The sequence below is a fragment of the Synchiropus splendidus genome, chromosome 14, assembly GCF_027744825.2.
Source record: "Synchiropus splendidus isolate RoL2022-P1 chromosome 14, RoL_Sspl_1.0, whole genome shotgun sequence".
Taxonomy (NCBI): Eukaryota; Metazoa; Chordata; class Actinopteri; order Syngnathiformes; family Callionymidae; genus Synchiropus; species Synchiropus splendidus.
Genome location: NC_071347.1, coordinates 13,696,713 through 13,985,000, shown reverse-complemented (window position 1 = coordinate 13,985,000; position 288,288 = coordinate 13,696,713). Strand labels below are relative to the sequence as shown.

Genomic DNA, 288,288 nt, shown 5'->3' with positions numbered 1-288,288 from the left:
CCTGACCCCTCCCGCCCTGACAGAGAACTCCTCCAACTCATCGAAATATGCCTCTCCAATAATGACTTTTCCTTCAATAACAAACAGTACCTGCAGATCCACGGGACCGCCATGGGCCAGAGGTTCGCCCCATCTTATGCCAACATCTACATGAGTGAGTGGGAGAGAGGTGCCTTACAAAAATGCCCATTTCAACCCCTTTTTTATTTCAGATATTTAGATGACATCATAGGAGCATGGACCCATAACTTAACACTCTTTCACGAATTCATCAACATCCTCAATAATCACCATCCATCCATAAAAATCAAACACACCATCGCCCAGGACCACATCAACTTCCTAGACACCACTGTTTTTTTTGACAACCATAATAACCCCACAAAACAACCCCTCACTAAAGTTTATTTCAAACAAACAGACACCCACTCTCTCCTCCATAAAACCAGCTACCATCCAAAACACACTTTTAAAGGCATCATCAAATCACAAATAATAAGATTCCACAGAATATGCTCCAAAACATCCGACAGGGACACTGCAATAAAAACTCTTTTTCACTCATTACAAACACACAGACAATACAGCAAGAGATACCTTAGGACCATCAAAAACAACACACTAGCGGCCCTCTCTCCCGCCCACTCATCCACGCCCTCTGGCTCCCAGGTAGGTCCTGGGGACCCCACCACCACCTCCGTTTCACCACTTCAACCTCAGCAAACATCCCACAACAGACCTACCTCCATAATCCCCTTGATCTCCACCTTCTCCCTTCAAAACGCATCCGTCTTACACAAAATCAAAACCAATTTTCACAATACCCAACAACAATACAATACACTACAAAATTCCCGTATACTTTTAGCCTATAGAAAAAATACAAACCTACATAAACTGCTCATAAGATCCAAATTTTCAGAAAACAAACCCCCAACCAAAACACCACAACACAACAAATACAAACACCTCAAAACAATCCATAATATACATACCAAAAAATCTGCAGTCATCACACACCAATACAACATCCACTCCACCAACATGATTTATGCAATAACCTGTTCCACATGCAAACATATCTACATTGGCGAAACACAACACTCCATACTCACCCGCTTAAAACAACACATATACAGAGCTAGGGAAGGTGGACTGACCACCACCCTCTACACCCACCTCCGCAGCCACCAGACTCCAGACTTCACTATTACAGGCCTGGAGGGAAACAAAAACTGGACCAACAAAACAAGGAAATACCAAGAGATAAAATGGATAAACAGGCTACAATCAAGAACACCAGGGGGTCTCAACGAAAAATAAACTCTAAAAACCTTTGAGCACTGCTTTTTTCCAGCACCACCCCACATGGACAGCAGCCGATCCACCAGCGTCTCATCCTCCACCCCGCCATCCCTGCTCCATCACCGCCACCTGGACCTGGCCACCCCATATGTTTTCATCCATCTCTCTCTCTCCTCTCGCTCCATCATCCACCAGCTGCAATAAAACAAATATTTTTTAGGTGCTCGGGGACCAGTAGGCCCGTGCAACAAACGGAACCCCCGGAACTGAAACCCTAATCCTCACACTAACACTAACCCTACCCCTAACCCTAACCCTAACCCTAACCAAACCCTAACCCTAACCCTAACCCTATCCCTAACCCTAACCCTAACTCTCTAACCCTAACCCTAACCCTACCCCTAACCCTACAACCTACCCCTACCCCTAACCCTAACCCTATCCCTAACCCTATCCCTAACCCTAACCCTAACCCTATCCATAACCCTAACTCTCTAACCCTAACCCTAACCCTACCCCTAACCCTAACCCTAACCCTATCCCTAACCCTATCCCTAACCCTAACCCTAACCCTAACCCTAACCCCTAACCCTAACCCTAACCAAACCCTAACCCTAACCCTAACCCTATCCCTAACCCTAACTCTCTAACCCTAACCCTAACCCTAACCCTAACCCTACCCCTAACCCTAACCAAACCCTAACCCTAACCCTACCCTAACCCTAACCCTAACCCTAACCCTAACCAAACCCTAACCCTAACCTAACCCTAACCCTAACCCTACCCTAACCCTAAACCTAACTCTCTAACCCTAACCCTAACCCTAACCCTAACCAAACCCTAACCCTAACCCTAACCCTATCCCTAACCCTAACCCTAACTCTCTAACCCTAACCCTAACCCTAACCCTACCCCTAACCCTAACCCTAACCCTATCCCTAACCCTAACCCTAACCCTAACCCTAACCCCTAACCCTAACCCTAACCAAACCCTAACCCTAACCCTAACCAAACCCTAACCCTAACCCTAACCCTATCCCTAACCCTAACTCTCTAACCCTAACCCTAACCCTAACCCTACCCCTAACCCTAACCCTAACCCTATCCCTAACCCTAACCCTACCCCTAACCCTATCCCTACCCCTAACCCTAACCCTACAACCTACCCCTATCCCTAACCCTAACCCTAACTGTCTAACCCTAACCCTAACCCTAACCCTAACCCTAACCAAACCCAAACCCTAACCCTAACCCTAACCCTAACCCTAACCCTACCCCTAACCCTAACCCTAACCCTAACCCTACCCCTAACCCTAACCCTAACCAAACCCTAACCCTAACCCTACCCTAACCCTAACCCTAACCCTACCCTAACCCTATCCCTAACCTAACCAATCCAGTCCACAAAGGTGCTGGATAAACAAAAACAAAAAAAATCTGCTTAAATCAACAAAAATGTCAAACTGGCAAAAAACAAACAAACAAACAAACAAATAAAAAGCATCACATTTAAAATTTAGAATGCAAACATTCAACACTAAAGCGACCCACTAAAATAATTTAATAAAAATAATAATAATAAAATTAAAGGTTGTGCAAATGACCATAACAAGAACAGGCAGCATCTGCAGCTGTGAACCAACACTCTCAGATACAGTCACAACACAGAGCTCATGAAGGCCAGTCTGCGCAACTGTTCAAAGGTGTTTGGCAGCGACTCCCTTCAGCACCTGCGCAGGATAGAGATATTAAATGTCACTTGCAGGGAAGGGAGGAGGAGAGCGGAATTGAGACGTCAGACCGTAATGATTTTGCGCCTCTATTACAGGGCATTTACAGCTGTGCAGATGTGTGTGTTTGTCGTGCGCTGACAGCGGATTTCTGGATCCAGCGTGGAAGTTGTCGGGCCTGAGCTGTATTGATGACAGCCTGGGGCCGATGGAAGATGGGAGGTATGTGTGTGTGAGCGCCAAACAGTTGTTCCCCTGGAGTAATGACTACCTGCTCTCCCCGTGCCTGATTTACTGACGCACTCGTCTCATTCCTGGGTTTGTTCTGCCACCGACAGGATGCAATGAATATTCTAAACACGCCACATGACAGATGTTTTCATCAGTGGCTTTGAAATTCGGGAGCGGAGGGTCGAGCGTACACAAGCACCTTCCTCGACCATGTCTTCTTCCACTATATTCTTTTATTATTGATATTCCTATTCATTTCCAAGTAAAGCAAATTTAACACTATCAATAACAAAACACTGAAAACTAAATTCCAGTCAATATAACAAAAATGAATTTTCTTTCACCCAACAGAAATTCAGTGAAGCAGCAGAAGTGGATGAAAGAGACTCAAGAAAGGCAAAAGAATCATCACAATCTGTCTGGAATGGTCGACTCTCTTATGTTATTCAGCTCATATACTTTTTTGTGGGAATATTTTGTGAGTTTGTGGATTTTTCAACCCTCCGGGTAGGCTTTTGTCATCGATTTCAATGTTGTACGCAACACAATTGTGGTCTTGTGTATACAACAGATACAGAATAGAGAGGTAGCTCCTCAGCGATCGCTAGCAAATGAAGAATAACAGTCAGTATATAGCAGAAGGATTTGACTGGAAACAGAGTGGGAAGTGAATAATAAGTAAACATGTAGAAGGACGGTGACGTGAAAAGGAAGGCGATAAAGGCGACACAAGCTAGCATGCTAATGCCAGCCGTGAAAACGTGGATGAAGAAGGCGCAGTATTGGAGCAGAGCGTCTGAAACAATTCATGGCAGAGACAGGTAAAGTGGGAAGTGCGATGATAACCATGGTGGAAAAGTACCAGGCTGAGGCGCAGAATATAGTGCAACAAAGAGGAGATAGAAATAAACATAAAGGAATGTGAAACGTGGTTATGATGGTTGGTGACCGGGGACCTCACACCAGGTGATATAGTTTTTAATCCACCATTTATTTATGTTTTTACACCAACAGGGAGGATTTGACTCAAATTCTGATCCCATTATGCGCCGTAAACAAAGTACTTCTTCACGCATTCTTTGCGTTATCCATGAGTGTAACAGCGGAACTCTCAGAGGTGAATCTGAGGGTGGTTCACAGTTAAGAATCAGAGATCCAAAATAATCTGCAGGTTTATGTCCAGTGGTTTAAAATAATCGGGCGGCCTATGAGAACCGATCCCTGTTTGTGGAAAGGAGGCTGGGATTTATTTGTACAGCACATTTCCCCCCCGATGGCATCCGAGAGTCTTCGGCCAAGACGGGGTCAGAATTCAATAAAAGCAGACTTTGATGACGTGAAATGGTGGTCAGATGCAGGAAATCCAGTCTCTATTTTACAAGACCATTTGGGGTTTTCTGGATCTTTTATGGTAATACACTGGAAAAGTCATTGATTGTGTCGCGATGTTGTCATGCAGCTTCACTTTATGTTTTCACTCAGCATTTCACGAGACCTTCATGCTTTCATGTGATGGCTGTGACAGAGCTCTTGAAACCAGCGCCAGACCAAAGACTGCCAGTGTATCGCTTCATCAAAGTCCACCCTTGCAGCAAGTCCTCATGTTTAGCAGTCTTAAATTGCCCTCCCCCATAAATTGCAAAAACAAATATTTAGAAAGCACCCAACTCGGCTAATAAACACATTTTTGGAGTGGGACTTGATGTTGACTACTTTTGTTTTGGCAGCGTAAGGCCTGCGGGCCAAATGCAGACGGTCCTTGGCATTTGTCCGGCCCCCATGAGGTCAGTGTGAAGCCATGCAACCCAACAAATAGACTTGGTTCCACTGCTTATTGTTTAAATACCCCAGCTGTTGATGAATTTCAGTTCTAATTTATGTGGTTTAGGGTGTTTTATCTACTTTATTTTATTATTTTTTTCAGACATTTTACTTTTCAAATGAACATATTAATAACATGCATAATGCCTAATTTCTGCTTTCTTACTTTTGTCCTCCACAGCAATTTATTTTGTAATTTTGTGAAAATGTATTTATTTCATTATTATTATTATTGTTGTTGTTGTTGTTGTTGGTACCAATAATAATATTGATAATAATAATTTTTTCCCCAAAAGTTGTCCCTCATATTTATTCATTTATTAAAAATGGTTACTAAATCTGAAAACCTATTCAATTATACATTGACATTTCCTTTTTTTATACAAGTCCTTTTTAGGATTTTGATCTTTCAAACTTCACATATCAATTGACTGTCTATTTATCACACCCATGTGCATATAGATAGATAGATAGATAGATAGACGGACGGACGGACGGACGGACAGACGGATAGATAGATAGATAGATAGATAGATAGATAGAAACTGTACCCACAGCGTCTTTATTCATGATTATTATTTGTATAAACACTCAGCTCATCCGCCATAGCTTTATTTGTGCGCTTGCAAATTGCAGGTTGGTTGGGGACAGAACATCCGGAGCTGTTTCTTCTTCTGCTCCATGGAAACCCCCCAAACATTGAACTGAAGTGCTCCATGTGGAATATTCCGGAAAAAACAAACAAACAAACTTTTATGTATTGCATCTGAAAGGAAAAATAAATCAATAAAATGATTTATTTTTCCTTTATTAATCATAATGTTTGATGATCTTTGAAAAACTATATGGGTCTGACGTGAATATTCAGCGGCATAACAGTGAAGATCAGAATCTCGTACATATTTGAAGAAGAGTCCAGTCCATTGTGGAAAACTCATCATGTTTTGCACAGTAGAACCACTCTCTAAAAGCCTGTTAATAGTTGGGTTTACGTCGGATGACTTTCTTCGTCGCTCATACACAGACTCCACTGTTTGACAGTTTTGACAGCAGCGCCCACTCGGCTGATGAGTCCCAGACAACTGAAAATATACATCTAATTGTGAAATGAATCGGAGGATTAGCCTGATTATGCGTGTCAATGTGCGTCTGATCTCATTATCGTCGGCTGTGTGTTGATACAGGCTGGTATGCGTAAACACTTCCAGTGCAGACTGCATTCCTGGGTGCATGTGTTCGGCCAGTGTGTTTCTGCGGCTCAAGTTGCTGTCATATCCAGCGAGGACTCCGTCAGTCAGAGTCCATGGCAGGAAATGGATACCAGTCACCAGAGAGCGCGATGCTACGACCCATTTACCTCCGACCTTTTCAATCACTCAAATATTTTACGTCATCATTTGCTAAACCAAAGAAATGCGCTCTTAATGTGGAGCGTACAGAGGATAATACTGCCCCGTCGCCAGTGACTTTTCCAGTTCGGCAAAAGGTTTTAAGAAGCGGATGAAAAACAACAATGAAAATAAGTTCTAATGGGAGTAAAAAGTATGCACAAGAATCATTCGCAAACACGTTGACTATTGTTGACTGAGTGAACCTGGTTAAGTATGAAATTCATTCACACTCCACACAAACAGCCACAAACCATGGTCCTCTTTTGGGAAGTACCGCCACACCAAAGAGCTTATGTCCTCATTGTGTTGTGCCCCCTACCTTGTGCCCCATCTCCACTGTGGCTCCTTAATTCCCTCAATTTATCATCCCACTTCTGACACTGTTTGTTACACAATGATCAAGACCCTAAAGACTGCACTTGATGATGTTGAGCGTTGAGTTGAGGGTTCTTGTCAGCGCAGTCAACCATAGAGCACTGTTCCCCTGGGATTCGGATCCATAATGTGATTTCACAGATTTGAGACCTGTTTATGATCAATGTTGTGCACTGATCCGGATACGGACAGAGATTTTGTCCGTGCTCTCTGTTCATATTGTCCATATTTCTGCCCGTTTCCACAAAGCTTCTGGATACGGAGCAGTACCACCAGAAACTATGTGGGGCGTTGTTGCCGTTACAGGTGTTGTAGCTCTAGTGAGACACGAAGAAGACATAACAACGGCAGAAATTCTCCATCCTCCAGTCGTGATATATTTAACTGCCTCACCGACCACCGCCTCCTACAACGCTGCCTCTGTTTTGTCTTTGTACAAGAGGTCCACGATCAATACTTCTTCCACAGTCGCCATGTTTGTTTTGGAGTTTGTCGCTGTCATAAACTTTTGACACTTGACACCTGCGACTTCTATTATTGGCTTTACTTCATTGTCTATTCACACGAACGTGTCTGATTCTAAAGTCAAGCTAATGTAGCTTAATGCAGTGATTCTTAACCATAGGGCCGGGGCCCACGTTTGGGCCGCGAGCGCCTCCTAGTGGGCTGATAAATTTTTTTTTGTTTTACACTTTCGGGGCGCGAGAGGCTCAGTTTTAATACACAAGCCACGTGTGGTGGCAATAATGTGTTACTGGATTGACAGCTGCAAATCTGTGATAGTTAACAACTATGGAGAATAAATGATCAAGAAAGTGATGACGCCCCCTGACAACAGTAAAAACTGTTGTCAGCAGTTTTGAAAATTAATTGGTACATTTTATGGAGATGCTTTCATTTACACTTATATCTTCTTTGCAGTTTAAAAAATATATAACATTTTATTTTATGATGTTTAGACATGGTTTTATTATATTTATTTCATTCAGAATTTATTACGTTTTTCCAATTTTCTCAACAGTTTGCGTCAAGTGTATTTTTTTCTCTTTTTTTCTTTAGTAAATTTCATGAACGTGACTTGCACCTGGTTCTGCTGCTGGTTGGACTTTTCAATGACAAATATCTTGGCGATGATCATATGGTTTCATGTCATTTCACAAGGTTTTGGTTTGTTTACAGGTAAGTAGATTAAATATGGTTATTGATCACAAATGAAATCACTTCTATTTCTTGAATGGGCCCCGAGCCCATTTGTTATTGGTTCCATTTTTCTGTGTTGTTCTGTGTACAACCAGAACAAGGACTACATTGTTTTGCGTCGTCTTGCACCAAAAACAACACCACTAAAACAAAACTCCAATACTTTTTTATAAGCTTTTCTCTTCAGAAGGCGAAGACAGACTGGCCCTATGGTTGAGAATCTTGACTCTCCAACCATGGATTTCAACCAACCACAAATGTTTTACGAACACCAAGCAGGATTTATTATGAAACCCAAGGCGCTGCGTGGATTCACTGAAACCAAGCGAGTGAGACTGGCGGCTCAAGTATCATCAGTCAGAATATCATCCACAGGATGGACGTGTCCTTATAAATACTTCCATACCTGTAAATGAAGAGACAGATGCAAGTGAGAGTCGTGTTACTATTTACAGTCGCTAACAAGATCCGCTGCCAAGCGTGTCGTGTTGCAGCAGGGAGGATGAATGAAATTCCCTCGCTCATATTATATCCACTGGAATTCCAGCGCAGAACCATTCAGACGTGGCGGTAATGAATGCCGGTCATCGGCGGAGAGATGGTCCACGCTGCTGGGCTTATTGTGACGTGCACGTGAAGAATGACATGGGCGCTCCACATCCTTCACATAGCTCCATCAGAAGCAGGGAGCTCACAGCAGGGCCCGCGCCAGGCTTCCTCCTGCTCCAGCCCTGTGACGGATGACTCAGTGACTTAGAAAAGAAGAAGCGGCTGCTCCTCTCGACGGCGATAAGCTCACGTCTCTTCCCGCATCTGTCTTAATGAGCTCATTCCACATTCATTTGGTGCTAATTGCTTTCCTTAATCGACCACAAACACATGCTCGGCACTTCTGCTTATTATGTGTCTGACTGGAATGGACTTGTTTTCTCTCTCCGTTTGCCCTTCCTTCATCCTCCTGGTGGTGCTGCTAACCTCCTCCATATGGCGCTGACTTTGATGTCGTCCCCAAATCCTTCTGCATGTTGGTTTTCGTGTTGCGTCGTGGTGCTCGGGCCGAAGACATTCCCAAGCAGTCGCAGTGTAAAAAGTCGCAAAGGATACAGCCATGACAACCAGAGTCAGTCACAGAAGAAATAGACGTGGAGAAATCTGCTGCTAAGTTCTTCATAACGTTCCCACTGGTTGAGAGGTAAGAGTCAAGAGGGACCAGGGAAAGACACTCCATGCTCAGAGGCACATTGTCACAGTCAGTCTTGGGTAATCTTCGCAGTTTTTTTTGATAACAAACACTCCCAGTTAAGCACCGAATGTTTGGGTACGTTTCAGGTGCGTTCAGATCCCGAAGTTTGCGATTATTTCACCCGTTGCAGGACTTTCCAAATTGGAAAGTCGGGACAATCCACACCACCGAGAGTCCAAGATGGCTTCCACAGTGTGAACAGGAAGTCGAAATTTTGAATCAATGGAAAACGCTGAAAGAAGCAAACACACTGTGCACGTTTGTTTCCTCTTCTTCTGGCGGGTTGTCTAGTTGCAAAAGGAGCACATACGTAGTCTATTGATCGAGACAAACCTCATGTATGCACAAGGCATGTGAGAACAGATGGCTATCGCTTTCCAAATGTTTGACTTCAACAACTGGAACATGCTCCACTCGGCTGAGACGTCATTCTCAACCACAACTTCCTGCATCCAAGGCAACGGGAATTCAGCTTTTTCACATCATTTTGATGAGACAATTCACTATAACTTTAGTACATACAGTAGTTTCTTAGCTAGCACTCATGATGAAACTGATGCACGATCAGACTGTTGTGTTGAATTATATACACAGTGATCGTGCTAGTTTAACCAGTGAGGTCAGTGATGTCATCATCACCAACATCCTTCCTTCTGCAGATTTCTGGATTGTTCTCATGATTTCCTGAATAAAATGAAACATTCTGAGGAGATCTGTGAACCTAAAGCGCAGAGTCGCTCTTAAGATCACTTGTGTGAGCCACAACCAACTTAGCAACCATGCTAACAGTTGCTAACATGCAGGTTTAGCGACAAAACATATCTTCTAATCTTCTTGGACTAACAGTCCAAACATCTACTGATCTGATATCAGCTTTACTATGTGTCCACCACAGACTACGTCTTAGACCAAAGAAGTTACACACACAGTTAAAATCCTCGACTGTCATTGTGTCTGAGGAGCAGTTTGTTTTCTCATACTCGAGCGACAATGCTACACCCAGGCGTAGATAACGTCGATAACTGCATTATCCTGGTGGTGTTGTCCGACGAAGAGAAATCCAGCGCAGTAATTCAGTATTCTGCTCCATCATGCAAGTCAGAACTGGAGACCGCCCTGAACAAAAATCTCACTGAGCGCTAACGCTGTACAAGCGCCAGAGTTTTCGGGGACTGAATCTGCAGCTTTCAGAAACCAAGTTCGACAGTTTCACGTCGTCATCTGTGCGTCCAAACAGCGACTATTTGAAAATGATGACAGCCCTTCTCGCCATAAAATCATGGTTCTTAGTGCGATACAATTCTCAGTGAACACTTTGTCAAGTGTGACTTGCAACAACTGCTCCTTTGTTGGTGTTGGTGTTCATGTGATTGTGTGATAAATTATGAAGTGACTATGTGCCCAGCCTTCATCTCACAATGCTGTTTACAGGCCTCACATGTGGAAAAATTGGCTTCGTTTCATGCATCAAGTACAGACTTTATGGAATCAAACTGAACTTTTATTCACTATTTCAAGCATTTGGTTGGATGTAAAGAAAAGTTGCTTTGATGACATCATTCAATCACCAAAATGTAGTACAAATATAGCATATGAATTATTTGATATAATCTAGTTAAAGAACAAATGTGGTGTCACATTTAAATCTGATATTTATAAACAGTTTATTGTTCCAGTGGGATAGAGAGACTGAACCGACAATAGTGAATTGTAATTGAGTCTAAGAGACAAGATACAGATGAAGTTGAATTTGAGAGCAAATACTTCATGAAAGATAGGATGTTAAAACTGTTAAATATGGGTCGGAACACGAGATGAGTTTTGGCAAGCATGAAGGGCAGCGCCATCATCACCCCGGAGGATGTTGGGCAGCCTTCTGGAGGCGACAGATGACTGCGCTCATTGCGCTTTAATAGCAGCTCCACTCGTCCTTACAGCTGAAATATGTGGAGGAATGAGTGGGGAATATATTTCACAGAGACGTGGAGGTCACATCAGACCTGGTATCCATTTTTATGGGCGCGCAGGTTTAAACTTGATAGATACAGCAGTTGATGTGCGCCGGCGTTCCTGCGGCAGGAAGAGTGTGAAAAATGAAATAAAAGTCTCCATCAACTTGATAAATGGCACAATATTCTGCCACGAGTCTCGGTCGCTCCACTTCTTCAGAAATGATCCTTCAAAGTTGTGACGTCCCGTCGCTCCGATTTAAACCGCGTTCGAATACAATTCTGTCATCAATCGGACTGAATTTTGTTGTGTTAGCACATCCCGTTTGTCGGAGGTGAATGATAAATGAAGTTACTCGGACAAAAAAAGGCGATGTTTTCGCCGCCAGCACTCGCATTACAATGATGTATAACCAGATGGCAAACCGTTAAAAGCCAAACGGGATCATTTCCGAGGGCTCCTGGTACGACTTGATCATGTTTTCCTCGCTCAAACCTCCTCGCAACATTTCCCTTTGTCTCTCTTTATGCAAATGCTATGTTAATGAACATCCATTCTTGTCTGGTGGAGTGTGTGGGTATAAGGCAACGTCGGCGCCGGATAAAGAGTGGGAGATTGATCATTGAGAGGTATGTCCCCTGTGTGCCGTTTCACTGGTATTATTATGGAAATGAGGGGCGCGCATTTAAATGGTCTCCACCCAGCAAGTCATTAAACGTGTAATATGGACTGCTGCTCTTGTGTCCGCTCCCCGTGTTCTACATGGAACAGCCATGAACCCATCAAGCCAATCAGATCACTTTTTTTTTTTCCTGACAAAAGCTTTATCCTCTTCTTGTTCCCCATTTCACACTTTATTATCTCTCACCCAGAGCTGCAATACTATAAACAAAATTCATCACAAGATCATGACCCAGATTTAAAAGCTGTCCGAGAACTTACTTAAGGAGTCTGGTACCATGACACCGGCTAAAAACACATCCCCAAATTTTACATGTGAGGAAGACACATTTCAGTTTCACACCAACGAAGAATCTACTTTTCCCCCAATATAGCATATTAAAAATCTGGAATAAAAATCCAAGAACCATTTCAGTTGGCTGGTTGCTTTTTTTTTTTTTGTTATAGTATGTCATAGTATTTCAAGAAATTTAAAAGTGGTCAAAATCATCATAATCTGGTCACATTTCGACTCCTGAAAATTGATAAAAATGAAAAATAAATAAAGGAAAACAATAAAATACAATTCTATACGTTTTTTCGCCATTTCCTTCTTTCTTTTTCACTTGAAATAAAAAGTCTAAGGCAACATAAAAAAATACATCTCTGTATATAATATATGTATAATATATACATAGATTTTTATTCATTTATTTATTGTTTCATATTCATCGAAATATATATAATTTATAATATTATTTTGTTATTTGTTATAAATAATATTATTATTTTAATTCCCTCAAGTTGGATGTCAAAATTAAAGACCTGCATAAAAGAAAATCTAAATTAAGTTTTTTTATATTTCTGAATAAACAAATAAATAACATGATAACCAGGCGGAAAGTTGCAGAATTATCTATATGAAATACATTTCGTAATATTCCTGGATGTTCCTTATGATCAGCAAATTTTGAGCTTTTTTTAAATTCTTATTTCAGATGATTGGAGTACAAATAACACGGTGAAAAATCATACATGACTCCAGTGGCAGCATATGGATGAAAAAAAAAAATAACCAAGACTTTCAACATAAACCTTGTTCTTCAAACCCCTTCCTTATTTCCTAAAAACAATATTGTGCCAAATATATATATAGAAAAGGAGCCGGCGGCTTCAGAATTGCCAGAGGAGTCGACAGATCTAGAAATCCATTCCTGGAATCAGAGGAGGCCCATTACACCATTTATCCAATTATCTGAAATAATGGGTGATTATCCGACATCAGCCGCGCGGTGGGTCAAGAGAGGCAGCAGTGAGTGCCGCTATTCACGGCTACAATTTCATTTTCACTCCGACACGGATGGCGTCGCGAGCGCTCGCGCGCACACCTCGGCGGCGTGTTGTCATATGTCAGTTCTGACGGGTGCCTCACAGCGCTGTGTTTTCTTAACTCCACCTCTCAGGGATCCTGGACGACACCCTGGTATTCCACGTCTGTGGAAACAGAGACATCAGTGAGGGGTCGCGACCTCTGCGCCGACACCGGAGAAGAGCGAGCGTATGCGGGTCATGCCGCTAAATATCCACTCATTGTGTTGCTTTGGCACTTCCGCCATATTTCTGCTTTTGAAAGTGACTGGCAGCAGGGACATGAGAAGGTCTGCGAAAGCGGAACACAAAGTGGCTCCGTCCTTTAATCACCATCCCCGAGAAAAGAATGTGCCCACGAGCTTCCTGGTGATTATCCATCTCCTCCTCCTCGTCCGCCTTCTCTTCCCCTTCTTTTCAGTCTTCTCCACCTACCACCTTCAAGTCATAGCCTCACTCAGCAAGTGATGAGGGACGTCTTAAGCACAGGCCGCGGTTCACTCCGACTAAAAATAAGACGTCAGGTCCATGCTTGACATGCAGGTCAGAGCGCTGGCATGCATGCTAGCGCATGCTTCTGGATCAGGTGGAGGCGGGGTCAGCGGGCCGGTCAAGCATGTATCTATGTGTCAGGTAGAAGACGTGGCTAATGAAGGACAGGAGCTTCTGCACACTCGACATCCCCCCACCCCCTTCCTTCCTTCCCAATGACTGGTGCTAAGACTGCTGCCTCTATTCTTAGATTGTGTGTCAACACTGTCTCTGGGGGAGTGAAGGGGTCCCCTGCACTCACACACACACACACACACACACACACACACACACACACACACACACACACACACACACACACACACACACACACACACACACACTCACACACACACACACACACACACTCACACACACACACACACACACACACACACACACACACACACACACACACACACACACACACACACACACACACACACACACACACACACCGGTGTCCATCTGAGCTGAAACCAGCTGAAAACAAATGGACAGTTTCATATATGACAGCGAGCTGCCGCTGAGTTCAATAAAATTTGTCGCATTACTATAACATACTCTTCTTATGGGGACACAGTGGGGTACAGGATACGAAGCTTGCGGTCATGGTATCCGCCTCGGAGGGTCTTGAAATGAGGCGATTTACCCTCATAGGTATAAGCTCTCCATCCAGCTGGAAAACTACACTTTAGTCAGACCTAAATAGTTATACTACACGACCATCTGTTGTTTAGTTAACACTCAGTTAACTTTTCGGTCATATTTTCATTGAAATTATGACTTTTTTTCTGGTGTTAAAGTTAAAAAATGTCTCCACTCACCTTCTGTAGACAATATTCGGCACCCAGAAAGAATTGTTGTGTGGTGCTTTTACGATCATTTTTTTTCTTCGATTTTTAAATTCTTTTAACTTATTTTTCTTTTTAATTTATTCAACAGCAACATTGTTGAGTAATTTCCTTCCTCCTTTATAAAGTCATACATGCCTTTTCGTGAGTTTATGTAATGCAACACATACAAAACATTTAAAATAGTATTGTTTTTTTTCTCACATCTCCTCCAGGATCTACATCCACCATTGCTTCTGATTCACTCCCCACTCTCCCTGGAGGGAACTTATTTCTTGACTCCCCAAAGTCAGTGGCCAAGGGTGGCAGTAAATACAGCAGTAAAATGAGAAATGATCTTTTAGCTCAGCTCTTTCTTCAGAAATGAAGACACCCATCCACTCTCTTAACTTGCCAACAAGACTATACCTGCTGACTGGACTCATTTCCAACCTGTAAATAGTTTTTTTTGTCTCTGACTTGGACTGTATTTATTTGGTCAAAAACTGAAACTGAATTAAAAACTGGAATCAAGCATTAAAATGATGTCACCCTTCTGACCATCTACTGAACAGCAGTAACCCGACTCAGCATTCCTCTCTTCGAGCACGAAACTCGACACCGTGCTCAGAAGAAACGTGCGTCTTGGATGACAAAATAATTTCTCACCATGCGAACAAGCCAGTGTGCTTGTGGTTTGCATCGGTTCCGGGAGCCTCCCAGCACCATGTAAATCTGGAGGTTCGCTCCTCGAGCACATAGCACTTAATAACAAGGGCATTTCCTTCCAGACCACACGCGAGACTGGCGACCAGCCTCGGCGGTTAGAAAGACCAGGCGACGGATATCAAATCTGTTTGGGAAGGAAAATGAGGAGCTTATATTTAGCGGCTTTAGAAAACTGCCAACAGAAGTCATTCATAATGTTTGGTATTTTCAATTGACTGTTTTTTTAATATGTAAAAATTGAATTAAGGGTTGTTAATGAATAAAAAAATAAATAAAATGAACACATTGAATGAGTAAGTCTGTGAATTGCAATGGTACGACTGAGGATTAGGGCCACACACACAAAAAAAAAAACAATACTAACATTGCGTGATTAAAGTCTTAATATTACGAGATAAATTTTGTAACATTACGATTTTAATCACGTTCTATAACTACAAGATTATTCTCATAATATTATGATGGTAAAAGAGGCGGACGCGGCGCTGCCTCTGTCCAAATGAACAACATAAAGTAGAGCCTCTTGTGAAGCCAACACCTTCCACCCGGTTCCTCCTGGTCCATGCAGCGCAGGCTCATTCAACACTGCAGCATTCTCCAGAGGGAGTGGAGCTCCAGCGAGTTTAATCTTGTAATATTACGAGACTAATTTCGTAGTAGTAGTACATGATTAAAGTCGTAATTTTACAAGATGAATGTCGTAGTAGTAGTAGTACTACGTGATTTAAGTTGTAATATTACAAGTTTAATCTTGTTATATTATGAGATGAATGTGGTAGTAGTAGTAAGTGATTACAGTCGTAATATCCCGAGATTAATGTTGTAGTAATAGTACGTGATTAAAGTCATAATATTACGAGACTAATGTAGTAGTAGTAGTAGTAGTAGTATGTGATTTAACTCGTAATATTGTGAGTTTAATCTTGTAATATTATGAGATTAATGTTGTAGTAGTAGTATGTGGTTTTAATATCGTAATATTATGAGATGAAAGTCATTGTAGTAGTACGTGATTAAAGTCATAATATTACGAGATTAATGTAGTAGTAGTAGTAGTATGTGATTTAAGTCGTAATATTATAAGTTTAATCTTGTAATATGATGAGATTAATGTCGTAGTAGTAGTACGTGGTTTAAGTCGTAATGTTCCGACTTTAATGTCGTAATATTATGAAATGAATGTCGTAGTAGTAGTAGTACGTGATTTAAGTCGTAATGTTACGACTTTAATGTCGTAATATTACAAGATAATATCGTTATGACTTTAATGTCGTAATATCATGAAATGAATGTCGTAGTAGTAGTACGTGATTTAAGTCATAATATGACGAGATTAATGTTGAAGTCGTAGTAGTAGTAGTAGTACGTGGTTTAAGTCGTAACATTACGAGTTTAATATCGTAATATTGCGACTTTAATCCCATAATGTTATTTTTATTGTTGTGTGTGTGTGTGTGTTTGGCTCTAATCCTCCATGGTACAATAGAGACAGTGAATGGAAGAAACTGCTTTTGTGGACGGTGGAATCCTAAATATGCCTCATTGTGCTTTAATTAGTGGTGAAATTGAATTTCCGAAATCATTTCATTGTCCTGGGATGAAGGAGAACAATGGCTTTGCGGCCACTTCCACTTCTCTTTTTAGAACAGAGGAGTCTGCAGTCGTTTGTTCCGCGGCAGAGCTCTGATTCCGCGCTCCTGCTGGATAATGGCCTCCCATGAGCCCGCTCCTGTTTTACTGCCCAGCCTGTGGGAGGGTGGAAGGGAAGGGGTGATGGCGCCTGAGGGAACCAAACCCACAAGTCCGGGGACAGAGGGAAAAGTGAGGAGCAAGGAGAAGTAATAGATGAATGATGCATTGACGCCGGACTGCAGAGAAAGAGGTTGACAGAAGTAAAAAAGAACAGAGATAAGGGTTGTGGTGTGAGGCCGGGTGTCAGGTGACCCTGATCCCCCGCAGCCACTCTGACTCCTGCTGATGGATGGGCTGTTCAACAGGAGGTGTCACGCCACCGCCAGCGAGAAGTCCTGACATTTATCCGCACAGAATATGGGCTTCAGACTTGGCCTGGCAAGGTTTCTGCCACCAAGTTCAGGGTCACGTCCGCAGCCATTCATCATAAGAGACGCTGCCGCGTTGAAGTGCGACCATTTTGTGTTCAATGGGGTTTTGTCATTTCGCAGCAAACAATACGGATAATGCTCAAGATTTTGGATGCAGAGGGAGTAAAGCTCCGGCGAGCAAGGCGTCTCTGTTATTAGATGAATGTCGTAGTAGTAGTACGTGACTAAAGTCGTATTATTACGAGATGAATGTCATAGTTGTAGTTCGTAATTTAAGTTGTAATATTACGAGATTAATGTCGTCGTTGTAGCAGTAATAGCACGAGATTTAAGTCGTAAAATTACGAGTTTAATCTTGTAATATTACGAGATTAATGTTGTTGTAGTAGTATGTGGTTAAAGCCGTAACATTACGAGATCAATGTCATAGTAGTAGTAGTAGTAGTACATGATTTAAGTTGTAAAATTACGACTTTAATCTTGTAATATTACGAGATTAATGTTGTTGTAGTAGTATGTGGTTAAAGCCGTAACATTGCGAGATGAATGTCGTAGTAGTAGTACGTAATTTAAGTTGTAATATTATGAGATTAAAGTCGTAGTAGTAGTAGTAGTAGTAGTACAGGATTTAAGTCGTAATATTACGAGTTTAATCATATAGTACTACTACAACGACATTCATCTTGTAATATTACGAGATGAATGTCGTTGTAGTAGTTGTAGTACATGATTTAAGTCGTAAAATTACGAGTTTAATCTTGTAATATTACGAGAATAATGTTGTTGTAGTAGTATGTGGTTAAAGCCGTAACATTACGAGATGAATGTCGTAGTAGTAGTATGTAATTTAAGTTGTAATATTACGAGATTAATGTCGTCGCAGTAGTAGTATGTGATTTAAGTTGTAATATTATGAGTTTAATCTCCTAATATTACAAGATTAATGTTGTCGTATTAGTAGTAGTAGTGTGTGATTAAGAATATTATGGGTTTAATCTTCTAATATTACCAGATTAATGTCTTAGTAGTAGTACGTGATCAGGTTTGGTTTGTGGGCCACTTCCTGCGTCCCTTAAAAAAATGGAGGCTGACACATAAGCCATCATGGAGACCCACAGTGGAGCCGCGTCCCTGCAGTTCTATATATATATAGAAGTTCTTCACCCCGCCCAGAGTCGCGACGGCCTGCGCGCATTCATGACCTCTTTTCCTCACCCAAGAGTTTTCCTCCTCTTCCGCCTCTAACACCTTTTATATCTCTTGTTCGGAGCTCAGGGTTTGGCTGAGCAGAGCCTGCGGTTCGCAAGAATTTGAAAAGCACTGACTCGTCTGGAGCCCAGCGGCGTCGTGTTCGGAGGTAAACCTTGCTCTAAAGTGGCTCCCAAATAATTCAATTATCTTCGCTGTTTACAAGTCAGCACAGAGTCACTGGGAAGCATCGAGTGACAGCGATAATGAGACGGCAATCCGGATCAGAACCTGGACTGTTCAATGTTGGAAGATGGATCACGTCATTGCATTGTAGGAATATGCTCAGGGTGTTGTGGAGCAAATCCCAACTACACGCAGTGATACTCACACACACGTACAAACAATGAACTCTGCCATATCTTTTGGACTGTGGGAGGAAATCTGAGTTGCGGCTATGCTTTTATAGCGTCAACTATTAAATAAATGAATCCAAAAAGCATGAAAAAAAACAAACAAAAAAATTACAACTAAAAAATAAATGAATAAAATCTAAAAGTCATTGTGGAGTGAAGTTGGACACAAAGGTTTTATACAAATGATTTAGTCCATTTAGTTTATTTAATTACTAGTTGTTTTGTTATATTTCTTACATACTTAGTTACTTATTTTACTGTCCCTATAACCCGAGCTCCAGAATAAAACATTGTCTGTCTCAGCAACATGCTACTCTGTGTTTCATAAAGTTTAATAACTGACTAATATGCCACTCATATACAGAAGAATAAGTCGATTATTTATGGTTAAATATGTTCCCTTCACTAAGGTGTAACCCAAATGTTTCACTTTTAACCTACAAGTATCTTTTTGTAGGGTCCTTATTCACTCTTCTCTCATCTTTTGTTTTTCTAGCCCAAGCTTTCCGCCATCCTGAGTCCGTCGTAGCTTTAAACAATTCATCCATCGGTGAACGATGTCAGAGCAGAATGAAACAAGGGACGAATTTGCATGGAGAGCCTTGTGACAGGCACCGTGTCTGCCTGGCCTCCTGTGATTCATAGCCAGGAATTAAAAGTCATATTAGAGGGTGAGAGAAGGGGACGCGGGGGAGGCGGCGGCCACAGTGCTGACAGGAACGGGGAACATGGACAGTGTCACTCGCTCTGCAGGTTACCTCCCATGGAGCCGGGGGTCAGTCAGAGGTCAGGGTGGACACAGAGACTATTGTCCTGGGTGGATGACCAGGTGCTGGGATCGACGCAGCTCTCAGACTCCTACACCTCTTCAACCGGCAGATTTATTGCTCTAGCAATAAACGCTGATCGAAAACTTGAAAGCTAATAACCGTAATAGCTAGTTTGTGAGTGAAGGCTGCCAGGAGACACTTTCTTAGTCAAACAACTGCTCCAACACTGAGACTGACAGCTCTACAAGATGAAGCATTTCACACATTACAGTTACAAAAGATCTCTCTGTCTCAGCATGTCATTTGTAAAACACAATCATAATGTGAAAAGTGCATGTATGGGTCCGTGTCCACATGACTCTACAAAGAGTTGCACACAGGTCTAAAGGACAGTCTATCATGTTTTGGACAGCGCAGTAGTCAAGCTTTTGGGTGTTAGCAGGTGTCATGTGACTTTGTCCAGGTTCAACACAAACACTCACAAACACTAACAAAACGTCATTTATATTAGATCAGACAGCAAGAAGAAAAGCACAACACTACAATCGCCAGCAACTGTGTCACTTTAAAATGAAAAATGATTCATAGTTCAAGTATTCGGTCTGGCCTGAGCTGGAGGAGGTTTGTGCGGATTGGGAAGTTTGGGCTTCCTTGCTCCGAACGCTGCCTCCGCGACCCGACCCCGGATAAGCAGCAGCAGAAGAAAAAGAAAGAAGAGTTCAAGTATATGGTTCTGGCATTTAGCGACACTTAACTGAGTTACTTATATTTTACTGTGTTTATGAAATGCACCTTGAATAATACGCTTGGAATATTTTTATTCTTATTGCAACTTAATAGCTTGAATTGATTTTCTTTTCTTACATATTGTTTTCTTCATAACTTTTATTTCCACCCATTAAAAATGCTTAATGCTTATTAATTAATATGTTTTTATTCATCTTTCACCATGAAATTATTTTTATTAGTATAAGCATCTCATGTTGCTTTTAAATATTTTTTTTATTTTCGCTTATTTCGCTAAAATTTTCGACCAAAACATTATACAATTAATAGCGTTTTTTCCCTGTCAAGCAGTTTTGTACTTACATTTTATACATTTTTGTTTCTGATTTTCTCATCACTGCTCGTAATAATAATAATATGAAAAACCATCATCATCATCATCAATGAGAGTAAAAATCACTCACAAAATAAATACATGTGCCACATTCCGTGTGTGTGGGGAACATCTGCTTTCTTATTATCTGTGATGTGATCCTCAATTGTTCTGTTTTCAGAGAGACTTAATTGCAAACAGTGCTGCTCAACACATTTTAAAAAATCTTCTGGTCTCTCTGACAGGCACTTACAGTCCATGTTCTTGCTCTGGTTACCAAACATTTCCTCCTCAGGTTGGAATAATAAATAGCCAGCACTGGGCTGGTCGGGTTAAAAAGGCCGGCGTGTGTTTTCAAACAGCAGAAAACAAGGGCTGCATACTGAAACTCTAATTCCCCCCAGATGGTTCCACTCATTCGGACTAACTTCAGGATGTACACTCGCTCCATCTTTGCCATTTGATATGCTCCGGCATGTTCAGACTTCTGATATAGCAGGGAGACTTTGTGGGAGGACAGACTCTGCAGGACCAAGATAATAAGGTGAAGGTCACGCTCCTGTGTTTTTGGCTCATCGGCTTTTTACCATCGGATCAATCAGTGCTGAAGAGCCTCAGCGATTGACATATATAGTCCAAGAAACCCACCACACCACTGAATCCCGCTAGAAACCATTTTCATTCCAGACTGACACCAGACAGAACCCCATCCAGAACAAACATCCCCTCACTCCATAATTATGACTTGCACTGCTTTTCTGAAAACCAGCAGCTGCAACACGTCCGAGCACGTTTCCTCTGATCTTCTCATGGAGCAATAAACGCTGACCAGCAAAAAGGCTTCGTCACAAACAAGCTCCTCATTCATTTGGGACCAGGACCCACGAGAGAGAAGTTCCTCCGAGCTCATTCATCATCCCTGCAGTGTGACTCGCTGGAGCCGCTGCAGACATCTGATCACAACTGTGGACATTCTTGCACAACTTAATGTATACAGTCATTTGTCAGGGATTTACTCGGATAATAATCTGAGCGTCACACTCGGGAAGAAAAGATCAGAAATGTTCTTCACTTTCACCCCGTGCAGGCTGCAGGGGAGAGTGTGGGAAACAGAAAAGGAAATAGACACTTTCAATACATTCAGCCACGTCCATTGTTGTTGACAGTGCAACCGCTACAGGAGAGGGCAAGACAACTGCCCATGTGACAGGGGCGGTTAGGAGGAGGAAGTTATAAAAAATATATAATAATAATAATAATTCCAAAATATTTTACAAATTAAAGGACGAAAACGAGTTGGCATTAAAAGTGTATTTATTGTTATTAAACATTTTATTATTAAAATAATAAGTATTATTATTATTTAAAAATGGAAATATTTATTTTGTTTTGATTTCCCATGTTTATTCACAATTTAGCTCTGCATTATGACACTCCCATTGTTCAATTTCAAACAACAACATTCTTTTGGGGGAAAAAAGTAAAAGCAAGATGTATCATTCATTTAACGTTTACAAGTAATTCATTCAGTATGTGGCGCAAATACTAATGAAAAACAGAGAAGTGGAGGAATAAGTGGAAGGCACAGAAATGTTTCCCCAAAATTTTGAAACATAACGTGATAGAAAAATAGAAAAATAGAAAAAACAATTAACTATAGTGTTATGAGACAATTATCTGAACTATAATTTATTATTATTATTATTATTATTATTATTATTATTATTACTACTACTAATAATAATAATAATAAAAATAACAATAATGGTAAGTAACAATATAACTATTTATCTAACAACAATAGCAAGAACAACAGCAACAAACAACAACAATAATAATAATAATAATAATAATAATAATAATAATAATAATAATAATAATAATAATAATAATAATAATAATAATAATATACAATTTAATTCATATATATAGTTATTAAATATTAAATATTCAAACAATCAAGCACAGATACATTTTAATAACAATGATAAAATATGAATGAAACATAAACCTCTAACAGGACCATTTGAATAGAACCGCAAAACCACATGCATGGTTTCAAAACTCACATGTTCTGACAAGAAATAATGGTGGTTAATAATGAGCTTCAGGTTTCGATCATCCTGGCTGCATCGTCCCCAACTTCACCTCTCCACTAACTCTGTGGCTTTCATTACCTTGTCGATCTTTACGGCTAATCTCTGCCTTGATGTTCTTTCCAACGCGACCCTTTTGAGACAAAACGTCTCTTTGTCTCCTTCTCATCTCCACCAAGTATTTTTCCAGCTTTCCTTCAACAGTCCAGACATTCAGTCGACCTTCATTCTCCAGCATAGCACACATTTTTGCCTCTTTTTTTTGTCTTCCAGCACAGTCTTCTCCTTTCCGCTCAAGTCTAGCCCAGCAGTCACTTGTCTCCATCGGTATTATATACACAGATATTTGACCTTCAGTGTCACTTGGTTTTATTTCCATTGTTATCACGTCTTTTGGTTCTCCTGAGGCGCTGCACTTAACTGCGCACTGAAATGTCAGGCAAGCATGTGACCCGAGGCTGCTGTCTTACTGGTTTGATGGTTTGATGGAAGTAGCCTTTAAACTCATGGGAGTCATGGAGTGTTAAGTGCTCATAGCAGAGCAGTCAGTGCTCAACATTACTGACTTATTCTGACAAAAAAAACCTTAAATGACAATGATGGAGGACATTTATTGGGCTGAACCAACTTTATTTGCCATTAAACAGAAATGCATTTGGAAAATGTCTGACAATAGCTCCAGAAGCAGATCCATAGGACCAGCAAAAGAAGAATTCTGGGTCGAAGCAGAACAAGCTCTTGACTCTCTCAAATCCCCTGAACCTTCGAGTACAACACTGTACTTACACCTCTCAACACTTCTCAACAGTACCCGCTTTTGTTCCCCAAGTTGAAGATGGAGCTTGGAAGCTATCAATGTTGCGCCTCGCACTGGAGCCGCAAAACTGCTGTTTACCGAGTTCACTGAGAGGATGCTAATCTCTGCAGACTGGTAATTATCTCTGAAGCCGTCAGTCTCTTGGCTCCGCTGTTTCTCGGATTTAATTAGAGCCACCGTTCTCTTTTCGAGCGAATTATCTTGTCAGTTCTGACCAATTTGTTTTTAATGAGATTGTGCCGATACCACGGGTCACGGCTCAGACAGACCGTTCGTCTGGTGCTTCACTTGGTTGTTATGAAAACTCTCATCGCGGACACTTATTCACCCTCCCTGTTTGATGTAATTCCATTAGCCGAGGGAGTCGGGAGCGCTTATGGGATGTTATTTTAAGCTAAGCAGAATCACACACACGCCGTGATGCATATGTGCGCACAAAGCACAGCGTTCCACTCCATTACACAGAAATCAAATGTTATGTGCTGGTGGTTTTGGACTGCTGACTGCCGTCCAATGGTCCTGTGGTGACAGCTCAACAGACTTGAGTCGGGGACACAGACCAGAATCTCTGAATGTGTTTGGGCACTATGGTTTACCCCTAACTTACTGAACAAAAAAAAACATATACTCAAGCTCCTGAACTTTGTTTCTTCTGGGCTGGAAATGAGACATGTAAAACCCAACTAAATGGTCTGAAGGGAGTTTAAATGTGATACGACCCTAAAACAACTTGGGAAAGACCTCCACTGCATTGTGGTTTTTGAAAGGGTTCCAGACAGATGGGGTTCAAAAGTGTCAAATGCAATGCCTCCACTTTATGATCATCTTCTCTAGTAACACTATCCTCTCCATCCCCCTCTTCATCTCATCCATGATACTGATTTACTGTCTAGTCTTCACCCTTTTCCCCACAGCGCCAGCAACTTTCATCCAACACTGTCCCTTCTCTCAAACTGGGCTGACTGTTGGAGGGGTACAGACCAATGAGGGAAGTCTTAAGTAGGACTTAAGGCTGTTGTAGAACTCCAGATTGGTCTTGGTCTCTTGACCGGTCTCCAGACCACTCTTTTCGGTCTCCAATGTGTTTTTACTCAGTCTTGTCTCGACCTGTGACAGAGTTCGCAGAGGGAGAGATTTATATTTAAGACCGACGGAGAGCGACAGAAAAAACTGTCATAACTGGTAAAAAAAAAGGATTCTGCCTTCTTGTTCAGTTTTGTTTTTTGTTTGACATTTATCAGAGTCTCCTTAAATATACTGCCTTGGTCTTGTCTCGCTCTCGACCATCAAATATCTTGATCTCAGTGTGGATGTTCTCCATTCTCGATAATGTTTTGGTCTCAGTTGGTGCGGTCTTGACTACAACACTTGTCTTAAGACAAACAACAAGACTAAAGCTGTGTCCCATTTCTCACCCTAACACAAGGTTTTGCGTGTTCACGTGTAAGTGTAGTGTGTCCGAATTCTCCTAAGACCGAGGGCTTGAAATGGTCCCTTCAAACCGAGGGAGCTCCGGAGCTGGTTCACCAAACCAAGTGAGATTATCTGCGTTGATGCAAGAGGTTGCAACAACGGAGCTGGTATTGTCAAAACGTCTCCAACACTCGATATGCAGGAAACAAAACAGTACAGGAGCCAATAATACGTTGTCTTTACGTGCGACGTCATGAAGTGTTGTCCCAACTTTGAGGGACGTCAGTCACTTCACTTTGTGGTCGGAGGGCACCTCATAGTGGAGGGCACTCAAAACCAAGCGCTAGTGCTAAGGTGAGAAATGGGAGACAGTCCAAGACTTGAGGAACAAGACAAAAATAATGATAAACAAATGCGGTTATGGTGAATTATGATTTAAGCAGATAAGATGTTCTTCTTGGGCTCTCAGAAGACCATGGAGTACAAGAGCTCCTAATACAGTGGGCAAACAGAGGAACAACATTAGAGCATGGTTCTCAGAATCCCTGTCCTGGAATCTGGTCCTCCGTGTCCTGCCTCTTTGACCAAAACTGTCTTGTGAACCACACATGTATGACTATCTTTAGACCAGCAGATGAGACTGAAAACTCTCAGATTATAACAGAAAAAAGGCAACAGAAAAAAAGAGTTCAGTGGTGGATAAAATGAAGATTAAAAGAGTCCATTTTCTACATCGTCTTCCTCTGCATTTCATCTATGATGTATGTATTTTTGCAATTTCTTGAGTCTGTTTTGATTTTGCCATAATCCACCCCCACTCAACCACAAACGTCTCTTACATAAGCTTGCATACCCCAAAGCCTGTTCCATTTCCTAACAGGCCCTCTTCACTAAAGTGAGTCCTCTGATGCCAAGTGATTCTTTCTTCTCTTAAATTCCTCAAAATTCTGTTGCCATAATAGAAACAAGATGAGGACTGGTTACGAGCTGTTCTACGGTTTTTTGCAGGTGATTTTCACTGGACTTTAGACAGGTATTGATCGGTTTGTGTTCATGTGTTCATCAAGTCAATAAGAAACATAAATGCCAAAAATAATGATGAGCATCATGTGTTTATCGCATCTTGAAAACTTTCGGTCACGTTGTTTTAGTTTTAGTACTAGTCTCCTGGAGCTTTGTTTTCTCTTTTCTCTTCCAGCTGGGGACACGATCACATCTGCGAATCGCTGTGCCTGTTCCCACCAAACCTGCTTCTCTTTCTTTGCCAAAGACGGTGCAGCCTCTGGTTCCCCACAGAGGCAGGCAGCAGACGGCCATGCCCACCGCCAGCTCTGGTGGTCCTGTGAGAGGCTGACGTCACCACTGCACTTCCCTTGCTGGATCTATCAGATACAGCAACACTCCTGCTCTCAGTTTTCCTTTTAATTCAAGCAGGACATGTGCTGTAATGCTTCCTCGTCCACTCCTCCTTTCCCATGAAAATCAAATATAGGGCACATTGGTTTCAGTGTAATATTTTAATTTTAGCATTTCGGATATTGGATAGTTTGCTCTCAGTATTCAAGCTTCAGTTAGAGGAAATACATGGTTATATTTGGATTCTTCGTTGGTGGGCTGAGAGACGGAAGCTGAAGGAAAACTTGGGGCGTGTTTCATTTGACTTCAACTTCAACTTCATTGGGAATTTACCATCATCATACCAGACAGTGGTGGTCAAACTCTCCTCCTTTTTCTCTGCCCAGTAATGTGACAAACTAATCTCTAACAGTCGCTTTCCTCCACCAATTCCACCACGCCTGCATTCTCCTCTTAACTTCTTTGATTCCTGTCCAGTACTCCTGAGTTGATTTGTTTTAGAACACCAAACACCATTGGCTTCATCTTCACCACCATTCTGCGGTGCATCTTTTCAACAAACAAAACACAACATATAAGGCTCAGAAAAACAAGCGGATACCTGAGAAACAATTTTCTGGAACACAGCAACTGGGCTGATTAGAACTAGGTCGAAAAATATTTGTCAAACTTATTTATTTGTTAAAAAAAGTCAGCTGTCAGCTTCGTAAACACATAGAAACGATAAGAAATTGACAAAAAATGTGGGCGGGACGCATGTGGAAGTCATCCAGTCAGATCAAACTTAAGGCAGCCTAGCGTTGTTTCTTTGATTTGTAGCAGATGAATGTTGATAATTGTCATGATGTTTAGTTTCAGAGATGAATGGGCAGTGTTTCTGTTTTCTTTTGGATCGTGTGACATGGCATTTCAGTTGACTACGATATTTTTGAGCATCCTTCAGTCAAGACGAAGCCACCAAACTCACACATTCGATCTCCTTTCTTAATCTGCTGGTACAATATCTGTCCCTTACAAAGATCAGTCAATACGTTTCTTGTTAGTGGCTCCATGTTAATAGATGAAATCAGTGGGCTCGTCCACAAAGAAGTCGCAGATGACGACTTTGTTTCAACCCATTAGGTCATGCTTAAGTTCATCCACAGCTCAGTGAGTTGTGGCTCAACACAGACACTGTCACACTAAGACTCTAGATCCCTGCAACCTCAGCATACAGGGAATAAACAGGAAAAGATGTATCATCTCCAAATGTACTCTGTGATTGAAGCCCATTTTAAAGGCTCAAATATTGGATTTGAAAAAAAGCCGATCAAACATCCTGTACAGGCATCATTCCTCTGTGATACAGTCACGTTCAGCAGAGCCACACCTTTACAACAAATGGTTTCCACATGGCGACGGGGTCAAGTGGGGTCAGCTCAAGTTGTCTGCCGCCGCTCAACGCCGTCCTGTAAAGTGTAACTGCTTTTGAAAAGATGAATGTTTAAATCATGAAATATGCAGAAACAGAGTTTGAGCCCACAGATGCATGTTATGTCGTGTTTGAGAATCCAACACATCATGCTTTGAAGGCTGAAAGAAATTCCAACAAAATATGCAAAATTGAATTCAAGATTATTAAGTTACTGTTGAGTCCGTGTACAAACAGTACGGCTGTGATGTTTTAGACGAGTGGAACAGATTTTGCAAACTTCACAGTCACAGTTAGACTCTCAGTCACAGTGCATAAAGATGATCCTGCAGTCAAAGCAAGGCCAGGAAACAAAGGCACGTTAAGCTACAGAAATACCAGTAAAGAGCCAGCTATCCACGCTAACTTCAAGTCTCTTTAGTAAACGCAGTAGTATATTAACCTAATAATGTGACCGTAACCAGAACTAGATGCATGTATTTGGGGCTTCAAGCTCTGGAGTCAAGTGTGAAGAGTGGATGTTGGAAGACCTGACTGACCATTTCCTGGCCAAACACAACAAAAATCCCACCCAACCGAATTAAACCATGGCTCTGCTGGCGGAGCTGCAGACACGCGGGTGAAAACAGTGCCTTTTGAGCGCTTCACCATCAATAAAAGGCCTGTGGTTTCATGGGTTTGATGGGACGAGGCTCGATATTTTGGCAGAATGACACTATTTCGCCTGGAAAAATCCATATATTAGCCGCCTCGTTGTATAAGCTGCAGGGTTCAGACCGCGACAAAAAAGAAGCGGCTAATAGAAATGACCATAGTTGATGGAGTCGCTGCTGCTCTGCATTAAGAGAAGGCAGTGAACGTAGCGTCTGAGAGATCTTGGTGTTCCAGGGAAGGATTCTGAAGCGAGACAAATCACCCCCTCTTTCATCTGATCGTGAATGAGCTGTGGATGGATGGAAGCATTCTACAGCTCCAAAAATACCATTTATTAAGAAAGCAAAGCAACCCAGAATAAAGAAAACAATTCCACGACAACAAAGAACTCTGACTGACCTCATCTGAACTATACATGTTGCGAGCTCTCTGATGCTGTCAGACGACTGAAGTTTAAAATTCATTTTCATCTTGTTTGGATGAAGATAAAAGTACAACACTGGCTATACTTTTGAGTGTATCAGAGCAGAGCATTTGCAATACAATAGAATGTTTCGTGACGTTTCTTTGACACACATGTGTCACATGAAATGTTTTGATAGAATGTGCCGTGCCACAGATGTTTGGTCCCACACAACAGAATAAGTGGATCCTGAAATCTCTAAATCTGGATGCAGTTGGAATAAAAAACACACACTGTGGATCAAGAAAGCAGTCTTTCTCAAAATTCCTTTTGGAATTCTTGCACTTCTGTCTGCCAGGCACACGCCCTCCACCCAAGTGGTGACGGTGGTCATGCTCTTTCATATCCGCTGACCCCTCGCAGGTGAACCTCGGTGGCCCACCGGACGCTTCTGTTTGCAAACTGTGACAAAGTATCGGTTTCAACCTTTTCAGGGGGTTCAGCTAGCATGAAGGAACCTCCATGTTCCTCTCTATCAGCCAGCACCTGCCCAACCCCGAAGTGCACGCAGCCACTGACACGTGACGACAAGCTCCGTGCGACACACACAACTCGCACACGATGCAAGGACTCAGCTGTATAAATGAAAACGATGACTCTGCATATTTCCTCGCGGAACAGCGTCTGTTTCAGTGACACACACTTATCTTAAGTAAGTAAATGACTCATTAATTTCGGGAGATGTTATTAAGACAAAGTTAATGAAGGTAAGACCAATTAAGTCCTAATAAATAGACATGTCTGGCAAAGTCATTAAGAAATTATCTTCTGCCGCCTCATTATCGCTCTCATCTGCCTCTTCCGCAGGAATTCTTCTGACACCTTCCCACTTGAGCGCAGTTTAGAGGGAGTCATCTCACTCTGAATTATTTCTTCCTTTCATGTAGCGAAGGCACGAATGTAGACGGTGTCACGTCCACACAGTCATGGGAACTGTCTTCTGAATATATTCGGACGCCAATAAGACAAAATAATGACAATATTTAATGCAGCTGGTTAAAATAAAAAAAAAGTCCAAGACACCAAATGACCTTGAACCAACTCAGAAAAGCTGTCCTGAACATGCCAGTGTGAGTGAGTGTGTGATACAGTGTGTGGGGCTCTCGACAGCTCCAGGGCCAGAACATGAATGAATGACTTCTGCGTGACAATGCGTGACTGCAGCGACGCTCAACTGGGTTTCTATAGGGAATATTCAGCTTTGAATATACAGACGCGATTGTAGAGAATTCACCGTTAAATTAGGAAGATGTTGTTGTTGTTGCTGATTTGAACTATTTTTGTGTTTCAAAACTGGGGCAAACAGAATAAAAATGATGGTCACACTTCGGATTAGGGAACATTTATTACCCTAAATAATCAAGGTATAAATATGTGTTTTCTCAGTGTATTAGTATATAAGTATATCAGTATATTGGCAATAATTAATCATAATAAAGTATTAATTGGTGACTTGTTAACACTGACTAGATCTTACCCTAGAATAGTCCATGAAAGTTCACTTAAGCAACACCATAATTACCGGCTTGCTTCGGATTTCGAACGAAAATCCGGAGGTTGAACGCCCCCCTAAAAAAGCTGGAAAAAAACAAAACGTGCATGGACCGATCAGCTGACCCACAACGCGCTTTGTTATTGTGTATAACGCAGCCTCTGTATGCAGACGTGTCCCGTTAGCCACATTTACTGACTGTTTTTTCTTCATATTGAGGTGTAAAACCTTTCCTGTCTCCACACTGGACCGTGGTAGAGTGTCACAGGGGAGGTGCTCGCTCTCCACACCTCCGAGGCTGGAGCGCACACTCCAGGGTTTGATGTCCTGTTGTGGGCTGGAGCTGGGACAGGGATGAGGCGAGTCTGGGACAGAGCGTGACTTGGTTTATGACTTTGTCACAGCCAAACTGCACAGAAGCGCACATTCAGAGCTGGACACGCACCGGGCACCTCTTCCCTTCTGGAGAGACGTCACTCACTCTGCAACCCCTCCCACATGCAGCGGCCACACACATAGAGGAACAGCGCACCTGCAGCAGACACTCTACATTCACTCCTACAAAAGACTATTTTAAGGCTTGGAACGCATTGTTTCTTTTTCCATTAACTGTAATGGGAAAAATCGATTCAGATTTCGAACAATTCGCTTCTCGAACGGCTGTCTGGAACGGATTATGGTCGAGAACCGAGGTACCACATATATACATAAATATATATATATAAATATATATATATATATATATATATATATATATATATATATATATATATATATATATATATATATATATATAAATGACTTTCATCTGTGATGTACTTAGTTGGAATTTCTATCTGTCTGAAGTATTATTCTTGTGAGGTCCTGTTTGTTCTGTTTTGATGGGACGGAGCTAATAACTAGCACATGGCAGAATTTAAGTTTATGAGAATGAATTACCTGCACAACATGTTTCTTCTTTAAACTGATTAAAAAACCACAAAATAAAATTAGTCAACATTAAATCGTCCACTAAAAAAGTTCAACAGCACCGGCTGTTTATTTTAGTGTGAGCTTTGCTCTGCAGGAAGTTCTGAGTCGCTGGTGTTTGCAGACTGCAGCAGACAAATATTCAACGCTCTCATTAACAACCATTTAAATCCTGTTTGGACATGGATCTGTGATCATATTCAATAGAGCTGCCATGATAACTCAGAAGGAGGAAGGCATGAAATGAAGCACAGCAGTGTGGAGTGATCATTACAGCGCTGCTGACCCCGGTGTGTTTGATCTTGGGGCGACAGGACAGCGCTACTCAGTGCGGAGGCCCGACCGGGGATCGGCTAAAAACCAATGGTGCTTGGGCTGTTTACTGCGTTCTGGTGTTTGTATGTAGTGATTCATGTGTTGTTTGCCGACACAGAGGCTTCCTTTCTCTTCATTTACTGGACCATAAGAAATCCCATCTATACATGCCATGAGGAGGCACCCGGGGAAAGCAGCGGAAAGCTTGCACAAGATAAACCGTGGAGGAGTCTGAAAAATAGGAGAGACGCAAACATTGTTAGCCACTGGATTTCAGCTCAAATTTGATGTGTGATGCAGTGGCTTCATGCTTCAAGAGGGTCACCACTTCAGCTTGAGGCTGAGTTGGTAGCGGTTTGTGGTCTCTTTGTGTTGGCTTCTCTAGATACTCCAGTTATCTTCCACACTAGCTACTGAGGTTCACTGTTGACTCGTGGTGTGTTATTGATTGCGTATCTTTAAGTAGAAATCCTAGTTACCTGGATGTAACTCGGGTTCTACGAGTACAATTGGAGCCCTCGAACAGACTTTGCTGTTGGTGTATCTCTTACAAGGACCAACCTTTAGCGTGAAGAATCTTCATGTAGTTTCCGCCCAACTGTAGGAAGAGCTAAGCCCATGATGATCTCCATGCTTCCTGCTTCTTCTTCCTGGGTTAGATGCCATAACAGGTTGTCTATCGATAAGAAGAACTGGGTGGGTCTCTGCACTCTGTAGCTTGGATAACAACCCTGACACTCTCCATATAATGAGCTGGTTTTCTTAAATCTATAATTACTATATAATTATTAGTATTATCACTCAATAGCTACATAATTCAATACTGCAAAATTGTTGATAGCTAACCCAAATTGAGTAGGACAGCAGGTGGCAGTAGCAATACAGACCTTGCTCATATAACACGCACAAAGGAGCAAAGAAGAAAAGGCATGTTCTCTACACCACAAATAAAAAATCCTTGAAAAGATTTGTGAATATGGACAGTAATCCAGAATGTGCCTTGTTGAATCAACATTTCCTGAAACTGAAGCTACTTTTGAGCTATTTTGTAAACAGAGAGACAAACAATTGTCAAAGTATCATCGCTTCAGTTTCAACAGCACCGACTGGAAGTCATCTATCGCATCATGAGAAATTATGATTTCAAGCCTATGAAATATATAGTTATTATCCCAATTCAACCAGACACTGAAGATTTATTGCTCCTCAACTTTATCATAAGAGAAAAGGAATTTACTCTCCCTACAGTTCTGATATTGATATTTACTAATAAACAGAATTGGTTAGCAATAATTTGAGACACAAAACCATTCAAAACACATGTGCTGGGTGTATAACACATCACATCTAACCAAAGACATATGATGGATGTAACCATCTCATACAGGACAGTTGTTGACTCTGTGAAGACATAAGGGTGTAAACTAGGACTGGGACTTTAAGAGATTCATTTTCACAGCCAATGTCATGCAAAAATGATAAGCTGATCCTCAATGACTGCCTTTTTCAGTGCTCCAATTCCAGGTGAACCACAACATACATCACAATGTCATGGTGGAGGAGACGATATGAGATCACACCGTTGGACGTAAATGTTAAGTTTAAAAAGACATTTCAGTGCACCTCAGGCAGCGAAGAGTTGGCCCTCACACCCAGATGTTTAACACAGATTCAACTTCAATTTGTGCATTCTGTTGTCAAATATTAAAACAAGATCACCATTATTTAATTATAAAAAATGCAATTTATTAGATTCCACATTTAAAACTGAGTTCCACCCATAGTGTGAACGCAGCTTTCTCTAAAAGGCTTGACAATTTTGCTGGATTTCTGTTGGTGTCGAAGACTGACGGCGTTTTCTCGTCGAGTCTTTCCCTCTCCATTGTGGACTCACACTGAGGCAACTTCCCACCAGATACACCCTTTGTCACTCGACCATGACAGACCCGAAAGTCATTGATACCTGAGCAAAAGGGGTCATATAATAACACCCCCTCTCTTTCTGCAGAACGTCAAGAAACCCTCGGTCGTCACTGGCTGCTGTGTATTAACTTACAGGAATGTCGGCGTTTCCCCTTCAGATGTGAAACTAAACACACGATCTTTTCAGGATACGTTCCCCTCCGGGATGAGCTTTTGACACAACAAGGTGGACCTACATGAGAACATGTGTTGCTGCAACCTGAGGTTCGAGTGGGTAATTCCTTTTATGATGTTTTTTTTTTTTATCACGGTACATTTAGAATCGGCAGCTGGCAACAAGAGGGAGGTTGACATGTGTCACATTTCAAGCAATATGTTAGAATGACGTGCAATTTCCTCTGGACTAATTACTGTGGAACTGGTGGTGTTTTATCAGCTTCCCTGGGGCCTGAGGGAAGGCAGCTTCCCGCTGGAGCAACAGAGAGCTGGATGAGTTCTGGTGGAGGAGGCAGACACAGACAAGCCCAGAGAGGTGTGAACAGGACACAGAGTCAACAGCCATGCTGGTGTCTCATGCGAGGTAATGTGGGCTGAAACACGACTCCGTTCTCATCTTGTCAACACGGAAACGCACACTCAGAGTGACCCGAGACAAATCTCTGGGAGTTGCAACATTGTTCATCAGATCCTGTTACCGGCTCATCTTCAAGTGAAACACTGTTATCCATCTTTTTATTTTTTTTATCCAAAAGGGAACTTGCACAGTGTGGAGCAGTGACTTATCATCATCATCATCATCACCATTATTATTATTATTATTATTATTATTATTATTATTATTATTATTATTATTATATTCAGAGTAACAAAGACAGAATGTTATCGATCATTTTTTTGTCCAAATGGAAGTTGTATAGTTTGAAGAAGTTACTTATCATTCTTCTTCTTCTTCTTCTTCTTATTATTATTATAGACTTAGACTTAGACTTTCTTTATTGTCATTGCACAAAAACATATCACTATATTTTGCCAACGAAATTTTGGTCTGAGGCCTCCAGTTTCCAAAAAAGAAAAAAACTATATGTCCAAAAATAAATAAATATTAGATAAATACTAGTCCAGAAGATGTACAAATAAACAAATAAACAGTATTGCAGCATTGCAGATATATATATCCAGAGTAACAAAGACGGAACATTATCGATCGCTTTTTGTACAAAATGGATCTTATAGTGTCGAGCAGTTACTTATTAGTATTATTACTGTATGTCACCTTTGTCAAGTTGTTATTATTATTATTATTATTATTATTATTATTATTATATTCTCAGTAACAATAACAGAATGTTATCGATCATTTTTGTCCAAAATGGAACTTGTATAGTGTCGAGCAGTTACTTATTATTATTATGTTTATTATTATTATGTGACATTTGTCAAGTTGGTGATCAGAATTTTCAGAGTAACAAAGACAGAACGGTGCCAGTGCAACGTCTGGATGCAACGCTTTTCTCACTTAGGATGTGTCAGACCAAGGTTGCGCAATGATGAGTGGGTTTATATCGGAGTCAAGGTTCCACTTCAAGCTATAAATCCAGGTGGAAGGATGAAGCCACTCAAATCCCTCCTGTTTGACCTGAGCGTCATACCAGAGGCCCATTAGAAAAGACCCGCAGGATCAATCGACCACCCTCCCATCGACTCAATGGCTATTGACAAGGTCAGTCCTGAAACATCAGGATGCAGCAACGTCGGCGTCGCGCGCTGCTGATGAACACATTCGAGGGTCAACCAGGGCTTTGAAGATGATAAACATTGTGGAAGGCATCGATCAGTTCACAAGGACCATGGCTGTGTAACATAAAGAATTTAATGTTATGGAAGATTGTGTGGGGAGACACGGCCGGTGGGTGCTGCTGGTGGGGTCTCTGGGATCAAACTTTTCCTCACATTACAATGACAAATAGATGTCATTTAAGGAACTACCTCCATCACATAAATAGGGTTTTATGATATACAAAGCGCATTGTCTCTGACTTTAATATTGAAATGCCAATCGACGGTGAAGAACACTGAGGTGCCTGCATTAACCAACTTCACTCACTGATCTGATTCAGCAAAACTACAAAATAAATATACTAAAAATCTGCTATATTGAAACAATTCCTTATAAACTAGTGCCTTTATAAGTTATTTTTAAATCTATGATCATCAGGTTATATATAGAAATAGATATTTATGGACAAACAGTTAAAATAATAATAATATATTATAATAAATAATACTATTTTTGCCAAGTTCATCATCATGAAAGTAACAACATGTTGTCTTCTCTCTGTCTGTATTTTGGCTTGACAGACCCTCTCAACAGTCACAGTAGATAAAGAGCCACCACCCACCCAATGTTCATCTGGTCAGAAGTGAGAGGAAGTGTTCTTAAAAATGATCTTTCTGCAACCACTTAAATGTAAAAGTCATCACATACATAAACATTACTTTAAAAACCAACCCATCTTCACTCGCTTGGCGTAATATACTGAAGACAAAGGCAACTTTCCGTGTTGCATGTTGACGCATTAGGTTTTCTATTGCAGTTCATGTTCTGCCTTCTGCAGCAGTGCGACACGTAAAAAAAACCAAACAAGGTTGGAGTTAGGTAAGTGATGGGATGGCGCTCTATTCGCGCTCTTCTACGTGCAGCACGTGTCAGTTGCAAATTGAAGGTTGTCAAATGGCTGTGTGTTTCAGTCACGGTGACTTTCGGTACGTCACTAAGGATGAGAGACATGTTAGTGACGTCCAGTACGATTCAGTGAAGAGAGCTTCCATACATCTCTCTGTCCCTCGCCTCAACATACAACGCTTCAGGCTTCATTCTGAAAGTCCACTATATGAGGCCATGGGAGTGAGAATGGGATGTTAACACAGTGCTGCATAAAACCTTTTCCTGATGCACAATGAAAAACAGTCAGTGAAAAATGTCATGGAAGTTGTTTCAGTTCGATCATCGTTTATCCAGGACTTGAGGTCAGGATGACACCGTCCTCTTGTTGATCTCCTTTCTTCCCACAGAAAGAAAATCGTTGGTGTTGGTTTTTAATGAGGAACGACCTTTGGCCTAGCAGAGGTCACCATGCAGCGTAACGACATCCTATGAGTAGTGACACAGTGTGTTTGAGGTCTTTATGAAGAACATTCACGTGTGAAAACAGCCTGGACGGATGAGGAGATATGAGCAGGGAAAGGGATGTGGGTGCCATGTGTGTCTCAGATGTTCAACCGGAGGTCGCCCCAAATTTAGCCCCATCACTCTCATGCACTGTTGTTATGTCTTCTTCATGTGGGTATTGCATTACATGCTGGGCAATGTTCTATGGACCGCAGCCTTCTCAGACATCTTACCTGCAGAAGACCAGGAGTGAAAACACAGTGGGTAGATAAAGATTTTCTTCCAGAAGAGGGTAACAGTGTGATGTCCCTTTCACTGAGTCAATAAACAGCATCTGTGATGAGTTGCAGCCTCTTGGCCGACCCCCCGCCGCAGAGACAAGAGCAATATTTGCTCTGACACATCACTTTGCGGGGACTGGTCTGTAATAAGAAGGAGGTTCAACTACTTCAGTCAAAGTAAAGGGGTCGAGCGGAGGCCACTGTGGGGGCACAGTGAATACAGCTGCCACCTCACAGCAAGAAGGTTCTAATCCAGTGGGCACTGGAGGCTGCGACCAGTTTAAGATAAGGGGTGTCTCAAAATTACTCTCTCCAATAATGTAGCCACCTAAAAGTGGGAGTAAATAGCAGAGACATTTTGGAGTCAGGGGAAGGGTTGTTTTAAATTCTCCCCCTAAAAAAAATAAATAAATAAAAGAAAAAGAAAATTAATTTGAAATAAATTAGATTTAGATTGAAGAAAATAGTTTTTAAGAAAGAATAAATAACCACATTGATGTGTATCTACGCCATACTGCAAATCAACACACATATATCAACACATTTAATAAAAAAAATAAATAAATAATAGAACAAAAACAGTGTCCCATGTTGTGCCTGAAAGTTCCAAGCTCCCACACTGTGAGACCCCATCCTGAAAAATCACAATACGCCACTTCTTTTTTCTCGTGGTCTGAACCCTATGGCTTATACGACGAGGCTAATATACAAATTTTTGCAGGATAAAGAGCGTCATGCTGCCAAAATATTGAGCATCGTCACATCAAAGCAATAAAATCCCAAGTGTTTTATTAACCTTAAAGCACTAAAACTCCACTGTTTCCTCCCACGAGTCCGCAGCTCTGCCAACAGAGCCGATCTCCTGAAGGACTGGAGAGGAGAAGCAGCAGCTGAGACCAACTGTGGTGTCTGGGAGAAAACAATGCATTTTGAGCGGCTTAATGTCAATAACAGATGTGAGGAGTTCATGATTCAAGTTCAGAACATTACCTAGTTTGTTTCATGAGTCAGCCGTTTTCAAAACTAGTTTAAAAGTGATCCTCATGCATTTTGAAGCCGGGTGCACCACTGACCTTTTTACAGCGCAGACAACACCTCTGCACCTTATAGACCACTGCGGCTTATGTATCCATTTTCCTTCTTAAATTTAGTGGGTGCAGCTAATATTATGCAGCGCTCTATCGTCCAGAATTTATGGTAAATCAGTACTCAACTGTATTTCATAAACATTATTTATGAGTTGCTCCTCACTACAAAAGTGCAATAGTTCCTTTAAAAATATGTTAAAAATGCCATTGTAATCCAAAACCCACTCAATTTTTTCAGTAAAATGACTCCAACTTGGCTCAAATCCAGCACTGAAAAGACCTGACTCCGACCCGCTCTCTACTTGTTGTGATCAGGACACACCATAACTAAACTAAAAGACTCTCGAGTAGGTCCCCTCATGTGATGTGGACCCAGGGCATTTGTTTATTACACACCAACCACACCGTTCTGTGTCATCATGGTACGCTTCTATTCTGAACCACGACCGCATGAGTAAGAAGTGTCTGCGTGTATTTTTCTCATTATGGGAGTATTTATGTGAGACATTGCAGTGGCCGCAGATAACATCAGCGTATGATTCCCGGGGAATAGTTTATAGTTGTCAAACCTAATTTATACAGCAGCGGTGTGGAAAAGGTTATGCAGAAACCCAAAAACTTGAGGGGGTTTTCCTCTGTGAAAGCATGAATATTATTCTCCAACAAATGCATTAGTGGAGAGCAGCACAGCAGTCTGCTTTGTGTCTTGGAGAAGTGCGCATGATTCACTGTCATATCAGAGCCCTATAAAGACGCTGTGAATGAAATTAAATGTGTCTGCCAACTGGAACTGCACAAGCTGACCTCTGAATCAGGGGTCAAAGAGATTTAGTCTTTCCAATCTCTTCATGCGCCTATTATTGTAGCAGAGAGGAAAAGGTTCTTAAAATGGAGTCTACCCCTTGCACTTTCCAGGAAATGTACTTTAAGTCAACTCACTATCAGATTACATGCGTCATATACTGCACCCAAGTCCTCAAGAGGCCAGAAGAATCCCAAGGGGAGTTGGACCGACTTATTCATGCACTCAAACTATGCCTAGTAAAACTATAGTTTTTATATATCAAACTGTAATAGAAAATTCTAGTACCACAAACTGTTCAACCATGAGCCGCAGCGGTCTATAAGCCGCGGGTGCAGTGGTGCTGTCTGAGCTGTAGAAAGGTGAGGCTTAAAAATGCATGAGGATCACTTCTAAACTAGTTTTGAAAAGTGGGTCCAGCATGGAGCCTGACTCAAACTGGGCAATGTTCTAAACTCGAATCATGATCTCCTCACATCTTTTATTTACATTAAAGCCCTAAAAAAGCGTTGCTTTTACCCACGTGTCTGAAGTACCAACACCACAGTTGGTCTCAGCTGCTGCTTCTTGTCGCCGGTCCTCCAGCAGATCGGCTCTGTTGGTTGAAAGTGAGATGGCAAAAACCACAAAATTGCCTCTTCTTCTTCTTCCTTAGTCTTCACACACAGCGTCTGACTTTTCTGGGAATCAACATTGCAAAAGCTTTGTGGTTTAAATGAATTGTTCCTGGTATAATCAGATGGAATGACTCAGTCGTACCGCAGAGGACTCACCTCTGTAAAGCTGTGTGACGTGTCTGTGCTCGAGATATTGAATCGAGGCCAGTAATGTAAGCAGAGGACAGATTTTTTTTCAGAAAGTATTTCATCAATTTTTAATCATAAAAGAGTAAACATCTAGCAGCACCAGGTTTGTGCACTCATGAATTGTGCATATTTGCATTGTGAGCAGAGAGGTGGAGCGAAAAAATGGCTTGTCGGCAGACAGAGAAAACATGTCTCTTATCTCCTTATTGGAGGTCAAGGCTTTAAATAAAATAAAATAAAATAAAATAAAATAAAATAAAATGAATTAATTGAAATGCAATGTGCAATGAAATAAATCACTCATAAATATGGGTGTGTTTATACCACAGTATACACTATTTATTCATATTTAACATGAATATTGACCGTATAAATATATCATGAAAAAATAAACATAAAAGCTGTATTTGATTGTTATGTAATGTTTTAATAAAAAACAAAATTCAAAGATAAAGGACTAAGTCATTTACATAATTCAGTAATCCTTAGTTGATAAAACTATCATCTCAAATTTCACATGTCTACATTTTTTTTTACTTGGTTGCGTCTTTACTGTTTTGTAATTTATGTTTTCTGCCTGTTGGTCACTAGCATCAGTATTAACTCAACTCTAAATCCACTGACAGCGCAGGTTGAAACTTCCAAATGGGGAAAAAAAAATCTGCTCCTGGCCACTCCCTGTCGTAGAGCGAAACTTCAGCTGGCCGTAGGCGGACGCTCGAGTGAAGCACGCAGCCTGGTATTGTCGAGTGTTCGTGGGCGGCAAATGTGGTTAATTCGCTTGTCTAGCGCTTGTGGTTCATTCTGCTGAGCCAAATCCTCTCATTTAGGGGATTATGTTCCCAGCCTAGAGGGGATCGGCAGGAGAGTAGGTGGAGGTCGGAGGGGATGAAAGAGAAGAGAAGGTGGAAAGGACAGCAGGATGGAGAAAGTGATGTGGAGGGCTTGCAGCAGGGGGGGTGGAGGGGGAAGCAAATGAGTGTTTGGTTTGGGCGAGGGAGGGGGTGGTGATCAGCTGCTGGTGTGTGGGGAGATCACAAGGTTGGGGGGCACTTGTGTGGGCAGGAGGTGTAGTGATGTGAGGAAAATATTGTTAAAGACGGAACTCCAGTGGGGACTGTAGTTTTCTATAGGTATTGACAGATCTCCTCTCAGGCTGTCCCCTCTCCAAAACCCTCCTCAAGCCCACTTAGACATACCACAGCTCTCCAGCGTGTAAAGGAGCCCCTTCCCCTGCTGCACTCCATCATGAGTTGATGGACCCTGAGATGGATGGAGGAGAGCAGACCCTCGGTTTTCATCGGGGGGACAGTTCAGACCACCAGCCTCAAACGCTTGTCTCCTTGAAAAGATGTCAATACTGACCCTGCTGGACAACTTGTCATGTTAGATATAATTTTTATTTTATTTATCGCCTTTTGTTTTTCTATTCCTTTTTCTAACTAACTTTTAGTTTTTTGTTGTTGTCCTAACTTCATACTCTTCATACTTCATACTTAACTTGAAAAATACTACTCAAGCTTTTTTTCTTTTTGAAATATTCATCAATTTATAATTGTTATTATCATTACTGCTACTACAATAATTCATTGAAATCATTTCACATAAATGGAGATATATTTTAAATATGCGCATTAACTAAAGAAAAATTATTAAATCAACAAAAATATTTTTTAAAACATTGAAATGAATTAGTAAATAAATTCATTCTTAAAACAAACAGCAAGGGAAAAACCCACTAAGCGGTTTATTTAACTTTTTTTTGTAACTTCATTGCATAGCATTTCTTTTATTCATGCACTTTTATTTATTTATTTTTTTTGCAAGTGAATCAGAACCTTCAATTTGTCCGTAAATCCAGATGACACTATGGAACGCCACCAAAATCCAACCACTTCGCAGGCAGGCCATGTGCGACCAAGTGTGACTTGAAGATGTTGATCTCTGTCCGTTATTGTTATTCCATCATTCATCTCCAGGATGTGTTCTTTTTCCCCAAACATATTTAGTCACTGGTTGGAAAAAAGGACAGTTTCAAACCTGAAAAGATCCATTCATTCTTAATTTGCCTTCAACAAGAGCTCCATCTCGCCACAGTTATGGCGGAATGTGTTACACGATTTGCGGAATAATGAAGTGGCGAATCAACACTGCCAATCCCACATGGAAATGAAAAGAATCTGTCTGTTCCAGCACCTAATCCAGTTTGTTTAGGAAGCCGAAACTGTGGCGTGACACTTATTCCCCGCCGTCTCCAGTGTTCCCCTCCTTGGAACCTTGGAGCGCCAGTTTACATTAGCATAACCGGGAGGCCCGTCCACTCACTACAGGATTAGTTCTGCTCTCCTCCCACTGTCTGATGGCTATTTATCCAGATGGATTCAGCCTGGTGGAGCTCCTCAGACACCCAGAATGGCTGAAATCATTATCATTCAACACCAGAGGAAACCAGCTCATTGAGAGGTCTGGTGTTTAGACTTGGATTGACGTCTCATTTGGAACGGTCCTGGAGAAAAGGTTGGGAACTCCCCTCTGGACGAAGATAGAGGAGCCAATCTGTCTCAGTGCTTTGCCGCCCATTTAGCGCTGTTCATCAGCTAATGCATCCTCTGTTGGATTTCACTGCTCCTCTAGTTCACTGGCCTCATTTATGTATGATAGCTGTTAAACAGATCATAACGCAGCTGAATATCTAAATACCTAAATACAGAGTCCCTAGTATTGAGTCTAAAATCCTTACACACTCAAGCGCTTCAGGGAGTCACGACAAGGTCTAGAAAGAAACATTAATAGTGGCTAGTTTTAAACATTGGAGCAACGTTTCAACAGCACTCCAGAGAGTTTATTATTATGAGGAATATAAAAAATAAACTGCAAATCTAAACTTTATTTTGGGTTGGCTAAGGTTGTGGGCGCAGCATCTAAAGTCAGCGCTACAGGACATTCTCAGTTCAACCTTGAGCACCAGCTACTTTAAACCTTGACATGAGAGTCTGTGGGTTTTGTTCATGAGTGAGGAAACGATTGACGGACAATAGACAGACCATTAACAACCATTTTCCATGCGTTTCATTCCAAAAACATGGCTGGTATTATATCTGTATTTTCGCCATACTCCAGCTCTTCAGTGAACGTAGTTACTTGTGTTCTTCCTCTTATGTCCCCCAAAAAAAACAAAATGCTGAGTTTCCTGCAACGTATTCAATAGCCTGTGGACGTCCAAAGATTGAGTTAAGATTGTTCAGAGATACACGGATTCTCTGAACTTTGATGCAGCCATGTGACGACCAGAACATACGGCCGAGCGACAGCAGACAGATGGGACTGACAAGAATTGTCAAGGTAGTTCCATAAATAGAGCGAGCTGCCACGGAGTGATGCAATTTTCATCGCTGCCCTACGACACACGGCTGAGTCACGTTTGCTTTCTCAACTTTACACACAAAAAAAAGAAATAAAAAGAATGAAACAAAACGAAAAAGGTTTCATGAAATGTAGATGGTACCAATTTGAGCGGATTAAAACTTTGCAAATTAGGAAATACATAAGAAATAATTCTTAAATAATTCTTTGTTGAATTATTACAAATATCTTCATTAGACACCTCTTTTGTTTTAAATGTCTTAGTGATTCAGTTTTTTCCCCCCCAGTGGATTATCATGATCATGTTCTGCCACTTTATTAATACTCTAAATGGTAGTGACTTTGAGAGATTCTATTCATGTACTACTGTTGTTACAGGGTTCACAGGGCTCCTCGGTCACGTGACCTTTCAACTTAATAAAGTTATTCTCAGACTACTTAGTAACACAGATGAGTGTCACTGGGAAATGTCTCTTCAACATTTCCGCCGTTATAAGTAGGAAACGAATGAAAGTATGCAAGTGGATCAAAACTGTGGTGGTGTCAGGACTGCAGACTGAACAACTGTTCTTGTTGCTTGTGGGTCCCTGAGCTCTTTAGACGACTGCGTCTGACGCTGTCACTATCATGACAGTTTCTCTAACTTCAGACCAGTTTATTCATCGAGTTCAGCTTGTGAAACTGAGAAGCAGTTGAGGTGCCATCTTAGTCTTTGATCACTATAACATGGACATCAACGTGCAAAAAAACTTCATGCTGCCAAGACTGAGCCTTGTTACATGGGTGTTTTTGACATTTAAGCGAAAAAAAAAAAAAAAAAAAAAAAACCTGCCTTAGCAATAGCACTTCTTCATCTGTTCCTGGAATGCCGAGCTGCTCATGTGACCGGCTGTGGAGGCGGAGCCGTGTTTAGTGATCAACCACTGCATCATGGGAACTGTTTAGGTTCAAGTCACCTAACTTAGTTTATTTTTGAGAGTGATGCTGCTTCTCATAGTGCTGTGAGCGTCTATACTTATACTGATATATACTGAACTCTGCCGTGTCATTTATAGAGTTAAGTATTCACCAGACGGCACTGTCGACTGGGTGCATGGCAAGTGGGTTCCACTTGAGTAGAACACGATTTCTCTAGTGCTGTTGCTTTGTTGTTCTTTATTAAATTTTACTATTAAAAAATTATCAGAGCCCTATTAAAGTCTAAAATTGTCAGAGTTCTTTTCCATTCAGTTGTTTTCGGTATAATACATATTCAGCCGAATGGAAGGACAGTTTAAAAGTTTTTGTGGCTCTCTCAGTCAGAGAGGTCCTTGACCCCTGCGCCGCTAGGTTGAGCTGCAACAGACTTTATGTGTCCCAACAGTGATATTTAAACACAGTTAGAATCATTCAAAGCTCACGTCCCCGACTCTCTTGATGCATCCATCCTTCCATTGTCATCTGTTTGTTGTTTAAAGCTGCTGCGCACGCCAGTCATGAAGCAGAGGGCGGGAGACACCCTGGAACTTCTCGTAAAGCGCTTAATTTATTAAACTGTGGTCAGGCCAGTCACGTCTGGGCTCTATCTTTAAACAAAGTGAAAAACAAACTACGGTTACAAAACATTATGAACGTCCCGGGTTCTCATTTATTCTCGCTCCCTTTCTCTTGTGCTCTCCACCTTCTCTCTCCCACTCCCACCTCCTCACTCTCCCTCCCTATCTCTCTCTCTCTCTCTCTCTCTCTCTGGCTGTGCCGTCTGCCTCGGCTATTCTCAGTTGCACTGTGATCCTGGTGCTGTGTGGACCGGCTGAGCTGCGCTAAATGGAGCTGAAGTCGTCCAGAGTGTGAAGTAGAGAGCAAAACAGCACTTTGGACCACCACCTCAAGCCGACAGGACAGAACCATCCACTTTGGATTAAGGACTCAACAGTAATGTGGATGGAATATTCCAGCCTGGGGACAGTTGCAGACTTAGTTATGACTCTTGAACCAATAACCTGCCATTGATGCTTGGCTAGAAGAAGAACTCCCCGTGACCCGTGACTGGACTGTGACCCAGGTTAGAAGGAATGGGTCTTGCAGGGTAGGAGACCTGCAGAATCTGGACCAAGCTGGTGGAGCATCACAGAACAGATAGGGCAACAACCACTCCTCAAATATTGGCAGGATTATCGGAGGCATGTATCGTAGAGACTTTCCTTGCCTCAGGAGCATGGGCTCCTGCTACTGCAGCGCGGTGCTGTTGTGTGCGCTGGTTCTGTTCAGGACAGACGGCACCACTGCTCACAAGACAAAGACCAATGTGCCACGGCTAAAACTTTCATACAGAGGTAAGACCTTTTCTCTTTGTGTCATGGAGGAGGTCGGCAGCGTTGCCGCCCTGAAGGTGGTCGACTGAACAGAAGCAGGAAAGAGGCTCCTAAATCAATTGCACCTGTCAAGAACAGACTTTATTACTCAAAAGAGCAGTAAAGTTGTGAGTTTAAAATAACATCTATTTTGGAACACACCTCTCATTTCAGTGGTCTGAATAGAGCTGCTTCACTCACAGCAAGTTTCAATTTCAGCGCCAAAAATCAAGTTTGTCTTTGCACTTTGGTCAGAAACCAAAGGACCAAAATAAAAACTGTAGCACAAGCTGCATCTCCATTGCTCAATTTTCAACTGTAAATGTAAAGAAGGAAGGTACCAGAGCTCAATTGGAATTCCTTTATTTATGGATTCTATGGAATATTAAATATTGCACTTCTGCAACAACCACTAAACAAACTATGATTTAAAACTGTGACTTACAACTGAATTAAAGAGGTTTAGAGCAACTTCTTCTGAAGCTGACCCTCAAAGAAAATGGCAAGTTTTGTAAATGTGCCACACATTTACAAAACTTAAATAAAAATACCAATTACAATTGTAATTGTAACTGGGCTTTATTTTCAACATCATATAGCACAACAGACAACATAATAACACTCCTTAATACCTATTCACCTGAAAGCAGTTCATTTCTTTGTGAGTCCCCCAGTTTTGGGATCCAGTCGAGCTATCAACGTTTGTTTTTTTTACACCACTCACACGCCTGCGTATAATTCCCCTCTTAATTCTTCTGTGTGTGGCAATTACAGTGAGGATGAATGGCACAGGTCTGTTCCAGCAGATGGCTTCCCCCAAAGTGAGATGTCTTTAGCCGAGCGCTCGGAGATCCATAATTATACACACACTCCCTCACTGGAACACACACATATACACGCGCCGTGCCATCTGCAGCTAATGGTACCTGCGAGTGTGTGTGTCGGTGAAGAGCCCACCACTTTAGGGAAACACGCCCGTGATTTCTCTATTTGGAGGACACCACGCAGGTCGCAGGCTGGTGGTTTCGGCTCTCACCTTGAACCTGTTTATTTTCTTGTGACATTTTGTCGGACGAAGTCTGGCGATTTATTAGCCATGTATAATAGTGGGATCGTAAACAGCCTCTTCCCTGACTGTCCTCTGTTTCCATGGCAAGAGCTAATAGACGTCTGACAAGGAAACATTGCGTAACAAATGTGGATGTCTTAAACTCTTGTAAAGCACTTTTGTGTCAACATCAGGAATCACTCATCATTTTGTCATATAAAATCCCCAAGGTGTGGATTCCGGTCGCGCTGAGCTTCATATCTCCTCAATACCTTCACGACCGTATCCCTCCATTCGTTCCTGTGTGTCACTATCACGCCCTCCACCTTCACCGCAGGAGATTCCAAGCGATCTTCCAAACTAATGGCTCAGGGTCAGAGTTCATTGGAGTAAGGGGAAAGATAACAATGGTACCCCATGGCTACCTAAACATCAGGAAAGGTCCAACTGTATCAACAATTAATTCACAAGGTGTCGAGGAAGAAGCAGCGGAGATCCGCAAACACGGCTGAGATAAATCAAACCAGAGGAATGCATCCGGGAGTGTGACTGCAAGTTTATGTGCATTCATAAAAATTGAGTACTTCTTTCACTTAAAATTCGAATGAGACGGCAGACTTTGGATTTATGAAAGTGTGTGTTCTGCCAGAGGTACTTCCAGCTGACCGGCGACCTCCACTTTGGCAAAGCAAAGAGCTCACCCACAAGCTCGCCTCACACTTTACCCTGGAAATGTGGCTATAAAATAATTCGTCTCAACTGGTTTGCTGTTATTCAAATTGCTGTGACTTCATGATTGCTTCGGTCCCTGTTCTGCAGTCTAAATGCAGCGCACTTGTATTGGCTTGTGGTCCATTTGAATTCCCCACTAACAATTTCAATTAATTCTGAGAGGAATAATAATTTGAAATGAGGGGTTCAGCTAAATGGACGCTGCTTCAATTTCAGAACACAAAATGTGGGCAGTTAAAGTCGCGAATAAACACTAGTGAGTTGGGGGTTTAAGCAGGAAGTTCTGCCATCGTACTTCAACCATGGTTTACTACAGTAAATGCTGAGCATTTAAGACACAGCACTTACCTCCGGCAAGCTACTCATTTCCAGTCAGGATATCATTTGATTTATTTTTCCTCCATATACAATTCGCCTTAGAAATAGCACTGACTGCAATGATCTCCTTTGGACAGCAGGTGGCGATCTTGTCACAAAGCACCTAGAGCACAGATGTCGCGAAGAAGTCGCATAGCAACTAGCCATGCTAATAAACGTCAGTAAATCCTCCCAAAAAATTAAAAAAAAAAATCAATAAATCCACACAATATGCTTAAATATTTTGCGTGTCATTACCGAACCACGTCCGAGCGTTTACAGTAGGACCACACGTGTCTCATTGTGCTTTTCCAGAGAAGGCACTTAGATAACGCCACCCATGCCCTCCAGTAGAGACAGAGAGAAAAGTCAGCGAGAATGTAGGGTAAAAGAGTTTATTTTTATCGGTCTCACATGGGACTGTTGATTCTTTGCATCCACTCCATCTGCCCCCTCATCTCTCTGTCTCTTTTACTTTGCACTTTCTTCTCTTACTCTCTCCTTCTTCTCACACATCCAAGCATGTTAGTGGTTTGCGGCAGAGCGGAGCGGCCGCAGGAAACAATAGCGGCTAAAAACGATAAGTGACAGGCTGCGCGTAAAAACAAAAAATAAAAAAAACTAACGTGCAAAATACAGCGGCAGCCACCTGTTCCGAGACCAGGATTCTCGTTGCCACCTGTCCATGTCATCTTTCTCTTCGCCCGTCCATGGAAATATCTCATGGGGGTTAAATGACAACAAGCTGCTATGAGCTCATTATATCACGGTTGTGCTGATCAGGGAGCAGCCGGATGACATTTAACTTTATAAGCCTGTCAGGAGCTGATCTTCATGAAATAGTAACGTCACAGTAAAATGTGTTTCAACACCAGAAGCAACACTATGACTCAGCAAATGTGACGGATCATCATCTATAATTATATTTGTGATGTTAGCTCTAAAGGTCGCTACAACATCCAGCAGTATTGACTTCCATGGAAAGAATTTCTAGCAGCAGAACATTTGGAATCCTCAGTTTATTAGCATTAGGAAGTCACCGCTTCTCTATGCAGATGATGTCGTCCTCTTGGTAGCGTGAAGTAAGCAACCTTGGGTGGTATGGGGGGGGGTGTCTGCTGAGATTCTGTCCAAGATGGAGGGGTTCAAGTATGTTGGGCAACACATCCTCACTCAAACTGGCGTCATATAATGACGGTGGGAAAGTTGCCTTTTGCGTCCTATGCTGACGAAAAGGACAGCCTTCAGCGTCGCATGTTGACGCATTGGCAGCTATGGGATGGCGCTCCATTCTTTCTAGGTTTTATAATGTGTCAGATTGCTATTTAAAGGCCATCAAATGGTCATGCGTTTTAGTCACAGAGACTTTCAATATATGAGGAGAGCTACGGACTTATAGTTGTACTGTAAATAGCAACTGACATCCAGTCTCGTTCAGTGTCTCCCTGCACTCGCGCAACTCCACGTGGGGTGCTTCTTGCGCTCCGTGATGCGTGATCCGCACCCGCGCCTGGAGTTATATGCATATAAAACTTTTTTTTTAAATCTTCACCCACACATTTATGCGCCATGCAACCAGGCGCAACACACATTCCACCCCTACGCTACAGAGGAAACCGTTCTTTCAGTCCATTGAAACAGCTATGAATAACATTCAACACTGAAGGCTGCCTTTGTCGATAGAATAGTACGCAAAAGTCCACGTTCCCAACGTCAATATATTTTACGCCATGCAAGTGAGAATGGGTTGTGGTGAGGGTGGTGGTGGTGGAGAGATCAACTGTTTTCGGTAAGTGACCAATAGAGTTAGTCAGCAGGTAGAAGAGGCAGATTTTGAGTCTTCTGCTGGGTGAATGAAGCAAGTCAAAGCAGAACTGCCTCTTCCTGAACACCTTCCTCAGGTGTTCCTGACATGTCTGAGTGGAAAAATGCTCCGGGGTAGACCCCGAGAAAAGCTGCAGCAGGTCTGTCACAGCACCTAGCATAGAGCCAAAGTAATGTCGACACAGTTGAAAACATCACTCATGTGTTTTTCATTTCTTCACATGAATTCAGACCATTTTGCCATACTGTGTGCTCCCATGCTCCGCTACTCACCACAACAAGCGCGCACGTCCAACCCCACACACAACAGTGAGCGCCTGTCTCTGGGCGATTAGCCCTTCATAACTTGAACGCAGCGTTACCATGGACACTATTCTCAGAGACAGTAGCCCAAACACACACATGGGTTGTCGGCGTAAACCCCTGCGTTACCTCACAGATGGATTTGGGTTTTCAGCAAAGTCGCCGTGTCAGAACACGTTCTGTTGAAGTGTCTTCGACAGCTAGCAATAACTTGTGTGTTCAAAACAACACATTAAGAAGCTAAGATATTAGAGGCTATTATTTTACAAGAGGTTGATGAGTGTGGGGCTATAACCATCACTTATCATTATTATATCCAGATGATTCAGTGGAGAGGAGCTGAGTGAAAAGAAAAACATGGATTTATCACGCGCTGCGTTTTCTCCGATTCTCTTTTCATGCTGCTCTCCCACTCATGAGCGCAGCCTTGTTGCGGGTGAAAGAGGGTCAGAGCCGGGTGTTATTGTGCTGTCAACGAAGGACTTACAGTGAATTCACCGATGATTGATCACCATGGCTACAGAGCAACATAAATCTGGAACAGCACTGGAAGAACTTTTTACAACCTTGAACATGTTCCACGTCTGTATGTTTCTTTAAAGCGCATTTGGATGACACAATACCTTAGATACGAACTGGACGTCCATCGAAAAGATTGAAAGACTCCTGATATTTTAAATGATATTTACATTTATATATTTATGAAAATAATAGATTTTATGAAGCTAAACTTTCTTGTAAGTAATGATAGGATTATCATTTGAAAACTATGCTATTGAATCTTGATTCCTCAATTTGAAAATGTAAATAAACACGTAATATCTAAGAGTTATCTGAAGTTCAAAACACGAAGCACAGACATCTAACTTGTTTTGGGAAGATCAAGAAATAGGCTGCAGTACTTGGTAGTATTAGCATCGTCTCCTGTTCATTTGTAGTGTAGTGGTAGATGAGGCTTCATGACACAGTACTAAAGGGTTGATGAGGTTTCATGACACAGTGTCTGGGTTTTCAGTCTTCTGTAAAATGCTGGACTTAAAGACCCGATTCACTGAAGCCTCACATCATTTCTAAATCAAGAGCGCCATCTAGTGGTCTCTGGAAATTAGGACCCTGTTTCATCAACCCTGCAATACTGTTTCATGACACCTCACCTACCCCTCATGAACCTGGAAGCGTCTTTGAATGGACAACTGACCCAAAACAGTCGTAAATCCACGGGCAGCTGAAGATGGAATCCAAGTGTAGATACTTCAAGAACACAGAACACACCCACTAAACACCCACCAGCAAACCAAATGGTTTTGTAAGCAGTACATTTAAAAGCTTCCTTGAGGTGTCAATGTCTCATTGAAGAGTCTGCATGGGCTATTTATGGTGGTCATGGAAACTCGGACCACAGGATTTATATGCATGACTGATTTAGTTTTTTCAGTGAATACCAGGGGACTGTCAACCCTTGCACCTGCAGACCAGCTTGGCTCTTCACATCTCTCCTAATCCTCAGGATGTCAGACTCAGTGAAGACCTCTAAGTCCGAGAACCTTCTGGGCCTGGAGTTTATGTTCTGGCAGACAGTCCAAATCCCTTCCCATCACTTCTGAGGCACAGGAAGCGAACTCAAGCAATAACAATAAAGCAGGACTTCCCCACTCAGCATGTCACCATCCTGGATTCTGATTCACGTCTGCACAGTCATGTCATGCTTCGGGAAAACAAAAAAAAAATCTCACCAGATGACTTCACACATTGTGGTTGGAAACTCACATGAGTCTTATTTTCTGTTTCACACCGGATCTGTGACTCAAATGTCAGCATAAAATATACATTAAAACAGATCGGTCCGAGACGTGGAGTTCAGTCTGTACCGTATTTCCTCTCGCAAACCTTGCTTCTTTCCGCTCTCTTGGGCTCTGACACACTTCAAGGGGGCTATGCTTACTGTTGAAACATTCATGAGTAGTTTTGTTATTTACTATACAAAGACGGCCAGAAACAGGATGAATCTCCACGATGGTTTTAATCTTTTGTGAGGGATAAGAAAGTTAAGATCCAAATGAAGTACACTGGGATGTGAGAAAGGTGGCCTGAATTGACTTTTTTCCTGAAACAGCTAAATGTTTCTTCACTTCCAGACTTGGCAGACACTTGGATTACACAGCAAAACATGAGCTGTACCCATAGTTACAGGTCCAGTTGCTGTGGTTTGGAGTGGTACCTCCAATTTGGACAGTGGAGTAATTGCAGAATAATGTGGCATTATATATTGCACCTACTTTTCCACTGAGAGTGCACAAAGTTCTACTTGGCTCGGCCCCTGTGTGGTCAAAATCACTTCCCCGCAAAAGACAGTTTGATCGCTGGCTTCCAGTTCTGGCGTCTTCTCCCCCCCTGGTCCAGTTCAGCTTGGCTGAGCCTGCTCTGGCTTGGCCCATCACTGATTCTTCTACCACACACATACAGTGACATTAAAAATCCTGGTCTCGCCTGATGGTAGGGTTCGGAAATATTCACCAGACGATATCTTCTGCTGGGTTTATACAAATGGGAGGGAAATTCCTCATATAATAATAATATCATCAAGCGTTTGGTGCTGCTGCACTTTTCGATGACTTGCGCTGGACTAGCACGGCGACTGAATCACCTGAGTTCCGTCTCATGTCACGTGACGTTATGAATTCAGCCAACAAAAGTGCTTCTCCATTCTAAGAAGTGCGACGTTGACAGCAAATAGGAAGGAATCAAACTCATGCCAAGGACTTGGGAGTCCAGAGTCCGAATCACTCAGTGACGCAGAGATGATGTTACTGTAGCATAGCAACATTTTTATAGCCAGAATTATTATAATTTAATTTTGTGATCATTGCTTCAATTGAGGCCATAGAATAGAATCATGATTCCTTCAAAGCCTCCCTGGACCTGGGGAACCTCCGAGCTCGACCAAACCAGCAGTTTTTCTGCAACAATTATTATTATTATTATTATTTTCTTTATATTATTAATGAGTAAAATATGAACTTTTTGAGTTAATTTACTCCCAGAATGATAAAACATAGCCTACTCAGCACCGTGTAATAGTCCATGTCATATCATTCATTCAATTTCCCTATTGAAATGAAATTTTTAAAAAGATAAAAATGTTTACTTTATGCACTTTTTACAATTTTTTTGTTTAATGTAGTTCCACAATAATAAAGCATGCGGTCAAGTGTATCACTGAGTGAGGTGAAGATACAACCATGTTGTGCTTGTTGGAGCATCTCCTGTATTAATGGAGGCTCATAAAGCTTCAGATACAGTCAATGCACCGTTGACAGTGGCTCAGTCCCAAATGTTTCCAAGTTCACAACAGTCAGAGGGAAACAAAATACTCCATTTAAATCAGCAATGATTGTTTTTTCTATAATTCAGTTTCCCAAGCAAAAGAAACAGCATGAAAAATGACTTTTTTAATTTAATGGAATTTGTTTTGAAAATAAATAATGATTATTGAGATGATCCGCTGTGGCGACCCATGAAGGGAGAAGCCGAAAGGAAAAGAAGAAGTTTTGACATTTGTGAAAACAGAATATATAAATGATGCATGTAATAATTATCACGTGTGTGATTATAAATTCATTTATCTCCACTAATTAACAACATATTCCCATGTCTAAATGCAAGAGTGGATGTGGAACTCAAAGTAGAGCTGCAGGCCTCAAAAGTCATGGAGAACAAGGCAGAATTTAAGATGAATTATGAGCAGTTATTTACTGTACAAGCCCTCTTGTCTGCAGAAATGCGAGAGTCCAATAACCTGGTGACCTTCGAGGGGCTGGTCAACAGTTCATCCTACCACACCTTCCTGCTGGATGAGGAAAAAGGTCGACTGGTGGTGGGAGCAAAAGATCACATCTTCTCCTTCAACCTTCTCAACATCAGCAAAGACTTTGCGCAGGTAACAGCGCCGCGTCGTCTTAAGGCGCTCGGCTTTTTTTTTTAAATATTCATGCATACAGTCTGAACTCATCTGGCTGATTTAATACCTGTCCTGAGAGGGTGCATCTATGCAGAGTGCCATTCACTGGCTCAGGTATCTCGGGACTTCCTTTTCTGTTTCTTCAGAAAAGTGCTTCGTGAATATTTCAGGCCATTGCTGTCGCACACAATCACACGCCGTACCAGGCATGTTAGCTGCTCTATGTTCACCTGGATGAATAATGGACAAAAGTGAAACAAAGTGGATAACAAATCACATCGTCGGCGTAGGCAGACATACGTGCACGCAAGAGTCAACAGAAGGTAACGCTCTGATGGACGTTTGTTGCAGATCCCCTGGCTGGCTGCTCCCAACAGACGCGATGAATGCAAGTGGGCAGGAAAAGATCTCTCGGTAAGACTAAAGCCAGTCTTGTTTGTTGTCACAAGCGTTCTCATGAAGCACGTCGCTGCAGCAGAAGCAGGATTACATGGCTCGCACGCTCCATATGGCCGTCTAATCGCAGACAATAATGTTGTTTTTTTTTAATCTTCCAGCCAAGTGTGTCGCCCACTACCATCCATCATATGTGGTGTAGTTTAACATAGCCAAAGGTCATTATCTCAAAGCCAACGCTGAGACCTTTTTCTGACCTAAATCATTTATTAAGCTGAAACAATTTGACGTCAGGCGCAAAAGATCACTACCCTTTCAGCGAAATCTGCAACAGTGAGACCAGTATGCGCTCGGATAACACGCGCATTTGTTTGGAATACACGATCACATGAAAACTTCAGTTATCTGTGCAGGAATCGTCGACAGCTCTCTGTGAAAGTGCTCGACTGTCCACCACAGAGAGACACAGCCATCCCTTTCATGCACGCTGAAATTAATAGAACTGTTTTGGCGCCTCAAAGTCACACGTCGATATGTTGCAGAACAGAACGGCAGTGTGATGAAAACACTGGATGAAAGGGATCACTACCGAGTTATATAAAGTGAGCGACACCCGAAGGTGAACACTTGACTGAGAGAGAAAAGGCCAGGAGACAAAGATTTCTGTTTTCTACTTCTCTCCGTTACCACATGCACATGCAGTGTGACATCCAGTGATAGTGATAAGATGGCTTCCTTTGACGTGCGATGGAGAGTTGTCATTCTGTCATTTGAATGAGCTTTTGGCGAATTTTGATAGTGACTTGCCATCGACCTCCAGTGATGGGTGGATGAGGTATCATGACACAGTGTTGCAGGGTTGATGACACAGTATAGTAATTTTCAGAGCCCTCTAGATGGCGCCTTTTTGCTTAGAAATGAAGTGCGGTTTCAATGACTTAGCCATTTAAGACCAAACATTTTACAGCAGACACTGCCATCTGGTGGCCTGGGGAAATCCGGACACTGTTTCATGAAACCTCATCTATCCATCCCTACCAAGTACCTTAACAATTTGTTGGCTAGTGGCTACACCACGTGTGCAGGTTGAGGAACATGCCTGACTGTAGTGTTGTCAATTGTAATCTTAGAAATAGCGCGACATTCGTTTGTAAATTTTAGGTTTGTAAAGTAGTGTGGTAAGAGGTACGTGTTCTGAAATGGACCCATACTTTGGATGTTGTGGGTCGCGACCGTCAAGTAGGGAACAGTAGAGAATGTCTATATTAGTAGTAGATAACGCAACAGATTTCCAGTTCATCCAGATGTTAGCTTGCCTTAGTGACGCCTTTCTTCACAATGTTTTTGGCCAAAAAGGAAAAGTCAACTTAAAAAGTCAACTCAACGAATTTCTCACTAGCTGGGAGCTGAAAACAGTCACAGTGGTTTACCACGGCGCTGAGTGGACCCACACAGACAGACAAGGCTACGTTTTTTCCAAGCTTGAGGAGAACATTTAAACTCCCACTTGTCTCATGCATGTTGTGAAGATCAACCTCTTGACAAACAGAAAAGATACAAAGTGAAGCCCGGGGTTTACGTGGATTTCAAGAGTTTGAGGTAAATACAGGTTCAAAATCCAGATCACTATATATCTTGCACAACACATCGCTCAGCACACACTAAATCTGACTTCATCCTCATCCTTCCGAGAGGTTTTGAAAGGAGCGAACCCGCGGGCGGTGAGCGGGAATGTCAGAGCCATGTCCGGAATCTTTGCACTCAAGTTCGCAGCCTTGGCTTTGACCAAGACAGGCCGAGCTCTCTGGTCTCCCACCCATTGTAGGACTGGCTTGAAGGGTCATAACATCTTTTGTGCGGTTTCTGTAAACACTGTAGCTGAGATGAATGCAGTGCCCTCGAGGGTGGTCTTTCTGGTAGCCAGGCAAGGAAAGTGTGAATTAAAAGGAGGTGAAGTGTGAACTCGTCCTCTCATGTGTTCAAAGCCACACACAAATACAACATGAAAGTAAAGACGAGGAAAGATGGCTGTAAAAGGTGGTAACACAACAGATGCGGGTATCAGGTCAGGTATATTCAACACCAAACCGTAAAAATGATCTCAGCGTCATGTTCCCAGTGTAGCTATATGATGCCAACATGGTTGTTGTTCATGAAAGCTTGAGCTTGTGAGGAAGTTGGTCTGAATGCAGGGTAGCTTGACTAAGATCCTGGTTTGCTCGTACTCTGGCTTAGGTCTGGCGTTTGAAACTGGGTAAGGTTAGAATTTAGGGCGGAGAGGTGACTATTTAAATAAGAGATTGTGTCTTCAGTGTGAAGGACAGCTGCCCAGTTTTCTAGACATGTGGCCACCCGAAATGAATGTCATCTGAGGTCATACGTCAATAAAAGTCATACGTCTTGCTTTAAAACACACGTCAGAGACGGGCAGTTGAGCACTCCATCTGTACCGGTCCTTATGTGAATCCACCCCCAAAAGTACAGGTCAACTTAAGAATGAAGAATTCTGACGCTAAAAAAAATAAAATAAAATAAACATGGATATCACTCTAGTTGAATGTGTTTTCGGGATGTGCTAAATGGATGAGGCATGAACAAAATAAGATTGAATTACTGTTTAAAGAAGAAAGCAGAAGGTACTTTCTATGCTTCAAGGAGGGGGAAATATATATATATTTTCAAACCACTGACATCAAACATAAGTTTGAAAAACTAAGCCTCCAAAGCCTCCAAGTATAGCTTCAATAAACCCTGTTCTTGCTCATTGTCATGTGTGAAAAATGATTTAAAAACAAAATTTAATGTGACTGACTGCAAATAAATGGGTCCAGAAAGTCTTTCAATGCCTTTCAGTGAACAGTGGAATATTGTTTTCTCCACCTTCTTCACCAAGCCGCGCATCTTTTATGTGGCACCTGAGGTCAGCAGGCTGCACAGCCACGTGCAGGAGAAACACAAGGAACTATAGATGCCATATGGCCCCTGAGAAGCACAGGCACATCACACACATAAACCCACACTGGCCTTTAATCTAAAGCTTCGGATGTAAGTAAATCCACTCCCGTTTAACATGCAACCACACTCGGAGAGAAGATGAATGCAGCAATGATTTTGGAGTTGTCATGATGTATTCTTGTTTCTGTCCTATAGAGGGAGTGCTCCAATTTCGTCAAGGTGCTGGAACCCTTCAACCAAACGCATGTTTACGCGTGCGGCACTGGGGCTTTCCACCCTGTGTGCACCTACGTGGAGGTGGGGAAGAAAGCAGAGGTAATACTTTACATGAGAAGTAAAAGAAATACTGAATGGCTGTGACCTGGTTTCTACTGCCAAAAACAAGTGGTTTGCAAGCTGACTCGAGAAAATGTTCTTATTCATAAGCATGATTTCTCTTTCATGTGCCGAATGAAATAACTGGAAAATTCACTCACTTAACAAAAAACAGTTGACATTGGTAGCAAACAGTGAAGGCACCAGCAGCCAGCTGGACCCACATCCCCTGCTTCACTCCAGGGAAACCGACCGGACAGAATGTTGCGTGCTGAACCGGTTCCTGAATGAATAAATCACAACCCGCTTTTTAAAATTTTCTGAAAAATAAAAAATAAATAAATAAAAAGAAGGACTGAATGCTTGAAGTCAAAATAACATGCCAAGACTTGAAGAAGTTCAGAGGCAAGGCAGGAAATTGAAATCTGAAATCATTCCAATGTTGGGCAAAGCAATAACATCGGTGAAGGTAAATGAAAGAAACACACCGATTTCAATATGAGGAATTTAAGTTGGTCCGTGTGTTGGACTGGCAAGTGGTCCGGTTAGAGGAGGTGAAACATCTACTTCACTCCCATCGACAGCCTCACATGACATATATGATTTTAGCCTTGAAGACAGTCACAATAAAATGAAAATCTTTACTCACTTAAATGTAGTTTTTATCATGCAGGATGCATTTTAAAGAGTCAAACTCAAGTCCCACAGGCCTCAGGGAGCCCATGGTCTCGCCACTTGTGACACAATTTCACACCTTTCATTAGTTAGAATATCGGCAAGTCTCATAATGCACTGCAACAGTTGAGTTACAAGGGTTTAAATAACACAAGGACACAAGCCTGAACACTCACTATCATAGCGCCACCCATTCACAGCCCCTGGTATCGCTTCATATCTTGCTGTATGTGATATAACACAGTTACGACATGCGCCAGTTCCAGTTGACCTAAAATTGGGACCAACAACATTAGTGCCTGGCAGTTTATTATGACAGCGAGTTCACTGTGGGTTTCCACATCTGACCGAGATATTCACGGTCGCTCAAACATGAGACGCTGTTTAGTTAAGAGCACAGGAAAACCCGTTTGGTTGAACTCTTTCGCTGGGCTACTACCAAACCACCATCCTGACAAGTGCAGTGTTACCATTGATAACAGCACATGTTGGCTGCCATGTAAAGAAACAGACCATATCCAACTCAACTTTGGCTCTACATCCAGAGGTCAGACCTTAAACTGTTGAGTGAGTTAGAATGAATAGAGCCACAACTAAATCTTGGTATTAAAATAATGTACGCAAATATATTTCACTGCTGAGGAGCTTAAACACTCTTGCAATGCAAAAGGGAAAAGTTTCCCCTTCTGATAATCGAATACATCTCTTGTGTTTCAGGACAACGTTTTCCGGCTCAGCTCCCAGATAGAAAACGGAAGAGGGAAAAGCCCTTACGATCCCAAGCTCACGACTGCCTCCATGCTAATTGGTGAGTTCCAAATCGGACGGGCAATTTGTGGGTGTTGACAAGGGGGTCACATAAAAGGTGGAATTCTGGCAGACACCCCTTGAGTTTCTCTTTAATTAAAGCAGCACTATTCCCCACGTGAAAGGTCGACCTGTCATCATTCAGCAGACGGCAACACGAACCCCTCATTGGCAGCACAGTAAACTCTATTTTAGCAGCACATTAAGTGAAGGGCGTGTGTGGCAGATGACTCTTTATTGGTTGTTGGCCAGAGCGCGTGTGAGCAAGGCGTCTCTGCTTAACCCTAATATTTTATCGTATTGTGTTATATCACGACCATTGACCTTACAGATGGGCATTTTCCACTTCAGTGCCAGTCATCACCATCTCCCTTTGTATGTCTCCGCTCTGACACTTCTGTTCTCATCTGTTCCGCCACCTCCTCTCTGACTCGTCGCGTCTCCTGAACAATGCTTTATTTCTGACGCTCTTCCACCGGGGACCTTGCTGCTCAGGTGTTCCGTCTAAGATCCACAATTAAAGCTGCGCCTTTCCTCCTGCTCTCAGATGGGGAGCTGTACGCCGGAACCTCAGCTGACTTCATGGGACGGGACTCCGCAATTTTCCGCACGCTTGGAAAACACCACCCAATCAGAACTGAGCAGCACGACTCCCGCTGGCTGAACGGTGAGTCGAAGGAAATCAAATCTAGACATGATTTATTCATGATTTATCTTGTTTTTGTTTCAGCAGTTGCTACAAATCAGCTCTCAGTTATAGGAAATATATATCGGAAATTGGAAAGTGTCTTTATTTAAATAAATGGTTTTAAAAAATGAGGATTCATTTGTCTTTTCTTGACAAGCAAATCTAACCAAAACACAGAAGTTGATTCCAAAAACATGAATTTACTTACAAAAAAAGTTCTAAATTTTTTTATTCTATTTATTTTTATGTTTTATTTTGTTAAAAACGCACAAGAAAAAACTAAGCTGGGTCTGTTCCATTAATAAAATTCATTAAAATCATTTCTTTAAAGAGTGTCAAGTGTTTAATGCTATTGTTTTCAGGTTTTTCATATATTAATACACATAACACACACTTTTTACTAGAATATAGTTTAATATTGTATTGATTTGGTTTCATATTTATTAATGTTTGCTGCGTCTCGATAAGTCAGTAACAAAACAGTTAGCATTTTCACGAGCACAAACATTAGCTGTGGTCAAAATGTTTACACATAAAGCCACAAAACTGTTTTTCAAACCTTTTCACTGATGCTTTCATTGGTATTAGCTTTAAAATGATTGTCTGTTTGTTCGGCAGATCCAAAGTTTGTTGGCGTCCATCTGATTCCAGAGAGTGACAACCCTGAGGATGATAAGATCTACTTGTTCTTCCGTGAGAACGCGATAGACGGGGAGCACGCTGGGAAGGCCACCCATGCTCGGATCGGACAGTTGTGCAAAGTAAGAGTCGCACTGTTGTGAGTCCTTTTAATGTCAGCGGACACAGTTTAGTGGACAGAATTAGATCAGAAATACACCAACTTAGCCGGGTCATTAATAAGTAATAACACAGTAATATTCACATTTGTGTGAAACTCACCATTTTCTTCGTCATTTCCGACATCTCATCTCAACACTGAACTTTTTCACGGAGCTAAACCTCTGCTTTAGAGCTTAAAGCTTGTAAAATATTCGAGCATCATAAATAAGCAACGAAACAGAACATTCATTTGAACATGGGCTGCTGGCATTTTCCATATACAGTCCTGTTTGGCATGTGAGAGCAGCAGTTAAAATTTCAGTGTGGAGAGCGTGCTTCCTTTGTTGAGAAGGGCTGGGCTGCATAAATTGAGTACCCACTGGCAGAAAGTTTAATGTGAACCTATTCAGACACACATGGCTTCTGTGTCGTGAAAAACACCTGATGGGAGCATAAGTGGCGGCAGCTTTCAGGAGCTTTTTGTCCGGGATTATATTTAGCTCTCTTTAGTGAAGAGGCTTTTGTTGTGCTCGGCCCGATCCGGCCCTGAAGAGAGTAACCTGAGAGAATTTTTGAATGTCATCAGAACCGCAGACGCACAAGCACCGTCAATAACAGAAATGTATCCCGATGCTAAACTTCAGAGCTGGCTTTGTCCGCGACGCCCTCCAGGTTTAGCGTGATAAAACCGCTTCTCGTGAATGAGATGTTATTAAACAGGAATCCACCCGGTGCTGGGGCCCGACCACAAGCTCACGTCGACACCACATTGTACTGATTTCCCAGAATGTCTGGAAGCCGCTTTATTGAAAGAAAAACAAACACACTATTATGCAAGAAGATTGCTGTGATTCACCGCACTGAATCGACTTCATGAGCTGCGACTCTGGACGACAACACAAAGACAACAAACACAAAGAGGCCTGTTTTGAAGCCCTCAACGAATTTATTTGGCATTTCAAGGTGTCATCTAATGTGGTAATGTGAGACTCAACTTAGATGGAAAATCTGACGTTTTATTCATAGTAATTTGCTCAGATACAACAGAGCCGTGTTGGTTCTTCAGTCACCTGTTTTAGTTAGTCAGGTCAGTCTAGTCATCTTTTTCCATCCTAAACTTCAAAGAAGCTTGGATAAAGGCTCAAGGCCAGATGATTCATTATTGGTGATGATCTGGATTGCTATCTGGATCCATGAATCCTATCAAAGATGCGTCACACGACTCAGAGAAAAATAACAATCATTAAAAAATGCATTATAATAAAGAAGATAACTGGACTTTGAAATGACTTCATAAAACACCGGACTCGTGAGTGAGCAACGGTCATGCGCCTATGGAGCCAATAAGTTCTGTTCTTCCTTTGGAACTAGATGTCCTGATACCGTTCCAGGTAAGCTGTGGTCCTGGCGTGAAAAGACTGATAGCATTTCCTTATTGAAACTGAAATGAATACTTTAAATGTAGGACAATAAAATTGGCCGAAAAGTAGGAGTAAAAATGACGGTGGTCTGCACTTCTAAGCGCTTTTGACAGAAATCTAACAGTGGCGTCTGGACACATGCTTGCCTGATGTTTCCCGCTGACTTTAAGGAATGCTGACATTTACTTCCTCAACTCTTGCTGGGCGCAGTCACCGACGACCCTCTTTAGTAGTCACCTTTAGACAAAGGGACATGAGGAACTGCTGATTTAGACATGTCTCTGCTTGTGTGTCCATTTTTCCAGAATGACCTGGGAGGTCACCGGAGCCTGGTGAACAAGTGGACGACCTTCCTGAAGGCGCGGCTGGTCTGCTCAGTCCCCGGAAGTAACGGCATCGACACGCATTTCGATGAGCTCCGTGAGTGACTTCATCCCTTCCCATCTGCTTGTGTTACTGCAGCAGCAATGGCAGGGTCTGCTCCCTATTTTACATTTCCTGCTGTTTGCCTTTCAGAGGATGTTTTTCTTATGAGCACAAAGGATCCCAAGAGTCCAATCATCTACGCAGTATTTACTACTTCCAGGTACTGTTGTTGACATTGAGGCAGTTTCCACTAGAGCGCAGGTTCTAACGCTCGTCTCTCTCCCTGCTCATTAGCAACATTTTCAAAGGCTCGGCGGTGTGTGTGTACAGCATGACGGACATCAGAAGGGTCTTTTTGGGTCCCTACGCCCATAGAGACGGACCGAACTATCAGTGGGTGCCCTTTCAGGGACGGGTTCCGTATCCGCGCCCCGGCACTGTGAGTAATAACACCATCATTACACCGTGGACTGTCCAGAGGTGACATTATTTGCTACACAGTGTCCGAGCCAAACCTTCGGAGGGTTCGATACAACAAAAGACCTTCCTGATGAAGTGGTGACCTTCGCCAGAAGCCACCCGGCCATGTTCAACCCTGTGTACCCGATGAACCACGGGCCAATCATCGTCAAAACCGATGTCGATTATCAGTTCACTCAAATCGTGGTGGACAAAGTGGAAGCTGAGGACGGACAGTATGACGTCATGTTTATTGGCACCGGTATTCACTTTTATCTATGAATCACGAGGCAGGAATTGAATGGTCATTTTTTACAACCTGATATTTTTGGTGTCTAGACATGGGGACAATACTCAAAGTAGTGTCCATCCCCAGAGGGTCCTGGCACGACCTAGAGGAAGTCCTGCTGGAGGAAATGACAGTTTTCAGAGTGAGTCATGGTTTGGTACCATTCTTGCTCCTGAAGCGGTGTGTGTTTAACGCCTCTTTTTATATATCTGCGCAGGAACCGACTGCCATCACAGCCATGGAACTATCAACCAAACAGGTATATTGCTACATCTGGCGGCAACTAAAAGTGCAGCCAATGAAAATGCTAAGGAACAAAAAAAACGTTTGAGATAATATTATAGGTAAAAACAGTGACATAATTTTAGGAACTTGCATTTTTATTCTACATAAATTTTAGGAATTAAAAGAAGGTAGTAGTGAACCATGCAAATTCTTAATTAGAAATAAATAAATATGGAGAAAAAAAAGTTTTTTAGTGACATACAGCATCATATTTAAAAGTTAAGATTAATCTCTCCTGTTTTCTGGCTGTTTTTTATGTGCTTAAATGCTGGATTTATTTTTGAAATCTCTAAGTCTTCCTGTCATCGATATAGTCTATAGCTTTAAAGTTAAAAAAAAAGAAAATAAGAAGTATATAATAAATTACGGTTAATGCTGTTTTAATATTTGACTGCAGAAGGCTACCATTGGGGCTGAATCTGTAAACATACTGTTAGCTTAAACATCCAAGTGCCCCAGTGATGAGTAGACTCATCTGCATAAAGTGCACAGAACAAAGGTTTTTACACTCTCATCCACTCTTTTTCGTCATGGATGTTTTGGTTATGACATCACATGCTGAGGTGAAGCTGGAAGTTTGCAATGACTCCATCTAAATACGTATGAAGCGTCCCCGTAAAACACATGCGTCTCTGACAGAGGCAATAAGCCTGCAGCAGCTGGAACAAAGACTCTCTTGTCTCCACATCGCGAGCAAGTCAAGATAACTGACATGTCGACACACAAAGCTCTTCATTGTTGCGAACTTCACACCACAAGAAAAAAAACAGGAAGCAAAAAAAGACACCTAATTGACAGGACCACTCTCAGCACCTGGAGGAGAGCGGTCCATCCACATTCCACACCAGAATTTACTGACAAACAGAGGCTCAGCTGCTGCTTAAAAACAACGGCTTTAATTGCAGCTGGTGAGACGTAAACTGCAGTGGTGTGAACACCTCTCCTCTCGTGTGCAGCAACAACTGTACCTGGGCTCCGACATCGGCGTCTCGCAGATGCCTCTGCATCGCTGTGAGGTTTATGGAAAAGCCTGCGCTGAATGCTGCCTGGCCCGCGACCCCTACTGCGCCTGGGATGGGACCGAATGCTCCAGATACTTTCCCATGGCAAAGAGGTATTCAACACAGGCCCTAGACTCAGCCTTCCTGCCAAAGAGTTTGACAAGCTGTGAGGCACTTTATATGACTTTATATCAATCCCCTCAGAGCTACTCAGTATAGGCATCTTGCTTGAACCAGTCATGATGGCAACCTTTGCTCTTCAAACTGTGTTCACTTTCATTAGTTAAAGACAGTGTCAAGACAGGAGGAGGAGGAGGAGGAGGGAGCCGGGGGGATGAAGGGGGTGGTGGAGGTATGAGTGAAGAGGACAGTCAGGATGCATGTGTGAGGGTCAAAGGGAGGCAGGAGGACAAGTGAACAGTGGTAAAGAAAACACTTCAAGTGTCTGGGGTCAGTCATCCAGGGTAATGCAGGGAGACGAAGGGAGGTGAAGGAAAGGGTGCAGGCAGGGTCACATGGGTTGAGATGATGGTGAATGTGTTGCAGTTGAGTGGCAGCAAAAGCTTTATAGAGTTACAAGTGGCAGAGATGTTAATACCAAGATTATCGTACTGTACATGTCAAGCATGAAATCTAATAAAATGAAAAAATGATAAAAGAAGTGAGGGAAAAAAACAATATAAATTGAGAAAAAAATATAGAAAACAATTGTCTGACTTTGCGGAATTGAATGTTCAGGATAATGCATGCATTTTAATCTGAGGAGAAGTAACCACAATAAACTATGTGGTACTCTAGAAAAGGTATCTTAAGTCGGCTGCAGTGTTTGGAGAGCCAGAATATCGACTGAGCTTTCGAACCTTTCAGCCAGGATTGGGTCAGAAAAGAGAAAACAGCTCAGCCATTTTAAAGCTGCTAATACACTTATAGGAAACAGGAGACTCCTCTCGTGAGTAATACTTTGCTTTTCTTCTGTTTTATATTTAAGTGGGGAAAGAAAACCTCAAGGTTACCCTCTTTGCATCTCAGATACACTTGAGTCCGACGTATAGTGTAACCCAGAGGGGAAACGAAGATCATAGTGACGTGTAAATTGAAGACATGTGTGGCGAGCCTGGGATTTGTGCCTGGCAGAGTTGCACTGCATGTCAACCGAGAGCTACTGAAGCGATTGCACGGTGTTCCTTCGACTAAGTCCGAAATACAACCCGGCTCATGTTGTTGCAGTACATGAGAAAACAAAGTCAGAAATGGCTGCAGGCTGATGAAGTAGGTGTTGGAGTTGTAGCAGCGCAGTCCTCTGTGTGTGTGTGTGTGTGTGTGTGTACCTGCTGGGCACCCTCCCACTCACCACTCCACTATTGACTTGAAGCTGCAAAAGATTAAATTCTATTCAGTCAAAATAGTGATATGCAAAAAACAACAAGAGCATATATTTCAATTTCCTTGTTTGGCTTGGAGGAAAAAATGCTCCATTATTCCTCCAAATATGATTTACGATTGTCAGAGTTGTGTGACATAGCTCTGCTGCTGCAACAGCATATCTTCTGGCAGCTGACACCTTATCGTGTTCCCTCCAAATATCAAATTATTCTGAACGTTCTTATCTCTGCTCACGCAGGAGAACAAGGAGACAAGACATCAGGAATGGAGACCCGATAACACAATGTTCAGATCTGCAACACCAAGGTTGGTATGAGTGCATCTTTCTTCCTATTATTTCACCAGGACAACCACCACAGGTTTGTAGAAAAACACTATGTTTCCAAGGGGAAGTTTGGAGAAGCAACACGGCACCATGGCTTCCAGCATAAGGGCCACCTCGCTCCACCACAGCTAATCGACCTGCTCAGGCTTGTTTACAGTGATGTTTGGTCTCCACTGAAATCTTGACAACAGTCCTCTCTCTGGTCTTCATGCAAGAGTGGAAAATACTTGTCCTGACCTGGAGTTGAACCCTTCTCCACAGTGGAAACGCAAGAGCCTGTGTACCCCCATACAGTCAGTGTGGAGGCTCTTGACTGAAAACCTCAGTGTAACTTGGCCATAGCTGAGAGACACTGGTGCAGTCGTTTGTTCACCCTTGGGTTGTGGATGCAAGTAGTCTTGGTAAAGAAGCCCAGCTCTACTGAGAACCTTGTTTTTTTAGGGAACATCAGTGTGTGCCCAGGCAAAGAAAGTGGCTTTGATAGCTACTGTACCTCTTCAACTCGCTTCTGTCAACGGTTGCGTTTAACTCAGTTGCTTCAAGTGTTTCGGAATGAAGTAATGTCTCCCTGTCCGGGCACATGTCCACACCACGTGATGTGACCAGTAAATGAATTACCACATATTCCAGACTATAGAGTTCACCGAAATATTAGCTGCATCCACTAAATTTAGGGAGAAAGTATCTTGTTCAAGCATAAGTCGTGGGTGCAGTGGTGCTGTCTGAGCAGTAGAAAGGTCAATGGTGCACCTGGCTTAAAAATGCATGAGGGTCACTTCTAAACTAGTTTTGAAAACTGGGTCCAGCATTGAGACTGACTCATGAAACAAACTCTGTAATGTTCTGAAGTTGAATCATGAACTTGTCACACCTTTTATTGACATTAAAACATTAAAAACGCACTGTTTTCACCCAAGTGTCTGAAGTTCCGACACCACAGCTGGTCTCAGCCGCCTCTTCTCGTCTCTAGTCCTCCAGGAGATCGGCTATGTTTGCAGCGCTGCAGACAGACGGGCAAAAACAGCACATTTTGACCGCTTTAAGTTTTTTTTTTTCATCGGTTTTATGTGACAAGGATCAATATTTTGGCAGCATGACGCTCTTTAGCATGTAAAAAATCATATATCAGACATGCATATAGTCCAGAAATTGTGGTATCTTACTTTTAATTTTAAGTTAATTTTAATTTGGGGGGAATTTGAAAATATATTTTTGTGCATAAATCTTTAAATCATCATCTACATTACACACAACAGACACTGTATTTAACAAAATATGGATACAAATTACTGGAATCTTGTAATATTCTATGGTGGGTATCTTTTTGCGTCATGTAAACAGGGAAAATTTAATCTCTGTTCCAAATACATTCATTCAGATCGTGGTAAAAGTAATAGCAAATGAGGAGCGGTTCTCTTCTGAGTACATCACAGACTCTTCCTACAGACACCTGGTGGAGAAAGAACTTGCTTCCACAGTCAGACTTTGGCGACAGGAGACAGTTGGATCTGAGTCCTCAGACAGTCAGATGAAGTATCCTACTTCCTGATGCTGCATTGCTCTTTCTCTCACTTTCTCTCACATGATTCAGACCACAAGAAACTGAGCACCACTGTGGCCAATTTCCCACTGAGTTCCACATCCCCTGACTGACAGGAGCTGATCTGCAGCTTTATTACAAACTCAATACATCTGTTATGGAATAACATTAGCAAGTGGGTTGTGCCGTATAATAGTTGCAGAGTTGAGGAGGGACATGGGCGACTCCTGGTGCCTCAGGCTTACATGCTGACTATGTATTACTGAACACAATCAAACAACACATTCTGGTAAATATATACATATATTAAGTATAATACGCACGTGTGCTTGTCTAATACGTAGCAGACCTCTTCATATTTTCTCTGACTTAAGTGGGATTGAGATCATCCGCCAAAAACAGACTATGACTCACAGCACGCACGGAATAAATGGATTGTTTATATTTTCATTTCCACATGGCTTATTCAGCGAACTTGGATCCCAGGAGAGAGATTGTCCTCATTTTCTGATAGACTTTCACATTATAAATCTTTTAACTCGCTGTTTAAAAACCATTCATGAGTAGGATATAGCAGCTTAAATCGACTTGGTGTTTGGCGACACTCACTTAACTGAGCTGCTGCTACTACTTCATGTGTTTTGGAGGCTGGACATTGTGAGAATGATCGACTGCGATGCGAGCAAAGCCAGAGAGAATAAGGCGAAATCATAAAAATTTGCCTTCAAAAGAGGCGACTGAAGACACAGCCAGTCAGCAGAACTGCTGAATCTGACAGATTTATGGTCTTTTTTTTTTTTTGCAGATGAGCTGAGCGGCGAGAAAAGTCTCCAGGATAAGATTGTTTACGGCGTGGAGAACAGCAGCACTTTCCTCGAATGCAGTCCAAAATCGCAGCGAGCCCGGACGTACTGGCAGTTCCAGCATTCAGCTAAAGACCGCAGGCAAGAGGTTGGTACTTCATCAGATGAAGTAGATCCTGTGACTCGGACGGTGAAATTCAAGTTTTACGATGAATTTAAAAACACGTGCGCCAAGATTGCCGTGTGATTTCAGGGTTTTTAGCCTCAGCTCCCGTCTGGCTACAGGAATAATATGTAGGTTGCACGTCTAATTCTGTGGTGTAAAACTGTTTAGGTGAAGTCAGACGAACGCGTCATCCCCACGGAGCAAGGCCTGCTCATCCGCACCCTGAGCAAGAGAGACTCTGGCATCTACCTGTGTCAGGCTGTGGAGCACGGCTACATGCAGGCGCTTATGAAGGTCACGCTGGAGGTCATCGACTCAGAGCGCCTGGAGGATCTGCTCCACCGCGACCGCGACGAAGAGGCGGGCCAGACGCCGGACTTTTCCTCTCCTCGAGAAAGTCCCAACCAGAAGCTGTGGTACCGGGACTTCCTCTCATTGGTCAATCACCCGACTCTGAGCAGCGTGGACGACTTCTGCGAGCAGATCTGGAAGAGGGAGAAGAAGCACAAGCGTCAGAAAGCGCACCTGGTGCAGCAGGTCCAGATACAGCACCAGCACCAGCAGCAGCAGCAGAAGGTGGTGAACCCTCACGGCCACATACGCTCCCAAGGCATCGCCGCCAAGTGGAAACACCTGCAAGAGCGGCAGAAAGGACGCAACCGCCGAACCCACGAGTTGGAGCGAGCCCCCCGCAGCGTGTGACCTGACTCCGCCAAACCCATCCTGCGATCACCTGGTTATTTCTTCTGCTCACCACCAACACTGACTGGACAGAGACTCTGCCGGCAGGTGCATTTCAGCGTGGGCATCTGTGTTTTCTCTTCAGCCGACTGGAAGAGACAGGATGTTGCTATTATCTCAGCTGGCCTCTGTGGCCTCAGAACTGCGACGGGTCAGCGCTGAAAAAAAAAAAAAAAAAAACTTAAAAAATAAAAAGAACCGGACTCTACTGACGCGACTAACTTCACGTGGATCGCTGGAAACACGAAGAAACCATTCATGATCTGACCTGCACAATACCCGGAAAGACACTCACCAACAGTTAAAGTCATGTAGCTTAGCAACACTGTATTGTGCGACGTCAGCTAGAAAGGGAAAGACTCGTCCCAGTTTCAGTCTTCAGTTCTCAAACGTTTGTCAGCGAGGAGATTCGAGGAGCTTCGGCGCCACAGATAAGCTTCGATCCACCTCCGTCCCGTCACCACACTTTGTTTCAATGCTTCATTTCACTTGTATTTATTGATAGATTTATATATGCTATTTTTAAACAGGCTGTTTTTAGAGAAATTTATCTTTGATTTACGATGTGTACCTGGACCAACGGCTTAAGAACCTGTGTGATACTCATCAATACTGTACCATAATAACCACGTGGTCCGTCAATCGCACTGAGCAATAACAACCCACGACTTGTATCCTGCTTCCAAAATATTTCATAGACTGTGAATTCATTTTGGGACTCAGCATTTACCACAACCCTGGAATGTAGCTGTGAAAATGATGTAAATACGATAACTATGTTTGATGACACTGTGTACTAGTGCATGTGAATATGATGGTAATGTCCCCGCTCTGCTAATGCCACTTGTCCTCTGTCACTGTTTGTTCTGTTCGCTTATGCAGTACGCAAGAAAAAGATCTCTTACAAGGTTGTACATATCATTTCTATATATGCGTGTTGATAATAAGCTAAAGTAGATATGTATAAAGAAAAGTTTATCACCAGGTGACACACCATTACAGCGCATCATTCCGAAACTGACTTTACAAGCTCCTTCTCGATGAGAATGACACGGCTGTACTGTGGTCATGACAGTGTCATCATGATCAGAGAGGATTTTAGGCTCCACACGTGCGGAAATAAAGCATGATCATGACAGCGACAATGATGTAGTCTACTGACCTAATAAATGTCCTGATGAAGCGCCGCTTCTTTTTTTATTCTATCACCTCCACATCTCCTCTACTTACTTACTCCTTGGTCGAGTGCCTCGGATCTGCCCCCTCTGACATGGACATGAGTCCCAAAGAAGACGGCCACACTGGATGCTGTCTTAGAAGCAGCTTCTCCGATGATAAACTCTGCTGTCAGATCTCAGGGAAATTACTCATCTTCTATTGGGACAATAGGTGTCGACAGTTAAAACCAATGCAACCTCATGGCAAAGCGTCCATTGGCAAATTCGTCTGACTTATTCCAAGAAATACATAGCGCACACTTGTCAGCTGGAGACCCAAAACAGTCCATTTTTTAAACCCCAACGTCACTGGATATTTTTTTCAAATGAGTACCACACAAGACAAGACAAATTCATGAACCGACATATAGGCATGTTGAAGCCCTCAGTTCAATTGACCCTCTGAGCAACGTTGTCAGGGGCACAAAGAGCGATTCTAAAATCTTTATGAGATGTATCAAACATAGCATTAGCAACCACGCAGGGAACATCCACTACAAAGCACAGAGTGTATCGACAGTGTGGAAATTTGATTTTGATTTTGACCTTAACCGTTATATGAGCTCCCATGATTGCAGTGCGTTATGGGACTGTGGTAGTGGAGCTTTTTTTTTGAAATTTCATTGCATTTCTATGACAAGGTTTAGTGTCACTCTGATAGTAATGTCAAGCCAATATAGTTGTAACATAGCAATGCTACCAGTCTGCCTTCTAGTGGGGAGAAAAACAAAGTACAGCTCCTCATGAATTGTGATGTATTGCAGAAGAAAACTGAGAAAAGCTCTGCATCACAAGTTCAAAGCCAGATCACAGCAGAGTTAGTTCATCCATCACTCGGGCTGCAAGGCCAATCAGTCTCAGCTGGAATGTGACCTTGACCTCTGGAGTCAGCTCTACTGCTACTGTGGTACCTGATGAATTTCACTGTTTACTGTCCTGGAAACCTCTGAAGAACGATCTCTCTGGCATCTCAGTGCAAGACGGGACAGACTGCATGTGTGTTGGGAACAGTCGGAGCCTACAAGTGACAAGGTGATGCTGACCGTTAGTTACTTCACATGGGATGCTCCTGGTAACATGCAGCAGTGCAGCAATATGCATAAGAGAAGTGACAATTCACTTCAACATTGTATGTCAAACATAAATATATAAACATTTCATTTACATTTAATGTACATTACATGTTAAATGTTTCGATGTTCCTCATGAAGCACTGCTTTTTATGAAATGTCGTTTTGAAACGTGACTTGAGATGTTTAGAACATAGTGCGACGCTGCCCTCTAGTGGACATTATTGTTATAACAGCTTCTCAAAGCGCTCTTCCATATCCACCAGTCGTGACAAAGTCCGTCGAAATACTAATAAACGGCTGGCGGTGGGGGCGTTCAATTCCTTTTATGTTTGGAAAAGCTCCAAACGATCTAATGCTTGAAATCATTAGATAAAAATTCTTCCTTTAACTACCTCACAACCACCTTCAATTTTCTTCGCTCTCACAATTGTTTCTTCAATAACATGTACAATTTTCACAGCACGGAAAATGGCAACTAAAAATTGAAAACACGTCACACATCTCAATTTCTGGAAAATAAAGAACATGACATAATAACCATGAAAAGGTTGACCACAGTTTGATATATCTGTTTGAAGATTTCTTTACCTTGATTTTTATTTAAATGCAGCGTTTCAGAAATTGGTCTTAAAACAGAAAACTAAATTAAATGATTCAATCTTATTTGTCCCTCAAATTATATGAATGAAAATTGTGTATAATTTAATGTTTACTGAGGGACGAATAAGATTTAATTATTTAATTATATATATATATATATATATATATATATATATATATATATATATATATATATATATATATATACAGTTGCTTAAAAAAAAAAAATTCCAACATAGTTCTAAAACACCATATTTACTGCACACTATAAATAACACCAAAGTTGTGTCCAATGCTTTTGTATAGCCATATGTGGATCTTTAATTAGCTTCATTCTCTCCCATCAGGAAAAAAGTCCAAAACACAGAGACACCAGTCAGAGCTCGTGACTGCACTGATGATGCATCGGTGGGCACAAGGGGGGTTCTGCTGCAGATCCCTGCTCCCTCCCTGCTGCTACTGTCTGGATCAGCTCAAAAGCAAACACATCAATTTGACTGGAGAGGTCAGTAAACATTCCTAATTCTAAATCGAGAGCTACATGTTGAGGATGTTTAAATCTATAATACTGTTATAAACAAATCTGCAAGAGCTCAAACACAAGTTGTCCCACTTCTACACAGCATATTTCTCTTAAGGAAAAAATTATGTTAAAATCTAACTATACAGTCATGAATGACTCATTTGTCCCACAGCTGGGGACGTTTGGGCCCCTGCAGCCCATTCTTACCCGATATGTCCAGCTTTTATTCTACTTAAGACAAGCTGATGACAGACGCTAGCTCGGAGGCCGCGCACAGAGGAACAGCATTGAAATGTACAACCTGCGTGAGTCATCTATTCTTTACCCCCAGCTGTGTCTCATCAGGCCCGCAGACTTCTGGCCGGCGGCCATGTTGGAGTCAATACTGCTGCCAGTGTAAATGTGAGTGCAGCGCTCCTGACAGTCATTTACCTCAAACCTAATTCCGCATGCTGGTCAGGGGTCCACTTGATCATTGCTGCTTAATACTTTGAAGCGGGGTCAGATTTGTACGCTGTTCGGCATCTGACTCGCGTGTTGCAGCGTGCGGGGGCACATCCTTCGCCCCGGGGGTGAACACGGCGGACACTGAATTGCAGTGGCGGATTGGCATGAGAGTTGCAGTCGGGGTTATTGTTGTTGGCAGAAAGTTGGATCGCTTCTCTCTCAGGAGTGACAGCGCGGCACTAAAGGTTCAGACTGCTGGTATGACAGGACCTTAAGCTCATTTCCGCAGCAGGAAGCGCGAGTTCCACTGCTGTTTATGAAGGATATTGCATGTGGGACTGCACAGTCCGGTATGTTCGTGCATGTAAACGTTTACAGTGAAGTAGGAAATCTGGTTTAGTATGGTATGATTCATGACTTCAGAGATGCTTTTGATCTGCTGCTTTCACAACATACTTGGAACAAAACTTGCTCAGCTTAAAAGCGAAAAAGCATAGCGTCGTAGGCCATTTCACACCTGAAACAACAACTGAGTTATGATTATGGATATTAGGTTTCAATATCTACAATGCAGCGGAATGCACGTGTAAGTCCCTGAGGTCAAGTCATGGGGGCAGCTGAAGAAGCGAAAAGGCCCAGCGCAGGTGTGACACGTTTGGAACTCGTGGCCACATTTTTGGCATAAACTTTCCATCGAAATTCACACTTTTGTTTGGACTTGTACAGGTAATTCAACGAAACCTGACATCATTTCTACACTAAGAGCACCATCTAGTGGCCTCTGAAAATTAGGACACCGTTTCATCAACCCAGCAACACTGTTTCATGATACCCATCAGTAGTAAGGCCTTTCCTGACTGGACGGTTGTCAAACAGACCCCATTCTGTCAATTAGAATGGCTCAACAACTCACCACTCATTGGACTTTCATTGTGATGTCATACTTTCAGGTAAGAATGTAAGATGAATTCCAACCTTTTGTAGAGACCATTACCTTTTCACCTATTAAAACCATATTTAAAAGCTATTGTGGTTGTTTTTCATGGAGCTCAAAGTGGCACTTGTCAGCAACGTGACGTGATGTTCCCATCATCTTTCATATGTCTCTCCGCCACTTTTGTAACGCACTTTTAAAAATAATATCCCTACAACAGCCAAGCAAGTGCACAGTAGTACTGGGTTATTGCCACAGAATAAATCTTTTAGAGATCTGGAGCGTCTCTGCGCTACATGAACCATGTCAGGCGCATTTTAGTCAGCAGCATTTTACCAATGCAACATGGTATAAGGCTGGGTGAAAATCTACACTGCTGGAGCTCATGAATAAAAATAGTATGAGAGTGCTATTCACATTCAGACAATTCACACTTATTCTGTAATTTCCAGACTATAAGCCGCAACTTTTTTTCTGGCAAATCCTGTGGCGATACAACAGCCTGGCTAGCTGAAGCTGAAGAGTGTCATGCTGCCAAAATATTGAGCCCCGTCACATCAAACCAATGAAATCACAAGGGTTTTATTGACCTTAAAGCAAAAAAAAGCCACTGTTTTCGCCCATGTGTCCGCAGCTCCGCCCACAGAGCTGAACTCCTGGAGAAACGGAGACGAGAAGCTGCAGCTGAGACTAGCTGTGGTGTCGAAACTTCGGACACGCAGCCGAAAACAGCACAGTTTCAGTGCTTGAATGTCAATAAAAGATGTGAGGAGTACATGATTAAAGTTCAGAACATAGCCCAGTTTGTCTTCAAAACTAGTTTAGAAGTGACCCTCATGCATTTTTAAGCTAGGTGCATCACTGACCTTTCTACGGTGCATGCAGCACCACTGCACCTGTGGCTTAAAGACCGCTGCGGCTTATGTATGAACAAGATTTTCCTTCTTAAATGTAGAGATTGCGGCTAATATTACGCAGCGCTCTATAGTCTAGGATTTATGGAAATCATATAGAAATTATTCGATGAGCCACACACACAAGTTCATACCTACTCCTGTAACTATCCAAAAATCGGAGTAGCAGTTGAGTCTAGTTTTGAACTCGCCTGAATGCTCAACAGAATTTGTATTAAGATGGAAAACAGGCCAGAGGGCCGAGTTTGGGGCCATAGGCGACTGTAGAAGGATGAAAGCTGCCGAAGAAGACCTGATGGGATGGGTTCAGACAGCGGCTTGACCCCAGCCTGCCTCCCCAGGGCCACAGGTCAGTGGAACAAAGGCCAGGGGTCAATTGATACTGAAAAATAGGTCTGGGAGAGCTGTCGTCACCCTGCCGATGTTTGGCTCTTCCCTTCCACACTTTTAATCTGTAACTTATTGAGCAGCTTAAGGCAGGTTTATCTGGAGATCCTGGACGGCTTAACTCTGTGCCATTTGGGGTCCAAACCAGGTCATGCTTACTGCACCTGAGCGGTGAAGATGCACAGAGCTTCCTATGAAAACATGGAAAAGTTGGCAAAATGGATCAGTTTGTCTTAGACGCAATTTAAAATTGAGATTATTTTATTAGGATTTATTTTTATCACCCTCCTCTGCATCATCATATTAGAGCACCTGGTGATAAAACTAGTAACAACCTTGCTTGACAACATGAGGGTGTAAAAGCCTGTGCAGAGTGCTATATAAAAGCAAGAGAGTGAACTAAACTCTCCATTAGAGCAGTCCCTGAACAGAGGAGAACATGTTTCTACCCTACTGCCTCTTAGCAAAATTGAAGCGGGAAAGTTCCCAAGTGAAATTTCCAAGATCACTGGCAGATGGTTCGAAACCATCTGGATCTAGGAAACTTTTGAAGTATTGTAACAGAGGGAGTTTGTGGGGAATTTTAAAAATTAAATAAATAAAAATCAGCTACACAAGATCCGATACAGCTTGAATGGAGCGACCAGAGCTTTAAATGAAGACAAGAACGTCTTAAAATCACACGCTTTTCTACTATTCAATGGAAAACAATGGAATAATTTCAACAATGGAAAAAATATCACCCCAAATGTCACCGATGATATTTTCAAGAGCCTTAAAGACCCAAGCTCAGCGCTCACAAACTGATCTTCCAGTTTATATCCGTGTATACACATGCTTAAAACACTTCCAGAGCAGCATGATTTCCTTTTCACATTAGCTTGATTGTTCCTGTGACAAACAGACTATTATCCAGTTAGTGGTCGGGGAGGAAAGTGTTGTGAGGCAAGGTTGTGTGCGACAACACAGCCACGCAACAGTGTGAATATATAGATGAGGCAACAAGAGGGTTTAGTTCCAGGAAAAGAGGTTTGTTGACGTGAGCTGTTGATTCTTGTGTTTACAGAAACATCCTCGGTGGGTGTGGGTCTGATATTGAGGCCACTCAATGAGATAAACAAGCGTTTTAACTAGGAGAGAGGACAACACACTAACTGCTCGATGACAACCCTGACAGTTGAGTATGCAATCATGTGTCGACATTCTGAAAGGATCACGAAATGAAAGGATTATTCATGTGAAACTCTTAAAGTGTTCTCCGACTGTCAAGCTGACATTTTCACCAGAAGAAAAAACACATCTGGAACATGTATTATCTGCTCCTATAGTGGCCGTGTTTGACATTTAAGAATGATTGAAGAAATCTGATGGTTGTGTGAGAATAAGCCATTTTCCTCGCACCACCCATCTCTTAAATGTCTGCGGAATTGTGTACAAAAAAATCATGCTGCTACGGCACAAGAGGAGAAACACCCATGCCGTGACTCAGACTTGTAGAAATGCGGCTTTTGTGTTTGGTCAGGATGAAAATATTTCAGCTGTTTAATCTCATTTCCATGTCGTTCTTTGTGGCGCTGAGAAGTCACTGAGGACAAAGGAGAGTCATTCAGAAGTGAGTAAAATGAAATCAAATTCTCCCTAGATATTCATAAAGACTATTAGCATTTGTCGAATGAAACCTAAAGCTTTTAGTATTTTGACCTTGTCATTTGAGGAGCACCTAACATGTAAATATTTTTAATGCAATTCTAGGAGTAGTGATGATTTGGGCTAGAGTTTCCGTCACCCTGTATCTCACTTATCAAGCAAGTTATACAAAGTGAGACACTGTCGAATCACACTTCATGTGCATTTGAAACTTAATGGATAGTATTGAGATCAGTGGGACAGCAGGTGGCAGTGGTGTTCTGGAACTGCATAACACACAGTCGGAGCGAGGAGAAAAAGAAGGTGGCGCTGCAGCTGTCACTCCAACACAAAAAACACCAGAAGATTTGGAGGTCCAGACAGTTGTTAGCTTGAGTGAAACCTCTGAATCATTGGGACAAAACCAATTGTGGTTATTGAACCAACATTTCCGAACAGCAGAAGACGCGGCAGAATTGGAAAGAGGGGACACAACTCAAGCTTCCCATGAGATTTTTAGATTTAACAGTTGGCACAGTGAGAGGGATAGTTTAAAAAAAAGCCCAGGATACTTCAGGATGGTCGATTTAGTTGGCTTTTTGTTGACACACACACAAATAATGTGCTACATTTTTTGCCACTGGACTCTTTAAAGAATCATTCCTTGATTCTTCTTCAGACACAACAGCTTCTCCGGGGGACGACAATTTAAATTTAGCAGAGCTAACTGCAGTGTCTGTGTAGAAGAATGTCTGACAAGCTTGTGTGGGCATAAAAGTGCCTTAACTACACGTTCAGGAGACATGTTTAGTCTACAGGAGTCACCCCTTCTTTCTGTATTTAACCCAAAACTCTTTGAAGAAATGAAGCAGGTACAGTCACTCTGCTTTCTCAATCACACACCGCGCTGCATAAATACATGTCACATGGCCAGGAAAGAAGAATTGAGGTGGCCGAGAGAATCATTTTGAAGACCGCATCCTCAGCCTGGGTGTTTAGAGCTCCACACAGACTACATAAGTCACACGTAAACACAGACACACACGCCACAGACAACCATGCAAACACACACCTGCGGATTACGTGACGGTTGCCATGATGATGGATGAGGATACAGGCGAGGCCAGATGGTCACTTCCACTTATCACTCACAGGAATAAGCCAATTCTTTCCTTCATCTTCTCTGACTAAGAATCTCGCACTGGATTTCTCATTACATCAACAACAAGCTGAGTCGTCGGAATTGAACACGCGGTCGTCATGTGTCACGGTTCTTTGTCAGTCAGTGTCTGAATGATACATTGCGGTGTATGCTTTATGTCAAAGGGAGAAGGTGTTTACATCAAGTCTGGTGCCACGGCACTCATGCACGTCGAGCACTTCACCTGCAGGTCACAGCCTTCAGTGGGGAGATTCATTTGGGAATAATCGCTGAATCAAAACATTCCTCTTTCCTCATGTGTGCAGACCTGCCACTAGTTGTGTGCATGTGTGTGAAGGTGCTTACAGCAGAGGGGAGCCAACTAGAACATCTGGCTTCTTGCCTCTACTGTGGCTCTTTCCATCCTAGGTAACGGACTATGACAACTTTTCTCTGTGCGGTACCACGCACAACACAACAGGGGCTTGAAGACCGAATGGATCACTGGCAATGGAGTTAACAGTCCAGACCAGAATCCAAAATGGAGTCAGATGTAAAGCTTTTCTGCTGCTTTTTTTCATTTACGCACAAGTCAGAATCAAGGACTGGGGCCCAAATCTGGCCCACTACGTTGAACTCATATTCAAAAACTAGATCTCCATCAAAGCATTATAATATCGTGGGCTGCAAAGACTGAAGCTTTGCCTTTCGATGTGCTACAATTCATACATCCTCCTCCGTTTATCCGTTGCCGGGTCGTGGGGGCAGCAGCTTCAAAAGGTCGCACCAAACCCACCTTCTCCTGGGTAACATCCACCAGCTCTGACTGGGGGATCCCGAGACGCTCCCAGACCAGTGAAGAGATATAATCCCATCTCTCCACCTGGTCCTGGGTCAACCCCGTCGTCTCCTTCCATGTGGCTGTGCCTGAAACACCAGGCACAGGCATCCAGGCGGCATCCTCATGAGATGGATGTTGCTCATTCTTTAGCTCTCTATTGCGCACAACAGTGCGGTAGAGCGACTGCAATGAAGCCCCAGCTGCGCGATTCAACTCCCTTACCACCTCACTCGAGAACAAGACCACAAGATACTTCCCTTAAGCTGTCTGCTTAAGTGTAGGTATTGGAGATTGAAGCTAACAGTCAAGTCTTATGCTAATGTTAGCCTTCGAGGCCGCTGGTATTTCACTTTGACTGCTTTTCCAATGAAAGAAAGCCAACTTGTTGGCCTGTGACGTGGTTTGAAAGTTCACCACTAGTGCGTTTGAGTAGAGACCCCTGCAGGAAGCTACCCCCAGGCGAGAAGACCTACTGGCCAAGCACAGGGAGAAGAACCTAGCGACAAGTCTTCAGGAAAAAAAACAAGGGCACTGTAGTGTGTAGGGTGTGACAGAAATGACTTGGCTTCACACAGTGATACCAGTTTTGTGTGTGTACATTTGGAGTTGTTGACAAAACAGGTGCTCTTGCTATCAAGTTGTGGCATGCGTAAAGAGAGACGCAGCGTTTCTACCTTCCTCACTAGTCTTTCTTTGTCACGCCTCACAACCTCGTCTCAAAGAACAAAAATGCATCTGGATTTTTGGCTGTCATGAGAGGAGACTTCTCAAATGCCTTCTCAGGAATTACACTCTCATCCAAGGTCAAGATAAAACGTCTTTCTTAGTTTTGCTGAGACAGATATCCTTTGGGATCCGGTGACAATGGAAAGGAAGTGCTTTGTGAAGTGGAACGTAAATTTTAGGGATTCTTTAGTAAAGAATAGTTATTGGGATTTGAACCTGTTCTTTATTAAACTTTGCCAAGTGAATGACTATCCTGGTGTCTCTAACTCCAGGCCCTGGTCCCCAGTGAGGTCATCCAGTCTGGTCTCTGAGATACTAAGACTACTCTACTAATCTTCAGCATAGAGTAACCAGGACTCGAGAGGTAGCATAATGTATGCAGACATTGCGACCCAATAACTGATGTAGGAGCCGATCAAATGAGCAGAAAAAGAGTCTATATTTTGTGGAGTACACAGTTTTCCTTCCTGCTACATTTGCATTAATGGCCCTGCATGTTTTAAGAATAAATATGAAACATATATTGTTTAAAAAAACATTAAACTTGGAATGAGCGAGGATTTTCCTCGCGATATAAAGAAGGTCAACACTGGTCATATGAGGACCACCTGAGTAAACGGCTGCCGGAGCTGGTAGCTCAGAGGCTGAGTGCGTCTTTTGTTGCCGTTGGAGACCACAGACAAATGGCAGTTCATCAGAGCCAGTGGTAGACGAACACACACTTGCATATTATCATTAAATCTCATGCAATTTGGATGATTTTAACAAAGCGCTGTGTCCGTCTCCGGAGATCCACATCTGTGCGTATAGGTGCAGCATTCATGTGAGAGAACATATTTTCCGTGTCCAGACGGCATGAAAGGGACACCTCCCGACATTTGGACATGGCTTAGTCAAACAAACACCAGACATCAGCACTCCATCAAATCCTCGCTGTTAACACAAGCAAGCTTCCTGAAACAGCGACTTTGAAAGGTGGATGGGGGGTTGTGGGGAGGATTTTAAAATGTCACACTGCGGAGGCATTAGCCTGCCGCATGAGCGGAATGGGAAAAAAAAAAGAAACAGGTATCAGAGGAATCCCGGAGACACAAAATAGTGGACAGAATTTCAATGTGGCTGCCGAGCTGCTGTGGTTAATATATCAGAGGGGAGTGCAAGGGAGGAGGTGGTACGCGAGACCAGCACAGCAAGAATCCTACTAATGGAAAACATCAAAAGCTGAAAGTGCAACACAAATCAAGACGAGGGGAGGAAAGTGGCCAGGCAGGAGGGAGGGTTACTATAAAGTCTGCAAATACTTGGCTGGCGGAAGATGTTTGTGAGCTGGATTTCCGACCAGATTAAGGTGGAGAGATAAATGTGGGGGAAAGTATTAAATCAGCCAGTAAATGGACGCTGCGTCCACTGCACTAACCTCTTTCAAATCTGAAGTCTGCTGTAGCGCCAACAATTGTCGGCAAAGTGACGGATTGACACGTCAGTTGGAGTCAAATCTCCAAAAAGAGCCACCAGTTGTCTGGCAGATGACAGCCAGCAATTACACCAGAACAACAGACGGAGTGTGTGTGACAAGAAAGTCTGTTTTGGAGAACAGGTGCAGAGTGGAAGTCAGCGTCATTGGATCCAGCCAGCTCACGACTGAAGCCCGATGTTGTCGCTCAAAAAAAATACTTGTGAACAACAGCAGTAAAACGATGTAGTTTGTATTGTTTGTGGCCTCATTTACAGAGCCGCATATACAACCCGCTTTAACCCAATTTCTGAAGTTTGCTTCATTAGCTGTGTGCATTCTGCGCTGGCAAGTCCTCAATATTGAATGACAAAGTCCATTGGGAGATGCTCTCATTCCATCTTGGTGTTATAAAACTGGAATGAAAACAATCATTATGAGAATAAGAGTCTTTCTCAGGAGATTATTTGGTTTCTCTTTGAAAGATGGCACATGTCACCGAACACCTGTGGGAACGGATGCGGAGCAAATGTTTAAAGTCCGTAATTGAGCCAACCAGAGCAAAAAAGTTTTTAAATATGCATTTGGAGTCTTATAGAGTTGAGATGAGGAAAAAACAAAAGCAGCATCGCAGCATAATGAGGTCGCAGACAGGAAGGGAGGAGAGGATCTGGTGATAAAAGCGGTTCAAAATGAGACGTAATGTCGAAAATAGAACACATCCAGAATGAGAGATGAATGAAAGGCAACGAGCAAAAAACAAAAAGAAAAAACTGTTTATGTGGCTGTAGCAATGTCTTCGCTGACTGCAGAGGAGAAAAATATGCAATGAGATGTAAATTATAAAGGTTAATCCTGTCTTTCTGTTAGTTTAGAATTAAAAAAAACAACTTTATTGCCTGTGTGTTAGATATGAGCATATGATTTGAGGCTTGCTAAAAGCGATCAATAAATATGTGAAATAAACTGGCAGTCACTGTGTGTCCGGGTGGAACTCTACTCTCAGATAAAGTTCACGATACAGCGGAAGTATTTCTCTACTGCAGGCTCCGATCAATTTCCTTCACAAATATTCCTCTTAAGTTTGTGTATTTCTCCATCTCTTCAAAATTTCAAGTGCCGACTGGCAGTGGGGCGGGATCGACCAAGCTTTCGTCAGTTCATTACTGCTGTCAGTAGAATCAGATACTGATCCAATGTACCGGCATAAAACACACAAAACACACTTCCTATATAGTACATAAGTATGTGAACATAACAGACATTTATACACTTGTTTAGCTGTGTTATTTTAATAACCTTTATCTTTTAACCACAGGGTGAATTTCTTTTTCCTGAATCTCGACACCCTCACCTTCTCATACTTTACTCTCTTGTCGCTGTGTGAATCGTCTTGTTGAATTTAGTTCAAATTCTTCACCCAGGGAGGGTCACTTCAATCTCTGATGGTCTAGAACAGATTCAGGTTGCATGTGTTAGTTGCGTAAATAAACATATAATACACATCCAACAGTAGCATCATCAGCTGTTTTCAATAGTATGATGTATTGTGAAGCCGTGTCGATGGGGCCTCTTTTGAATGATATGGATTTCAGGAGGCTCAACTCTTCCATTACAGCATTCACGATGAAAACTGATGTAGCATGAGCTTGACAGACAGATGGTTGTAAAAAAAGAGGGCTGAGTCCAAAAACAAAGATCTCGATTTACTGGTGTTTGTGCTGGGTAGAGATCATGAATGCCAGCGGCTGAAATGAAATTTTCTCCACAGGCAGGCTGGGCTCTCCCTCAGTGACCGACTCAACCAAGTCATTTGGGAGCAACTGGGTGCCCCTCTGCTTTATATGATGCTTCCTTGACGCCTTCCTGGTGAGGCACTTTGGACATGTTGGAGAGACGATGTACCTTGGTTGGAATAATACCTCCAGGGGTGCTGGGGGAGGTTTCTGAACCTCACTGGCTGCTGCCCTCGAACCCAACCTCGAATTAAAATGGAAAGTGGATGGGTCTGTGTTCAAGTTTACACCTGTTTTTCTGAGTAGACCTGCTGTGATCTGCAGAGTCGACACCAACAGAATGTCCTTCACCACGTCTTCTTTTAAAGAAAAGATTTTTGGATTAGATGGTGCGACTATTTCATCGATTCATCATGTGAATGTCACTTTGTTGGTCACACATCCTCTTGACACATTTCAGGGTGATTCATGTCATGAAGAAACCAAACTTCTGGAGCCAATGTGAGGCAGGGCGAGGGCTGTCAGATCTTAAGCTGCTAGACTGTAGGATACATGACAGCTATGCATAATATATGACAGATTCTAGCCCTGATAAAAACCAACCACACAAAGACACACAAGCCTCCACACAAACAAGCAGGTGGTCTCTGCACAGATCAATATCACGGCGAGAAATAATGAAGTGCCGCTGAGACGAGTATGGATCCTCCCTTGCAATGTGAGCAGAGTTGGGAGCCGGTGGGGCTTCACTCTTCTCCAGCGCTCAGAGAGACCACACGCCAGACACGAGGCTTCCCACTCCTCCCCTCTCATCCTCTGCTGCTCCCTGGGCTCCCTTCCAGAGAGCTTACTCGGACCCAGGAGGAGTAACTTAAAGCTCCGTGACACAGAAACTGAGTTTCTTCTTTTTAGTTTTAATGCTACCCTTCTGATGGATGGATTTTCTCCTGCACTTTAAAGCTGTAGATGGAAACAAAGAAGACATGTGGATAGATATCAGTGCAGCGTGAGTGAGGCAACTGGACTCATCTTCTCCTTGGTAACTCAGACCAAACAGTAATAATAACACCCGGAGCAACATCCAGTTCACCAAGGCAGTGGGTGGATGCGGCTTTTAGCTGCAGCTATAGGAGAAAGAAGAACCTCCATATCAGCTGTCTTAAAGAACGTGGACCTTCACTTTCAATCGCTGAGCAGGAGAGAAGCGCACGTCAGGAAGAGCTGCTCTTTTGCAACCGACTTTGATGCTGGAGCTGCGAGTGCCTGCAGGGTTTCTGTCGATGAAGTGTGGTAAAGAATGAAGATGGAGTGTATCAGGACTGTGTTTCTGCTGTTGGGCTTACTGGGTCCAGGTAATGCAGCGCTCAGCACTTATCCACGGATACAGCTCTCACACAAAGGTAGGGCATGAATGAGCTTTTAAATTGATATTTTATCAGATGGGAAATGAAATATAGAATGGGAATGCTAAAGTTTTAACTGGCATTAGCGTGAGTGTTGTAGCGTGAGTTCTTGCTTTCAGTGATGGAGTTACCGATCATTCTAGCAGGTTCTAAAACAATGCAGTATTGTAAATAAGACAGAATTTGAGACGGTTAAGAGCAACTCAGTGAGATAATGAGTGAGCAGGTCCATGATTTGGAATGAAATATTTTTATATCAAAATGCTAACTATTTGCAATGGATGTCAGGGGAAGCGTTATTATAGTATTCTTTTTTTAATATAAAATATGTTCAGATAAAACTCAAATACATATGCTCTAATCAAAGAAAGGATTAGGGTTAGTGGAAGATGGGGTGTGAGATGCTACAAAAATAGAGGACTGTTTCAAATGTAACAGTGTGACAGTTTTGAATTTCAGTTGTTCTTTGTAGTTTTTTTTTATTTAATTCAGGAACAGATTGAAGGAGAATCTACTTTAGAGGTGTAGTCACTTGACCTCATTGTGGAGTCCCCTTTATTTACCCTCGCATCATCTGAGATCTGCTCCTCAGGAGTCATGGATGAAAAGAGAAATGAAGCTGAAGAAGAAGCAGGGGCTGTTTAGATTCACTGATATCTAACCTCAAACATACATATCTGGCGCTCTATAGAGACACTGTTGACACCATCTTGTTGTGATATAACAATCCTCATGGCAAAATACTTGGTGAAAGAAAAACCCATGTAAAACACATACAATAACATCTCTAGCTTCACGTGGCTTTAAAATTGGGAACATTTTAGTTTTAGTCATAAAAATATGAATAATACTTTATTGTGGCGGACAAGAACTTGCACGAACGTTCAAGTCCTTCTGATCCCAAAATATTCAGTCCAACAGAGGGCACACCTATTTCTTTTTAAATTTTCATTGTTTAAGTTTACACATACTGAGGGTGGGGCTGGGGGTCGCACTTGGACTTGTGTCCCTGATGTGGGTGGTCCAAAAACAACTGCTTAACCAGGCAACAACCGTGTTTTTGTGTTTATGGACGAATGCCTTGTCACAAGAACTTTGCTCATCTTTGATTCAAAGCTCTTTGAGTTACTTCCAACTTGTCTGAAACTGCTATAAAATATTGTTTAACTGACTTGGTACTCAACCTCAAGTTGGATGACTTGAACATGAGGAAAGCTGCAAAGAAACCAGCACAAATTCACACACAACACGATAACTAGTGTTGCATGACTGAGTAGGAAGCATTCGCTAAAGGCAGGGGGTGTGTGTGTCTGTGTATTTTTTGGCATTATAAAGTCATCACTGATGTTAAAGAGAACTGGCGTGAAGTTTGTTTTTGTCCCTGAGCTGCACTGACGGAAATCCACACAGCGGCTTCTCCTCACGCCACAGTGATGTGACTAAGTACTTGAGCAGTGTGACAAATACATGAAATATATGTGTGTGAGGGAGTGTTTGCCGGGTCCTGAGCGGCGTGTTGGCACTAATAAGTTCTTTTTGAAATCCTTTGATCTCTATGGCAACAGTGAGTGATGTTTTCACATAAGCATGTTAGTAATGGTCGAAAATAGGTGAGGAATTTGAGCGGTCAATAGATGGCGTCTGTTACAACAGTTGACACGTCTAGGTCAACGGCGTGCGATTGCCGTTGATCCCCCTCCATCGCAGCTGAGCAGCTATTTTTCTGACATATTTCCAATACAAATACTATTAGTGGAAATTTGACAGCTTGGCGAACAACCCGAGAACAAGAGTTTGGAGCGAGCGAATGCATCCGAACAAGAGGGAGCTGATTGTTTTGATCATGTCTTTCACATAAACTCTAATTAGCCGCCTGAGGCCGAAGCTACCGCTGTGATTGACACCCACCTCTTTGCCATTTCTCTCCGCTGCTCTACATGTTCCGGCTGGCAGGGAACACGGCGAGCGAGCTGCAGTTGGATCCTATCATTAAGGAATGGAAAACATCTAAGTGGAGAAATCTGCCTCACAGGCTGAGCTACTGACTTTTGGGTTTGTTCACACAGACGGCCATTGGACAAGCGGGTTGGTGTAAATTGCTCGCAGACGGCAACGTGGCGGCGTTTCCAGAGAGATGTGGATATTACTCGAGCATGGAGGATATAAAATATTACTGCACATCTGGTATTAATGAGGGAAGGAATATCTCTCTGAAAGGCTCTTTGGTATCATCTGAATCCATCCATCCATTTAAAAAAAGCTTCAGCTGCATCAGTTCAATTCACATTTTTTGGTATGGCGTTGTCATCGCATTTCTGAGAGGCCAAGTCACCACTCACTATAGGAGCGTCGTGAATAGGATGGTCGAAAGCATGAGAGCTCGTGAAAGCTACTCCGAGGAATATAATGCACAATAGATCAAAGGACGGAAAATACATTTCCGAAGCAATCCCATATAAAACTTGCAATATCTCGAGGGCCTGCGAAACAGTGTCATAAAATCCATATTTCTTATGTATATAAAACACAAATGGAAAGGGAAGAACAGAGTCATAACGTTTATAGATTCAAATTATGTTGGCTAGAAGGACATAAAAGGGAATAATATAAAGCAGTTGAAGATATAATTAAATACGTATGGGAAAAAAAGGGGGTTTGTAGTCTCAGGAGAAATTGAATAAACAGTCATTAATTGAAATGATCAAAAGGCCAAACAAAATAAAAAATGCATTATGTAATTACTAAATAAAATCTTATCTGGGACTAGGAAATAGCATTTAAATATGAAGTTAGTAATTAATAATGCTTTAAAGACGGCAACATTTTCTATATCAACAGAAAACACCAGAAAAAATGTAGCATGGGGCATTAATATTGTAAAATATATTGATGAGAATGACCAGAAAATGAGAAACCGGAGTCAAACAAGGGTGTCAGACTGAATGAAGGCGGATTAAAATATGTATTTCAACAATCCAGACCAGGAGACAGTCAACACAGTATGCTAAATGTTTCTTCATTTTAATTGATAGACACCAATTTGACCTCAAATAATATGCCTAGTCGAATCTGCATCTGTTTCAGTTATCATTTATTTGTATTTTCTGTTAGTTTCTAGACAAATTGTTGAACTTTTTGATTTCCTTTCTAGCCAGTTGAACCGCAAATCATGTGATCTCCTTGTGTCACTATGACAACATGCGGCTGAAGTTTTATTTGAAGCTAACTCAGGGGACATGAAGCACTTGAGGACCACATAAAGTAACTTGGCAGACCAGAGTTGGCCCCCAGGCCTCATGTGCTTTTCCCTGTATGATAAGTTTCATATAGCATTAAGAAATGTTAAACCAGAGGCCGACTTAAACATCACCAAACATAAATTTGTTTCATAGTTTGACAGAAGAGGACCAATGTCAGAAAACTCAAATGAATACGACCATCACCATGCTAGCAAGCTAGCTTTAACGCAGAATTAGCTTAAAGTTGGGAGCCGCCCCGATATTGGCCAACGTTGGCTTCTTTGCTGAATAAAACTTGATAGGACTATGTTTAACTAATCGTAAACAGATTACTTTTCCCAACATTTTTTTCCAGTCATTAGATGTTAATCCAGCAAAACCTTTTGGTGGCGGTTCAAAGGCAGAATGGCATTATGGATACGGGTCCAACAAATCTACTGCAACTGTGTGGTCCAAGTCAGTTTAGCAGGGAATCAATTCGGAGCGTTTCCAAGAATCTAGCGTGAGACAACCTTGGACAGAAGACAAACCGTCTCTGTGGGGAATTTGTCTGTCCTCTCATGCTTCAGCAGGCTTCTTCTGGGCATCCTCCTTCTGTTCAGGGTGTCCCCTACATTTCCTCAGTGTTGTGACATGGGCTGAGTCAGTGCGCTGTAGATGATCTCACCTAAGTGAGCAGTTCAAGACCCCCATCATTTCGAACGCCCTTTCAAGGTTCCTCCCCAAGGTTCAATAATAAAAAAAGAACTATTTGATATGCCAGGATTGAAGCCAGCTTGCCCACACTGAGATGATAGATATCCAGCTTTGGATCGATGGGAATCTATCTGGTCAACTTTCGCCTGCTTTCTGAGAACAAACTGCTGATGGCTCCCATGTGTTTCCAGGGTGACCTTAATCTGAAGCAGGATGGGTCTGCGCACGCTTTGATGTGAGCCACACTTGTGACACCATTCTTTCATCTCTCTACCACCTCTTTCTCTTCAATTCTGGACCACTCATTTGTTTTTGCACGGACTTTCATCCTCAGCCTTCGCTTTTTACATAATTAATTCCAGTTCCAATCAACCGTTGCTTAAATCACACGAGGTATCGAGTTGCAATCCGACTGGCCTCTCTGCACCGAGCTCAATCTCCCACTGTACTGTGGGGTAATAAATAATAAGCCCTGCTGGTTAGTCATTGTTTGCCTTACGCTCGGTATATCACGTAACTGTACATTTAATCCGTTCGTTCTGCTAATGTATTACGTATTAATCCTGCGGAGTTGCAGGGGGAAGCCAGGCTTAGTCAGAGCGCCACTTTACTTCAGGATTAATCGGCTCCTTTAGATGGAGCTATGTTGTTGGCAAATCAAGTTAATAGGCACCTGCTTTGTAGCGCTAGCGAAAGTTGCCCCTCCCACATAATAGATACCTCTCCACCATCCCTGGCACTGGGGATTTCCAGAAACCATTATCCTTTCACCAGAGACTACATATGTCTGTTGAATTAAAACACACGCTTGCATTTCCTCTTTGAAAGTTTTAAGTAAGCAGGTAGGAGATAAATAATAAATATATGAAATGGGGTAAAATATATTTCCTGCAGTCTAATGGAGTTTTGAAGCATGGCATTGAATCCCCGTTGTGGCTGCTAATATCATACTTCCTTGAAAAGTGAATCATGCGAGTGGAATGTCCTGTCCCTGTCCTGCACCACGTGAAGTTCAAGTATCTCCTCAAGTAAGGGAAACAATGGCTATCGTCTATCGTAGGGATAGAAATGCTCTAGCGCTTTTCCCAGACCGCTGTAGTTCGACACTATACCTCATGTCTAAACATGCCTCAGCATTGAGTTTACTTGAAAGTTAGTGAGTTAAAAAAAGAGCTGAGCCAATAGGCATATTGAGACGTGCTAGTGAGCAGAAGCAGAATCAGCAGGCGAGCTAAGCATACGTATAGCTGACAATCCAACATGGAATTGGAGGTGTGTCCCATTTCCACCCTAACACTCGTTTTGGACCCTAACACCCATTTTTGACGAGTTTTCGGGAGTAAGTGTCCCAACACTCCTAAGACAGAGGGCGCACGCTGTTCACCACTTGAAATGACCCCTTCAAACCGAAGGAGCTCCGGACTTGAAACCAAGTGGGAATATGAAGTGTTGATAGATTTCCTGGATAGTGCTTTATTGAAAACCAACATGGGCATTTTAGTAAGTACTTTCTTTCGTATCGCACGCTAGCGACCCAAATGTTCTACCGTGTCCGACAACATGAACAATACAACATGTGTTCAAAACCGTGTTCCCAATTGTTAGGGACGTCAATTACTTCACTTTGTCATCTCATAGTGGAGGGCACTGAAAAACAAAGTGCTAGTGTTAGGATGAGAATACGACGAAATACAAACTAGAAGCAGTACAACCTGGACTGTTTGGTGCAGCTGCTGCCTCATTTTGTGTGCAATATTTCTATTATGTCTGTGTTTGACTGCATGTGTTTGCAGTTATGTGTCAGTTATAAATAACCCCCCAAAACATCTCAATCGATGACCGTGAGAACATGAATACTGACGTCTGTGTTGTGGTTACTATCAGTTTCCTAGAAAGAGTTCTGACAGACAATTTTGAGTCATTGCTTGCTCGGAGGAAATCCATTCATGTCCAGCTGTAAGGAGCCCCCAGCGCACACCCAGTGCTGGTATCGGATGATCACCTTCAATCGGTGACACGGAGCTTGTCAGAGTAACAAAACTTTCACTTCATGTTTAACATTTGTGCTTTGGCTTGGAAGAAGTTCATCACACTTTCACGGATATTTCTGTGCAGGGTTCAGAGAATCTTACGATGTAAATGGTTCCAACATTCAAAAACAATGTGATGTTAAGTCCATTCTATAGCAAGCGTTATGGACACAGCACTGTTCCATCAATGGAATTCTTCTTGCCGTGCTATCTTCCTTTGTCTCTCTTAACACTAGTACATCAGAAGGAATTTGATCAGTATAATGGATTTTCTCTTTTCTCTTATGAGGTGAAGGCGGTCAGAGTCACGATTCCACATCGCTGCTACTTAAGACACTACAATTAAAGCAGGTGAAGACATTCCGTCTTGGCTATAGTGCGAAAAAAATGCTTTGAACCAGGCGTTAACACATGCAAACGTGTCGCTCAACCAAAGAAAGAGTAGACTTAAGGAAAGAATACGATCACCCAACTAGCAATTACAGATGAGTGTCTCCTTTGAGGAGTCATTTTAGACCAGACGAGAAATCACTTTCATAGTTTTACAAGTGCAAAGCGTCTGCAGGTGACTTTCCTCAAGGGTGAGGAGGGAAAATCCAAAGTGACCTCAAGAAAAAAAGTAAGGCTCTTATTCATTACCGTTACCACATATAACTAATGTGCAAATGGAGAAACCACATTAACCTTCGAAATCCCATGTGTGAGATGAGATCTAATCAAGATTAAGTGTGTGGGGTTTTGGCTGAAGTAGAGGCGCAAGTTAAGAGCTTACAAGAGACACGCACACACACACAACCTTCATTTGCTCCGTGTACATCAGCAGGCATATTTTCCTCCTGCTTTAGCTCCACGTTATTAAGGAGAACCTTCCACAAAGAGGCAGCTGGTGAAGCTCCAGCATTCTCAGTGACCTTTCCAAAGTGAAATGAACAGAGAGGAAAGTCAGCCTGTGATAAAGGAGGAAGACTAGGGCTGAAAGCGGTTTGAACCTTTAGAGACTAAGCTGCAATAATATCACAGAGGAGGTTCAAGGAACTGGCTGCCAAAGTAGATATTGCTTGGTGCATTGTTGGGATTGTCCGTGATCCAGGTCGCTGAGGGAGGTTAAAGTGGGCAGCTCAATGTGTTTTTACTGTTCCTCCCAGCACCATTTACATATTGTTTTACAAATATTCAAAAGGAATGTGATTTATATTACCGTATGTATCTGTAAGACCTGATCCAGACTTTTGGTGGTACTACAGTACTGCAGTACTACAATGGAACACAAGAGCTATGTTTTCTGTCGGATGCGACGTCCCATTTCGTCGCCAGGTTAGTCCCAATTTGGACGTGCTTGGAACACCGTGTCATTCAGCTTTTCTCAGTTTGCAGTTTGGCTTTCAGGCTGTCCAAATGTGACACAGAAAACTCATTTGAGCCACTTGTGAGAGCAGGAATGTAGATCGACTGGTAAATCGATAGCACCGCCTTCAGGCTCCGCTCGGTCTTCACTAGGACGCACTAATAAAGTGGAATCATTACTGAAGATGCTGCATCGATCCAATCTCTTGCCTCAACCTCCGCTCCTCTCATGAATACAAAAGAGATCTGAACTTCACCTCGGGAAGATTATCAGTTGCATACATATCACTTCAGGAAAATACTGGCCACTGTCTGACTATGCTAAAAAAAAAAAAAAAAAGCCTGGTCACTGCGCTGCACATTTGCATTCAGCACCCAGGTCTTTGAAAGACAGACATTTTTGGGAGGTCCTGTCATAAGCAAACATCTCTAGGGATGCAGGATAAAATTTGTCAGCACGACACGATCACAGCTGTGTTTAAAACAAGCAGCATTCTTATTTCAGCACGACAACCTGTACAATCAAGTCTCAGGACAGGAAGGTGCACCGGGGCCTGGGTGGTCCTATGATATACAATGTTACTTTGACTACAGCAGAACAAAGGTCGGCCACAAGTCTAGACAAATCACATGTCTGTTCATAGAAATATGGAGCAACGGTGAAAGAACGTTGATGCCAACAGAGTCTCATCGGCTCAACAAATAACATTGATATAAAGCTACGATCAACTCACCGATAAAGGAAACACAGACAGACAAGAATCACTTCAGCTGTTTCTCCACCAGAGTTTGTCTCTCCACCACCCGTCCCAATTCCATGTGGCTCTCATTTTCACCGTGACTTCATCCCTCACACTCACAGAGGGCCATTTTCTGATAATGGCAATACCCCACAGACTGCAAGCTCTTGACCCACCCCATTTTACAGAGAGGGGTCTCTATAATTACACTCAGTCCTTGAGAGACCTGCTACAAAAGTACCTTTTTTCGGTTCCATTAGCTGAACCTTTGCTTCAAATATTTATTTAACCTATAGTTATTGGACCTTGTGTCTTTGTCCTTTGTCATTTTCTATCAGCGACTGTTGCAGCAGGTCCATCACCTTTACCCATCTGGATCAGCCTCGTCACACCTCGTCTGGTCCTCATTTACCATTTCCTCTTCTCTTGTCCACTAACTTTGCCTCCAAAGTTCTCCACATGAACTCATGATAGAGCTTCCCTTCCATGACGCAGATTACCAGTCTCCATCCATTCCACCCTGTCTGCACTGTCTTCTTCACCAACCCAACATCATTCATTCAGGAGGCTGTGCTTTTAGTTGCTTTTGAAAAAGAGGTGCAATGTACATAGTGGAGTTAATCCCAACCCAGACAATAATAAAACCACACCTAAGAAAGTGATGACTCTGTTGGTTCCGCCACTGTCTGCTACATATGATAGAACGTCATAAGGAAAGTGTAGGAGGATGGAGATGAAGAGTTGCTGGTCATACTCTGCTCAGGAAGTTCAATAAGGAGTTGCAAGTTGAGTGTGCTTGTGAAAATGATAAAATCTACATTAAAAAAACAGGATGGGGGAAAGCAAGGAAGGAAGAAAGGAAGGAATGAAGGCAAGACAGCAGTCAAGAGAAAAGGAAGGGAGGCTTGAAAGAAGAATAATATAAGATAAGAAAGATGAAAAAAGAGTTAGGATTAGAAGAATAAATATGTAAAAGAAGCAAGGAATGACGCAAAGGAGCAAGAGAGAAATGAGAGGGGAGTGAGCAAGCAAGGACGGATGGATAGATATGACAGGAGAGGGAAGGGCAGATGGAAGTTTAGAGGAATACAAGAAAGACACAGTGGAAATAAGGAAAAACTGAAGCAAGAATAGACAAGGCGTGAGACAGAGTGGATAAAAAGGCAATAGGGAAGATTGGAGAAGGAAAGGAAGGGTGAAGGACAGGCAGAACAAATCAAAAGAAGGACAAATCGCATGGATAAAAGGAAGGACACATGGAAGGAAGGAGTATAAGAAAGTAGACAGCCAGATAAGTAACGTTATTAAAAGACAATGCCACTGTTGTGGTGACTTCTATAATACCACTATTGAAATGATGTCCACGTTCTAAAGAACCACATTGCTTCAATCTGTTCCGAACCACAGCATGAGTCCGTACCGCAAGACAGACAAACACCATTCGCCCATGTGCTTTAAGTATCCGAAGCTCTGGATTGATATTGCTTTATCAAATCCAGCGGAGCACCTATCAACAGCCCTCCAGTGTTGGAAGTGGGAGTGGAATCTTGTGGGAGCACTTTCCTGTCCACTTGTAGTGTTTTCTATTTGAAGTGGGATCACAGCGGGGCCATTTTCATCTCTCACCAAATTGCTGTTGAGGAAAACCTCTTTTCCTCCTCTCGCTTCCCCCTCCACTTCATCTGTCGACTGTCAAGGACAGGACAAAATATAAACCCGGGGAGTTAAGCAGGAGGAAATATAGAAATCCCCTCATTCAGTCTGAGCAAGGGCGGTGACCCCTGCAGCTAATGACAGAGAAGACAGCGTTTATTGACGCCCATGTGGGTGTGATCAGAAGGTGCAACGGCTTTCTTTCATCGTAATGAAAGAGGGTTATTCACCTCAGATTAAACCTTGTCTTAATATCTGTTATTCCATTGCAATGTTTTAATTAAACCTTGCACCAATTTGAAAAAAAAAGTGATCAAGGGTTTCTATGTATTTTCAATCTGAGTCTGGTGGAATTACACTCTCTATCATGAATAACAACTACATCTTTCATTTAGTGCCATTAATTCTCAATCAGAAGCTGATCATTTCACCCTCAACATTTATTTATAGTCGTTGACTGCCAAGCATATGCTACGTTTTTGGCACATTTTATTCAAGTTTCCACCATTAAACAGAGCTGTTTTTTGGAGTTTCTTGTCACATATGACCACAACGGTCATGCCTCACTATGCCCTTTCGCTAACACAAAAAACCCATCCATTCATGAGCTGAATATTTGTGGATTTTATCAAAATTTTCATGGTGCCTCAAGCAGACCATCAACTTAAAGGTGGGGTATTTTACAGAGGTCTGAACGTTTCATGCAGTGTGTCCCTGTCTGTCGAAATAAATCAGCCATTCCAACCATTATAAATGATGACAAGTGTAAAGTAGGTGAAAAGGAATTTGGCACGAGCTGTGTTTACACCATCACTTTGAATATCTGTTTGAGTCTGTCATCCAAATATGAGGAAGCAGCTTTGACTCCATGAAAAGAAGGGTGGACGCACACTTGTGAAGAAAAAAAATGGAATGGAATTTAAAGCAGAAGTCCTTGATCTGAGTTCAGCTTGCAGTTAACTAGGAGATAGAGGAGATGTGTGTGGACGCGTATCGACCGTGTGTGTGTGTGTGTGTGTGGATAATTACAGGAAGTGTGTCGGAGTTCTGGCAAAACACCAGAGCCACATCTCCTCTCCCTCTTCTACATCTGAGATCTAATGGTAGTAAAACAAACAGTCGGCTGTCTTCACCATAGAAATCCAATAGCAATAAAATAGACACGCAGTCCCCCTCTGCGGCTCTTAATCCTATTTTAAACAAATAAAACCTCCACAGGAGTGTGTGCTGTTGCCGAGAGTAATGTGTTATGGGTAAACATTCTCCCTCTATCTGGGAGATTGTGTTGCAGTGAATATACAAATGGAAGGAACAACAAATCAGGCGATTAGCTTGTGTAAGTGTGTTCAGGTTAACGCTTCGTCCCAAGATTGAAGTTTAAAAAAACTGTGTGCTGATTCCTACTCAATTATTCATTTAAGAAAAAGAAAATATATTTTTTAAGGATTGAACGCATAGTCGATGGCAGTTTGCAATATATATGTAGTTCTGCCATCAACACAGAGAGATCGCTCGGCTTGAAGTTCAAGACATCTGACTCGCTCTGACTCGTCCGTCACTTGCTCCACTTCCCACACTCACAAAAAGAAGAAGGCGCTCAAAGGTGCAACTTCAGGTTGTTTTCAATCCTGACACGCCTCTCAGCTGACACCTTCACGACAGAATGATGGAGTGTTCCTTGTTGGTCTTGCGACGCCAAAGACAGTCTGCAACACAGAGTTACACAGAGTAAACTGCCTCACTTCAAAACTTTATTGACACTCGTAAACAACGTTTGCTTTGTGATGGCTAAATGTTGGCTAAAACCTAAATTCAGAACTAAATAAAAGTGCTCCAAATTGCAAAGAGAGAAGGAATAAATAACAATGTTGTCATGAAGCAAGCAGAGGCAAAGAATGTTCGATCTATCATAGAGATGAAATAATTATAACAATATGCACTGGCATATTGGCAACGAAAGTGGCCAGTAGCTCCTTCAATATAAATGGAATAACAGGTTTTTGTGAAATATAATGGTAGTCAGCACTGGCATTCTATTCACTGACTGAAGTTCAATAAAAAGTAGGACACTCACTGATGTGGTACAGGTCTATGTAGCTTGAGAAAATTCACTCATACGTCACTGTTTATGAACTCAGAATGGGTCTATACTGGATGAAAATGAACTTAAATGGGGGTAAGTGGAGGTCTTCGTTCTCTCAGTGCTTTTCTAGTCACTGCTTTGATAAATTATTTTTCTTATTTCACTACATAAATAAAATATTCTACATTGGCCCCTCGCATTTTTGAAAGTTGGCTGGACTTCCAAGGAAGGGGAGAATCTAAGGGACAAGAAGAAGCTTAAAATGGTTTGCATAGAAGGGGAGAGAACTGGTTTCTACTTTAGATTCCCATCCACCAAATTTTGCTTGTATAAGCCCCTTTAAGGAATTAAACAACATAGCATACAACCAAACATTTACTCTCATTTATGATCAAGGAAAGCAGCCAGATAATGGTAACTAGGGGGGCAAAACAAATCCAAGGGAGAACCCTGAATCCAGCGTCTGATCTGTTGGCATGAAAACAAAAATGCAGCGTGTAGCAGCACTTAACCAAAGCGCATAAGTATCCTTAGACTTTCCAGCAAGAGGCAGCCTCCACAACAAGGTTGAGACGCTAAAGACTTCTACTTAAAAAAAACGACAGTTGCTTTCACTAGTCATGGGGCATTATACTTCGCTCCTGCCAGCCTGTGGAAGAACAATGAAGTGTCGGGTGAAAAGTCCCTGAAGTAGTCCCTGAAACACTCACAGCAGCACCTGGTTCCTCTCTCGGTGTGAGACTCACAGGAAGCAAACACCTCAGGGGATTGACTATCAAGTTAAAGCTCTTCAAGCTCATGCTGATGTAGAGCAGGTACTTGGAAGAAAGCTGTCATCTTCAATCAATCTTTCCCCGAGTTCCACACAACAACTGAGATTGATAACATCTCCACACCCTCCACAACCATAACTGCACCCCTCACACATGGGAGTCGTGACGCGCTCGTAATAAGGGAGTCGAGGCCGCGATGCCACAAGGGAGGGACAGATTTAATGAAATGATAAACTGGCTTTTGCTGCCATTCTTGGGGGAAATGATAAACCTGAAACACATGTTTCGTTGTGCCCTTCGTCATGGGAACTGCTGTGAGTTATTGAAGCAATGACTTCAAATATGAACATGCTGAAAGGGATGTTAACTGCTTTATTAAATTCTGCGACCTTTACTGGGCTTCTCCCAGTTGTTGACCTTGTGTTATTGTTTTATGTTGCGTTTGTTTCACTGGTATACACCACAGTTGCAGTTTAGGATATTGCAAACACTGCAACACATGAGAACTCGCAGACTTGCAGAGAAAGCATCCATGGAAACAGTGAGCTATATGACACTAGCTAAAATCAAATTTGGTTCGGAACCTTGGCCGTCATTTTATCGCTTCCCTGACTCAGTCTTACCGAACTATTGATGTGAATCGTGCGGACACAGCGATTACCATGGCTACATTGAGCATATTATTATTTCCACTGAGCTGGTTTAAATCAGAGGCAAAGTTTGTCTCAAGTTTAGACATGGTTCTGCACATTCTCTCTCAGTCTTCAGTTGAAATGTGTGTCTGCTGCCTCCATCTACTGTCAATGGACCTGTCTCGATCATCCTCTCTAGTCAAATCTATCGTCGCCACGTAGCCATTAACCACGTCCATGAACTTCCTTTATGGTCTCCCTCCTCGCCTCCATATATATCTACAACAATCTTCCTATACTGTGTGACCATACGTCTCCATATGAGCCCTGAAATCCTCATTTCTGACGTCATCCTCATACATCTTCATCATCTGACACTTGTAACACATCTTTGCAAAAGAAGTGCAATTCTTTTTTACTTTGTATCAATGTATAACATAGTATATGTCTTAGAAACAAGGCTGTTGTATTAGTTTCACGAGCCTTTCTCATTGTTCTCTCTGTCTGTTCTCAGAGCTCGTTCAGCTGAACAGAACCTGGGTGTTCCAGGGCCTTGGAGTGTCTCTTCAGCCCCAGACTATGCTTTTGGATGAAGGCCACGAGAGACTCTATGTGGGGGCCAAGAATACTCTGTTCTCTCTCAGTCTGGAGCGGGTTAACACGCACCCCCGAGAAGTAAGCCTTGGCTTTGACTGGATGTGTTTACATATATGGGTGTGGCGAGGCAATGCTTTATGACAAAGGCATGTTCTAATGTTGTTAGGCATTTGTTTGACAGGTGACGGCAAAACAGAGAAACACAATTGGTGTGTGATTAAATGAGCTCTTCCTCACAGATCCAGTGGGCAAGTACTGAAACTCAAATCGAGGACTGCCTCATGAAGGGGAGAGAAAAGGTAAAAAAAAGTGTCGATGTGTCTGTTCATTTCCATCTGGCTGAGAAGATATGGAACATCTAGCTGTCACCAAGTCAAATAACTATTATAGGTTGAACTCTGTTTAACCTGTTTCCGTAACAACGACCCGTGTCCTCAATCCCACTTCACACAGCTCGCCTGGACCAATGCATCCTTCCTCTTACTCATCCCTTTATCTCCTCCAACAGCCGGAGTGCGCAAACTACATCAAGGTCCTGCAGCCGTACAACCAGACCCATTTACTGGTGTGTGGAACCGGGGCTTTTAACCCAATCTGTGCGATGGTCAGAGTGGGACTCCCAGGGCAGGTGAGAGGGGGGGGGAAATAAAATCAAAATTATGAAATCCATCCATCATTTGTCTTCCTTTAAGCTCTAGCACACCATTTTCTCAGATGTCTGTCAGGGGACAATGGAGTGGGGCGGAGCCACTCTATCCAGTGGCAGCTTTTGATTATAAAAAGGGTGGGGCTGTCTGTTTTGTTTTTTTCCACTGTTCTTGAAGTTTTTCCAGTGTTATGGTTTGAAGCTTCATTGAATACAGCCACAGAACCTGACAGCCCACAAAAATATCCTGAGATTCTACACTCATTGTAGCAGCGTTGTCCAATGTTGTGGACATTATGACCAGCTTTTTGTTCCTCCAAATCTTTTCTCCCTCTCGCTCAATGTTTCCGACAGTGTGCCGCTGACTATCACCATCTTCTGTTCAGTGAGAAATATTAGACATGAGGCGAGACAATGTGACTGCCATGCTTCTCTGAGATTCACTCAGCAACAACGCACAACTCTTTCTTCTGCACCAAGCAAGAGACCTGAAGTTATCACAGCTTCCTTACAGGGAACATGAACAAGCATCTGAGGACCATTTTTAAAGGCCTGTCAAGTGAAGTCACACTGAAATATTGAGTTGATAATGTAATTGTATCAGACCAGTTCACTGCTCAGTGAGCTGAGCATTCTGCTATTTGTGCACGACTGCTAGCTTCATGACTTGGTGTGTATTAACGCTCAGAGACTGTGTTCATCTCTATATGTGTAGTGACAGGAAGGAAGTTTGCCGCCTCCGGTTCTAAGGTCATTGATCTCACAGTGACTGGAAGTGATTTATCTTCATGAAGACGCAGAAAAGCAAGTCCTTTAGTGAAGCTGTTGGTCACAGACGACAGTGTTACACTAATGAGTCAGTTGAACTCATTGTCAGTGGAACATGTGAGTGCCTGGGCAAATGTTAAACTTCGATTTGAGGTCGGAGAAAGTGGACAGACATTTTTGAGACTAGGGACAGAACTGAGGAGAAGGAAGATCAGAGCAAGAACTGACAGTAGGGAAGAATAAAAGGAAGGAAGGAAGAACTACAGAGCGAAAGACGAGAGGAAGGACGTTCAGATTTAAGGTAGGGAGGCTGGAAGATTCAATGAGTACAAGGATGAGTGAGGAAAGGAAAGAGGGATGATAGATGGAAGAAAGGAGAACGAGACAATGAAAGAATGACAGAAGCTAAGAGCTCAAGTAGAGATGATGTCAGGCAGGAAGGATGCAAGAATAAATAGATGGAAGCAAGTAATGATTTAAGGGAGAACAAATGGAGAGAGTGAAAAAAGGAAGGATGGAGAGTAGTATAAAAGAGAGGTGGGAAGGAAGCAGGATCAAAAGAAAGAAAGAAAGAAAGCAAGAGAAAGGGCAGGTCAAGTTAGATTTCGGGTAGAGACGCTGTGTTTGAGGTAAACATGAGGACAACTGGTACTGGAGAGAAGAGCAGCTTGTTACAGTGTTTCTCTTAAATGAAGCAGACACAGCCACAAAAGTAAACAGGGGAAGATGCAACGTCTTGTTAAGGGAATTCAAGGACAAACAAGAATAATGATCTGCCTCTGCATTAGCCGGGGAGGAATGCTCGCAAAATGTGCTGTAACATTTTCCACATACTGTACGTCCCATAAGTCACAATCTAAACAGCCGTTTCTGTCTGCCGCGGATTTAATGAGAGGTGATGAAGTGACAGTTTGACGCCCCAAGCTGGCTCACCTACCGCAGGGGTCACTAGGGCAGTTACACCTTTGAAACAGGAAACACCTCTGTAGTCTTGGAATGTGTTGCAGGGGTGAGAACTCCATTGGCTGTTCATTAGTTATCCCACAAGGAAGGAAACGCTCGTGGGGATACTCTGAGATTGTACCAAGATATCGGGGGCAGGGAGGACCAACTGAGAATACCTCGGTTTGTTTACCATATCAGAAAGTCTGTCTGATGTTCAAAGTACAAGCAAGGCTGAGGAAGAATCTTCTACACTGAGGAGTGACGCAAGGACACGTCCATATTCAAGATGCAGAGACAAGAGATGAAAACAAGACGCAATACTTGGCATACATCTTCCTGGTTATGATTTGTTTTGGTTTACGTATGATGGACGAGTCTCCTCCTGAAACCTGTCTCACGCTGTAACCCCAAAAACTTTCAGTTCAACATTCATCAATCAACAAGACAAGCTTTGATCAGAGATTGTCTTTGAAACGCTGGTGACAGATGAGTTGCGTGTCAATCCTGGGCTTGTGTGTTGTGTACCACAAGCTGAGAGGAAAACTGAATTCACATTGATGAAAGAGCAGGCTGGATTACTGGTTGATGCTCCTCCAGTCATCCATCACTTCTCCTGACTCATCAATCACTCGCGAGCTTCTTCATTGAACTGACTCATGTTTACAGACAACTGAATTTACTCACAGTTTTCCCCGTTACAGAATCGTCTCTTTGCTCTTGAAGAGGCAAGTCTCACAAGTGGCAGAGGGCGCTGTCCGTACGACCCCAAGAGTCCGTGCACGTCCATCCTGTCAGGTGAGAGAGCACAGGCAGGACCCGATGAATGGATCAACATTGATGAACAACCAACTTCTTGATCTTTATCAGGTGGAGAGCTCTACATTGGACTCTACACCGACTACTGGGAAAACGATGGAGCCTTGTGTCGACTGAACAACAGGACCTACACTCGCACTGAGAGGGACGACAGGCAGCAGCTCAACGGTGTGTGAGATTTAATATTAACATTCAATTGTCAACATGATCCCAAACACGAGTGAAGGGTAGATGAGGTATCATGAAACAGTAGTGCAGGGTTGATGAAACTGTGTTCTAATTTACAGAGGCCACTAGATGGCGCTCTTGGTTTAGAAGGTGAGGTTTCATTGACTTGTTCAAGGCCAGGAACATCTGGTGGCTCCTGAACATCAGGACACTGTTTCATGAAACCTCATCTACCCATCACTACCAAACACTCGTTACACACTTTGTTTGGCTCAGCTATGAGCTCATCCATGTCCTTTGTGAAGGATTCTTCTTTATAAGAGGTCATTTACGTTTCAACATCCACAAGTATCTATCACTCCCAGTTGTATAAAACGCTCCGCAAATTTTCTTCCTCGTTTACTGCATTGTGCAAGTGAGTACTGCCACCTACTGTTCAACTGAGCTGGTTTTAATTTGACCAGGGATGGAGCGAAGGGGGACTTAGCCCGAGACAACTGAAATGTCAAGTTAATAAAGCTAATAGTAATAACTATGGTCATCCTTTTAGGTATCACAAGGCTCAGAAATGAGGAGACTCAATTGCAGGAAGTAAGAGAGGCGAGGCAGTTAACAGAACAACACAGCATTTAATAAACAAAAATGTCAGCCAACACAAACGGGACGCAGCCCAAAGTCCATAACGACAACTAAAGGAGTCTCCAACGGAGAATAAATGACGATCGAGGTCAGGAATTGTCCAAAGTCCAAACAAAGAGTTCACAAGGAGGATCGGGCACGAGGAGGAACAGGAACTAAAAAATGAGTCAGGATAAAACTTACAAAAATACTCAGGTGCAAGGCAGTCCAGGAGGAAAAGTAGCGATCCGAAAAATGAAAAGTCCAAGCATACCACACATGAAAAACGTTTACGACCTGTCGCTGCACTGTCATCCAGCTACTCCTTAAGAAGCTGTGGAAAATTAGGGGAAATGAGGTGCAGCTGCCACTCGTGCCCGACCTGTCAAGACAAAGCACACACAGCAAACGGGGAAGTGTCCATACAAAATAAAAGCACAACAGGAGGGGACATGACATTAGGACTATGAATAACTTCCCATTTGGAGTATTGTTAACCTTTCCAGACTCTGAATCGATCTAGACTGCTCTTGTGCACTCTCTTTTTTTCGCTACTGCTTGTCACGTACTGAGACGTTTCACTGCAATGGATGAGGACAACAGATACAGTTTCGAATTATTTTGAGCCTCACATTAACTGTTTTCTTGACCTAAAATGGAGTGGATGAAGAGACACTCTCTTCAGTTCCTGAAGAAAAGTCATTGTGCATTTGACGAGGCTTCATCCCGAAACAAATACTACTGAACTTAAGCTAGGTTTGATGTGGAGAGTACACTGTGTTTTTAAAGTGCAGCTTTATAATGGGTGAAATGCACAATGAAAGCCATCAGAGATCAGGTCACTCTGGGTTTTGTTACAATAGTAATCATGTTTGTTTGTTTTTTATTTACCAAATGTCTGACATCCTTTCTTGACACCGCAGAACCTAAATTTGTTGGCTCGGCTGTCATACCTGACAATGAGGACAGTGGCGATGACAAAGTCTACTTCTTCTTCACTGAACGCGAGGTGGATGCTGAGGGGATAAACAAGGCGGTCTACACACGAGTTGGAAGAGTCTGCGCGGTAAGATTGATTTATTTTTTGCTTTTTTCCTAAACACAAAAACCATTAGCACCAATCCTCCCCTTCATCTCTCAGAATGACCAGGGAGGACAGAGGATGCTGGTGAACAGATGGAGCTCCTTCCTGAAGGCTCGACTAATCTGCTCAGTGGCCGGAGCGAATGGCATCGATACTCATTTTGATAATCTCGGTGAGGAAACGGCGGCAATTTGATCGGCCAAACTCAGCAACATCGATCTGGCTTCAAGCAGAGGCCAGCTGATACACGTCTTAAATTCTAATAATGAGTAGAAATATAGATTTTTTTAAATGTTATATCCTAAAAACTATGAAGCACTGCACATTAGATTGTACTTATCATTAACCTGTGCAGGCGATTTGCTTTGCTGCTTTATCAATTTTCTCTTTGATCTCAGATCCTTTAGAATCAATTGTCTGCTTGCATCCTTTCAGTGGACGTTTTCGTGCTCAAGAACAAAGATGGAAAAAACCCGGAAATATTCGGGCTCTTCAGCACCACCAGGTAAGTTGATGTGAAGTGAAGACAGACAGCCAAAAAAAAGCACATACTTTTCTCTTTTTACAGTGCAGTGTTCCAAGGCTACGCCGTCTGCGTTTATCACATGGACGACATCAGAGCTGCCTTTAATGGTCCTTTCGCCTACCGGGAGAGACCCGAGCATCATTGGACTCCCAACGAGGATAGAGTCCCTTTCCCACGACCTGGATCTGTGAGTTTCCTGGGTGAACGTATGAGCACTCCTCTCATAATACTTAGTATTCACAGCGCTGTCTTTCCTGTCCTTGGCTAAGTGTCTGTGCTACCTCAGGTCGAGCAGTGACAGATTCCATTGCAGTAAAACATGCGACCTCGTCTGCTCTACAAACACTCAACAACCCTGCTTTTTTCCTCCTTCTCTTTTCATATATACGACACAAAAACAGTGTGCCAGTAAGGTGAACGGAGGATTTTCCAGCTCCAAGGAGTTTCCCGATGAGGTTCTGCGGTTTGTGCGTTCGCACCCGGTGATGTATCGTCCAGTTGTCCCTCAACATGGCAGACCAATTCTACTGCAGACAGAACCCAACAAGAGAAGGCTGACCCAGATAGCAGTCGACCGGGTCCAAGCGCAAGACGGACACTACCATGTTCTCTACATTGGCACAGGTATAAAGAAACTATATTCTAAGCATATTAACTGAGGACCTTAAAATGATGTCTTTTATTAGACGACTCATCTGTGCTGAAAGTGATCACAATCTACAACAAAGATGCCAACACCATGGAGGAAGTGCTGCTGGAGGAGCTGCAAGTCTTTAAGGTATAGCCTTGTTTTAATGCAAAAAGGGTTCATAAAAGTTTATCTGCTTCATGGTTTTTGATCCAAGCTGGACTCAGAAGTGTCTGAGTGAATGTACAGGCTTCAATTTGTGTGTAAAACTGTGTGTAAAACTTTTTAAAAACTTTTCAAAATCCCAGCAAAGTTTGCATTGAACGATGAAAATATTGTGCATCCAGTGCCATAATTAGCAAATGGATCAAGGGGGGCGCATGTAAAGTGAAAGGCCCAGAATATTCATCTCTCAGAAATCCCCACCAGCTCTGCGCGGCTTTTCCTTAATCTCTCCATCGTGTCTTGGGTTGTCCTTCGTCTCATAAGAGCATCATCCCACCGAGGAGGCATCCTGACTAGGTACTTGAGCCACCTCAGTTAATCTTTCTCAATACCAGTGAAGAGCCCACTCCGAGCCTCTCGACTCTACTAAGTGAATGTCCAGCCTCTGTTCAGCGGCTTGTATCTGCAATCTTTATTCCTTGGTCAATAGCTAAGGCCTTTGCTCATAGACGAAAGGAAGATGGACAGATTTCTCCCCACCAGGTCAAACCAACACAGTGCCCCCAGTGAAGACAAATAATCTCAATGTCAATAGCTTTTCTTAGGTCAGATTTGGATGACTGACAAAAAAGTTAAGAAAAGAATCTATGTTAAAAATAGGGATGAACAGTTTGAAATGTAATGCATGATAAAAAATTTTTTTTTTAAGGCATACGTCTTAAAAAGTATCTACGGTTCATTTTGGACTCAGTCTTGCCATTTAATATATTTAATATATATTTAACCACATTTATTGTCATAAGCAATGTGCCTGTGAAACGACCTTGATTTCAATGAATCAAAATCTTCGCAGGACCGCGCTGAAATTCAAGAGCTCATCATCTCTCCTAAACGGGTAAGTCATTATTGCAATACGCCCGCTTCACCACTAGAGACTGCTGTTGCAATAACGTGTTTAATATCATCAGCAGCTGTTAGAAAGCCCACATTATCTTTTCACAGCAACAGCTGTACGTGGGCTCAGATGTGGGCGTGGCCCAGGTCAAGCTGCATCAGTGTGACCTTTACGGGTCTGAGTGCGCAGACTGCTGCCTGGCCAGGGACCCCTACTGCGCCTGGGACGGCCTCACCTGCTCCAGATACTACCCAGCAGGGGTCTACCTGAAGAGGTACATCAAACAGGAAATGTCTTTTTTTTTTTTTTTTTTAAAGGAAATTTACATCAGATATGAAAGTTAATGTGGCAGAAAAGACACGGCAGGTGTTATGCAAGACTCATCAGTATGTGCCCGACCACCTTCGTTGTCCCTCATTCTGTTTCTGCCTTCTGCTTCTTTTCATGGATCGTTCGCACTTTCATTACACCTTCAAAATTACTCTCTTCCATCTCAGCCGACGATTCAGGCGACAGGATGTTCGCCATGGCAACGCCGTCCAGCTGTGCAACGGACTGCAAATTGATGGTTAGTGCATGTAATGTGTCCTCAAGCTTCTGCCTTGGATTTTCGATCACAGGTTTATGGTTATGAAAAGCAGCATGAGTTTAATCTTCTGCACTTACATGTGAGCATGCAGCTGCAGGCAGGTTGTGGAGAGAACTATATGCTAGTGTCTTCCTTTTGATGCAGATGAACAATGGCAGAGAGGGGAAGAGAGACGAGTGTTCGCCGTGGAGAGCAACAGCACTTTACTCAAGTGTGTTCCCAGATCACTTCAGGCCACGGTCCTGTGGTTTCTGCAGAGAGACGGGGAGACACAGGAGGTGAGGCTGACTACTGTATTTACATTCACAGAGAGCACAAAAAGCATCAAACATTCTATGATGCTTATGCATTTGTAAAGCAAACAGACCACGGAAATCGCATTATAGAAAGAAATGTGGTTAAAATGCAGCAGGTGCGTTCAACATCAGGTCCGGGGACATTTCACGGACACTGGTGAAATTTCATTTGCACAAGAGCCTTTTTTATAACCGTATTTTACTCTGCATACTGTAGTAGGCAAACCGTGATGATGTATGACTGCTTGTGCATTATTGCAGCGGAAGTATAGTGTAGTAATGTGTGTGTCACGAATCAAGGGAACGAGGAGCGAATGCCACGTATAGGGGACGTGGAGCTGGACCCAAGCGCGAGTGGTGAAGGTTACAGTTAGGCAGGAGCGAGGTTGAAATAATATTTAATAATTAAACATCAAAAACACAACAGAAAGCGTCACCGAACCGGGAGAAAACAGACTAAAGCTGAATGTACAAATGAACCGAGATTTAACTACAAAAGAGAACAAGAAATGCATGGAAACTGGGAGAGACAAAAACTAAACTCAGGCACCAGGGTTTAACACAGTATAATCAAAAAAACAAGCTAGCTCACAGAACGAGAGACCAAACGAGGAGTGCCACGAGAACCAGGAGTTACCACGGGGAACAAGAGGAATAGTCACAGGGAACACAATGAGAGAGCCCAAGGAACTGGAGAGAAACCATCTGGCAAACAAGAAGCAACGATCTGGCACACGTTGCTGGAGCCCAGGTGTTTATGTAATAAAGTTCATCAGGGGTTAATCGGCTCCAGCCGTGTGCCAAAGGAACAGAGGGAAAAAAGGAAAACCAGGACTCGGAGCCAGTAAGCGGGGCCATGACAGTGTGCCATACTTCCGATGACATCGTAGCCCTGCCTCTCCAGTCTTTCACCCCAAAACCTCTCACTCTTACAAGCACTCATTTGGCAGAATTCAAAGTGGTTCTCACTTACCGGAAATAATCACACACTATCTTTGGCTCTGCTCTCATTGTAACAATCACATGACTGCTGCGTACAATTTTAGATGAACCGCAGACTTGTTTGACTGTCATGACCACTTAACCTTGTCGTCGGTCCACGCCGTAAACAATGTTGAGTTTTCATTTTGTGCACTTCATGCGGGCCCTTGTTGTCTCTGTATTTTCAAGAGAGCATTACAGTGCTGCACACAGGCCTGTCATGTGTACTACATTGTTCTTGTTTAGCGTTTACCGTGGACGCCTGAAACAGCGTGGTTTTCTTTGAAAACTGCCGGGAAAACGGTTGGATAGAGAGTAGTTTTCTTGAGGAAAATGCCTAAGGCACCGTCAACAACAGAACCGAACAGTGCAAATACAAAGCTATGTTAAAACTTCAACTGTAACTGAAAGGATGTTCAGAAGTTACACCTCTTTTTAAACAAGCTGTGTGAAATGAAACCCAGAACTGCAATGTTGTGAGCCTACATGCAATTTATTGCATGAATGATGTCAGATACCACATTGGCCCCAGACACATTTTGAACCCCCAAAAACTTTTGGATCCGGCTGGATTTCATATAAGATAAAAAAAATAAATAAATGAATGAATAATCACATTATTTATTAAAAATGAAATGGCTGCTGTCCAACTGATTCACTCATTGTTATCATATATACTAAAACCGGGGTCTGTAACCGGTCCTCAAAGGGCTGCAGTGGGTGACATACAGTCAGTGCCCATAACACAAAGTAAACTTAGGGGCTTTAAGGGTTCAAAACATTTTTACCCGAAGCATTAGAAGGATGCCACTTTGCACAGTAATAATAACTAAACAAAAAAAATAAAAAGAAGGCTGTACATCTAACCAATGCTGAGCCCAAAATAGCACGATTGAATTATTAATAACCTGCCTCCCAGCGCAAACACAATCCATATAGCATCATGAAATTTTATGAAAAAAAAATGTTTGTTTTTTTTTCTCTCAGGTTCTTGAAGATGAGCGGGTCACCAAGACCTCCCATGGCCTGCTCCTGTTAGATGTGAAGAGCAATGATGCCGGCGTGTACGTGTGCCAGACAGTGGAGCACGGATATGTTCACACATTACTACGGATCACTCTGCACGTGCTCAGAGCGGAGAAGGTGGAGTCAGTGATTCACATGGCCACTGATGGGGAGGGAGGGAAAACTGGAGCTGCATGTCATTCCCAAGCTGGACCCCCGCCAAGACCCAGCATTAGCCCGAGATCTCTGCTGTCGTCCTCCGTCCCCGCCGCTCACTCCAGGCTGTGGTACAAGGACTTTCTGCAGCTCATTGGCTACGGCGACGCACAGAGAGTGGAGGAGTACTGCGAAAGAGTGTGGTGCTCAGATAAAAAGAGGAAAAAGGCAAAAAAGAAATACGCCACGGCCGGTGGCGAGAAGAAGGGTAAAGGGAGAAATGAGGAAAACTCCCATCGAGCTCCTCGACACACCTTGGATACCTGAAGAGACTGGTGCTTAAATGTACATACACACACTCATAAACGCACACACCTGAACACACATCCATCGTCTAAAGGTCGGACTCTGTTTGCACTTGCTCAAGGTAACTACAGTATGGCAGAATAGAAGCCCAGAAAGAATGACTGATTAAGCGACACAGGCATTGATCTGAAGAGACAGAACACACAGATCAGCGGCTGCACACTGACCCTGTTCAGTCGGCTGTCACTCCAACAACATACACAGACTGCTCCACCACCTCACTGCTCCACCTCTTATTACAATAAAAAAAGACCTGAGAGGCACCAAAACTGACACTGTATGTGGATGAGGAAAAAAAAAAAAACAAAAAAAAAAAAAAACAGGGAAATGGCTTTTTTCATTTTTGCGGTACAATGTTAAGTTATTTTCATTATTCTACTTGGCTATGTTGTTGTTTAGACGTCTTCAACTGGAAACCTTTTTGTCCGACGAATGCTTTAAGTGTCACTGTAGTGGTGTGGTTGTGTACATGGACCACTGTCGCCATCATGACATTGCGATGCCACTAAATGTATGACTTTAAAATCTTATTAAAGTAAGTACTATTTAAGCACTTGTGATAGAGTTCAATATAAGTTGCTGTTTGTCCATACTTGTGATCAATTGTCTTGTACGGTGTGATCTACAATGAGATCAGGCCAAGTGTTTGATTGTGTATTTTCAAAGTGTTCTGTACAATGACCCCTGTCACACACTATTACCTCTAATAGTATTGTACAATAAACAACTCAAAAGAAGAACAATAAATGCTTGACTGACAGATTGTGTGGGAGGTAAAATTTAAGAAATAGACATTCCTTAAATTCAGCCAGTTCAGGATTTATTTGATCAAATGTGAAACAGTTTTGTCAAACCATTTTTCTCCGGTTGTCATGCCCAGGTCTAATCGAGACCTCCTACTGAGCTAAATAAAACATTCTGCTTTTGGCATCTCAAGCGCTGCCACAGCAAGTCAGTCTCCTGAACCTTTACTCGTATTCCAAATTCTCTGAACTGTCCTCACTTACCACCAATGTTCCCTCTTATTTTTCATGTGTCCAACTAAACACAACTCAACACAAGTCCACCTATATATATATATATATATATATATATATATATATATATATATATATATATATATATATATATATTGGCCTCTTCATGTCCTCATTCAGCTCCATCTCCAACAGTCTTCTTCAACACCTGTCCTCACCATCAGCCTCTCACTGGGCTTCCATCCCCAATACTCGAGCGAGGCCACTGGTCCACAATATGTGATGACGCTGATGAACAACTGTGTACTGCTGACACTTGAATTTGTGATCCATTTAGGAGTCTATTTATATAACATCCAGCAGCTTATTTAATCATGAAGGTTTCAATGTCTGATATCCGATACATGTGATGCATACAACTAATGGGCGGCAAATAATTCCATTTGCTAAGCTTTCTCACTCCGGATGATGTGCCCTCTGACGTGGGTCTGAAAGCATTCCTGATGCTTTATCATCTATCACCCGGGTCCTACAGTTGCTCAAGCGAAAGCCATTATTTCTTGATACTGGCTGTATTCAGAATAAGCATGTTTGTCCACAAGGATTTTGAGAAGACGAAGAACTCCTCAATCATCCAAAGAACACCTCAACTGACTTGTCGCTGTTCGGGAAATTGAGGCTCTATAACTTCAGTTAGATAAGCTTCTTATCCTCTCATAACAGGCAATAGAGTTCTGATGGAACCAGTTGCCATTGTCTTGTTCTTCAGGGAATGATTCAGCTTTCCTATAAGACAGATTTAAAGTCATGTGACATTGTGTGTTCCACTCTTCCAGACACTAACCTCACTCAATTTTTCGATGAATACATTCTTGTCGCAGGATCATCCACTATGCAGTTCTCTTAGTAGTCAGACACACTGGGTATGATGGCCTCATGTTGCAGTACCATCCCATGTGTGACCCCACCTGTCACAGGGAATAACAAAAAAAAAAAAAGAAAAACTCAATCTGACCTGAACTACAGCAAAAGAATGAGCTTGTTGATGAGATGATCGGTACTAGTGATGGGTAGATGAGGTATCACGAAACAGTCCTGCATGGTTGATGAAACAGTGTCATTTTCAGAGGCCTCCAAATGGTGCTCTTGGTTTAGAACTGATGTGAGATTTCATTGTATTAGTTGTACAAGTCCAAACATTTCACGGGAGACAGCACCATCTGGTGGCCACTGTAAATCAGGACACTGTTTCATGAAACCTCATCTATCCATCACTAGTCAGGACATACAGTATACTCATCATTTTGAAGTCTCATACTGTAAATGTTTATCTGCGTTTTGATCAAAATACTTCCAAATCAATCTAAAGTATCACATGTGGTGAGAGTCTAAGCTGTTCACTCAATCCAGTTTATAAAACCAGAGTTTATAAAACCCTGATGCAGCTGAAAATAAACATACTTTTGCTTCCTGGCCAAGCGCCCAATTAATTCGTATTCTGTCTGGGTCCATGTAAGCAGTGGGATGCTGAAGGCAATTGAGAATGGAATGCCTGTCGCTGATTTTATCCACATGGCTACCATAGCAACCTGCTCGGAACCAGTTCTGCTCTCCTCCCCATCAAAGCCCCACGCAGCCGCTTTCTTTTCAACACCAGCGCCTTGTCCCTTAGACCCTGCTGGTCAATGGCCCATGTAGCATCCGAATGGGCCACATCATATTAAGTGTGAAAAAGGCTCTTGCATCCACAAAAAAAATGCAATTTTAGAAGTTTAAATTTGTTTTCCACATCATAAATCTGGTGGTTCAAAAAGCCAATTTTGTGTAATGTCATGCAGTAAATCTGTTGAGCGTTCTACAGAGGGATCTAAAGGTCAAAGGCCACTCGAGTTAATGGACAGTGTGGGAAGAGGAGAGCCTTTTATTGTCACTGCAATGAGTATCTTTTGTGTCATTGGACAGATACAAGAAAATTGTTCGCATTGAACAGAAAACACTTCCCACAGGAATGTATTGTTTGCGTGTCTATGACTTTGTTGCTTCTTTGTCTTGTGTTGCAGCATAATGTTGACACATTTATTTTTCAATTTCTTCCTTTGAAATATACTTCAGAAATGTTTATATATCTATTCATGAGGTGAAATTATTAACATAGAAGCAGAGCATAAATCTGCTTTCATTTTTATCTCCTGGTGCTGAAGGTGCGGCAGCGTCCTGGGTAAAGGTTAAACATCATATAAACCCTCTCCTCATGGATGGAAGCTCTGATAAGTGAAGGCAGCTGCTATCAGTGAGAGCAGGGACTGTCATGTTTGTTTACTAAAACACTGGCTCAAGTTGAAATGAAAGGGCAGGGTCGTCACCAAAACAAGCAAAAACAAATCTATGAGAGAATTGCATTTGCATTATCGGCACATGAGCAAAGGGTTAACTACTTGCAGTTTATCTCTCCTTCCCGGAGCAGCTCCCAGGAAGTTGACAAGCAGAATCTTTAAATTTCATGTGTCCTTGTTAGAATACAAACACCTGTGCCACTGATCAATGGATGCCTTTCATCTAATTCTTCTCTTACATAGATGTTAATTTATGTTTCTGCCAAGTGGCGAACACTGATTTATGCAGCGCATGTCCATAAACATGTAGCGAGGTAAACCATCTGCAAAGCTTGCTGCACTGGCCCATAGAGTGGGGAGAGCACAGTCTGCTAGGAGGCACACAGGAACATACTCAATATGAATGGGTGATACAGCAAGTAGGGTTGCCACCTTTCCTGTGGCAAAATAGGGGATGTCCCTCATTTTTCTGCGAAATAAGGGACGCCTGGACGAAATATATTGCATGAGTCCTGCTTCAGTGAGACCTACTTTTTGTCCACTTTAAGCCACCGTAGATCAAGCTGCATGAGCTGCTCAAGCTAACATAAACAGGGAATATTAGTAGTAAAGCGGTGAGCTACTTATCTTGGATGCATGTAGATGACACGTTCAGGGGCTTCGGAATTCTCAATGCTACTGAAAAAACAAAAAACGACCTCCAGCAAAAAGAGTTTAATCCCAAGTGTAGTTTCTTTTTGCGCTACTTGAAGCTTCGACGTCCACCCCTTTTTTTAGCAAGGTTTGCTCGCGCCAAAAACCACCACTACATCTACTTCAGACGTCAAAAGCAGATCAACCCCAAAACCTTGAAACTAACCACAACTTGAATACAAAACATTATATAAGAACTGCACGCCTTTGTCCTGCACAACTGGTTAGTGGCTTTGATAGTCGCTGTGCACACTCCAGCGTGGCAGTTCTTGGAGGGTTTGCTCCTGTTCTTTTACTATCTGCCGTAACAGACATTAGAATCTGGCACCCTTGCGTTGTGTCACCTCAAAATATGGAATATATTGTGTCCTTTATTAGATCAATAAGGGACGGTTTCAGGACGGTTCTGTATTTCAATGGCAACTAAGACAAATGGCTATTATCTCTACCAGGTGAAACAGAGCTCTCACTTCAGAATAAATATTTGTTTGCCAGGATAGAGTAAATAAAGACTCAGATACATTGTACAGAATCTGATGCAACACTGGATAAATTGCCATTTCATCCTAGGGCATAACCACCTTTGAAGACAACTCACCTTCTCACCCTCTCAAGCAGGAGGAGCTCATGCAGACTCAAACACCATATATGTAATTCATCCGCTCAGGCGCTCAACGTCAATCTTCCTATTGATTAACCAGTTCATCTGTAATTCTTTCAGACTCCATGGCAGCTAGAACTGGAAATCGATCCACACAGAGAACCGAGTTACGACCCTCTAGGCCAGAAGTTTCCCCACCTCTCCACGGTGCAAGCTAGATGCATTTATTGGCGGTTAAAACTGCATTGACAAGACTGGACCCACTGTCCAGTTCAGGTAAAAATATAAGAGGCTGACATGCGACTCTTCTTTAACAAGTCAAGAACTTCGGTATGAAATACTTTAGAACTTGACACTACAAAAAATATTGTAACATTCAGAAAAATCGAAGACAAAAATGTCTACGATTTGCCACTTATAAGTGTATTGTGCGCTCTGAAAAGGAGAGTTGTAAAAGACACATTAAATATGTATTCTGCTGGCTCCGAGAGAACAAACAGCGCAGTGTCAACACACACTTGTTATCGCACCAGTCACAGAGCCATAACACCAGCAGATGAACATGATAGGCACCCGGGCCATTTTTGATCACTGTGACCTTCCGAATTAAAAAAAAAAAAAAAATGCTTTAAATACGTCCTGACCTGAGGACGGAGTTCAAGTGTGCATCAGACAAGTCAGACATCCATCATCCACATAAATGTCACCATACACACACGAGCTGCAGAGGACATCTGAGCAACCAGGAGTAAAGGGACGTGTAAATCATCTGACTCCTATTTTCATCTTCTTCTGAGGCAAAGCAGAGAAGGCAGAGTGATTCAGTGATCAGTGAGGGGGAAAGTGTGAAAGTGGAGGAGAGCCTGAAATGGAAAAAAGGAATGAAAGTCAGAGCAGAGCAAGAGAGAGAGGTGTACCAGGAAATGCTTCTGATGGAAAAGCGGTGCACGAGCCTCTTCTTAGAGTTTCTGCTCCCAAGGGACGGACATATCTTTGAATTATTCTGTGTTATCTGGCAACCTGGGCTCAGTTTCAGGCTGAGTGGGGCAGGTGCAAACTTATGAGTGTACAACAATTGGATCATCTGAATACTGCCTTTTCGACCCACAACGTCAATAAGATGGGCTGCAATTTCAAGCACCAACCAGGTCACTGTGATTTACATTCAAGACTGCATTTTCTTGTAGGAATCTGTGGAAGGTTAATACTCCAATGTACTCTATGTCAGGGACTGAAGAGGATGATAACTAAATGACAATCAGAAAAACAGGGCAATTCCTCTGAAACAAAAATGAAGAAGACACAGAAAAAATGAAGATTTGTCTTTTCAAAAGAAACACAAGGTGCTTCATACAAATTGGGAAAACCAATCCTGATTTAAAAAGGACTCAAACTAAGCAACTATTCACACAAAATCTTTAAGAATTCAGACAAAATGAATGAATAAGCAGGGAGAGAGATGAGTCAAGGTTATTCAGAGCTCACTTTTTTTTTTGTTGCTATTTGTCTTTCATAATAACAGAAGATATAACAATATGTCAGCATTAGCAAGCACCACAACCTTTCTGGAGCGCATACCTGGAGTTCAGTGTGAAAATATCTTTGGTTTTATGACTTAAAAAGGCATTCATTTTAAGTTATTTGCCAAATGAATTTATCAACCATGTCTTTTGATTGTTGGACTGACAGTGTGATGATTTTTTTTTTGTGAGATACAGCTGCATAAACACAACAAGTCATGGATGTTGAAGACACAGAGCACTGCTGTGTCATTAATCTGGGTGTATGCAGCATATTTCCGTCCCAGTGGAAGCAGTTCTTCCCCTCTAATCCCCCTCTTTATCCCTCTCTCATGTTACGTCATGGTGACTTTTGCACCGCTGCAACCCCAACAGCTGGTGAAACAGTCTCAAAAACAAATGACACGTGCGGCGGCAACAGACAAAATAAACTGCTTAGTAATAACTAAAAGAGAGTGTTATGACATCGAATTTCATTACGAATCAAGTGTGGAGACAATTAGACGCCACCTTTCACTGAAAAACAGGAAACAGCTTAATGTTGTCAGGTGCAGACAAGATTTCCTTGTAAAGTCGGGATTAAAATGAAATACTCCATTTAATTTCATCAACCTTTATCCTTTTATGTGCTGACTTTAACACACTGATGCCTAAATAATCATGTGGTCGCTTGTAATGTCAACACTCAGCTTCAAATGCTGAGAAAGAAGGTCAAACTTAAAGTGGAATTAATGGACATTATTGCTTGAGGATACAGACAAAGGTAGGATTATAAAAGAGCAGTGTGTTTGGATCACAAGGTGCTGAAGTGCTACACTAGGCTTGACAATTGACTGGACTGCAGGACCCGAAAACCTATGTACATAACCATATATTAGTGATGGGCGAGTGAGGTATCATGAAACAGTATTGCAGGGTTGATGAAACAGTGTCCTAATTTTCAGAGGTCACTAGATGACGCTCTTGGTTTAGAAATGATAGAGGTTTCATTTAGTTGTTCAGGTCCAAACATTTTGCAGCAGACAGTGCCATCCTGTGGTCTCTGAAAATCAGGACACTGTTTCATGAAACACAACACTACTACTATGAAACCTCATCGACCCATCGCTACCGTATATATAGCACACACATACTGCAAGTCCCATGAAGCACTGCAACAGCTGAAGACTGTTGTAGGAGTAAAATGTTTGAATGAAAAGACAACAATGAGGAAGACAGACATGACCAAGAGTAATGCATGATCCCTATTGGAAAATGAAGAGAGAACATTCTGCTGAGGTTCTATGTTGAAATTCCATTCATATCTGGGTCCCCACATGCACAGAAACAACAAAAATAATTAGCTACTGTTTTTTTTCGCTGCATCCATGATGGTGTGTCAGCTTATTCTGTAAAGCCGGCGTGAAAAAGGGCGATGTTGCGAATGAACTGTTCACACATTCCATGAGGGGTTTTTCTGGGAATACAAAAGAAGCACACGAACAGAAGAATGCACATCATAGCAGCAGGCAGCTGGGAGCCTGTGGATGCTGGTGAATATTTGATGAGAGAATGGATCCTCTCCCCGTGCAGGTTGAGTACAGTGTGCGTACTCAATAACATTGCACAAACAGACACACACACACCCACAGCTCTCTCACACACACGCAGTCATCTGCTGTTTCATAATTTTACACCGAGCCGTGACATTTTTAAAATTGAAAAAGACATTGATTTGTCTCATTGTTCAGCCAGTGAAAACAATAAATGCTCAAAACACTTGAGGGTTTGTTGCTGTTGTACGTACGATGAAAGTTAGCATGCAAAATGTAACCATATCATGAAACAGAGAATCCATTTTCCCCTCTCTTTTGTTTCATTATTGTCATGACTGATTTTTCATTTTATTTTAATGAATTTGCGTTTGAGGATCCATCAGCGCCCTCCCACAACCATGGGTGCTTCACATGTTTGATAGGCAAATTTGACTCCGGCACTGCACCAGTAAGGCTGGAGTCAGGTTGTGCTGAACCCCATCTTCTTTTACACCTCGTCAATTATATACAGGCGGCCGTCTAGACCTCAACAGAAAATATCTGCAAATATTACCCCGCTATTTTTCATCAGCTGAAGCTGGAGCCTGTAATTAGCGGTGCTATATAAAGATGATTTTTCAGTCGGCCCTGAATTAAACTTCCGAAGGTACATTTGCATGAAAATGCCCTCCTGATATTTTCATTTCTGCCTAGTCGTCTCTCCTGCAAGACTCGAACTAATCTGGAGTTGATGAAAGAATGTGGAATAATAAGATCAGCCACGGTGCTTATGTTTTGGCCAGAATTCATCTGTCTGGCTTGGTACAAAGACTAAAGTTATAAACAAACTTCAATGATGATGAATGGTTTCGGTGGTGTTCTGAATCACCCTTTTTTAAAATTTCACTCTTATAGAGAGACATGCATGATGTGGTGCGTTCAAGTCAGTTAAGAAAAAATGAAACTTGGCAAAATAAAACAAACACAACCAAATCAATTAAACCGATCCTCACTCCCAAGGCAAACTGACATTGTGGAAGTGGAGTACTGCGTCCTATGCTGACACTGAAGGCAGCATGCTGCATTAGGCTTTCGAATGAAGCATGTGGTCGACCATGGGCAGCACGTCACAGGAGTAAAAAGGGAACCAGGATCGGTTCCGTCGTAAGTCAGAGTAGACGCAAGTCGAATGCCATTCAAAATAGCCAACGCGAGGGTTATAGGTACTAGTGCAGTGGTACATCACTGTGTTAGAGTGAGATGCTGGGATACTGTGCTGCAGTAACTGTCGCATGTGATGCCGGGCTGCTACATGCTACGGTGCCACACATTGAACATAAACAAATCTGCTGAATAAAAAAGCATCTGCTGGCCGTGGTCATAGGGTGGACGTAAGTCAAGCAGGTCGTAAGTCGGATGTTACTTGGATAAGCTGTTACTTTTTTCTCTCTGTCTGAACCTTTATACGATGCGACTAATATGAGGATTTTTACAGGCTAGGAGCGTCATGCTGCAAAAATATTGAGATTAGTCGCATCAAGCCAATGGCATTATTTACCTTAAAGCACTCAAAATGCACTGTTTTCACTCGCGTGTCAGCAGCTCCACCAACTAAGCTGAGGACCGGAGATGAGAAGGAGCAGCTGAGACCTGCTGTGGTGTCAGAAGCTATACACATGGGCCAAAACAGCGTGTTTTGAGCACTTTAATGTAAATAAAAGATGTAAGAGGTTCATGATTCAAGTTCAGAACATTGCCCGGTTTGTTTCATGAGTCAGTCTCCATGCTGGACCCCGTTTTCAAAACGAGTTTAGAAGTGATCCTCATGCATTTTTAAGCCTTGTGCACCACTGACCTTTCTACGCTGCAGACAGGACCACTGCTCCCGCGGTATATAGACATGTTCAGCTATTTTCCCTCTTAAATTCAGTGGCTGTGGCTAATATTGCTGTGCGCTCTATTCCATTCCAACTACACTTGAAAGTAGTAGTGTTCCCTGCGCCAACTAACCATCACATTGGAGGCCTACGGTCTTTCAAGAGCTTTAATTGTAGGATAATAACATCAACTGAAAATCATATGACCTGAAAGGGTGGATGTCTGCGCTCGCTGAGTGCTTTCTCCCATTTTGATATAAAGAAAAAAGTGAGACAACCAGTCGTTCAGAAAACAGACTGGCTGACAAATACTGAACAAAATACTCAAACAAATCCCTGTTTAGATTCATTTTTTAATCTACGCTCTCTGGTCCTGAGTGATTTGACGAAAAAGAAAACATTTAATCTCCTTGTAATTCTCAGATAAAAAAAGAGGGACAAGCGGGGGAGGGCGATAAAAGAAGATAAGAATAGAAGCAGAGATTAGGCCCGGGTGATGACTTGCAGATGCTGTGACTTTAAGAGTATTTTTAGCAAGGCAGATAGCAGTGGTCACTGGATGGAGGAAAAACGAGGGTAGTAAGAGAGGCTCAGCGCCTCTTGCATGATGCTGACAGAGAAAGAGCAAAATCAAAACACAGGCCACGTTCACAGGCACATACACACAGCATTCCAACCACAGGGCAGAAATACAGCCATGTGATTCAATATTGATACGATCTTTGTATTGTTAGCACAATTGAAATCACGAAATAAAAATATTTTTGTTGTCAGTGCTTGGTTGCATCTTGGTGGTGTGTCCATATTTTCCCCTCCTTTGGCGAGATATGTAAATTTAATGACACTGGTGAAGAGTGCGTGATCGGGTTACTGTATAGATTACACGATGACCCTTTCAAACACAGTCACAGAGACCTAGAGACCCAGAACTCCATGCAGGTACCCACTCAACAGTTGCTGGTGGCTCCGCGAACAAAAATGCCTGGAAAAAACTGCTTTGCGTTCCTGAAAGGTCAACGACAGAGGTGTGTCTTTTTTACGTTCTCTTGTTGCTGTGAATCGCTTATATTTAACTGCATCAATGAGCGCTGTCTGAAAGTTGCAGTCTCATCCGAGGAAGAAAAAAAAAACATTTGAGAAAGAGTCGGCTATGCAGCATTACGCCCGACCATGTCGGCTTAATTAAAGTGAGAGCAAGATAAGCACTGCCTTGCAGCCCTGTTTATTGGAGAGTCAGAAAGTGAGTGAGGGAGCCTGAGATGGATGTGGAGCGGCTGGTTTCAACTCTGCAACGAAGAATACAAACACTGCATCCAAGTGATGTCGTTCTAATGGCTCTGTGCTGAAGCGCAGAGGCGCCTGGTCAAGTGTCACGATGGATCTCTCTGTATACAGTGTTGGCACAATTTAAAAGAAAAAAGCAATGGCACATTTCCGTCTTGCTAGTGCTAGCGTGTCAGCTCCAGTCCTCATGTCATGAGGCTAATCTTTGGCAGGACCTCAAGTTTGAATTTGTAGTGTCTTTAATCTGCTGAGGGTATTAAATAAATTAAAAATACAGTTTGTACAACCCTAATCCGACATGGAGCTCCGCACTAGGCAATTTATTCTGTTACCTTTTTGGACTTTTGAAGGTCTCCTACAGACGCTCCTGCTGACCTTCCTCAGGCTTTAAGAGTCCATGGTAATGCTCTTTGTGTAGGTATGGAGATGGATAAAGTCATTTCCACTCCTTATTCAATGCCAACGCTCATTGTCCATAGACCAGTGAACAAAAACATTTCTTATTTAAATGAATTAAGGACGACATAATTCGCCGGTCTATTTTTTTTCCTTCCCATGATCCTATTTTATGCCTCCAAATTAAGAGTCTTAAAAATCCAATTATAAAAATCTATAAGCACCAGCCCTAAACAGCCACAAACCTTCCTCTCTGAGCAATATCATTAAAGCAGAGGAATTGATTAGGCCAAAGTTCGTCAGACGCAACCCCCGACTGGAATCAGATTCACTGACCTGAACTCAACTTTAAAGTGGAGGGATTGAAGGTAAAAGGCGAACCCCCCGTCATTATTTGTGATGTGAAAAAATGTGTTTTGCTTCATCTTCTTATACTTCCGAAGCTTCATCTTTGAAATTTTCTTGCTCTGCTTGTTTTCTGCTCTGCCATTTGCTTTTTTCTTAGTTTCATCTTCATCTTTTTTTTTATAAAAAGTTAGCCAGTATTTCACCACTAACTTTTCCTTCTAACTAGGCTGAGCAGATGAGGAAGTGCAAAAATGAAAACTAGTGCACCCTAGCTTTCTATTTATAGGTGGAACTTGACAGACTGCGAATGCATTAAATATGACCTGATACAGCCAAATCTCAGAATGTTTTGCAACATATATTCCCATCAGCTGTTCTTCAGCAAGTAGCTCACGCATGTCAGCATCAATGAAACGGATGAATGATGTCTAAAGGCTAACATTTACTTAAAAGTTGTAGAAATATCATCACCACTTTGTTGCTCCAACTTGCCAAAGAGGTTGTCAAGCAACCGCACCTGAAATATGTATTTCTATAGTACTAATTTATATGGCACTTTTTAGACCGCTATTCAAAAACTCTAACAACAGTAAATGCACACTCATGCTCGCCCTTAAGCACGACGTGTGCAACCTGACAGAAAGCATTGCTCAGTTTAGGAAAATAACTCCCCAGCAGCTGTTTGTATGCATCATCAGCACAAGTGTGTCATCACCTGCGTCACGGCAAAACAACAGCGCTCACATGATCAATCCCTCAAGAGGAAGCGGCATTAATAAAGACATATTTGCTGTAGCTTCACACATTAAAAATCCTGCTCACAGCCGTGTACAGTGTCGATCAGTGGCAGCAGTCAGTTCATCAGATCATTGTCCTTAGTATCCATTACACTGTCTCATGGCCATCATAATATCATTAGAGAGCTTGTGGGCAGGTGTATTTCCAAGGAGCCACATTATATACCCATGAAGCAGCATCAACAAATTCTATTAAAAAGAGTGTCATGTTTCAGATGCAGATGAATATAGAGCTGCGGTTGTACATCATTATTTGTGATACGACTTTTATATAATAAAAGGGAAAAAAAAGTTTTGTTGAGTGACTCCAGTTTTGGAAAAAAACGAGATTTCATGTAAAATGCGCAAATACATGAGTCTTATAATTCATTACTTTATTCTCGCTTCTCGAGCTTCAGACTCGGCGACACTCTCCTTTTCCTCTCTTCACCATGGCACAACATGGTTCGCTAAAAGAGCACAAATATTACAGCGCACGCAGGTGGCAATTTTCTATTACAGCAGCTGTGGCTTTAACTCGTCCAGACAAAAAATCCAGACCCAGTCTGCCCAAGACTGAGACAAGGCAAAAACCTTCAAGATGTGTTCTTGAGAAAATGTTGGATCATTGTATGTATTACAGTATATGATGTATTACTGTATTGCACGACCAAAATACAGGGATATGTTCGATATAAGGTGTCAATTGAGAACTAAAACATGACACTTCACAAGGTGAAATCATCTAATTTAATCTCTTCAGGCTGTTGAGGGGAGAAAGATTTTAAAAATGAGGTACGGGGGAAACCAGGACAAAGGACAGGTTGCTAGTCAATCACTATAGTAATTAGGTCACATAATATTTATAAAATAAAACCATATAAATTGATGCTTTAACTGCAAGACTATGTAGTTATGTTCGATGCATTTTAAACAGACCTCCAAATGTTGGTTCATTTTCACATGATAAGTCTCATGGGGTCTTTAAGCGGGGCTTCAGTACATCACTTTGTTTCAGAGGCATGAAGGGGTTAATTCAACGCAACAAGTAATAAGGTACTTTTTTGCTCTCACTTTCATCTGAAAAGATATTTCTCACATCCACTTCCCCTTGTTGTTCAATAAACATTAAAGACAAAAGAGAATTAGATGAAATTCTACCTTGCCGGAAAATAGATCACATAGCGATTTCAGAATTTGTGTTTCCTCAGAGGAAAGTGTTGGACAAATAAAATCCAATAACAACTGATATGGTGGGGAAAGTATTTTTACACCCTCAAGAGAACATGGAGAAGCGAAATCATATTTCAGCTTTGTTTCCTTCCCACTCAGTCTAACTTTATAACGCACAAGGTCTGCCTGCAAGGTGGGGTCTGTCGCTGCGTGAGTGATATGCGCCAACACTTTCATGAGCTGTCTGCTGTGGAGGATTTAGCTGAATGGGAGAGTGTGGGGGTGGAACGTGAGTGGAGAGCAAAGTTGTTGATTTAACCAGGCAGTAGGTATTAGGAGGAAAAGAGCATGATGCATCTGGTGTCGCTGCCGGGGCCGCTAATGCTTTGTCTTATGTAATACAGTTGACACATGCCTTACTCCATGGAAGGAAACACTTTTTTTCACACTGCCGTCTATTTTAAAATAGCTTAAGAAACAGTCTTGTTCCGATGTTGAAATGATCTTAAAAATATCATCATTTCCAGCCTGTTTTTCTTTTAACAAATAACAACAAAATAACTTCAGTTTACAACTCGTCATTTGTCACAGGACTCTGGCCCTTTCCAAAATATAAAATTCTCTCCATTGTGCTGAATAATCTGTCCACATGCAGTTGTATTTTAACATCATAAATCTGGGCGGATTTAAGATATTAAAGCAAGTATCCATAATTCTAAAAAAAAGGGTGACAACTGAGCAACAAAGTGCAAATAGATTTGGACATTTCATTCCTCATGATATGACAAATATTCCTCCCAACGTTGCTAAAACAACAGTTGTGCATCACTAAGAGGATTTCCATCTCTGCGCACACCAGCAGCAGTCTAAAGCTCCCCAGATGGAGATTTGCTTGACTATTGTTTCCTGTGTGTCGACGAAGAAAGATCTGCTTCCGTGCTCAGAGATACCGAAGCAATCCCATAGCACAGACATCACACATGACGTAACCTTCCCACACGCCCACACACCACTTGTTCAGCATCCTTCCCACACATCTCACTCACCACTTACTAAATAGGACCCTGTTTGTGTGTTTGAGGTAAATCCCGATGGTTCACAGCCACTGGTGTGTCTGTTTGAAACAGAGATATACTGTATTGTGTTATAATTTCAATACTATTCAATTTAAAATATTGATAAATGGCTACACATGTAATTAAAGGCTGACCTAAAATACAGCCTTGTGGTACGCCGCAAATAATTTTGAGACGATGCCTATGGTATGAGACATCCTGTTATATATGTGAATAAAAACGACTGAGCAAAGTGTCATTGGCTCCCAGTCAGAGAGAAGAAGGAACAGCAGATAAAATAAGGCATTGTGTGTCTGGTTGGTATTTTGAAATTACAGATAAAGGTTGACAAAGCAAATGATTGGCGAAAGGAAGGAAAAAAATGACGATTTTTGCACTCCAGATGTTTTTAATGGTATGTTTTTTTTTTACGATTTAAAACATTTTTTTTCATGAATCAGAGTCATAATTTATGCCCTTCATATTTCATCAGTTAAAAGAGAACGTGAACCTTAGTTACATTGCAGGGACTTTTGCACTTGTACTGTTTTCTTCTGTGTAATTCAGTCGCTGAAACTACAGAAGCGACATTGTAGCTTCACTATGCCACTTGACAGAAGGGGACGACATCAGATCTTAGACGCTGCAACTTTACCTACAAAGCACTCTTACCATATCAGGTATAGGCTACCAGAGGGCACCCACTCATAAAGTCATGGGGGCAACAATATTCCTTACATAGGTTTTAACCCCGATATATCCTTCAATCACTTACTAGAATGGTGAACAAGTTGGTCATAAGATCTATCATTTAACCGCAAAGATAAAGGTTATTAGTAGTTAATTTTCGGTGATGCTTAAAATAACTGGCTAGTCTCGGACTCATGTGAATATTGTCTGTCAGTTAAGACCAGTACCGTCCACATTTCCCACCTCCAGAAATATGGATGGCGGTTGTGTATCAGCACACATCCATTGAATCACTCCGCTTACTTCCTATACATGCATGCTAGAGCTCACGACTCACACGCAGACACCTACACAGCATCCCCATTTGCGAGCGCTAAATAGCATGCACAGTCTGGAAGTTTTGCGTAGGTGCCTGGACCACAGATAGAGGATGATTTATAAAAAATAAAAATAAAACATTCTGAAGTGCGGGAGACACAACAGAGATTGCATCGTCCATCACTTTCAGCGTGATGATTTAGAGAGACACAAATGTTACTGAGGGTAAACTATGAATCCAGATTGATCATATATATATATATATATATATATATATATATATATATATATATATATATATATATATACACACACAATTGATATCAATGCAGTTTAAAACGCTTATAATAGAAGCTAGAATAATAGTCTAGTCGTGAAAATAACATATATATATAAACATAGAATACATATATATGCTATGTTATGTTATATATATGTTATACATATATATGGATGCTATGTTATATATATGTTATTTTCTATTATTATTCTAGCTTCCATTATAAGCATTTTAAACGGCATATATATATATACACAGTATATATGTATGCTATGTTATATATATGTTATTTTACGACTAGACTATTATTCTAGCTTCTATTATAAGCATTTGAAACTGCAGTGATATCACTTGTAGTCGAACTCAAATGGGGTTTATCGATCCTAAATCGAGTAACTGAACACACGTGGCTTTTGATATACCATTCATCACTCGTTATGATATTGACAGTCTGAAATTCAAAGTGTATCAGGGACCATTTTCATGGGAATCACCCTCCAGGGTGAGCAGTGCAGTTCTCCTGCCAGTCTGACGTTAGGAATGTGTCAACGGCGGTGGAGGAACGCGCAAGAAGTGACGGACACATTTTGATGATGAGTCACACGTGATCACCGTCGTTTTAAATTTTCGATTTCTGCGCGAGACATACAGTATATATTGTGATCACCTGTCAGGCGCGGCGCCTGCGCACTGAGGGAGGAGGCGGAGAGGCTGCTGATAGCTCTCTATCTGCTGCCCCGTGCCCTCCATCCCTCGGCTATCAGAGAATCACGCAGCGCGAACATCCGCGGAGTTGACCGGAGGATGGGGAGACGGACGAGCCGCGGCTGAAGGTACGCTGTTGTCGCCGGAAGACGGCGGCGGAGAGTTTGACATTGTGACCGTGGAGGGTGAAGGAGGCTCGGCTGCAGTGTGGGAGGAAGAGGGGGGCTGCCATTCCGTGGATGCTACGATGACAGGAATCGGCGGTGTTTTTTTTGGCGATTTCAGAATGGAAACATCTGGATTGTAGTTCGGAGCGTCCACGCCGCGCTGCTCAAGGGCACGAGCGTGTTTTAGGCGAACACACGAGGCTGTCATCACCTCCTCCTCGCTGACTGACATGCTGTCGTGATGAACGAGTTTGCATGTTTTATATCAGAATATTGGGGATCATTCCACCTCCCACATCAAGTCCGTCAGACTAGAAATAGTCAGAGCTTCATCCTACTATTCCAGCAAATGCCCGAGCTCATTTGGTTCCGTGTTTTCCCAAGTGTATATAGTAAAAGCTGTATACTAATAGCCAAAATTATGACACATGAATAGTGATTTAGCTGTGGTTTATTGTGGCCGAGGCTATTATTATCTGCATCACGTGTTTCACATGGACGGTTCCTGTCTGTGGTGGAACAGAAATGAGGGATTGCTCTCTCTGTAAGGGGCAATTGCAATGTGCAGGCTGATCATTGATGCATGACCGAGGCAGTTTCGTATGAGCATTTCTTTCATGACTCCATTTGATGTGTGCAGTTTGAGATCAGGATGCATCACTTGAACATTACGTAACACACCCAGTGGGTACTGAGCTTGGGAGCAATCCCTGTTTAATACGCATGAACACCACCCTCTTACTATGAGTCCCTTTGAATATGAAGGCATGCTCTCATGTCGTCATACTCATCGTCGCTGCATGTCGTAGTCTGCTTTCTTTTTTTTTTTTTTTTTTTTGAGGAAACAGAATGAGTGATTCCAACTGCTGTCATCTTACCTATTTTTCACTTATGCTTCCAGGAAGTCTGATGTGGACGCCGAGCCTGAAGAGAGCCCAGGGAGTAGCAGCAGCAGCAGCAGCAGCAGTAGCAGAACCAGTGGGGCTGTAGATGCCCCCTCTACAGCTCCAGCCCCAACCCCCCCTCAGGCCTCCACAAGAGAGCCAGGAGAAAGACGAGACAGAATACAAGACTCCTGCTCTGACTCGGACACAAGTGTAGATTCTAGCTCCTGTGAGGAGGAGGAGGAGGAGGAGGAGGAAGAGGAGGAGGAGGAAGAAGACGAGGAGGAGGATCCGGATATGTTCTCCTCCAAATTTCTGAGTGGGGCCAACCCACTCAATGCAGTGTCCTCGGCAGTCAATAAATTTGGCTTGTTCGGAGATGACGGTGAGGGGGACAAAAATCCAAAACAGCAGGGAGATGCTAAAGCCCCGGTGCAGCAGAAAGGAGCCCAGAAACCAAGTCAGGAACCAAACCAGAGGAGCCAGCCTGCTCCTAAAGAGGGGTCACCCTCGCCACAGCTGCAAGGGAACGGTCAGGCAGCATCTTTGCACAAACCTGGCGAGCAGCATGCTGCCCCAAAGGCGCCTTCAGAAGGAAGGGGTGAGTCACCTAAAACTCAGCCGAAGGGGCCACAGCAGCAAGCACCACAGCTTCAATCCAGAGCTCAGCCACAGGCCTCGCCGAAGCAGGGGAACCTAAGGACTGGAGTGTCGGGGTCAATACAGGTTGATCCTAAAAGCTCACAAAAAGCATCACCAACAGCAGGGCAGCCACAACCAGGGTCACCGAAAGCGCCACAACAGGCTTCAGCAAAGACAGGGCCACAGCAACAGGGTCTCAGAACTCAGCCGAAAACACCTGACTTGGCTCGGGCAGGGTCGTCGTCACCAGGACCAACCAAAAATGCACCTCAGTCAACAAAAGCAGCATCCAAATCCCTTTGCCCCGTGTGCACCACAACAGAACTCAATATACACACCAAGGAGCAGCCCAACTATAAAAACTGTACAGCCTGTAAAACTCAAGTGTGCAGCTTATGTGGCTTCAGTCCTCCAGACTCAGATGTAAGTATGATTGCTTCTATCTTTTTCTCAGCATGGAGTTTGATGATCGTTTTGAATTTTGGTTATTTGGGCGATAAACTGTGGCACTGTCGCTTTCAGTGGCTTGCAAATGTGTCTGACACGATTCTCTCCTGTAGATTATCATTATAAAAATTGTGATGCCGAAATGTAATGTGGCATTTTGGGATTTCTTGCACAAATAATTGACCTGGGGTGTTTCATGATGCAGGAATTAATTTCATTTGTCTGACATTTCTGCAAGAAATATTTGAGTGCTCCTGCTGAGGTCTAAAGAAAGGGTGCGAGTTTTCTGTTTGCTTAGTCTTATTGGGTGCCTTTTGAACATACAGCCAGATAAATTAATATTCGGGATCATTAGTTCATCGTATCAATCAAACAAAAAGAGCAGTTATTTTCCCAAATGTTACTTCAGGTACATTCCTGTGGATGGAGGAATGCCACTTGGGAGTGGGAGAATCTTCACCACCCAAGATGGCTTCCCCAACCGTAAACAGGGGATTTTCTTGTTGCAAATGGAGCACATATTTTTTAAGAGGTTGCTTATTACTGGATGAGGCACGTGTGACTTGCCCAATAGTTTTCGTGGACATCACTATGTTCTTTTCCAACTTCGATAGGTGGAACACATAGGAATCGGCTGTGGGATCCGGAAAACAGGAACAGAAATGACACTTTCTATTCATGCCTGTTCTTTCCTCTGATCCTGTCCTGAGCAAACTTATAAAATCGGAAAAAAGGGAAGAGATTATAGATTGTTATTAGGACATCTGATCTAATAATAATAAATATAATTATTCATATGCATTTTGTACATCAGCACTGCTAAATTTGATGACATCAGATTTGAAAGTGAAAACGGGAGGCGGAAAAAGTATAGAGCTGTTGAGACGCTCTCGTGGTAATGGGTTGCTGGAGCAATTCCCGGACTCATTGGAGGAAGTGAAAGACGATCAGGTTTAAAAAAGCCTTCCACCTTGTGCTCAACCCCCTCAGTCTTCGTCTGTTGTAAATCACATGTATATAATCAGGATCAATGTGTTCACCATGCTCTGTGGACTTGGGTTTCCTCACATGGTCCATAAAAACACAGAAGTAATCACATTGTTTTGAATTAAGAGATGTTTTTAGGAAATAGAAAAGAGAACCCAGACTATCTGGGAGTAACATTTCGATTAGTTTCAACGTCTCCAAATCAAAACTAGTCTCCTACTTTAATACGCTGCATTCTCTTTAACTCCAGTCCTACATTAGAATTTGCTAAAGCACTTTTGTCTGGTGTTCAAAGGGCTCATCCTGTTTGTCGCTCTGGTAGCACAGGTTTTATTTAGGTGTCATTCACAGAGCAAAAATCTACACACAGACTAATTATAACCGGAAGATAGCGCGTTCAGGCTGTACATTTCACGATGCGTCAAGTGTGACGTTGCACTGTGTATTTGCTGATATCTAAAGAGTGGACCTTCCATATGTCTGTTACAAATGACCTGCAGGGACGAAGCACCCTCATTCATACACTACAAAATCAATGCAATATTTGTGGCTTGTAAAGCAGCTATGATTCTGACTAAACAAACACAGTGAATCATGATTTAGTTAGTGTGTGTATCCCGAAAAAAGTGGCATAATTTCCCACTCTCTAAATATATCATGATCTAGGTACTAGTAGTAAATCTCAAAAGAATTCACAGTCAAATTTTGTTGTGTGTGTTTGTAATTTCTTTCCCTCCCATTCTTCCTAGGGACGCGAGTGGCTTTGTCTGACATGCCAGGTAAAAAGAGCCCAAGGAACTTCGGAACCACAAGGACCTCCAGTGAAAAAGCCAACCCCTTCTCAAACACCATCTCCCGCCTCGGGTGTCAAAAAGGAGACGCCGACATCAGGTTCGCCACAGAAGAAGCCCCCAGCTTCAGCCATGCCTCCCGTGGATGGAGCAGCTAAGGGGCCGCAGAATCTAAAGCAGGCCGGTCAGGCACCTCCTCAGAAAAGCCCGCAGGAAACTCGAAAAACATCAGTTCCTCAGAAGCAAGATCAAAGCAATCTACCTGGAAATAAGCAAAGCGGTGCCACGTCTACTGGAGGATTATTTGGGTTTGGCAGTTCGAAAACAGACACTTCGAAAGCAGAGGAGTCAGTAACAGGGAAAATGTTCGGCTTTGGTTCGTCAATTTTCAGCTCTGCCTCTACCTTGATATCCTCGGCTGTTCAGGATGAGCCGAAAACCACACCCCCACTGTCTCCCAAGCAACCTGTGACCAAAGCGCATCCTGCAGCAGTGTCAGAACCCGGCAAGAAAAAAGAGCAGCTCTCTACGACAGTGCCAGCTTCACAAAAATCCCCCAAAACCAGCCAATCCACTTGTCCCCTCTGCAAGATTGCACTCAACACAGGCTCAAAGGACCCGCCCAACTACAGTGTGTGCACAGAATGCAGAAGTACTGTCTGCAACCAGTGTGGATTTAACCCCATGCCAAATGTGAAAGAGGTAAGAGCCTTTCAAAAACCGAATGATAAATCTGCGTCACAGATCGTATGAAATATAGAACCATGACTCATGATTGCAGCACTGGTTGTGTTGCAAAAGCAAAAATACAGAAGATAGTTTCTGTCATTATTTAAATGCTGCATTCAGTCCTCAAAACTGCAATTTCATTAAAGCAATTTTAATAGTTTTTTCAGCTGTTATTTTGTGTTCCTAATTATTTATAGTCACGGTGGCCACATATTCTGTAGTAGAAGTTAAACCTGGCAGTTAAAGCAAGTTTAACAAGGCTCATGTGTAAAATTTGCATCCTAAAGTGCTTCGATGTGAACTGTCCATTAACCACATTCATTTAAATAACAAAAAGAAGATGCGTTTCTGCCAGACTTGCCTTCATGATGAGGAAAAAGCCAGATAATGGATTGGGACTACAAGGTCAATAGTCCTGCATTTGTGGTGGGGAAAAAAGTAGCCGGCGACACTTGACACTGTAATTCAATGCACATTTAGTTGGCCTGAATGCCGACAACACTTGAGATTCTTTTTAACTTGTTTAGCATAATGCCTGTGAAAGCTGCTTCAGTTTGGAATTGAGTCTCCAAATCTAACTGCCTGCATTCCAGACACTAAACACTCATAAAAATCTATTAAATGTTCTGTTAAATTACAAAACAAATACAAATTAACTATTTGTACTCAATTTTTGTACAGCAAAAGACTAATACACCTCTCTTTGTGTATGTCAGGGAAAGGAGTGGCTTTGTCTAAACTGCCAGGTGAAACGTGCAACTGCTGGGATTGAACCACCCAAAGACAAAACACCATTAACAAAGACGCCTCCACAACAGCCAACTCCGCAAAAGACGTCAACGCCGGGGTCCCCTCAGAGGAAAGTACAGACAGCTGGAGCACCACCAGCTAAAGGAGAAGCCACTCAAGGAAAAAGTGAGCTGGCATCTGCTGGTCCTAAATCACCTCAGGTGGGCCAGAAGACAGATGCTCAGAAAAAAGCGGAGCAGAACAATGCCCCAGCTAGAAAGGACTCAAATCCCTCGCAACCACAAGAATCAGGAGGATTCTTCAGTTTTGGTAGCCCAAAAAGACAAACGGAAGCGGCAAAGCCTGCAGAATCCGTCACCGGCAAGATGTTTGGATTTGGCTCATCCATATTCAGCTCTGCATCGACAATGATTTCCTCAGCAACTCAAGATGAGCCTAAAACTACGCCGCACGGATCTCCAAAAATACCAGCTGCATTAAATTCAGGGGAGGACAAGAAACCGGACAATATTCAGAAACAGAAGTCAGTTGAGCCAGGGAAACCACCAGGCCAGCAGACACCGCCTGCCCCATCGGCCCCCAAAGGTGGAGGGAAAACATGTCCGCTGTGTAAACTACAACTCGACATGTCATCTAAAGCTCCTCCAAACTACAACACATGTACTGAGTGTAAAAGTGTAGTCTGCAACCAATGTGGATTTAATCCCATGCCAAATGATAAGGAGGTAATGGTACATGAAATTGTAGTATTTACATGGTGATTTAAACATGATATTCATTTAATTGTGTTTTTTTTATTCAGGCAAAAGTGTGGTTGTGTCTTAATTGCCAAATGAAGAGAGCACTTGGAGCATCAGAGCCACCAGGCACCCCAATGATGAAACCCCAGGCATCTCCAAACAAAGGTTCTCAGTCTTCACAGAAGGAAACTATTATCAAATCCCAGATGAAAGAGCATCAAACACAAGGCAGCTCACCTGCCTCACCTCAGAGAAAGCCATCAACACCAGCCGGGCAGCCTACAAAGTCTGACACTCCACAAGCACCGCCGACAGCAACAAGGGAGAGAAGTCCTTCAGGTCCAAAGAAACCACAAGATCAACAGAAAACAGCTCCACAGAAGCCACCAGATGCATCAAATAAACCTGGAACTGGACAACAAAGTGAATCACTTGGTGGAAAAATGTTTGGTTTTGGTTCCTCCATATTCAGTTCAGCATCTACTTTAATAAGTTCCGCTGTCCAGGATGAGTCCAAAACAACACCTCCACCTTCTCCCAAGACTGCAGCCACAAACGTGAGTAAATCACCTCTTGCTCAGAAGAAACAGCCAGAGAAAAATGTGGAACAGCCTGTGTCTAAAGACGAAGCAGGACCTCCAAAGGGTGTAGCACACAAGGCCGGACCTTCTACCTGTCCTCTCTGTAAAGTGGGGCTCAACATTGGCTCTAAGGACCCTCCAAATTACAGCAAGTGCACTGAATGCAAAAGCACTGTTTGCAACCAATGTGGATTTAATCCAAAGCCAGATTCATCCGAGGTGAGAAGCATTTAATCATGAGTGTATTGAAGAAAGGGTTGTTAACATATTAACTTGTTTTTTTTTTCAGATAAAAGAATGGTTATGTCTCAACTGCCAGGTGCAAAGAACACTGGCACAACCGGAACCCATAAAGCCGCCAACAAAGTCCCCATCTGCATCCCAGAAAGTGAGCGTTGACTCAAAGAATGAGCTTTCAACTGCTGGATCCCCACAGAAGCTACCAGCCTCTAGTGTCAAACAGGTATCTGACTCGGCGAAAGAGTCACAGGTGAAAGACCAACCCAAACAAACACCTGGTCAGAAGTCTTCTCAGGAGAATCAACACATTACAGAGGATCAAAAACCAGCAGAGAAGGTAAAGCAAACAGAACAAAAAGCAACTGTGTCTTCAACCGACACCAAGAAGGAAACCGGGGTCGCGTCTGTCCCCAAAGTAGAACCCTCGAAAACAACAGAATCCATAAGCGGCAAGATGTTTGGTTTTGGATCTTCCATTTTCAGTTCGGCATCAACCTTAATATCCAATGCGGTTCAGGAGGAATCCCGCACAACACCTCCCGGCTCACGGAAGATGTCGGCACCAGTTCAGGTCTCCCCAAAGATTTCCCCCAAAAGTACACCCACGGCTTCACCAAAAATGTTGCCGACAGGTGCGACAAAATCATCTTCTCACACTGAAAACTTGAAGAAAGAAGACGTAGAAAAAACTCAAACTTCAAAGGGAACCGCAGCTAAAAAAGCAGGTCAAGATGTCTGCCCTCTCTGCAATATAAAGCTGAACATTGGCTCAAAAGACAAGAAAAACTATAGCACCTGTACTGACTGCAAGACCGTCGTCTGTGATCAGTGTGGATTCAGTCCGATGCCTGTGGGAGAGGTATGTAGAAATGCAGTTCTAGATCTAATCTTTGAGCTGTGAAAAATGTTGTGCCCTGTGTCTTCATGTGCAATATTGAGAAAATAAATTAAAGTGTGGCTCAATCTTTTTTAGGTGAAAGAGTGGCTCTGTCTGAACTGTCAGGTTAAACGGGCCTCTGCAGCGCCGGAGCCCCCGCTCCCTGCCAAAATCAAGTCCCAGGCTGGGTTACCTGCTCAGGATACTTCCAAGCCAACTGCGTCTGAGAAGAAAGAAAACACTGTCTCTGCTGAACAAAAGAAGGCCGCCACTGAAACTGCCTCAACATTGCCAAAAGCAGCACCATCAGATCAAGCTGGTGTCTCCTCATTGCCGCTGAAAGTTGACAACCAACAACCTGAGAAAGTACGGCAAGAAACCCAAAAGAAAGGTCAAGAGGGGGCGAGCCAGACCGGACGTAAGCTGAGTAGCGCCACAGCTAAACAAGAGGCCGACACCTCTCCTCATCGAGGCGCCTCCAAACCTCCACAAGCGGCAGAGAAGCCTGCAGAGTCAGTTACTGGGAAGATGTTTGGATTTGGCTCCTCCATATTCAGCTCTGCGTCTACGCTGATCTCCTCTGCTGTGCAGGATCAGCCAAAGACAACCCCACCAGTTTCACCCAAAGCTTCCCCCTTCAAAGAAGCCAAGGTACAGGACACCCAAAAGGTCGACCAACCGATGAAACCAGTACAGACAAAGTCGCCGCCTACAGGAGATGAGAAAGGAAAAAAAGTGGCAGGTGAACCACTGAAAGCTGGGACAGCTACTCAGGGAGCAAAACCAGGCATGGAAAAATGCCCACTTTGCAAGGATGCACTTAACATAGGCTCCAAGGACCCTCCTAACTATAGCATGTGCACTGAATGCAAAAGTACTGTTTGTAACCAGTGTGGATTCAACCCCATGCCGAACAACACATCGGTAAGCTATTCTTGATTTTATATGAGGTGCTGTCAAAGTGTGGTCAGTTGTTGATGTTTGACTATAGTATCACTCGAAACATGAAATGTTGGAAGCAGCTATGAGCTTTGTTGATATTGCCTTGACAAGTTTGCACAAAACATTCCTCAAGTTAAGAGACCAAATATAACAGTTGCTTCTAAGATGTCTCTAAAAAAAGTGATATACTACGCCTGAATAGGGGTGGGCAATTAAGTTCCTTAAGCAGCCACATTATATAGTGAGACAAGTCTAAGCCAAGTGAAAGAAAAAAATGAATATTGAATAGCAAAATGACTATATGATTCCTATATGTTATTAAATGGAAATTCTATAAGGCAATAAAAATTAAGCACTTTTTTTCACTGCATTTTTAAAAATTATTTTTAATTATTGGTACTTGGTATTTGTTAGGGCAAAAAATACTGTTCAAATGAGCATCAAACATTGGAAAAATCCCATTTAAAAATGGAAACCGGAACACCCAAAAAATGAATAGTTTGGATTGAAAATGTGAGACCAAAGTCAAGTGAAATTTAAAATGCTTATAATAATAATACTGGATATTCAATGTAATTTATATACATGTTTGTCAAAGAAAATTATTACTTAAATAAATAGTTTTGACTTTTATTTTTATATTTTTATCAGACTCAGGCAGGAGGATTGTGTTGCCAGATTTTACACATTCTTTTACAGTCATCGATTTTATACCCTATTCAACCGAATGTTCAGTGCATCCCTACTATAAAGTATTCGAAAAGTACTGAATGATGAAAAACGTACAATTTTGTAGTTCTGTTCACGAGGTCCGCATTTGGGTTTCTTCAACTCTGGTTAGGGCATAAAAAGTAATTGACAAATATTTACAACAAAATAAAGCCTATTGCTAACATCTGGCACATTTACCGCAAGCAGTCATTGAGTTTTCAAATGGTATGTTTAACTGAGGTTTGTTTTTTCAGGTAACAGAATGGCTTTGTCTGAACTGCCAAGTTAAGAGAGCCACCACTGCCTCAGAGCCACCAGCCCCTGCATCAGTAAAGCCCCAGGCATTAAATAAAATTCCGTCATCTACCACAGGCGAGTTAAAGGATACTTCCAAACCACCTTCATCTCCAAAGAAAGATGTCTCCATCCCTGCCGAACAAAAGAAGATCGTCACGGAAACAGTCTCCAAGCCATCTGACAAACCTCTTCCAGCCAAAAGTGACAAGCAACAGCTTGAGAAAATACCTCCAGATAGTCAAAAGAAAACAGCAGATGAGATAAGCCAGTCTGGGCGCAAGCTCAGCAATGCCCAACCCGATGGTTCCCCTCGCTCAAAACCAGCAGAAAAAAATGCAGAATCAGTCACTGGAAAAATGTTTGGATTTGGTTCTTCTCTATTCAGTTCTGCATCCACACTGATAACAACGGCTGTCCAGGACCAGACCAAGACGAGTCCAACTGTTTCCCCAAAGATGTCACCTTCAAAAGACCCCAAAGCATCTTCTACTCAAAAGGCTGAGCCACTGAAGAAAGTGGATCCAACCCCGCAGAAGAAGGTTATTCCAGCAGGAGAGGCCGTCATGGCTAAAGGTCCATCAGAAGCACCAATAGTTGAAAAGTCTGGTCTGATAGCTGCCAAACCAAGCGGGAAAATCTGTCCCCTTTGCAATGACGTTCTCAATGTGGGGTCCAAGGATCAACCCAACTTCAGCACATGCACGGAATGCAAGAAAACGGTTTGCAACCAGTGTGGATTTAACCCCATGCCAAATGACTCAGGGGTGAGATTTAAATCTTTCTTTCATTGTTTACAGTGCAATTGCCGCAGTGCTAATATAGAATAATGTATACAAGCTTTTATTGCTAACGTTGTAGCTAAAGTGGGGACGGATGAACAAAAAATGAAATTTGAAAACTGAAAATTTGAAATCTGAATTTAAACTGAAAGATGGCTATTTGTTCTTGATTTCCAGATGAAGGAGTGGCTGTGTCTCACCTGCCAGGTGCAGCGAGCTCAAAAGGAGACAGAAACCGTCAAAGGTTTACCCGTCAAAACTGAGAAACCACCTGAAAAGGGTGCTATCAGTCCAGGTCCTCCACTGAAGAAAGAGGTGTCGGCGCCACAGTCCCCACAGAAAACCCAGGAGAAAGCAAAGCCAACTGTGACAGAGAAGGACCAAAAGCAGAACGATGTTAAACCAATCAGTCCAGTTCCAGCTGAGAAAACTTCTGAGGGAGTCAGGAAACCTACAGATCCTAACAAGTCTCCTCAAAAGACCGGACAAACACTGGCAAAGAAAGACGCTGACAAACCCCAGGATACAGGAGGATTTTTTGGATTCGGAGGTGGGAAAAGTCCAACTACTCCTGCAAACACATCTGAGTCTGTGACAGGAAAAATGTTTGGCTTTGGCTCTTCTTTCTTAAACTCTGCATCCACTCTCATTACCACGGCAGTTCAGGAGCAGCCCAAGACAACTCCGCCAGTTTCTCCCAAGATGTCGCCAGCAAAAGAAGCCAAGTCCCCCTCCATGCAGAAGTTGCAAAACCAAAAAGAACCTAATCAGAAATCAACAGAACCTTCTCAAGTGGGAGCCAAAGTAACTGCCGAAGTTCCAAAATATACAAAACCATTGGAAGCTGCTGCCAAACCAGGCCAATCACACTGCCCGCTCTGCAAAGTTCAGCTCATAGTTGGTGCTAAAGACACACCTAACTACAGTACCTGCACAAAATGCAAGATTGATGTCTGTAACCAGTGTGGATTTAATCCTACGCCAAACATCACAACGGTAAGCCACTTTCTTGTAACAACTTATGCTAATGTACTTATATGTACTCCCTTGCAAAAATATTTAAATTCAACACACATCACCTTTTTATCCTAAAAGAGCTTTTTAGGCTCCCTGGATCACTGTTAGTGTTGGGCATTCTTCCTTCAGTTTCTTAATATGCACATGCAAGTTAAGAACATTGTATTGTTATTCATGGTGATGAGACTAAAATATTTAAATTCCTTTTTAAGTGTGACCTCACCATTACTGCTGTTTCTAGTGTGTGTTCTTTGTGTGCACTTTGGCTATAACAAATGCAGCATTTTAGGTGACAAATCAATCATAGTGTTTTTGGTGACTGTCATTATGTGTCTTGGTAGCATCATAACAGTGAAACATATTTTCTTTTTACAGGCGGATTGGTTGTGTCTGACCTGTCAGGTGGAACAAGCTCGCATAGCAGCAGAGGCAGCGGAGCCCCAAATGACAAAACCCCAAGAGCAATCCAACCGAAAATCTCCTGTGAGTGATGTGGATCTTCCCAGTGACAAGATTAAAGAAACTTTTTCAGAAACAAACAAACCCTCCATGCAGAAAGATCTTCCCAAGACAGCTTCCCAGGTCTTGCAACTTTCAAAGGAAGCAGAGGAGAAGAAGACAGATACACTACCAACCCAGAAGGGTTTGAGCTCAGCTAAGCCCACAGACAAAGAAAATCAAAAAGAAATGATTTCCAACTTTCCTCCACCAAATAGAGCAATTGAAGAAGAGAAAAAGGATCCTTCTCCGGCAACTCCCCGCAGGGCTGAGAACATAAAAGTAACCGAAAATGCAGAAAAAGTGGCGCTTCAAAAAGACCCCCATGAAGACTTAAACGCGACAAAGACCTCAGTTGCCCCATCGACTACCTCAAAAGCACAGGCTGCTGTTCAGGAAGCAGGAGGAATCCAAAGTTCAGGAAGTGATAAAGCTCCTCAAAATGCTTTCACTACCGAATCTGTGACAGGAAAAATGATGGGATTTGGTTCATCCATCTTCAGCTCTGCATCCACTTTGATTACATCAGCAGTTCAAGAGGAATCCCGCAAAACACTGCCAGGATCCCGGAAAATGTCTGCCCCTGCACAAGTTTCTGATAAAAAGACAATTTCTGCTAAGGCCAGCCCTCCTGTATCTCCAAAACCAAGTTTGACAAAAATGGCATCCATTACTAAAACCGACAAGCCAGCAGAAATAACTCAGAAAGCCAAGGCTCCTCCTCCACCTGAGCCGAAGAAAGAGAGCATGCCAGAGCCTGAGAAACCGAAGGCACCTGAAGCTCTTCCCAAAATATCTTCATGTCCTCTCTGCAAAGTGGAACTTAACATTGGCGGCAAGGATCCATCCAATCACAACACTTGCACTGAATGCAAAAACACAGTGTGCAACAAATGTGGTTTCAGCCCCATGCCATCAAAGTTGGAGGTAATCATTAGAATTGTCTCCTTGTTGCTTTGTAAAAAAATCTTCTTCTACTTTGCAAAGTGACATCACATTGCTGCTGTAATGGAATACTCATGTTTTGATTATCTAAATTCAGAGGTTTGTGTTTCCCATAAAATCTGGGACAAAACCTGTTTTAGTGACTCTCTGTAACCCAGTACTTTCAAGAGGTTCTATTCACTTAAATACATCTGAATTATTGTAATTAATATTTTTCTTTGCACTTTGTCTTTCAGGGGAAAGAATGGCTTTGTCTGAACTGCCAGATGCAGAGAGCTCTTGGGGCTTCTGAGCCACTCGGTCTTCCCATGATGAAACCTTCCCCAAGCAAAGAGAAGGCTCAACCCTTGCAGGAGACAGCTAAACCGTCCCAACAGGAAGTTGCCATGCAGCCAGACATATCCAAAATTGAGTCTATTTCTGATGCCACTGTCAAAAAAGAAACCCAAGGAATAGTCGCGTTAAGAAAAAAATCTATTGAGGCAGCCGCCACATTGACTGACAAAACTGTTTCGCAGCCTGTCAAGAAAATGGCTGCACCAAGTGTGTCACAAAAGACCTCAGATGTGGATGCAAAAACGAAGGAGCAACCAGCGGCTCTGCAGCCACTGGAACAGAATGTCATTACTCCTGCACCTACTTCAGACAAAACAGTACCGACCCCTCAAAAAGCCAAACAAACACCCACTCAGCCAGTCAAACCCACACCTCCACCAGACCAGCCCGTCAAACAGGAGTCAGGAGGTTTCTTTGGGTTTGGTAGCCCCAAGACACAGCCCAAAACAGCAAGCGAGTCAGTGACAGGCAAAGTCTTTGGCTTTGGCTCTTCTTTCTTAAGCTCTGCCTCAACTTTAATAACTTCAGCTGTGCAGGACGAGCCTAAAACAACGCCCCCGACTCCACGGAAGATGTCCACTACATATCAGGTGTCTCCTAAAACGACACCACCGAGCTCTCCAAAACCGACACCTGCGAAAGACACCAAGGCGTCAGCTGTCCTCAAAACTGAAGAAGAGAAATCTGAGAAACAGCAGAAAGAAAGTTCAACCTCATTAACGCAAGATAAAGTGGACAAAGCTGCTTCAAAGCCACCACAGATGACAGCAAGCAAAGCGCCTTGTGTCTGTCCGCTCTGCAAGACCGAGCTCAATGTGAACTCCAAAGATGTACCTAACTACAGCACTTGCACTGAGTGCAAAACCACTGTCTGCAGTCAGTGTGGATTTAATCCTGTGCCCAATTTGACGGAGGTAAATTCTCATCTCATCAAAAATGCACAGCTATTTCAATTACTATGAAAACCTGTGATTGGGTACCTCAAATTGAATTCCTTCAAGACTTCATGAGGTATGCTGCATTGATACTTGATCTCGACTCATGACTGTGTCTTTTTCTTTCTAGGCAAAAGAATGGCTTTGTCTGAACTGTCAGATGCAGAGAGCCCTTGGAGCTTCTGAACCTGGTGGACCTCCTGGATTGAAACCCCAGTCCTCCCCTAACAAGGTTCCTTCTGCCATGGTGTCTGAGACACGAGGAGAAGAGAAGTCCAAGGAATTGATAAAGGAAGTAGCTCCATCTAGGCCCTCAGCTGAAGGTGCAGTGAAGCGTGAGCCATTGCAAGCAGCACCTAAGGAAAAAGCTGAGGCCCCACCTCGGACTGCCCAAGTGAAACCTCAGGAAACGCCTGCCATTAAACCTCAACCACCAACTGCAAAAGCAGCAAAACCGGACACCAAAGCAGATTCAGCAAAGAAAGAAATTGGAAAACCACAAATGACCTCCAAAGTTCCAGACAAACCAGCTGCTCCTGCTGCTAAACAGGAAGCTGGAGGTTTCTTTGGCTTTGGAGGACCTAAAATACAAGCATCCCCTGTAAAATCAGCGGAATCAGTGGGTGGAAAAATGTTTGGTTTTGGGTCCTCCATCTTCAGCTCAGCATCATCTTTGATAGGCTCTGCTGTACAGGACGAGCCGAAATCAGCCCCGGTGTCTCCCAAAATGACACCTGTTAAAGAGGCTAAAGCACCTGCGCCACCGAAACCAACACCTGATCAGCAACCCAAGGCTCCCCTGACCTCTGAAACCAAAGGAGAGGGGCCGGTTCCGGGACCTCCTAAGTCAATGGCAGCTGTTGCTCCTAAAGCAGGCCTGGCTTCTTGTCCACTTTGTAAAGCTGAGCTCAACATGGACTCCAAGGAGCCCCCCAATTACAATACCTGCACGGAATGCAAAAATGTGGTCTGCAATCTCTGTGGATTTAACCCCATGCCACAGACAGAAAAGGTATGTACAGTTTACCTACAAATTTTGTGTGACAAAAATGCAGATTCCGGTTCAAACTATCACACCATGCTCTCACTTGTTACATAACAGCTCATAAAGCAAGGCTCTGGCCATCACAGAGCACAGCCAATGTTTTCAAATGATTGTTGGATGTGAGAGTTGTGCAACAGCATTAGTGAGATGGGATCTGTTGTCATAGCAGGCTGGCGACCAGGGAATTGCCAGCAAGAGATTTGTGATAGCCAAGTGCTGTGATATGCCAATAAACTGAGGTGACAGGGACTCAAGCGACAGCAGTGCTGGGTCTCACTTCATTTAAATCAAAAGAATCTTAAGATGTCTGAAACAAATATGACTCTGTTTAGATGGTACTCTATGTATAAGATCATGAGACACCATTCATTCAATTTCCTGGGCACCTATATTTTTGAAAATGTTGAGACTGCACAGTGATTTAAACCAGAAGATACAATAGTATGTTCAAGTTAGTTCAGCCCAAAATGTGATCAAGCTAACCATCCTGCACACTAGGGAAACAATCCGAGGGCCGTTCGGCCACCTTGACTGGACGCAAATGACAAACAAGCACAGGAAATAAAACTGAGTGGCTTGTGCCATTGTTGTAATTCAGACTTCTCATGTTTCTCTGAAAAACAGGAGGGGTGAGAGAGAGCCAAAAGGATGAGATTGGTTGGGGGAAGGGACAAACACGGATTATTGCTGCTGTGTTTATGATGGATTTATCCCTTCTAACAGTCAAAGAGCAATAGCAAAGTCTGAACAAATCTGGTTGGGATGAGCAGCTTGTACGACCTTTTGACCAGTGATGATTTTTCTATTTATTTATTTTTTTTTTTTCAAAAAGAAAGTGGCTTTTAGCAGGAAAGCAGAAATACATTATTTTATATATAAAGGTTTTAAAAGATGGATAGGCCTCCAGATGGCTTAGTGCCTTTGGCAAGTCTTTCCATTTTTATTTGCCTCTGTTGTGCTTCAGCTGATGCCAACAGAAGCCTGTGAGTGACTGTTATCTGATAAGTAGGGCAAACACAATGCTTTGTCAGCAAAAGCATGACAGGACAAAACGAAGGGAGTTATAGGATGTTTCAAACAGAAGATGCATGTATCATATAAAGAGCATAAATCAGGCAAATAATATCAACCCTTGTGACATTGGATGCCCGTTGCAGGTCACCAAAAGAAGTACTAAAACCTGACTGGCGGTTGAAAAAAATAGCTTTTCAAATAGTTTTATAAGCTTTAATAAATAAAAATATGTACATTTAATATTTATTTATTTTTATACATTTTTTATGTAATTGTGGGAGAGAAATGAACAAAGTAACCTTTGAAAGTATAATCAGGGCTGTGTTATTCACATGTCACATGTTTTTGATTTCACTGCCTGGTTCACGGCAGATACAGATGGTATAAATTCTTCCTTATGGGGACATGTGCAGTGAATGCACAATGTTAGCCATGACTATGTGTATTGTGTTATGCTGCATTAATTACAAAGTAATTGATGTTGAAACATCATTTCAAAAACAGGACAGGCAGGTATTGGGATACATCTGGAAAGGTTTAGATGTTTGATGTGAGATCCATTAGAGTCAAATTCAGTTGAATATACTGCAAACATTGACAGTTGTTCCATCCCTTAGTAAAAGAAATCTGGCTGTAGATATGCCACCTCTTGACTCAGCCATGACGCCTCATTTTTCCAGCCATAAAACAGTGGTTATGAGAGAGAATAGGCTCAATAATGGCAGCTTGATGGCTTGATAGGTGATTTGCCGAAAATGAAGAAGAGATTACAATTCTTATTGACTGAGGTCCACGCTCTGAGAACCTAATGGCATCTTGTCCTTTGTTTTACAGTGACATCTTGGCACGTCATGCTTGATAGTTTCAAAAGTGATGATGATGATGATGGTGTTTTTTGTTCCGCTTTATTGTTTGGCTCTAGAACTAAAGCAAAGCAAAATGTTTTGACACTAATTATGGAGTGATAAAACAGTTTGCTTATTCATTATCTTCTTATTTTGTGTTTGCACTCTGGAACTGAATCAAAAATCATTTCAGCCATTTATTCTGGCTACTACTCACACAGTTATAATAGATCCCACATTCAGTACTTCACCCTCTGTTAAAATGATTGTTGCACTCCAATATCTCTGACAACCAGATGCATTTGAATCACACCTATAAAATAAGCCCGTTATACAGAAAGTTTGTTATTGTACTCATGTTTTTGTTTGTTGCATTTCAGAAGGAGTGGCTGTGTCTTAATTGTCAGACCCAACGGGCCCTGTCAGGACATCTTGGGGAGTCAAAGAAAATAACGCCTTCTCCTGCGCTACCAATTGATAAGTCTCAACCTTCACCACAAACTAAAAAGCCAGAGCCCCAGATTAGCACAGTGAAAACAGAAGTTGTTAGTGCCCCCTCCGAGCCCACGGCCCCATCAGTAACAGCTCCAATTGTACAGACAACAGCTGACTCAGCAGCTGTCAAGACCGAAGCTGCAGCAGCCTCCTCAGGGATTCAAACTGAGACCCTTAAACCTGCTGCTACTGATCTCCACAGGGGAGTTCAAAACATTCCTGATATCAAGAATGAAATTGTTGAAAGCAAAGAACATGCAGAAGTCGCAGATACTGTTATGTCAAAAACTCCTGAAAATGAATCTCAAACCAAGCCTGATGTAGGGAATGCGGGTGAAGAAGTCCGAGAGGCAACTCTGCCAAAAGATGGCCCAGCTACTGCAAGAGATTCAGAATTGTCACGGACAGATGTTAGTGTCGTAGTAGTGAAAGAGCCATCTCCAGAAGTGTCCACAGGAATCAAGCGTGACCTTGCTGTAGATATTGACAGCATAACTCCAGCGGAGCCATCGCCAGCAAATAAGGAGACAAAAGTAAGCATCTTGTCCTCGCGCTCAATTTATGGCAGAAAGTACAAATCTTTCCTTCAACAATCAAAGCATATGATTGTATCTGACTTGGTATGCAGATAAGCAGATGGCTTATTGATTAAAAAAAAAAACTTTTCCTCTTTTAAATTCAAGACACAAAGCAAAACCCTTGAATATACAGAAGGTTTAATATTAATGACAATGTTTTTTTTTCTCTTATTCCAGGAGCAAAACAAGGCTGAAAAATTGGTCGCAGAAATTGCGACCGCCTTGCCAACTGGACGGGACACCGTGACTCAGGATTCAGAACTTGCTGATGAGGCAGAACTTAAACTGAACAAGACATCACAAATTTTGTCCATGCCAGAAGAAACGAAAGTCACAGATGTGACGACAGAATTATCTAAAGTTGATGGTGAAAAAGCATCAAGTGTGGTCGAAACTGAAGACAAACCTGACAAACGACGCCTCAGTTTCCATGCTGTAGAGGAAACGAGTGGAAGCGAGCTTTCACCCTCTCCTTCGCCGAAAGTCATAAGGAGAAAACTGCAAGTCAGCCGAATTTCATCCAGCAGTGAAGAGATGAAAACTGAATCAGCAGACTCTTCTATCGAGGATGAAGAATTTATCCGTAAACAAATAATGGGTATGGGTGGCGAAGAAGAAATGTCTGTCTCAGAGGATGACAAAGACAAAGAAAAGGATGCGGAAAGTAACAACATTATTGTGGGTGTGGAACTGGATAATACGAAACTAACATCAGAGTCTGAAGTAGAAGCCAGAGAAGAGGATGGCGATTTAACCAAGACAACAACTCCTTTCAAAACAGAAGTTCAAGTTTCAGAGGCACACAGCCCAACTTTGAAGAAAGCAATCCCTGCACTTCGGCAGAGGCAAAGCACCGAAGAAGAAGTAGAGAGCATCACAGAATCCCTATCAAAGGGGTCATCAAGTGTTCATGTATCCAGCTTTACACCACGATCATCTCCAACATCCGCGTCATCGCTGGAGGAGGACAGTGATAGCAGTCCCAGTCATAAAAAAGTCAGTGGAGACAAACAGTACCGCAAAGGCAAACACAGACAACAAACACAGCCCCTACCTACCATAGAAGACTCGTCAGAAGATGAGAGGATGAGGGATGAAGAGAAACCAAAAAAGAGTGAAAGACCAACATATGCTCAACCCTTTTCTTCAAACGAAAACTATTCTTCCACGGAGGACTTGAAAGAGGTTATGGTGATGGATGACACTACAAAAACATCTGGCTCTGAATTTTCAGCCAGTATAGAATCAGAGCCTGATGTCCGGCAAGCAGTTCAGCGAGGGCGGAAACCGTCACCCACAGTTATACCCTTCAATATTTCCAAAACTGAGTCCGAAAGTGTGTCTAAAAAGTCATTGAAAAGTGCTGAGGAGACATATGAGGAAATCATACAGAAGTCAAAAGCCATTCCAGGTGAAAGCCCTCCAGATATTGAGCCGCTATATGGAGGAATGACCATTGAAGACTACCTTTATGAGTCACTTGTGGAGGAGACAGAACACACGCAGGAATTTCAAGATGATGCTTTCAAACAGGACTCTGCAGCTGACCATCTGAAAAAACTACGTTCCCCAGAAGAGGTTTATGAGGAGATGATGCAAAAGAAGAAAGAATTAATGATGATCGAACAAGAATTTCAGGAAGCAAAGACAGCGTTGGATTCCACCTCTTCGGGTCCCCAAATGGTGGCTGAGAGCTGTGTTGTGGTAATGCCTACAGAGGAAAGGGACTCTCCTAATGGCACTGAGGCATCCAGTGAAATGCAGATTAAGAAAAAGAAACGACCAGCTCCCCCACGACCTTCGGAACCTCCCAAACGTCCCGATGTCTATGTGTTGCCCACTACGCATAGCGGATCTATAGGCTTTGTTAGGCCAATGGTTCCTCAAGATCCTGCACTTATGAAGGCTCTGTTTCCCATACCAGACCTTAAAATCACCCAGTGTTCATCAGGGGAGGAAGAGGATGATAGTCTTGCAGATGAGTATGGTGTAGGTGTTTCCTCGGATATTACACCCAGCGATGATTCTGAAACCAAGGAGGAACCATCAAATAAAAGCACTGACTTTGAACCAATATCTGTGGTATGTGAAATTCCAGAACCAAAACCCATTCCGACACCGATATCTGCGCCTGAGCTTACTAATACACCTTCCCCAGTGTCACCAGCATCACCACCAACGTCTCCTGCCACTCCAGATTCAAGCTTGGCCTCGAATGCCACTTCATCGTCTTCTTTCCCTGCCCAAACACCGCTGTCATCAGATTCAACTCCTCTGTCTACACCTACGCTACCAAGTTCTTTAACAAGTCAAATCCCATCAGAAATGTTGGCATCCACTGAAGGTGCTGTTGTGCCGATAACGGAAGAGCCAGAATCTTTCAGTCCAACCTCAGTTGTGGTGACCATACCAGATGTTGTGTATGAGCCCTCCAAACCTCAACCATCCGCAGTGCAGGAGGATCCAATTCGTACAATTGAAAGAAAATCAGTTGTACCTGTGCAGCCTCATGTACAAATGCCTGATTTGGTTTCCTCTCAATCCCAAATGCCCAGTTCAACTCCAGCAGTGATACAAGTTTCAGCACCAAGTCCGGCACCCACTGTCATCTCAACTCAGTCAACACACCAAAGAATCTCAACATCTGTTGCAAGTGTCCCTCCTCCTGCAGAACCTGCAGGTTCCCTCACACAATCTGCCCCTGCGGCTACAAGCCCTGGGCCAATTATAGTGCAGATGCCTGACCTTGTTTCAACTACATCTCCCATTTCTGCTCAAATTCCCGTGTCCACACTAATAACTAAACAGCTTCGTGCCCAACCCAAAGTGGTGCATTCAGTTCCTGTCCAACCCACAGCCCCATCAATGACTCCATCGGACGTCCAAGTGGAAACTGCTCCAGCTTCCACTACAATCATTAAAAAGAAAGTTCCGCCTCCTCCTCCACCACGTTCAACTTCAGTGTCATTGCCTGAGCCTACTAAGGAACAAGCACTTGTGCAAAGTCAACACATTTCACCAACAACCACATCTGCTGCAAAAGTGGCGAACCAGCAGATGCGCTCAGTATTTGTAGATATTCAACCCAGAATGGACAATAAACAGTCAGATCTCGTGGCTGCGCCGCAGTTGGTGACTCCGACTAGACAAGGCCATGTTGTAATCATAGTATCCAGTGTTGAAACTCTACCTCATGTTGGACAAAGTTCACAAGAGGAACAATCAACGTATTCCACGGCTACTCAACCCCCAGTCAGTAAACCTGCCCCTGTTGCTACCAGTGATGCGCCTACTAAAGCAGCTCAAATAGCAAAGACTTCAGTTGGACCCCCTTCAGTAATTTACAACAAACCTGAAGCAGGAATGAAGGTTTCTGATGCATCAGTGGCATCCCCAGCCAAACCAGCTGTTTATCCAAAACCTCCATCACTTACATCAGGGTCAAACGCTGTAACAACAAAGCAGCAAGTTGCTGTAAGTGCAGCTGGCCCAATTCACGCTGCTAAACCTCCTCCACCCATACCACCCAAACCCATTGTGATTCCAGCCGGACTGGTTTTTAGCCACAAACCCGGAGAAACCATTAAGCCACCATACACTGTAAACAAAGCTGCAACTTTACCAAGAGCCAAAGAACCTCCAAAAGCACTTTCACTTAGTCTGACACGACCAGTTGAGTCCAAATTGAATGCAACATCTCCAAAGTCACCTGTGTCTCCTCGGCATGCAAAGTGTTTGCAAACTTATGTTGTCATTACTCTTCCCTCTGAGCCTGGATCTCCAACTGAGAGCATCACAGTCCAAGCACCTGTGAGAAGAGGATCAATCCCCTCCACCAAGGTATCTGGTGTGCGAACAGAAATCCTCGACCAAAAAGTCCCCATTTCAGACTTCACAGCACAGGCTGCAGTAAGGAGAGCATCAGTTCCCAATGTCAGGCAGTCATCGCCAACACCAATTGTCCAAACTGTAGCAGCCAAGGAAACAACTGCAATAATGGCTGTAAAGGTGCAGGCCAGCAAATTTACTCCGACTACACAACCACCGATTTCTGCCACCAGCAAAACTGAAACCATACTTGCTCATGCAGCACCCATTGAAGCTCAAAGTGTTCCCCCAACAATCAAAAAGCCGTACGTACCAATAACATTGCAACAAACACAACAAGCTGAGCCATCACCTAAGCAAGAGAAAAAATATGAAAACGTAGAGAGAATAAAGCCAGCAGCTGTGCCTCCACTGTTAACTGAACAACCAGCTCCCATTGTTGCTCCACATCCCAAGGAAGAGTGTGTTGGAATAACAATGCCACTATCACCTGAAGCTCAAGATACAGTTCCACATGAGCCAGTTAAACCTACACACCGCAACGATGTTGCTGTTGAAGAGGAAGATGTGCAGCAATATGTGGATATTCTTACTGATGTCATTGCTACGAGGCCTCTAGTGATGGGGATCAGGGAACAACAACAAGAAGAAAATACAGCTTTGAATGAACAAGTGACAACAGATTTTGCAAATACATTCATAACTAGCAAGTTCACTTCAGAAACTAAAACTGAGATGCGACCAGTGGCTCAAAAGCCTCTTGATTCTGCAATAATAGAGCCTGTGGCAGTGATGGATGCACCACCAGATGAAGTGATGGTTCACCATATTCCTTCCACAAGTGTTGGAGTAGCATTTGGGATGACACCAGTTGACTTTCCGCAAACAGCAGAGCCAGTTAGGCCTGTGCCTTTAGAGCAAAATGTATCCAATTTGATTCCATCCTCAATCACGCCATATTCTACACCCCCCCTGGAGGTGGTTGCAGTTCAACCAGAACCTGAAGCTCCAACAGAAATAACAAGAAGGCCTTTGATTATCTCGTCCGTAATTGAATCACATGCATTACCAACAATGCCAATTGGAGTCATAACAACAGAGGAAAATACAAGTAGCAGGAGGACATCTATATCATCTATGGTAAGGCCACCAAGTGAGATTTATCCCTGCCCTGCTGAATATGACATACCTACACAGGTGGTAACAACTGATGCATATTCTGCTACTAGAAGAGAATCTTTAACACTACAACAGCCCCCACCATCGGCACACATCATAAATATGCCTGCTGAAAGGGATATTCAAGCTCCTTACTGGGCAAGCCCTGTTCCTTCTGAAGACCAACACTTTGCGACGGATCATGATTATCCTCTTGAAATAATGACCACTGATGGATACAGCAGGAGAGGTTCCACACCCAAAGCACGGGAGATTCCAAAGCGCGTGCCTGTGGCACCAATCACTATTACCAAAATTCAACAGGAATCCATTGAGAGCCAAGCGTTTAGAGCATCTGAAAAGGTGGTGTCTAGTATGAGTCACATGTATTCCTCCTCCTTCTCAACCTCTGGACAACCACCTGAAGCACCCAGTTTGGTAACGCAGGTTGTCACTACAGAGGTTCAAAGAACTACAGTTTCAGTTGTCCATGAAAGACTACCTCCTCCGCCGACTGTTGCTGTGAACATGACGCCTGAGATTCACCAAATATCACCCGCTCATAAACAGAACGGAAATATTTATCCCGCCGATGTTATGGATTTGCGGACAATGAAGGTGGGCGTAAAAATGACAGAACAAGGCATGGATTTGACACCCTCTGATTCCTGTAGACATGTCTCAACTGATATAACAGGTCGCCAGATTACAGCGGTGCAACCTGAAATTGTGAATCTCAGTTCCGAGATCGTACCTGCTACAACATTGTCTTTAGTCACTGACAGCATAACTATTGTTACCTGCACGGCAACTATCTCTTCATACAATAATACTCCTGCGGAGAAACCACTGGATTTACATGGGCCAGTTACATCATTACCCCTATCCCTCACAACCTACAAACCATTTGAACCACTTGCTCAGATTGTGTACAAACCAGTCAATGTCCAGCCCTTGGTAAAAGCTGTCGAATCCTCAGGACAAGACTTACCCATAAACCTTTCCTTTGGAACTGTTGTCTCAGGGGCTACAATGCCAATCTCATCTGCCCAGAATGGCAATACTGAATCAGCCCTTTCACTGGAGGCAACAGGAGCCATGGACTTGTCCAATTACAGACCAATGAGTGCAATGGTCGCATTGTCTGGAACAAGTCCTGGAGTGGTGACCACCATTGTTGAGGACGATGGGACGCCTATTGATCTCACAGCAGGCAGAAGAGGTGTTTGCTGTGATGTTATTTATAATCTTCCATTTACTCGAAGCTGCAGAACTCAGGCGCCTGTCACGACTCAGCCTGATGGACACTTAAGCTACAAAGATGAACAGTACAAAGATGCCAGTCCTGGTCGGGGAATTAATGGTACAAAGGAATCAATAATTGGACTTTCCGGTACCAGAATTTTGTACGATTCCAAGGTGGACTTTGATCATCTAAGTGGTTCCCCGGATGGTGTCATGGACCTCACCAGCACCACACTTTCTGCTGGTATGTATGGAAAACATTTTGTCTTTGTTGCAGATAGTTTGAAAAGGCAGTCCACAAAGGCTTTTGGTTTGCGTTGCATCCCCTTATTTTTCTGGCTATCTTCTGTCTTGTTCATGCTCTGATGTCCGTATTAATCCGCTGCTTGTTTGTTTTCTTTTCTTCAAACAGATGCATGCGTGTGCCTGCGTGTGGTTCCTCAGTGTTTTGGATTTGCATCTTGCTAGCCAGATTTTCTTCAGAGGCGCATGCCATCAAATCAAACTTGCATGCTCTAATTTCAGAACCTTTCCTCCACACACTTAAGATATGTATCTTTTTATGTATCAATGCAGGTAGAGCTCTTGACTACACTAGTAAAGCTGCTGGAGCGTTCCCTGGGATGACCAGCACATCATGTCCCCAGATAACAGTGCACAGTGTTGAAAGTGTTCTAAGGACTGCTGATGGAATCGTCTACTCATCTGTTGCTACCCCAATTCCATCTACATACGCAATCACGACCCAACCAGGCTCAATCTTTAGTACGACCCTAACCCCAACATTACAGAATCAACCAACTCTTGATCCATATGGCTTCATTTCATCCGCAAATCAAGGTCAAATCATTCCTTTTGACACCGGGCTACCAAAGGAGTTCATACCCACTGCGCTGGCTGATATCATAACAGGTTATCCTGAAATGTACTCTGACAACACCCTTGAAGCAATAGCTGCCTCCCTGGATGCCCTCGCAACTTCTCCAATATTTCCTGGACTAGACAACACCAAAATGGTCCAGTACCAAATGGAAAGGGAGTTTCTTGAGCTAGAGAAGCTGAAACAACTTTGTCTTGCTGAGGAGCTAGAGTGGGAAAGACAGGAGATACAGCGCTACCGCGAACAAGAGCAGATAATGGTTCAAAGGGAGCTTGAAGAGCTCCAGGCGCTTAAGCAGCAGCTTCTTCTCCAGCAAGAAGAAGAACACCATGCCCACATGGTGGCTCAGCAGGAAACCTATGCCCAGCAGAAAGAACAGTTGCAGCAGATTCAACAGCTACAGCTGCAACTGCAGCGACAATTAGATGAACATTACGGTACTTCTGCAACTACTGAGAGTCTTTTGACTGCCAAGTATGCTGGGGTGGGAGACAGTGGTCAGTATTGGCCTGTTAAAGATGAATCTGCTCCTCTGACTGGGACACAGCTTGAGGAAAACCAGGACCAGTTTAATCTAGTAAAGATGGCCGACCAGGGTACTGGGAGAAAGATAATCGATAGTGGAGTTCAAACAGACGATGAAGACTCAACAGAGAAACAACATGTGGGAAGAAGAAAGAAGAGTAAGAGAAACGTTGACAGTTCTAGTCATACAGATGATGAAGATCAAGATGAATGGGATACGCCATCCAAAGCTCGACGCAGATCTCGGAAACACAGCAATGAAGGCAAACATGGCTCTAAGGTGTCAAGCATTGCAATCCAGACCGTGGCCGAAATATCTGTGCAAACCGATCACTCAGGAAGCATCAAACGGCCAAATGTCCAGATGGACACTAAAGTTGAAATTGTCAAGCACATTTCTGCTCCTGAAAATTCACAGAAAGGGGGTAGTCTGAGTTGCCAGACAGATTTAGATAGAAGACACTCGCCCATTGATGTGGCTTATGGCACACACTTGACAAAAGACAACGTCAAATCTAAGATTTTCTACACTGCTGTGTCACCGCTTTCACCGGAGAGGTCGCAAGGAGGACAAAGGATGTTAACAGCAGATCCAACCAGGTTTTCCTCTGCGCCCCGGATTTTAAAGGCTGGTCAGAAGTCACTATCAGATCCTAAATCCCTTAGTCCGTCCACTGATGTAGGGGGCTATTATGCTGACTACTCGGTGAGTCAAAATGCCGGACGATGCTCATCTTAATGTCAGTGAGATTTTAATTTTGTGCGTCCCTCTGTAATCATAGGGCCGAGGATCTCCCAGTGGCACAGGGAAGAAGGTCAAGCGGACGCTGCCAGAGCCACCTCCCGAAGATGACTCTCTATCTGGAAGATCTGGCTACAGTACCAACTCTGCCCGACGTCGTCTTGCTCGCAGTACGACAATGGCGCGAGCCAAGATTTTGCAAGACATAGACAAAGAGCTTGATTTGGTGGAACGTGAATCTTCAAAACTTCGGAAAAAACAGGCCGAACTAGACGAGGAGGAAAAAGAGATTGATGCCAAACTCCGGTAAGATTTTGAAGTGAAGAAAAAGTTACTGTTTCTTAAGTTTGCTTCACAAACTCAACCAGTGAAAAATGATGATGACATTGTTTTATTTCACCATTATTGATCTGCGTGATTCCATTCTCACCTTGATAGCATATGGTCTAAAAGGCTGCCTTGACATCACTCATTGAGACCTCTCCAAACTCACACATAGTGAAAGGTATTCATGTGTGAGAACCTGAAATATCATTTTTTTTGTTTGTTTAAATTGACCTGTTGAAAACCTGTTTGGTGATAACAAAAAAAATGTTTTGCTCTCTTTCCTTTGTCCTCGTACTCATTGGTGTAGGTACCTTGAGATGGGTATCAATCGACGAAAGGAGGCCTTGCTCAAGGAGCGTGAGAAGAGAGAGCGAGCATATCTCCAGGGAGTGGCGGAGGAAAGAGATTATATGTCAGACAGTGAAGTTAGCAACATCAGAGAGGCCAGGGGTGATGGCTTAGAGAGACCACGGACAGCTCCCCAGTCTGAGTTTGATCAGTTTATCCCTCCACAGACAGAAGCTGATTCTCAGTACAACACTCTAACCAGTCCTTATTCCCACTATGCTCAGTACGTTCCCCAAACCCAAACCACTAGCCACTATACACAAGACAACTTATACCAGCAGCAGTCACTATACCACCAACAAGTGTCGCCTTACCAAACTGTGTCCACCCTAGCGCTGTCCCACGCACAATCGCAGCCCAGTAGCTACCAACATGCTCTACTCATGCAACAGGGCAAGAGACAAACAGCTTTGTCTGAATTGGAATCGAAGTCTAACTATGAGGTTATACACAACCAACCTTTGATAATAGTCCCGACATCCTCTGAAAGTGGCTACGGTGTGGCACACCTAGGAGGCAAGTATGGCAACTTGGATTTGAGGCTAGGGTTAGAGGAGAGAAGCATGGCCTCGAGTCCCATGTCAAGTATATCTGCTGATTCCTTTTATGCTGACATTGACCACCACAATGCCAGAAATTATGTACTGATCGAAGACATTGGGGAGCTGACCAAGACTTCATCGGGGTTGAGCAACACAGGCTTGGGATCAGGATTTAATTTACCTGATAAGGAGCTGTCAAAGGCAGACAGACTGCTTCGGGCAGCGGATGTCAGACGCACAGCTGAGGTAAACTGCCATTCATTTTCTGTCTTTGAGTCTTAATTAGTGTTCACATATTATCGTGTTGATACTGATCTATCGTGGATTAACTTCCCTGCAGACATTCTACCTTCTGGCTCATCTTCTTGGATCTGACATTTATCACTGCTTATGATTCATGAGACATGCCTTACAATTGTGCAGGCTGTAGCAGATTACCGTAATTTCCAGACTATAAGACGCTACTTTTTTCTCGTCCTAATATAGGGATTATTACAGGAAAAGAGCGCCATGCTGCCAAAATATTGAGCTTCATCACATTGTTTGATGAATCAGTCTCAATGCTGGATGCCGTTTTCAAAACTTGTTTAAAGTGATCCACATGCATTTTCAAGACGGGTGCACCACTGACCTTTCTACAGTGCAGGCAGCACCACTACATCCATATCTTAGAGACCAGTGCGGCTTATAAATGAATCTTTTTTTTCAAATAATTCAAAATATTTGTTTACCTCAATTATCATGTTGCTTTACTATCTTTAATTTTCTCAGCTGTACATAATATATATATATATAGCCAGAAAAACAACCTGCCTCAACACACAGTCTCCTGTGTTGGTAGCCCATCAACCAAATGTTCCCTAGTTGTTTTTATGTTCTATATTTATCTTATTCTGAGATAAATGTGACACATGCAATGTAAGCATTACCGTGTAAAATTTAAATTACAATACAGTAATTCTCCCTTTAGGTGGCGGATTTTTTAGGACCTTCTCGTCTTCAGGGATATGGTAAAGGAGAAGATGAAACGATGGAGGAACCTTATGAGCTAAAACTACTGAAACAGCAGATCAAGCAAGAGTTTAGACGGGGAACAGAGGGATTAGAGCATTTATCAGGCCTCAGTCTGCCCCAGTATCTTCCCAGTGATGGTAGTTTTCGTCACTTTCCCAAAGGTGAAAAATACAGCATTGGCAGGCTCACGCTGGAAAAGCAAGCAGCGAAGCAGCTCCCAGCTGCTGTGCTCTACCAAAAACAGATGAAAAACAAAAAGCCTGTTATTGACCCAAAAGCCATCACTAAATTCTCACCAATTCAGGAGAGCAGAGACTTGGAGCCAGACTTTGCCAGTTATATTGGATCAGGGTCCTCATCTGTCACAAGTCTTGCAGCAAGAGCAAGGTTACTCCAGGATGAGATAACCTTTGGGCTGAGGAAAAACCTCTCGGAACAACAGAAATATCTGGGCTCCTCACTTGGGGCTAACCTTTCTGGATCCCTTAATCTTGGTCAGTCATTTGGAATGACATCTCCTTTAAGGGCAAGTGTACCAGATGATGGCACTTACCCAAGTGGCAGCCGCTCCAGACCTTCTTCGCGCCCTTCTTCTCGCCCTTCTTCTGTCTACGGCCTGGATCTATCGATGAAAAGAGACCTTTCCAACTCTTCGCTACGACTGAAAACGGAGGGAGAGGTTTTGGATGCCGCATTTGCTCCTGGGGTGGTCAGGGCAAAGCCGACCAGTTTGCCAATCAGCCAAAGCCGAGGCCGCATCCCCATTGTGGCTCAGAACTCTGAGGAGGAGAGTCCTCTGAGCCCAGTGGGGCAGCCTATGGGTATGGCTAGAGCCTCAGCTGGACCTCTCCCACCAATATCTGCTGACTCCAGGGACCAATTTGGCTCTAGCCATTCCCTCCCAGAAGTTCAACAACATATGAGGGAGGAGTCGCGGACCCGTGGCTACGATCGGGACATTGCATTCATAATGGATGATTTACAAGGAGCCATGTCTGACAGTGAAGGTAAATTCAGCCTCGAACAAATAACCTTTTCCTGCATGCCGATTGGCCTTTTTGCAAATTAATTGTGTATTGTGTGTGCATGCCTACCTTGATATTTTTAGGGGTTTCTCTGCTGCCTCACCCTAAGACACAGTACTTCTTTTATTTATTTGCATAAGAAAACCTTGATATTCCCAGTTCATGCTTAAATTACGTCACCAAAACAGCATCACAGCCATATTTATTCTCCATTAATAGTACTATCACATGGGCAATACTGCAAAAAAGGACCCAAGTGGATTTTTTTTTTTTTTGGCTATCATACATTTTTGATAGCACAGAGTACAGTTAAGTGAATATCAGACGCAAAGGCTTCAAGTGTTTCCCTTTTGTAGTTCACTACCCATAAAATGAACATATCCTTTTCATAATCTGCGATGTTTGCTGTATAAATTTACTTTTGGAGACATTTGTTGTCCGAGTATTTTAAATGTTTGTCTTCATTTCTTCTTATTGTGTTGCATGCTTGTCAAAACATGATTCCGTTGAATGGACTCAATGTCTACTGTGTGTCCTTTGACGCTGTTATGTCCCATTAACCATGTGAGATGTTTGTTTCTTCTAGTGACTGATGATTAATGACCCCACTTTCATCACTGTAAATGGGATGGTAGTGTTCCATTAGGTCGAAACACACCCAAAATTATAGTTGACGCCAAGCATTACACTTGTAATATTAGTCTTTAACTGATTGAAGCTCTTCATCGTAGTGTCGCCTGTAAAGAATTAAGGCTACAGCACTGGTTTTTGTAACTTGTTTTTTAATGTAAAATCCATTATAGTAGATTTGTTTTGAACCCACGTAAAAGTTTTGATCTGCCCGCAGCGATCTGTGAGTCCATGCTGTCTTTGAACAGAGATGATGCCAGAATCATTCATGAAAGTATCAGACACGGTAGAGTATCTTACAGTATAAGTTTATCGTACATTAAGATTCAACCCTGCATTAACTTATTAATAATTTTCCCCCAAAATGTCTGTCTTTTCAACTGACCATTGGTCAGTTATTACTCAATATTTTTAGTCCTGCACATGGTTTAAGCATGCATCTAACGTGACCCGTGTTGTTAGTGCATGTGCTGAAGCTTACCCACTGGTATTAGTATGGTCCCTATAGTTTGTTTAGTCTGTTGATCATATATTACTGGAATATAGAAGATATTGCACACAGCCATTCACATATACCTCTGTACTACAGCTGGAGGCCCAAACTGGAGTATAGAAGGTGAGACAGCCACTTAACTGCCATGTAGTTACATAGAGAATGTGCGCCTCCATACCATGGTACTGAATGATTCACTTCTCTAGTTGATTTTGTTAACAGCAGATCCATTTCAGAATGACCCACATCTTAATGGTACACGCTACATGCCATTTAGCCAATCTGTTGTTGACATGCCAGATCCATTTTGGAATGAAAACCATGACACAAATAAAATAAACCCAGCTACATTCCATTGTAGTAATTCTAGTGATACACCATTATGGAATGATGTCACGTCATCGTGGTTCTGTGAGCTTATCCAACCCATTTCAAGTATTCATATTCCTCCGTCAAAAGTAAATCAGCTCTTCACTCGACTGAGCAGCATCTTGTTCACAATCAGACTTTTCAATGTGATGCCAAAAATGAACGTAATTGTTTAACTTTGTGTGTAAAAAAAAAACCAACAACTTGAGAAGTGCTACATTTATTTAAAAAATAAATTGAGCGAAAATATAGGATAGTACTTTTAATTTCACTATTCATTTTCATTAATATGTTATTAACTGAACGTTCACAAAATATTTCGATGATTGAGATTATTATTTGTTATCAAAATCTCCTATAATTTAACATTTCACTTGCCTCTTTTCCTGAGTTCTTTTTGTGCAATGTTACACTATACAGTGTATGTGTTAATAGATGGATGGATAGCATTTGCTAGCATTTATTTTGAAGTTATGTTTCATTGGTAGTTAAATAAAAAGGTCATGTAATTACTGAAGCAGTCCTCAAATAGGCAAAGGTATAAACATGTGAATTTTAACTGTAGTTTTCATTTACTCTTGATATTTTCATATGTGATGTGTTATATATTTCAATTGAATTGTTTTGTTTCTTTCTTTCTTAATTTTGTCTTTTTACTGCTGTATTTTGATGATACACAAGAGTTCCGTTAGATTATTATTGGAAGTGAATTAAGGCGCTAAAATGATTTCCATACTGTTAAGTAGGGATGTGTAGATGATGTATCATGAAACAGTATTGCACTGGGTTGATGAAACTGTGTCCTAAATTTCAGACGCCACTAGATGCCGCTGAAATAGTTACTCAACATTGACAACATTTTACAGTGGCCGTCTGGTGGCCACTGAAAATCAGGACAGTGTTTCATTGTTTCATGAAACTTCATCAACCCATCAGTGGTGTGTCGTGAAACCTCATGACACAGTAAACCTCATCACTACTATTAAGTATTGAACATGCATCAGTGAAAATCATCACAAAGAAACCATTTATGATGCCAAAGTATTTCATCCCTGAAAATCCCACTAATGCACCTCACCATGTCAAAACAGAACATTATTTTGGGATGTAGGTAAAATAAATAAATAGGGTGAAAAGATAAATGTAAACCTTCATGTTCAAGGTGATCTACATATTAGAATTAAGAACTGGTTCGCTGAGCATCGGTAACAATGTATGTATACACACGCATGTGCTCACACTTTTATTCAAAAGCATGAACTAAACGCTCCGACTCTTTTCTGTGAACTAAGATACTTGGATGTTTAAATACTGAATAATCGAGACTGTGAGTTGCCTCTGGGACATGATGTGTACGCGTTGTGATTGCTAAAAATGATTGTAAATATTATTTCATTACAACTAGCATACCATCTTAGAAGAGAGGACACAGACTGGTTTGATAAGCCACGAGAAGGCCAAGCGCAGAGAGGAAACGTTACAGACCGACGACAGGTGAACACGATCACTGGTGTTGTCTTATCGTGGTCAGGACTGGACATGCTCATTTGTTTGGTTTCCCAGATGAAACTGGTGCCTTACGCCTTCCCTCACGCCTGCGTTAAACTCAAGAGAGACCCAAAGGACACCAGTGTGTCAGGTATGAAGATGAAGAAACCGCAAGTTCCAGTTAGTACATGGTCAATTCACTCTTAGGTTGTTTTCACCCTACAGGGAACGGTCTTGGGATTCGCGTGGTTGGTGGAAAGGAGATACCTGGGAGCAGAAAAGAGATCGGCGCCTACATTGCCAAAGTGATTGCAGGGGGCGCTGCAGAGCAAACGGGAAAGATAGTTGAAGGTACGCTGTTTCATTCGACATGAGTGAGCTAAATTATTTAGGCTAAACATTAAAGCAGAGGCTGAATCTCCAAAGTAAGCAAATGGACAAGACTTTCTTATGCTTCTTCAAGTGTTCGATTGCTTTTCCATGTGCTTGTCGTATAAGCTGAGAGATCACATTCCCAGAGAGTCTCTATCGCTGATATCCAGACCGAGATGTGGGACGTTGCCGTCTCCTCTCAACTTGTGATCTGTCATGTCTCATTCCTCAAAACGTTTCATCCAAAAAGGCAGAAAGCATCTCACGCCAGCCTCCCCAGCACTGCGTGTGCTAGTCATTATGCTATATTTAGCACCATAAAAGAGCGACACCGGCTGACTGAAAAGCTTGAAATACATTTTTTGAGGTCACATGCTAAGCACTATTCTCACAGACCAAGGGGAAGTTTTCATTGCTGACATTCTCATATTTGAAAATGGACATTGGTGACTATTCTGGTGTATTTATAGTTGGAAGAAACATACTGTGACGTGGTCTGAGAGGCAGAGTTGCCCTCTGGTGATAAGAAAATGGACTGGGGGATGGGAAGAGGAGGAAAAAAGGGATGCAGGGATATTAATTCACACAGTTATTGTCACAGCAGCAGGCTTTGCACGCAGAAGTCTACAGTGAAACGCATGTATTTGTAACATAAGTCAACGCTGCAGCAAGTTTTGAACATGCATATACACCTTGATGCTAAAATGGCATTCTTGTTATAATGTTCTGAATACACAATTTTAGCTTGGTCACTCCCTCTTTGATATTCTGACGTAAAATTGATCAAATTAGCGGAACATATTGTGAGGGAATAAGCCAATCCCACTCTGCAATTCTGCCGCCACAGGAATGCAGGTGTTGGAATGGAACGGAATCCACTTGACGGGGAAGACTTACGAAGAGGTGCAGTGCATTGTGGGCCAGCAATGTGTGGAGGCGGAGCTCTGCGTGAGACTGTAAGTGGCAGATGTCATGATTTGTCCCTTGTTGCACATACAACGTTTAGCCACATCATGGCAGATGGGCACCTTCTCCTTTTCTTCACTCCTCAAGCACTATAACTAGTCCCTTATAAATTTCATGTATGCATCCGAACAGTGACCTTAATATGCTGTCTGACCCTGAGCACCCACAAGCCCTGGAGCACCATGTCCAGCTTAAGGCTGGTATGTACAAGGATTTGCTGATACGTCTGCATGCATGTGCGTACGTGTGTCCGTCTAACACGAGTTAAACGCCTCTCACCGTGCGTGAATTCTTTCAGTAGGTGGGCAGCGCTCCCCGGGGGTGGACCCTAAGCAGCTGGCTGCAGAACTACAGAAGGTGTCCCAGCAGCAGGCGCCAGGTATTGCAGGGACCGGAGTTGGAGGTTTAGGAGTCCTGTCCGCGTTGGAGCGTTCGGCGCTTCTCCACTCGGGCACGGGATCAGCTGCATCAAGTGGGGTGCCAAGTCCAGGCCAGCCTGCTTCTCCGGCAATAAACAAGAAACAAAGACACAGGGTAAATACATTTGTGGGATGCTTTTAAAACTATATTTAAAAGAGCAAAATTAATAATCATGCATGGCAAAACTTGGTAAAACTTCCTTATGCACTGGCGCAATTCCATGACAACTAAAATATTGGGAATATACCTTAGGAATTTATCTTCAGAGATCAATAAAGTATCTATCTAACTATCTAAAAAATAGGCATGGTTCTGTATTCGGATCTCTCGCTAAGATTAATCCAGCGGTGCCCAATGTCTGGCCTGGGGGCCATTTCGAACCATTTACCAGACTATCTATTAAATGAATGACTTGTTTTGATACTGAAACCTCTGGCTGTCTGTCTTGTTAAACCTCCATTTCCTTGAAGATATAAACAGAAGAGCATGATGTACGGTGCATTCTTGATTTACCACATCATTTTCAATAAGATGTTCGTAACATAAGGTCTGTGAATATGAGGCCATTTTAACTTAGGCCCTATGTCAAAAACGTTTTGGCAACCCTGGCTTTATTTAAGAAAGCTATGATGAGGATATAAAAAATACAATGTTATGAACTGTAGTCATGACATATTTCATTTCTCACCTTGTTTTACTTCCATCTACAGCCTGAGATATTAAGGGCACCTCATCCCATTACAGGAGAAATCCAGGTATGAACACAATGTTTTTAAAAGAGGTTTAAAATGTATTATAACTCATGAAACTTTCATCCATCAGCTCCAAATCAACTATGACCGTAACCTGGGAAACCTGATCGTCCATGTGCTGCAAGCTAGGAACCTTGCCCCGAGAGATGACGGCTACTCCGATCCTTTTGTCAAGGTCTACCTGTTGCCAGGCCGAGGGTGAGTTTGGGTTGTGCTGCTGAATGTCTGATTCTGGTCTGTCTGCCTTCTACTTTTTGTGCCTTTCTTGATTTTCCTTCCCCAATTTCTTTCTATTTGTATCGGTGTCACAGTTTGGGATAAATTAATGATAGAATGGGACGGGGTGTAGCGACGTGAGGCAATCACCTGATGCTGTACTTGCATTAAAAGTAGAGATATTTTCTGCTGAATTGGTAAAGAAAAAGCCATGGCTTTGCTTTGATTTAGTATGAAGTGTTTAGCTTTGTCTTTCTCTAAGTCTGAGAATAGCCAGAGAATCGATCGATAGAGCTTTTATGTGCTCTGTAACAGTATCTGTGTGTAAATAATGACCCCATTAGACCTGCTCCTTGGCTTATAAGACCTCTCAGCCTACACAATTTATGGCTTTGAAACAAAAGGAGGAAACAATTGTACTCCTGTTGTGCAGCTCGATGAGTATTTTGAAATGCATTTCCCAGTCTTTTTACCGGAGTGCCGAGAGGGTTTTATACACACTTCACAGCAGTGAATTATTCATTCACCCACGAGCCCGTTGTAGTCATTTGGAGGTTTTACGGTCATCAGTCGCATACATTTCTCGGCCATGGAAACCATCTTGCACCTTGGAGAGGGTATTGATTGCCTCAGCTCGCTATCCTTCACTGCATTTCCTTTGAGGTCTGACAGTTTTTTGTGTTTTTGCTTTCTTGTTTGTGATATCTGCCCTTCTCTTCCTCTTCTGGACTCCCTCAGACAAGTCATGGTTGTCCAGAATGCAAGGTAGTGTGGTGCTGATCTCTTCATTTGGTCCCCTCAATTATTTTCCTGCACATTGTTTTCCATCCTTTTGTTGTGACCTTCGTCTTTCGCCCAGTTTTATGCTTTTTTACTTCATGATGTTGATGAAATCTCTGCTGTCATTTGGTTTTTGGTCATCATGCCTTTCACACTTCACCGGCGTAACATTTACTGTGCAAAGATCTTGAAGTAAAAAGCAACATTCATGTTATAGTTTTCTATTTAATGGGCCATAGAATGTAAACAACTATTGTCAGTCCTCTTTGTTGACCATGTAGGACACTGATCTTTTGAAGAATTTGATACAGTACAGTATGAAGTGGGCGAAAAGGTGTACCTCACTCTTAAGTCACTTAAAGTTGAGAGCAACCATAGCTGTGCCTCGATGGTGTCCCACCTCCCAGTATGTGTTCATACAAGAGTGAACCCTTTCAAAGCTATGGGTGGTGAACAGTTTAACCGCATGTTAGCTTGGTGTGTACGGAAGAAAACATACCGGTGTGACTCAAAAAGAGAGAATTTTGCAGGTTTTGGGAGAGAAATAGAAAACTTGTAGACTTATGGAACAGCTGACCTTCACAGTATTCTTCCCATCCACACAACCCATTTTTAACTCTGACAAAAAAAACAGACGTGTACGTGTATAAGCACTGATCCATATCAAATGTCTACTGTAACCAACCACTTTTGGACACAAATGTGCAAAGCTAGGTAGGTTTTTGCTGCTCCCACTGGATGAGAACAAGAATATTGTCTTAATCTTACAGTAGTTGTACATCCTAGGGTACACTGCTTTAGCTGCATGTTCCCTTAGTGGTTTTATATCATTGGAAGGAAGGACAAACACAGGAACCTGACGACATCTGCAACAAACCAGACAAAAACGTTCTAATCTGGATTCCTCCGTGTGAGTTTTATCTGGCAGTAGACAGAGAGAATAATGACAATTAAGGAGACTATATTACAATCTAAAAATATTATTCAAATATTTTACACTTGATATCTAAATCATTCTCACCAAATGAGTCCCACAATAGAGAAAGTATTCAGGCCATTATCAAGTGAGGAGTAATTGTGTGCAGTTATGACCGGAAGGAGGTCAGAGGATAAAAATCCAAATTTGTGTTTCAAAAAACATTCTATGTGCTGCTGAAGATCATTTTCATTCAGCCATACTTAGGACACACATGTTTTTAACAGTCATTTTAGTTCTGCTGTTCTGATCATGTCATACTTGAAGTATTTTCTCGTGGTCATGCAAGCGGTCAGACTTTACTATTCGTCTGACATGCGCTTATTTTGTCTATTGTGATGTTCTAGCGCCGATAACAAGAGACGGACCAAGTATGCTCAAAAGACCATGAACCCGGAATGGAACCAAACTGTTATTTACAAGAACATTCATCTGGAACAGGTACTGAACACACACAGTAGAGTCATCGCTTGTTGTTTTCTTTTGCTGTTCAGCTCCATTGGATCCACAACACAAGCTAACAAGCACCATTTCTGCTCTCATACATTTTGGATAAGAGCTCAGCTGTTGCTGCCTCTGTGATAGCAATCGTACAACCATGTATCCGAGCTGCAGTGTCATTGTTTGTGTCTTTTTTGTGCTCAGATAATGAGAAGTGTGATGATCAGTGCTAAAGGGATTAGCATTTGGGCTCACAGGAGAATGAAATCTGCTGTGTATTCGCCGCACAGTTTAGCTCTGGCATTTGTCATGGGGCCGAAGTTGCAATGACAAATGGGTTGTTTTTTTGGTTAATGCATTGCTGTAGGTAGATTTCTGTCGTGTCAAGGATGTGTTTTAATCAGTATTTCTTTCGACGCAGCTGAAGAAAAAGACTCTGGAGGTGACTGTGTGGGATTATGACAGATCTTCGTCCAACGATTTCTTGGGCGAAGTGAGTGTGGAGATCTTTCATTCCTGATCTGTTAGCAAGCCTGACGAAACTGACAGTTTTCTTGTGATGTTGTTGCCACTTTGTGTAAACTTCAGTCATCGCTGTTTAATGTTTTAATTTATTTTTCATATGTAAAACTGTTGGTTAAAGGGTAGTGCACGTCTCGGCATCGGATATAACTCCATAGACTAGTTGTTCTCAAAAGGTGTGGTCTGTAATTCTCAGCCTTTTCCTTAGGTGTTAATTGACTTGTCCAACACCAGTCAGCTGGACAACACTCCACGGTGGCATATTCTCAGAGAACAGAGTGAAAGCATAGAGCACAGCCGTGCCCACCATGCTGCTCAGGGCCCACCAGGATCTGGACCTGGCCAAGCTCATGGTCAGGGATACGGCCATGGTCAGGGCCATATGTCCGTGCCAGGATCGGGGACTGGCCATGGTATTGGACAAGGACTAACACATGAGGATGGGAATTATGATTCACCCAAAAACTCTGTCATCAAGAGTAGAAGCCATGGAATCTTCCCTGACCCAGCCAAAGGTAGGAGAATACATGAATTCCCACCTCCATGAACGTGCGTGAGTTCGATGTCCGACTAAAGCCCACACCCCTGATATTGGGCAGTTTTCCGAATGAGCGGGAAAACTTCTCGATCTCCTCCACATCCGCTTTAACTGCTCACGTCTCCCAATTTATTTCCAACAGATATGCAGATGTTGCCTTTAGAAAAGTCTCACAGCAGCCCCGGCAGCTCCAAGTCTTCCTCCGACGGCCAGCTACGATCACATGGCCCCTCCCGAAGTCAAAGCAAGAGCAGCGTCACTCAGGCCCACCTTGAGGATGCTGGGATAGCCATTGCTGCTGCTGAGGCTGCTGTGCAACAGTCTCGCCTGCAACCAAGTAACTTCCTCCCCTTCCCCTAATGTACTCCTGTGACATGCTTCCTCTGTCCTGTGCATGCCACCTTTTTAGCTATTTGTTTTTATGCCTTCACACCCCCTGAACTGTATAATTATTAAAAGAGCATTCTAATTTTATCAATAAATAGTATCTAATATTATCGAAAATAACAGGCAATATAAACCATTTAAATTCAGTATTTAACATTAGAATAAAATAGAAACCGTTAGTTTTTAGTTTTAGGCAGGCCAATGAGCAAGAGAGTTTCAGTAACTAAAAATCCTTCCCCTGTATGTATAACATCTAAAGTTTGCATGTGCCACTCTTATGACTGTGGTTTCTGCAAAGACAAGCATCAGAGCCAATCTGGGATGGCAGTACGACAATTTTGAAAAAACTAAATTAGGAGCCATGCTTAGATCCCCCTTAAAGTGTCGACACATGTCAAGCATGCAGCGTCTCTGGCTCGTCCCCAGCCATGAAGGATTTGGTGATGCTGCAGTCTTTCTCCATGTTTGCATGCGTGTGCCATATAAGTGAAATGCCCCAGACCAAGCAGAAAAATACTTAAATGTTGGCACCAGGTATGGCACTTGGACTCCCTTTGCCCTACCTATCCTTCCCCCCTCCCCTACTGCCTTTAACAAAGGGGAATCAAAGGTCAAGTCAAACCAGCAAACTGACAAACCATAAAGTCTACTGGACAGTTTCTCGTCAGCCAGTGGAAGTAAAGAGCTCATCTAACGCTGGGAAGGTGAGGCAACATAGGACAAGTCTTATCATCTATAATGACAAAATCTAAAAGTAGATGAATATGAAGTGAAATTCTAAGTGACATTTAAATAGTCTGCTAAATAGAAATCTAAAACGTGAAATTTGAGTGATTGTGCATGGTTACGGTCAGGCACGTTCATGGGCATTTCAGGCAATAAATTAACTTACTGTGAAAATTATTTATAAAACGGTAGTCACTCTTTTTGTTGGATTGGTTTGTTTGGATTTACAAATGTTCTTAAGATTTACCCAGGTATTACTGCGGCTAAAAACATGCCCAAAAAAATTGACTTTATAAAACACTACACACAATCAAATCACAGAAATAATCCACTTTCATGTTCCGGGTTTCAAAATATGCGGTGTACAGTACTGTATATCCTCTGATATGGAGCAGTGGATAGTGCGCAGTCATGAGGAATGCTAGGATACTGGTTCGTATCTGGCAAATTCAAAGTTTCTATCAGCTGCTACTTTATCCAACAACATGGCTAATGTATGGATTTTCACAGGCTGAAGAGCATCATGCTGCCAAAATATTGAGCTACGTCACGTCAAACTGTTGTAATCACAGGCATTTTATTTGCCTAAAAGCGCTCAAAATGCGCTGTTGTCTCCCGCGTGTGTTAGTGGCTCCGACGACAGAGCCGATCTCCTGGAGGACCGGAGACGAGCTGCAGGTGAGACCGGCTCTGGTGTTGGAACTTTGGACGTGCTGGTGAAAACAGTGCATTTTGAGCGCTTTAATGTCAATAAAATGCCATGTTTGTTTCATGAGTCAGTCTCGATGCTGGACCCTGTTTTCAAAACTAGTTGAGAAGTGATCCTGATGCATTTTTAAGCCGGGTGCATCACTGACCACCTTTATAAGGGGCAGACAGCACCACTGCATCCGCGGCTTATAGACCAGTGTCTTATGTTTAGTGGGTGCAGCTAATATTCGCTCTATACTAACTTTTAAAAGTAATGCATTTTACTGTGAGCGGCCACAGTTCTTTTGACAGGGCAGTTGTCTTACTCATACAACTGCTTTCTTTGTTTTTAAATAGACACAGACTCATAAATTGTTGTGTTTAGAGGCGCTAATGCGATGAGTTCAGCTGCAAACAAGGGGTTTGCACAAACTTTGTTTTGACCCGTCTGCCTGATGCTGCAGGTCACATGGGCCTGTTTTTGGCTTCTCAGCACATGCATGACAAGGAATGGGAGGGGCAGCGGCAGGGCTTCAGTGCGTTGCCTAGCATGTTGGGGAATGATCGCAAGAACTCAGATAAATGCCACATGAAGGAAGCATTGATGATAAGAATGAAGAAAGAAATGTGCTCCTGCAAAAAGGGCACTTTTCCCTAAAAGGGATGGTACATGAGCACTACTAGGTCTGTGCACGTGCCTGGCTAATGTAATGTTATTATGGTCTGTAAATACAAATTAAACTTAAGATCAATATGTATCTGTACATGTTATTGCTCGCAGTCTCGGAATAAAAACATTTTAACACAGAACATACATTTTTACATAAAAACATTTAACATAGCGCACACTGGACACTGTCATAGATACACACAAAAAATTTAAACTGCTGTGAGAGGATGCTCAGTTGTAATTATATAAGTAGCATTTCTGCCTCAGTGGTGGCTGAAGGATGTGAAATGTTTCAGTACAGTGAGTGCGCATGCATGTGTGTGGTCAGCGTATTCGAGATGATGCCCTGAGCTTCAAATCAAGATGTGACTTAGTAGAGTATGTGAGTGTAAATCCTCAAACAACTGTTGTTCCGTGAGGTAGGCTGTGCTATTTATGAAGGTGTCAATTTGAAGTGTGAACACACATTTATTCTTGGGATTTGGCCCAATACATTTTTTTCTGACTTTTGAGGGAATTGCAAACGCAAAGCTACTAGATAGATGAATAGACGTGAGTTAGATGTTAGTTCTTGATTTTATTTTATCAAACATAATTATGTAATCCACAGGAACAGGACACCGGTTAGCTGACGTGTCTGGATCCGTGGTTCTGTCTGCCCCAAGTCTTGTGGGCGATGCATACGGAGACCTGGAGGGCGGGGATGGTGCTGACACTGGAGTGGACAGTGCCATTTTTCAAGTGCCACGAATGTGAGCTTTTCTTTCACAACAACAGTATCCTAGTACCGCGCATTTGCCAAATATTGACCGTGAGTTTTGCTTTTTCATTAATACAGCGGCAAAACTATACCTAATGGCACTGACAAACACCAACTGGGAACTCCAGAAAATGAAGGCAAGTTGGCATAAGATTCACTCAGAATGTTGAACAGTATTGTGAACAGTAACATTTTCATTTATGGCTCAACATCGCCACCTGCTGGGCACCGATTATAACACCACATTTACAATATTTTGCTCTGCATTGACAGTGACATTGTAAAGAGCTTGATGGTTTTTACACCTCAGCATACAGACACAGCATAAGCTAATGGGAGACGAGGGGGTGTCACACTATCCTGCCCTCTGCCATAACTATATCTGCGTTTCATGTTGCTCAGGTCTCACTATGTCGACCTTCCAGCTCTTGTTTCAATTTGTAACAGAGAGTAGGAGTTCATCCTGGGCGCCAGCCTGACAGCTGCAACACACATGAACTTCATGCGGTCATTCAAACAAAGACATTCAAAATGCAATAGAGAAGAAAAAATGTCATTTGAAAAAAAACTTTACAATGTGAGAATGAATCATTCGTAGTCAGCCGCAACATAAGTAATGTTTCAAAAGTGGCACTTTATTTTTTGTCGTTGTCAGTTAAGCGTGACTATTTTTAATCGTAGACACTCGGTGGTAAATCGCTTTTCCTTATTTATCACTTTCACACATGCATCGAGCCAACAACCTCCCACTCCTAAATAGCTTCTACTCTGAACATGCATCATTTTTAGGAGGCAAAACTCAAGTCATGGGGGAAATCAAAGTTGCTCTGAAGAAGGAGGTGAAGACTGAAGGAGACCAACTGATCTTGGAGATTCTGCAATGCAGAAACATCACGTACAAGTTCAAGAGTCCTGATCACCTACCAGGTCCGAACTCCGCAATCACCATCCTCTCAACCGCCAGAATAACCATGATCTTATGGTTTTGTTCCCCTAGATCTGTATGTAAAGCTTTACGTTGTCAACGTGGCCACTCAGAAACGGATCATTAAGAAGAAGACAAGAGTGTGTCGCCATGACAGGGAGCCGTCTTTCAACGAGACCTTCAGATTTCCCCTGAACCCCACGGGACACTCAATACAGGTACTGAGGAATTGGAATCATCTGTAGTGACAGTAGAAAGTACTGGAAGCAGGAAGGTGAACAGAAAATACAAAGGTCAAAGTGATGAATATCTGGTCTTGTTTTCCTCAATGATACAGATAGGTTGACAACATTTCTTCAAGAGTTTTTGTGGATTAAAACAAATCTAGTGAAGACAGAAGTGCAGTCTAGGTGGGACAGGCGGAGACGATTGTTATGGCAGATAATTACTAGCCGGAGTGAGTGGGACGTTTTATTGGACAGTCACAAGACCTGTCACAGTGTGTGGCTTAGAGACTGACGAAAACAATTAGGATGACGATGCTCTGGTCAGTGACTAGAAAGGACACAGTGAAATGTGACAGGGACAGGAGAAGAGGAAGACAACCAATGAGATTTATGGATGCACCAAAGGAGGAATAAAGTAGACAGATGTGACTTTCAAGGTCAGCATAGGTGGAGGAGGCTGACTCACTTTCAAGTCATGCAACATGAAGGAAGACAGGCTTTAAAATACATATTCTCCTCAATATACAAGTATAATATCCCATTCCATCAGTATCCTGAAAAATGTGTCGGCATGCATTCACTTGCACGCATTGTATTCACAGTACGAAACACTTCACTAAAGCGCTGCGATAGCTATTTTTTATTGAGGATAATTTTAACTTCATGGTAATGTCATTTCTACTTCAATTCATAGCTTTTCCTAGTTTCCAATGGAGGGAAGTTTGTGAAGAAGACCCTCATCGGGGAGGCGTACATCTGGCTGGACAAGGTGGACATGAGGAAGCGAGTGGTCAGCTGGCACAAGCTCTTCGTCAGCTCCACTCAAACAATCCCCTGAACTCCACCCCCCAAGAAAATAATCAACAAAAGACGGGGCTGAAATGGCAGCAAACGGATTCATTTTCTTTTATCCATTTCAATGGTTTTCACTGGTTATAACTGTATCAGTCAAACACTGCCAAGACCACTGCCGCGTCCTCTGTCAGATCTCTGTCAGGAGGCAGACGTTGCCGTGATGTGCAGACTAACACCAGGCAGACGAAACGGCAGTATGGAGCTGTGATGGCTTCAAAATGATAACACCTCTTCTCGGGATATATTGGACTGAAGTTTATAGGAGTTCACATTCTGGAGCTGGATCGACGACTGAGTTAAACAAAATATAGAAAAGTAGTCATAATAAACAACTATGTTTATTTTTAATACCAAGAAATAAACGGATTTATGTCAGAGAGCTGGCTTTCGTTAGCAGAAACGTTAAATGTACAGCACCTCAGATTGTAGATATCGAATATATAAGAGCATATCAAAAGTAAAGTTTATTTATTATAGCAAGTATAAGACATAGAGATTAAAAAGGATATAATACTCTCTCCACTAGGTAAATTATCTTTGTAAAACTGTGGGCAGCGTACTGACAATCCAGTACTCTTCTCTGTGGTACTGATGAGTTTGAGGTACGTAGTGTTTCCTTTTATCAGTGATATGATTTTGAAGGAGAACATCAGGTGACTTACACTGGTTTGCTGCTATATAAGGGTCAAGAATTATAAAAAAATAAAAAAAAAAAAGCAGCGTTGCGTGCTCTGCAGCCTGAAGCACTTCTGTGTTGAATGTTAACAAGCCAACTACAGAGAATGACAAATGTTTACCACATCTGTTGGGTGTGAGCGACATTTCCCTGCTTGTTTAGAAGTCTATTTTTGCGTGCAATCCATGATGTAATTGATAGAAACGCTACTGATGCAAGTCGATTTTGTGTTGCGTCTCCTCCCTCCTATGAAACCCCTAAATAAGGGTAAGTGTTAACTAACCATCATTCACTTCCTACTTTTGTCTCACGCTCGTGGTATTGTGCGTCAGTAAATCCCACTGTGGTTGCTAATAATTGAGGTCAGAAGAACACAAGTGGTTGAACGTTCCAAACACTGTGGCAGCATATTATGGCCATTGAAAAATACCCATCAGCCCCTTTCGCTTTTTTCCATCTTCACTGGCTCTAATGTGGCGTCAGAGGTGACTCATCATGAAAACACTAACCATCAACCTTCACAATGACTGTTAGTGTATCCAAACATATCAGGGCTGATGCGACCTAAACAATGAGCGTCAGCACACGCATTCAAATGAACATCAAAATGAGGATGAGTGTAAGAGGAATGAAAACAAACAAAAAAAAAGATTTTAATATTTTGTTGTGCCAACCTTGATATATATTTTTTTAAATTTAAGACCCATCTTTTATTTAGAAGTACTTCTATGCAACATAGATGTTTGAATGCATTTTTAAATGATGCATATATGAGCATATCGTTTCAAATGTGTCTTGTGTTTTTGTTTTTTTTTTCTTTCGGGATTATTTTAACAATCCTCATGTGCACTTTATTATCTTTGTTTTCTTAGGGCCATTTAAATGTTAAACTTAAATGTTTCAGTGTTTCAATGTGGATGCAGTGAGAGAAAACAAAATGGTGTGCATGTTGTATCTATGTGGCAAAAATTGAAAAAAAAAAAAAAAAAAAAGACACTTGCTTTTGGCCGTTGCACAGAAATCATGAAATGCATTCCATAGATTACTTCAGTGAGTATATGAGGGAATATACACGTCTGATAGGGCGATGCTGCTCCTCTTCAATCAACTTTCCATTTGAGGTTCATTCAGATCATTTGTTGCCTGTAGTTGTAAAAAAACAAAATCTATCCGTTGTTGTTCCGAGGAGTGTGAATGTGGCTCGATGTGTACATAGTGTTTATTTTCTACAAAGAATGAATGTTTATATTGTCCAACATATGAGCATGTGTGTCGTTAATTCACAAAAAAAATGTACAGCACTGTGTGTCCAATAGTTGTGTAAAGGAGGTTGTTAACATGTGACTATCTGTGCAAACATGTCCTGTAAACAAACAGCTAAAATCAGTGACGAGGGAGCAAAAAAATCAACATAAAAACTTTTCTGGATGTTGCATGTTTTTGTTGATAGTTTGTCTGTAAATTTGACTAAAGATTCAAAAAGAGAGAGAATATGTATAGATTTATCTGTATGCTGACTGTAAAGAATATGCTTGTAAAGTTTGTCTTGTTTTTCCACCCTGTGTAAAAAAAACAAAAAAGAATATAATGTTATGGTTTTGTGGTTGTACACAGAATGTGTTGAGATATTATGCAAATTGTGCTGTAAAAATCAGCTGTTTCCCCCTCAAGTCTACAGAATAAATATAAAGAAGAACCTAAATATGAAAAAAGCGCATGCTTTCATTGAGTGTGGCTGAGACACTGAATAACCAGAATGATCAGTACTGATAGTGCTCAACTATCTATTGTGGAGTAGTCAGGATTAAACATAAAAAATGACTGAATACACAAAATATCTAAACACAAATTAAACAAGCAAAGTAATATTCAGCAGCTTTAATCATATAAACATTCCAACACAGCTCAACAGCCAATTTGGGATTCATCTTATTCATTTATAGATTATTCCTTCTTATGCATAAACACTGTGGCGGGTAGACTGGTAAATTTAATTTCATTTTTCACACCAAATAAAGAGCAAAAAACCTGGAAAAAAAACATGTTCTTAATTTATTTTCAGTTCTGATGTGAACAGTAAATGAGTCAGATCTCTGTTTCGACTCTTTCAACATATATATATATATATATATATATATATATATATATATATATATATATATATATATGCCCGTTGGAGGCTCTCATGGGATTTTTAAAGTATTTCGAGAATTCAGAAGGAAAACAATATACTGAAAATAAAACAAATTTCTAAAATACAAAAATAACTACATTTAATAATAAAAACAATGACAACAATAATAATAATACAGAAAAAGTTTCTTGAGGTAAAATAACCTGCTTATTTTTTTTTATTATTTAAACGTCTCACACGCCACGAGCAGGATGTAATATACAGTTGCTACCATTAGATGGCGGTATCATCATCATCATTGTCATCAACTATCCCAAACGTTACACTGCTCATTATTACTTTAATGCATCATCGTTAAACACCAACCCTGAGTAACTTAACTTCGGGGACTACATTCTTTCATTCATACGATCAATGCGTTCATGCTGGGAGCACTTGCTTTCTCCCCACAGCCTCGCTCTTATCTAACAGCATCACAGACTAGTAAGTCTCGGAACTCATCAGTGGGCTGGTGAGTATATTTGGCTGCAAACATTGCCACACTGCGCTTAAGACTCGGTTATCCCTGTTCTGATCCACACAAAAAGGGTATTTATGAAATAAACAAGACGCGATTAGATTTAATACTCTGTGTTAGTGTGTTTACTACACAGTGAAAGATATCAATATTAACCATTTCGGCAAGTAGAAATGAATGATTATCATATTGTGGTGTTTTTATTTTATCATTGGAAAAAAAAAACTTGTACTTTGTCTTTCCCATGAAGATCCGGTATCCTCCACCTAAATCATACCCTCATTTACAACACTCATGACCCTCACTGCCAATGACAACCCAAGTATCTGAGTCACCATGCATTAAAACAATGACCACTGCTGGCGACTCTGACATCACAGCTGCTTTCTCCTGTTTCCAACCACTCACTTCTTCACCTCCCATGATCTCAATGCATTCCTTAATGATCACAGCCTGTTACATGGCACACTTTACTGTCTGTCTCTTTTATATTAAAACTTTTATATGAGCTGTTTGCTTTTGGTCCAATGTCTTTTATTAGCTTTTCCACTTGGGGAGTTGCTATTGTCAGATGCGTCTGACACCTCTCTCCGTTCAGAAGTCAGTCAGATATTCCCATTTAACTTGAGGGAAAAGGCATTGTTAGAGATGTTACCTTTTCTCTTTGTGCTATTATACAGTCATCTCCGCACGCTGCATTTTTAGTTCTCACCAACTTTTGTCATCCCTGAAGGAGTGTGTGTTCCTCTTTGGGAAAGAGAGTGTTGAGATTATGAAGTCGAGGTGTCGGTGTGTGAGGGGGTGTAGGTAGGTGTTGCATCAGTGCAGTATAGCAGGAGCATCATGCGAGGTACAGATTGTAGAGACAAAGAGAGAAAGGTGGAGACAGCAGAGAGGGAGGGTGAGAGGACAGGGGATATGGTGTGTGGTTGCCAGGCAACGATTGATAACCAAATCCCAAAGCATCCCCGATTTTGCCGCCCTGCCCTCCCTCCTGGCTCGCTTCATAAAACACACAAAAGGCAAACAAGAAATTGGTCATCTAAATATGTGAAGGATAAAAAGTTTTCGCCCCTCAAGCTAAAACATATTTGACCGACGGGACATGTGGTCACAATCAATAGTCCCATCACTCTGTTTTTGGCCACAGGGATTGACCGATCAATTCATTTTCACATCATGTGAAAGAGGACAAGAGTTGTGTTGTGGCTTGACCAGATGTCACTGGGCGAGATCTCACCTAATTCACGGATTTATTTGAGCAGTTTTATAATGGAAAGCAAAGGGGTGGGGGTGACAGTAGGAGAGAGGGTGGGCGAGAGGAGGAGTGTGAGGAAGGAATCTCAGCTCCAGTACCTGTTAGAGCGACGGATGGCCGGCTGATCAGATTAGAGGTGTCAGGGCTGGTTAATCTGAGAGGGAAGGAAAGACTCTCCAGCGTCGCTTCATTCATCGGCGCGGAGGAAGAGTCGCCAGAGCGGCGGGGAATTTCCCCTCTTTTTTTAATTTTTATTTTAACAATGGATACCTGCAGGGTGCGAGCTTGGGTGTTCCTACTCCTGATGTGGCAGCAGAGCATTTCGGCATCGCAGTTTCCCACGCATCTCATGTAAATATAACCTCTTGTTCAGATTAGTGTTTTGCTGACTCTCCCGTTAACCATAGCCGCCGTGTACAGGGTGTGTGGGGCTAATTCCGGTGCTCGTTTTGACTCATTTATCGGGAGAATCCGTCTCAATAACACAGCAATAGTGACTGTAAAACGCGATGACAGTTCGTCTTGGGAAGTTATTGAGGAGTCACGGTGGCATCACCTGCTCATGATCCCGCTAACAGTGAATAGGGCAGATTTGGAGCGTTTACGCTGCCACTGTCAAAATAACACCATTAAATAATGTCTACATTTCGATCGCCGCGATATCGGCTTTATATTTACACACAGTTTATGTCATTGTTAGGAGCAAAATCTGTAAAATTGGCATTTTGTTTTGTTTGTCAACTCCTGCTTGTGTGTAAAACTTTATTACGAATGTGCATTTGCATGAACATTGATTTTGTGAAATAAAATGAAAACAAAGCCACGAACACAGTAATACATATTGAACTGTATTAACCAAGATACATTTGATCTAAGACTGCTTTCTCATAACGAACTTAAACCTACTAATTTTGCACTGCTACTTGCTAATATGCTAATAAGTTATCAGCACGCAAGTCAAGCTCCTGTAAACACAAAATACACGGTAAAATCACGTCCAAGATAGTCTGAGATAATACGATGAAAAATTACCTGTTGGCAACTTCGTTTGACCCCGAAACCACCGCAGTAAAAAAACGTTTTAATCTTCTTTTGAGCCTAACTTTTTGTCCTTGCGACTATTAAAATGGCCGCCCCGGAAATTAGATGTAAGTGAGTGCAGGTGTTGATAAGGAATGAGTGTTAGACAACTGCGACTCATAGGATGCCCCTCCTTACGAACACCTTTTTATAGTATAACAATATGACTGCAGTTGCATGTGTACTGGGTAGCGATGGGTGTGTGCCAAGTCAGCCCAAAGCATATTAATGTTCTTTTTCAATAAACACATTCAGTCACAACAATGAAAACATAGTGAAGTGGCTGTGACTCCTTATGTCCGTAACGTACTGCAACAGCTCTTAAAGCTCTAGAAGAACCAAATGTAAAATGCAATATCAATTCCAGCTCAAACGCGGTCAGTTTTTGAAAATCCTGTAATGAGAAGTTTTCATGTATTTTGTATAAGCCAACAACAAGAAAGCAACAAGAGTATAAGTTGCATATTAACTGGTGATCATCCATTTCCAAATTGCAAGTATGCACCTGCACTTCATGCTAATTTAAAAGTGACTATCCTCTGCCAATGACTGAGGATATTTGCCTGCTTTAATTACAGTCCGGTTGAGACTTGATACTGTCCTAGTTTATCACATTATATGACAAGTGGATCTCATATTTCCCGTTGTATTATTGGCCAACTCCATTATGAGAAAAGAGGTCTCGACTAAACTTCCTCAGATGATCTGGACGATGAACATTGATATGATCACTATTTAAATGTGAAGTTAGTGTCGGCCAGTCCTTATTAAATATACTGATTTATTTGTCTGCATAGATTTTTTTTTTATGTGACTGGGCTGATCCTTTATTATAAAGCAACATTGCTATATCTCTCTTTCTCTCTGTGTCTGTTGTTATTCTACCGGCCTCCTTTTCCGTTCACTGGTTTACGCTTCCCGAAAACAATTATGGGGCAATGTCTGACCTAGTTGCCCATTATATGTCTATGTCGGTTTAATTAGCCAGTGTTGTTCCAGAGGCTATCGTAATCAAAGCACTGCAACCAGACCAACGGTGCCATCCCAGTGCAACAGCAATTCATTTATGTTTATGCATCTCATCCTTGTGTTATTCAATGTATCATGCCCTCATTGTAGCCATGTCCTGAGCCTCCTATAACCCATAATAAACTGCCCTTATAGAGCATATTATATGTAACAGTGGACAATGAGGAGTAGAGGGAAGAATGTGTTTACGTAACAGTAATTATCTACATATTATAATGCTCATATCTGCTTTATAAACGAATACAGCGCAGTAGATAGTTAGTACATTATACCTGTATATTATTCTGACAAAGATGTTTGGCGTCTAAATCACTGCAACAAGAGATTAGTTTTCTTAGGCATCTCTCTCAGATACAGTGAGGAGCACAGATTTGCACCTGGGACGACGCAGAGCTGCTGCTTCTCTGCTTGAAAATGAGCTAGTGCTTTGTACATTTTTGAAGGCTGTCACCTCTTATGAAAATGTTCCAGGAGGAACAGGGGAGGAAACAACAAGGCACACATACAGACAGACAGTATGTTGCCACTCTGGCTAAGGAACATCTACTGTAGGGATCAGTGCATGTGAAATTATAGGGGAGAATCTGTCTGTGTTTATATGTATATATTAACTTACTCAACATTGACTGGAACTGTCGTAATTAGTTGAAGCATTGGCAGTGTGGCACTGGCAAGGCAACTTCGGTGCTCCTGTCATTACACCCCAGACTGAAAGATTACAGTAATTACTTCATAAATTGAAACTTTGCTTGGTAAAAACCATTTATGATTCCCGAATCATTTATCCTGACGTCGCTCATGACAATCTTCCAGATTCTGATCTTAGGTGCCATCACTAGTGTTGTCTATCTTCCAGGGTGGAAGCTCACTCTCCTTCCAGATACGGTCATTGAGAGTTAATCCTCTTGTGCTTCACTCCGACTGCCCAAAATGAGTTGTGTGTGAAGTGAACGTGAGTTGCCTGTGCTTATTCGTCCACCTTCCGAGCCTTTGCCTTTTTCAGCGATGAATCTTTTCTTGCCTCCATTGACACTCCTGAGCAAACAAGTTCTGTTCCCACACACCAAAACAAATTATTCATCATCTAAGATCGTCGTTTGTGCATACTAAGTAGCACCCACTATTTAGAAGCTTGTGCCACAGATAGAAGAAGATTTACTAAGATTGTGAGCGCAATGTAGAACTGTGTTGAAGACGACCAAACGTTATGAAAGTAATGTTGTCACTCCGTGACAAGGACAGACTCCGTTGCTGTGTTCGCTCAGAAAGTGCTGTTTAGTATTGGAAATATGAACACAAATATTTGTCCCCGAGTGTCAAATCATACAAATAACTTGTATGAAGTGCGAGTAGTGGAGCAGGAAGTGGATGATCACAGAGCTTGAAAAATGACCTTTACTCCCTGATCACTTAGATGTTGTCCAATATGACACTAAAACAGCTCAAAGGCATCTGTTTTCATTTTGCTAGCGATGTTTATGAATATTGGAATGGTCCAACTTCAGTTTTAGTGATACCAGGAAACAGTCACGGTAATTGTTTACTCGTGTCATGCAAAATTATCTGAAACTATTTATGGCCATTAGCTTACTTGTCCCTTACACTCAAAGTCTTGTGATTTGTGATGTTGATCACGTTAATATCAACATAGTGGTGGTGGTTTTGAGTGTAGAGGCACGGGACACGTATGAATTCTGGGTGGCCTAACCATGCACTCGATAAAGGCAGTATGTTTCATCGTCGGTGAGCATGCAGGTTTGGTGTCATGGCCCTGAGCATGCTATTCTTACGCGCTTGTGAAATCAATTTGGTCCATTGACCTTTGTCAGTTCATTTGTCCTCACAGAAAGTTCATTTAAAAGTTGAAGAAGAAGGGGGCGACTCATGCCAACTTTAGATCATTTGTGCACCGTAATTGGCTTTATATGCATGTTTAATTTATAACTGTGGATTTTTTTGCACATACCCATATACCAGTTAATTTAAGCTTGAATAAATGAGAGCCAGCCAAACTCATTTCAGCCACATCCAATTATGATTTTGGTCTTCCTTGTCGGGAAGCAGAGTGGAAATGCCAAGACGTTGGAAAGAAATAATGTACTATTCCGAGACAGCAAGTTTCATTCCCTGTAATGCCTTTGTATACTCAAAAAATTAATTGAGTACAATATTCGTATTCTATTCAGTGGGCACCGCTTCATGGGAATCGTCACTCTGATCAAGATTAGAGAGGTTCATTGGCAAAGGATGAGTCAAAGATATTATTCTTCATGAGGCATCAGCAGGCAGGACTTGGTGTCATCCCAGGAGCTCTTTGATATACAGACAGGGGTCGTCCACTGCTCCTTATTTCCACATCACAGTCAGCAGGCACAACAACCTGTGACATGTAGCTGATTGGTTGACTTCATGTTTGAACTCTAGGAAAGCAATCGTACTGGTTGACATGCGGCGACACTTGCGATTAAATTACAGCACATTTGTTGCCACTTTGTTTGGCTGAAACACACACTGTATGACCTACCGGTGTGATTTGCTTTGCCCTTGTTTGTTTTGAGGCTTTCACTGGTTGACCTTGTATGGTGATGGATATAACTTAGCACGGATGACAGCTTAATTTCGCTGCCAGACTCCTGTGATGCTACAGAAGTGGTTACATCTGATTGATTTTGTCCGCTTGATTTCATTCACAGGATTAAAGAATGGGTTGATCAGATGCAGAAAGAGCTTGTCACCCTGGCGGACACTGCAACAGCGGGGAAAAGGCTCACCCAGGTATACGCTCAGCACCTTCTCAAATACGCTCAATAAAAGTGGGGAGTATGGTTGGCTTTCATCACCATGTAGTCCATCTGATCATGAATAATTGCAAAGCTCTTCTGAAGAATGTATACCATGTAGAAAAACCCTTTTTAGCTTCCAAGAAGAAAGAGAATGTGAAAAGAATTTGACACCATGGCAAGGATGGGTCTCACTATATATTTTTTAAAACATTTTATCACATGTTTTTAAGTGAGACAAAATCAATTCATGACTGAATGGATGGCAAATGCATGCACATTTTTGGTTCAGTTCAGGCTACTGTCCTTTCACTTTTCTTCTTTAAATAGACTGGAGGGATGTGGCCAGGTCGTCTCTGTGGAAAGAAATGACAAAGGAAAACAGTAGGGTTGTCGAACCCCATGTAAAATTGCTGCTTTAAAGCAGATACCCCTTCATTGTTATGAATATATGTAATCTGGGGATCAGATTTAGTGACAAGGGCAATATATTGTGATATTAGTCAACAAGCGTCATAATTTAAATAAATCTAAATTGGAATTTGAATGAAAATAATATCCCATTAGATAGAAACCTTACAACATTTTTGAAAACTAGTTTGTTACGAAGTCACTTGAGTTAGACCTTCCGTTACGTCACAGTCATACGACAGCATTTATGTCCTGAAAGAATCACAAACATAAGATCGAAATGTAAAAGTATTTGTCGCTAAGATCGTCATTTCACACAGACCACTCGTGCTTGAATGTAACCTTTTACTGAATTGATGACAATTTTGTTTGTCATCAGATCTTCCTGAGAAACCAACACTTGTATAGTGTGGAGCAAAACGATGCTGAGGAGCTGGTGGCCCGAGCAGCCAGGAACATAGAAAATCTTTTACGCAAGAGATCTGCGGCACTGGAGGTAAGATCGCTTCACCGCAGAGTGTGTGAAAAATCAGTGCATTAAAGATACATTTACGTATATGGTCATGATATCAATATGCACTCAGTGTCTTGACTTTCCAAAGTTAGTTGAGCACTTCCACCAGTGTCTGACAGGCTCTTCTGTGTTTGTAGGAAAGGAACTGTATGTCTTTTACTCCTGCGGTGTAAGATAATAATGACATTAATTTGTCTTTTTGACCGTCTCTATTCTTGTGATAATTATATGTAAATAGTCTACATTAAATAGTCATTTAAAATGAGTGTATTCTATCAAATGAATGGGTTGTGGCAAGTATAGATGTGAGATAATGTAAAGTGAACTGTTAATAACTCAGTGTATTCTGTACCCCCCGTCCATTTTTGACATTTCAGTATTTAAATTTCTGGCATTATGAGAATATTTCTCACCCCAAAGACCATTAATGGGTCTTCTTCTATTATCATATCTTATGTTTTATACTTAAGGGAATATTAATGATGGACGATTTAATAACTTGCTTGAATAATTATGCATAATAGCTTTTATTTCTCTCTCAAACCGATGGGGTGCTTCTGCAATTTTCCTGAAATATTTTGCCGACATGTTTGACTGTGGGGTTTTTGTCTTTGTACCTGCTCAGGATCTATAACTGCGTTAACAGTTTTATGGAGCACGCTTCGCAACCTTTCCTCTGCCTTAATAAGGCAACACCATTAGTGTCTCAATAGTAATGGCAACCGGCTATTTATGAATTCTCATAAACAATCCGGCTGCTAAGTGTCCGTGTCTGTATATGTAAAGTAAACACTGTGATCATTATATCGTATTTCTTGGGTACTGGTGATTTAAGATACAGAGGGGCCATTCTGAGGTTGAAGCAAGTCTGTGTCTGTGTTTGTCTACCTACTTGATCCGCACTTGTGGGGACCAATTCTTGACAAAGCACTGTCCTTTTGTCTGGACCCCGCATATCCAAGCCTCAATTTGAGGTTGGCGACATCAAAATAACTGGGTCATTATCATGAATAACATAAGTTTGAATTAGAGTCAATTTGTTTTGGTTTGTTTTGGATGGTTTAGTTAAGGATAAGAGGCTAGGGAAAGCATTTTGGCAACGAGCGGTCCACGCAAAGATATAAATACAAACGCGTGTGTGCTTGGTTTATCCTACTTTGTGGGGACCCCATGAGGTTAAGCCACGATTTGAGGATGAAGACTTCAAAATAACTGGGTCATTACTGTTCGGCTTTAGGTTTAGTTCAGAGTCCTGGTTATGGTTAGCCATTTGTTTTGGATGGTTAGGTTTAGGGCAAGAGGCTGGGAAAACGTGTCATTGAGAAACCTCACATTGTCCCCACAAGGATAGAAACACAAACATGTGTACACATACGCGCGTGTGTGTGTGTTAAGGTTAGTCTGCATTTGATCTGTGAGGGGTTCTGATGATCTGACAACCCATCCAAGTTCAGGGCATCGATCACGTCTTACACTTTATTGCACATCTGTGTCTCATCCGCTTCTGTGAGTAACCTGGAGGCACACAGATATTAGATCCTGGATCTTGAAATATGGAGGAATAAATAGATGACTGGCCGATGGGGATGGAACATACATGTGCAATGAGTTGCATGATTTTGAATATGTCTGTCTAAATTATGAAACAAATTTTAAACAAATATGTTTTTCCCATTCTCAGCAGCCATCTGGATCCACAAATCTTTAAGTATTTGGTACTCTGCAGAGAAAGAGAGCAGCACCTCTTTGATATAAATAGATAAATACTGTATAGGATAATAATATTGGTTTAGATAAGTCTCTATATTGGTGTCAATAAGCAGCTTGGCGAAGGTGTGGCCTTTTTCAGTACTAAAAATTGAATGCAAGATGTATGTAGAAATTAACTTAATCAAGATTTTGACTAAATTTACAAAATTTACGAAATTCTTTAAGATTTAACCAAATCTTAAATCATAATTTTGTATTTCGTCATTTCTGCCAAAACAACTTCCATAAATTCCATGAACAATGGCTGGTTATCTTTGAACTTCTTGCCAGCCAAAGGAAAGTTCATTTATGTCTCAAAATAGTCTTCTTTTTTCCTACTTGTGTTTTTTCACGACAGTCTGTCCGATTATAGTAATTTCAAAAACACTTCAAAGACAGTATAAACATTTTCCTGACCCATATTGTTCAAATGATGCAGCTGTGAGAAGTTTGCAATTTAATGCTAGTGTTGATCTTTTTTTTTTTTCTTTTACCCTGACCTGTTGCTGATTCATTATTAGCACCGGCCTTTGAATGTTTACAATGACTGCATTAAACGATGTGTAAATAATTTGATGGAAATGCTGTTAGAACCTAATGAAAAGAGAAATATTTTCAACTGCCCAGAAGACTTGAAATACAGCCACCGGTGACATCCGGCAGGCCTTTCTTAATCGGTGGTCTGTAATCGCTCTTGCTTTGCGTCCAATCGCTCATTCTGTGTGTGACAAACGACCTTTCAAATGCCAGTTTACTTACCACAGGTGTGTGTAGTGCTGTCCTCCCATGCCTGGCCATGCCTTCATAAATAAGTGTGTTGCAGTGTGTAACATGCATTATTAATGAAAACCAGGCTGCACACTGTTAGGACGGATCACTTTATCAAAGGGTTTACAACGTATACTGGGGCTTGCTTTTACTAGCACCCACTGAGGCTCTTAAAAACCCACTTTGTGCACATATGAACAAAGTCACAAAGACATTTTCAGATGAAGAAAATCCCAATGTGCAATTGCGTTGTGAATTGTGCCGGTGTAAACACAGTCAGATCCACTTTATTGTGATACATTTGTGACCAAAGCTGGTTTGCTTATTAGGAGTTACTCAGTGTTCCACAGCCAGTAAACACACATTCTGCAGTCGTAATGTACATAGTTATAGATTTGGTTGAGTCATTCATGTGTATACTCGTTTTTTGCCAGTCGCTGTAGGGCTTCTGCAACATATTGAAATATTTATACTGTCTTGAATATCCTTATCTGTTTTCGTGTTTTGTAGTGAGGATTCCCAGATGTTCAGCTATATTTTTTTAATCACGTTTGTTGCCACAATCTTATAATAATGAGTCCAATATTTCACGATGTTTTCACGTTTGTGTGTCTGTCAGGGTAACATAGTAATGAGCAGAGGCGGTGGTACGATCAGAGATATTCCAGTCTCGAGAGCAGATGCTACTCAACCACACATCGCAGCTCACGCCTGATATTATTCAGGAGACAAGAGGTGTCTGTGTGTGCCTGGATGTGTGTGTGCGCATTAAATAGCGGGGGAGAACTGGGAAGAAGGGAGCATTGCAGATGGGGAAGTCTAACTAGACGTATGTTCGGCCAGAGGCAGGTGCATGAAACACATCGCTGTGAAGTCCAAGCCCAGAACTCACAAAAACGTGTCCATCTGTATTGATACATTATTCCTCAAATGCTTTAGTTTATAGACATATTTTGAAAAGAGCATATTTTATCATATTTATTATTGAGTAGTGTAACGTGAGCTTTTAGTGGGGATCAGTCTGCAGCTACATATTTCAAGACCTTGCCCTCACAGATATAGGTGAAATAAATTCTTAATGAAATGCTTTGATTGAGTGGAACATTAAGATATAATACTTAGTGAAGCTCATCAATTAATAAATATGTTGGCCCATTGTGGATTTAAATAAAGTGAAGTAGATTGTGCATATGTCAGGTACAGTTTCTAAAAAAAAATCTTATATTGCACGCGCACTTTAAATTCAAAAGCAGGAAAAACTAGCTCTTATTTTCCACATCGCCGATAATAATTTGGATAGTCTAAGTCAAAGCCATGCGATACTGAAGCCCACCAGCTTCAGCTCTCTTCTCCCTCATGAGATTTCATCTCACACCCATGATTACTCCTCCACATTTATGTCACGCTGACAGCCATAAATTCTGCCAACTACAGCCTGCTTTTTCTCCTCTCTATTTTACTCTTTCCACCGTTGAAAGATTAGACAACTTCATCTCAAATTAGAACATAGATTTAAGTCACTTGTGTGAGATGGATTAGACGCACAATAGAAGATGGAGATTTGCTGACACTGTATTCTTTTATGGGGTCACAGTACTTAATTCTGCCTGATAATGACCTATTGTGATCATATTCAGAGCAATAAGGGAAGTGAAAACATGATGTGAATATTGATCTAAAACAGCAGATTTTAAAAGAAGCCAAAAATAAATAAATCATTCAGTTTGATGTATCATCATGTGAGAGCCAGAATAATCTGAGACAAGAGCAACCACGGGCTGCTGCATCAGAGGATTTAGGTGTGTGGGCACATAGTTAAATGAAGAGGTAGGTTAGCTTATAACTTCAATGAGGTTCCACGGTGGCGTCGCCAGTATTCAACCACCACCAACTGATCCTTGAAAAGCCCCGGAGGGCACCCGGGTGAAGTGATGATCCCAGAAACGGAGACTGACAGAATATCTCCGCCCCTCCTCTCCATTGCCTCCTTTTACCTGCCCACATAAATATATTGAAGTTCCCTAAGAGCGGCTCATTCATAATACAAATATTCTCTCATATTTGCAGCTGCATATACTCAATTGCTTCCTTTGGAATAAGACAGGTAATGAGTTTAAGGTCTATTTGGGATTCAAAGTCTGAATGAATGCAGAGTCAGGATATTTCATATTTGTTAGCGCTGAGCGTTTGTTCTATTTTATTCATTTTCGATCTAATTTTCACTGAGTTATAGCAGAGAGTTCATAATGACTGAGCATGCTTTAGCATTAAGCTGTTGGAATCTTTTGACGCAGCGAGACAGGGTAAGCCGCTAACACCTGATTCTGCACGTAGGAGCCCAAATTCAATCAGCAGGACTGGGACAGGGAGCAGCTGTAGATTTACTGTTCTCATCAGATGGGTTTTGGCATTGGAGAAGCCATGTTGAGCAGCCCGGCTCTCCCCTGGGCTCTCACATCTGCAACTACCTCCAGTTTTTTTTTTTTTTTTTTTTTACCGTTACAGTCTATTCTTCCATAAACTCACCCCGGTTGCCTCTTCAGACTCTTTCTTTTCCAGCCAGCCTCTCTGCGGTGTTGATTCCTCCAAGTCTTATGTTAAAAATACTTTCTTGCTGTTCTTTGTGGGATGTTTTTTAGAATTTCACGCACTGGAGGCTATAATTTAGTTGCAGGAAACAGAAAAGGGTTCATTGATGCAATTTGCAAAAGATGAAAATCTGTGTCCTGTTTTTGAGGTTTAAAAACCACTCGATGTGGTGCATTTAGAAAAACTCTTGCTCAGAAATTTCATTTCTCTTTGCAAAACTTGTCAAAAAGTGCTCTTACTGAGGGTTTTTCCTTTATACTTTCCCTGTCTTATCCCTGGCCAAGAACACTGGTTCGCGACCCATTGTGCGTGATCATGTAAACCGGCAGCCAAACTGAATTCCCTCAGGTAGTAGTCTTACAGAGTGAGAAGCTTTGTCAGCTGCCAGAGACTCACAGTGGAGCCTCGCCTCTACATTTGAGATATTTGTGGCATTGTAGAGTAGAATAGTTTTTTATTCAAGTTACAAATTCGACCTGGATTCCTTTGATCGCTGCTGTGTCCAAGCCAAAGCTCGAGCTTTTGTGGAAATTCATCACGCTTGCACTTATTCTAATAAACATTCACGGCCAGTGTTGTGCTGTGTCTGAGAATTGTTTATCTCGCTCCCTCGACTGACTTACCAATTAATCCATCTGTTCTGATGTGGATTTCCTCCATCTTTTCTGAATCCTATCTTTTCTTTCCCCACTACCTCACTCCCTTTTTTGTCTGCACTCGCCTTTTTCTTAAGCTGAGGATTACCAGCCAAATAGATACCAGTGTTTGTGAACGCTGACACATTGTCAGACACATGGAAGACGGCGATAAAAGTAAATGTGGGTGTTAATGATCTTTTTAGATTGTTGCTGCAGCTTTGTTGTCTGGGGGAGACAGTCTGTTCTCAGTGACCCATTGGCATTTGGAGAGTTTTGACACACACATCTCTCTCACACACATACACACAGAGTATCAGAGGATCTGTGAGGTTTAGCAGAGCCTGTCTCATCTTCCCTGTCTATAAGCTTTGCTCTTCTTTCTCACTAAACACACGGCAGGCTGCTCTGGCAGAATGACAACTAAGGCCAAGGATAGCAAATACATCGTTACCATGTGGACCGCAGTATTCTTTGTGTTGCTACTGCTGATAATTAGCATGCCATACGGGGAAGGACCGACCGTCCTATTTTCCCTCTCCTACAAACAAACACAACCAGCTCCATCTTCAAGAACTGTACATATCAGCGGCATTAAACTCCATATTTGAATTCATGTTACTGTTTGTTCCGTTCGACTTGAATGTTTTGGGAGCTTAGATTCAGCCATCCTTTTTGCTCTATTAGGTCTGCAGGGGGTGGTGGCTTCCTTCTGGTCTCCAGCGGTCCTCCAGTGACAGAGTGGACTCATTATAGTGGAGAGCCGGGGTGTCTACACCACAATGTGTGCGAGTGAGACTAATGAGCATCGAGATCAAGCACGCTGAAGGGCCGTGTGCTATTGACACCCGTTAGCTGAATGTATGTGGAATGACAAAAGTGCCTGGTTATTTGTCAATGCTGGCCATCAGAACCTCACCTCAAAATAAATGAAGTTTAAATCACAATAAAGATATCTGGACTCAATATCTTAGCAAAGCCAGGCAGGCGATGGACAGACCTCACTGCAAATATATTTACTCAAGAGCATCACAAATATCATTAGTATGTCATGTGTGTCACTCTGTATGTTGCTTTTGGTACATTTATCATTCATAATGCCTCTGTTGCCTTATAGGATCCCTAGGAGAATGAGTTGAGGCAGCTAATCCTCGGCCGCGGCCACTCTGCTGTGGTTGGTCGCGACCTTCAGCCCGCCTCTGCTCGCAGCTGCTGATAGGAACGCCTCCATTAAACTCCATAAAACACATTTAAGTTAAAGTCTCTCACAGCTGAAGATCCACGTCCTCTACTTACACCTAACAAGCTGACCTGCACCAGTCTGTGCACTTGGCTGTTCAGAGATGAAAATAGGCGGCGCTCCTGTGTTAGTGGACTGGAGAACGGTGGGCCAATGACTTCACCAGCACATCTCTAGCGTCTCAAAACAAACCATTATGACCATAACCGAGGGAGTAGATGGCAGTGTTTATACTGGAATCACTCACCAAAATCAATATCACTCATGTTTAATACTTATATGACTGAGACTTGGCTTGGTTCACATCGCTCCAAATCAAAGACCATTTCACTCACAGGAGCGTGTGTTCATGCGCACAGATGGCGTCTGTTAAGATCATAACAATGAGAAATGCTGAACTTACCAACTTGAATCGCACGTCACCTCTTTGATGTGATGCAAAGCAGAAACGTCTGCATGAAGGAGATGGGCGGGTTCAGAGCTGGGTTGGTGGAAGAGTTAAGCCATGCTATGTCACATTTCAGAGCTTCACAAAACAATAACTTGATGCACATGCTGAGGAACTTACTGCATCACAGAGAGGACTTCAACATTTGAAACATATGCATGAGTCAGGAAAGATGGATTTGAAGATTAGTTGCTCTATAAAATAACAAGGCAGCGCATTCCTGCCATGATCATTGAACATAACTTTAGAAAGCATACAAGCAAATGAATAAAACTATTACTCAAAAGTTGTATTGGCTCATGGCTGAAAGAAAGCTACGTTTCTTTGGCAGAGATCAAAATATGTTCTTACATATAAGGAACATACAGTATCATAATAAAGTTACTTGTGCAGTAACTTGGGGTTTTGTTAAATAACTTATGTATTGCCCTCCAATTTGTTTACTTACTTTTGCTGTGTTATTTGTTGTGATATTACTGTTTGTATGATTTACAAAATGTGTAGCTATGTTCCTTAGTTTTTAAATATGTACTTACATTGTCAATTCTGAATTAGGCATTTCAACTATGTGGCTAAATACTACTCTGGTAATATGCATAACTCTTTTTAAAATTCCAAACGCCTGAGATTTTAGCATTTCAGTAATTTTTAAACCCTTAATTAGTTTAGAAAATGAAGCAGAAAGCTATTAAGGGTCCTCGTCTCCCAAGAATTAAATGTAATGAATTAAGAATGATTGCACGTAATATACTTGATGCTTCCACAAATACACATAAAGACTTTAATCTCAACAGGATACATTAAATTGTTTTAGCATGCCGGTCACAAGTCCGTACTTGACGTCAGCTATTAAGGAAAGTGGAGGAAAAAGAAGGAAAGTAATGAGTTAGCTTTCCTCACAAACTCCTCATCTCCCTCCCCCATATCTCCCAGGACAGAAAGGAGCCGTGTCAAAGTACTGTCATGAATTTTTAACAATCCTGTCGCTCTTTTCTCTTTGGAGGTGTGTGTGTGTGTCTGCCCATACATGGACATGTGAGTGCTCTGATTTTATTGCGACCACCCATCTATACCATACTTGATATGGGTATTCAATATAGTCCACGCACAAGGCATTCATTGTAAGCTGATGATGCATGTTCTGTGTACATTCATCCTTGAAGTCACATACACCAGTGTGTTGAGGGAGATATCTGGCACCAATAGAGGATTCTGGAATCAATATCCATATGTTTAAGCACCGCTGAAAATGTGCATGTCGCCGCTCATCCTCCTTGATTATTTATCATGTCGCATGTATATTGAGAAGGGTTATTTTCACGCATGACTGGTTAAATACAATTAGCGCAGAGTTGTGATATTAACATGATTTATTGTTGGGATTGGCTTGTGTTCACGACCGTCTAATTATCAGACATTTGCCCTTTTGCTTCTCTTATTTCCCAGGAGGCGGCCTGTCTCACCCAAATTTATTCACAGTCTAATAAAAAGATTTACAATGAAAATAATCATAATAAAAACATTGCGTGTTGGTTCCGGTTTATGGTTGGCATCATCTTATTGCAGATACATTTTCATGGAATTGAGATTTCTAAATTGTTCTCCATCCAAATATAACATAATATGAATGTATATATTTGGAATGATGTTCCTCAAATATGGAGTATGGTGTCGTAAGTGAGAGTAAGCTTTGTAAAGATATCCTGAGATATATCTTGAGAAACAATGTGCATAATGGGATGTCAACGGTGACCTTTCTCAGTTTCACAATGCTAGTTAGCAATTCATCAATTCTCCTGGCTGACTGAGTTGTACACAATGTCAGGATTAAATGAAAGTATCAGCAGCATTCCAACCACATTATTTTAGCTCCAGCTAGCTGCTGCTAGCTTTAAAGCATGTGTGTCAAACTCGAGGCCCAGGGGCCAAATCAGGCCCGTAAAGTCATTTTATGTGGCCCACAATACCTTTTAGTGTGCATAGCTGGCAATTTAAATTCAGTCACTCAAATGATGAATGATGTACATTTGTGCTTCAAGAAGAAAGACCAGAGTGTCTCTTGGTTTGTGTTTCTCTGTGGGTATTTTGACACCAACCACAGAGAGCTTTTATGCTACTGCACTTTGTTCATCCTGTTAAATATGTTCCAGTGACTGACTCTTCAGTAAAAACAAATTTAGTGTTGCCTACAACTTGGGCTGTGTTTCAACCTTGACACCTTGTGTGATTGGTTTTGATACCGCTGATGTAAATTCTGTCATTCCTGCTCTGTCTTTAGTTGATGCTTACTTATGGGTTATATTTAGCTGCTAACAGTCACCGCAGAGGAGGTGGCAACTGTGTGTAGTACAAGTTGTTGGAGACAGCACAAGGGATCTCTGTGGACATTAGATTCAATAGGACAGCTAACACGAAGACATTTCTGCAATTGTGATGTGAAATGAAAGCAAGCACAGAGTACCATTCAATTGTACAATGTTGTGTAATACACATACGTAAACAGTTCATACTCATCACACTTGCTTGGTATTGCAAGAAATTTTCTTGCTGGCGCTGCTCTTATTTCCCCCAGTTGTTTGTGGTAATCGAAAAATCCTAGAAGTCTTGAAATGAAAGCTGAGCGGAATCAACTGCCCCGAAAAAAATAGAAATTCAGTCATCCTTCAGTGAACCTGCCGCAAAGTTATTTTAAACTTCCAGGCTTGTTTTTCTCTGGCGTCCAGTTCTCATCAGCAGATGGTGAACAAGCTATGGGAAACTGTGCTGGGCTTTGATGAGTGGGACTGTTTATTCCCCCCCAAAAAGTTCAGTAATGCATTGTGAGATCCCTTGCGCTTGACACATAGCAAAAATGTGCTGTACCAGGATGAAGATTTTCGTTTCTGATTAGCATTAGTATTCAACAAAAAAGTGGATATCTTCATTCTCAAACTGCCTTTGATCGAGGAACTCTAGTTTGTGACTCAAGTTTACCTTGTGTATTATGTGAGTTAAAACAGCGATGAAAAGGTTTTCTAGTTTGAAAATAAGATTGTATTTTTGATTGGCTCCTCCGTTTCTCAACTGAAATGACTTTGAAGAGTGTTTGCCGCACATAAAATAAGTGCCAAAGAATCGGCCGGTCAAATGAGTGATGTTTTCACACCTATCCTTGTCCTTGTTTGTGGATTGAAACTCATCAAAATGTCTCCATTTGGCTGTTCCGATCACGTGTCTTGGTATCAGAGATGAGAAAAGGTTAGGTTGATTGCGTTTATATCCCCACAAGTATCCACTTTGACTGACAGCATCGGAGACGGTAATCCATTTGCTCTTGACATTTTTCTGCGAACTGCCTGTTATTACGAAGATAAAGCGGAGACACACACTTGCGCTTTTAATTTACGTCTTTTCCGGATGATTGCTTCCTCACTGTCTCACAAAACCACAGATCTTTAATCCTACAGGAAGTTTAGAGAAAAAAAACAAGCAAAACACATTTTGTGTTGACATTACATTCGCTTTTAAACTCTGCTTTCCCTTGTACAAGATCTAAAAGTCTGATAATAATCGTAGCTGTGTGTAAGATGGTCTTTCTCTCGGGTTCTCGATAATTAGACAGATGAAAGAGACGTACCTTTCTAATTCCCCGTCATGCTTCTCTCCCCAGAAACTGGCTACAGCTGCTGAGAATTTCCAGATGGAGCATCGCTGGAAAGATGAGTTTGAGGTAACTTAGGGATAGAAAACTGCACGCCTCTTAATTTGATCAATAGGCAGATTGTATTATGCACCTCTCAGGCAGGATTAACCGTTTGCTTTATTAATTTGAAGCCATTCTTCTGTCACATCATCCAGTTTGTCTTGTATAAGAGCTGGCGAACATCGGAACCTGTTATGTGAGAGAAGCTTGTCTATAGTTCCGTAAAGATACCAATAAAAATGTCAAAGAAAATAAATTGCTGACTGGGATAGTGTTGTAGTCAGAGACCAAAACAAAGGATGAGGGTGAGGCCAAGGCTGAGTCCAAACTGAATACAGAAGTAACTAGAAAAGAACTCAAACAGCTTAAACTCTCCACCAAGCAGCTTCCATTTAACCCCAACACAATCTCCCAATGACAAAGTATCCTTAAAATGCTTACGGGGCAGTGGAAGCCCAAGGTACGTAGTGTTCCTTTCTCTTGGCCCTTTACAGACAAGCTCACTTTTAAATCTGCTCAACTGGGCGGCAGTAGATGCCCATCCCAGCAGGCTAAAGGCCCAGATCCGTGGACACAATAAAAAAGAATATCCGACATGGTGGGGATGCAAACCTGGCCCAGGGCAAAAGGACCCCTTCCCACCGTGCCTGATTGGTGCCAACCCAAGCCACGAGGTGGAAACACCCCAAGCAACCCCCTCCACACACTGCCCTGAGTCCCAAGAGATGGTGACTCCAGCTGGGGTCAGTTACACAGCACAACCCCCTCCACCCCATGCTAGGCAACACTGGAAACAAAGCACCACCAGCACACCCAAACCATGGCATATGGATTTGTGTGGAGTGCAGCTTGAAGGAAAGGATGAAGCTGTTAGCAGTGTATTAGTGCCCAAGGGTTGGAAAACAGGTGGTTGTTAATTGAGCAAGGAAGCATTCAGGTTAAACCAAACAAGGTTTATAGAGGGATTTTTTTTGGAAATGTGATGCATGTATTCATTTTCCAGAATACTATTTAAATTCTTAATAAGTTCCAAAAACAGGGTTGGCTGCAAGGGTTTTGAAATATTCAAACATAATGGCACCGTTGTACTGAAGGCTGCTCGGCCCTATTTACATATTGTCATGACAGTATACGTTTAATGCAGACTTATAACGCTCATATTTCTGTCATAACTGGCTTTTGTCATTAGCTGTGAGTGCTGCTCTATAATCAAATGAGCCAATGGCTTTGTTATGAAGACAAGCATTTCAGGCGAAACTCAAGCAGGCGACGCCGCAGCAGACACGACGGCAGTGAAGTGTTAGTCATAAAAAAACACCATTTTTCCCCTCCATATTGCTAAACTGTTTTGTTGAATGTGGTAAATCACTCCAGGCAGAATTATATTGGATGGCTTAATATATTTAATACTGGTTGGAAAAGAGAATTCACTATTGCAACACTTATTGTATCATCTTGATAATTGGTTAGGGCAATTATTTGTGTAGCTAAACTAGATGTCTGTGTTTCCAGGACGATGAAATTGCCTACTACAACGCGAAAGACAATGTAAGTGTTTATTTCAGTGCTCAACTTCTGTTACACATGCAGGTCACATTCAGACGGAGGTCACTGTTGTTGTGCTCGAGCTTCTCTGTATTCTTCCTTCCATCTGTGTTGTCCTTTATCAGTCCCCCTCCGATTCACCACATTACTACCATATTTTCCCCCTATTGTTTTCTATTGTAGATCAGGCCCTGTTCAGCAGTCCCATCCCTTTTGCCATTTCTATAGGCTTTTCTTCCCATGCAGCCTCATCTTCCTCACCCCCCGCATCCCTCGCTCAGGTGAAGAGGTTTCTGCCATGTTTCTCCTCTAATTGACAGACGAGATGTATGAGCTGGCTGCACTGTTGCTTTATTAGGGAGCAACTGTTCACAGACTATCCTCCTCCCCCATCGTGTATCCTCTCCCCACCACTCTTGCCCGCATTCTTTCCTCCACATCAGGCATTTTTTCCGATCCCCTCTGTTTGTGCTGCTGTCATTGATGTTTATTAGTGAATGCACAGTTGGAGATATAGATTTCTCACACAGAGCATCAGGCTTTTGCAAAGAGAGAAGTGAGTTAGCAAATCCTCGGTACACTGACCATTCTTTGACTTTCGATGTACAATACTTAGTTTAGGTTTAAGGTGTCCTGTATTACCTATAACTGCTACAAATGAATGTTTGTTTTGCCTCTTCAGCTGGATGCAAATGAGACGGAGGGAAGAAAGTACAGGATGCGGCCAGATTTTAAAGAAGATCCCTCATTTAAACGTTTGACTGATCACAACCACACGGCTGTCCACATCCCTACTGACATCTATGATGGCTGTGAGTACACACACACACAAGTATGCAGGCGGTCGCCATGGACACAGCAGACACAGTCTATTTTAATAGATTGTTTAGATATCCATCAAGTGAATTCTCCAGTTGCTAATAAAAGGGAGGCCAAAGGAGCTGAATATCCTTGGGAAAATTGTGGAGCGTCTGCTCGCCAAGAGTATAAATGGCAGTCAGTCAATATGTATAATGTAATAAGGCCTGTGCATCATTGAGTTTTAGTAAACCTTAATATGTCTAGAGCCTTTCTAAGCATCGCATAGTTGCTCTCTCAATTTATACCTCTTCTAAGGAGGTTCTGTGATCATCTGTGTTTGTCTAACTGGCTCTTGAGCATTGTACACACACAAGGATTTTCTAAATCTCAAGATTTTTTCTCTCTCTCAGAGACCCCACCCAGTAGTTGGGATGATAGTTGTGGCTGTTTTTTTAAGCGAAACATCACAATAACTAAATGACAGGAACCTAAGTAAAAGTTGTGCATGCCACTGATACCAGACAGGGTGAATATGGCGGTTGACTGGAGAGCTAATATAGGTGTTTGACGTCCTTGGCTGTACTACTATTATATTTGGTCGATCATGAATCTGTTTTTCACATATTCTCTGGTTCTTTTGTGGGGCCTCTCTGATGTGCCCCTGTTGCTGATGAGTGACCTCCTTGTTTTAAAGGCCTTTCTGATCATTACCTCTTCATCTGATGACATTTACTCTGAGACGCTCGGAATATTCCCTAGATTCTTGCCTGACATTAGCTCTGCTCAAGTTGAATGTCGATGGCTTAAAAATGTCTGCTGGAATCCGTTAATGGAGGCCGGACAATGACAAACATGAGCAAAGATTTTGCGCTGCCACGCTTACTCTTGTCAGCCTATTTGCGAGCCTTCATGAGACCAGGTGTGTGTCGCACGAGTGTGCTGCATGTTACCAGTAATTATTACAGTGAAGGGTGATGTGTCAGCAAGGTCTTTCATTTCCAGCATAATGGACTGACTCCGCCTGTGGGGTTCTTAGTCTTCTGCCGAGCTGTCTCCCCCACAGTTACATCAGTTCCCTCCCATCTGCTGACCCCGGTCATGAGGCTAAGGGAGAGGGTTGGAGATGATCACACGGGCTGTGTTGTCCGTAAATTTTCATTCCTTGTTTATTAGCATGTTTATGAACTTGTTGTGACAATTTTCTACTAGAGACGGTCGTAATCTGGGATGTGAGCCATCACACCTCTGACTTTTTCTCAAGGACACCCCAGTGGACTGTAATGAGTATGCATAGATAGTCAGAGGTGGTGCACAGTTTGGACTGATCCAAATGAGGTGTTGAAATCTCGCTATGAACCTGGGAGCTGATCCCAGAGCTGGCGCTGTGTTTCTATGCGTTTGAGTTATGACGGTGCCAGGATTAGTCACTACATTTAAATCTCACCTACACTTGTGTGTAGAGATGTGCTATTCCTATCCATGTGTTTACATAGGAGTACAAGCCTGTACACAGATTTACCTAAAGGTAAAAAAAAGGTATGTATATTTTAAGAACTAAACATGACATTTACTAAACCATCACAAACCAGCAGTTTTGTTCCTCTTTTTTCTACGATTGCATGTTGTTAAGTTTTGATAATCGTACACCATGTTCCCAATCTATAAGATTATGGTCACATATACTGTGACCATAATCTAATGTAAAAGAAGGAATAAAAGACATTTGTGGAGACTTTCACTTATGAGAAGGAAGACTGAAAACAGTCACCCCACAAGCCTGTCGCTGGACATTAACCTTATGTGCACGACATGTACCGGTATAAAAAGAACGGGCAGGAAATTGAGCTTTCAGCGCTTCAATCTGATCTTTGCCCCCTTAATGCTCAAATACAACCTCACCTACAGCAGGAGAAGATTGTATTTGCCGTGAAAAGTAGATGAAATCATTGGAAGCTGTCTATAACACATGATCCCTCAATGTGAGGCAGGAAATGGAGAAGAGCGAGATGACAAAAGGGATCTGAAATTAAGGCCAATAATGTGTGAGTATGATAGTGGCAGGCTTTAAAAATGGAAATACTGAGATGTACCCATCACTTAACTACTATTTACATTATGAATGAGTAATTATATTAAAAAAACAATTACGTCTTACTTTGTTTTCAGTTTGTTAATTGAGTTTGTTTTCTTACAGTTATTCTAAAAGTGTTTTGAGGCTTAAATTAACATGCATCGTCACAACCTGAAATGAAACGTATTATAGCCTCTTGATTCAGCAGCATAGTGGGAAAAGAAAGAGGTTAATTACCTGGCTTCTGTAACTGATGCTTGTGACTTGAACTGAACTGATAACATTGTATTGTTTATGTTGATTTCACGGTTTCAACGCTACCTCACTCCCATGGTTTAGTACTGTATATTGGTGTTGGGGAAGTGGACTTTTGCATCCTATGCCAAGGCAGCCTTCAGCATTGCGTGTTGACGCATTAGGTTTACAAGCATATGTTCCACAGCATATCATGACACCGCGTGCAGCACGTCACATAAAAGAAAGATAGTAGTTGCAGTCAGGTAAGAAGATGGTGATGGTGCTCCTTTCGTTTTTCACGTCATAATGTTAATTGCTATTTAAAAGCCATGCTTTTCAGTAAAGGTGACATGCTATAGCGCTGCACGATATATATAAAAAAAAACTTTGCTCTTCATTTTTATTGCAGTATATTTTGCGATATTAACATAAACTAACAAGAATTCCCACCAGATAACTTGAGCAGTGAGAAATGGAAAGAATGAGGTTGATACTCACAAGTGTGTCTCAAAAAAACAACAAATAAAAAAATTAAATGACAAAAAAAAATAAAAATTACTGTGTCCATCAGTTACCAAGGAGAATGCTGGCAGATTGGCTTCCCTTCATGCTACTCTAGACTTCCAATAAACATTATTGTTATCATTATTATTGTTATTATTTTTACTTGTAGTCACCGCAAGTACACATGTTCATATAAAAAGACAGGTGTAGATTATTCAGATTATTTATGAAATATGTAATTGATTGAACTTCAGTTTTCTGACATACTCCGTGACCCAAACAACGTGTCATGTTTACTTTACGTTAATAACAGCAAGATACGGTCAGCACAGTACAGATCACCTACAAGAATAGGTGATACGAAATATTTTGATATTGCTGATGTTGATTTTCCTTTGGGGACTCATCCCTGGCAGAATGTTTCTCCCAGTCTTCCCTCACTGGCTGCTGCGTGAGCAGTGGGGCCAGGGGCTGCCTGACCTGCCAGACCTATGCGGACAATAGACATTGGACTCAGTGATACTTACATGAAGCGAAATAAAGTTAACAGTCAGGCAGGAAGAAGAAGGAAGATATTGCACATCGCAATGACAGTGTTTTAAGCGATTATCGTGCGTCCCTAACTTGCTCTATGCTTGGCACCGTCAGTAAGGAGGTCAGCCACATACAATGTTATACTTATTAACTAACATACAACTTATGACCTGCTCTACTTACGTCCACCCATATTTACGACCACGGCCAGCAGATGCTTATTATTATTTTTTTTTTAGTCAACGTCTGGCTGAATATATAGCACCTCACACGATTGTGCGTCTCTCTCAGAGTTTGCACTTCTGACAGTCTGGTTTTATATGACACTACAGAAGGCAAAATTTATGCCTCAATTGAACTGCAAATGTGTCACCATTCGACAAAGACGGCCGGCTACTACATCACTCTTGGAAGCAAAAGTCGACATTGGTCAGATTTGGCCCTCAAGCCCCGGGTTTGACACGAGACGTGCACAAAGGAAAACAATTTGTCTATTCATTCTTGATGCCAAATGATCACATTTTCCAAAATATGTATTTCTAAAAGACGGCGCCCCGAACGTTCATCCTGATATCCCGCTGAGATAAATACATCCCTCGCTGTAGATTCAGCTTGGCATCAAAGGCTCACAAGTGCAGCCTGGGAATTCATTAGTGTCGATGGCAATATGGTTGACTAGAGGATTCTGTTTCAGCTGCCGAGTTGTTTAGTGCTTTGTAATATTATTAGCACCTCTGTAGAAGCATAAAGGTGGGGTGTATTAACTTGTAAGGTTCGTTATCTTTTCCTGCATGGATGCAACCTGAAGTCAAATCCAGGCTGATGTCTCACATCTATTTTATTTTTAAAGGCATGGGGGGCTTTTTTTTCCCCCTTGCCTTTTGAAGCTGCATATTGTCACCAAGCCAGACCTATTTGAGTCCTTTGCCCTCATTTCAAGTCGCCAAAGCGTCTTTTGTTTGCAATGAATCCACTTACAAACCCTTGTCGTCTTGTTTTCCAGCTGGTGTTGGCTAACTCATTACCATTGATGCATTTGACATTTGCATTATATTCCCTGCTTATGTATACTCATGGTATCTCACAAGCACATATGCTTTCATTTTTTTTTATAATAAAATTGGCACTCCTTGCATCTGAGGCTTCATTAACTCTCCTCTCTGGAGGCTTACATGCTAATGAACTGGTTGCTTTGCACATCAATGAGCAACGTCACAGTTGATACGTACTACCAGTTTATCTCACAAACATACTTTTAAAAAGCAGAAGGATGGGAAGTAAGATAAACAAAAAAAGGCACTGAATAACAACCAGAAGGGAAACGTGCCGAGAAAAGATATAGCTGGGACGAGATGTCCAGTGTCTCCATCCATCATGAGTGTTCGAGGCTCTGAGCTGTCTAGGTGCTGTGTCATTGCATCCATAATGCCTGTTCCCTCCCACAACACACACTATCCATCACACACTCTCACTCACACAAACACACCCACACTATATATATATATTTTGCTTCAACCAAATAAAAATGATTAGTGCAGCACCACCAGCAAATTGTGATGTGGAAGATCCTTTTTAAGAGTTAATAGCGTTTCACCGCTGCATCGCCGGAATATTGAGCTACCCATCTGTCATGGGCAATTTTCCTTTAATGTTATGATATTGCAACTTACTTTCTGCGTGATCAGTGACATCCCAATGCTTGTTTCCTGGCAACAACAGCTTCCTCTTTCAATCAGGTTATCTGCCAGGAAACAAATCATGATCAAGTGCAGTCTGTATTTTTGTCTCTTGCTGTATTCACCGACACTTGGATGTCCTTCAATGATAATGTGTCATTTCATCCGCAATGAGAACCAATTCTTCTTTATCACTTCAGAATCAAATTATTCTCTGTTATGCTCTGTATAACAACACACACTAAACAGACACAAAACAAGATAATTGCCACTGCAGAGGAGGTTGTGTGACCATTGGAATCTGTTGACAAAACACAGATTTCAATGACAGTTTAAGGAAATGTTAATGGTGGGAGAAGGCTCAGATGATTGCATTTTGGTGGTTTCCTAAATAAGAATTAACTCACTGTGGTGCTGAAGGTGCTGTGGCGTGAGCACTTGAGCTGTTGCTCAAGGTATTTATGTATATATTTTTATATATATATATATATATATATATATATATATATATATATATATATATATATATATATATATATATATATATATATATATATATAGAGTTAGTGGGTGTTTTTCCTCTCAGTGCTTTTCTAGTTTTCCACCCTTTGTTCAGCTGGAAGCCCTGTGTTTTCAGTTGTTATTGCTAATTGAAAAATGTAGTGCAGCATAATCAAGGGAGTAAAAATGTAATTACAGCAGCAAATGGTATCACAGATGATGAGAGAAGATTACAAAATAATCATGACTGGATTGGATTATAAAATTGTGCACTCAGTAAACACAAATCTGTGATGCATAATTCGTAGCGCCGGTTCATAGTTTGTAAAGGAGAGCAGCAGCGTCGCGCTGTGATTGAAGATAATCTGGAGGAGCGTTCCTTTACACGTTGTGTGTTTGTCAGTCTGAAGGAGCTGCACTGCAATGTTTAAGTCTCGGGGCATTCTCTCCAACATTTGTTTTGTTGTCCGCATCCTCTCCTTACAGCTCTCATTGCTGTGCATGACCTATTGTTTCACCATGCTCAGAACTCTCTGCTCAACTGCTGGTGCTAAGATGCTTTATCAGCAAGTGAAGAGCTCTTTTCTGAAGCATAACAAATCAATTCATAACATTATCAGAAAAACAAAACAAAAAAAGAGACGTTTGGTTTTGCTTGTTTGTAATAAAATTAACACTGTAGGGATAATATGATTACCCATTCAATATCCAAGAATTAGATTTTTTTATTTCAAAACAACACAAAATGAAGAATAAGTTCATCAAAACAGTCCTATTTTTTCTCCATTTGTTTTGTGAAAATAAGACACCATTCAGTGTTGTGATGTCAGGTACACACACACACGTATATACATATTTATATTATAGCATAATTGATAATATTAAACACTGTAAACCAGTAGTTTAAATATCCAAAAGGGCCACATTATGTGCAGTATGGACTGTAGTGAGTGGCCCAATGCGAGAAGGACAACTTAACTTTACCTTTGTTACTACAATATTCTAAATGTGGAGAAAATAAGTTAAAGAATTAGAAAATGTCATTTAACGTTTCAATATGACTTAATATTTATGGTTATTATTAATTATTTCATTTGTTTGTTTCAATTAACAAGGCTTAAAAAATAAGTTGTGAGTTTTACATTTTATTTAATTAGTAAAAGTGAATTTCTTTCATAATTTTATCAGATCTTATAAAAGACACACAAACACAGACAAAGGGCTGTGCGTTGCTCCTGGACCACACTGTGTCCACGTCTGCTGTGCTTGTATTAGCGTTGTACTTCTACTTTTTTGTGGTCATGTTTGTTTAGCGTAGTTTACCAGCGCGTGCATGTATCATTTGCGCCTGAATGTGGGTAAAATTTAAAAATAAATCTGGGAACAATCTTGCAACAGATTTTGAGTCATAACACTGGCAGAGAATGAAGGGTGTATGTGACACATGACTGGAGGAGGGAGGACCAGTTAACATGACAGGTAGTCACTTAAGAGGAGACTGACAGACAGGAAGGAGGAAAGCCCTCTTCAAAAAAAAAAAAAAAAAGATGTATTCTGAACTGGAGTTGACAAGCTAGACAATTATGGAATTTTGTTTTCCTGCTAGATATTGTAGTGTTACCAGTCTCCTTTTATAAGTAATGACAATCTCTGTCAGTGCTGTTGGAAACACAGTCCTGGAAGATACTTATTAAATCGTAACTTGTAATTAATCCTGTGTGCAGTATGCAAGCGAGCAGTCTTGCTGTTGATCATCTCAGCGGGTGACGGTTTAGATTTAGTGCAGTAAGTTGAGGATGTGAATCTCAATGAGCCGAGAGGTTGGATACCAGATAGTAGCCTCCAGCTTGGTTCCTCAGGCTACGGCCTTAATGCTCCTGGGCTTCACTTTAGGGAGTCACTAAGACGCTCCAATTAGTGGTGCAAGAATGTTTTGTTTTGTCGTTCTTTAATTTTGTGATTTTTTTTTTAGCCACCATTGTGTTGAATGAGCTGAACTGGACCGAGGCATTGGAGGACGTGTTCAGAAAAAACAGGGAGGACGATCCCACACTTCTGTGGCAAGTGTTTGGCAGCGCCACCGGCCTGGCTCGCTACTTCCCAGGTAAAAAAAACAAAACAAAACTATACTCTGACCTCTAATGATGGAAAATGACTGCCTCTAACAGTGAATTAATGTGCGTACTTGCTCATCAGTGTCGCGGCAGTCATTAGCTGAATATTATTTGCTTGGCCTGAGATGCAGCGTGTGGCTTTTAATAACTAGTGTCAACCTGGGAATAGATTCACAAGTTCGCTCTCCGCTCACATCTCTGAGCAAATACGCTGAATGGATAATTTACATCACCCCGCTGGTTTCATTTGTCCTGCCAAAAAATGGTGTTATACAATTTTAAGTGTGTTATTTTTACACTGTTTTCTCTGCCAAGCAATATCTATTCATGAGATTCCCTGTCATCATTTACTCAGTGTAGCTTTAAAGAGAAAAAGTGAAGATGCACGTCAAATACTCAATAATTTCATTAACCCTGAGTTTATTCTTCTTTGTTCCCCCTCCTTACTCAGCATGCGTGATGAGCAGACACACTTGCCCAGATTTAGTTGCCTTATGGCGTCCTTGAAAGAGATTAATAATAACACGTCAACTATCTCTCCTGATAAAATGTGGAGCAGCACACCGTAGCTACCGTCTCAAATTTGTGTTTCCTGTTTTCCTGTTGCCACAGTGGAGCAAAACACTCATCGTGGAGTCTCATTATCAGCAGGCCGTCGTAAAATGTGTTGATGTGTAGTCCATTTGAAAAAGAAAAAAAGAGCTTTATTATAAACATGACTTGACATAAAATGATACATGTATGTTTTTGATCTACCCTCCTAAGACCTGTATTCATGTTTTCACATATCCAGGCCCATAGGGAGCAGTTGCACTTCTGACCTGTTTTCATTATTTACCACAGAATATAAGCTGTTACTTTTTCTCGCTGTGTGAACCTTGCGGCTTATAGAGCGGCGTGGCTAATATATGGATTTTTACAGGCTAAAGAGCGTCATGCTGCCAAAATATTGAGCCTCATCACATCAAACGGTTGAAATCACAAGTGTATTATTGACCTTAAAGTGCTGAAATTGCGCTGTTTTCGCCCGCGTGTCGGCAGCTCCGCCAACAGAGCCGTGACGAGAAGTAGCAGCTGAGACCAGCTGTGGTGTCAGAACTTCTGACGTGCGGGTGAAAACAACACATTTTGAGCGCTTTAATGTCAATAAAAGATATGAGGATTTCATGATTCAAGTTCATAACATTGCTGAGTGTGTTTCATAATCAGTCAGTTAACCACTGCACCCACGGCTTCTAGACCGGTGCGACTTATGTGTGAACAAGATTTATTTTCCTTCTTTAATTTAGTGAGTGCAGCTAATATTCTGCTGTGCTCTATTGTGCAGAATTTAAGGTAATCTTTTTCTCCCCTCAAGCATCCCCCTGGATGGATGCAAGGAAAACACCAAGTAAAATTGACTTGTACGATGTCCGCAGAAGACCATGGTGAGTCACCTGCAGAGAGTATGTTTTGGAAAATGTGTTTTTAGGACACACAATGGGAAGTATATGGACCCTAATTCGTGTTTTTAAGGAGTTATACATACTTAACTTGCACATTAGTTTGAGCAGCAAAGACAAAGATAAGAAGTTGAGATATTGGGCCACGCACTAATGATGCATCATTTACCGACTCTAAAGGCGTATCACATCTGTAGGAAGATGTTTGCTGACACAGTGATTTGTAATGAGAATCAGGAGGAGGTGGAGGAGAAGAGACTTGAAAGTCTGCAGAAGAAAGACATAATACAAGTCTGGGAATGAGAAGAAGGAAGCGTGAAGAGGGAGTCGAGAGTGTGAAAATTGTCCAAGTAACTGGAATCATCCAGAGTAATGGGCAGCAACTAAGGAAGGTGAAGAGCAGAGTGCAGTTAGGGTGGAATGGAGATAACAGGTGAAGGAAGAGGGCAAGGAATTTCACCGAGATTCATGCTTGAGGTTAAAAAAGACATGAAGAAGATACTGTATGTGTGATCATGGAGGATGTTTTGCTAGACAGGCTCAGATGAGAGAGACTGAATTACTCTAGCAGATCCACGTGGGAATCAAAAGACATGCCTTCATGTATTAATATAGCGAGATGTATAGTAAATATTTGAACCAAAGAGATGAGTAAAATCCCTTCAGTTGGAGAAAATTTCCGAGTCTTATTCCTGATTGTTTTTTGTTTTCCAAGAGAAAAGATTAATGCTATGTTTCTATTTATACATGCAATGACAGTATGGGAATCTCAACATGATGCAGTTTTGGCTGATTCCTTTTTAGATTAATTTTGGCATTCTATGCATTATGAATTCCATTAATGGAAAGTTTTCACTATATCAGTGTCTTTGCTATTTTCAGTGAGACAATACTTTAATGTGCATGTTAAGTGCTGTATTACCGATACATATTCAGCTATAAACTATACAAACATGAACTGAACAAAACCTGCGTCTACACATCAATAATGTATTTCCAATTGTCCACACAGGTACATACAGGGAGCCGCCTCGCCCAAAGACATGCTAATCCTCGTTGATGCGTAAGCTGCTTCAACCATCCATAATTTTATATCAGCCATGATTTCCCCTGATTACACTTGCGTTGCATTTTACATGTTGCTGATAATGTGATGCATTGCCCCGAGAAGGCGGCACTTGCTATTAAAGTCAGTGGACTCTCTGAAGACACGAGCAGAGTAAGCAGACTGTTGCTAGGATATGTGAGGTATCTCTTTGCTTGCAGGAGTGGGAGTGTGTCTGGCTTAACTCTCAAATTGATCCGGACCTCTGTCAGCGAGATGCTGGAAACTCTGTCTGATGACGACTACGTCAATGTAGTTTATGTGAGTATCGCATGAAAACTTGCCAATGAGGCGTTGGGGGGGGTCGGTGCATGTTGAGGGGCAAAGACAGAAAGTCTGTAGACTGTAATGGCTTTCCTGCCACACAGGATGATACTCGAATCCCCCTTTCCACAAGTGAAGCACACAAATAACGACAGACGACAAGTAATGAAATATGGATTTTTCCCTCTCTCTGGCCTCCCCTGAAACAGGCCTTAAATGAAATACCCACTGCTATATTTGGTGTACAGGATTAAAACTCCACACCCCCACTTCACCTTAACCTGTGTGAGGGTATGTGTGTGTGTGTCTGCTTTGAAACAGAATGAAGCTGTGCTCCTACGACTGAAGTGAACTCATGGAAACATTCATTTGTCACTTTCTTTTCCATCATTCTATCACTTTCGTTTCATGAAGTAGTGACTCAGAATTCCTCGACATGGCTTCAGAGAATCACCTCATACCGCGGCCTTCACCCACTGGCAATAACCTAACCACTTAGCCATCATTTAAAATGATCATGTCAACCAATCACTTTGCTGTTGTCTTTCCCAGCACTGTGGGGTCTAGATTACACACAGCAAGCCAATCTGAAACAGTTGAGATTGGTCCTATAGAGATCAGGCCACTCTTTATCCTGCCTGGGCGAAGACAGAATACCAAAGCCTGCCTTTCTTTCTCAGGGGGAGCTTCTACACAATATACTCAGTGTGATTCATGTGCAATTTTCCCAGTTTGTCATGGTGCATGGCAAAGATTTAGTATGGTACTAATATATATTTCTAAAGGTTTTCATGGTCATTGCAAATTAACTGTGTTAATATTTTCAGTGCACACTTATGCACTACCTTTATTATTTATTCATTTCCCTTTTCGCGGTCTGTCAAACTCAGTTCCTCTTTGGTGCCAACCCTTCCATCCATTTGTTGTCTTCGTGTATTCATCTATTTCTAGTCCGGTCAAGAGAAAGCAGTTGGACAAAGAGGCCCAGACTTTCCAACAGAGACATTCCTAGGCCAACAGAGAAACATAGTCTCTCCAACATGTCCTTGGTCTGCCCCAGCTGGACCAGGACAGGGGTGGGCCCTCCGGTTCTTGAAGGTCCAGGGTGGCACATGTTTAACCAATGGGCATTCAGCTACAGCAGCAACACCAAACTGACAATGAACCAGTTACACTACTAAGACACCTGATCTGTGAAATGACGTCCTCTTGAAACAAAAACTTGGACTCCCCTTTGTGGAAATAATTGTCCAGGTCTGTTCTAAAAAGTGCTCGAGCCACTCTGACTCCTCTACTGTGATCGGCACCGTTTTCTGAGGTAGACTCCAATGGCTCATAGCACAAACTCAGTGTCACTATGCAAAGCGTGTGGCCGTAGGTGAGAGTAGGAACTTAGGGACCATTTATGCTCAGTGTCCCGTACAGATATGGACAGAGCCTTCTGTCCATTCTCAGGATTTATTTCGTCCATATTTCTACCTGTTTTCACAAAGAATATGGATTAACAGAGCAATACCAACCGAAACCATGAGGGCAGTGTTGCACTAACTACCCGATACGTAGAACTAATGAGACAGGAAGAAGTCATAATTCTTCGTCCTCCAGTCGCAATATATTTAACGGCCTCACTGACCACCACCTCCTACAATGCTGCCAGCGTGTACAGCAGTTCTGAGGTGACGAAAGTATCAACGCACGTCCTCATCGATGGTAGCATTGTTTGAAACCAACGGGGACATTTTCGTACATAAATGGAGCATAAATGGGCCTGTAAACTAACTAAACCAGTTCGATCTTTGATCTTGCCACTGGAGACAGATCACACCAGGAGTCGCTCTGATAAAACAACCCCAAACTGCTTATACTTCTCCATTAGAGGGTATGTTGGGAACATCTGGCAGACTCTCCTGCTAGCAGTCTTCATTTCCCACCTTCGGCTGAGCTTTAATCCTGTATGGAGGGAGACAGGGGACATCTGAGTGGGTGGTGTTCCGGGCTTCCGTTGCTGAGACCAGACTTGCAATAAAACTCCTCAGTTCATGCCAACCGATGAAGGTGCCAACGATTGGCATGTGAACATCAATCTGAGAAAGTTGGCCTGTTACGACAAGATGATCCAAATTCACTTGTGTTGGGAACATCCGTCTTCTTGGAAGTGTTTGGGGTTTTTTTTTTATGTTTTGGAGGAGAACATAGTGGGAACATTACTTTTCATTCCATGTCTTCAGCTTGGTTTCCATTTCTTCCTTCATCTTGATTAACAAGTAATAAAAGGTGCATTTCAGCAAACAACTTGGGGAAGGAAATTAGGAAGCGCCGTCATTAAAAAAACTGCTGAAGCTGGGAAAACAGGAATAATTTCTCAATTATCTCTCTCGCACGAACCAATCAAATATTGGGTCAAACTGTGGAAGGATTGTTGTCTCCTTCATTCAAGAACCCTCTTATTCATTTCCAAGCTTATGAAGACTTCCAGTGCATAAATTGTTGACCTGGACACCGAAAGACATTAATCTCTCATTTATCAAATTAATATTTTCTCATTAACCATAGCCCCAAGACTTACTTGGTTATGGAAGATGCTCACACACTTCCTCAGCTGGAGTACTAGGTCAGAGAACTGCTGATGGTTGTGCCTTCCTGCGCCATATTTCACTCACATCAGCTACATTCTCTTTCCGGCTGGTGTTCTCTCTCACTTCAGTGAACCGCCGTCACTTTTATCCTTGCTGTTCAGCTGTTAGTGTCAGTCCAGTAGGCAAGTCGCGCCGCCAAACCAGAGGAGCAGAATGTCCACAGGGATTATGGGTTGAAGATTAGCCTTCTGTCTTGTGTCATCGCTAATCCAATCCTGAAGACAGGATCGTTGAACTCACAGCTGTAGAGGCGTCGGCGAAAACAACACCGGGAAAGAGGGGAAATCGACAATGACAGAAGTCGGAGTAGAAACATTTGTTTTTGGATGTAAATTAGTCATTCATTCTTGAGCTCATAAATGATTCCTGCAGTGGGAAAACAGGAGAGAATTGATTCTGATTATTTATTTATTCGAGAGAGCTCAAATATCCACAAACAATGGTGAGAAGAGGAGAAAAGAAAACGCTTAACAATTAATTATAAGCAATAGTGGTCAATACATTTTTTTATGCACCTGGACTGTATCAAACTCCTGGCTCGTGGGCCGGGCAGTCATTTGAAATGGCCATCAAGAACTTAAATGGAAATATCACAGTAAAATCATCATACTTTTTGGCAATTGGATAAAGGGGAGAATGTTGCCCCGCGATTGACACAAATAAGGTAAGGTAACTTTATTGTCAAATAAAATCTTAGGTTGTCTAGGACTAGGCCATTTTTCCCCCCCTTATCAGACAGTGTTGCATATGGCGTCAGGAAATGCAGTGAGGAGCAGATACAATACAGAAGTCTGATCTATGCTCCATTTGTCAGCATGTGAGGACTTAAGACCCACTTATGTTCACTGTTCCATACTCACTTGGATACAGACAGAGCCTTCTGTCCATGCTCTGCGTTCATTTAATTCATTTTCTGTGTGTTGCCACAAAGCTAACGGATACGGGCCAAACAGAGCAGTAGCAGTGAAAAATGTGGGGGCAGTGTTGCTGTTGCATGGTGTAGCTCTATTGAGACACGAAGCAGACATAACAATGGTGGTTAACAATTTTCCATCCACCAGATACATTTAACGGCCTCACTGACCTCCACTTCCTACAATGCTGCCTCCATTTTGTCTTTTGCGCACTTTGTCCACTGTAATGTTTGTTGTGGATTTTGTTGGGCTGCTCCCCCTGGTGGATATATTGGTGTAAAGCAATGCCAATGCAGAGCATGCGTGGGAGCCTGTGATCTGTAACAATAGCAACGTTTAAAATGATTTGTTAGAGTTTCGTACTGTATGTAAAGGGCGCAAAAGGAAGGATAAGCTGTCGGCGAATCGTTTAACTGGAAAAAAAAAGTTCAGTTGGATCCCCAGATCTTGTTAAACGTGGCCAGTTGCTCATTAGAAGAACAAATTTTGGCGGTGACATGGACTGCGGCTGAAAATTGGCCCCCTGTGTGATTGCCTGTGAGAACAAGGGTGAGTTAGGTTAACCAAAGGATAATGTGCCAAACCTTACGTGTCTTGTTTGACTCATTTCCATTACACAAGCGTGTAATTGAACAGTTTAAGCCCATTACTGTGTGAGAGGGAAGGAATGTAGCTCCTAAGTATTGTAATTAAGAATGAATTACATTTAAGGAGCATTTATAATTTAAGTATCTCAACGTTGCATCCAGATATGACACTATGTATGTCTCATCGCTTTACATATCCCACTTAGTGACATTATTCTCTGCAATAGAGGTAAAGAGAGAATTTAAAAGTAGCCTTCTACACGATAAAAATATGTACATTTACACTCTCTCTAATGCTTCATGCATCCACCATCCCATAATATACCTCTTAAATTTATCATCACAAAAATGTGGATGCTATTGTAGAATTTCATTGGTGAGTGTGTACAATCCTGCACAGACGCATCTGTCTGTTACAGTCAGTCTAAATGGATATTTTCAGCGGAGACACTACATGACGTCAAGGTCTTGCTGCTTGAAAAGCCATTCAATGTCCTCACCACTTGTTCATCCTCTTTCCTTTTGACTTCTTTTTTTGTCATGTATATCGCATACGTCGAACTCAATGCTGGTGGGCCACATCCGGCCCTTGATGGTCTTATATATGGCTGTCAACATGATGTTTTTCATTATGGTATGTCGGTTAAAAGCTCCCACCACTCGGCCTGATAATGCACTGCAACAGTTGGGGTTCTTACAGTTCTCACTTAAGGCAGTTAATCGCTCTGAATCTGTCACGAATGAACTCAAAAAAACTGCTCCTTCGCTAAGCGAAAATGGCATCACTGGCTTTTACGTCATTGATGAATGATGCTTAACTCGAGCCACGTTTTTCTGAATTCTGAGTGATAGTCGCTGAGTTAAAAACAAACTTAGTTTTCAAAAGTCCATCAATTACTCACAGCCTGTCGGGTCCTTGTCATGAAAAGTTCTGGCATAAAGTCGTGAAATTAGAGATCGTGTCTGTCGGCTTGCGCACCATAAAAGGCAGATTTTTATAAAAATCTATTCAAAAATGTGTCGTGGCAAGTCTTCAGGGATTTTTCTTTCATCTCCCTCTGAAGTCATCTGATCTCCGAATGTGACGCAAGTTCATACCAAATGACACAGAGTACTTCTTTGACCTCCTATGTATCTACTGAGTCATGAAGTCGCCACACCCACCCAGTCCATCACGATGAGTCATCTTCAGTGCTCCCGATCAATAGAATTACCACAGAAAAACTGGCTAAAATTCTTCGAGTCAGGCAAAAAGGAATAACTTTTTTTTTTCCCTGTCATCATGCAGGCCCTCCTCTCTCACGTCTGCTGTAGCTCAGCTTCTTAAGGAGTGGCTGCCCTCAGTGACTCTTTTAAGATTTATGCCTCGAAGCAACAGTTCTTGCTCTGTTTTTCGGGAAAGCCCTCAGACTGCACATCATAAACAGAGTGGCGTATCTTTCTCTCACCTGAGGCTCAGTAAAGCTGCAAAAATTCAAGATACTTGATCATGATTTATTCACTGCATATGTACATCATAACCGTGATCCAATGTACCGAAAGGTGTTAGAATACGACATGTGTGTAGTGAAGTGGGAATGAAGAGGTCTCACCTCGGAAAAAAAAAAAAAAGATGGCGTTGCTGTCTAACCTTGCAGTGATACGAGAGAATCTTGTTTCCATGGGTACTGAATCGTTGAGCTCCAAGGATGTGAAGTAATTAGTGGAGCTTGATGAATTTGTCTGTTTACCACTGTCTGATAATAGCCAAGGCCAAACAGGAGCGGGTTGGTGCAGCCGGAAATGTTTCCGTCGCCATGCTTCTGTTGCATTGTGTCTTGCTTTTATTGCTCGAACAAGAATAAGTTGAGATATTGACCATTACCCTCTGCCTTTCAGTTCAACACCAGGGTCAAGAAGACGGCCTGTTTTGACCATCTGGTCCAGGCCAACGTGAGGAACAAGAAGTTACTGAAGGATGCCGTGCAGAACATCACCGCAAAGGGAATCACAAACTACACAAAGGGCTTTGAATTTGCTTTTGAGCAGCTGTCAGCGGTGAGAGCTTCCTGTCCTGATTTTGACTCGTTAAAATCGTTTGCTAATATGTTTCAATGGAAAAAGTGCAAGCTGCCGTATGAAGTATTTCACTGCCCCCTGCTGGGAGACTTGCTAAGTATATGACTGAGCAACTTGGCAGGGAAGCAATAGATATTGTGGAATAAAAATGCAACTGTTGAACTAGGCATTTTTAAGAACAATGTTTATAACTTTAGTTATTATTCATCAATAAGCTGGATTGACTGATGAAAACAGACTAATGCAACTCAATATTTTGAAACAAAAAGATAGGTGAAGGGACCATCAAAAAATGTCTATACAGTTGCAAAATGTCTATTTTCAATGCTTATTTTTTTCTTTAAAACACCTGTGTCTCGTTCTAGACAAATGTGAGCCGAGCAAACTGCAACAAGATAATTATGCTGTTTACTGATGGAGGAGAGGAAAGAGCAAAGGCCATACTGGAGAAGTACAACGCCGACAAAAAAGTAAGTCTAAAAAGCCAGCCAACGTATTTTCGAGGACGTCTGTAGCGTATTTTGTGCTTCTGCAAAAGTGACATTGAAGTAATTAAAAGTTTGGATTCAAATAACGGTAGTGTTCGTGCCGGTGCCTACCATCAATGTGTTCATGTCTGGCGGAATTCTTCCATTGTTATTAAAAAGGATCCGCTATTTATACCTCCCCTCGGGTTTATACATCACCATGTGCCACCATCAATATATTCACAGATGAAAGACAGAGAAGTTCCCCAGCATTTGGAATATAAAAAAAATCTCCCCACGCTCAAACAAACACATCATTAACTGGCAACTACAGCAGAAAGCGAAGAATAATGATATGTCCAAAACAAGCAGCAAATTGTTTGAATCCCCAAACAGTCTTTGTGTGCGTTTTGTGTCGCAGAATCGTTTGAGCAATTGTGTGAAAACCTTTTAACACTTACACTTTATTGGAGGCTGAGGTCGAAGTATCAACAGATGACTGAAAGTGAAGAAGCCGCTGTAATTACACCATTATTATTGTTTGTTGCTCCATTGCTGAGGTGATGGGAAAACTTCCTGAAGGGTCACAATGGGAATTGAAATTCAGGGGATTTTCAAGAACAGTGTCTGCACCTGCTCTTCTGCAGCAAGTCATCCTCCTCCGTCTCATCCTGTCTTGTACTCCCTCTCTTGTCACAACTATTCTATGCCCCTTTATCACATCCAGTAACCTCATTGATCGTCTTCTTGTCCCTTAACCTGCTTTCACCATCCAACATTCATCCGTCCACTCCATCCTGTCTCTCCCAGTCTCTCCTCCCTATAACTTGAACTCCAAAACCTCTCTAACATATGCTGTTTCTCTTTTGCATTTGCAAACTGAAGTATCGCCTGTGTACATTCTAAATCAGCTTGCTTTCTTTTTGTCTCCTGTAAAGCTTCTCTTTTGGTGGAATTCTTGTGTCCTTGTCTATGGTGTTCATCCTCTGTCCTTTGATGTGGGTGATTGACACCACGCACCATCTTTTACTCCCTGTAACTCCCCACTGTCCTCATACATGTCCTGCACCACCTTCATATTCTTCTTTGACTTCAGTGTACAGGACCAAACTTCCTCTCCAGGCACTGGTTGTCGGCGTTTTATAGATTGCTATCCATTCTGAAATACATTTGTCATGTTTGAGTGCCAAAAATATAAATAAAACACACCACAGTGCCTGAGTGTGGGATTCTCTGAATTTGGTACTGAAGGGAAACAGTTTTTAAACTTTTATGGATTTATGTAGCATGAGTTGATTAGCAAAAGACAAACTCTGCTGGTCTGACTGACTGTTAGAACTAACCCCAGATGAGGAGGAACATAGTAGAAGAGGGGACATCGACCAACCATATCCTCAAACCATACTGATAGAAATGTATACTATAGTTATTATACTATAGTTACTGTAGCTATAGTTGGAGTGAACGTGTCGAACTCAATGAGTAACACACAACTGAAAGACTGTAACACACCAATGACTGACAATAATACAGAAAACTGTAAAAGTCTGTTGGCGCTGTTCGGGAATATAGGGAAAAGAGGCATTAATGGGCATAAATCCTAAGAACTGTTCTTCACTCTGCTCTATTCCGGTCTTGGCGAAATGATAGAAGAAAGGTGGCCTGCATTGCATGCAATGTGTCAATAATGTACCCATGTTGTATAATGGTCACACAAAAGTGATTATAGTCTTTTAGGAGACTGAAAAAGATCCATTAGCTATTAAAATTCCAATAATAATAATAATAATGAATTTGCCTTTTTTTGTCTGGTGAGACTGTGAGTAGTGCCTCCTTGTGGTGAGAAAGAGGTTTCTCCCCCGTTTTACTTCTTTTTAATTCTCATTTATTAAAAAGCAGTTATTGCAATCCCCAGGTCTGTCATTGGGTGGCGGTAGATGTGACCAAATTAAAGAGGACTGATCACTGCTTTTATTCTCTTTTTCCAGGTGAGAATTTTCACTTTTTCAGTTGGACAGCACAACTACGACAAAGGACCTATTCAGTGGATGGCCTGCTCGAATAAAGGTGGCAAAAAGAAACCCACACACGTCAGCCATTATTAATAACCACAGTGAGATGCTGAATATTGTACTGCACCACAGCGAACCAAGAACCTTCATACAAAGCCGGAAAATAAGCTGTTCTAGTTTCACCTCATTTCATTATGTTTCTTGCTGCAGCGTCCTTGACTGTAAAAACACCCAGTACTTTTTCCTTTGTAGCACAAAAACCTAAAATTTTTCTTTGATTTATTTTAATTCAGGTTATTTCTATGAGATTCCTTCAATCGGAGCCATCAGGATAAACACGCAGGTTTGTTTCAGAACACTATTTTGTGCTGTTTGAGAAGCCGGATATCTTGGTCAGAACGTGAATTATATTGTGGTTTATTTAGGAATACCTGGATGTTCTGGGCCGACCCATGGTGTTGGCAGACAAGCAGGCCAAACAAGTGCAGTGGACCAATGTTTACTTGGACGCTCTTGTACGAAGTCTAGCTTTTTTTGTGTTTTTCATTTAATAGTCTTTAACCGTGTTGTCATCATGCTGTTACATCCAACTGTGTTCATGACTTAATCAGGAATTAGGTCTGGTGATCACTGGAACTCTTCCCGTCTTCAATAAAACGAAAACCAAGGATGACAGAAACGGCGAGGTAACGTGAACCGGAAGACTCATTCAACAATACGGAACAGTTAATCTGCATTTTTTTTTGTCATCACGCAGCATCAGAACCAGTTGATACTGGGTGTCATGGGGATTGATGTGTCGCTGGATGACATCAAGAAGCTGACGCCTCGATTCACGGTGAGTTTGTTCCCTCAGACGCAGATTTAATACACTTCAAAGGAAATTTGAGATTTACTTTAGTGTGGAGTGCTCAAGTGATTTCCCTGCGGTGCAATTAGTGACTGATGGGATTCAATTAAGCATGTTTTTCTAATTTGTCTGTTCACTCATCTGTGAAGAAAATAATGCTTCCTGCGTAATTGAAGCATCTTTGTTTGGATTATCATCCGTGTGTCCTTTCGTCATCTCATTAATAATCGGATGGTGTAATAGTGTGTGTGCCGAGGTTCTGACCCCGGCTCAGAATAAACAGTAACATTTCCTGTCTTTTTTTATTATTAGATTGGTCCAAATGGATACTACTTTGCTATTGATCCTAATGGTTATGTCCTGCTGCACCCCAATCTACAACCAAAGGTATGTTTTTGCTTATTTTGCTGTAGTTCATTTGTGTTTCAGGTTTCCCTGTCAGGCAACCACATTTTAATATGCGAACAACTGTTTGAATCTTGACATGCCACTCTGTCTTGTGATAGTAATAATAGGGATGAAACACTATTTACATAGTTCAGAATTGGGACATGTAAACTTTTGTGGCATACTGCCGCAGTTTTAATAACAGCTACCAAAAGGGTGTTTATGACTGAAGTTATGGCTATTATTATTGTTATTGCTACAGGACGTTTCTTTTATAGATCTTTTATATTTTAGTACTCGTAGTTTAAACATTTAATTGAAAATTTAATCCAACTGCTTTTACATTTTTAGCTCGGATAAAACAATAATCATGTGTCTCACCAAAGTAGATTCTTTAAACGAAAATATTGCGTTAAAAATCAGATGACACTAGCAGAATGCCCAAAGAAGCAAACTTAAATACATAGAAGATCCATTTCATCGCCTGCATTGATGTGGCCTCGTTCAGCGTTAAGTGTTTTATATTGCTCTTCCATATGGTCCAGTACTGCGTGAATAACACGCAGGCCACAAGATGGTGCCGGCGCTTCAGAGCTCATTCCCTGTCGCTCCACCTCATGAATCTTCAGAGAATCTATTTCGCCATCACATAATGACTTCAGGTCTTAAATGTCATTTATATGGTCTGTCGTTAAAATTCAATAAAAAAAAAAATATTTGGGGAGCTGCCAAGCAGTTGGCATATATTTATATAAGAGGGGAGATTTTATGGCACATAATGGGATTAGATGGAAACAGTATGTTGTGTAACTACTTTTTTTATTCCTCACATGGATGAATTTAGAGTCTGTTTATTCATCTTATACAGCCTGTGTGCTGTAAACACCACTTATCCTACCGACTGTCTTGAGCAGTCTGTGAGCCTATTCTTTAAATTCTAAAATAACGACGGTGTCCTTCCTAGACAGAGGCAAGCTCGATGATACGACCCACCTGGAAATTGGCCTCGACCCTCAAAAGGGGTCCAGGTCACATCTATGGTTATCCTGCTGCTGTTTATTACTCTGTGCCTGAGGCCAGGAGGCACTGGAGCTGTCTTTTGACGCCCATGGGGGCCACCATGCCCTTTGTAAATGCAGATGATTCAAAAAGACTTGCACGATTTATATCCACTTACCCCCCGAAAAAGGGATTTAGCTGTGTAAGAGTAGTGGTTATATTTGAGAGTGCTTCTTCTATGAAACACTAGAGCTTTAAAATATATATATATATATAGATATATATATAGTAGTGTAGTAGTATATGTTAGTGCTATGGTGCAGGTTGGGAAAGAAATCTCACAAGAAGTAAAACAAGTGCCTGGTCAACGACCACAATGCATTTGAGCGAAACTTACAACAGACCAGTTTTGTTCCTTAAGAATTTAGGGGAAAAATGAGCTCCATAAGGGGTGCTTCTCTCATGCAGGGAAAAGGATTGGTCTCTCTGTGCATGCCTGTCGATTAGATTGGGTCTTGTCCAATTTTCGACTACGATGCATTGATGCAAAGACCAAATCCTGGCCACAAGATTTGGCAGCACTCCCTCCTGTTGAAGGATGGATCCATGCCCTCAAGGTAGAGTCCGAGCACTAGCCCCGGTGAAGCTTACTTCCACCAACAGTTCTTTTGACTTATCCCATCTTGACTTGTCTCTTAAGTCAAAGTTGTGTAACAGTTCATCAATTGTGATGCAGCTGGCAGAGAAGTAGCCACGTGACTCTATTGAATGTCATCAACAAAGCAGCGCCGAGCACCCTCTTAACCTTGAGCTCGAAATGTGAATTTTTGAGTGAAAGATTTGAGTGGTAGCTTCTTCCCCATAGTTTGATTGGACGGTTTCCAGGCAACTGCATTTCAGTTTGAACATGTCGGCATTGGCAAAGTTTTCCTCCTGAAGATCCAAAGTATTTTATGATTTCTGGTTATAACCCGGGCGCCTCTGGTGGTTGTAACATCAAGTCAGATTTATGGAAGTATGCGAGAAAATGGCCGTACTTACCGTTGCTAATTCATCCCCTCAGCCTACACAGCGTTGTCATTACGAGTGGTCTCAGGCACTAGTTAAAGTCCTTCATTATAGAGATTCACAAGAGATTTACTGTCTTAGAAAGGGGGGAAAAACAGGTTGCAGCTTCTAAAGTTGACATTCTTTCCCATAAAGGATCTGTATATTGAAGCAGTGAGTCAAGTATGATAACATAAATTATGAATACACTTTCCAACAACACTGCATTAAGCAATAGTTTGCAAACATGAAGTGATGGAGTGAAGTGTGAGCCACACATTTCCAGTGTGTTGAATGTGATGTTAAGTCCCTACAAATGCATGACTGAAACCTATTTTTGTAATTTTTTAATAGAAGAGGATCCGTAACAGAAAGCTCAGGCTCAATAATAAATATGCAATCACTTTTCATGAGGTGAGACAAATTAGTTTTGTGGTGTCGCAGTAGACAATAAGAATGTGTCGCTCATGGCTGCTTATTAGATTATTTATGCTTTGAAAACTGGTAAATACAGTGAGTTAAAGGGACCATGGAATGAAAACTCTTCTCCTTACATGTGGATCTAGAAAAGTTTTTTTTTTCCTTTTACAATGTTTTGGTTAAAAAATAAAGTCTTATATAAATCTGAGCATTCCATGGGCCTTTTAAGAGATTTAGAGCCGTTTATTTGTTGTGGTCTATAATCACTGCAGGTTCAAGTATATATTACTACTGCTATTGATCGTGTAGTTGTGCCGTTTTAGAATATCAGATGTCTCTACTTGTATGTCATGCATCACCCCCCCATCATTTCCTCGGTCTGTTCTTTTTGTTTTCCCTCCTACTAATCTCCCACTTTAATGCCACTTAATTCACCTCACGTAGTGTTCCCATTTCCACCCTTGTCATTTTCTAGCCCTCTCCTCTTGCTGAATGCTCAACGTTGCCCTTTGATCTGTTATTCTTTGTCTTCTTTTTTTGTTAAAAAATGTTTTCTTTCTGTTGAGTGGCATCCTCTTCCACCGCCGTTCAGTCTCGTTTCGGTAACTGTCAAAAGTAAGAGACTCATCTTGCATTGTTTTTCTGTCCTTGGGTCTTGTTAGAGAACGCAGGCAATACACAAATGAAAACTATGAAAAATGGAAGTGTAGGTGTCACATTAAACAGTGAGCTTCGAAAGGTTGTTAGAGGACATTCACATAACTTAGCATAATGCACAACACTGCTATTGAGAAGATTTGCAGAACTGCTACCCGTATTAATAAAAACAAAACTAGTTTGAGACATTTAACCTCACCTCTAGTGTCAAGTCGACCGGTTGGTGTCGGTTTCCATGTACTGCTGTTTAATATCGAGGCAATAGATCACAGCCGCTAGTTTATTAGACACTCAAACGTATAGGGTTTTAAGAGAGAACATTAATAGGGCTCTCTGTCACTTCAGATCTGATTCAGATGTGTTTTGGTCCCCACGAGGATTTATTCCTTTAGTTAAGAGTTGTCTCGCGTGTCAAGGATAGATGTTGAGCAGAAGAACACAGTATATTTCAAAGAGAAGCCACAGAAATTTCAGCTTATAGATGATTATTTCCATAGTAACAACTGATTTGCTGACTTTACTTTTCAAGTCGTGTGAGTTCAACTTGGATGTTTTTTATGTTTTCTGTTTTCCATAGAATCCTAAATTCCAGGAGCCTGTCACCCTGGACTTTCTAGATGCGGAGCTGGAGAATGACATAAAAGTCGAGGTAGAGAATAACGTTATTCACCGTCACAACTGACAGAGTTCTTAACACGCCATGCTTGACCATCAGATCAGGAGAATGATGATTGACGGGGAGATCGGCGAGCGCACTATCAAGACGCTGGTGAAAACCCAAGATGAGGTATGAATTGTTGAAAAGCATTTTCATCGCTTGACATGTTAAACTTGAGCCCGAATCCCTGAAGAGGCACTGGCCGGGAAAGCTCATTGGGTAAATGAGTTAATCTTGAATTTCCTTTTGCAGGGTGGTCCGCACCAGCGCCTCAAATACATGGGTCATTTTAAAACGTTCTCACAGATTGGGCCTCCACTGGCCTGGAGGCACATGTGGTTGACCATATGTCATGAAGGAAAGGTCTAAGATAGGCTTGGAAACCAAGAGGTTTTCATTAAAGACAGCATCGATTCCACTGTATTATCATGTTAGTTTGATTTTAATGCTCAACATTATGGTTCCAAATACCACATAGCATCCTTCTTTGTGTCGCCAACGTTCAACATACTCATCACTCTTCCTTGTAATGAACAGGGCGAGACCCAAGAGCAGCAATGAGAGGAGAGAGCGACGTAAAAAATGACCTGAACATCGTTGACGGCGTGAGAGGTCTCAAGTTCACATCCTCGATGGGCCCTCAAGACAAAAAAAAGATTAACGTTTTCAGGGGCCACATGGGTCAGAGGGTTAAGTAGGCGCCTTTCAATCAGAAGGTAGCAGGTTGAGATCTCCATACCTGAAGGCTTGTGTGTTGTTGTCCGCACGCGTTCTGACCTAGAAATGGCTTTGGTGGCAATATTTGAATTTGAGCGCGGAGCTTTCCATCAAAACCAGTAGACAACGTCACTGATGGAAGGTTAGGTGATGGATAATTATAGCAACGTTTTCGAGAAACACATGACTGGTATTCTGTAACTAGTCTTAGTAGCGTGTATGTGCTTTGTTCTTGGCAGAGATACATTGATCGAGGTGTCAGAACTTACACATGGGCACCGGTCAATGGGACAGACTACAGGTGAGACGTCACAGTTATTTCCCTGGTGCTTTGTTGGCACTTCTGAATCAGCATGCATCGCACGTCGGTACTGACTCAGTTTCTCTGGATGTATTTTGCAGTCTTGCCCTTGCTCTGCCCAAATACAGTGAACACTTCATCCAAGCTAAATTGGGAGACAACATGAGAAAAGCTCTGTGTAAGTATCCATGTTTTTTATCCGGCGGTCTGCTTTCAAAGAAGTCAGTCTGAATTCGTTTGAGTTTTGTGAAGGCAAGCCCTGTAGTTTGTCATCTTGCGTACATCCCTGCTTGCCTCCTCAAAACCTAAACTGCGGCTCCTCCTCGATGCGAGTCGCTCAGATCGGCGAATCCCCACGGTTCTCGTCTTTTGTAGAGTAATGAACTGGTCAGTCGTCGCGCACTCCCACACATACTCAAGCAGATTTCTCACAGACCTAGCCCAACAGCAGGGTCTTTTGATCTTCATACTTCTCTTTTTGCTTTCCTCTCCTCCTCAGATCCTCCTTCTGTCTTTGAAAAGGAAAAAGCTTTCATTATCTCCTCTCAAATTCACTTCTCGTGCTTGCTTCTCTCATTGTCTCAGCAGTGCGTACGTCTTCTCAAAGCTCCCATGGCAGGAACACGTTGGCTGTTTAGGTTAGCTTGACTCACTGACTTTGAAATGTCCAAGAATGAAACCTCTAGCCAACCGGAGCGTTGAACGCAGAATTCATTATGCATTAGTTTCCGTTATATAACAATAAAATAGAAAACACAAAAAGGAAGTACGACAAGAAGAAAAGTAAATCAGAAGGGTCAGTGTGCAAGCGTGTTATTGGAGGGGTTGGGACTGTGTACGTGAAGTGGACAGCCTGACCTGGGAGGGTTTGCTTCTAAGTGATCTCAACCCCTCGCCTGAGGGGGGCTGTTTGGACATGGGACGTCCAGGGTGAAAAGGGCAAGCTGCGGTCCGACCTGAGTGTCTCTACATCCATGAGACAAACAAGTCATGAAGGATGAAAGACGGCCAACGATGACCTCCTCTGCAGAGAGGATAGTGTGCCATGTTGCACCCAAACAGCCAAACAGTGACGCAGGGTTAGGATAAAGGGCGCAGCAGGAGGTGCGATTTCCTTGGTAGAGAATACATCCTTTTCTTTGGCCTTCATTGCGATTGAGCTGACATTTACCTCAGATTTCAGGTCTGTGCTGCCCCTTTTTAAGGCTCTTCCGTCTTCACCTGGTCAATGTCCAGCATTAGACATCATGCAGTACCCACCCCATAAAAGAAAAACATGCAATGAAACACTGTCAATTAAAAAACAATAGAGAAAAAAGATAGCAGAGGTGAAATTTTGACTGAATTTACTGAGCTAATGACAATAAAACACTAGTTTTTAATCATGAGAAGTGTCTCTCAGTCCAATCTGCTGCTGTCTTCAAGCAGTCCATCTCTTCATATGTCCGGCCAGAACTGGAGATTTGTGTTTGTTCCGCGAGTAACATACTTCAGTCATTATGAGGTTTCTCTCTGGATTTTTCTGTAAAAAAAACATGCCAACTTCCATAACATTCAAGTCCACCTCCACGATGCGTTGTGTTTCCACTTTGTTTTAATACGTTTGATCACACGAGATGTCATCTTTCAAAGATATTTTTTCCGAGGTGTGGTGGCTCTCATTTAAGCAGTGACAATGCGGCACCATTGTTTACAAATCCTGCAGTTGCAGCATGAAATATTTGTTTCTTTGACTACAACTAACTGCTTTTGACACCTCAGGATCAGATCATCTGCTCTAAGCAGAGGCGTTTTCACATGCCAACACAGGAAGTGAGCATTCAAACCCAGTAATCGCTGTCAGAATCAGATGCCCTCTTAAGCCAAACCCGTGCTTCCGACTAAGAGTTTTCTTTTACGTGTTACGCAAAACATTTGACATTTTTTCCCCACTTTCTTTTCCCTGCTTCAAACCTGGAATTACACAGCATCGACTTGGGGTGAGTTCTACTTCAAATTTTACTTTGTTTTGATGCACTGTGGTAGAGTGACAGTGGAAAAAAAAAGTATATTCTGACCATCCAAATCATTTTCACATGCAGCCTCGAAGAAAGAGAAAATGCTGATTCCACATTTGCCCTGCGACTTGTTTCAATCTCATTCACCCTCTGCTATAATTAGTCTGTCAGTATCCTATAAACGCTGTCAGCAGGTTTACTAGCTTGTTACAGGAAAGAAAAAAAAAGGCTGCTACTTTGTGGCACGGTCGGCTCGGAGAGGGACTATAGGGACACAGTATTCTCTCTGTATTGCCATCTTAGGTTTCACACATTGAGACAGGACCACCTACCAATTTAGCCACTTCCCTGCAGGTACTTCCTGATTCACCTGTCCACTGGTACACTAAAACACTAGATTTATGAATTCAGTGTCATGAACACTATTTAAAAGTCTCTATTTTAACAAGGATTTTTTTTAAGCAATGAATTGAATATGATTGATGGCTCTAATGTCGTCATATAGACTGACTGACAGATGTGCAGATGTGCATATATATATATATATATATATATATATATATATATATATATATATATATATATATATATATATATATATATATATATATATATATATATATATATATATATATATATATATTCATCTCTTAGGCAAGGGAGAATTTGAGCTCTATAGTAATCTCAGGATGAAGTCATAAATCCTGCTCTTGACATTCAGGTCACTTTATTTAGAAGACCAATACGGAGAAAGGCAGTCATGGTTATAAAAACCTCAAAGATGAACTCCATCTTTGTTACTTACATCTCGTTTGACAGTCAGTGGTCAATAATACGGCGGGCCGAGAACCAGTGGAAAATGACCTTGAAGGACATCTTTAATAGATTTGAGCCAGTCTCAGTTCTAACTCTTTATATATTGAATTCATAGAGTGACTTTGATAAGAAATTGAATCTAAATAATGTCCCCACTTCAGTAGAGTCACAGTTATAATAAATAATAATTGACAAAGAGCGTATGCCATTTTTCTTGAAAGACTGCTTTATGCGTTTAATAAATGATCTCACGCTCTCCATAAAGTGCGGGCTGCAGTAGAAAGGCAGTATTTGGTGCAGGGAAGAATTTGAAGCGACACCCTGTTCACTGTGAGCGACAATGAATCTGCCTGTCACGTTTTATGGCGCAGACCATCCTTTCATCCTGCACCAAATTGCACTGACATGTTTAAACTTAGCGCTTAGTGATTTCACAGATGTCGCTAAACTTTTAAACTTTACTTTTTAAGAGACAACCATGATGGATATCGATGTGTCAGTGACAAGAAAATAATGAGATTGTTTTATAATGTGTTCCAAATCTTTAGACGTTGTTATGTGTGTGTGTGTGCCTTTTAAAATACTCATATTGATACCATTTCTTTTCATTGTTTCTGGAATCCACCAGGCCAAGTAGGCAAGTATTATTCTCATTTACTTATGAATGTGTGTGTGGGTGTGGGTGCTGTTCTCAGTGTTGTGTCTGTGAGTTGGCTCGAAGTTATAATAATCATAATAGTAGTATGAATGATGTCTCACACCTGCCACAGTCCTAAAATCTCTGCATGAGATGAGTTTTCTTTGCTTTTTAAAGCAATGGAAACGCTGGACCTGGACAGATTTGAAGAGTTTGGATACACCTACATTGCGCCGAGGCAAGTGTCACTTGACGGAGCACTGGAATTCAAGAACAAAATGATGGTTTGAGATTTCAAAACACTCATGGAAGCCTCTGCTTTAGGGAGTACTGCAAAGAGATGAAGCTGCTACAGAACAACACCCAGTTTCTCCTTGACTTCCACCAGCACATCGAGAGGAATCCCTCAAATACATGTGAGTCCCACACCCCTTTATATCCTCTTCCATTTGCTTGCATTACGTTCCGATGTTTCAATGATATTACTACTATAAGTACTTTTTTCCCTCCAGTATAAGGCCTTCTGAGTAAAATTTAATGATTAAGAGGTAGTTAAAAAAGATGAAGTGTGATGCATTTTTCACGTTTTTCTTTCTCCTTTAGTCGTGATTATGAATCATTATTTCTCATGAAACAATGATACTTAAGCAACATTCCATCTGTGAGAAAACCGTCTGCTCTGATCAACTTTCTTTGCTAATTCGACTGAATTACAACCTAGTTCTTTATCCAGAGCTTGGCATTTATAACGTATTTGTTGTAACTGACGCTGAAGGATTAAATGAAGAGGGTCCAAGGCTTTTCCCAGCGGGGGACAACCTGGACACACCACCTGCTCTGCAGTGCGAGCAGAGCCAAGGAGAATTTACCACCCATAATGGTGAACGTGTTTTGTTTTTTGGCTGCTTGGGAAGGAAGTAGAAAAAACGAATAACATCATAGGAGCATCTTTTTTATTAACTGAACTATTTTAGGAAAAAAAATAGACCAGAAATTGAGTTAAAATAGGCAAATACACTCCTTGATAGTGATTCCAGGGTAAACACTTCCTCTCTCTTTCAAGCTGTATCTTTTCTGAGGAAATTATGATTGTTAAAATAGACAAACTAGGATTGAGAATGTCAGTGGCTTTATTTCCAAGACCCTTAAAGTCACCCAATATTGCTGAAATTCAATTCCAAGTGTTTGCTTTGTTAGACACAAGTCAAGTGTGCTGCTTCCCTATTTATGATGCTCAAGTTTCCCTCTCTGCTGGTCAACAACTGAAGGTCAAAAACTGCAGCCATGGATCAGCATCATTTTAAGCAGGGTGACATCACCCAGATCGACCGAGGTTCCTAGAAGCTTCATGTTGTCATCCCACACAGTGACTCATGGTGTAGGATTTGTCATCATCTAATGGATTTCACCTCCAGTATAGCTTACCACCATCATCCAGCTAATGGATCCAGCTATCCTTGATCCATGTCAGCCAGAGGTCAAGACACAGGCTTGATACCGTTGATGCTGTCTCGCTGATCTGTGCACAGTAATTTATGAAATATCTGTGGTGAGGCTTTGTGAGAAGTTGTGGACACAATTTAAAACACGCAAGGGAGCGTGTGTTAAAGCGCTTCCTGCTGGATGATTTACCGACAAATGTATCGCTGCTATTGTCCAAACTTTTTCTCTATTTTTTTTTCATTTAAGGCAATGTGTCCCTTGTGAGTCGCCTTATCCTTGATGCTGGCTTAACAGCTGAACTGGTTAAAGTTTGGGAGGAACAGTCAATGTAAGTAAAATGAATATGAAGTACACTTTTATTTGAAGTTCTTTTCATCTCAGTGTTTTATCTTAGTTATTCAAACAATGATTTTCTTGCTTTTATTGTAATGTTTATGCTTCATTTGACAAACTTTATTGAGCAACACCGTCGAAGTGATGGCCCATCCACATCAAGTCCAGATCGCTGATGTGACACTGGCCTTTTGTTCATGCATTTTGTTCGTGATGCAACATGTGAAAATGGATCAATTTGAAAACACCAGTTTTGCTCACTAGCAAGCTTCTAAACTCATAACACATCCAGGCCAACTTGCATACTGCATTGTTAACAGTGATTTTATTTATGCATTACAAGTAAAATTTATAAATCTACTTTAAATATTCTATGTGGAAGTCTACGTTTTGCTTTGCTGGAGTTTATGGCTCATGTTGTCATTCTGAACGTGTTTCTCTGACTCTGATGTTTGTGTTTCTGTACTTTCAGAGATGGGATTGTTGCCAGGTTTGTCGCCACAGATGGAGGAATAACAAGAGTCTATCCAAAAAGGTTCAAGCAATGTTCACTTTGATTATCTCTCGGCTGATTTCTAACGCACTCAAACACTTGAAGGTCAAACAAGAACATGAGTGAAGCCTTCTGTCCGGCTGCCAAACGTGGATGACGTTCTTAAGTTCACAAGCTTCAACTTCTTTATTTCCCCTTTCAAGTGTTTAGAATGTACAGAGTCAACACTCTGGCCACAAGAAATTAAATATCAGCCATTGCTTTTTCTGGATCACATCCTGGTCAACGTTGGGTGTGCCTCGCTTTGATGGCCAACATTTGCTTTAGATTAAAATTTTAATTACACAGATAAATCAAACATATTTTCTGATTCACATTTTAGGCTTATAATTCTCTCTTTTATTGTTTTTCAGTGCCGGGGAGGAGTGGAATGAAAACCCAGAGACGTACGAGTCCAGCTTCTACAAAAGAGCCCTGGACAATGAGATTTATATTTTTACTGCTCCGGCTTTCAACAGTAAGAGCTAATAACATATATGTCTGTGTAAGTGAGCATCATCGCCGAGGTCTGTCCTCGCTTCACTCTTGGATGTCATCCGAACGCTGCTGGCTAAGATCACACTGTCCAACCTCTGACATCTCACACTCTACCTTCTCCACCCCCCTGCTGGGTCTGTCAGCACTCATCCTGACCGTCACTCCCGGCCCGTGCACTTCCTCTTCACTTATCTCCACTGATGACTCTAGCAGACACAAGGACAGGAGAACATCAGCGCGCTCGCCGCCGCCACACTGACTGGATTAACACATGTGCTGGCTCCTCTGCTCACACTCAGCGCTTCATAAATTACAAACAGCCAAGAATGTTTGGAATTTCCCACAATTAGATTCATTGAAAAACACGACAGACATTAGAAGAAGATTCTGCTGAAATTGCTGTATTTACAGTTTCTCTTCCCTTGTGTCTAATTTCCACACACAGCAGAGAACAGGGAGAGTGTCCATGAGTCAGGGATTCTGGTGAGCAAGGCCGCTGAGCTCACGATTGATGAAGTCACGCTGAAACCAGCAGGTCAGCTGAGCTTAAAAATGGTTCCTTGGCAATTTGACTTCATGTGCACTGTTCTCTCTGCAGTGGTGGGAGTGAGACTGAATGTCAGCTTCTGGATGAACAGTTTCATCAACGCCACCATGAAGCTTAATGTAAGTTTCCTTTGTATTTGGGCGATACATATGCAAATAATGCAGCATGCCACATTTGGGAATCTCATTTTGTTTGGTCATAATGTATGTCATCAATTTAGTCATGAAGATGGTGTGTCACGGCCACAAAGTGTGGGTAATAACCAGAAGAACTGACCCCCCTCTAGAGCACAGTGAATCAGGAGAGACTCAGAGTACTGTCATCGCTCCTCCACATAACATCACATGGAGTGTCTCCTGGATTCCTCCCCAGCAGGGTGCTTCAGTCTGGTGTACTGTGCTGATGCTTCAGTCTGGGCTTCTTTGCTCCAGCTGCTGCCTCCATGATCTGACCTCAGATATGCAAACTGGATAGTTGTGGTCACATCATATCGTGAACTGCAAACTCCTAGCAGGCTTCTGAGATGAATCATTAGATTAGATTAGTCCAACATATTAAAACATAAAGAAAAAAATGTCGAAACATTTGGTATGAACAACTCTCAGGAAAGATCAAGGTGATATAATAAATGTGATGTAACTATTTTTGGTGAGATTCATAATAATGGTACTCGTGTCACGTTGCTTTAAAACAGATTATATATTATTTTTCAAGTTACGTAACATTACATTTAATATCTGACCAGAGTGGTTGCCACCGAAGCGCATGAATTGCTGAGATCTACTGCAATGATGTCGAGAGGCCTGGGTTTTTAATCGAAATTAATCGCACAAGTTAACTTGCGATTAAAGGCAAATTAACCAAACATATTGTAGCTGTTCTGAATGTGACTTAAAGGAGGATTTCATCAACACAAGAGCGGCCATAAATGCTTAGAATGCTGTGCTTTTAGCATGTGTTTGAGCGTCGTAGTAAACAAATGTCGGGAAAATGAGGAAAGCGTTATTGTCCACTCTTGTGTTGATAGAGTCTTCCTTTATGTTACAACCTTTATGTTGTTGTTTATGTTGAGCTCCAATGCAAACTTGCACTAGTCTGTTTATATTTAATTTGAAAATGTCCTTTACCTTTTCAGTGCAAAGATGAAATATGTGGCTGTTTGAGAAACGACAAGGTAAAAGGATTTTTCACATTTGTACCTCTAACAAAGCTGTATGTATATATATATAAAAGCAGACTTTTGTTTATCCTTCCCTTGTTCTTTAGCACGTGGACTGCGTGATACTGGACGATGGAGGTTTTCTTCTCATGTCCAACCAGGATGATTACATCAACTTGGTAAGCAGCCATTACTCTCAGAACCAGGAACGCAGTCTTGTCTGAAGGGGAAAGATGAACTGATTGAAATGACAGAATGTAGCCGCCATCTTGAGACGCTCGTGTCTACAACAGAATATTAATAGAGGTCAGTCAGTCATGACACCATATAGCATCTGCAATCAAATGTAACCGTGAGGTTGAGGATTTCATGTCATACTTTGCTCATCTCTCCACACAAGCTCACCTTACCTGAGTCACAGGAGTTCATCCATCTTGCAAAGTTCAAAAAAAGGACTCCAGCTCAGTCATGAGGATTGTCTGCTCACTCTGAGCAGTTTCAGACCTCCGTCAGATCAACATTTGATATAGTGCTCTCGTTCTGCTCAGCACCGGACAGGATCAAAGTTGCAGCTCTGATGGAAGCAATCGGTGCGTGTGTTTTCAGTGTTCTCCAATCCCTTAAAGTATTACCATTAGATGGACATGACAGTAGCTGAAGTTACTTTTTTTTATCAAAACGTTTGAGTTATTGTAACACATGTTATCCGTCTGCGTATTGTAACTGGTTCGTAAGATTCCCGAGTGCCCTTTTTGGCTGCGTCAGGCCGCTCCACTGAAGAACAGACACGGGAAGGAGAAAGAGAGCGGAGCAAATATCCAGATTAATCTTGACCCTGCAAGGAGTTACTGGACCAGCGCACACATTATTTTTGATGAGAAATTGTCCTGCACATCCTGTTGCACAAGGACCTTCCAGCTTCCTTTGTCGGGAACGCCAGGAACTCCTGACCTCACCTTCTTCCCTTTTTATCAGCCCAGCCTTACACTTTCACCTTCAGTCAGCCCCTGCTATTTTTTAATCTTCCAATTCTTCTTCCATTAGATATGATTAGAGTGAATACAAAACATTTGTTTTTGGTCCTTTGTTCCTGGCACCGTCCTTCATTTTATCACATTTTATGCATTTCACTCCTTCTGTTGAAATGCATGTACCAGTTTACGCTGCTGCACAGTGTTATTGCACACATCATAAAATTGTTATTGTTTTTTTTTTAGTCTTGCCACCGCGATTCAATGCTTCCATTGATCTCACATTCCTGGAAAAGATATTAACCACTAAACAAAGATCAGATGTTGCTTCAAAAAAAAAAATAGATTTCTCACACGACCTCACTTTTTTTCAGTCTGCTCACACCGAAACAGACTTTTTTCATGTAAGGCTAATCACTTTTGGCTCGCTACTCAGTCAACCCTGTTGAACGTGAGCAACGTTTTGCTCAACATTCAAGTTTTCTTTCGCAGCGTTCCAGTCATAACTGTTGGAGCTCAGAGTTGCTTCTGTCTGTAATCTCACCCAACTCTCACTGAATGATATAGCCTCTGTGTCATGAACTTATTGAGTTACACTTGGTCACATGTCAAGACATATATCAAACTGTCCTGCACGCACAGGACGTCTTGTTCACAGTACTCTGATTTCGCTTGGTGTCTGCTGTCTGTTCTTAAAAAGAAGAAGGAAAAAACAACGTTTGGATCAACACGTTAAGATTATAAAATTCTATACTGAAGTGTGCATCACAATTGTGTATCTTGTCCTTTAGTTTAGAAAAAGTATATATATGTATATATATATATATATATATATATATATATAAATTGGTGGTCTTTGGTGGCTTTGTTTCTGTGCGGCCTGACCAGACATGACAGACTCTGAATCACTTCTGATTCTCATCTTGGTCCTATTTTCTATCAGACATAGATGGATCTAATCTTTAATTCATGACCCTCATCCCGTCTAGACTATTGTAATTCCCTCTCCTCTTGTCTCTGAGGAACATTCCAAAGTTGTTTATGTTTTGAGCAGGAATGCGTTTCCCTAATCTAAAGCTCTTTTAATTCTCAGCGCAGAACTGTTGAATTCACAGAAGAATCCAAAAGTCTTTATTTGGTCAGCTGTTGCCGACAATAAAGATCGACTGCCACCTCTCAGCTGTGTTACGAGCCCCGAGCATCTCACTGGGGATCGTTGTTCGTCGTCTTGTCTCACACAAACTTGCCTATGCTGAAACCTTCGAGCTGCCTTCCACCAGAGGAGCGTTTACCCTTCTGTGAAACTAGACGACAGAATCAATCACTCAACTTCAGGTCACCAGGTCATCAGCTATTTAGTAAGCCTCAGCTGTCATCAAAGAGGTTTGACTGTCACTGTTTTTTTATGGCCCCTCTAAACTGTCTCACTGGCTTCTGGGGGTATGATCGATCAGGTTTGCCACAAATCCTTCAGAGAAACCTGGCAAGGACCACTAGTGTCTTGACAGCATCATTTTCCTTCACACGCAAGCGCTGCGGCTGAGGATCATTGGACGGGAATGGAAGCGGTTTCATGCTCTTGTATCTTCACAACTAATGACCGTTTGAAAGCATGTTCTCTGAAGGGACATGCTGCTAACCCTGAGCCACTTTGATGCCGCTATGACTCAGAGTTCTAAGCTGTATTGCAGGAAAGTGAAGCCACAATGACTTGGCTGCTCTCAACCTAATGCCCCACCAGTTCAGTTAGATCAACTGAGTCCAGTGAACACCACCACTGCTATAACAGTGGCACCAGACTTCATGGTGCGAATCATCGTCCAAGCTAAATCCCTGGGATGCTCGACTTGTCTTCCACATACCTTGTGATATCGACCCACTGCTTCCTTCAACAGCTGCCTGCTAAATTACATTCATGACCCAGAAATGTGCACTGTGATAATAAAAACATCAATCACCTCTATTCCACCTTAAAAAAAAAAAAAAAAAACACCACAAGTCCCACCTACAGTGAAACAAAATCAAAGGCTTTAAGCTACTTAACCTCTTTCACCTTGGTGGAGGAAATCTGTCATATTTGTTTTCCGGATCGACTGAGCCCAGTTAGACTGGACTGTCACAAAACCAAAGCCCCTCGTGTGGAGCTGTGAGGGAAAAGGTGTGGTCGGTTGAGATGGAATCTGCATTGTTTCGCTTAGATCCAAGGATCATGATGTGTAAATTCCTGTCCTCCAGCACGTTGGTGAAAACCCTTCCCCTCAAAGAGGAAAGCCTCCCCCTCTTGCGGACCTCTGTAGAATAGGGAAGCCTATCTTTTAAACATTTGACTCGAAATTCAAGTGAAGTTGATGGAACAATTTGGATTCCTGTGTCCTTCGAAGCAGCATTCCCTGATGTCTGGTTCTGGGATCCACCACATCTGATGTTGTCTTTGTTTCCATGGTCCAGATAGGTCAGTTCTTTGGAGAGGTGGATCCTGTGCTGATGATCAACTTGGTCAACACATCGCTCTACTCCTTCAACAAGACGTATGACTACCAGTCTGTCTGCGACCCAGAGAAGGACAGCAAGGCAGCAGCCGGACCCAGATCTGTTTATGTGGTACAGTGGCCCGCTTTTCTGCCTCAAAGGTCATAGAATTCAACAGAGGAGGCAGCAGCAAAAAAGTGTAAACTGCTGGCCAATAATTATTAAAAACTGTTGCATTGCAGTATGGGATTTTATGGGTTTCAAAGACTCATTTTAGGGTAAATTGTATTTGGAAAATAGATGTGGTTTTGAGACCAAACTGTTCTCTGTAGGTCCAGTGATGGTCTGGCAACCAGTTGACCGTCTGCCTCAATGACAATGGAAACATCTCCATTGAATTCTTTGACTCTGAAAAACGTCTTGTATGGCCAATATTCGTTTCCATCTTGAAATAAGCCATGAACATCAATGTTATGGATGTATTTTACGTCTACAAAGACCGTGTGTGTGTGTGAGTTTTCCTCTTCTATTTCTCTCTGTCTGCAGCCTACAATAGCAGACCTGCTGAGTATTGGCTGGTGGGCTTCCAGCGTTGCTTGGTGAGTTCAGTGTTTGACCATGTCGAAAACTAGGCAGCTCACAGACTTGTAAGAAAGAAAACCCATACTGTATACTGTACTTTTTCATGCAGTCATTCCCACATGCATTTTAAAACGCTTGATATTCTTGTGGTAGCTTGTGGCCCAATGGGAATATTGGCCCACCTCACAGTTCGTGGCATACAAAAATGTTTAATTAATTTTGATTGATCTATAACATTTTATGACATTACAAACAGAAAAGACCTTTAACGAAAGAAATGTTTGCCTTCTGGCTTCTCAGTTCTGAAAGCCAGACAAATGACTCACACACTGCGTGACTCAGTGTTATTCTTGCTTCCAACTTTTGTCTAGGTCTATACTCCAGCAGCTCTTCTACAGCCTCATGTTACCCAGTGTTTCATATGCAGGTGACTAATGCTGAAGTCAATGAAGCGTCCTGCGAAACTTGGTGCTTTGATTTGAATCTTTTCTTTTGCGGTGTCGTCAGCTGAGTCTTCGGACGACGACATCCCAGATGCGATGTTCAAAGAAAGCTGCATCACAGAGCAGACTCAGTATTTCTTCGACAACGAGGAGAGGTCGTACTCAGGTGTCCTGGACTGTGGAAACTGTTCCAGGTATGTTGTGTCATGTCAAGACTCGATGACAATGGCTGACCCCCTCCACCCCTCCTCGTGTCTTCTTCCTGGACACACTCCTGTTTTATGGTTCATTAGGGATCTTTTTTTTCACACATCCTTTGTTTCCTGGAATCTTCTCCATTACAATCTTAGGCAGCTGTTTTCTCATGAGCTTCGATCAGACATGGATTTCCTTGCTCCGTTCCAAACGCAGCGCATTTATCTTTTAATTTTGACCCTAATTCCTGCACCCCATATGTTCACAGACCTTTATGCATCTGCTCTAGTTGCTGTCAGATATGATGTTTGAGGGGTTAAATATGACTGTAATTACTTGGTGTTATGAGTCCCAATCTTCTGGTGCTTTACTACATGAAGTTAACGGCTTAAGACGCAAAAGCTTGCAATGGAAACCATAAAAAATGACTCCCTCCAGGGACGAGACTGCGAAACATTGCAGCTTCATACGAGCAGCAGCTATGAATATGTGGTTCATCATCTAAACTGTTAATTGCTGCAGTAGATTATCTTTACAACGTGTAGTAAAAGCAAACAATATCTGCTTTCTTTGTCCCTTGCTTTACAGAATGTATCGTGCTGAGAAGCTGCCCAACACCAACCTAGTGTTCCTGATCACAGACGCCAAGGCAACGTGCCTGTCATGTGACCCCAGACCGCTGAGGCAGGCTGAGCAACCGTGTATCCTTAAGGTCACTCGTAAAAACCACAGAGTTGCACTTCCCTTTTTTTTTTTTTTTTTTTTTTTACTCTCCAGACCTCCATCCATCACCCACACAGCAGGAGATATTTAAATTCTGGACACAAGGACACACACCTAAAGCAGCTTCCAGAAGGTTTCCGCGAGAAAGTATGCAGGTGAACAGTAAACCAGATGAACAGCATATGATAGGCTGTCTCAGGTTTCTGCCAGATGAGATGTTTCAGGGCTCAAAACTGTCACCAGAGACATGGAAGACTGTGTGAGTTCCGGTTATCCATTTGACAGATGGGCGAAAATGTAACATGCAATCACAAAACAGAACTTTTACCGCCTTAAACAAGGGCAAAAAGTGTGCGAGCAAGAATCAGCTTCTCTTTGAATGACCTGTAAAATAGTGGCTTACACCCAGATAACCTTCGAGAAGCTTTCTTCAACTTTTTGGGGAGGGAAACCTTCGACGTCCTGACAAACCAGCCTTTAAGAGACATCAACGGGCAGGCTTGAAGCTATCCGTTCACGTATCCACAACACCCGCACCCTTCACGTGAGCAGTCACACATCCATTTCAATGTGACGGGATCATATTTCCATCCCACTAGTGACACCATGTCACAGAAATAATATTCTTTTGGAGACATTCTTCAACACCAGCATCGTGTTACTCTGTGACTACCTCCGAAATCTGCAAGCTTGGTTTGTATATTGCTCGCTGTAAATACGAGATTTGCAAGCTAATTCTTTATACTAGTTCATACTTTAGTCAAGGTGACTTTCAAAGTACATACAGTAATTCTCACCACTTCCTCACCAGCCTCATCAGACAAGAGACTCAAGATATTGACAGTATATTCTGTGCTCTCCTTAAAAGCCAGTTGTATACCAGATGGTTATGTAGCCATTGGTGTGCTTTAATTTAGTGTGGATTTCAAGCTAAATTTGGGCATCAACACTTTTGCGGACGCATGAAATGACTTGAATTTGGCCTTCGAGCCTCGAGTTTGACACTGATTTTAGATTCGTAAACGCGGTTAGGTGGATCCGCACATGGAAATGGTGACTTTACTCTGGCAGACAGTCAGGAAGCGCCCAGAAACCTGAGCCAAACTGCACAGAAAAAGCAGAAGTCCATGGAGCTTTATTAAGTGATGCTGACCCTGAATACGTTCTTGATGACGAGAGTCACTACTCTGTCTATTGTCAGTCGATCTTGTTTTACTTATTCGGTTTGACTCGCAGCACATGACTCAGACGAATGGCATGTTGTACATTTTCTAATGCAGTTAGGATAATTCTTTACTTCCAAGACTGCTGCATGAGTCAATCCTGCTGAGACGCTTTCTGTACGACTGACAGATGTTCTGGAAGCGATATGGCCACTGGCAAAGGCCCCTGCGTAACGGCGGAACTGTGAATCTCCTGAATATTTTAACAAGCTAAACGGAGCCGCTCATTGAGGCAGTCCTTTTACGTGTTCATTCACACGCTGCAATATGTGTTTCCTTAATACACGATTAGCTGAAGGTCCGGATCCTTGCGAGCTGGCTCAGAACCCTCGTTACCGAAAAGGACCAGACGTGTGTTTTGACAACAATGAGAATGTAAGTAAAAGAAGAAACGGCATTAACTGCCAGCATGCTCTCAACATTCATCCTTTATCACTTGTTTTTTCCATCATCATCCCACTGGCCGCTGCTATTTCGGTAGGATGAGCCTTTGTGTCCAACAAGCAAAGGTTCTTCACTGAGCTCCACACATTTGTTCTTATTCCTGCTGCTGTGCTCGAGGTTAGCGAAAAGCGAGTGTGTGTGCGTGTGTGTACAGTTAGAGGTCAAGAACTCCTTTGTTTTAAGTATTTCTTACAGATACGGACTGAGAGGCAGGATGGAGGAAACACAATATAAAAGAAGAAGGAGAAGAAAGGGGGTTGAGAAAAGACAGCAGATAAAAGTGAAAAGGCAAACTGTCAGCCGGATGATGATCCTCCGCTGTTGGAAGTGGAGGGAGGACGGCAGACGGCCATGAACAATGGGGTGGGGTCAAGACTCAACGTATAAGCAGTAAAAGTACTTGAAAAACAAGTATTCTTGTACAACGACAAGACTTCAGTTCAAAGTCAATTCTGAAAAATGTGCTGCATCCTGCCCTCTCTGTCTCAGTGTAGCTGTAGGTTGCCGTACCGAGCACCTCAGTTTCCGCTCTTAGTTTCAGTTTTTCAATCAATTGACAGTGTGAAGTCCACTGTCCTCGTGTCTGTAGCTGGTGTGGTAGGACTTGAAACAGCTCCTGAAGCTGGACCCTGGGAAAAACAGTATGGTGACCCTTATTATTAGTGGTGGGCTTATCGGGATTCATGAAACAGTGTCCTCAGTTTCACAGCCCACTAGATGGCACTCTCTGTTATGAAATCTGATTTTAACAACCACTTCATAGAAGTCTCACATCATTTTTAAACCAACAGCGCCATCTACTCATCACTGAAAATGAGAACACTGTTTTATGAAGCCTCATCAGCCCCATCAGTATTTATTATGGTCTGTAGGCTTGATCCAGTTATTGTTAGGACTGAGCTGCATTGGTTAGATGGTTTCCCACTCTCCTAGTTTTTGAGTGAGACTCACGCACAAAAATCTTCAACCAGACTGAGCCTTCTAACTTGAATAGAGTTCCTTACCGACTTGCTGCTTCCTGAAACTGAGTCGTTTTAATTGCACCAAGGGTTCAGGAGTTATACTAGTGGGTAGTCCTACTGCAGTGACTGCAGAGCAACACCCCACAGTTTCTAGACAGGACAGCCCTTTGAGGTACTTCTCAAATCCTATCGGCACCAACAGGATCTTCAATAGACTTAAAGTCAGTCCATAAGTTTCCTAGTTGGCAGTAGCAGACGAAAAGTGGTTTGGTGTCATATTGTGGCTCATCTTTTCCTCACACCTTTCTCTTTTGTCGGTGCTTCTTGGCGGGCTCTCAGCTGGGAGGGCATCTGGGCGTCTGCAAAACATGAAAAAATAACTTTGGCAGCCAAGCTACGGTCGAGAATTGGGCGTCCATTTTTTCATGTTTTGCAGACGCCCTTCCTAGCTAAAAGCCCACTTCTAGGTACATACAGGCGACACACTACAAAGGCGTGACGTCTAGAGTCTGCTTTGATAGCCCTGTGGACCAGTTCTGTAATCGAACATTGAGCCGTGACTCACCTATGGAGAACGCTGGAAAATATCTCACATCAACACCCAACTTTAAACAGTTTATTAGACGTCACAGGGTCCTGAAAAATGCCTCTCAAATATCTGTTTATCTTGACCTTTCATTGTGTCTCCAGTGCTCAGGTTCTGCACCAAACTAATTTATTCCCATGACTGTTTACGTGGTGGTGAGTGTTTTCTGGACATCGAAGAGAAAAGGAGGATGACAGAGGAAGTTTGAGAGCAGCGGAAAGAAAGCAGTCTCCTTTCTTTTTTTCCCCGTCAGTTCCACAAATCCTGGCAAAGCCTCGCTTTGGATGAAAGTTTGTGTCCAAGCGAGTGCATTTTGTCATTAAAGTAAACAGAGGAAGCTCCACATGGTTTCCTGGCTTTTGAATTCAGGAGACTCCCCTCCTTCTTCTCCTACGCTCTGGACATCCTGAATATTCCCATCAAACACAGGACTGACAGTCGCTCTGCTGCAGGCAGGTGACGAAAGAACGCTCCAAGACTGAGAAAAACGAAAACATCTCAGGAAGCTTTAATCATTCACAAGGTTGTGAGTGAGAAAGACGTTGTCTTAAATTCATACAGAAAAACCGGTCGACCTTCTTCCACTCTTCATTACCAGCCTCAAGGGAGGTAATGGGTTCATCCATCCTAAATCATGATCAGACAAACATAGACTTTCCTGTCTCAGCCAAGATTACGTCTCACTCACGACTTCCGAATTCTGAAGTTTCCATTAACCTTTTTTGGGGGGGGGGCAGAACAGAGTTGATGCTGAATTTTAACAAGATGTGTTTATGGATTACAACAGGGCCCTCATGAATCACTCAGATCGATTCTCTTGGAACAAAGGCTGCTTACGGCCTTTTTAAGACAAACTCCCTCCCAAATTATTGTTTGGGATTTTGTCCATTTAAACTTTTTTATTATTTATTTTTTAATGCTAAGCATTTTTAATTGAAGTTGTGGCATCTGTTTTTTTGTTTCTTCTTCCCTCCTTATTTTTGTGGTTACATATTTTCGGTTATCTCCTCAGGATGATGTTCCAGACCCACAAACCCCCTCACCGCCAAAAAAAAATGAAAACCCATGAACAAGGATCATGTTTTCTTTTGAGAGCACAGTGTGAGCAGGGATTAGATTAAAGATATTTTCTGGTGTTGGCTCCTGGTGTATCAGTCACCACAAGCCAGTCACACCAAGATGAGAAGCACACAGAGCTGGGACTGTGAAACATCAATGACTCTTCTTCTGGTGAAGGGAGAGCACCTTCATTCTCCTCAGCCACTGACTTCTGTTTCCACTCTTAACATTGCTAATTGCTAAATGAGAGAAAGAAAATGCCAGTGTGAAGGCTTAACATTATTTTTAAAAATTGTCTCCCTAACTGTCCCGCGTTATTAAAGCAACTCAAAGGTCAATGAAGCTCTACATGGCAGGGTTTCCACCATGTGGAGTTGTGCGGTGGCGCCACCACAGTTTCAAAAAATCTTGTAGTCTTGAAGTACAACTGCCATCTAGTTTGGATTCCTTCTCAAGTCATTTAGGACATCTTGGACTCGTAAAAACACATCCACAAAACTAGACCGGTGACCCTCCATGAGGCCAAATTTGAGGACTCGGTTATGCATGTTATGATTTTTACAAACATTTTTGTTTCAACATTGTAGCTGGAGCTTTCGTAAACATTGTTTACATGCTTGACAATTGAGGAAAACTCAATAATTTAAAGGATCCTTATGAATGATACGTGTTTGCAAGTATGGGGTTTAAATGAAGCAAATACTAGTCAATTTAAGTCATGCGGGCGACTGGCTGGTGGATGTTGCTGCTACCTTTGGTCTGATGTCTAACCGTCCACGCTCATGACTTTGGTGTCTGCCTTCTCCTCGTCTCTTTGTCCAAACAGGAAGACGATTCAGATTGTGGAGGAGGAACTTGTCTGAGCCCGAGTCTCTGGTCGATGCTCGCGCTCCAACTGCTGCTGCGTCTCTGCGCGTCTCTCGAAAACTCATGACACACAAAGCCGTCCGTCTCTCATTCCTCACGGCACACGTGCATCGCCCATCCGGGAGGTTCGCAGGACTCCTTTTTTCCATGACATTGTCAGTATTTTCTTTTACGATGCCAAAGGGTGCTCATTCACTTCCTTCTAGTTTTCAAAACTCAAAACCCTCCTGATGGTGCAAGAGTAAGCGCTAACCAAACCCTTTAATTCCTCTCCGCTCATCGCTCACCCACTATGCCAACGACGTACTCGGGCTCTGTACCTTCACTGACAGCGTTGATTCTTTCCGTTGCTTTTTCATATTCGTAGCATATCAATCACGATGCTGTAATGATTGTTTACTTTGGTTGAGGAATATCCATCTGTGTATTTTATAAGTGTACTGTACCTATCTATGGATCTGTTTTTGTACTGAAATTCAACTAGCATTCCATGACTAGCTTGGTGTTGTAGTGTAGCAGCATGTGCTCGGAACAGAGCTAAAGACAACACCAATCCTCCGACACCAAAGTAGTATGAAGGACCACGGACAAACCTCTTCAGCGGGAGCTAGCGAGAGAGCAGGGGGTGTCTCTGTATTAATCTGCGAGATGATACGTTTGCGCTTGGTCTGACAGCTTTGGTCGCCCTTATCTCGATGCATCAAACTTCCAGTGCCTACTTTGTAGCTCAAACTGAATGAAGTGAATTGTCGTTTTCGTGCCCATGGTAGTCTGTGCTGCATTATTGCCGAGCAGGTTCTGCTCTCTCTAGGACGCTTGTCCCATCCGCTGCTGTCATCCTGTTTGTGCCCGCTCGACAGGAACAGCCAGCGTTTGATGACAAGAGGGAAGAAACGGCTCCCTCGTGATGAAACCAAACCAGGCTTTCGCTTGCGTTCCCGACGCCTCTATTTGTTACTCTTTTTTCTGTTCCATTTCTGGATCACTGGACTCAGGAGATGACAGGCGAATGAGATCAGCGTAACAAAATGGCTGTTTTCTTCCCTCTACTTGCCGTTCTTCCTTTATTTATGCTTGTTTCTTCTGCGTTGCTCTTAAAAGTGCTGTGAAGCAGGCGCTGAGCGTTCAGTGTCTCTGGATGAGCTTGTTCCGTGTACGAACGCTGCCTTCACCCGCGGTCAGCATCAGGGACTGGTGGAGAGAACTGCAGCATGGTTGTGCTGCAGACGCTTCTGCTCAGCCTTACCGGACCACGAATCCAAAACATGACATGCCTTCTTCGTCGGTGTGGTTCTCTCCACGCCGTCCTCGTGTTGACGTGCTGGTGTCGAGTGTTCAGGTTATGCCTGTCTTTCAAAGTCGTGTGTTGACTTGCGTTTTAGCCCAGGGGTCCCCCATGTCTACAGTGTGTGCAGGCATGCCCCCTCCCCCCCCCCCCCACTCCCTATATCTGATTGTGCTTTAATACTGAATATGAAATACTCTTTTGTGGAACTTGACAAGCCTGAATGATTTTTGTATACATTTGTACAATAATACTATTTACTGTATAAAAGAGAAATGATGGAGAAGAAAAAATGTTTATAATATGGTGTTGGATATTGTGCGGATATATTCACAATAAAAGTGTTGTATTGTTATGACTCCTGTTTACTTTGTTTCATCTGTCCACTGTGGTGTGTGTCTCACTACTTTTCTCGGGTTTATCGCTGAAAACTATTTCCACAATGATCATTTTAAAACCTCATAATAAATTCCATTGCATGTCACACTGTTGACTGACAACTATGATGAGACCATGACGGCGCTGTGCTTCAACACCAAAGCAGAGGATTGCGGTTCACGGACACTGTTTTGAACATGTTGATACAAGAAACTCTCAATAGTGACATTAGTTGAAGCTGTTACTCTGAGCCAATGTTGGTTTTGTTGAATCGAGCGGTCCAAAAACGTCCTGAGACCATAGTTGTCTGACTTGGATCACATCAGCGATCAACACATGCAACTCTGCCAAAAACTGCTCCCCGCCTTGAGTGCATTCATTCAGTACACTCCCCTAAAAATCATCGCGGCACAACAACAAGGGATGTTGATCTGACTAGTAGAAGTTACACAACATCACAGCCATGTCTTTCGCTAGCTGCCAGGGGCAACAAACCACCTCATACAGCCACGATTTAACCACAAAATAAAACAGTTTGATGTGACAATGATATGTAAATTCAAACACAAATTTATTGCCAAGAACTTAGCAGTAACTGTATCACCTCAAGACAGAATGTAGTGAGCATAACGCATGCAATGGAATTGCCTGTATGATGGCGTGGTGTTGTGGAGATCACCTAGAAGTTGGTCATGACTGGTGTCAAGACAGCTGTAAAGCCTTTAAAAACCCGCTCAACACTTGTTTCCATATGCGCTTGCTTTAGCATGTTCTGGATATTCTGGTACATAGAACATAGCCCGTGGAATTTATTCACGATTTCACACTGAAAGTACATAAACATTACAATGTAGAGGAAGACTATGTGCTGCGATCGCATGGAATTCAATTCTGGATGAGACTGTAGCCAGAGGTTCTCTGATGCTGCTCTGATCCATCAGCCAATTGCTTGCCCACAAACAAGATCAAAAAGTGGAAAACCCAGAGGCCACAGACAGAGGAGTCGACGGACTCTTATAAAGAAGGTGTGTACTGCTGCACCAACACCTGCTGAGGGAAGAGGAAATTGCGGTTTGAGCCGGAAGTCCGTCCATTTCTGGGCCATAATTAAGGAGGCTTTACAGGTGTTGGGTCACCTGGCAGTGGTGTCGTGTAGCGACCCTCCTGGGGTGTTGGCAACAGTGCAGCCCTGACTGTCGCACTCCTCACTTCCTGACATAGTTGATGGGACACAGGCTACACGGATGCGCAGGACCTACAATTGTACTATACCTGACGTGTTTTTAGGGAGAAGCAGACGGATAAAAGTGAGAGATCTGCAAGAGTGCGCACCAAGGAAAGAACCTGCTCACCTGTTAAAGCGATAATCATTTGTCCTGTTTCCTCTGGCACTTTTTTGTGATCATGCTTTCTTGAACAAAGCCTCAAAGTCTGAGGCTTTGGAGTTTGATGTGAAAAGTTTTTCATGAGATATAAGGTTATCACGCCTAATGTATGTTTGTACTGCAGCTCAAAACAGAAAAACAGCACGAAGAAAAGGAAAAACTTCTTATTGTTAGTGTCAAAGTACAGTGCACCAATCATTTATGTGATTCCGATTTAACCTGTATTGCATGAATTGGTACCAGAAAGCAAAAGTACTGAGGCAAAAAATACAGAGTTCACCTCACAATGCAAACTTTAACATGATATTCTTTACCTTTAAATTACTCCTTGATTACTCCTTATCTCTACCTGTGCCACACTACGGAGAGTGAGACGTTAGAATCTCAGGGACTTCATTCATTCACACATGCACACTCATACACACACCCCCACACTGCTAGTTGCACTTTGTTTCTCTCATTGTTAACTCGATACTTTTTGTTGTTGTATTTTATGCATAGTTCAATGTCATATATGTCACTGCACGGGCTGCAGAGTACTGACATTTTAATCCTCTATATGCAATGCATGTGGCAGAATTGACAATAAAAGCTACCTTCACCTTTACTTTATGACACTAAACGCATTATAAAAATACATTTAGTTCTGTAATTTTCATGATGCCATGCATGTAAATGATTTTATCCCTTAAAATCATCAACAAAATAAGGTTCTATTCATGCAACATGAACAACTCTAAGCATCACACTCCACAAACAGATAGGAATTAAAGAGCCTGGAACTTTAAAAAGTCCATCCAAACATCTCATTTCAAATCAAAACAGTGTCCATTATAGGAGAATAAACTCTCCTTGGTGACCCAGGCTTGTTTCTTCAGTGGACACCAGCAGGTGTTTGAGGAAGTGCTCTTCTTTAAGGACTTTTCAAAGGTTTACATTGACCTTTCATTTCCTTTCATCTCTACATTGTTCATCACCTTCACTTCCATCTTGTTTTTCCTCACATGGCAATAAACCCCACCTCCCTTACGGCACTTCCTGTCCACGCTTCATTGTTTTGACTGTTTCACTACCCAAACTTGCCCAATTTTGAGTTCTGAAACAAACCCTCACCCTGGACCAAATTCAAATGATCACTGTTGCATGCGAGTTCAGACACAGTTCTGGATTGAGGTGCTCACAGCCAGTTCTATATGAGTGGCATTTAAGGCAGTGCATGGTCACCGCTCAGAGTGGAATGTCCAGAGGTGCTTGTTTTTCTTGTAGACCACTCAGACTGGGAGGTCTTCATATGTTTGGTATGGAGTGATAATGCAGAGAGGCGCGTGCAACGGGATACTCTTGTAAATGGAGGCGAGGTCACAGCCTTTAACATGCCTGGCTTAAGAAGTCACAGACACATTCATCGCCTCTTTCATTCAGGACCCATTCAAACACAGATGGAGTGTGAGCTAGCGAATGACAAACCAACCTGTCACTGTGGCGGATACAGTCAACTCAAAACCGGATTTCGGGTGATTTGTGCCGCAGTTGAAATTCAATAGTTTAACTTAATAATTGTGCATATTTTAATAGAGAAAAACTGGGTTGTTTACCTTGTAAATATATATATATATATATATATATATATATATATATATATATATATATATATATATATATATATATATATATATATATATATATATATTGTTACTGGAAACGTAAATTTCCTGGAGGGAGTCATCCCAAAGGGATCAATAAAGTCAAGTCTAAGTCTAAGTCTAAGTCTATATATATACAAAGTGCTTGTGTCATCAGATTTAGTGTTGACCTCTCAATCCTCAGAGCTGACTCACAAGAAAGTGCCGATTTTTTGTTCCACTAATTGCAGGAAATGACACACGAGATAAACGCTGCATCAACATGACCCTGGACTGAATCTGCGAGGTAACCAGTGACGCACGACCGTCACACAACTTGTGTCTGTTCCGAAGAAGTCATGCTATTTTAGGCCAGAAAGCGGCTCCAACGCATTCTATCTTAAGTTCAAAGCTAAGTTTAGCTCTGAAGTTCGGAACTCGACGGGGTCGTCGCCCTCACTCTCAGTCAACTTCCCTGAATCTGGTTGCTATAATGCTGTTTACACTGGCGGCAGCTTTTCTAATTAAAACCAACTTGCTTCGCGGGGCTTGTGTGTTCAGCGGCACACAGGCCACGGTTTTCCGTCAGTGTAAAAAGACACAAGGTCAGAAGTTGCTCCGGCCACTCCTCAAAAGTGTGAATGTCACATTCATTTATATATATTGGCAGAATATTGACGAAGAATCTCAGGATGCGACTTTAATTTCCAACTCAATAAACATGATTCTTCCTCTTCCTCAGTGTGTGGACTTTGACTGTGTCCAGGTGAGTCATCCACATGGAACACGTTTCAAATTCCGATGGAAATCTCTGGTTATTAGTGGATTTTCTTTGTTTAGAGTGGAGCTTACATGAGGTGCCTTCAACAGCAAATATGACGTAGTATCAAGGTCTGTTAATCTAATAGGATTATTTTAATATTTGTGCAGCAATGGTTTGGAAAACCACAGATTTATAGACAAGTCCTTTTGGAGCAGAGCGGGGAGATGAGCTGAAGCGCAGCACGTAGAGTGTGTGATGCCAGAGGTTGGATACACAGGTTCAGGGTGAGTGGTGCGCTGTGGCCAATGAAACGTTTGCGTTGGCTCAAGGAACCAAAATGTCACTCAAGAATTCAAGATGCGGTTTCAAGAGTATTTCATTTTTGGGGGGGAGGAATCACGAGACACAGTGTTCAAGGTCTCGTCCACACGCATCATTTCCTGGGGGTGTGGGAGACCCTGAACATGTCGCCAGTCTATGGGACTTTTCACACTGCAGACTCTGTCCCGGGTGGCCTGAGTCTGAATCCCCAACTACTGTTCAGCCTGGATCCTCTGTGCCTGATGCCCTTTTTTTCTTCTAGGCACAGTGAGAGAATCAACCATTCACATGCTGACACCTACGAACAATGTGTGAGTGCTCATTCAACCCCTGTTGGTTTTTAGATGACTGGAGTTCCCGGAGTAAACCCAAGTAAGCGCGGAGAGAACAGACAGACTCCACATTGAATGAATTGAGGTTGCCCCACGCTTGAAGTGAATCTGAAACCAGGTCCTTCTCAAATAGTGGGGCGGGCCCCCTGGAGGGGGGGAGTGGTGCCAGGGGCGGTGCATGTGACCTCGGGCAACACATCCCGTTCATCTAAAAGCATCCCGTTTTTTTTAAATTTCAGACAAATTGATGCCCTTTAAGTTGTTTCTGTTACAGACAAAAAACAATGTTGATAAAGTTATTCTTTAGTGTAAGTTATAACTTTTTTCTTTTTTTAAATGTTAACAAGGAGACAATGTTATACAGAGGTGTATCATTTTAAAGACAAATGATGCTAATTTCGGAGGCAGCAGAGAGTTGGGGGGCATGAAACGTACTTCTTCCTGGGTTAAAGGGAGTCGTTGGAACCTTATCCAACGGGATGTAAACTTTGTATTGACATCCTGCAAACATAAAAGCATATATTCAGTGTCAGCCAAGAAAGACGTCCAAGTAGCTGGCAATTGTTTGGAGGCTTGAACCGGCCTACCAAGCCTCTACCTGCAACATGAGGACAAACAAAACTGCTGTCTAATGTACCATGAAGATCAAGTGCTCCTATTCCATGACCCATCCTGCAACCCAAAACCTGACCAAAGATACCAGTGGCAAAAACACATTTGTACATTTTGTGGGATTCATGTGGCATAGTGAGGGAGATGAGGAGTCACTTCCCAGGCCTCCTGATCCGACTGGAGCAGAACACTTCAGGTCAGCGACAACATGCCAAAGCCGCCTTGTCTGTTGCTGCTGCGTCTACGTTGACCTGCAGTGGAAGGCTCCACTCCTCGCCCCGTCTTTAGAGGAGAATCAAGACACCCTGCAGAGAGAAATATTTGTTCTTACAATGACTCTTCAAAGAGTGCCCTGAAGGTGAAGCTGAGTCGGCATGTAAAGATTCGTTGGACACGGGACTGGAGCTTGTTTACCAGCATGAGGCACCTAGAACTTGCATATTTGAACCAATTCAATGAATTAATTCATTTTTAATATTACCAATTTACACAATCCTTCAGCCACTGTTTTAAGTTTTATCAGGACGGACTTCTGCCAGACTTATTTCCCTGATAGTGCACTCGTCTCCGGAGCGTTCGGTCAACTGTCGGCAACACGGCGGTCGATGGTCTCCCTCCTGATGAGTGAAATGTTTGCTGTAACTTCCAACCTGTTTTGCTCCACCGCTCCAACTCTGCATTCCAATCTTAAGGGATGATCAGGCTTGTTAGAGTGGCTCTTCAAAGAGCACCATTTGCCCTGAAGCACTGCTCTGTAAACTGAGGTTTGCATGTAAAGATTTGTTTGAGCTCAGCCGGAGCGATTAGTCGGATTGTTACTGTGAAATTGGGAGTTTGGATTTGCTTTTTGCCCATATTCTTGCTCGGTTATGTATTCAATTCATAACCTTAGCGTGGTTCATTTATCTCAGGTGTTTGACTAAATCAACAGGGTGTTTTAGCAAATGTGGTGAGGTTCCTTTCCATCACATGTTTTTATTTAAGTTCATTTGAATGTAAATTAAACTAACATTTTGTAAAGATTTTGTGTTTAACTTAGCCAAAACCTAAGTGAGGCAGAAAGATGCTGTAGCTTTAGCATTGTTAGCACATGTAGCATGAGTGCAGAAGCTAGTGTTAGCATGACACAAAGGAAAAAAAAACAAAGCAAAACATCGGAGCAAGCATTTATGGGATTCAAACCCATAACCGCCCACCTCATTTTTTCCTACCCAGTGAGCTATCCAGCCACCAATGTATGCTAAGTATTTACATGCAGATTGAGGTTTAGCCTCTTTTCCGAAACCCCTGCTGGCTGTCCAAGTGTTCGTGCATGCGCGAGCTTGAGCGTCTCTTCTTGGTCTGTGGTCACCTGACACCGGCCATGTGGTTGGATCCCCTTCAAATGAAGACAGCCATCTTCCCTGGAAGCACACCTTGACATTGACGGCCGATTAGATCAGACGTGATCCAGAGCGGGCAGGATTCCAGGATTCTTTCTAGCGTGCTGATGTTACACTTCCAATACCACACGCACATAAGAGCCAGCTTCTGTGACCATCTGCTTCATCCGCCTGACGATGACGGATTACATTCCTCTGCCTCTCAATATGGTGCGAGCCTTTTTTTTAGATACTAATTCGACCAAAAATAATGTGAGCTTGAATCAGACGAAAAGACAGAAAACTCAGTTTAACGGTGCCCGTTTGCACAGCGCTGCTATGTGAGAAAGCTGAGGCATTTAGTACTTCTCACGACTCATTCGACACCTGCATCCCGACACCTTCATTCCAGTTATACGTGTCGATACACTGTTGTGAGGGCCAAAATACAGATGCACAGGATCAAAAGAGTCTTAGGCCACATCAGTGTTTCTCAATTATTTTCTGTCCCAGCTCTCCACCGCCTCTGCAAATAGTGTCATTTGTCTATAAAATTATTATAAGTACACCTCTGCATAACATGGTATCCTTGTTAACATTAAAGAAAAGACAACAGGAGGTAATGTAGAGCAACTTATAATAAAGAATAACTTTATTAACATTGTTTTTGTCTTTAACAGAAAAGACGTGCATCAATTTACCTGAAATAAAAAATACAAAAAAAAAACATGAGTGGATGTGCAATTACACTTTATTGAATTGCAGTAAAAAAGCATGTTCCCTGAGGGCACATGCGACACCCTCCTCCCCAGGGGGGCCCGCCCCCCATTTGAGAAGGACTTGGCTCCGTCCACAGAGTGCTCCGTAAAAACAACACTGTTTGTGCCATCCACACGTGTAATACATATGCCAGGAATGTGGAGGCGCTGTTATGCCCAAGCAACAAATAAGAGCACAACCCTGCGCATACGCGAATGGAGCCTCTGTGCTAATTATTAGCACTGGATATCGTAAACAAATCGATCGACAAAGGGACATCGGACTTTACAGACGACACGGTTCAACCTTGTTTATAGTCAACGCTGAACTACAAGTGGTCAGAGGAGCTTGTGTTTCGAGTGTCCTTAGCAGCTCTGTAGTATTCGGATCCACTGTCCACATGAGAGAAATGTATCCGTATAGGATTAATTGCTCTGGGACCTGGTTTCAAAAATCGTACACGGTGGACTATCCGCCGGACGGGCCTTAATTTGACAGGAAACCAACAGAAAAAAAAAACAAAACAATACTAACAAGGACAAAACAGAATGAGGAAGAAAGTTCAATTTCAATGGTGTATAAGAAACATGCAAAACATGGGCTACAGGGAATGACAAATGGCAAGTAAACTAAAAAAAGAGTTGGGAGAATGAATACTAAGAATAAAAATAATTCAAATCAAAATGGAGATAAATAATAGTAATGACCAAAATTAGTTCAAAATAAAAATAAAAAATAAGAGCTGGGACAGACAAAGATGTAAAGACAAACTTGAAGAACATAACAGAAGAACAGTTACTTTGTCCACATCTGCCATGAAAGCATGGGGAGGACTGAGGAGCGGCAGTTGCTCAAACTAAAATAGACCCTTGTACTGAATGTGCGGGAAAGAGGGTGTAAAATACGTGAGTTTTAATAAATACATGCAGGAATGAGGCAGAATGATGAGTCAGCACGAGGATGAGTGAGTGACAGAGGGGTTAAAAGTCAAACTTTTATTTCGGTAAAAACCTCAATATGGTGTCAGAAGTGTACGTCGGCGTGCCTGGTCTTGCTTCGTACGTGCTACTCTGGCAGCGACTCGGCTCCGCTCTGCTGACCCACCTAGCTCTATCTGCTCTATCAAACAATGTTTACGAGGTTCCAAATCGCGCTGCGCCGATGTGCAAACACACGCTCGCTGTATCATGATTTTGAGGATTCTTCTCAGCTGGAAACATCAAAGCAGACAGCCCTCACACTGGAGTAAGAGACCAGGAAACAGGTTGAGGCACTATCCTCAGAAGTCATCTTCTCTTTTCTGCCTGCCCTCGGGGGCTTTTACGCGTCCCACCATCAGTTCACGGGAATGCGGCACTTTCACATTGTTCAACATGAGGTGAAATTCCAGGTTGAAGATTTTATCAACGTGTCGGTGTGGGGGCTTGGTTTTAAGTCATTTAGCAACCAAAAAAGAAACCTGATGTCTCGAGGGAAAAGCCCAGCGCAGGAAGGCACTTTCACAAATAAACAGCCAAACAATAGGACAAAATAGTATTTCCTTTGCAATATAGGCCGGGCGTGTAAACATTATGTCCATTCTGCGACAGCTCTTTTCAGCCTGGAAATGTTTATGCAACTCCCAATGTACAGTACATGCACCATTCAGAAGGATGTGAAACTTAAACATTTGTGGTTTGTGTTGACATAAGAGCAAACTAACTTGAATGGAGTTTGTGTTTTCGGCATTCATCCTGTGTTCATGGTTGGGTTATGTAGAAGACTATGTTTGTAATTTCAAGTGAAAGCCTGTCACACACATGCGCACACAAGAAAAATATTAATAAATTATCAAGAGACAGAAGCTGAGTGGAGTGGGCTGTGAGTGACGGCGCCGCGAGCGCTTGTACGTTTCATGCCTTTCTCAATTGTAGTGCCCAGGAGGAGTCCTGGCTCCGCTCCAGCTACCAGCTAGAAAAGCCGTTTAGCTTCCAAGACAAGCCCTTATTATCGTCACCAAGGACAGATTCATGATGATACATTTCCAAAAAGAATAAGAATTACAAGTGAGATTGTCGCAGGCTGCTCATAAATCACTTATGATGCCGAGCATTTCAGTTTGCCTGATGAAAACAAGTCAGTTAGCAGCATTGGCATAATTTGTAAAGGATGACTTTGATGATACACTTGTCCGTTTCCCCGGTAAAAGATCATTGGGTGAATAAAATTCCCCAAAACGCAGTGAAAGTCCGACCTCCCTGAGCGCTTATCGTAAATGGAACGCTCCTTGTCGGGGTCACTTCGCTCATACCTCAACTGTTGACACCAGTATGGTGGTTTGTGCGAGGGCAGTACACAACCAACCACTAGCAGGATACATGAGAAAATCCCCCGTTTTTTTTATATCAGGGGGTGAAACGGCGGCTGAAAGTTCAACATGTTTATTTATGTAATCCTTGACTGTCACCAGATCTCAATTACAAGCGGAGAAAAACAGGACGTTGAATGTTTATTTAACGCTCCCCCCCTTTGACCAATGTATCTTTGTTTACGGCACTTTCATTACAAGTACACACAGCCCAACTCTAACCGTGTCACCACACTCTGTGTTCCGCGGACACTCTCACAATGACCTCGGAAGAAATTTGAGCAGATATTTCAAAGAATTTAAAAGTCAATTCCGATTTAACCTGCACAGAAAATGAGATTAAATCATAGTTACACAACAAGAATGTCATGAAAAGATACTGGAGATGTTTATATTAGCCAAGCAAATTAGCAAAAGGTACTTTTTTTTGTTTCTCTATGCGTCAAATTTAAAGACAATATTATTCTCTCTTTGTACATGAACTAACTTGAAAGGTTCGGAACCAATTCCTGAGATTTTTTAAGACAAGGAAGAGGGGATTCTAGCTCCATATTTGACGGAGGTCTGTGCTCTCTCAGTGCTTTTTTTTTTTTTTTTAGCAACAGTAGCAATAACACCTCACTCACACGTCCCATAATGCAACAAATGAAACTAGTCTGTTATTTATTTGTCTATATTTTAATTTGATTTACAGTACTGTATAGTTCACTTGAATGACTTGCTTTCAGATGGTCAAATGCTGATGGAAGAAATGAATAAATACAGCGTTTATCTTTCACTGTCCTAAAGTCAAAACAAGTCAAAACAAGTCTTCATATCCACAGTGTTTCATAAGCAACCAACATTATTATGCATTTTTGAGCACGTTACACAACAATGGTCTGGTTCTTCTGACTCCACCGCCTCGTCCTCTGTATCATCTCCATCTCCTATTGAACTTCCTCCATCCATTACCAGCAGGATGAAGATATATGTTCCCGACATTAACCAGGCCCAGATGTTGGGAGGCTTGAACGGTGACGGCAGAGTCTTGCGCGAGCTGAGGGCTACCGAGTCGCTCTCATTTCCATCCTCTGGCAGACGAGGAGAAAAACACCCACAGGATTCTTGGAGGGAGAGTCAGTAATGAGAATGTGCCGATGAGTATTTTCTGTTTTAGTGCATACAACTGCTCTCGGTTATACAGTCCGGCTTGTTATGCGTTTGTGCTTGTAGACACTGTAGATCTGAGCGTGTGTGTGTGAAGACGTCGGTGAAAGTGTCTGACTCATGGATGGCTGTGTATTGTTGCCAGTGACTCTTTCAGGAAGCTGCATGAGGGTTAGTCATCAGCCCAGATAGATGATGGAGATGGAGCCTCACTCTCCTCCTACATGTTTATCCATCTGTTTTCTCTTGTTGTGTGGACATGTTGGTAGCTGAGAGCTCTTCCAGATTCAGTCGCTTTTGGATTCCAGATTTTTTTTTTCTTTTTTTTTTGCTCCAATAACTGAAGACAAAACAAATAGAGCAACCCTTTTTGACTCATTTTATCTTGCTCCCAAAATAAATATTCAGCTACAACACAGTGGGAACTGTTGATACCTTTTGGTGCAGATAAACCAGAGCGTTTCTCAGCTACCTTCCTGTGTGTGGAGCGAAACACTGCCATGGTAATGACAGCAGGTCAGATCACAGGCGGGGTCACCTGAGGTCAAGTGCTGCCTACACACACTCTCGTGTTAAGCACCTGGAAAGGCCCGAAAATAGACGTAATTGGTGCATATGACGTTTTGTTGCTGGATAACCGGAAGAGGTCAGACCACATTTCTTCCTCCATAAAGGACTATTCTCCATCGGGCCCTAATGGAAAGCAGCCTGACTCACCAGTCTGCTGACAGAATACACGTCGACGTGGGATAAAACACTGGGCCCTTAGAAAGAAAACTGTTGCTCCACCAGAATAGGAAGTATCCCAGCACTGACTTCTATATCAATAACTAACATTGTGGGTTTTACTAAATGACGTGAAAACTTTATTCATAATGCTTTGCAATTTTGCTCAACAATGATTCTTCTTTTAAAATCTAGTCATTTTAGTGATTTTTTTTTTGTTTGAATTCTGCTACAGCGGTTCCTGTCCCAGACCATATTGATAAAACAAAGAGCCTGGATTGCTCAGGAATAGAGGAGTGGGGTTGCTTCACACAGTAGAGTCTGAGTCACAGTCAAGTGTCAGAGGCCATCAGAGCAGATTGAACACAGTGAAGCAGAGAACCTGACCAGGAGTGACTCAAGATTTGACATGAACGTTTGACAAGACAATGGTGACAGACCCAAGGCTAACCTTAAGTGTTCAAGAGTAATACCAATTGTAATAGCATTACAAAAGTAGCAATAATAATAACAGGTTGCTTTGCTACACATTCCTTGACAATTGCAAAATGACCGGCCACAACAGTTCCCGTCCCTGACATGCCTCCTCCCGGGAGAAGCCATTCCCCTCCCCTGATGGAGTCTCCTATGCTGTCATCAATGGAAATAGAGATGATGCTCCTTCAGCTCTCCAGACACTTCCCCTCTTATCTGATGAAGCAGGAAGATGGGCAGAGGTGTAAACAAACCCCTTCTAAGTCTGCAATTTCTCCCACTCGATGACAGCAATTGTTTTCTCTGAAAACAGCCGCGCTTGTAAAGGCTGCTTTATTTGTCCGCTGCAGTGCCAGAATGATGTCGCAGCTGCTGGTTTACCGTCAGAGGTCACTCATTTATCCAAAGTCTGTCGGATATCTATGAGCTGAAGACGATAAAAGCCACTTGCAGTCGGTGCATCTCTGCGGCTCAGGGTGAAGAAGCAGGGACCAGGATTATAACCTTTGATTCCAGAGGGACGCAAGAGGCTGAAGGCGACTTTAATCTCAGACGGACTTTTCACCTGGTTGATTAGAGGTTATTGATCTTGTGCTGTTTCAACTTCAGAAGATGCCACTCTTCACCAGTTTCTAATTGTCTATAGGAAGAGAGAGGATTGTTGAGCAGTTTTCTGCTCTGACTGACTCATTCACTCTTGGATCATCTTGGGGTTTAGCTGCTGTCAGATGTGTGAGACAGCTTGGCTTGTTGGTCCATAAGAAATACGCAGTCAGTGCGGATCAATGGAAAGTGGGAATGAGAAAGCGAGAGGGAGGGAGAGAGAGAGAAGGAGGGAGGGAGGGAGGGAGTAGGAGAGAGAGCAGGGGAAGTACTTAGCGAGAGAAAGCATCATCAGCTCAGTGTTGAAGGCAACATCTCCCGGTAAACACTCCACCAGCTCGCACTTTTCAATCTTATTTGTGTGGGAGACGCCGCGATGTGGATTTATAAAGTCATTTTGGGATTCTTCTTCTTCTTCTTCCTCTTCTTCGCGTCCTGTTCTGGTGAGTTCCCTTCACATGCAACACGGCCGGTGTGGACGCACTTCTGCCTCTGTTTTGACATGTAGTAGTAGGCGCCTTTTTCTGCTTTAACGAGTCGCGTTTTCTTGCATCCGCGCGCTTCTCGCGTCGAGACGCGTCTTTTTCATTCGGATTCAATGCGTCGCCCTCCTTATTTCACGGATTTGATCGGTACAAAGTTGCAGTTGTCCTGTTTAAAGGTGCTTAAACATGTGTCCGTAACACAACGACTCGTCGTTTCTGCTTCTAAGTCGATCAATGAAGTTGCGTTTTACCATTTAACCTGTTGCATCAGTGTCAGGCGTAAATACTGTGACCTGTGTCAGGGGGCAGGAGGAATGCCCTGCAGGACTACCAGATGACGGATGCTGTTCGACTGGTCCTCGCGTCTCCGGACTCTTCCCTGCGAACCAAAAGCAGGAAGATTAGTTTGTCAAGGTGCGCGAAGTCGTGCAGCCGAAACAAAAGACTTCCATTTCTCTGCAGGTATGTCGCCGGATTAACTTAATCCTATGCTGTGAGTTGTCAGTCCGGTGTTGTGGAATTCTCTTGCTGAGCCTCACACTGATGTGTTTATTTGTTCCACTTCTTCCTCATTTTTCCCTGGACAGAGCATTCCTCTATGATAATGAACACAGGAAATGCCAGTGGCTCTCTTACGACAAGAACACCCCAAGTGTGGACAGCCAACGGGATTTGAACTACCAACTCTATCAGAAGAAAGGTGCTCCTTCTCCTCCGCTTCCACTCGTCCCTTTCATTCTGCATGAAGTTTCCCAGAATGGAAAACCTCAGGGGGAAAGCGAGGAAGGGCCAGGGCAGATGTCTTGTTTACTGTGTCGCAGCTAATCTTCTGTCATTCCGCTGTGTTATCGCTCACAGTGGAATCACCTCCTCACACGATCCCTCTACGGCAAGTGTGTCATCAGCTTGGCTGGTTCTGGAAGTTCAGCTGGACATTGTGGAGACAGATTTTACGTGCTGTTTCTTGTTAATCTCGGCGTCACAACGAGCTGTTTTTCTCATCAGACGTGCCGGAACACTGACCATTTGTTTACCGGTCTAATTCCTGTTTGTGCTCCAGACTATGTCAGAGAGTGCATCGTGGGCACTGGACAAGGCTACAGAGGTCGGAGGTCGGTGACAGTGAGCGGGATCATGTGTCAGGCCTGGGCCAACCCCATTCCTCATGAACACAAGTAAGACGTCACGAAACACTCGCGCAAACTGACTTGAAAGTATTTAGGTTGACCTGCCAAACCTGCAGTTAACCGGTGGACGCAGGTTGTGTGAGTGATAGTTGCTGATGTCGAGGCCTCTGGGAGCCATCTTTATTCCTAACTGACCTCTTTACAGGCAAAAGTTTACCCAGAAATCTGTTGAGCAGAAGGAATAAAGTGTCTAAGAAAACAAGGGCTGATCAAACACGTCTTCACAGGGATGGTGACTCCAGATTCTCAGGAACACAGTCTAATCTGCAGTGATATACACAGCAAGCCACAGCTGACTTTGAGATGTTCCCAATAAAAGACTTAAGAGTGCAACAGGACCTGAACAGCAGTGAACTTGACTTGAACCTCTCTGTTGCCAAAACCAACCAAGACAATGGTGCTCACCTGTTCAAGTGATATTTAGTTATTTTTGTCTCATGAGATTAAAATACTGAGCTGAGCACTTTATTTTGTGAAACTTTTGATCTTAATAGTAGTACTGTAAGTACTGTAAGTACTGTTTTTTAGTGCAACTTAGAAAAATAACTAGTGTCATGAAGTCATGAAATGGGGCCTCGGTTGCAGCCCAAATCCAGATCCCTGTGTGATCCAGTTTGTAAACCAGTCACATGGTACAGCCAGCAGCTACGTCATTGGTAGCATAGCTCATGAAGCACGCATCAAGGTCTTGACACGGCAAGTGATCTTCCACTTCCAGCTGTTGATTTGTTGTGGTGGCCATGCTGCTTGTGGTCGGTGGGTTTCTGCTTTGGAGTACCATTACACCCCCAGTAATTTTGGGTTCCTAAATCCCACTGGCTTGTGACAGATTTGACTCATTATTTATTGAGCAAATTAGAAGAATGGACATGAAGGGAGGTGAAGAGGAGAGTGCAGTCAGGGTGGAACGGGTGTCGTGAAAGGGAAGCATTTTAGGAGAAACGTGATATCAAGTTTATAAACTCAGGCAGCAGTGTCAGTGGAGAAAGAGGAAGACAACCAATGAGGTTTGGTGGAAGTGATAGAAGGGGACATGAGAAGGATGTGAGTGACTTGGCAGGAAGATCGAGTTAAGTTGCAGGAGGCTGATTTGCAGTCGTAGTAAGTAATGTGGGGTTATGCTATTGCCATGTAGCATCTAGCATGAGCATTCATAGGTAAATTGTAAATATTACACGTTTAAACGTGATAATAGACACTAGGTTGATGTTACCTGGGTGAGATGGAAGGATACGTCCCACAGAGTCACATCCGTTGTCCTTCAGCCACCTGACTGTCCGAGTCTCTCAGCACCATCGCTGCCATGTGTGGGCCATATGCCGCTGATGAAAAGTCATGTTTAACATGTTCAACATGTTTACTTTGCGACATCAACAAAGAAGCTCCTGTAAATGATAATCTGTGACAGACCTGTTATGTGTTAAGTTCCAGACAAGTCACCACTCACAACTGGCTCACGAATATTTGGAACTCATTAACAGATGTTTTAAAGTTATGATTGTAACATTTGTTTTGTGATGGAACACAGATGGTCCTGTTTGAGTAACACAACCGCTGCTTCTGACAGATTCATGCACAAGAGATACAGGAGGAAGGACCTGAGCGAGAATTACTGTCGGAACCCGGACAACTCCACGGCCGGACCCTGGTGCTTCACCAACGACCCGGCGCTGAGACACCAGGAGTGTGGCATACCGCAGTGTTCACAAGGTGGGCACCTCACACAGACGCCAGGGGCCACATGAATCACGGCGCAACGCCCGCTCCGTTTTCACAAATTGCCTCTGCAATTTTGGCTCGGATGTCTGACATGAGGCTCCGCAGATAAGGCAATCTCCAACCGAAGCCCCAAACTGCTTTAGACGTGTGGGGGCGCAGGTTTTTCTCATTTGCTGGGACCAGCTGTAGTCATTTCCAGGTGTGTGCCGTCTCCTCTCATTCCATCATGAACTGGAGAGCACTGCTTTATCTAAGTTGTTGGAGAAGATACGTCCTCCCTGGGGGCGTTGTTTTGGGGTGACACATGATGCAGCCAAAGGGGGCGACTGAAACATCAGAAAAAGTAGTTTCATGTAATTAGAATCAGGTCTTGGCTGGAGGTCAACACTCGGTGAATGAAAGAAGTATCTGAAGAGCAGTTGAAACCTTTGACCTTTGGGGTGAGAAGGGTCGGCTACAAGATGCTTGGGTTTTCTCCTTAAGTGTGGCTGGACTCGCCCTTAGATCTTCTCCCTCCTCCACAATGGAAGTCAGCCTTGGTGCCTCCTTGGTGAGGTGTTCTGGACACGTCCAGCTGGGAAGAGACCTTTGGCTGGAGAACGCCTGTGCATCACCCCCAAAGAGAGCTTGAGCAGGGTTTTTGTATCGAGGGAAGTCTGGGCCTCTCTGCCCGGCTGCTGCCCCCACGACCCTCTCTTTTTGAGGCTAGATGGAAGGGTTGGCTGAAAACCTTACCTCCCGGAGAAGTAGGGGTCACACTCAGTGACTGAATCTTTCTTTGCAGCAGAGTACCACACAGTGATGGAATAGCTTACCTCAGTTGATGCAGGACATGCATTCATTTCAATGTTGGGGTTAACTAGTGTCCTGAGTGAGACAGTGCTGGGAAGTTAGTGTTGACCAAGTCTTGTCCAAGTAGGTTACTGGTGTTCTCCAAGAAAACTTTTTTTTTACTCCTCCGTCGGTTGGAACCCTCTTTAAAAAGAACCCGTAAATGTCAAATTTGTGGTCTGTGTTTGATTCCAAAAAGTGTGCTGTTGATGACACTTAAACTGTTGATCCCGCAGCCATGTTTCCCTCCTCACACGTATTGACATGCTGCCAAGTCAGTCATGATTCATTCAGACTTTTGAAACACTTCAAATTAGCACAGAACATGACTGGGAGGCTTCGGAATTCATCAGGAACACACATGCAGAAACACAAACATGGCGTGCAGGAGTTCACAGGCATTTAGTGGCGTAATACGCCTTGGTCATAATGGCCGTGGACTCGTAAACATCTGCTTCTAATCGCGACGCTCTTGTTTACAGTAGAGCGTGTGCAATAAGCAACATCTTCAGCGGCATCAAAGCAATGCTCCCCTTCCCTCAGACGCGCGCTTACATAAGCACACTTTACTGTTGTGTAGCCAGAAAAACAACACCATAAAAGCTGCGACAAGCTTTCAGATACATTTATCTCATGAAGAGTGGTACTTTAAAGAGCCAAACTCTATGTTAGTTTGATGTTTGTGTGTGTATATTTGTCCTTGCTGTCTACACCATTTTTAATCTCAGGGCCTAGCTTTGCCAGAACAGATAGGCCCGGGGCCCGTTTAAGGAGTAGAACTGATTCATTACTGCCATTGCTGACTTCTGATTTCAGAATTACTGATTTCATTTCTGTTCAATAACCATGTGATCAGCTCAAAGATATTTGTCACTGAAAAGTCCAACCAGCAGCAGAAACAGAAGTCATGTTCATCAAATTTGCTAAAGAAAAAAAAGAAGAAAAATACACTTGATGCAAACTGAAAATTGGAAAAAAGAAACGTAACGTATTATGAATAAAATTCTGAATGAAATAAATATAATAAAACAACGTCTAAAAACATTTTGTTTTTCATAAATAAACTCTAAAGAAGACTCGTGTAATAGAAAGTATCGCCATAAAACTGCTTCAACAAGTGAACAGTGTTTACTGTTGGGGGCACCATCACTTTCTTTATCATTTGTCATCATTTATCATTCTCCATCGTTGTTAACTATCACAGATTTGCAGATGTCAAGTCAATTCTGTGACACACTACTGCCACCATACGTGGCAAGTGTATTAAAACTGAGCATCTCTCAGCGCAGAGGTGTAAAACAACAACACTTCTTGCAGCCTTCAGCGGGGCCTCGGCCTTATGGTTAGGAATCACTTGTCTACACAACACTCTAACACAACCACTGAAACAGGCTGATACAAACTGCTGCAGGGAGATGAGCTGTGCATCAAAGGAGCTGATTGATGTCACCGGTCCTGACTTGTGTAGCTGATGATATTGAAGTATGTCGATTGATATGGCAGAAAAATGATCTACTCATGTTTCGCTTTGAATTCTGTCCACCCTGCCTTTGCAGTTCTGCTGTTGGCGCCCGGCAGCATGTTTGCGTTGATGTTTTGATTTATCTTCAGTGTCGCTCTGATTTTCTCTTAAATCGAGTTCCACCCTTTTGGTTCTTCAGGTGGTAATATTGAATAAGATGGTGAATGAAGCAGCAGCGGCGAAGCCATTGAGCTGGCAGGGTCAGACACTGAGCCACTGAGAGAAGCTGCTGTCATGTAGATGCTCAGATGTTTGTGTGTGTGTCCCCTGCAGTTGAGTGCATGAACTGCAACGGTGAAGATTACCGAGGACCCATGGACCACACAGAGAGCGGGAAAGAGTGTCAGCGCTGGGACCTGAGCGAACCGCACAAACACCTGTACCACAGCAACAGGTAGAGTTCTGAGGCCACCACGGCCATGTGTCATGTCTTCAGACCCTTCATGAGCCGTGAAGGCTTCAAAGCTTGGCTCTCCCTCCTCGTCCTCGGTGCGTGTTGTCTTTGTGTCGAGAGAGCGCTCCAGTTAGTCAGACGGCAGGTGGTCTGGATTTGTCGAGACTCGTTAGCATGTTCTTAATCATCCCCGTGTTTGTGTAAACCAGGTCCCTGAACACTCATAGCGCTAATGTTACAAGTCCTGCAGGCTGGAGGGCCTGAGGGGATCCGGGAGTTTCGGATGACTCACCGCGGAACACCTGTAGTGATGCGGCCCATTATCTTCGGGAGCGAGGATCCACAGATGGAGAGCTCACGTGGGTCAGGCTGTCAGTGCCTGACTCGCATGCTATCATTAACTGGCTGCCGAGAGGAATTTCTCTGGAAAGCCGATTCCTGGATGCGTTGGCGGACGCCTTGGTCAACTTTGGGAAGGAAATTGTGGGAATAATAATGAGGGGAACGGGGGAAGTATGGGCTGAACTTTTAGAAAACACTTGCTTTTCAGGCGATTATACCTTCAAGTTCTGCTTATGTCTGGGGCTGGTGCTGGTGTTGAGTTGCGGACAGCTGAGGCAAGACTCATTCGAGAGAAATGAGGGTTCTCCCAAGCACTTCAGCAGCTTAGGGGCTCCCTTTTTTACTTCCAGCGTAGGATGAATCTCTCGCTGTTTTTTTTTTTCTTTTATCTACTCATGAGTGACAGCACTCTGTCGGCTTTTAAGGAAAGTTCCCTTCGACCCCTACAGCGAGAGAAAATCCTGAGGATAAGCCTTACTTAAGTGGCACTTTTCATACAGTTGCAGTACATGTACATAACGGCCCATTCATGCCCAACAGTCTATATGGATCCAGATTTTGTCCATATTTTTGCATGTTTCCATGAAGCTTACGGATACCGAACCAAATGGTGCAGTACCACTGGAAACCTTGAGGGGCAGTGTTGCTGTTACTCCCCGATACGTAGCTCTGAAGAGACATAGCAATGGCCGCAATTCTCCGTCCGCCAGTCGCGATATATTTAACAGCCTCACCGACCACCGCCTCTTACAATGCTGCCTCTGTATCTGCTTTTGTGCCAGAGGTACATTATCAATGCTCCTTCCACAGTCCTCTGTTGGTTTTGTAGTTTATTGTTGTCAGAAATCATTGACTGTGGCTGCTCCTCCTGGTGGATATATTGGCTCAATGAGGGTAACAGCGTTTGAAAAGGACATGTACATTTTCGTACGTAAAAGGGGACATAAATGGACCGTAACACCTATCATGGGACTTCCAATGTCCAGGGCCTGATTCTGGGCTGTATTATATAATTGGAAGGGTCGGCCTGGGCTAAAACCTGATAAATAAATACAGTTTACAACGACAATTTAGGGATATCAGAAGTTGTAGCCCAAAATAATCAGCCAGGTATGGGCCGTAATAGCCAACAGTGGCTTCTCCATGATTTTTTTTGTTCTGGGAGCTATTAAAAAACAGCTACGTGAGGACTGGAGAGTCTGAAGGATCTGACATATACCCAGGACAAAGACCATTAGGAGCTTCCTGGAGCAATATCACTGAAGCCAGAACTTAACCGGCTGGTGTGATCTGGTCTGCCTTTCTTGTCCTGGTTTACACTTACAAAATCGGGGGCGGGTCATGACTGTGGCCATCCATGATATTGTGATCGGTTGATCCACCACTCCAGGATGTAGACTTGACTTCTCCGATATACCTAATATTGCTCATGTTCTGTGCAGATATCCCGACAAGGGTCTGGATGACAACTACTGCAGGAACCCAGATGGACGGCATCGACCCTGGTGTTTCACCACAGATCCAAACACACCCTGGGAGTACTGCAACATCAAAGTGTGCGGTAAGCACCTCCTGTGTTTGTTATTGTTTGGACCGACTTCTTTAGTGCGTCGGGGATTTCTAAATGGCTTATCACTGTGCGAGTGTGTTTGTGTTCTCTTCACATCGGTGAAGTGGAACTTGCTGCACCAGAATCTGTGTCACTCCCTCCCTCTGCTGCCCGCCTTTCCAAATGTTTATTTTCCCCCCGTGCCACTGGTCCACTGTTTATTGTCCGATGCCAGTCGGTACATGTCTGTGGTCGGTCGGTGGACTGCTTCAAATCAATCTCCTGTTACAGACCGGGCCGTACACGCGGCGACAAGCAGATCAAACCGAGAACAAGCTTTTTGTAGGTCCACTATCTTGCTTCAAATCAGCAGATGCTCTTTAATGGCTGTAACACGTGGTGAGTCAGAGTGACACACAGGGATTCGTAAGAACATGAACGTGAGGGAGTCTTGATGTTGTTATTGGACTCTTGCTCTTGGTTCTGTTTGCCTGTTAAAAACATCAGCATTCTTGGCAGCGTGTTTACTAGGTGGCACTTCTCCACCAGGACCGAGTGATTCATAGTTGCCGCTTCAGTCGGCTCCCTCTGAAAACCCTCCCCACTCGCTCTTTCACTGTAATGAAGTTTCTTTTTTTGAAAGAGAGCTAATTTATGAGCGATTTAGGCTTAAAAACAAGAGCAATGAGGAGAAAGTAAGAAGTAATTAGCCGACTCAGCTCTTTGTGTCCTTCCTTGTTGAGGTGAAGGAAATGAAAATCTGCAACAGAAACATAAGCAGATGGAAATGCAGAGCCGTATATGCAGAGAATATGGTTCTTATTATCTCCACCGAGGATGTTTTTGCTTTCTCTGTCTGTTATGTTTTGAGCATATTTCAATATAGTTGTCCAGAAAAGATGATTAAATTACAGTGGAGCTGGATTATGATCTGGATCTGCTTGACTCTGCACGGCTACTGCTGTCTTGCCCTCGCTGCCGTGCAGAACGACTTTCTTGCTCAGTTTCTGCTGTGTTGTGTGAGCCAGCGCCAGACACTACCACAACCGACTGCCCCTGTTGAGCTACTTTGTGTTTGACTATGGACCATATCAATGATATTTGATGAAGAGGCAAGTAATTTCAGAGATAAATATAGTGGTGGAAATAACCTGCTTGGTGGAGGTCCGCGCTCTGTGAGTGCTTTTTCACTTTGCCATTGGATGTTTCAAGTCACATCTGACTTACAACCTGCTCGACTTGCAGCCACCTGTACTTACGACAGGGAGATGCTTTTTAAAAAAATTGTTTTTATTCAATGTCTGGCACCGCAGCACGTAGCATTGCGTACGACAGTTACGGCAGCACAGTATCCAGCATCTCACTCTCAAACAGCCATCTACCCCTACAGCAGCACCTATAACCCTCGCGTTGGCTATTTTGGACTTACGCCCAATCTGACTTATGACCGGTTGGTCGGAACGGATCCCGGTTTTAAGTCGGATGTTACTTGTATTTATGTGTTGAGCGAATTGAGCACTTTGTGTTCACTTTTGTTTCACCTGTTTCTCACCTGCTTCTATAAAGCAGCACATTCATGACAATGCATTTACATCCATAAGAAAATCAGTTATTACAAAAACATGCCGTAGTATTGATAACTGAACTCATTTACAACGGTAATAACCATGTTATTATTCCTTCAGCAAATGTGGCAGTACATGTGGAAGACAACATACTTTACTTTTTGAACATCATTTCCTGTTGAATTTGCTCTATAGTCTCAATGCTGAGATGCCACTCCTGGACTCACACCTGCGGTGTCCAAATGTTCTCAGAGGTTGATGTAAAGTTGTTGCTTTAAAATAACCTGATCATATTTGTGACCTTTTTAACCTGTTGTAGCACAAGTCAAGACACTGTAATGAACTTGTTTTGCCTGCTGTTATAGTTTGGCGGGAGGATTGTGCTGAGTGCTGTGCAGACATCGGGCTTTATTTCACTCAAGGAAGTATTTTTCTTGACCCCTGCCCCGTCATGTGGCTGTGAGGTCAAGCTGTCAATCAAAGCTGCCCTCGTCTTACTGAGTGGAGATTGACATCTTTTCATTGCATTTATCTAGAGGGGCTTTATGGTTGAAAAGCTCTGGAGCCGTCTGTAATTTGTCCCTGCTCGCTGTCGCACATGTCATTAGAGGCCTCGGTTTGACCTTTGCAAAGGGATTTGACCTTTGTTTTTCAATGGCTTCTGTCGCTAAGTGACTTAATGATCACTCTTTTACAAGCAGGAATTAACTGCTTTATAAGTCTTCAGGTGGGGAACAATAGACGCCTGTGGAATGTAAGCTGAAGCCCAGGTCGTGTCTTTGGGATGACAGTGTCCTGACAAGGTTCAAAGAAAGTCCACCTGCCTCCTCCTCACCCTCCTGACATCTGTTTGGCCAGCCTCCTGCACTTCACTGGGACAGAGTTTTTGATGCGAGACAGATGGTTGCCGTCGGTCCTTGAACCCACGGACCACTGTTTTTACATCTGCTCCCGAGAAAAGCCCGGTCGGCTTCTTCTGACTGCGACTGGAAAAGTTTGTGGAAACCTGGGTGTTAATTTATTCTTGCAGTTAGTCTGAAACGTGAAACCACTCAACTTACGGATAAATGAGGTCAAAGTTGGGCTCAGACTGCGGTAAAGAGAGGAACTAGATTTGGACTCCGATAGCCAACCTAAACAGAACTGACTGAGAACACACCCCACTTCACTAATGGCCCTGTTTTTGTAATGCGTATTGATTTATGACAAGCTCGTCTGCTTGACAGAATCGCCCCGCCAAAGAAACCTGGTGGAGACGACGGAGTGCTACCAGGGCAGGGGAGAGGGCTACAGGGGGACGATCGACGTGACGCCGGCCGGACTGACGTGCCAGCGCTGGGACTCCCAGTATCCCCACAACCACACGTTCAGGCCTGAGGCCTACCCCTGCAAGTGAGTCCCACTCTCCCGCTCCTGCTTGGACGCCGCGGAACAACGCTCTCCATGATTTACAGAGACCTGAGAGAGAATTACTGCCGAAATCCAGATGGCCAGGAATTCCCCTGGTGCTTCACGACCGACCCGAGAATCCGCACAATGTTGTGTACCAACATCCCTCAGTGTGGGTCTCAAAACAAGCCCGTCTCTGGTGAGGTTTGCAACAAGACAAATGCTTTCACTGCTTCATGACCATGATCAAACATGTCAAACACTTGCTGAGGAGGATGTTTTCCGGTGAAAATGTACATAGAAATGTGAAATATCAGCCGAGCATTTTTGGAATTTTATGTCTGTCCCACTTGAATAAAATGCATTTTGTACACACATAAGCTGCGCTGGCCGCAGAACAGTTACATGCCATACACCAACTTCAAAATGCCACTTCTAAAAAAGTTTTGAAAACTGGTCGAGCATCGAGACTGACGATGAGCATCGCAAATAAAATCACAGGTGCTTTATTGACATTACTGTATTGACTTCATGCTCCGGTTTAGCCCACGTGAACTGAGGCACTCACTTTCTTCCACTGCTGGAGGCAGAGCTTGCACAAGTTTGTGCCTGGAGCAAACTAGCATGACTATAAGTAGCATCTGAAATCACTGTAATTATCTTATGTTTCATTTAAAACAGAGGCTCCATTGTTTAACTGCCGTGTCTTTCAGCTGATAAAGTGGGTTATTTAAAGGACTTTTTAGAAATGTCTTCTCTCGAATTTGACCTTTACAAAAAAATGGTTTCCTTATTTTTCCACATCGATGTTGCCTTCTCTACTTTTCAGAGTGTTACAGAGGCTTTGGGGAAAATTACCAGGGACAGCAGTCGAAGACCAGGTTCAACCTCCCGTGTGCCTCGTGGAGCGATCACAGCACCAGGTGAGCTCTTGCATCTGTATAGTTTTAGATGGCACAGTGCTAACGTTGCCTTTATGCTGCGAATGAGCTGCTGTTATTGTTGTCTAATTATTATACTATAATTATTTATTTATTATCTCTATATTTTAAATTGTAATTTTAGCTACTAGTTTACTGTCCCTGATGGAAATTCTTTTCATAGTGTTGAGCAAAATCTTCTACACAATGTTTAAGTTTAAGTTCAACAAAACACTATTCTTTGACTATTCAGCAAGACCCATGAGAATTACTGCTAGCTAAATTGCGAGCTACTGTTAGCTTCGAAAACGCAAGTTAACTGTCATAAACTGATTGACTTTCTCTGCCCATTAACTTTATGTGGTGGGCGGGCTTTCCCAGCTACTTGGGGTGAGAGGCAGGGGTCATCAGTACATCTGTGTAGGGCCTGTCGGAGGAAACCCACCGACACATAAGTGAACTGTATTTATCTTTCAAGAAATTTCTCAATCCTTTTGTATTGAACTTTAATGGCCCTCATTTCTTGCCTCAAGTCTCTGACAAGTAGAGCAGCTTCTAACAGAGATTTTATCTGGTGTTTTAAGTCTCACATATTTACTGAGGTACCAGCGAGGTGACCCCACGGCACATATCAACTGTTCATTCACAGTTTTCTGCTGTACGTCTCTTATTTCCCGCGGCTGCCGTTGATGGAAGGGTTGAGTCCTTTGTAGTTTGTGACGTCCTAAGTATCCTAACACACACACACACACACACACAGGCACTCTGAGACTGACAGCTGTTGAAGTGACAGCTCCGCTCTGAGCAAGAAGCTGCTGATATATTGAAACGTGGCCCGAGGTGCGGCTAGTGGACGTAGCATAGCATGAGAAAACCAAGATGCTTCAACTTTGCTTTGCATTACTGTCGCTGGTATTTGACTAGCTTCTATGCAAATAGTTTAGCGCTGCTCACCCGAGTTACGTTTTACTGATGAAGAATTAGCGATGTCCCTCGGCTCTAACCGCAAGTGGACAGTATAATGTTTTACTACGAGTCTTAAAATCTGGAAGTAAAATCCCAGGCGAAGCTGTGAAACGTTTGCATGTGGTAAACTTGTAAAAGCCTGTATGGCTCAGGTGAGAAGCCACTCCTGCGGGGCCTCAAGCATCTTCCAAAAATGTCTGAAATGGCTTGAGGAGTATTTCCCTGCGCAATATCTAACTCAGCGAGAATCGCGGCCAGTGAAAACAGTGCACTTTATTGTCACCTCTGACCCCGAGACCCTCCCTTTCCAGGAACACTTCAAAGCTATTCATCTCCCACCCAGGGGTTTAACGCCGGCCTTAGGACTCGCCGGGGGGCTCGCTGCAGAAACAACAGGAATTTGGTTGCAGGCATCCCGGGGCCCGTCGCGCCGTTAAATATTCCGTGCTATCTGTCTGAAGTGAACGCGTGTATGCATTTTAAATAGGTGTGTGTCAGTAAATCCACTCCTTATCTTGTCCGGAGGGAGTGCAGACAGCTGTGTGGGTTGAATCCCTGATCGTGTCTGGAGTTGTTTGGATTCAACGGTCGATATATATCACAAGCCGACGTTACATTTAGGAGTAGCGATTCAGGAGGGCAACAAACAAAACCCTGCTGTGCATTTACACAGATGTAGTGAATGTGAAATGGTACTGATGTAATGTTGCATAGCTTATGGAAAACTCACAGGAAGTGGTGGGTTTGAATCCACTGAGAAAAAAAAGTTAAATTCATGTAATGCAAGCCTATTATTACCCATAGTATATCAAAACAAACACAAAAAAACTGACAAAATAAATAAAATTTAAAAAGTGAATCGATAATGCATAGATAAATTATATAAATAAAAATTTAAAGTCAACACGGAGACACAACAAATCCCATCATACACTGCAACAGTTAACACTTTAAAGGCAAAATTCAACTTGGATTCTGATCAAACGTGAACATTCAATAAAAGCCTGGAGAGTGACCTTAATAAACTCATCCCGGTTTTCCTGAGAGTGTTGTGGGAGTTTTATAGTGAAATGGTACTAACATGATATCCTTTGGTCCATGTTGCAAAGTATATTGGTAATACATGCAACTCATATTAAGTCATGGGTTGAAATCCCTACAGGCTTTAGATGAAGGTGTCTGGTAAATTCATGTAATGTGGTCCTGTGTATTATTAAAGTATTCTCGTGCCATAATGCACTGCAACATTACAAGGGTAAAAGGGTTGACATTCAATGTGTATTCTGATCAAGCATGACAATTCAGTAAACGCTTGTCTAGAGACCGTAATAAATTCATCCTTAAATCTGTTATTGTGAAATGGTACGGAAATAGTCACCAATCCACCATGTTATATTGAAACCACATAGTCATAAATGCAACTCATAGCAAGTCATGTGTTCGAATCCCTACAATGCTTTGGATAAAGCCGCCTGCCAAATGAATGTCATGAAATGATATTTATTATTTCAGCCCCGCTTGGAAAAGTACTGAACAATCATACTACAGGTCCCATAATACACTGCAACAGTTCACATTACAAGGCCAATTCTCTTTTTGGTTTCCTCATGTCTCCCTCCTCTGTCGCCTCAGTGATGAGAGGGGAGTGCTGGAGGGGAACTACTGCCGAAACCCTGACAAAGACAAGCACGGCCCGTGGTGTTACACCAACAACTCCGCCTTGACCTGGGACTACTGTAACATCAAACCATGTGAGTGCTATCCATCAAAGGACACACTAAGTCGAGCGTTTCAATTCTGTGAAAGGTAAATCTCCCCGTTTATGAATGACTTCAGATTTATGGAAAACATGTATTTGACTCTTCGATTAATGTATCGGCAGCTGTATATTAAATAATGCGATGTGACTGAGGCTCTTTCGGGATGTTGACATTAACCTTGGCTGCACTTGAAGCCAGACAATCCATATTTGATTTATGATCATCATTAAAAGTGCTTTTATTGGAGGCTGCGATTACGATCTACAGGGAAGAGTGAAACATCACGGGTTTTCAGTCTGTACACTGCAACGTGAAAGTGAGTTAAACCTAAATTCAAATGCCTGGAGGACTTTTGATGAATGCATATTAGAAGGCGGTAAATCAGCAGCAAAGATGAGGTATGGAAAATTAAAGTTGAGTTTCTGATAATGACAAACTGTTTTACAACTTCACTCTTGTGTGTTTAAAAAAAAAATCTAACCATTGTAACGTTTATTGTCATGGGAGTGACAACAAACATTGACAGATTAAGTGTGAATTGTTGCCAACACTGACCTCTAGAGGTCAACCTGAGAGGTCGAAGGGCAACCGACGAGGCGGTGAACAGAGCAGCTGTGGGTGATTTAGAAGTAGACAGCCTAGCAGACAGAGTAGGAGAGCAGGTGAGCGAGAGAGCGCCACCTTTAGGTGTCAGGACAGACTGTTGTAAATGTAGATCAAACAGCTGATCACTGCATTAGCAGGAGTGAGAGGAGGCCTGAGGCGTCATGTGACTCTGGACCTTGAAGATCTGGAATGAAAATAGTGACTTTGTGTAAGACTTTGTGATGCACATATAAAATAAAATAAATTTACAGCAAATGAACATCTGAAAATGAAAACACAGATGAAGAAATCGCAACAAATGTTAAAGGAAAAGTCTGTATTTTGTCGGGAGGCAGCTTCCACTCCTGACACTGATGAGTGAAGCCTCACCCTGAACAAATAACAATCATGTTCCATTCACCGGATAATCCCAAACTGTAAAGAGGGCGGTGGGGGAGACACCGCGGGAGAGTTGGGCCGCAGCTCTCGACTTGTCTCTGTTGTGTGAGGGGGTCTGCGCTTATCTTGTATCAGTTATTAGGCTCTGATCCCTTGTTTGTCTGCTGTCGTCTCCGCAGGTGACGCTCCACAGAGCCCCGTTCCACAGGGTGAGTGTCTCTGTCAGCTCATCTGTCAGTGCTCCGGTGGCTGATCTCTGCTCGATAACATGCTCAGCAAATAGCGGGGATGTCGGCGTCTCAGACAGTCGGCTGCATTAATAGTCATGCGGTTTGCTAACTACCCTATAGAGTCCGCCATATGTTGTTTTAAATCATTCATCTGCTCATTGGTAAGTGTTTCATGTACGGCGGTCGGTGAGCACCGTAACGTCTTTTGTAAAACATATGTTAAAACATCTCATTTCCATTTTAATGCGTTGTAGCTGATGTTGTCTCTGCTCTTTGAAGGCGAGAGCCTCAGCTGCTTCATCCACAAGAGCCCCAGGATAGTGGGAGGGGGTCCGGTCAACATCTCCGACGGCAGCTGGATGGTCAGCATCCAGAAAGGGTACGGCACTTCATTCTATAGTCCTCACTTTGCAGGAGGATGGTTGGCATTGCTGTTAAAACTGGAACACCTTGCATTCTTCTGACTGGGGGCCCTCAAAAAAGTGATACTAGTATAAGGACATTCAATGAAAGATGGGACAGAAGAAGAAAACAAGTCTTGTGTTTTGAGTCAGTGGTGAAACCTTTTGCTAATGATAGTTAGCTGATTCATGAATTTATGATTTATGTACTACTTTTCTCCATCAAATGACACTATTTACAAATGGAATGTAAGCAGTACCATAATAAGGGAGGAAAAGTGGGAATAAAAGTGAGAAATTAAGATGAAAAATAAAAAATGTATAGAAATAAATACAATGGTACCTCGGTTCTCGACCACAATCCGTTCCAGACGGCCGTTCGAGAAGCGATTTGTGCGAAATCTGAATCGATTTTTCCCATTACAATGAATGGAAAAATAAATAATGTGTTCCAAGCCTTAAAATAGTCTTTTGTAGGAGTGAATGTAGAGTGTCTGCTGCAGGTGCGCTGTTCCTCTATGTGTGTGGCCGCTGCATGTGGGAGGGGTTGCCGAGTGAGTGACGTCTCTCCAGAAGGGAAGAGGTGCCCGGTGCGTGTCCAGCTCTGAATGTGCGCTTCTGTGCAGTTTGGCTGTGACAAAGTCATAAACCAAGTCACGCTCTGTCCCAGACTCGCCTCATCCCTGTCCCAGCTCCAGCCCACAACAGGACATCAAACCCTGGAGTGTTGCTCCAGCCTCGGAGGTGTGGAGAGCGAGCACCTCCCCTGTGACACACGGTCCAGTGTGGAGACAGGAAAGGTTTTACACCTCAATATGAAGAAAAAACAGTCAGTAAATGTAGCTAATGGGACACGTCTGCATACAGTTCTGGATTTTCGTTCGAATTCCGAAGCCAAAAAATCTTGAAATTTTTGTTCGAAGTCCGGGACGTTCGAAAACTGAGGTACCACTGTATATAATACTTGGATCAGCTCGTAGCGTCGAGGGTGACGAGACTGGGATTTGAACCCATGACCTCCTTCACTGTCCAACCCCTCAAATATCACATAAATAAACAGCTTGCTTTTTGAGTCACTGAAAAAAAAGTTCAGAAATCAACAACTTAATTTTGTTCATTGAAAATAGACATTTTTCTTGTTATTTAATCCTTACTTAACAACATGAAATGCATTGCCTACTTGAAAACTGAAGTCCTACTGAATATTTTTTCCCTTGATTTTAACTAATACGTTGACTAAATTATCGACAACTTTTCAAACTGATCAAAGTCATTTTTACGGTGCAGTGATCTTGCATCAGTCTGACACTGATAATGCCACGTGAAGGATTCGCCCTCACGTCTCCCTGAGGGAATGAAAAACATGGGATTTTGAGAGAGAGGTCTTGGTTGCTGCCCACGTACTGCAGCAGACCATCTGTTGAACCCTGACAACAACAAGGCTTGCTTTAATCAAACAAATAAAATGGCCATGGAATCTGTCCTGCACTTGTGTAGGTGATGGTCAGAGTGTGCAGTGCTCCTCTCTCTCACACGTCTAAATCAAAGACCTGCACATTTCCAAACCAACTTACCCTTCAGAGGGGCTCAGTACGCCGCAGCTCTCTGCCACCGCAGGCCTTTCAGTGTCTGCAGCACCTCTGCACAGGTGACCTCCATTTGTGAAGCTGGCCGTGAGCAGCCGCAGAGGTCACGGGGTCGCCACATACTCGAGAATGTTGCTGAAATGTTCATGTTGAAAATGAGCCATAAGCTTCGAAGCATCCATGAAAGTGAAGACGTTTCCCTGAGACTTTCCTGTCGTGGCTCTATATGTTGATTTATCTGTCTCCATCCAGGTCGATGCACTGGTGTGGAGGTTCCCTCATCCGAGAGGAGTGGGTTCTCACCGACAGACAGTGCTTCTCATCATGGTAACCAATCTCCTACCTTCTTCTTTACTGCTGTCACCTTCAATGCAATGAACGTTATATCTCCCACCCCAGCGTTCCCGACCTCAGCGAGTATCGAGTGTGGCTGGGAGTCTCCGACATCAGAGACGGTGCCTCTGACCGCTCCAAGAGACAGGAAGTCAGCATAGCTCATATCATCTGTGGCCCGGAGGGCTCCAGTCTGGCCCTCATCAGGCTGTCCAAGTGAGAGAGAGAAAATGTGTTTAAAGATTTACTGCGACACGCATGGATGAGATGCTGATAGCACCTTCTATCCAGGCCTGCACTTCCTGCAGACAATGTCCATACGATACACCTGCCAGTGGCCGGCTGCTCCATCGCAGGAGGGATGCTGTGTAAGATGTACGGCTGGGGGGAAACCAAAGGTACGGATTCTTCACAAGTCAGTTGGAGGTCACAGTGTTAGTTGTGAGCCAACACTGCTAATAAAGTCAGTTAGAGATTAAAAATCTTCAAATAATCCAGACCAATTTATACAATCTTGAAGATGCTAAGTTTGTAGACCATTTTTTGTTAGAGGCTGGTTTCTGCCATCATAACTGACACTTGTGAAGCTGTTAGGAAAAGACTAGTCAATGTACAAGCTCAAACTGTATGGATGGATGGATGCATGGATGGATGGATGGATGGATGCATGGATGGATGGATGGATGGATGGATGGATGGACGGACGGACGGACGGATGGATGCATGGATGGATGAATGAATAGATGGATGGATGGATGTATGCATGGATGGATGGACGGATGGATGGACGGATGGATGGATGGATAGATGCATGGATGCATGGATGGATGGACGGATGGATGGACGGACGGACGGACGGACGGACGGACGGACGGACGGACGGACGGACGGACGGATGGATGGATGGATGGACGGACGGACGGATGGATGCATGGATGGATGAATGAATAGATGGATGGATGGATGGATGCATGGATGGATGGACGGATGGATGGATGGATGGATGGATGATAGATGCATGGATGCATGGATGGATGGACGGATGGATGGACGGACGGACGGACGGACGGACGGACGGACGGATGGATGGATGCATGGATGGACGGACGGACGGACGGACGGATGGATGGATGAATGGATGGATGGATGGATGGATGGATGGATGATAGATAGGCTTTAGCTATCTTATGTGGATTGCTTTTCCTTGGCAGGTACTGGCTACGATGACGTCCTGAAGGCGGTGGATCTACCAATCGTCAGCAATGAAAGGTGTATAGAGATGCACAGGGGGAACCTTCGCATCACCAACAGCAAAATATGCGCAGGCGGTCGCAGGAACGAAGGCGTCTGTGAGGTAAAGGAATGAGTCATCATACGAGACACTTGACCACATTCATCACACAGGATCAATAGTTTTGTTCAGATGTAAGACCTCTGGGAAATGAAAGATACTACAGACACAAATTGCTGGACCAGGCAAAGCAAGCATCAGTATGGGAAGCAAAAAACTCTTAATCTATACTGAGGGGGGGAATTGCCTTTTAAATCATTTTTGCAGCAAAACTTAGTTTTTCTTAATAAAAAAAATGCTAATAATAATGATCCAAAAATAAAATAAATGAAAAAGATCATTTAATAATTGAAATAAATGACGGTGAAAATACTCACTCAGTTTTCGCTCACAACCGAGTTTGATAAATTTTGTCACGAAATAAATAAATATAGTATGTTTATTTTCCTTTTCACATCCTATTTTGTATTTTATTTTTATTTTTACAGGGTGATATCTCATTCAGAGACAGAGAAGTGTCTTTACTTGACGTTTTCATTTTGTAAACGTTGAATTTCCCTCGAGCAGCTTGGATCAGCAGCCAGAATAGCCATTGTCTCCTTAACCAATAGAAACGTGCTTCTCCCCCCCACAGAGGGATTACGGCGGCCCCCTCATCTGTCAGGACGGCCACACTAAGGTCATCGTGGGAATAAGCGTCCACGGCCGAGGCTGCGCTCGAGCCAACCAGCCTGGCATCTTCATAAACGTGCCCTTTTACACACAATGGATCCACAAGGTCTTCAAATATTACCCCAACCCAGAGGTCATTTAGTGCCTCATCCTCCAAGACTGAATGAAAGCAGGAGGCTCTTATCTGGAGGCGCCAGCGACGGACGATCCTCCTGTCAAAGCCTGAGGATCAGCAAAAGGCTGATTCCATCATAAGCTCTTAATGGAAACCAAATCGTGTATAATTAGAACAGATCTTTAACAGATACCGCCGTGACAACCGGTGGTGTTAATGAAGGACGGCTTGGATTGGAAGCAGCTAATTCCACCGACCGGAGCCCAGGCAGCTTTGAGTCGGACCCATACTTCAAAGTAGACCAGCTGGGAAGCGATGTGTGCTCGTGTTTGATCCTGATTCCTGACGTTACTTGAATGTTTTGAACACCAAAGCGCCGAGGTCAAGCAGCGCCCTCTGTGGAGAGCGTTTAGTGGCCAAAGTGGAGGGCCATTCGTAGTACTGTAAATAGTATATTAATGAGTGTGTTTGTGACACTCTAAAGTCATTTGGGTCTTATAGATCTGTAAAAGAGTGAATGTTGTGGTGGACATATCACCTGCAGCATCATTTGCTGTGTGTGTAAATGGGCCCTTTGTATAGATCCCTTGTGTAGCACGTCAGCTTGTACAGATATATATATATATATATATATATATATATATATATATATATATATATATATATATATATATATATATGTATAATGTTTATTTACAGTGAGCAGGAGGCTCTGAAAACCTGTGTCCCCCCGTGCTCAAACACACTTTGGCTGACCTCCACTTCTCATCTCTGTAAGCGGCCGTCACACTTAACTTTATCATGAAAAAGGTGGTCGATTTAACTGCGGCGTTGAAAATGGATGCCTCGCGCTGATGACTGAGGGGCCCAGGGGACGGCCTTAACACACATCTTTAACCATTTAAAATGATTGAGATGCCTTTTCATTGGAAATATATTAGGTTTGTATGTGCGCGAGAATGTGTGTGTGTGTGTGTCTGAAAGAGACGATGGAAGCTGCTTCACTCAACAGTCTGTACAGTATTTTTTTTTTAAATTTTCATTAACTCTGCATTTCAAATATCCAATAAAATAACTGTAAACAATGATGCGAGAAAATCAATTTGTCCCAGACAGGCGTCCACTTCAGACTTTCATTTCATCTTGTAATTTACAATAACTCAAGTGTTCTGGGGAGATGTGGTAAAGAGCAGGTCTCCATGGCGACGGCTTCATCGGTATTTTTTAGACATACCCTCCTATTGCAGATGGCTCTTTCCTGGGCGAGGTATCATCGACACCTTCTGGGAAACATCTGGAAAAGCAGCGACTCTGCTCCTGACAGAGGGTGAGGCTCCTCACAAGGATGGGCAATTACATTTCCTAAAGGGCCACATTACACAGTGAGAATGTTGAGAGGAGCCATCAAGCCAGGCGAAGGAAGGATGAGCTATGACAGGAAAACCTTTAAAAAAAAAAGAAAAGGTAAGAAAAGAAAACAAGCAACAAGACAGGATGTGGGTCATAGGTAAGTGTGTTTTAACTATAAATCATATAGGAATCATTATAAAAAAAATGAAGAACAAAATGTCACGTGACCAGTTTTATTTATTTATTTTTTTTATTCTGACGTCATCTGAGTCACACCTGCTTCCCGAAGTGGTACCTTCCCCCGACCACCGTTGGATTCGCAAACACTTTGCAGTGAACATAAACACGCAATGGGAAACAACAATGACCGGAAGAAAACAAATCTCAAAACTTAATACAACTACAAAGAGAATAGCGGAAAAGTGGGAATCAGTGAAGGGGTCTATACAACAACAAAAGATTGCAAAATTTATATCTGAGTAAATATTCATGATCTGTGAAAATGGTGAAATCAAAACAAAAATAAAGGTATTATTATTCATTTATTTATTTAAATTAAAAATGGAAAAAAACAGTTGAAATAAAAGCCAGTGCGTTTCTTCTCCAGTAGATGGCACCAGACTCTTTCCGAGCCCTGCAGTTAATTTATACCATCACACAAACACCAAACACATTTTTTCAGTCACACTTTTATCCTGTTACAAGCACAAAGGCACAAATCCAGCATGGAACGTCTGTTTTCATCAAGCTGTTCGACACCGAATACATCACGATTGTTTTTTATCACCGAGTGAGGAGCAGAGAGCAGTGTGTGTGTGTGTGTGTGTGTGAGAGAGAAGGTGAGGGGTGCAGTGGCAAGAGCTCAGGAGTGAGATTATATGCCGAATGCTTTGACGGCATATTAAGAAACTTAAGGAGCAAGCAGAAAATGCACAGGTATCGACAATTTGTGTTGCATTGTGCACTGCTGCTGACACAAACACACCATCTGAGGCATCAAAAGCAGACAAAGTTGCCTTCACCTGCAAATAATCTGCATGGACGCGAGAAGTGTAGATTCAGACGAGAAGACGAGAGGACGGCCACACACAGAGGAGCTGACTCAACCTGCCGCATGAGATCGACATGAAGCTCATGCTCCAAAAACGTGGCTTGTGTCAGAGCATGAAAACTAAAGGGTCGGTCTCACACGTAGCTGGAGGCGTTCAGCCTGTTTGACTGAAGCAGCTCCTCATTAGGTCAGTCAAAACAATCGCGCTGCAACGTATAAATCCAGCAGAAACTGCTGCAATATGACAGATAAGAGGAGAACTTGGTGATAAATTATTCATCCAAAACTCCATTTTTTTCCCCCGTTCCATCACAGATAACAACATTTTAGGTTTCAGTTTCAAAACATGGCTGGAGTGGCTCGACGTATAATTTTAAATCAAAGTGATGGGGGGATTCAAAGGGGGCCGCTGTGCGCTGTTAATGTCGGCTGACGACAACATGCAGAGATCTGAGCCGTACTATCGCACACGCGAGCACATGGGTGAGAGGGAGCCGGGGATTGGCTGAGAGCGGGAGGCAGCAAAGAGAGACTGATCATTTCAAGGAAAAGCTTTTATGAGCCACAGGACTTCCATTAAAGATCATTCAGTTTCAGACTCGCTTGAGATTATCGTTCATAATCTAATTTAGATCCTCGCCCTAATGTCATTGAACCTCTTTTAAGCACTTGCTCTGCTCTCTGAGGGCCTCTGGTGTGTGTTTATGTGTATGATGGAATGTGAGGTGTGTTTTTGTAATTATTGAAAAGCACTCACGCCTCCATATGTGCAACGAAATACTCACCGTTCGTAACTCGATTTGAGGTCGGGAAGTCACTTTACGATAAGGATTGAGTCGGGGAAGGCCAAGCCCCGACAGGAGATCAAGTGAAGAGGTTAAGTCATTGAAAAGAAACATGGCGTCCCTCGCGAGAATGAGACTTTTTCTGCATTAAAGTTACAGCCAATAAGAGCTAGCTGGGGTGAGAGGCAGGAAACACTCTGTGAGGGACCCCAAAACATTTTCGTATCTCAAAAACCAACTCTTAATGTACTGTAAAATGCAGGTAATCTCAAGAGGTTTAAATCAAATCAAATCAAATATTTAGTATTGTTCGAACCATATATATTGAATAGGGATGCTTCTACTGTGTAATTTTAACTGTTCCTGCCGTATACAGTTTGTGAACTACAATGCAGACCGTGCTAACAGTGGCTATCGCTAGCCTTGCCGATGCCTGCGACACTGTTCATGGTAACTGGAACTCTCTTAACTGAAGAACTTTCGGACTCAAGGATGATTCACTGACAGCAAAATGTGTTATTTGAAACGCTCATGCTGTATATGCAAACTACAACGCGGACCGTGCTAACAGTGGCTATCGCTAGCCTTGTCAATACCTGTGACACTGTTCATGGTAACTGGAACTCTCTTAACTGAAGAACTTTCGGACTTGAGGATGATTCACTGACAGCAAAATGTGTTATTTGAAACGCTCATGCTGTATATGCAAACTACATTGCGGACCGTGCTAACAGTGGCTATCGCTAGCCTTGCCGATGCCTGCAACACTGTTCATAGTAACTGGAACTCTCTTAACTGAAGGACTTTCGGACTCAAGGATGATTCACTGACAGCGATATGTGTTATTTGAAACTTTTGGCTGTATATGCAAACTACATTGAGGACCATGCTAACAGTGGCTATCGCTAGCCTTGTCGATGCCTGCGACACTTGTTTACGGAGTGACTTCCTTTGGCAACTGAAACGCCTTGAACTCAGCTTATGTCATCCCCAGCTCAGACTTCTTACAGTACTTCCTAGGTTACTGGAACGCAGCATTATGTTTCAAATTACACCACAGAAACATTTCAGTAAAATGTATTGGACTGATTTGGGGAAAGAAAAAACAGAAGTTGAAAATACACAATATTACAGAAGGTCTCCTTGCTGGTTCTCCCACTTTCTGACTTTGAAATACAAAGTCAGGTGACATCATCTGAGGCGCAGAGCTGGACATTTCGCACGCCAAGACCATGTTAAAACCCCCTTCCTTACAGTCAGCAAATAAACTACTATGTCTGTCTCAGGTCTGAGGGAGGAAACCAGGGCGCTCAGACTGCTAGCGAAAGAGACAGCCTGTTAGCTGCTTACCAGCAACACTCACAGCTCCGCAGTCACCACATCGTCTCATAAACCTTACCACTTGCTCAGTTTCTGATGGGCAAACGAAAACTTTCTGCGACAACAACTGCGGACGACATTTTAAAAATCGTCCGCGCATCCAAGCGTGCAGCAAGCAAACAAGTAAAAAATAATTTAGTGGTGAACTGAGCTCCTTTTGGCAGTTTATTTCCACTCCTCTTTTAGGACTCTCTCATGCGTGTTTTTATTGTAATTGAACTTGTAAGGTTTCATTTACTGTCTGACAAGTCGGACGTGTCTATTAGATGGTGACGAAGAACACGCTTCAACCGGACAACGCCGCCACTGAATCATTTTCAGATCCATGAACACCATTTTTTTGTGTCAATTCATTGAATGAAACTGTGTATGAAATGTAGATTTATGAGCAGTGAAACACTGGAAGAAGCTCATCACATCATTATTCATAACTGAACCTAACAATGCTGCGAAGAGCATGAATATAGAATATAGCTGATGAGCAGATGAGTTTGAAGTGCGCGTACCTGGCGCCATAATGGCCGTCATTTTAAAGGCCGGATAAGTAGATCCTTGATGGCATAATTGCAAGTGAGATGATTCAGTGAAAAGTTTCTCTTTCTGAACTTTCAAAGGAACTTGGATGCAAAATAGATGACTGCCGTTTCATGCGCGTATCCAGAAGATTTATATTCATTTGAAACTTATTTCTGCCGTCAATAGAGAGGGTTGAATAATACACAAGGGGTTCAATAATATATCTGTTTTTTTTATGTCCTCATAAGGGCTCAGGGCTAATGGAAGACTATGGCTAACGTCAGGCAAGCATGTTACCCAAGGCTGCTCTGTCTTTGGGTGCCTCACAAACTCATCTGGGTCTACACAATGACAAACTCACTGCAGTAAGTTGCAAATAAATAATATTAATAACAGGTTTCTACTGTCATGACTCTTGGAATGACTCCACTTTTTCTCTGCAAACTTACCTGAACCACTTTGCCTTGAAGTGTCCTCACTGTGATCTCCAGACAGCTTCATGGCAGGGGAGCGGAGACACTCTTTCCTTTGGTTCCTTCCGTTCTTTTGGAGCTGAAGACCCGAGAGTACAATCTGACGCTTCCAGGATGAGAGAACAGGAAGCTGACTGACGACATATTGCAGTGCTGGCTGTCCGCCGGCGTCTCTCTTGTTTCGTTATAAGGAATGTTACTGGCTATAATCCGCTTCCGAACCGGGCATATGAATCACTTCCGCCTCTCAGTACAATGCTCTACTTGGCTCTTGGCCTGTTGTATTCCATGAGACCTTGAGTACCATTCCCGGGCTGAAGCTTTTATGCTCCTTTGATATTTATTCAGAGTCAAGGTATTGCTGTAAACAAACCAACGATGAGGTGCAGACAAACATCGGAAAACTCAGAGGGAGTTAGAAAACTTTGATCTCTCCCAGACTGAAACGGCAGAAGTTGTAATGGAAACCGAACAAGAGGCTTCACTGAGCCGAGGCGGAGCGAGTGAAGTTGTGCAGGAACTTGTAATGGAAGGTGTGCTGAAATAGAAATCCTTAAAACAATCGCAACAAGTCACATCCGACTTACAACTGGGATCGGTTCCGACCAGCCAGCTGTAAGTCGGATTGGACGTAAGTGGAATGCCATTCAAAATAGCAGACGCAAGGGTTATAGGTACTAGTGTAGTGGTAGATGGCTGTGTGAGAGTGAGATGCTGGGATACTGTGCTGCCGTTACTGTCGTACGTGATGCTGACTGGCTGCCGTAACTGTCGTACGCGTTGCCGGGCTGCTATGTGCTGCGGTGCCAAACATTGACATCTGCTGGCCGTGGTTGTAAGTACGGGTGGACGTAAGTTGAGCAGGTTGTAAGTCGGATGTTACTTGTATCCTAGGTGTCAAACCCAAGGCTTGTGGGGCTAAGTTGGGCCCTCCAAAAAATCAAATCGTAACGGAGATAAGAATCGGTCATAGCATTGAAGCCTCGCCTTCCAAACAGCTGTATGGTCAATGAAAGATAGGGACTCAGACGGGAGTTTATGGCAGTGAGGTGGATCCTGTGGTGAAAAATATGGTGCTTAAAAAAAACTGTGGCTTGGCCAACATCTTTCATCTAAACACTTTCTGTACAGTTTATTTGTTGGTGGGCAGCAGCCGAGCGAAAACAAAAGGCTCGCCGATGGGTTTCAGCTGCCGCACTCAGTCCAGTGAAATAACGTGAGCAAGCAGAGATTCAGAATGAACGTTTGATGAAGTGTCTTTGAAAGGGAAATGATGGCCTCAATAGGAAGAAAAGTTTCAATAAAAAGGAATCCTTATTATATCTGCCCATCTCCAACAAGCCTCGGGGAGGTCATGGTTATTTCTGATGATACTTTTTGTGAGTGCCATATTTCAGCTGCGAAGAGACGAGAGAAATGAGGGAAATAGTTGGATAAAGTAAATTTGCATCTGGAGAAATAAAATAAAATGGTAATACTACAATGGCATATTCCATCACCATAAACATTAAGCCTCTCCTTTGTGGAGGAATATATTTTTTAGAGCTGCGCAAGATCCTTTTCTCATCTCAGCATTTAATTGAAACGGCTTTACGGACTCATATCTTACGTGCAGTTGTAAATCCGATTTATCTCTCAGTCCTGGCTGAGTGACAGGAACATCAACGTCATCCCATCCACTTTTTTTTTTTTTTTTTCACTGCCCAGGAACTGGTGTTGGGAAGTTTGAATTCATACATCTGGATAAACAAAATCTGTCAGCGAGAGAGTGAAGAGTTTTATCTTTGCTGAGCAACTGCTTCGCAAACACGCAGGAGAAAGACACTTAATCCTCGGTTGTACAAGCGACGCCGCGATTGGTCAGCAACATTCGGTGAATACAGATGGAGCGGAGCGCGGTCTCGCTCGGGGTGGGCCGTTAATTCCTCAAAAGAGGACGTGTTATGTATTGGGGCTGTCAAGAGGGGGGACGCCGGACCAAATTTATGGACAAGATAAAGTTGTTTTTGTTCATTAATCGCTGTGAAAAGACGCAATGAAAGAAAAGAAAAATGAAGTGCTTTCACGCAAGTCATACTTGTTTGTACAATTAAAATGGATTTAAATAGCGTTACAAAAAAACTGACCTTGTGAGGGCCAGCTTCTCTTGATGTGAAGGAGCTGCTGCGCTACTTTGAGTCTCTCCAGGATGACTGAGCTCCTCAACCGATGACTCAGCTCTTTTTTTCACCGCGACTGTTCGATACAGAGTCCTCACAACAGAACCAATAATCTCCCCCTCACTCCTCCACCTTGGCCTCGGCATCACCTTGAAATACTTGTATTAACCTTTATTATGTCGAACCCTAAAAATTAAAGCGGCAGGCGCGGATCAATAGCTACATTAAATCAGCCACCTAAGAGACAGCGGAGCTTATATTAGTCATCAGTTACTCAATCGAGAGGCTGCACAACAGTGAGCAGACTGGCACATAGACACAGCACACAGTGAATCATCCTGTGTGTGTGGGGGTTGGGGAGCAGGGGGAGGTAAATTATGTGGATTCTTGCAATAGATTTTTTCTTTATCCTCAAGTGACAACCTTATGTAAGTGGACAAGTTGCATCCCCGTGAGGTACGTCGCCTTTTGATTCTCACTTACCTGAGTTGGCAATTCATTATAGTATAATAAGTGATTTATTACCTCCTACACAAACAAGAGCGGGGTTTACATTCATATTCAAATTTTCACAAACTGAGAAAATGTATGGAAATGCTAGAAATTTTTCAAATGGTTTTTGTGCTTGGTGGATTTGTCTGTGTGTCAAGAAAAGGACATTTTTTTGCATTGGTTTTGTATTCAATGGTGACTGGGCACGGATACCACGTCACATGTACATGTGTGGCTGCGGATGATAACATGTTTTTTGGGGGAGGGACAGAAATTTTTCTGGCGTTGATCAAAGACATTAATGCTATTCTGGACAGAGAAAATATCAAAGCTATATATGTTGTTTGTTTAGTGGCAGAGAGACGCTCTCTGATGACATCATGCCATGGCACACTCTTTTCTCAATAATCGCAGAATAATAATGAACTTTTTTGGATTTTCTCTAAATTCGCAAAAAAAAAATAAATGTTGGAACATGAAGAGATGAAGCACACATGGAATTGAATAGGTTTTCATCAGGTGTAGAAGTGGCAGGCTCTTCTTCATTCACCTCTTCCAATGAATTTTCATTTCATTTCCCTTGATATAAATGTTTATTTCAAGGCCAAATATAATAGGAAAAAAGTGAATTTAATATATAAAATCAATAATCATAATCTGGTGAGGGATTACTGCAGTATATACACTTATATTATAGGACTCCCCTTATGTAAGATGTATATTAATTTCATTTTTAAAGGCACCAAAGGGCAACAGGGTGCCTGATGTATTTTTATCATCTCGATTCAGTGCAACAATACTGAAATCCTTTTGAATTCTACTGAATTTTCTGAAGCTTCATCTTGAATTAACGGATAAGGCGCCTTCTGCCAAAACTGTTGCTTCCTCTTAATGGAGATAACACACAATAATCACGTCTGAAGGACACAAGACTGATTTGTTTCCCAATTTTAAAGGTTTCAAGGCAAAGACTCTGTTGGCTAACAATAATGATGTCACGGCTTGTCTTCCTCAGATGCCTTTTTCGTCCATTACATGAGATCAAGTACAATAAAAGCGAGGGATCGGCGATTAAAAGCGCCTTTTGTCTGTCAATCTGTCTGACATTCTTTCACCCGTTTTTCCATTCACCTTGCCACTATCAGGATGAGTCTTTCGATCGAGACACAGCAATGGTTTTATCTTGGTAAAGTACACCACCATGCAGTAATATCTCCCGGGACAGTCGGGGAGCTGATAGGTATCACTCTACAAACAACCTGCTCTCCCAGGACTCTACACCGAGATAATGTGCTGCTTTTCCTTTCCGTCCAAGTCTTTGACTGTCTTTGACTGTCTTAGCCCGCCGTGTTCCTTTTGGCCCCCTCTGTCTGTCTGTGTTTCTATCTGTCTCACCCATAATCTATCTCGCTCTGCCAGGACTATCTCGCGGGGATGGAGATGTATTACCTCTCTATGTTGGAGATTCCGCAGAAATTAGCCTTCTGTGTTCCGTCTAACCTGTGGAGGATTTAAAAACGCCACCCTGTGTGTTTGAGACTTCAGTGCTGCATTTAGGTGTTTGACAGCAGTGAAACCCTGCGAGTGTTGGTGCCGCGTGTGTTGACTGTCCAGCTTGTGTGGCTGTGTGTGTGTGTGTAACAAGTGCGTCACCCTACTTTTCCTGTCCTGGGCTCCAGTGGTGTTCGGCATATGGTAACCATGGGATACAGACCACAGATAAGGCCGCTGATCAACCTGTGACGTCAAAGTGCTGCTCACTTCTCCCCCCTCATCTTCAATAGGGGACATTTGTACGCCGACATTACAATGATAAAGGAGATGATCGAGTGTGTTTTTGTGCCATCAATTTCACTCAAAGTGAATTCCGTCCAGCAATACTTTGTAGTACTGCCATTACCTTGTGAAATCATGGGTAAATGGTTGCAAGTTCAAATCCCAAAACAAGGATATTTACTGTATTTCAAACCAGTCAAACCAGTCATGCGGCAAGATCCACAACGCACTGCAACAGTCCACAGCCAAATGCTTCAGTCAATAAATGTTTATGTCTACTCACATTTGGCAATGTACAGAGAGTTTGGTTTCATAGGCTTTTATGACACCGTGCCCTTATTTTCAGAGGCCACCGGATGGCGCTGCCTGCTGTAAAATGTTTGGACTTGCACAAACAAAGCCAATAAAACCTCCCATCATTTCTAAACCACAATCGCCATCTAGTGGCCTCTGAAAACTGGGACACAGTTTCAACAACCCTGCAATACTGTTTCATGACACCTCATCTACGCATCACTATTGACCACCGATACTGAGAGATCCCAGCACTGGGGGAGTTTTCAGCTAGTTACCAACATGTAGTGAAATGTGACTAGGGATGGGAATTCATTTCAAGATTTCAACGATTCTGATTCCACGATCAATACAACTTAACCATTCAGTTCCTTAGCGATTCTCTTATCGATTGTTAATGGGAAAAAAGGAAGAGAAATCGGTCAATTTGTAGAAATAGATATGGGTATCATTTTTGCTTAGAGCAATTCCATTTATGATACGACTCACTGAAACTGTTCCATAACCACAATCCAGCAGGATCAAACTTCTTCATCGGTTTACAGTGTTGCACAAATGACAAGGGAACTTGAGATGCCTGAACCATGAAACAGTCGAGCTCCAGTTCTTTTCAACTGAGGCCTTTACTGGTCCTTCAGTTCCAGTAAAACATCAGTTTATATGTTTGCATCGCATTTAATATACCTGCTCATCGTGCCTGAACGGTCTTATTTGAATAAGAATATAAACATGACATGGAAAATGCTGCATTCAGTGTAGCTCCTGAGTTTGGTTCTGATCATTGGTGCAGGACAACCGCTTCCTGAGGAGACAGACACGTGAGACATTATTCAAAACAAATCTACGTCCTCTGACAACAACAGTTAGTGCCATGCTAACTGTCAACATAGCTGTTAGCTTAGTGTTGTCCACAGTCAAACAGGGCACACTCGTTCATGTCTTTATACCATGATGTCGAAGGGGTTCAGTCGTACTTAAGTCGCATCGTCTTTGCAAACGAAACAAAGCCCTATAAATGCTTAACCATCCGTCGCTGCTCAAACCCCTCCATAACTGTGATCACTGCATCCGGCGGCGAGTAGAGTCAGACTTCACAGTCGGGAATCGAAAAGAGGGAACAGAATCTGACAAATTTTAACTGGTTCTGAATAGGAGCCGGTGACTCCCCACGTCAGCACTCCCTCAGTGTCAGTCGAGAAGACTCAACTAAGTCAAGGTGACATAAGGAGATTTACGTTGACCTCACTGAAACTCCTGACCATAGGAGAGGGCTCGGACTCATCATCCTCTTCATTGAAGACTCTCCATAGATCTCAAACTCCACTGCAAACCTGGCTTATTTAGAGGACTACAAGCTACTTGATCTCCTTCATCCACATCAACTCAAGTATTTTTCAGCCAAAGCTCGGAAGCTTGTGTTATTTCTAGAGAGTCTCACCACCAATCAAACACGGACACAAGGATCCATCTCCAAACGTGAGTATCTAACATCAATAGCCAGACGCCATCTAAACACGGATAATGGTCGTAATCGTGGAGTTTCATTCTCACCGCTAAGGTCAATCTTCTAGGTATTGACGTTCAAGTAAAAATAGCCCCTGATATCTCACTATCCGTGTTCCTCCCTCATGCTGCCACTAATTCCTCCATGGAGATAAGGTCAAAGAGTGCTGGCCCAGCGTTGCCCTTTGAATTCGCTTAAGGCTGCACACTTCAAGTCATTTCTGCTCCCCTCATTTATTGAGCGGCTTCAGAGGCGCCGCTCGATGTGGTCGGTCTGGAAAATGATTAATCTTTTCATGAGACGTCCAAATATAAAACACAGGTGTCTCCGTCCCTGTGGAGAAAAGACAGATTATGCTGATAGGATAACAGCAATTTGAATAGATGGACAAAAGGAGGCGCCGATAAAAGGCCGGAGCACAAAGGTCTCCGCAGTCACATCTTCAACAAAAGCAAATGGGACAAGCGATGGATTCATCCGCTGAAAGCCATTACGCACCTTGTCCATCGCCTCGGCCTCAGCAAAAACGGGTGGAATAATTTTAGCTGTTAATATGAGAATCAATTATACACGTGTCAGAGCTAATGGCCCCGGCCAACACAAAAGGACATCAATGTTTGAACCCAAAGACCAAAGGAATTATTAGAGGAAGCATTATTTCCCCAGGATACACGAGCGGATTAAACCGTTGGGCTTGAGGGAGACGGGAATTGTTATTTCTTTCCCCGCAGGTTATCCGAGGTAACAACTACTCAAGTATTATTAAAGAGCTAAAAATGGCCTTTACTGTTTTAGCAACCTGATTTCTGGTGCCACGGGGTATTTGGATTGTTTCGGAGTGTGTGAGTGTGAGTGTGTATAAATATGTCAGGAGTGTACCCAATGCCCTCAAAGACGACGTGCCAGAGTGTGTGTGTGTGTGTGGTGTGTGTGCGAGAAGGCGTGTGTCTCTTTGCTGACGGATGCTAAGATATGTGTCTAAAAAGAAAGCATGGTGAAAAGACCTCATTAAGCGTGCACAGCTCTGCAGAAACAACTCTGGCATTTGTGCTGGAGCACTGCAAATAAGTACCGATAAGTAGGTCTGTTTTGTCACACACAAAAGCACACACGCACGCACACACACACAAAAGCTGCATGCGTTCCACAGATTTCAGCAGTATTCCATCAATGTTTTGTTGGAAACGTTCAATCTGCTCGGAGTGTTTGTCACAACACCAAGTGCTAACTAAAGACTTTCATCATCTTTTGTTGTGCATTTTACTGATCACAGCACACAGACACCAACACAGACACTTGTACCGCCATCTTTGTGGGGACATTTCATTGACTTACATGCCTCCCCCAGCCTCTCACCCTAAAACTAACCATCCAAAAGGAATGTCTAACCTTAACCACGACTCTAAACCGAACTAAAACCCAATTATAATGACAGTTATTTTGATGTTTTAACCCTCACAACTTCAAAATGTCATCACAAAGCAAAACAATAAGGTGACTTGTTAAAGAATGGTCCATATAAAAATATTAATACATGTACACACAAAGGTTTGGCACACTATCTTTGTGGCGTCCTCTCATTCACATAATGTTTTCTCCAGCCTCTCACCATAAAACTAACCATCCAAAACAAATGTCTAACCTTAACCAGGACTCTAAACAAAACTAAAACCCGATTATAATGACAGTTATTTTGATGTTTTAACCCTCAAAACTTTATGTGGATCGAACAAAATGTCATCACAAAGCAAAACAATAAGGTGACTTGTTAAAGAATGGTTCATATAAGAATATTAATACATGTACACACACAAGGTTTGGCACACTATCTTTGTGGCGTCCGCTCATTGACATAATGTTTTGTCCAGCCTCTCACCCTGAAACTAACCATCCATAACAAATGTCTAACCTTAACCACGACTCTAAACCGAACTAAAACCCAATTATAATGACAGTTATTTTCATGTTTTAACCCTCAAAACTTTATGTGGATCGAACAAAATGTCATCACAAAGCAAAACAATACGGTGGCTTGTCAAAGATTGCTCCATATAAGAATATTAACACATGTGCATACAAGGGTTTGGCACACCACCATTGTGGCGTCCGCTCATTGACATAATGTTTTCTCCAGCCTCTCACCCTGAAACTAACCATCCATAACAAATGGCTCACCTTAACCAGAACCGAACTTTAACCCAATTATAATGACCTTTGAGGCTTTAACCTTGTGGTGAGCGGGAAAAATGTAGTAGGTATCGTAGGTGTGTTTTCAAGAATTGGTGCCCACAAGGATAGCTGTACAAGTACACACGCACAGAGGGAGAGAGATTCAGTTTCTATAGCATATGTAATAAATCCAAATGGTATTTTCGTATCCTTGTGTTTTGAGTGCACTCCATCTTTTGTTGGCATCCGCTTTGAAGCAAACAAAGTATTTCATGTTCTCTTTATGTACGTCCATCTGGTCCTGCGCTGCGGCGCAAAATGCTCTGGACATTGGGAAATTAGGTCAATAAACAGGAGAGTTCAGTATCTTGTACTACATGGCAGATGTTTGCAACACATCAGTGACATTTACTGCCTGTGCTGTTATGGCTTTAGAGCAGCTGTGTAACAACGCATATGTCAGTTTAATGCCGCTCGAGCCTGAACCAATGACGATTGAGCTCAGATCCAATTCATCAGTCCAACTGTGACACAAACTATGTTTTAAAAAAGCAACAGAATATTCACATCATTTAAGGCCTCATTCATATTGGATTATCTTATTTTACCTCAGGAGGTGAGGTGATTTTACACTAGCACAGGCATTAACAGGATGAGAAATATTGCTTCCATGATATCGCTGGCAAAAAAAAGGGTGGTAAAATGATGGTGGATAAAAAAGGCAAGAGTTTTGTTAAATGTACACACATTTACACCTGGTCTATTCACACTGGAGTAGCATTATTTGGGAGCAATTTCCCTGACTTTTTTCAAAAGAAAATATCTGTTATAAAAAATAACTGTTTTTGCTCATCTGCGACTTTTGGATGCAACTAAAACTCTCCAACCATGTTCACTACACTCACATTCCAAGATAAAAGTAACACCACAGAAGTATAAATGACTTAGTAGAGGATGTGAAGACTTTCAGACATGCATATTTTGTGACAAATAACAATGACAACAGTCAACCAGTCAGATAGGGCGAGCCGACTGAGCATGGAAGGAGTGGATATGCAACTTAATCTTTGGGAGGCAAGGGAGTCCAGGACCGGACATGGCCTGCTAATAGATGCCAATGAATATAGTGAGGAAACAGGTGTTGGGTGGGATGACTTGAGTGGGTTGCGCCGCTGCTTTCTGGATCAGGTCTGATCGTAAAAACACAGGGAACATCCAGGAGGAATATGTGGAAGTCTACTTACAACACTCTGGACCGGATCCTATGCTGCCCTGGAGCATGAGCTGCATGAAGACATTGAAAGAAATCTGAGTCTGAATGGCCATGTTGAAGCACACATTACATTGTGTTCCTTTTTTAGCAAATTTATTTATTTATTTATTTTTTAATCTGTGTCACATTTGGAAAAATTATATGTTTTATTGCTTTGTTATTGCTTTTTGGACTGTAGTGGGAGCTGAAGTGCCCAAAGGCAATCCACGCAAGAATATGCTCTGCGCAGAAAGAACCCCCAAAACTGCCCCAAACCCGGATACTAACTTGAATCAACATTATTTTTCAGAGCTGTTTATGTTTCTTTGCTGCGCTAACACACAAGCTTCGATCACCTTTTTGCATAGACACCGACAGGAAGACTGGCAGACCCCCCACACTCAGTGACGAGATATGAAAAGGTCTCCCGGTCCTTTCCTCCCCTCCAGACAAGACATCAGTATGGGAATCTATCTTGCAAGTCTCTTAGGATTATTCTCACCACACTTATCCAACGGCTGTATAAAGACAGAGGGAGTGGGCGGCTTCAGTTTGAAGGCATTCATCCCGGGATTCCCCGACACGATTGTTCTCTTTAGACTTTAATGACAGTGGCAACACTTGAGAGTATTTGATTTGAGTTAAATAAACAGCAGCGAATCCTCCTCTGTTTTCATCCTGCGTCTTTGCCCTGAAGTGTTGAGTTCACCTGAGGTTTGCTGCACTCTGTGAAATCTTGTCTGTTGCCGCTCCTGTTGCGATTAGCCTGCCAGGCTGCGGGAAGATTTGGGACCTTGAGTGCTTGACTGGATTCCAAATTAGTCTCCACTGCGATACTGTTTACCACGTCCCATTTGCTTCCGAGCCTGCTTCCTATTATGTAATGTTTGGTTAAAATTCTTGCGTGAATTGTTTGTGTGGGACTGTTTTGTGCACCTGATAGTTCTGGATTGGAAAAGTGCTGCAATATTTATTGTGCGGAGGGAACAGTGAGAGAATAGATAACATATAAGCCAACAGAGCTCAGCCTCTGTCCTCCACTCGAAAGGGAAAAAAAAAAAAAGAAGAAGTGACATGAGTCATGGCGTCTCGCTGTATTCAAACCAGAAGGTTGGCCAGCACTTTTACACCTCTGATTAGTTGGGCAATCTGCGGAAAGCCCGTGCTGCTCTTGAAGCACAAGCCGGGAGAATTCACCGGGCATCCAAACAAATGCCTTTTGGCTTTCAAGCGGCCCAAGTCAGCCGCTGCCAACACCTCCAGCAATTTTGGCAAATCACAGAAGCAGGCACTTTAACTACACACCTTAGTTGGATTAAAGACATTTATTAAACAACAGGAGCGTTCCAGTCTGTGCAATAGGTTTGATCGCCTGCAGAGACATCTGCAGTGCTCAAATATACCTTTCTTTGCCTTCTTTTCATACGGTCCCACAACCTGCCCTCGACCCCGTCCTCGTCTCCTTTTGTCTCCACTGGTAACTCGCTCCATTCGTTTCTCTCGGCCCGTTGTGCATTTATCCGTCGCTTAAATTCTCTTCTGTCCACCTATTTCTAAACCCTGGTTGAGTTTTTGTTTTTGTTCTCCCTGCTCTGCATGGCTTCTTGGTTTTCTCTCTGTTTCAGTTACTTCCTACTCGTGTGTTCATTTTGACAACCTTGATAGTGTACTTTGTGTTTTACTGCTCATTGTGCGTGTACTCTTGTTACTTGCATTCTTTCTCCCGGTTCGGTGACGCTCTTTGTTTGGACTCATTCCGGTGTGGACTCTTTCCGGTTTCGGTGACGCTTTAGATTTATTTTCTGTTTCCTTCTCCCGGTTCGGTGTCGCCGTTTGTTATGTATTTTTGGTA

The 288,288-nt window shown here is 42.4% G+C and overlaps 5 protein-coding genes and 1 long non-coding RNA gene across 16 annotated transcripts; 5 read left to right on the top strand and 1 right to left on the bottom strand.

Annotated features, from left to right (window-relative positions):
• The first annotated feature begins 45,067 nt into the window (after window positions 1-45,067).
• Window positions 45,068-70,470, top strand: sema3ab (sema domain, immunoglobulin domain (Ig), short basic domain, secreted, (semaphorin) 3Ab). The gene is made up of 17 exons (XM_053885446.1): window positions 45,068-45,633; window positions 53,692-53,852; window positions 54,225-54,287; window positions 57,420-57,539; window positions 58,932-59,022; window positions 59,569-59,688; window positions 60,328-60,470; window positions 62,216-62,330; window positions 62,427-62,496; window positions 62,571-62,715; window positions 62,778-62,997; window positions 63,075-63,166; window positions 63,242-63,283; window positions 64,266-64,423; window positions 65,932-65,999; window positions 68,364-68,509; window positions 68,696-70,470. Exons 1-17 carry the CDS (start codon window positions 45,483-45,485, stop codon window positions 69,227-69,229), a joined length of 2,439 nt encoding a protein of 812 aa, XP_053741421.1. The 5' UTR covers window positions 45,068-45,482; the 3' UTR covers window positions 69,230-70,470.
• A 13,154-nt stretch (window positions 70,471-83,624) lies between these two features.
• sema3e (sema domain, immunoglobulin domain (Ig), short basic domain, secreted, (semaphorin) 3E) lies at window positions 83,625-109,620 on the top strand. Its single transcript, XM_053886436.1, has 17 exons — window positions 83,625-84,286; window positions 97,994-98,154; window positions 98,316-98,375; window positions 98,585-98,704; window positions 101,137-101,230; window positions 101,303-101,419; window positions 102,961-103,103; window positions 103,179-103,293; window positions 103,557-103,626; window positions 103,690-103,834; window positions 104,049-104,271; window positions 104,334-104,425; window positions 105,294-105,335; window positions 105,443-105,609; window positions 105,833-105,903; window positions 106,069-106,202; window positions 108,189-109,620. Exons 1-17 carry the CDS (start codon window positions 84,184-84,186, stop codon window positions 108,687-108,689), a joined length of 2,358 nt encoding a protein of 785 aa, XP_053742411.1. The 5' UTR covers window positions 83,625-84,183; the 3' UTR covers window positions 108,690-109,620.
• LOC128771195 (uncharacterized) lies at window positions 105,173-159,992 on the bottom strand. Its single transcript, XR_008416598.1, has 3 exons — window positions 159,772-159,992; window positions 106,002-106,175; window positions 105,173-105,890 (listed from the first exon to the last, which is right to left on the bottom strand). It is a non-coding gene; the product is annotated as an uncharacterized LOC128771195 (long non-coding RNA).
• Window positions 125,211-171,759, top strand: pclob (piccolo presynaptic cytomatrix protein b). 11 transcript variants are annotated; one of them, XM_053886427.1, is made up of 38 exons: window positions 125,212-125,396; window positions 126,337-127,384; window positions 129,145-129,888; window positions 130,632-131,390; window positions 131,468-132,205; window positions 132,276-133,085; window positions 133,200-134,027; window positions 135,011-135,817; window positions 136,010-136,828; window positions 137,225-138,274; window positions 138,529-139,542; window positions 139,694-140,575; window positions 142,851-143,495; window positions 143,718-150,015; window positions 150,348-151,882; window positions 151,959-152,224; window positions 152,553-153,381; window positions 154,106-155,156; window positions 156,022-156,090; window positions 156,394-156,420; window positions 158,072-158,160; window positions 158,230-158,305; window positions 158,380-158,505; window positions 159,374-159,482; window positions 159,625-159,692; window positions 159,791-160,026; window positions 160,623-160,667; window positions 160,735-160,862; window positions 161,619-161,645; window positions 162,984-163,077; window positions 163,499-163,570; window positions 163,808-164,114; window positions 164,280-164,474; window positions 167,221-167,362; window positions 167,449-167,507; window positions 168,160-168,297; window positions 168,368-168,513; window positions 169,217-171,759. In XM_053886427.1, exons 2-38 carry the CDS (start codon window positions 126,617-126,619, stop codon window positions 169,358-169,360), a joined length of 22,140 nt encoding a protein of 7,379 aa, XP_053742402.1. In that variant the 5' UTR covers window positions 125,212-125,396; window positions 126,337-126,616; the 3' UTR covers window positions 169,361-171,759. The 11 variants fall into 11 exon arrangements, with proteins under 11 accessions (XP_053742409.1, XP_053742402.1, XP_053742401.1 ...); XM_053886426.1 differs by having other exon boundaries at window positions 142,848-143,495; window positions 159,794-160,026; XM_053886425.1 differs by having other exon boundaries at window positions 142,848-143,495.
• A 2,271-nt stretch (window positions 171,760-174,030) lies between these two features.
• LOC128770568 (voltage-dependent calcium channel subunit alpha-2/delta-1) lies at window positions 174,031-238,521 on the top strand. The gene is made up of 39 exons (XM_053885175.1): window positions 174,031-174,313; window positions 178,765-178,846; window positions 179,642-179,758; window positions 190,855-190,914; window positions 192,400-192,435; window positions 193,115-193,244; window positions 200,729-200,860; window positions 202,228-202,297; window positions 203,325-203,375; window positions 203,579-203,678; window positions 209,697-209,855; window positions 210,242-210,346; window positions 212,332-212,410; window positions 212,649-212,698; window positions 212,781-212,870; window positions 212,967-213,041; window positions 213,113-213,193; window positions 213,518-213,592; window positions 215,993-216,052; window positions 217,308-217,364; window positions 217,431-217,502; window positions 218,330-218,391; window positions 218,493-218,569; window positions 222,019-222,083; window positions 222,170-222,257; window positions 223,531-223,612; window positions 224,090-224,152; window positions 224,524-224,627; window positions 225,093-225,182; window positions 225,246-225,313; window positions 226,330-226,368; window positions 226,461-226,532; window positions 229,773-229,925; window positions 230,340-230,392; window positions 230,747-230,802; window positions 230,883-231,012; window positions 231,602-231,714; window positions 233,252-233,334; window positions 236,837-238,521. The coding sequence occupies exons 1-39, from the start codon at window positions 174,225-174,227 to the stop codon at window positions 236,942-236,944; spliced, it is 3,276 nt and encodes a 1,091-aa protein (XP_053741150.1). The 5' UTR covers window positions 174,031-174,224; the 3' UTR covers window positions 236,945-238,521.
• A 12,774-nt stretch (window positions 238,522-251,295) lies between these two features.
• Window positions 251,296-272,305, top strand: LOC128771210 (hepatocyte growth factor). The gene is made up of 18 exons (XM_053886471.1): window positions 251,296-251,437; window positions 251,782-251,941; window positions 252,067-252,179; window positions 252,540-252,654; window positions 254,234-254,376; window positions 257,012-257,132; window positions 258,917-259,035; window positions 261,815-261,980; window positions 262,043-262,176; window positions 262,807-262,900; window positions 265,496-265,614; window positions 266,787-266,816; window positions 267,117-267,216; window positions 269,077-269,151; window positions 269,224-269,373; window positions 269,449-269,555; window positions 270,369-270,511; window positions 271,083-272,305. The coding sequence occupies exons 1-18, from the start codon at window positions 251,371-251,373 to the stop codon at window positions 271,260-271,262; spliced, it is 2,136 nt and encodes a 711-aa protein (XP_053742446.1). The 5' UTR covers window positions 251,296-251,370; the 3' UTR covers window positions 271,263-272,305.
• Window positions 272,306-288,288: the final 15,983 nt, after the last annotated feature.

Coding starts and splice junctions, on each gene's coding strand:
- sema3ab (XM_053885446.1), top strand. CDS start 45,483: ATGTATCGTAGAGACTTTCCTTGCCTCAGGAGCATGGGCTCCTGCTAC. Junction 59,689..60,327: donor CGACTCCCGCTGGCTGAACG/GTGAGTCGAAGG, acceptor TTTGTTCGGCAG/ATCCAAAGTTTGTTGGCGTC. Junction 63,284..64,265: donor TGGAACTATCAACCAAACAG/GTATATTGCTAC, acceptor TCTCGTGTGCAG/CAACAACTGTACCTGGGCTC.
- pclob (XM_053886425.1), top strand. CDS start 126,617: ATGTTCTCCTCCAAATTTCTGAGTGGGGCCAACCCACTCAATGCAGTG. Junction 156,091..156,393: donor TCATGAAAGTATCAGACACG/GTAGAGTATCTT, acceptor TCTGTACTACAG/CTGGAGGCCCAAACTGGAGT. Junction 167,363..167,448: donor ATTTTTCAAGTGCCACGAAT/GTGAGCTTTTCT, acceptor TCATTAATACAG/CGGCAAAACTATACCTAATG.
- sema3e (XM_053886436.1), top strand. CDS start 84,184: ATGAAGATGGAGTGTATCAGGACTGTGTTTCTGCTGTTGGGCTTACTG. Junction 98,376..98,584: donor TCATGAAGGGGAGAGAAAAG/GTAAAAAAAAGT, acceptor CTCCTCCAACAG/CCGGAGTGCGCAAACTACAT. Junction 101,420..102,960: donor CGACAGGCAGCAGCTCAACG/GTGTGTGAGATT, acceptor TTGACACCGCAG/AACCTAAATTTGTTGGCTCG.
- LOC128771210 (XM_053886471.1), top strand. CDS start 251,371: ATGTGGATTTATAAAGTCATTTTGGGATTCTTCTTCTTCTTCTTCCTC. Junction 251,942..252,066: donor AGACTTCCATTTCTCTGCAG/GTATGTCGCCGG, acceptor TTCCCTGGACAG/AGCATTCCTCTATGATAATG. Junction 254,377..257,011: donor CATACCGCAGTGTTCACAAG/GTGGGCACCTCA, acceptor TGTCCCCTGCAG/TTGAGTGCATGAACTGCAAC.
- LOC128770568 (XM_053885175.1), top strand. CDS start 174,225: ATGGATACCTGCAGGGTGCGAGCTTGGGTGTTCCTACTCCTGATGTGG. Junction 212,699..212,780: donor CCATCAGGATAAACACGCAG/GTTTGTTTCAGA, acceptor TGGTTTATTTAG/GAATACCTGGATGTTCTGGG. Junction 224,628..225,092: donor TACTGCTCCGGCTTTCAACA/GTAAGAGCTAAT, acceptor TTCCACACACAG/CAGAGAACAGGGAGAGTGTC.